This window comes from Dysidea avara, chromosome 3, assembly GCF_963678975.1.
Source record: "Dysidea avara chromosome 3, odDysAvar1.4, whole genome shotgun sequence".
NCBI classification, from domain to species: domain Eukaryota; kingdom Metazoa; phylum Porifera; class Demospongiae; order Dictyoceratida; family Dysideidae; genus Dysidea; species Dysidea avara.
Window position 1 is genome coordinate 2,882,084 of NC_089274.1, and position 265,859 is coordinate 3,147,942.

At 37.4% G+C, this 265,859-nt stretch overlaps 10 protein-coding genes and 6 long non-coding RNA genes across 69 annotated transcripts in view; 6 read left to right on the top strand and 10 right to left on the bottom strand.

Moving 5' to 3' along the window:
- The window catches only part of LOC136251670 (uncharacterized), a 2,446-nt gene extending 2,125 nt beyond the window's left edge, over nucleotides 1-321 (bottom strand). Inside the window, exon 1 of the mRNA XM_066044119.1 lies at nucleotides 13-321. Coding sequence (XP_065900191.1) covers nucleotides 13-321 — 309 coding nt within the window. The remainder of the gene's footprint in view (nucleotides 1-12) is intronic.
- A 113-nt stretch (nucleotides 322-434) lies between these two features.
- On the bottom strand, nucleotides 435-2,264 carry LOC136251671 (uncharacterized). The gene is made up of 2 exons (XM_066044121.1): nucleotides 2,261-2,264; nucleotides 435-1,846 (listed from the first exon to the last, which is right to left on the bottom strand). Exons 1-2 carry the CDS (start codon nucleotides 2,262-2,264, stop codon nucleotides 435-437), a joined length of 1,416 nt encoding a protein of 471 aa, XP_065900193.1.
- A 3,482-nt stretch (nucleotides 2,265-5,746) lies between these two features.
- LOC136248886 (uncharacterized) lies at nucleotides 5,747-18,672 on the top strand. Its single transcript, XR_010697855.1, has 2 exons — nucleotides 5,747-5,987; nucleotides 18,132-18,672. It is a non-coding gene; the product is annotated as an uncharacterized lncRNA (long non-coding RNA).
- Nucleotides 18,673-20,778: 2,106 nt separating this feature from the next.
- On the bottom strand, nucleotides 20,779-26,338 carry LOC136248881 (uncharacterized). Its single transcript, XM_066040714.1, has 10 exons — nucleotides 26,294-26,338; nucleotides 23,338-24,014; nucleotides 23,177-23,290; nucleotides 22,597-23,114; nucleotides 22,292-22,543; nucleotides 22,117-22,240; nucleotides 21,709-22,016; nucleotides 21,534-21,657; nucleotides 21,141-21,433; nucleotides 20,779-21,083 (listed from the first exon to the last, which is right to left on the bottom strand). Exons 2-10 carry the CDS (start codon nucleotides 23,807-23,809, stop codon nucleotides 20,961-20,963), a joined length of 2,328 nt encoding a protein of 775 aa, XP_065896786.1. The 5' UTR covers nucleotides 23,810-24,014; nucleotides 26,294-26,338; the 3' UTR covers nucleotides 20,779-20,960.
- An 8,395-nt stretch (nucleotides 26,339-34,733) lies between these two features.
- Nucleotides 34,734-60,453, bottom strand: LOC136248891 (uncharacterized). 5 transcript variants are annotated; one of them, XM_066040721.1, is made up of 13 exons: nucleotides 60,318-60,453; nucleotides 59,897-59,953; nucleotides 49,635-50,808; nucleotides 47,276-47,425; nucleotides 47,050-47,220; nucleotides 46,928-46,999; nucleotides 40,081-40,631; nucleotides 39,818-40,030; nucleotides 39,682-39,769; nucleotides 39,316-39,629; nucleotides 37,588-37,687; nucleotides 36,421-36,540; nucleotides 34,734-35,023 (listed from the first exon to the last, which is right to left on the bottom strand). In XM_066040721.1, the coding sequence occupies exons 3-11, from the start codon at nucleotides 50,794-50,796 to the stop codon at nucleotides 37,592-37,594; spliced, it is 2,817 nt and encodes a 938-aa protein (XP_065896793.1). In that variant the 5' UTR covers nucleotides 50,797-50,808; nucleotides 59,897-59,953; nucleotides 60,318-60,453; the 3' UTR covers nucleotides 34,734-35,023; nucleotides 36,421-36,540; nucleotides 37,588-37,591. The 5 variants fall into 5 exon arrangements, with proteins under 5 accessions (XP_065896793.1, XP_065896795.1, XP_065896796.1 ...); XM_066040723.1 differs by having other exon boundaries at nucleotides 59,758-59,953; XM_066040724.1 differs by lacking the exon at nucleotides 60,318-60,453 and adding an exon at nucleotides 60,172-60,256 and having other exon boundaries at nucleotides 40,081-40,628.
- LOC136248895 (uncharacterized) lies at nucleotides 60,417-68,917 on the top strand. The gene is made up of 3 exons (XR_010697862.1): nucleotides 60,417-60,573; nucleotides 65,686-65,752; nucleotides 68,541-68,917. It is a non-coding gene; the product is annotated as an uncharacterized lncRNA (long non-coding RNA).
- A 7,894-nt stretch (nucleotides 68,918-76,811) lies between these two features.
- On the bottom strand, nucleotides 76,812-83,544 carry LOC136248893 (uncharacterized). Of its 4 annotated transcripts, none has more exons than XM_066040727.1 (5): nucleotides 83,382-83,544; nucleotides 82,250-82,295; nucleotides 78,506-78,750; nucleotides 77,504-77,809; nucleotides 76,812-77,153 (listed from the first exon to the last, which is right to left on the bottom strand). In XM_066040727.1, exons 2-5 carry the CDS (start codon nucleotides 82,281-82,283, stop codon nucleotides 77,025-77,027), a joined length of 714 nt encoding a protein of 237 aa, XP_065896799.1. In that variant the 5' UTR covers nucleotides 82,284-82,295; nucleotides 83,382-83,544; the 3' UTR covers nucleotides 76,812-77,024. The 4 variants fall into 4 exon arrangements, with proteins under 4 accessions (XP_065896799.1, XP_065896797.1, XP_065896798.1 ...); XM_066040725.1 differs by lacking the exon at nucleotides 83,382-83,544 and adding an exon at nucleotides 82,941-83,238; XM_066040726.1 differs by lacking the exon at nucleotides 83,382-83,544 and adding an exon at nucleotides 82,779-82,846.
- Nucleotides 82,914-94,688, top strand: LOC136248896 (uncharacterized). The gene is made up of 3 exons (XR_010697864.1): nucleotides 82,914-83,048; nucleotides 83,110-83,242; nucleotides 93,403-94,688. It is a non-coding gene; the product is annotated as an uncharacterized lncRNA (long non-coding RNA).
- Nucleotides 94,689-100,778: 6,090 nt separating this feature from the next.
- On the bottom strand, nucleotides 100,779-116,914 carry LOC136248897 (uncharacterized). Of its 12 annotated transcripts, none has more exons than XM_066040733.1 (14): nucleotides 116,757-116,914; nucleotides 113,502-113,566; nucleotides 109,897-111,157; nucleotides 109,803-109,850; nucleotides 109,245-109,750; nucleotides 108,983-109,192; nucleotides 108,850-108,934; nucleotides 107,419-107,822; nucleotides 106,764-106,863; nucleotides 105,064-105,228; nucleotides 104,907-104,953; nucleotides 104,768-104,843; nucleotides 102,295-102,441; nucleotides 100,779-101,109 (listed from the first exon to the last, which is right to left on the bottom strand). In XM_066040733.1, the coding sequence occupies exons 3-10, from the start codon at nucleotides 111,137-111,139 to the stop codon at nucleotides 105,116-105,118; spliced, it is 2,709 nt and encodes a 902-aa protein (XP_065896805.1). In that variant the 5' UTR covers nucleotides 111,140-111,157; nucleotides 113,502-113,566; nucleotides 116,757-116,914; the 3' UTR covers nucleotides 100,779-101,109; nucleotides 102,295-102,441; nucleotides 104,768-104,843; nucleotides 104,907-104,953; nucleotides 105,064-105,115. The 12 variants fall into 12 exon arrangements, with proteins under 12 accessions (XP_065896805.1, XP_065896802.1, XP_065896807.1 ...); XM_066040730.1 differs by having other exon boundaries at nucleotides 104,907-105,005; XM_066040735.1 differs by having other exon boundaries at nucleotides 102,295-102,330; nucleotides 102,380-102,441; nucleotides 104,768-105,005.
- Nucleotides 116,915-117,262: 348 nt separating this feature from the next.
- Nucleotides 117,263-131,428, bottom strand: LOC136248901 (uncharacterized). Of its 3 annotated transcripts, none has more exons than XM_066040749.1 (6): nucleotides 131,319-131,428; nucleotides 129,892-129,982; nucleotides 126,720-126,756; nucleotides 119,331-119,491; nucleotides 118,995-119,252; nucleotides 117,263-117,643 (listed from the first exon to the last, which is right to left on the bottom strand). In XM_066040749.1, the coding sequence occupies exons 2-6, from the start codon at nucleotides 129,979-129,981 to the stop codon at nucleotides 117,527-117,529; spliced, it is 663 nt and encodes a 220-aa protein (XP_065896821.1). In that variant the 5' UTR covers nucleotide 129,982; nucleotides 131,319-131,428; the 3' UTR covers nucleotides 117,263-117,526. The 3 variants fall into 3 exon arrangements, with proteins under 3 accessions (XP_065896821.1, XP_065896822.1, XP_065896820.1); XM_066040750.1 differs by having other exon boundaries at nucleotides 130,977-131,421; XM_066040748.1 differs by having other exon boundaries at nucleotides 129,892-131,421.
- Nucleotides 131,422-145,732, top strand: LOC136248906 (uncharacterized). Of its 3 annotated transcripts, XR_010697895.1 has the most exons (6): nucleotides 131,422-131,510; nucleotides 136,084-136,151; nucleotides 139,366-139,430; nucleotides 144,280-144,368; nucleotides 144,427-144,592; nucleotides 145,229-145,732. It is a non-coding gene; the product is annotated as an uncharacterized lncRNA (long non-coding RNA). The 3 variants fall into 3 exon arrangements; XR_010697896.1 differs by lacking the exon at nucleotides 144,427-144,592 and having other exon boundaries at nucleotides 144,280-144,364; XR_010697897.1 differs by lacking the exon at nucleotides 139,366-139,430.
- Nucleotides 143,411-149,153, bottom strand: LOC136248899 (uncharacterized). 2 transcript variants are annotated; one of them, XM_066040745.1, is made up of 6 exons: nucleotides 148,934-149,153; nucleotides 148,003-148,057; nucleotides 145,817-146,390; nucleotides 145,218-145,573; nucleotides 144,065-144,340; nucleotides 143,411-143,766 (listed from the first exon to the last, which is right to left on the bottom strand). In XM_066040745.1, exons 3-6 carry the CDS (start codon nucleotides 146,373-146,375, stop codon nucleotides 143,647-143,649), a joined length of 1,311 nt encoding a protein of 436 aa, XP_065896817.1. In that variant the 5' UTR covers nucleotides 146,376-146,390; nucleotides 148,003-148,057; nucleotides 148,934-149,153; the 3' UTR covers nucleotides 143,411-143,646. The 2 variants fall into 2 exon arrangements, with proteins under 2 accessions (XP_065896817.1, XP_065896818.1); XM_066040746.1 differs by lacking the exon at nucleotides 148,934-149,153 and adding an exon at nucleotides 148,700-148,907.
- Nucleotides 149,154-149,192: 39 nt separating this feature from the next.
- On the top strand, nucleotides 149,193-175,316 carry LOC136248904 (uncharacterized). 11 transcript variants are annotated; one of them, XR_010697885.1, is made up of 13 exons: nucleotides 149,193-149,335; nucleotides 151,719-151,787; nucleotides 155,525-155,646; nucleotides 156,377-156,732; nucleotides 157,538-157,599; nucleotides 157,995-158,073; nucleotides 158,729-158,837; nucleotides 159,373-159,603; nucleotides 159,638-159,738; nucleotides 164,154-164,318; nucleotides 171,851-171,913; nucleotides 173,979-174,158; nucleotides 174,216-175,316. It is a non-coding gene; the product is annotated as an uncharacterized lncRNA (long non-coding RNA). The 11 variants fall into 11 exon arrangements; XR_010697888.1 differs by lacking the exon at nucleotides 159,373-159,603 and having other exon boundaries at nucleotides 156,377-156,584; nucleotides 156,675-156,732; nucleotides 174,216-175,315; XR_010697887.1 differs by lacking the exon at nucleotides 159,373-159,603 and having other exon boundaries at nucleotides 156,377-156,450; nucleotides 156,511-156,732; nucleotides 174,216-175,315.
- LOC136248900 (uncharacterized) lies at nucleotides 170,745-174,991 on the bottom strand. Its single transcript, XM_066040747.1, has 4 exons — nucleotides 174,581-174,991; nucleotides 173,968-174,323; nucleotides 173,379-173,648; nucleotides 170,745-171,062 (listed from the first exon to the last, which is right to left on the bottom strand). The coding sequence occupies exons 1-4, from the start codon at nucleotides 174,942-174,944 to the stop codon at nucleotides 170,970-170,972; spliced, it is 1,083 nt and encodes a 360-aa protein (XP_065896819.1). The 5' UTR covers nucleotides 174,945-174,991; the 3' UTR covers nucleotides 170,745-170,969.
- An 890-nt stretch (nucleotides 175,317-176,206) lies between the features above and the next one.
- LOC136248903 (uncharacterized) lies at nucleotides 176,207-199,348 on the top strand. 18 transcript variants are annotated; one of them, XR_010697872.1, is made up of 11 exons: nucleotides 176,247-176,537; nucleotides 180,479-180,558; nucleotides 180,648-180,795; nucleotides 181,465-181,560; nucleotides 183,534-183,880; nucleotides 184,747-184,829; nucleotides 190,417-190,504; nucleotides 190,910-191,002; nucleotides 191,673-191,790; nucleotides 192,607-192,708; nucleotides 198,426-199,347. It is a non-coding gene; the product is annotated as an uncharacterized lncRNA (long non-coding RNA). The 18 variants fall into 18 exon arrangements; XR_010697867.1 differs by having other exon boundaries at nucleotides 176,207-176,537; nucleotides 178,524-180,795; nucleotides 198,426-199,348; XR_010697883.1 differs by adding an exon at nucleotides 195,445-195,593 and having other exon boundaries at nucleotides 176,238-180,795; nucleotides 198,426-199,348.
- LOC136248898 (uncharacterized) lies at nucleotides 197,502-238,414 on the bottom strand. 4 transcript variants are annotated; one of them, XM_066040741.1, is made up of 20 exons: nucleotides 237,142-237,352; nucleotides 236,995-237,092; nucleotides 235,253-235,359; nucleotides 229,763-229,866; nucleotides 227,878-229,048; nucleotides 227,699-227,825; nucleotides 227,571-227,636; nucleotides 227,384-227,523; nucleotides 227,149-227,334; nucleotides 226,938-227,096; nucleotides 226,801-226,879; nucleotides 226,662-226,747; nucleotides 226,579-226,606; nucleotides 224,962-225,116; nucleotides 224,885-224,912; nucleotides 218,352-218,947; nucleotides 218,105-218,302; nucleotides 207,695-207,740; nucleotides 199,744-199,994; nucleotides 197,502-197,778 (listed from the first exon to the last, which is right to left on the bottom strand). In XM_066040741.1, exons 4-20 carry the CDS (start codon nucleotides 229,813-229,815, stop codon nucleotides 197,767-197,769), a joined length of 3,381 nt encoding a protein of 1,126 aa, XP_065896813.1. In that variant the 5' UTR covers nucleotides 229,816-229,866; nucleotides 235,253-235,359; nucleotides 236,995-237,092; nucleotides 237,142-237,352; the 3' UTR covers nucleotides 197,502-197,766. The 4 variants fall into 4 exon arrangements, with proteins under 4 accessions (XP_065896813.1, XP_065896814.1, XP_065896815.1 ...); XM_066040742.1 differs by having other exon boundaries at nucleotides 229,763-229,878; XM_066040743.1 differs by lacking the exons at nucleotides 236,995-237,092; nucleotides 237,142-237,352 and adding an exon at nucleotides 238,121-238,414.
- Nucleotides 238,415-265,859: the final 27,445 nt, after the last annotated feature.

Genomic DNA, 265,859 nt, shown 5'->3' on the forward strand with positions numbered 1-265,859 from the left:
TCCACTTATTACATCACTCCAACCAGACATTGACCCATTCACAGAAACTCTTTGTCTGCGTCCTTTCAAAAAGTCTTGTATCCAATTAAACAGATCACCTCTAAAACCATATGCATAAATCTTTTTGAGCAACCTTTCATGAGGAACAGAGTCAAAAGCCTTCTTAAAGTCAAGGTACAAAACATCTACTGGATTACCACTGTCCAAAGTCTCTGTCCAATCATCAAGTGCACACAGTAACTGTGTCATACAAGACTTGCGAGGGAGGAATCCATGTTGACATGGTGACATCAAATTGTTGTTAAACAAATGCTCTAACATTCCCTCACGAATAATAGATTCGAAAACTTTGGAAACAACAGATGTTAAACTTACAGGACGGTAATTACAGGGTGAAGATTTGTTTCCTTTCTTGAAAATTGGGATAATAGTTGCTACTTTCCAGTCTGGGGGTAGTCTACTGACTTCTTAAAAATTATAGACAGAGGTATGCTTATTTCAGCAGCAGCTTCCTTCAACACTCTGGGGGGGAGCTCATCAGGTCCAGTAGCTTTGCTAGAATTTAAATCACACAACTTTTCTTTTACAATGCCTACATCAATTGCTATGCCATCGAGACTAGTTACAAAGTCACGGTCTTGAAACTCAGGGATGTTATCCATGGATTCTCTGGTAAATGTGCTGGTAAAAAACTTGTTCAACATTTCTGCTTTACCTTCATCAGTTCCTGCTTCAGTATCATTAAGTGACTCATCAACCAGGGTAGGAATGGAGGGTTTAACTCTGACCTTAGAATTTACATATCGCCAAAAAGCTTTAGGGTTGGTCTTCACTTCCTTAGCAATTCTCATCTCGAACTTAGATCTCAAGTCATGTGTAAGGCGTCTAAGCGAATTTCTTACTTCAGTAAACCTAAGATGATCCAAATGATTGCCAGTTCTACGGAACCTTTTCCATAATGTTTCCTTCTTATGTTTAAGATCAATTACTTTATGATTAGTATATGGTAATTTTCTACATTGGGGTTTATGGTACCTTGGGATAGAGCATTCCATAGCAGACTTAAAACGTTGCATAAAAAAATTCCAAGACTGGCATACATTTAGATCCTGTAATTCCGTCAACCAGGCAGTTTCGTTAAGGAGGCTTTTAAGCTTCATATAATCCCCATTGTTAAAATTGTAAGATAGTACATCACTGGACTGGTTGATAGTTATTGGAGAACATGAAAGAGAAATATTCAAACACAAATGATCACTCAACCCCAGCCCAGAAGAATATTTGATGGATTTTACTATGTTCTCTTCATTGGTAAGTACTAGGTCTAGTACATGGGGAGATGAACCTGGTCTGAAACGTGTTGGCTCATTAACATGCTGAAATAAAACACATTCTTGTACTGTATCATAGAATTCCTGCTCATACGAATTGCCATAAAAATTATCATCACTCCAATCAATGCCAGGCAAATTAAAGTCACCAGCTATCAATAAATATGATGGTCTTGACTCTAAAACCTCCTTAAATACACAACACAATTTGGATATGCTAACATTGGGATCAGTAGATGGTGAACGATAAATAGTACCAATTAGTAAATAGCTGTAGTTTAATAACTCTATTTTAACCCACAACTGCTCTTGAAATTCAGTAGTAAACGATACCTCCTTAGAATTGAGTGAATCAGTAATATAAATGATTATTCCTGTAGGGCTGTTTTGTAAAGGTGCATCAGGATCAAAATTAGTATAGGAAGTGTAGTTGGGAATTTGAAGTCTAGGAGATAGGATTGGGGCCTTTAATGCTTTAGGTATGACTTCAACTAACAGTATGATATCAGGTTTATCTAAATCAATAGTTGAATTTAGCTCATCAAATTTATTTAATAATTGATCACAATTAGTATAGAGTACTTTTAGGTTTCTTGACGCATTGAAGGAACTATCATGAAGTCATTTTTGAGAAGAAATTACAATTAAACTATACACTCTTATCACTTATTATTCAAAATGTCATGATTGTGCATGTATGTGTAGTTAGTTTCTGCAAACATCAACTGTACAAACTGTGGTGTATTCAAAGAGTGAACACCTGCATTAATTTTTTTCGCTATGCAGTGGTGTGAGAAATTGATATCTCGATAATTTCATGTTGGTTACAATTTTAAGGCTTAAACCTTCATGGTTTTTTAGTATTTGCCGGAGCACTCTCTAGAGTTAACGATTGAGTACTCACGAGTACTAGTTGCATGTAGTCATACCCATTTAACATGTTTTGTACCAACCTTAAACAGTTTACAGCTTTTCAAGTAACAACAACGATAAACGCTGTATTAAAGTACTGATGTTAGTGTCCCTGACAAAAATTTATGCCAATCAAAACTCTACAGCCTTCATTGTGTCACTCCCTGATGACTGACAGACATATACATACATCAGTATTTGTTTCAGCCCATTTACAAATCATCACATTTATATGAAAATGAACTTGTCAGACTACAATTAGCTGTGCTACTGACTTTCATTGGCTATACTTTCAAGTATGGAGTGTTTTACACATTTTGATTTTCTTTGTCAACCAACCTAAAATTCAACTGTAGGTGTATAGTATCTCAACAGATGTAGAAGTAGAGGGACTCAGATGACCATTAATTCCAATGTAAGTTTCTGTATTTCAACATGTATATACAGCTCTATGCACACTGATTTGAGAGGACTTCATTGTACTTAATGTACTTCATTGTACTTAATGTACTTCAAAGTACTTATAAGTACTTTTAAGTACTTCAAGTACCTTAAGTAGTATAAGTACATTACATTAATTTGTACAAAAAGTATTTACGTATAAGTACAAGTAGCTACTCTAAAAGGTGTACTTAAGTGCACTTAAGTACAAGTACCAATGTACTTTCACCCCAAGCCTGAACAAGGCATGATGAAGGATGTTAACCAAAGAATCGTGATGACAGATTCTCATAGGACCATGAGAACAGCCCAAAAGATGGTCACCAAAGCACTGAATCTATAGAAGAGAGGCATGTACACAATGGAAAAAGGGGAAACAGAGCCATAGATGCAAACCAACAAACCAGGGATAGCTATACCAAGAGAAGTTTGAGGAATAGCTTTAAGCCAACTACTGGTACCAAAAGAGTGAGCAAGGGCAGTCAAATGAGCATGGTCCCGAATACTGCAAGAAGCAAAATGCCGACTGATCTAAAAAGGCTTGCAGATCATGCTGTGAAGCAGAAGAAATGGGAATGTCAGAGAACATTGCAGCAGCAGCATCCTCATCAGGAAAATGAAGCTGATCAGTAGCAACAAACAGAAGTCTCCTTCATAGATGCTATTGCATGAACTCCAAAAAGCAGCTGCAGCAGACTGGCTGAGTGGATTCTTGTAAACCTAAACTACCCAGATGGAAAGGAAAGCTGGTTTGGCACCAAGAAAGATCAGAAAGACTGCACTGCATAATATGGCTGAGACAATTGCGAATTGAGGTTAAGGTCAAATTGACAAAGAAATCATTGCAGCATGGAAAAAGGAACAGTTCAAAGTAGGTGGATAATCTTGCAGCTACTGAGGCAACTTCACAGAAGATGAAGTTCCACTTGAGGGTCTTCCAAAAGAGCAAGTTTGTCCTGGGTTGAGGTTAGCTACCTTATCTATACAATGACTTAAAAACTCTCTAAAGAAAACATCATCTCCCCAATCCTAATAGCTCTAGACCATCAACCTGCTTAATTCACATTTGATAAATTCAGATGGAGACCAAACTCAGGTCCTCATGAATCAAAGTGAGACAGAAGAGTTTGTAAAGAGGACCACTTGCCCACAAAACTCCATCTTCCAGATACCAAAGATATAATTGCAAAAGATCATGGAGTTTGACAGCATCAATAAATTGTAAGAGGACAAGAGAGAAAAGCAAGGACCCAGAGGGTCACCCAGCTGTACCCCAGAGGAAGCAACCATACCAAAGCACAATTTCAGCTGGCTGAGAGTAACAAATTTACCCACACTGAAATCTCTGGAAAATCTTCAGATACACAAACAAAAAATGCAGGGTGACGGCATTCACTAAAAGCATTCTTCATGTCTACCTTTAGCAATGCTAGGGAGTCATCTGCACCATAAAGAGTTAGAAAATGATCAGTAATATGAATAGCACATTCCAGGCCTCCAGGAATACCAACCCAACTTGTCCATAGGGTAAGAAGGTATCAAGGAGGGAAGGGTGAATGATGAGACAACAAAGGTGACTACCTAACCGATGCAAAACCTCTCCAGCAACAATTAGACGAATGCCACCACCTTTCTTAAGCAGCGTGGTTAAAGGAGTACCACACAACCAAGGAGCTAAACAGGAGGGATCTTTACCAGACAAAAGATGATTCATAAAGTAAGTGTGAGAGCATGAACACTTACCAGCAGTTGGGGAAGTACTACCTAATACTGCATCAAGTAAATGTTGTGCACAAAGTTTGGAGGCTCCAGGACTTGTGCCCTTTGGAAATTCGAAATACTAAACCTTGTCAGACCATAATCAATATTTGTGACTCTCATGAAAATATTTATTGCAAATCAACTTGCCTGAAACCAAAGCCGGTAACTTTACAATAGTAATAACTCATTACAATCTGCTATGTCAAGCATGCAGTGATCAAACAACAACAACAACTGACATCCCCCAAACGCACTTCTATTGTAAAGCAAACAGGAAATACAATGTATATGTATGGTATCAATTAATTCAACCTTAACACTGACAAACAAACCCATCTAAAGCAAGACATGTAAGAACGTAACAACAGCATTAATGATGATCAACTAGTTTCAAACTCAATCAAGAATTGTTTCTGCCTAGGAAAATTCATGTCCACCCCAGACCTTTGATTCGTTGGTTTCAAACGGGAAACTACTACACCTAACTCAAGAAGAAAGAAACATAGAATCTCCAATGTTACTATATATTATACTGATCATTATAATTTATTTCTAGAGGTATACCAGTTTTATGTATTTGTATATTTTTATTGTCTTGGAAGCTAGCTACATAAGTATTTGTAGTATGTATAAGTTTTTTGTATTGTAGCCACATATGTGACTGGGCCTGCAAAAATAGGACATGTGGGCACAAACTATACCCCTCCACATAACATCTCATCATATCTCATGTTGCTTCCTCTACAAGGAAGAATGGCTTTAGCTGATTGCATGGCATGGGAAAGTTAATCAACCAACTATTTTTAACGAATCAATCAGTATATACAATCAATCAACCCATCAATCAATCAATTAGCTAATACTCTCTATCAGCATGTTGCAAAATATTCTAATAGAACACTCATTATCCGAAAATGTTAAGAAACATTGTGAATATTTGAACACGGTATGGGAGCATAGCTAGGTGATGCATGATAATTCTGGATGTTTTTGGACAAAATTTTAACTGATACATTGCAGGCATGCCAAAATGCTTGAGGCCTAGATTTATTATTGTGTGCTACATATACATATACATATAGTGCCATTAACTGTCATGTGCATTGCAAAAAACCAGGGTGACTAGTCTGTCATCATACATAGCTACCGGTAATTAGTATTTCTCCACTTTTTCGCTGCCAACTAGCGGTAAAATTATGTCAAAGCAGTGCCATAATTAAGGGATTAAACAGAGTAATTAAAAATGCATTGTTCCTGAAACCACTACGTTCACTAAATATGTATGGCTTCCCAAACAAACATTGTGGTTGTGAGTTCGGAGTTGACGCTCAGACTCTGAACGATCGTTTGATGATGAGGCGATCCAGTGGTAATAGCGGATCATATCTTCTGGCCTTTCTATCCGGAGTATTGGTATTGTTACTACTTTGTCAAAAAACCAACGCAAAATATACAAATAACATATATACGCTGATGATGTTGACTTTGACAGAATGCTCAAGGAAGAATTAGGAAAAGCAGTGGATCAAGAATTAAAGCAATGTGAGTAGATACTTGGTATTGTTATTAACACTTTAGGCCATACCTATTTGATCTTATGTTGCGCGGGCAAAATTATAAGTTGGGTAGGTAGGTCGGTTTGAAAATGGAAATGATAAAAATTTTAAACACAAGCATACAAAATGTAAATAATGAATGTAGCTATAATAGTACATACACAGTCTAGGTTTTATACTCTTCTAGTAGCATCAGATTTAAACATAAATCTCCAAAATAACTTTCCCATTCATTGTATTCTACAATTTTAGAGCATTGGACAATCTTCAATGGTCCCTATTGGACTATATCACGAGGGTGTTTATGATGTGTTGTCTTTAATTAAGAACACGTGATCCGCACACATGATTTTCAAAATTATTTCATTTGAAGAAAAATGCAGTTGGTTGGGCCCGCACAACATAAGATCAAATAGGTATGGCCTTACATTGCTCTATTAGTGTAGGCAAGCTTATAGCTGTACAAAAAGTGCTCAACTTAGCGATGCCGGCATTGACAGAGTGGATAGCTATGTAGATGTGTAGATAGAGTCTACATAGCAGTAAAACCATCAGTAATAATGAGAAAAGAAAAAGAATGTGAACATTAACTAGTTATAAGTGTGGTCAAATTATTACAATAGAGATTTCCAACCTACCGATTTTTCACATATATATTTACTAATCAAATTACACCCCTTCAACAAACGTTTCACGAGCTGCTGTTGTAGTATGTGGTAGCCAATGCTTCGTACTTCGTAATGCACTTTACCGAATTTAATTTCATTCAGTATTTATTGAAATACGCGAAATTAAAGTTGGAGAAATAAAATTCCCCAATGGGAGCCCATACAAAAATTCTGTACGACGTAACGTATGGGAAAGCATGGGATTTTACGGCACCACTTGTCAAATGTTATCGAGTTTTCCGCAAGTTTCTGTGATCTGTGAGGCTGAAAGAAATGATCCTAGGCAAAATAGATATGCTGATTCTGATTTTGGCATTGGTGTTTTGATGAAAAGATGTTATGTGGTGGTAAACGATGAAAATTTGTCTTGTGAAAGGGTACAGCACCAACTAGGACACTTCAGAATTCTCCATTACAACCATCCTTGCGTTCAAGACATCCATCCACATCAATCCAAGTATAGTTTGAAAGTGAGCAGTTCGTTATGTTGCGCGGAATTACTTTATAGCATGCAAGGTGATGCATAACTTTTGAAAAAGCAGTGTTTGGCAATTCATACCAACCTTGTAAAGCTTCACAACTACGTGTTGTGATGTTCTGATATGCACACTACTATTATGGTCCATTTTGTTGCAGCTGCATGACTGTAATTCTAGTCAGAGACAGTTTATTGTTTCTCTTTGTTGTACAATGATGTCATCATATTATATAATAATTACTATCTTCTGTACTTTTAGTGTAGCAAATAAAGTGAAGTAGTATCAAAAATTGCTGCCTTACAATAATATTAAAGAGTAACGGTCATATATGTCAGAATCCGATTGTCATATTTTGCAAAGTAATTGTTAATTGTGCCCTGTAATGTCAAAGGTCACTCTGTAATACAATGTCATGCACTAGTTAATCATCTGTAAAAATGTGTGGGGTACACCTGTATATAATTTGATTTACAGAATTCGTGCTATTCTTAGCAAATTACTGACTCAAACATTAAATATTACAGGTGGTTGAGTGGTCACTCTTGAGAGGTCTTACCTAGCTCATGCATTTTACTACATTAAGTGGTTTATGTGACAAAAATTTCATGTTATTAGGAGATTCATATTCAAATTTATGGCGCTTTGGATATTGTGCTTGGTGCCATGCTAATGTACAGAAAAGTGCTAAAAATGTCGTACACAAAAATCACCGCTCTGCTGACTTCTTTTACGTGTATCTTTTGGCAGGAGCCACCGATTGAGGTGCAGTTTGCACTAAAATGATTCTAATAGATAGCACAATATTTGCCATACCAAAGAATTTAAGGAATGTAAATTTTTTAATTTGGTTGGAAATCTCTAATTACAATTCACGTGTAATTAAGAATTTTAAGTTTGATTGGGGATTGTAGAAAAAAGTAGGGAAACAAGGGAGGTCACCTACACCATAGATATTATAGCTTACAAAACAGGGCAGCTGGTTAGCGATATTGTTCATTAAAGTAATGTGGGGAGCACCTGTCCTTAATTGTGTTTGAAAACAATACAACAAACATGTCAATCAGACTTGGTACAGTTGCTCCTGGTGTTGATATATATATATATTAAGTGCTATCCTACTAGGGACCTGTGAGAAGGCTAGGCGTGTAAATCCAGTTGATCCACTTATCTATAGATACATCACTTCAACCTTAGTCCATAATTAATAATCTATGGTGTAGTGTGTAGCTTGTGTAGTCTGCTGAGAGCAGTGGCAAATTACAATGGTACACACATCTCAGCAAGTGCTGATGAGCCTCAGAAGGCAAGAAGTTAGTGGTAGGCTATACCCAGAAAATGTTTTGCATTTTTTTCTTCTCAGTCAGCCATAGTATTTTCCATGTATACAATACATTGCTGGTCACTTTCATGCAATGGCACAAGTGTTTATGTAGCTCACAGGTGTTTAAAGCACATTGAACGGTGTGTAACAACAACAACACATGCACATGTTATAAAAATCATAATTCTGACTGGCTCCTACAGGAGCTACTTCATCCAACTGGGATGGCAATGTTAAGAATGGTGGAAGATTTCATCCGCTGTGCTTCATAACAAGTTGTGAATGGTTCAACCTTTCACTCGCAGAGGTATTCCTAAAATATAAACATAAATGCACTTTACAAACAAACAACACAAAAACAGAATCGAAGTTATTTTTAAAAAGACACTGATCCTCATATTTTAGTTGTCAGCTATAAGACATTGAAGAGGTTAATTGTTTTGGAAACACAGTAATGGTGAAAAATTAACCTATTATTTATACTCCCCAGTATAGAACAGTAACACCTGCTGTCACAATAGTCACATAATCACTTCCGCTGGCCAGAATATGCATGCTTGATATTGGAGCATGAGTTTACTTTGCAACTAGCTATCTTTCTAAATGTCACAGGAGCAAGAAAGAGAGTAATATAAGAGATATTTAAATAGTGCAGGTTAGTTTGATCCTTGCTGGATGAGTTACGGCAGATAATTAGCAAAAAATACATTGGTACAAGGATTTTTACACTTTGAAAAGTACAATAGAAGAGTCCCACAATGTTTATATCAACAAATCAGCATGCGATAGTTCATTATTGATCATTCTTCCTTACTGAAGTGTTGTTTGATGACAATCGTTTTCTGAAGTTTAACCTTGTAACTCAACCTGATGCCCAATTGAATTTGCCCCATGAAAATTGCTGTTACACATTTTAATGTAATTTTTGTGACGTAGAAGTTATCACTCTATGAGCTATAATCACCTGTCAACTGAGACAAACCCTACGCCTCAGTAGTGGGGGCTTTAGCTCTTGAAATGTCCAATACTCCATCCATAAAGCCTGTACTGGGGTGGTATGGGGCTTAATGTTGATAGGTGCATAACTTTCACCATGTTAGAAAATGTGTGTCTATATTACTGAACCTTATTGCATGAAGCCAAGAAAATAATGGTCACCATTGCTAAACCTTCGTGTGATTGGCAGAGAATGCATTGGCTCAAAAAATCTACTGGAGGGGGGGTGGTTTGACTGAGTTCATTTTTATTTCCTCACTGACTTCTCTTCAGTACAGATGATGTCCCATAAGCTCATCTAAACTCCACACTGCATCGAGTCTAGCTACTTTCAATCATATTTCCCCAGGTAATTTGGGTATTATAATTGGTGTCAGCAAGCTACCATATTGGGTGGAGCTGATCTCAACCCTCTAATACATACAGTAGTCTGGTCAAAGATATACTTCAGGGACTGGGGACAATCATTAGTACAATTGGGTATCTTCACAAGCTCCTCTATATGTGCACAGATAATGTTTTGAAGGCAGCAGCTTAGTAATTGCTGCATCATGGTTACCATCAGATAGTGTTAAGCCCTAGGCAGCTACACCATTTAGAAAACTATAACCAAGCAATTAAATTCGTCAATGGTCGTTAACTGTGTGCTATCATGTATCACAGAATTTATGAGTCCTTCATTTTGTGACATTCCCATTGAATGTGGGAAGAACTACCTTTGGCCTGGATGCCTACAGCAAAGGGATGAGCTCCAGGTAAAGTGGAAGTCATGACAAGTAAGATGACGTTTTGTTGCTTTTATCTTTCCCTTGCACCTCATAATTTGAGCAATTATAGACTCAGATATCTTCCACTTCATTACTACATCCTTTATTTCACACAAAGATAAGCTTCCTTGTTGAGCTTAGTTAATGATGATGACTTGACTTCAAGCTGGTGATAGATCACGTCAAGTCTAATGCAGTGATCAGTCGAAAGTGTTTCAGAAATTAAGATCACGTTGTTCTCTTTAAATAACTCATGAAACTACAATGGGCTGCTTGGATAGCCTTACAGCATTCACACTTGACTTGGCTCCAATCCACTAGAACAGTAGAACTTTCAAACCCTGGACACCTTTTTTGACTTTTTCTTGTACTTTTGTGCTGTTCTATTAGAGTATTTTGACTCCACAATTTTATCCAGGTTTGTTTTCAGGGTATAGCCCCCAGAAACGTAAGCAGAATACAAATTTCAGCTCTGAAATTTTGCACAGAATAGCTAGATTTTTTTTGTGTACAAATTATACTAGTAATTATGTTTTCTGAGTGGTGTAAGGATAATTGACAGTGTTGATTTTCATGAATGGTTTATGGTATGGCCCTAAAGTGTTTAGTGTCGTATACCTATGGTATCCAAAGGACACTACTTAGCATAAGACTAACATTTAAAGTTCCATGGGTACTTTTATCCTAGTAACACCATGCATGCATGCGGGTACAAATGCATATGCTGACTGTTTTATTAGAGTATTTGATGAATATTGTAATCTTGTTTGAAATACTATATTTCTTTAGTTTGAGATGGGCAGTGGGTACATTCCCCTTGTGCCCTCCCCTATTTTGAGTCCATTCCATGCATTTCTGAGTTGCTTTCTGTTCAAATTAGTGCTAAAACGATTATTCGGTTATTTGATTATTCGGTCAGTTTGTTCGATTCATTAACACACTATTTGAATAATCGTTAGCACTCTGTACACTGTATTCAGATGAGCCTTGAAACTTAAGACTGTGAATGAAGTGATGTATCTATGCTGTAAAAAATTCTATTTTAGAAAAGACAGAAATAGCTTTTAGGCTTTACCTACAAAAGGTTTCAGTACTTATTCAATAGAAGTATTAGCTAAAGAATAATCAAATATTGAGTCATTTTGTTCACATCTACTCGAATAGTATAAATTGCTATTTGTTTCAGCACTAGTTCAAATATTCTGAGTGGCGCTAACATGTATGATTAAGAGTAGGGAGGGGGGAGACACTTGCTGTCTGTGCACCCCCTGGATCTGCCCCTGCTAGTGGGGATCATGGAGATCATCACCTGAATTACAAATTTATTTCCTACTTTAACTAGATGCTGGACTCAATGAGTCAAGTGCAAATCCTAGAATATGTATTCGTATAAGCTATGCATTGCAAAGAATGGGATTATGGGCCTGATATTGGTGCTCTGTAAATAGATTGAACTGACTGCAGGACATTACCCTTGGGCAATTGTCTGCCTGCATATTAGCAAGCATGTCTGTCCTCTTATTGTTTCAGGCTCAAGTGCTTCCTGAAATAACTCATCAGTTAGTTTTTCTCTGCACACCCACCCAACAAAGATAGGTTAACAACCTGTCAGTTATATCCCCAAAATTTGCTTGGAGCATCCATCTAAGCCCATAATTAACCCACAATTATTATGTGCATTTATGCAAAGAAGTAATGGTACATGTGTTGATTGGAAAGTGTTAATACTTGATATAATGTAACAAGCACTTTGAAACAACAGAAGATTTAAGTTTTGATGAGGCTGTCACTTGATGTATGGCAGATAAGCTGGGCTCTGCCAACAACTTCAGTAGAGTCTAGTTGGTAAAGAATCTTGGATCTCTACTACTGCTGCTGCAGTTCTGGCACTCCTCCTTAAACTGTGCCCTGCAAGCTTGCCAGCTGGTAAGGAGGCTGCCATTCTTTCTTTAAGAGTACTGCGATATAGCATGGGGCCTCGCTTAGATTCCCTGGGCTAGTGGTGAAAGAGAAACACCTCGTACAGGCTCTGCCTTCTGTGCATACCCTCCAGTTCCCAACTGGAAGACTTGATAATAATCGAGATAATAATAAAACTGTTTAAAATTCTCTACTTAGGTGGCCTCCTTGGTACCACTGAGTGTGACGGTTGGTCAGGGTGGTCTACAGATTGAAGTCACGTTGAGGTTGGCTTTTTTCTTTTCTTTTTTTTTAGCGTTTGTCCTGCTGATGCTAAACCCAACGATTTTGCTTAGGTTCCATGGACTAATGGTGAATCACCTTGTACAGGCTCTGCCTTCTGTGCAGCCCCTCCAGAGCCCAACTGGTAGACTTGATAATGATGGTAACTATGCTGCCAACAATTGTGGTCCTCCTTGTCTGCCACAGACCATTAATCCGTTTTAGTAGAGCTTGATCCTGACCATCATCACAGATCAGTGAATGGTATCTGTAGGCCACCCAATGTCTAGTCGGGTGTCACACTCAGCCTCCTCAGGAGGGATGGATGTGGCAGTGTCACGGAATTTACCATACTTTTGAAAGGCTTCTCAAATTCTCCTTATTTGGTTGTATGTACATTCAGAACTGTCGCAAATTTTGTTACACTAATAAACTAGGCAAATGCTACAATATTTCTCTTTTTCGTGACACTCACAGTATCACGGCTTATGTACGTATGTGTACTGTCAAGGGTAGTAAAAGTGTAATTGTAAGTAGCTAGCCATTATCTCAAGAATGACTGAGGAGGGCATTGTTGAATCTGATGCTGGAACTTGGTCTTCTGCTGTCACAGTGCATGGTACCTGTAGCTATGGTGATTAGACATGTGTACAGCATGTTTGTAGAATGGTACACCTTCTCCTGTCATGTCTAAAGACATGTCTATCATTACCTATTTTATTTATTTACTTTTTAAAAAAAAAGTCAACCAACATAATTGTCTGACGTTATAATCTCCAAAGTAAAGTACCAATGGCACATTTACGCACATTAACAACACCACTTGATAAATCAATAGCCAATTGTCACTGCTGCAGGCTCACCCCTCGATACTATTATCATCTGCCTGTTAGCAGTGACAAGATACAGACTCTGATTGGTCCATGTAAGTGTAGCACCAGATACTTTCAAATGCTGGATATGGAGAAATCCTTACTGTGAATTGGTGATCTCCTACTTTGTATATATGCAGTTAGAGCTGTTCCAGAGTAGTGGTGAGCTACCATATCCCATGGGTATACAGGAGATGATATGAAACACAAATCCTATAGTAAGGACTTCGGAATCATTAGCGGGGCATAGTGACCTATCTTGTCCCTCAATATAGATGGAAGGTATGGGACCACAATTGTGGTCTGTAAACTATAGCCTTACCAAATAAAGCGGATTTCAGTATTTTGGGATGGCTACTGCCACCACTGATGAATTGCTTCTTTGTGGTGATGCAGAATTAAAGTGGTAGGTCTGCCCCTAACCAGCAATGTTCCCCCTAAATCCGGTTTAGCTGTTTCTCAGTATGTATAATATTGTAGCCCAGGTCCAGGTTTACAGAAAGGAACCCACAATGAGGTCACACTTAAAAGGTGGAGGTGTGGGCTCCTTGGTATGGAAGTCTTACCTTTGGGGTCCGTATCTTATGTATAAAAAGAAAATGATTATCCTAATTGCCTTAGTCATGGACCCTGGGGGAAGACCCCATAGTGGACCTGTTTGGACCTCTATTGCACATGTGCAGATAGAGTAATGTGTTTTGTGATGAGATTCGATGTTTCAGTAATCCCACATTGCTGCCGTGTGTAGTCACAAGCAAAAACAGAGATGCAGAGTGAACAGTCCAGCTGTTTTCCCAATCTCCGTATTGAGATACTGATGCCATATTAACACTGCTCGGTAGTAAATAGCTAGCCAATTGTCAGTGCTCAGGCTCACTTCTCGATGTTGTTATCAACTGCCTGTTAGTAGTATCAAGGTAGAGATCCTGACCGATCCATGAAGGTGTAGCACCAGACACTTTTTAATGTAGGGAAGACAAATATGGAAGTTCTTCCTGTGACTGGCTACCTGCTCTCCCCCCACTAGAAGCCAGATTACAAGTATACTTTTTGGGATAGCTGCTGCCACCACTGATGGATAGTGAACAATAGTAGGCCTGCACATAATTAGTCCGCAATAGTTTCTCCCCATATCTGGATTAGTTGTTTCTGGTTGCACTGCTGATATGGTAGCCCAGGTCCAGGTTTACAGAAAAGGAACCCACAATTAGGTCACACCTAAATAGGCGGAAATGTGGGCTCCTTGGTATGAAGTCTTACCCTTGGGTTCATATCTTAAATGGCGAAAGAAAAAATAATATTTAGCCTAATTACCTTAGTCATGGACCCTGGGGGAAGACCCCATTATGGACCAGTTGGGACCTCTATTGCACATGTGCAGATAGAGCAGGGTGCATGTGCTTGTGATGAGATTCAGTAACACTTTTTCCATGCTGAAATAATAACACCAATAAATCAGCCATGATAATCAGAAATTGTCCAAAGGAAGAAAATCAGGATTACAGCAAACAAGCTATATATATATAGCCTTTGAGTTTTATTTGTTCCTTTTGATGTGAATAAGCAATGGTGGCAGCTCCGACTAAGAAAATGGGTAATTAATCTGGTCATAATATCTTTAGAGTTCCTTTTTTGAAATCATTTTCCTGGTTTGTTGCTCTCTTTTTCCAATGGAAGATTGCTCTGCTTTGGTTGGACTGTCAGAAGCTGTTGTGAAGGTCTCACAGGAAGTCAGAGCTGTGACATAACAGTGAGAAAGTTAGAAATCTATTTTATGAACTTCTGGGTGTTGAGCTATGATTGTTTCTACTTACAGGAAGTAAGCTGGCATTCTGGTGGTCTAGATGTCACACTGCAGGTCATAAGATTTAGTCCAATTTGATATTCCCTGGCTTTATTTATTTTTGGTAGAGGCTGGCTTTGACAGTAGCTGCAGAAGGACCTCTAGCTGCTGGTGTGTATATGACATCATCCTCTGCTGACAAGAAGGGTGGTTGTCTCACACTTGGAAGGAGGATCATACACTCTCAGACAGTAGATAGATGAATATACATTGACAGCCAAGCTGCCACATGCAGTCAAGCCGCCACCTGCAACTACGTATACCATAGACAGCCAACCGTCGCATGGAACAGAAGACAATAACATTGCAGCCAACCGCTGCATGGAGCAGAAGACAATACCATTGCAGCCAACCATTGCATGGAATAGCCGTTGTTGTGAGAATATGTCTTGCCATCAGCTGGAAGTTCCTGAAGATAGTGTTGCAGCGGATGAGGTTTGATCGAGCAATGCACTGTAGCTGGTATGGTCAGTCTGAGAGTGAATTTAATCCGTGGTTTAAGAGTAGCCTTGATAGCTATCTGGATTTCTGGTAGCTACGCGGCACTGGATCTCCACCACTAGTGCTATGATCACTTACTTCGGGATTCTGGTGATAGAGGTGTCGCTACCACGGGGGTGGGTGGAGGCATCGCTGTGAGGAGCTCTTAACTGCTACCAGAGGTGGTGGTGCTGACTCTTCTGATGAGTTATATGAGGAAGATGACGACGAATTTACAACGCTAAACTGATACTCAACTCCAGAAAAGATAACAACAGCTTGCTAGCTGTTTACTTCAAATGCGCTGAATGTCAGACTGGACCCCCCTGATAGACCTCTTTGAAATATGTGCCTAATTATTGGAATGCGTTAGGGGTTTGAGTCGAAACCTGTATGACTAGTTTGACAATCCAGGCAAGCTCGTCCTGCTAGTTAACCCTGTTTAACCTGCTGTTAAACTTGTATTAGCCTTTATAGTCCAGCATAACTACAGTAAGTAATGATCTAGGACTGGGTCACATATATACACTAATGGGATAAGGGCATGTAGCTATGTACAGTGCATATAGCTAGTTTGATTTCTGCCATGATGAGTCACGTACCTACAGCATAAATCGCTTAGCAGAACAATATGAAAAAATTAGATTAACTATGATATGTAGTAGTGTTGGCTCCAGTATCAGCTAGTTATTACAGTTCTAGTTTCAGTTTTGAAACCATAATCACAGTTCCAGTTCTAGTTCTGGAACCATAACCTTTAGAATTACAGTTCTAGTTCCAGTTCAGGAACCATGACGTTTAGAATTATTCTTCAATTTCTAGAACAACACTTATTTTAACTTAAGTATTACCAAAAGCCCGTAATGAATTATGGACACTCACCATTAAGTTATATATGCTAGTCTTGCCAGATTTAATTGTTTCATGTATGCAGCTAACTATAACACTAACACTATATAAGGTGGTACTACAAGACCTGTAGCTGATTATCAAACACTGAACAATGTGAATGAGCCAGCATTGCATTTGGAATTCTCTTTTAATATCATAGCTAATCAATTGTTTCAAGCAGTGTTTTAGCACACTGATGCATACATGGTTGTAATACATACAGCTTTTATGAAGTTAGCTATATACTACATTGTGTGTGCTTTTGTAAATTCTGCATGGTCTTGTAAGAGCATAAAATCTCTTGGCAAAAGCTGTATGGTTACGACCAATTCCAGTTCCAGTATTAGTTCCAGTACTTGATAAATTTTCTTTATAGTTCTAGTTCTAGTTCCAGTTTTGAAGAAAGCACAATTATAGTTCTAGTTCCAGTTCCAGTCTTAAGGAAAGCAAAATTATTGTTCCAGTTCCAGTTCCAGTTCTAGTTCTAGAACTGGAACTGGAATAAAAATGGCTGGTGCATGACCTACCCTACCAGCTATGCTTTGGAAAAGAACTATGCAGGCATGAAAATCGTATTTTCTTTCTTCCTGTCAATATACAAGACACTGGCTTTCTTGGCTGCATGACACACTACTGTGTGTCTTGATTTGACTATATTATTGTTGCACTCTTATAGAGTGCAGGGATTTGGAACACACATGGAATGTTCCAGATTTTTTCATTAGTAGATCTAAGCTTTACTATTGAGTAAATTTAAACTACAACTTTCAATTTAAAGGTTAGAGAGTCAGGTATGGAGGCCCCTGGTTCAAATCTTGGACAATTTTTTACATATTTTTGTGCACTTATTTTACTTATCAGTAACTGTTCTATTAAGGTATTTTGACTCTGTGATTTTAGTTAACCTATATATACACAGACTATTTTCAAGGTATTTCCATAAGCAGTTTACCCTGTAGATGTGACAAACATTTAATGCAAAAAATAATCATTCATAACTCTGCTAATATTTATCAGATTCGTACCAAACTTAGTACATAAATTCATCTTTATATGTCCTTACCAACTTCAAAATGCAGCTTGTGTTTTTGCAAAAAGAAGATAAATCTAGGCCCCAGAAATGAAGAGAAAGCAAAGAAATTAAGCAAAACTTTGACAGCTCAAATGTATTTCATAAAATTCATAAGACAGTTTATTTTGTTATGTGGGGTGCTGAAGATGGAGGGAATTTGCAGCATAAAATGAGAAGGTAACATGAAGCTGAGTGCGTGTGACAATCACATTTTCTTTCTTCCTGTCAATACACAGTGAACCTTTTAATCAGGACACTTGAAAATGAGGACACATGTGTAATGTAGACACTTGGTAATGGTCTCGAGTGTCCCAGGATGCCTTGATAATCAGGACACTTTTTGGTTGGTCCAATGCAAGGTGCCCTTAACACACAGGTTTCACTGTACTCATAGTGTGATGTGCTGGCTTTTTAGATTATATACATAACGTACTACCATGTGTTTTGATTGCTATGTGCTTGTGCTATACTAACTAAACAGTCAGCTGATACACATTTGATGACTATTCCTTGTATGCAATTATGCTACCGTTGTCTGAGTGTTGTACATCAAATTTTAGGGCTTCGTGATATGATGAATGATGCTGAAAAGTCTAATGATGAAGGAAAGTCCAGAAAATTCTTACTTGTCATGAAAAAGTTATATGACTGGGATCCTAACTATGTGAAGTTAGCAGACTATGTGTCACCTTCAACAATGGTTGGACTCAAAACATTACATGATGTTCTGAGCAATTATGGGAATGAAGATCTCAACCTCTCTGAAGCCATAGCTTTTACCGTGTATAATGCAATGATTGAGTATATGTCATTTTATGTAGGAGGGTATTTTGGAATGATAGCTGGGCAGTACATCATTCCTGTGCCACTGGTAGGGAGTATAATTGGAAATGTTGCAGGACGAATTACAACAAGAGTTGCTGCTACATATGTGGTGAACCTTGTATTGTAGAGGTGCAATAATGTGTGCATCGCTGACAACTTGCTAGTATCAGTTTATTTCTTTTGCACTTAATCATGTAAGGTGTCTTAACTGTATGGTGTTATTTTATAATAGTTATACGGGCACAATGTGAAGTCTATGAAATTTATAAACTCAAATCTTCTTGTGTTTATAGCTACTAGCACCATGGTAACTACATGCTCATTTGACCAAAAATACCCTCATTACATCACTGCGTGGTAATAATGCATACTCATTGGCCTAAACCTAGATTTTGAGCATACATTATATTGTGCCTGAAGGCATGGAGTACATTAGAAAACAAGGTGGGTTTTCTGATTAAACAGCCTAAATAGAGTCTAAGTCAAGTTAGCATTGTAAATCCCCTCCATGTAATATGGCAATTTACTGTACCTATACTTATTGGCAGTGGCTTGTGCTTTGGACTATGAGAGTTCTTTAGAACAAAATACTACATTTCATTCTGGTCACATTGTCAAGCCTTTATCCAGGAATGACTGACAAAACAGGTTTATGAGGGCTGCTTATTGCAGACGGTATCCAAAGGTGTGTGAGGCTGGGGGGAATAATATTATGGCATCTATCAATAACAGCAGATATAATGGAAATGTCTATATTACGTAGGCTTAGCCTTTCCTCTCCAATTTGGATAAACAAAAAAAGTAGTGTGTTTCATACTACCTAAACAATCTATCCTTCATTACCTGCTGACTGCTCTCTAACTCTACATGACTAACAGCATTACATAAGCCAGTGTAACTCATCTTCCCATGACACTGATCCTTCTACATGTAGCTACTAGTGTTAACATACATGGGGCTTCGTTTAGTAGGGGAGACCCTCCTTGACAGACTTTTGCGCACTCTTAAATTTAAGCAATAGTTTGAAAGTAAGTGCACTGATCAGAATGCATCAGGAACAGTGAAATCACATTCTTAGGTACCTAAGAATTGACCAGAAACAATCTGAAAATACAAAAATTTCCTAGAAGAGCATATTATATTCAGGTACCAGAGAATACACATCTGAGAGTCTAAAGTACAAAATTTCTTGCAGCACTACTAAGACAACTTGAAGAGTTCTAGGACTATAATACTGATGTTACAAATGCTGTGCATATCAAATATCTATAGATTGGTGGGGGAAGAGTGGAGCAAAACTGGCTTTATACATAGCAAAATATTGGGTGTGTGTAGCTTGATGATTGCTTCACTTGTTGTACACTGTTATTTGCCACTAAGCAACATGAACTTGTAGTAGAGCTTAAACAGTAGCCATATAGTGAAGTAAACTAGTCAATATATTTATGATCACATCAAACCAATTAATGAAGCCATCAAAACCAATTTGTTCTTATACCACATGATGTCATCTATTAATCATTTCCTGCATTGACCATGAGTTCTGATTTCCTTGTTAGAGAGTGAAGTATTGCATCATCCAATCAATGAAGGCATTATGTTATAGCAGTTTTACATGGCTGATAATTAAACTGCATAATTCACAGTGGCGGATTGAAGGGGATGGGGTGGGAGTACATGCCCTCCTCCCCCCGCCTCAAAATAACACCACTATTGAGAATCTCCACAGTTGCCAAGTATGAAAAACTAGCATCTACAGTACTATCCCATGCATGGTCACATGGACACACTATGGATATTTTGCAAATGATAATTATGCACATGATCTTGTGTATGCCATTATTTAGGTTCATAATAGCTATAACTAACTGAACTACTCATGACTCAGTTATCCCTATACAATTCTTGATCAATGTAGCCCACTTGGAAGCAATAGGATTTATTATATAAAACTACTCTACATCAAAATTTAAGTCCTAAAACATGCAATAGAGAGACCCCCTGCTCCATATACCTACCACCGTGGTGCACCCCCCTCCTGCCAAACCCTGGATCCGTCCCTGATTCATAACATGCATCAATCATCATGCAACAGTCCAGAATAACTGATCGCAAACTACCATGTTATAGAGAAAAATTCTTCAGAAATCACCACAACACAAATGTGCTATAGGAATATCTTATTAGTCTAAAAAGTGATATGGCTGCTTTAATATGGGTGAAGCAATTTCCCTTCTATTGCATCATCTTAGACACATTTTAAAATGTTTGTGCTAAGCATCAACAAGCCACTAAATTCACCAACACATTGCTCTAACAGTAGCATGTGATTCTACGCTATGGGTTATTGTAGGCATATAGAACTATATGTTAAAAACATCATAATTATAAAAATAGATTGATATTTGGCCAGATAAAAGAGAACATAGATACGGATAAACAAGAACAAAACCAAGACAAAAGATACACAACAACAACAAGGCAAGACATGCATGTATATAAGCTAAAACCAGCACAACGTGTTGTGTTGCAATTCAAAAATCACTCAGTATTATATGCGTTCATTATATGAAAACTTCACTGATATCCATTTTGGATGCTGACGTTGAAATAAAACCTGCATTATCATCTGTGTCTGTGTTGTCATCCACAGTCGTGTTAGTTTCTTGCACCGGTTGACAAGTGACCTATTATGTATATACAGTATCACAACTCTTAACACAACATCCAAACAGTTAAGTTACCTGGTAGTCATCATGTACTTGATCATAACTTGGCGTGACAATCCCAGTGTAATGTGTGTTATCTATTATGGGGAAAATGTTCACTATGTCATGTTCTCTACTAGGATCAGGAGGTATGATCGGTGGTGGTAACAGTATTCCTGCATTAGTTGTCTCCTCTCGTACAAACACTGTTCGTTGGTGTACTCTTGCAATTTCCTCTATGGGTAGTTGTTCTAATAATTGTGATAGTGACTGTTGGTGACTGCTTGGATTTTCGTGATGTCCATGTTGAGATTTTGGATGATGATATTCTATTGCAACAAACACAAGTATTATGTAGTCAAGTGTACCTTTACAGGCCAGGGTATCTACATTGAGCAGTACATCATACATGCATTATAATTAATTTACCAAATGCTTCACTGTCTTTCACAGTCACAGCAGGGGGTGAGACAAAGCCTTGTGAATACTTGGACAATGGTGAAGTTGGTGACTGAAGTCTGTCACTAGTAGCTTGTGATGCTTCACAGTTTACCTGTGTCATTACATTATAACTATGACTTCATTATTGTTACTTAACACTAACCCTATAATTACTGCTTGACTCATCCCATGTGCCCTGCACAAGGCTAGAGTAATCATATGAACTTCCTGACTGTGGAATAAATTCAACAGTGGCTCCTGTCTTGGAATGGTCATAGAATTCTGGTTCTAGCTGGGAGAAGAGTGTTGGTGTTAGGGTTTGATTACTTTCTTGAAGAGGTTGGATGGATAAGTTAAAGTCCTCTCTCTGGTGCATGGTAAGCAATGTCACTGGGTCAATATCAGATAGTGACTGTTGGTGACTGCTTGGATTTTCGTGATGTCCATGTTGAGATTTTGGATGATGATATTCTATTGCAATAAACACAAGTATTATGTAGTCAAGTGTACCTTTACAGGCCAGGGTATCTACATTGAGCAGTACATCATACATGCATTATAATTAATTTACCAAATGCTTCACTGTCTTCCACATTCACAGCAAGGGGTGAGACAAAGCCTTGTGAATACTTGGACAATGGTGAAGTTGGTGACTGAAGTCTGTCACTAGTAGCTTGTGATGCTTCACAGTTTACCTGTGTCATTACATTATAACTATGACTTCATTATTGTTACTTAACACTAACCCTATAATTACTGCTTGACTCATCCCATGTGCCCTGCACAAGGCTAGAGTAATCATATGAACTTCTTGACTGTGTAATAAATTCAACAGTGGTTCCTGTCTTGGAATGGTCATAGGATTCTGGTTCTAGCTGGGAGAAGAGTGTTGGTGTTAGGGTTTGATTACTTTCTTGAAGAGGTTGGATGGATAAGTTAAAGTCCTCTCTCTGGTGCATGGTAAGCAATGTCACTGGGTCAATATCAGTCATAACACCCTGTATAAACTCTACTGTAAATACACTAAAATGTAATTGCTTAATAAACTCACTGCTATGCCAAATCCTTCTGAGGCAAGTTCTTGTAGGACGGCTGAAGTGCTTCCATATGCAACAACAATTGGGGCAATATTAGTAGTTTGCATTTCAGCTGGGAACCCCTCACGAGTGAGGTAATGCTGCCACTGCTGTACATAGTTTGTCAAATCTCTTTTGTAGGCACTACTTGTTGTGTTGCCAATACTCCTGGGTATGGCAGCAATGTAAATGGTCTTCTCTGTCATTCGCACAACCAACTGATATTGATCAGGTAGAGATGGTATTTGACTGCTTCGTCTCCATCGTCTAGTGTAATGCAAATGTGTACCATTACCGATTAGTGAAGATGCTGCTGATAGATGTGGAGTACTTGAGTCGAGCATGCCTTTGGTTAACAAGTAGTACACTTTGGGACGTGGTGGTACTATTCTTTCAGCTGAAAGTGATGTTGTTCCTCTTCCAGATGTCGTCTGATCTTGACTGGGTTCAGGTTGTCCTGGATACTCTCTATGTCTACTCTGGTTTCCTGTCCCTATAGCAATGCACAAATCAGAAGTAAGTATACTATGATGATAGGTTTTAATAATAGCTTACCACTTTGGTATTGATTAGGATATATTGTTTGATGTTCAGACTGATCTTGAACTGGCTGGCTTGGCTCAGGAGGGAGCTGTTGGCTGGTGGAGGTTTGATGATGACCATGGCTTCCTTTAAGACAGCTACCATTTAACTATAATGTTACCAAAGCATCATACCTTCCATACTTCCATCAACTACATTTTCTTCCTCAGAGATAACATCATTCCTCCCCTTCCTCACCCCAACTGGCATAACTACAAGAGATGTTTCCAACTGTTGGCTAAACACACCATGCAGTCCATGTTTGATAAGATAGGGAGAAATTTCCTTTAACACATCACTATAAATCCTTTCTTTATCAAATCTTGGCTTTGTTCCTATACTTCGACATTTTTCACTGGGTATTATGCCCCCATCATGGGTAATGGTAGACTTTTCTTTCTCCAGGTTAACGCTAACGTTTGTGTTACTACTGAACAGGTTGCCATAGTTGGATGTAGGCCTTGGCCATTTCTGTAAAGGAATTCTTTTGCTGTGATGGTAATGATTTCCATATTTTGAAATTTCTGGAGTTATATCTGATATGATGTCACTTTTAGCATGTGTCAAGTGCAATCCTGTGCCTACCTCATTCGCATCATTAAACATATCGTCTGCATATTTTGTTTTGTTTGGAGAGTTTTTTGCCCCACAGAGACATTTCTTATGTCCCTTCCAGTTGTTCAGATCATCAATTTCTGCAAGTGTAACATCTTCCTGATGATCATTTTCTTCGCTTACAATGTCGTTGTCAGCAGTATCATCAGCATTCTTATTGTGGTTGTCATTATTATCATGCTGTCTGTTGTCATCTCTATCACGAAAAGCCATGTATCTGCCAAAATATCAATACCTTATTTCCAGTCCCAGGTCCTTACATAACATAAACTAACAGATAGAGTCTACTGTGCATAAATACTGTAGCTATAATGTTAGGAGATGAACTGACATATAACACCATGTATAGTATAATTGTTATGTATAGCTATAACAAAATTTAATAACACCAGATACTACAGCTGTCTATGGTCTATGAATGTGTACATGACGGCAAGGGGTCTGCAACTTTTTAGAAATCTTGTCTGTAAAGTGGAGTTTGAAATCTGAAGTCTTAATTATCTCACGATAGAACTTCAGGATACTTAACATCACATGAATAGACTACTTTGAATTCTGGAAATCATGTCATGAAAACATTGTCAAAAATTCAAGATTTGAAATCTTGTACAGGTTGCTGACCCCTTGATGACATGACTGTCCGTGACATTGTGTCAGTTATATTTAAGTGTTGAGGGTGTTAGAAGAATTACACTGTGACAGGGGCGGGTTCCATGGAGCCTTCTTTTTTCAGAGCCTTCAATCTGCTGACAAGTTTCTCTTAAATCAGTTAAAGACTTGTAGTGGAAAAACACTTGAGAGAGAACCATCATTAGTAATAAGATGATACATACAATACATTAGTCCTCGGTCTCGTGCGACCAGTCAGATCAAGCAAAATGAGATCTTGAGGGCAAAACCATTTGAGCTAAATTACCGTGCTGCCAAGTGGAACCTATTTTTTCAAAAATCTGGACCGGCGCCCCGGATATATAGCTACCACTGACCATCTACTAATACTATGATTTCACAAAATTAATATAGCTATACTGGAGCACAGTATATGATACGTAAAAGCTATTCAGAAGCGTGCTGCTCGTTTTATTGAGTCAAATTGCCGCAGATTAAGTAGTATATCACATATCCTAAATTCACTAAAGTTAAAATCCATAGTGTACCACCATACAAGGCTTCGTCTCTTGATGTTCTACAAGATTGTCAATAACCTAGTAGAGCTTCCTATCCCCAGTTATATTGTACATTCTACAAGATGTTTACGAGGAAACCAGGATAAATTCATCAAACCATCTGCTACTGTTGATGCATACAAATTTAGTTTTTACCCAAGATCAATTACCCTATGGAATCAACTACCAATCAATGATATTTTTCCCTAAATGATTTTGATAGTATTCTTCAATCAACACTGACACATTCAATGAAAAACAGTAAGTAATAATCTAAAGACATTGTTTTTATACTCAAATTTGTGAGTTTTACAATCATATATATATAAAGCTACCATATAGCTATAGCTAGCAAATACAGCCGCATATATACTCTATAAATATAGCTAGCCACACAACTAACACAAACAGACGATCAGCGAAGTATTAAAACTTGCCTATGCAGTCGGGTCCATGCAGTGAAGGCCGGATTGCTATTCGAACGGAATTAATTTCCACTGAGCACTCGGAAGGTACATTTGACAGCTACTTACGGCGGCGCTGCAGCCTTTGCCGGGACAGGTTCTACTACCAAATATCAGTGTGTATATATATATACATAGACTACTGGCGGAACCAGTGAACACTGTTTACCTTGACGATCGACGATCACTAATTTATTCGGTTCGAAATGCCACATCTGTTGAATTAAAGCGGCCATTTATACCCGATTTATACACTAAAACAGACTACGTAGATACAGGTCACTTCTGTCTTTTAGCTATTGAATACCAAGCCAATCAGCCTGGCATTACCCATCATGCATCCGGGGTCAGGATGAGATCAAGAGTTCATAATATTAGTGTAGATTATGAACTCTTGATGAGATCAACTTCCTTCATAGCCTTTGATGTTAAAGGGGCGGGCGCTGCCAGACCAAATATTTCGAGGTTGAGATTTCCCCCTCGAAATATTTAGCTATACGGTATACCAAGATCGAGAATTTTCGAGATAAATCCAAAATCCCTGAAAATTGATCTTGGAGTAGGTGTGATAAACCTCGTTATATCCTTAGACTCAGAGCAAGACAACTCATCTTCCTCAAATTAGAGCACTGTTCGTTTATCATTTGCTGATGACTGTCTTATCTATCGACCAATAAATTCTCCTAACGACCATCAGTTATTACAACAAGACTTGAATACTTGGGCTAAAACATGGCAAATGAAATTTAATGTTGACAAGTGTTGCATTCTTCAGTTATCCAATGTTTCCATATCACACTGGCATGTCAAACAAACCCCTCAAAGTCGTTAAACAACATTCTTACCTTGGAATAATAATAGACCACCATCTTTCTTGGGGACCACAAGGCAACCAGACTAATCGGTTTTTGCGCGGGGATACGAAACTGTTCACGTGCACTTCAAGAACTAAGCTATAAACAATTTATCTTACCTAGGGGCGGATCCAGGGGGCATATTTAGGCTTTACTTGATCAATATGCTGAGTATTATAAAGAAATTTTGTCTTAGCAGGGGCGGATCCAGACTTATGGAAAGGGGTGGTCAAAAATGAACTGAGGCACTACATTGTCTCTGGTTTGATAGGGTGAGACCAAAAACAAAAAAAAAGGTCACAGCCAGCTGACAATAGCTGCCCACTTCACCAACCACGCATTTATAGCTGATAAAGTACATAAAAATCCTTAAATAGCTCACTACACACTGTTCTAATAATCTGACTGCTTTATTAGAGTGACTGCTCTATTAGAGTATTTCGATCTTGGTGCTTGATCATTAGCACTTAATTCAGCAGCTAATTTGTTATTGGAATGTTTGCAGTAGTCATTGTCAGCACAATGTTAACATACGTAAACATCCAAAAAGTGGTCATGTGACCAAAAATCCCTTCATATAGGATTTCCACTGTAAAATAAGATAATGCCTCAGCCTTTTTCATTGTTTCTGATGATTTACAGGCTAACCTTAACACAAAACAAACAAGTGCTAATATATTATTAAACTTGTTGTAATATTGCATAATTATAGCTAAGTAATTAGACAGGTTGTCTGTGTGACAGATTACACTATGCACTTATGGTTAATGATGTAATTTGTAATTATATTCATGCTATTCTAGAACTATCCAGATTTGTACAGTAGCTCTTTTGTGGTCTTGTAAGTATAAAAGGTTGTAGTTTTACAGTAGATTTCAGATAGTGTTGTTGTACTGTTGTGTTGAGTTCTTGAAGATATAGTTGCTAGTCAGTGATTGTCAGATCGTTTAGCGCTATTTACAACAGGTTATGGGCCCAGACACCTGGAGTTGTTAATTTATCCTGACAGATTTGCTGATTGAAACTGATTGTCAACTAGTTACAACTGTTTATCTCTGTTAAGCTGACCTTCTAACCAGAGGCGTTTAAGCTGTGGTACCGTGGTGATTATTGATAACAGTACCAGTTAAGGTGAGTCCTTGAAATTAACAAGTTCAGTTGTTGGCTGTTTATTTGTTTGCTTATAGGCATTGCACATCTGTGTTGAGCAGTTAGTAATGGCCATGGAAGAGAAGTGGTCTGTTGATAGGTTGGACAGTACAAATTGGATGACCTGGAAGTTTCAGGTACGCCACTTGTTGTTAGCTAAGGGACTGTGGGGATATGTTGATGGCTCTGAGGTGCTGCCAGAAGGTGCTAATGAACAGACACGTGCAGAGTTCCAGAAGAAGTCACAAAGAGCATTTTCAACTATTGCTCTAGCAATCAGCACCCAACAGCTTTATCTGATTACCTCATTTGAGAACCCAAAGGATGCATGGGTTAATCTACACAAACATTTTGAGAGAGACACATTAGCTAACAAATTATTCCTTAAGAAAAGGTACTTTAGGGCAGAAATGAAAGAGGGAATATCTGTAGAAGTCCACCTGAAAGAGATGAAGGAAATAACAGATAGGCTTGCATCTATCGGTGCTCCAATTTCTGAGGAAGACCAGGTGGTAACACTATTGGGAAGCTTGCCACAAAGTTATTCAACTTTAGTTACAGCTCTAGAAGCATGTGCTGATGATAATTTAAAACTGGCTCAGGTTCAGCAAGTACTTATTAACGAAGAAAATAAAATTACTGGAAGGCTTGAACAATTTACTGACACTGGTGAACACAATTCCTCAGCAATGATTACTTCCCAGGGAAACAGATCCTGAAAACCAAGATGCTATTTTTGTGGCCAACTAGGTCATTTCCGCCGTGATTGTCCAAAAAGAATGGAGCAAGGCACTGGTAAGCCACTGCACAAGGCTAAGACTGTTGAAGAAACCACAGAAGAAAACACCTCAGTCTCTGAAGAGTCAGACAGTGTGGGAGCATTTGCAGTATCAGTGGGCTCAAATTCTCACCAAATGGGGAAATGGTTGATTGATTCTGGGGGAATCCAGTCACATGACACGAGAAAAGAATATTTTGACCAGTTATCGTGAGTTCAAAAAGGCACAAAAGGTCAGTGTTGGTGATGGTCGAACCCTTGATGCTCTAGGCATTGGAGAGGTGCATGTTAATATGCAGTTTAAAGTGAGCCAACCAAAAGGGTGTATTATCTACCATGTGCTTTATGTGCCTGATCTCGCCTGTAACCTATTTTCTGTCAGAGCTGCAGCATCAAAGGGCAATGATGTAAAATTTGGTCGTACTCGGTGCTGGATTCAAGATTCTAAAGGGAGGTTGTGTGGCACAGGTTTACTTATAGATAAGCTGTACAAACTTGATTGTGAACTTGCTGCCACAGAGCACAACAGTAGACAGCATGCTGCATTGGTGTCAGAAAATACTGACTTGGACCTCTGGCATCAAAGATTGGGGCACCTGTGTGAACAGCAGGTAAAGCATATGGCAAATAAGGGCTTGCCACTGGTATTAAATTTCAGAAAGCATTGAGTCTGTCCTTCTGTGAGGGTTGTGTTGAGGGTAAGATGAGCCGAGCGCCATTTCAATCAGTGGGAGTTCGCTCTTCCAGGAAGTTACAGCTGATACATAGTGATGTGTGTGGTCCTATGCCTGTAGAATCACTGGGTGGTCAGAGATATTTTGTGACCTTTATTGATGACTACTCCCGTTGTTGTATGGTTTATTTCATGAAACATAAATCTGAGGTTATGAATAAGCTTAAGGAATTTGAGACCATTGTTACAAATGATTGTGGTCACAAGATAGGGGCATTAAGGACAGACAATGGGGGAGAGTATATATCAAGTGAGTTTCAGGTTTACTTAAAATCAAGGGGTATCCGACATGAACCAACAATTGCTTATACTCCAGAACAGAATGGAGTGGCAGAAAGACTAAATAGAACGTTGGTGGAGGCTGCTCGATCCATGATATGTCATGCTGGGCTGAATAGTAGTTACTGGGGAGAAGCAGTAGCAACTGCCGCGTATGTTCGAAACCGCACAGTGACCACAGCGACCACTGAAACTCCTTATGAGAGATGGTATGGTAAAAGCCAAATGTGTCAAACTTGAAGGTTTTTGGCTGTGTTGCATATGTCCATGTACCAGATGTATTAAGGAAGAAATTAGACAAGAAGGTTGAAAAACTGCGTTTTGTTGGTTATAGCACTATCCCAAGGGGTACTGACTGTTAAATGAGGTCACTGGAAGAGTTGTTATACGACGAGATGTTGTGTTTAATGAAACTGATTTTGGAAGCACTAAAGAATCTAGCACTGTCGATGACGACTCTGTTGAGCTGGAAACAGTTTCACTTGAAACTAGTCAACCTGAAGTAGTACACCAACGTCCTGAACGGTAGATAAGACCACCTATTAGGTATGGTATTGATGAATATACAGACACGGTTTCATGCGGAAAGAATACCAGAATAATCACGTGGTTAATGTTTGTCAAGTAGTAGAGCCAACCACAATGGAGGAAGCTCTATCAGGTGATCATGCAAATGATTGGAAAAGGGCTGCTGACTCACAATATGAGTCACTTATTAAGAATGAAACATGGGAACTTGTTGAACTGCCTAGAGATCGTAAAGCAATTGGGTATTTAAAGTCAAGTATGACTGTGAAGGTAGAGTAGAACGTTTTAAGGGATGCCTGGTAGCCAAAGGCTATGCCCAGAAGTATGGCATCGATTATGATGAGACCTTTTCTCCAGTTGTTCGATTCTCTTCAATTCGTGCACTACTGGCTTATGCAATACAGAACGACATGTTAATACATTAAATGGATATTGTTACAGCCTTTCTTAATGGTAAACTTGAAGAAGAGATTTACATGGAACAACCAGATGGTTATATACAGCCTGGGCAAGAACACTTTGTTTGTAAGCTACAGAAGTCACTCTATGGTTTGAAGCAATCACCAAGATGCTGGCACACCGCCTTTCGAAAATATATGGAAGAGATTCACTTTAACCAAGGTACAGCTGATCCATGTATTTACATCAAGGAATCTGGCACTCTAGCCATTGTTGCTGTCTATGTAGATGAATTGATTGTAATCGCGAGCACAGTAGTGGAAATGCAGCAGATTAAGAAGAGCCTTGCATTGCAATTCCAAATGAAGGACATGGCTAAGCTACACTATTGCCTGGGAATTAGCATTGAGCAAAATGAAGTAGACAAATCCCTCTTGATGCACCAGAAACAGTACATTTTGAACATGCTTGAAAAGTACCAACTCTCAGAAGCTAATACTGTCTCAACTCCTGCCGATATTAGTGTTAAGCTGAAGAAGGATGATGGTATCAGCAAGGAAGTGAATTCTGTTACTTATCAATCAATAGTTGGCAGTTTATTGTATTCTGCAATAGCAACTCGCCCTGACATAGCACAGGCAGTGGGAGTGGTGGCGAAGCTCAGTTCCAAACCAAATGAAGCACATTTAACAGCTGCCAAAAGAATCCTAAGGTACCTCAAAGGAACCCTGAATCTAGCAATAAAATATCAGAAGTCAGATGAAGGATTAATTGGCTATACAGACTCAGATTGGGCTGGTGATTTAGATGACTGCCATTCCACAACTGGAAATGTTTTCTTAATGGCAGGTGGTCCAATTAGTTGGCTAAGCAAGAAACAAGCAGTTGTGGCACTATCAATTTCAGAGGCAGAGTATGTTGCACTTAGTTTAGCAACCCAAGAAGTAGTATGGCTACGAAAACTGCTGATAACTGACCTCAAGGCAGCCTCACAGCAACCAACCACTCTGATGGAAGATAACCAAGGAGCTATTGCAATTGCAAGGAATCCAGTAGCACATGCTCGCACAAAACACATTGACATTCGTTACCATTACATTCGTGAAGCCATGTAGAATGGAATTGTTAACCTGTGCTACTGCCCAACTGAAGTAATGATTGCTGATATGCTGACAAAGCCATTACCTAAAGAACGATTTGAGATGTTGCGTGACACTGTGGGGCTGACAGAACTGATCAGCACACAACCTGCTAATTAAGTGGGAGTGTTGTAATATTGCATAACTATAGCTAAGTAATTAGACAGGTTGTCTGTGTGACAGATTACACTATGCACTTATGGTTAATGATGTAATTTGTAATTATATTCATGCTATTCTAGAACTATCCAGATTTGTACAGTAGCTCTTTTGTGGTTTTGTAAGTATAAAAGGTTGTAGTTTTACAGTAGATTTCAGATAGTGTTGTTGTACTGTTGTGTTGAGTTCTTGAAGATATAGTTGCTAGTCAGTGATTGTTAAATCTTTTAACACTATTTACAACAAAATTGTCTATTACTTTCAATATCAGTGCAGTTTAACAGTAAATATCCAAAAAGTGGTCACGTGGCCAACAATCCCATTACAGCTATAAAGGATGTACTATATAGCACTACAAGATGTAGACGTCTTCATTATAAGGCATGAAAATACACTAATTGTGACTTTGGTCACTCTATAATACAGTAATATAAGCTGCCCAATTTAACTATTATGATATTTTGGTCATGTGACCACTTTTGTATGTTTTTGTGTGTTAAACTTATGCTGATACCCAATGCTACAAGCAATCCAATAATAAATTAGCACTTGTTTTTGCTTTATCTTAAAGGTCAGTCTGTGTGAAAATCACCAGAAACAACAGAAGGAAACACTTTCCTATTTTGAGTTGGAAACCCTATCTATTAGAGTATATCGATCTTTTAAACAGGTATTTAAAGGGCCCTTCATGGGGCCTCCTGGGCCCCTTTCAGGCTGGGGCCCGGGGCAAAATGCCCCAGTTGCCCCACCCTGTGGGTGGCCCTGACCACAAGACATCATCAACCAATTGACAGCTTCAAACAATTATTATACAATCACTTTTCATTTTAATGTACATTAGCACTTATGCCCCAGGAGGGCTCTGTTAATTAAACAATATATATATAATAACAATAACTGACTAACAAAGAGCATAATGTATGCAATGTACAACTAGGGTGTTGATTACCATACAATACATGATTATATACAATATAGTCCTACTATTACAAAAGTTACAAATAACACTGATAATTACAAATTCAGTCTGTTATATTATCCTCCTCCATTTTAAAGGGACGTCTCGTCCTTGTGTAATAAAATTAATGTCTGACATACTCATCAAACCATTGAGGAGGTCTATGCTGTCTTGAGGGGTACCTGTGAACTGGATGTGGTTCTGTCGAGGTACTGCTTCCATTTCTACCCCATCTACACCATCATCACTATCAATAAGTTCCAAATCAGTGCCATAGGCAGGCATTGTAGATGTACCTTGATCTGCTGGCTGGGATAATGATGCATTGGTAGCTACTCTAATTTACTGCTTGTGCATTTGTATGATCACAGTCCAGTACATTCACATCAGCAGCACATGGTTTTAGATGGTCAAAATGTACTATCTTCCTTACTCTCTTCCCTTGTGCTTGCTGTATTCTGTATGTGACTTCTGAAAGTTTCTTGACAACTTTAAATGGACCGGTCCAAGGGTAGTAAAGTTTCGTCGAAGCTCCTCTTGGTGGCACTGAAGAATGCAACCACACTAAATCTCCAGGCTTGTAAGGCTTGCCATGCATTCTCTTGTCATAGGACACTGTTTGTCTTTGGTAATGTATTTCAATGTGCTTTCGGACTAAGTCATAAGAATTTAGCAAATGATTTTGAAGCTGTTTTGCATACTCACCAGCAGAAGGAAGAGCAAGGGGAGTCTGATTGGTGCCATACATAATGTCCAAAGGCAAACGTGCTTCACGGCCAAACATTAAATAGAAAGGAGTGTACCCAGTCGATGCTTGTACGCTGCTGTTATATGCCATACACACCTTCTGGAGATAAGGTTCCCAATCAAATGGATGGTCAACTGCACAGGTGGACAGCATGGTTAATAGTGTTCTGTTGAATCTCTCCACACTGTGGGTGATAAGGTATGGTTCTTGTTTTGTGAATCTGCAACAGTTTACAAACTTCACTCAGCAGCTTAGATTTGAACTGTCGATCCTGGTCTGAGTGAAGTTGCTCTGTGATCAAGAAATCAGCAATTTTGTGCCAACTGGTAGTAATATCTTTAAAGCCTACATCTTTCCTAAAGTGAGGTATTTTTGCTGTTATAAATTAATAGAGGATCATTAGACAAAACCTACTGTAATGGATGAAATAATCACCTAGTATTGATAAAATCATAGTGGTGAAAGATCGCCTATTTCTGTGATGAAATGTCACATAGCGTTACGTTGTTTCCAGTCTTGTAGGTAGAAGAATCATAGAAAAAGATTTTTCTCACTACGTAGACTTTCTAGATGCTGAAAACAAAGCCACTAGAGTCTTATGCCATGCTAAGTTGCTCCTTTCTGCTTTACAACACAGCGAATCTCCATGAACTATATACCTATTATGATGCTAACAACCTGAAGATCACAACTTCAGTCTCAATAAGAATAAACAGTATGGTTTAGGCTCCCGTAAAGGTTTCTTACCTCACTCCCACAGGCTTCAATGGACACTAGATGTTGTGCAATCACACACATGAATTATTAACCACCACATTCCTTAGCCTTTATGTGGAACTATTACTGGTCCGCCATTTTCATAGGGCAAAAATGTAGGGGAAAACATTGAGCAGCAATGGAGATTTCATCATATTCACCAACTCCAGCTACTTTCCTTTGCTCACTTGTACTTCTCAGGAGTATTATGTGAAGAAATAGAAGGAATTTCACTTGCCCCCAGGCCAGCTGGCTACAATCAGGTACATATACCATCTAACTTCACTGAATCGTAATTATTATTTACAAACATGTTAAATCAAACTTTTATTTTCTTTTTCTGGTGGTTCATAGCAAAGGACAGGTCCTCCACCAAGGCAATTAACTGGGTTACACAAGAAGTTGTGATCTAAAACCGTGATGATTATCATTATGGCATTAAGATGTTTAATGATGGTATGATATATTACATGTTCCATTACCTTTGAGCAGACATAAGTTGAAGAAATTGGACAACAATTTGAAATGTTTGCATAGCTTCCTTTTTTGTAAATTGGAAATACATTGGCAGTTAACCAAAAGTATTTACAATAAGTGTTTCAAACTGATTTTAGTGTACTGAATTTGAGAAAAACTTGGAAACACCTCATCAAGTAATATTAAGGCTATTCCAAAGGGGGGTAGTTACGTATTGTGTCATTATCAACATTCAATGTCATTGTAACTGTCATAAAAATATCCGTAACTTACCAACACTTGTCAACCTCGACAGACTAAGGTGTTCAGATAGTTGACTGTAGCTAAATTTTGCACATTGACAAAATATTTATGTTAAAAACTATACAGATTATACATACCTACAATGTTAATTATAAAAAATGTGAAAATAAATACTCTAAAATTGAACTCTATAAATAAATTAAATATTTAAAGATAGCTAAAAATATAGTTTTGTGTCACGTAGTAATTTTATTGATTCCTATGTTGTCTAACAACTGACATCTGGTAGAGAACAATGTGTCTTCCCACTTCTAGGACTCAGAGAACATCATCAGTAGTTTATTAGTGGTAGTATAGCAGCCCCACTAATAATATCTAAATGGTGGGAAATACAAGGTGAGTATTGTAGCTAGACAAGTTATAAATAGCTCTATACTTGGAGTTTTGTACACAGTACAAGCACATTAAATCGGAAACACAATAATTTACCCATTAGATAATTCTACAAAACTGCAAAAATGTGAGCATGGCATGACACATATGGGTGCTACTATGTGTAGTGCTGTAGACCCCAGTTACACTTCAATGGTACACTTATTCTAAGTAGTGCAATAAAAATTATTACTTTAAAAATGTATAGGGCTCCAGATGATGGTAGCTATGAGAGAAAATGTGGGAAATCCCTAAATTGGTTGGATTTCTCACATTGCTACAAAAAAGGGGATTTTCCCTACCATCATTTCTTGTTTCACTACTTTTTATTGCTGGAACCCTACTACATTTTAATAAATATTTTTTTATTGCACTAACATTTTTTGTTGGAGTAGAGCTACATATAAAATACACGTGTTGCTACATATGACTACTTTACTAGAGCATCTCGATCTTACTACTCAGCTATGCAGTAGATTAAACTGGGGGTGTAGTACAATACCTTGTTTTCTACAGAACTATATCATTGGAGGTTTTGACCTCAGCACTGACTATTAAAGGTGTAGTGCTATGTTCTGATCATTTAAAGGGGGTGTGGCCCATTGCTATACTATGGTCTGTTAAGTGCCTCAAATAGTTCTGTGGTGTCTAAATATAATGCTCCTTCCAGGAAAGTGTCGATACAGAAACAACTCGATATGGTTTCCTGGCATGAAGAAGATGACCGTTTAATTGAAGACAAAAGGAATAATGAAGTGCAAGAGGTATAGATATTCGTCGGAACCACAAAAGGCACATCCTACCCGTGAGTTTGTTGTTGTGGCATAAAATGGGTGGCTGTGTACTGCTTTGTTTGGCCTCTAGCCTTGCAACTATGGTCAGTGAAGCAGGTAGACCAAATTACGGGTTTGATGATTTTAAAATTCTATATCTAGATGCCTGTAAGTGTTTTCTTATTATTAACGCTGTATTTTATGTTGAATGGAGTAAACAGTAAAGGTGATTTTCGTTGCATATGATTTTTATGATAGTTTTTAGATGCAGCATTTTTACCAGCATGCTACACTTTAAGGGGAAACCCTATTAAGTGGTACTACCGCACTGTTTGATAAAACAAACACTACCATCATTACATTATTAATGATATGAGTTTGTAATCGTAGTCATCAGTTCTGCATGATATTCACTATTAGTCATTACAGCCATTTCTTGATGTGTCTGTTTAATCTTTGAAAGCCTCACTATAATTTTTACTGTTAGACTGTTTTTGCTATAGTTGCAGATTTTAGCTCCAAGATTACAAGAATTTTTCCAAGTCTCACACAAAAAACAGTGCTTACCTTAATTAATGATACGATATCAAGACAGGAACAGAGCTTGTCTACTTGTAATGTTTGCCATACTCTCTATCATTTGTGACCTCACAACCAGAACTATATCAGTGATTGATGGCATCCATCCTGAGAAATCACACATAGATCTTTAATTACATTATCGTAAATATTCAAACATGACAAACATAAATGTGGTAATACCATTGTTAATATGATTACAGGTACAGCCAAAGAGCGTGCAACTCTGTGCACTACAGATGTCACAAGAGAGACTTAAACATGGCATTTTAAATATGTATCAATGGTTACATCAGGATGGATTGCTACTTCATTACGTTACGTCAGGCAGCAAAGCAGCTGTCAAATCATCATAGTAGTCAACTGGAGTACTTTTGCTTCACTAGCGAAAAAAGAAAGGCTACCCAAAAGAAAGGCTACCATACCCTGCTATGGTTGTGCTAAGGTTATTGCTATGGCTTTATAATTAATAAGGAATAAAACAGTACTTAGGGTTTTACCCTACAACAAAAGCATAAAGCCAAAACCCACATGAATAGATGTTATGAGTAAAAGAGCTATTACATACTTTCAAGAAACAGTTGATGAATCACTCCATATAAAGCTCATGAGTCACTGTTAAAAATGGCTACCAACACAATGTGGGTGAAGAATTTGGAATGCAGACACTGTTCTTTGTGGCATCATAACAAGTTAGTGAATGTTATTGTAGCAATAATTAATCCTTTAGCCTACTGTTTATTGATACATGACTTTTGGTAGACAAGCTTGTCTAAGCTGGTAGTACCCATTCTATAAGCACGCATTACTAGTAATAAATGTATAGCCTAATATTTTGAGGGACAACATTTTCGCTTTTTTATGATTTTGGAAGTTAACAGCAAAAATTTTATTGTTAGACTACCAAATATCCCATAAGGGATATTTTAAAATTTACATTGTTCAACCTTGAAAATATTCCCCCTCAAAATATTTAAGCTATACACTGTGATGTGTTTTATGTGCTTCATAAAAATGGCTGATATCGGCCTATGCAGGTTAATAGATGGTAAGAGCTAGTATCCAAGCACTAAACCAGTTGCCACCAGTAAATCCTTATTATTATGACTCATTAACAGACCATACTAAATGGAGTACTGTGGCTATAGCAAGTACCTGATTAAATTAAATGGAATCTCTCTTCTCTTTCATCAAAATATGACGAGGTGAAGACTGGCTCATCACATACTGTCTCCTGGACTGCCTCACACGTGATCTGGAGATAAACAGTGACAGTTACCTTTATCAGTATCATATACACAACGTAACACAGTGAAGAGTCTAGCAGAGGGAAAAAACGTTTGTATAATTGAAAAGTATGAAAGATGAAACACAGTTTCAGTAGAGACTTGTTCAATCACACCCAGGAAATCATAACTTCAATTACAAAAACTTTAATCTCTTCTAATAGAACACACACCTTTGTATCAACATACTGTAATTAAATGGTCATATTTTTAATTGGTGCTTGTGTAGTTGACTCTCCACTATACTGTGTTACTCACATAATTCACATGACCCTATCCTTGCACTTTAAAGAGAATCTATTCAAAATCATCAATTTTACATGTTACAGCTTGCAATACTCTTAATTGTGCAAACTATGTATTATATATTAAGGATCGCAGAGGTTTGAATTTTTCGGGCCAAAAATATCACATAAAAAAAACAGCTTCACAATACCATCCTGGATCCTTGGCAGTATATTGGCTACAAGTCCAAAAGTGCCTTCAGTATGACCCCTAAAATGCCTTCAATATAGATTCTTACAAAATTTAAAAAAAATTATTCAATGGAATTTTCTACTGACTAAATGTAACTCGATAACGGCTAAGGCTACGGGCTTGATTTTTTCATTGTTCAATGTCACTTCCTCCTGAGATGCACTTTTTGGCATACCGTAGTATGTACATTTGCCCCCCATTTCTTTATGCTGACCACCCAAGGTGTAGCTTCACGGTAGCTCAATGGCTTCCCTATGTTTGTAAATGGGAATCATCCATATTTTACATGATGACTAGATTATTGCAGAGGTGCTTCTCCTACTGTTCTTTATTTGTAACGCTGTGAAATGGGGCAAACAAACTTTGAAAGAGAAGCATAATGATCACTTCAGTACAGTGGACCCTCAATTATCTGAACCCCAATGTGTCTCAGACAATGGTAAAAGTGTTCAGATAAGTGAATTGTTCGAATAACTGAAGTCCATACATTTATATGTTGAAATACTCTAATATAACATACGCTTGTATTCAAAATGCTCTAATAAAGCAGCCATTTCCAATTTCAGATAAACAACAGTGCAGATAAATGAGAGTTGGATATCTAAGGGTCTGCATCTACTGTAATTAATAGTTGGGGCACACGAATTGTACGTATTTTCGTGATGACTGGATTGATTGCAGAGGCACTTCTACTGTTCTTCGTTTGTGGCACTGTGGCTGAACATAACTGAAAACAAAGTTTGATGGTCACTACACTTTCCATTCAGTAAATGATAGTTGAGGCACATGTTCATAAGAAACATTTACTCTGGCACCATCGTTTCTTTTGAATGCGGTATGCATGGGTTCACCAGTCATAATAATATTACAAAAAAAGTAAACAAACAAGTATAAGAAAAATTAGGAATTGTAAGTTTGATTAGGGATCACAGAAAAAAGTAGGGAAACAAGGGAGGTCACCTACACCTGCAGATATACTAGTGGACCCCTAAACGAACTTAAAATTCCTAATTTTCCCTTCTACTTGTATACTTAAACATGCAATAGGAAGATTTCACTGAACTTACATCAAATGAAAGTGTATACACATTACAGAGATAAATAAGGCAAAACACCTCACCTCAAAATCACTAACAATGGCTCCAGGAGGAGGAGGTTGCATCAGTGCTACACTCACAGTACCAAATGAAGAGGAGGAGTCAACACGGTCACACACTTTAGTCCATCCAGGATCACCAGGGTCAGGGTCACACCCAGCTTGTGACAATAGTGTTGGTATTACCAATTCTCCCATATCTATAGTGGTCTGTTGTTCACACTGACAATCTGTCAGCCAATTAACCAATACACAATCAAGTGATTCAGGGATTCCCTGAAGTTGTAATTCTTCGCACAATTCTGGTTTTTGGCAGTCTTGACTTTTTTGTTGATATCCTTAACACACATTACAAATGTAACTGATACTACAGCGTAACACACAACATACTTATGAACTGCTCGTTACTATCATTAGGGCTAGCAGAACCAGAGTTGAAGTAATGACCAGGTGTTGCTGGATGCGGACTAGAACAATCCTGTAACAAGAAAAGCTTAAAATAGTGACAACAAAATTGCATCATTACATTTCCCTCATTATCTTTATCACTTTCATTGACACTCAAAGGATAGTTTCGCCATACTAACTGCGTTCTGGGTGCATCATGACCACTCCAGTCTGGGGCTGTTTGCAGTGGAGGACCATCCTCTTGATTGCTTACTTGAAGTGGAATTCCATGAAACAATTCCCTTTGGTGTGTTCTAATCAGATCCACAGGATTGGGAGCATACACGGTGTCCTATATAAATATTAAACTTTGCACTGCAAAAGAGCTGATAAAAACCTCACCACTTGCATATGGTAGCTCAAGATTTGTGCAGCAATTCCTGGCAGTAAGGTTGAGAGAGTGGAAACTCTAACTATTGCTGGAGCATTGTTGAGAACATCATCGATCAGAGGTAAAGCAATACCAGTAATTAAATTCTGTAACTTTGCTGTATTGTATGCCAATGCTAACTCAGCGTGTAACTCCGCCTTGCTAAAATCATGACCTTTTGCAAATACCATGATAGCAAATTGTCCACACAGTCTTGCATACAACTGATAGTCACTAGATGATGTAGTGGGTGTTTGTACCACCTCCACAATACAATTTCCATCTACCAGGAAGCCGCTAGCTGATAAATTAGTTGTTGTACAAACCAGGGTGTCATTACGTAAAAATTCGAGCGGTAAAGACTGTCGTGGAATGGATAGCCTTGTTGTATGGTCATTACTTGTCTCTTCTTCACACACTATTTCAAGATTTAGGACTACTGTCGGCTCCCAGCTTGCAAGTGGCTCCAGATGAGATTGAGAACTTTCTTCCTCCTGATAGCCTTGGTGTTGTTGGTACTCTTCTATAGAAATAACAGCCACAACTTAAACACATCACTCAGTCAGTGAAAAGTGAACCAGTAGACAGTGAACCAAACAATTATCAACAAGTTCTAATTAACACAAACAAACATGCACATCCTTTACTGTAGTCAACCACTGCACTTTAGTATTGTCTCATTAGGGTGATGCAATCAATATATGTAAAATTACATCTACCAATTTCCAACATAGCTATTTTTTATCAGTATCAAGTAACTACTTACTGCATGACCTAGTTGGCATATTCCAAAGCATTCTACACTAACAAGTAAGCTTCTAAAAATAGTTCAGTTCAGTATAATGGCACCTTATAGTGCGTTTACACTAGTAGCTTCAGTACGGTACAGCACGGTACGGTACATTTTAAGTGCGTTTACATTGGTAAGGAAATAACCGTGCTGGGCAAGTTTATACATAAGCACATGATAGCTAAAGTATCATCCTACGAGATGCCCTCGCCGTTTTCAAGCTCGTTTCAAGCTGTTGTTATCATACAATTTACCAGCAATCCATTTAAGGCACAATATCAGCGGCTACCGCTCAATGGACAGCTCATTTCAAGTTGAACGTGGTAACTGGACTTTGTTTCACATTTGGCCATGGTAGAAGCCACCATATTTACGTACAGCAGCCAAGGATATAGCAAGGTTTGTTTCAATTTGTCTACCGTGCCGTACCAAGCCAGCACGGTTGAAGTAGCAGGGCCAGGCAAGCCCGGCACGTAACGGTTCGGCTTGGATTGATACCCGTTTACACTAGCAAAATTAAGCGTACCGTGCTGTACTGTACTGTGCCGTACCGTGCCCAACTGCTAGTGTAAACGCACTATTAGTGCTAAACATATCAATTTCAAATAGGCCATCCATAAATCTGGAATTTATTATGGCAAGTACTTCAAACAAAAACTTTGGTAGTCCCTGTAAGCTGCATATTAGAATGTTAAAATGGCTGCCTATCCCTGTAGCAATTTATGGCTATAGACTGTGTTGTTATACAACTAGAGTATTGCTGACAGTTATAAAGTGCATCATGTGAGAATGATAGATATTGAGTGAATGTGATGTTTATGAATAACTGCACTTTTGCCATATCATCCTGTAGTGTTACCTAACAGCTGGCTTTTAACTCACCACCAGCACATTATACCACTGCTAGTACAGAGACAATCTTCAGTCAATTTCAATTTCATCTTTGCTACATTTTTTACATGTTTACATGGAAAAAATTAAGGCTGAAACATCAAAAAAAATTATGATGGTAATACTGTCAATACGTGAACACCCAGTATAGCCGGTGGTACCATGTTTACCAATTTTAACTTGGATAAACTCAAATGCTTTAACTTTTGGTGGAAAATCAACTTGTGGAGAACTTAATGTTTAGTATACAGTCCCATTACTATCTTAAGAACACAATTAAGATATTATTCTGGTGGAGCAAATGTCAATTAATCCGTGAATAAAACACTAATAACATGCAATTAAAATTCTTTCAGTCACATTGTTAGCCAATCTCTACATGAATTAACACAATTCTTGCTCGAAATACAAAACTGCAGGGTAGAGTATATGTTTCACTTGAGTGAAAGAGTTGGCATTAGGGTGAGTGCTCAGATTATGCTAGTGCATAGCTTTTTCTTCTAAGTATACTGTTTGTGCATACTATGTATGGCATGAGTAGGTCAACTGAATGCAAGGCAGTTTGTCTGTGGTTTCTATTGAAGTAACTAACTTTTTTTCATAGCCTAAATGTTGAGATTTTTTTCTAATTAAAAAAAAGCAAATACTGTAAACTCTCAGCTGGGGGTAGTTGGAAAAGACAAATATGGTCGGATGCATGGACGTGGACATTTTCATAAATTTGTGAGCATGGCACCTTTACTCCTCTTATCTTCTCTGCAGTGGGTGGGATGGCTGATCAAGCTATTGTGTTTTACAAACGTCTAGCTTCCCTCATTTCCGAGAAGAGGAATGATCACTATACTGCTGTAATGGGACTAATTAGATGTTGCTTGTCATTTTCTCTACTACGCTCTGCAATTAGATGTCTATGTGGTTCCCGTTCTTGATTCATTCGTGAGAATCCAGTAGCTGCTGTTGATTTGATCCTGGGTTTACTCCATTACAAAACTGTTAATAATTGTAATTCTTGTATTTAATTGTAATTTATTACTGATAAAAAAAGTTTTAATGAAAAAAAATTTTCTAAATGCACTTTTACATCTATAAGAGATTAACTTCAAGTAGCGCTTATCTATTTATAAGCACATGTGCAGAGGATAGGCTAGCACGCTACAGAGTACCATACACCATAATACTATTGTACACACGCTATAGAAATCTAATGCATACTCACAGAGATTCAGCTGGCATGCCCCAACTTAGCCTTGCAAGCCAGGACCATAGTAGGTATTAGAGCTGAAATGGATATCCTAGCTATCCGGATATCTGGATAGTATTTGGCATCCGGATAAACTGAAAATAATAAAACGGATATTACATAATGTGCATGCACAATAAATTGTCACAGAAACGTACAATGGTCAATACTCGCAAGCAAAGAAGGGGTGTTTGGGAATACTTTGACGAGCCTATAGACTGTGAGGAGGGAGACAGCAACAAAAGGGCTTCGAAGAAAAAGATACCCTGCAAGTTGTGTGATATACAACTTTCTGACGGAGGAGGCATGAGTAATTTAAAGAGTCACCTACAGGCAAAGCACCCACTAGAATACCAGCGATTAGTGAACAGTGAGGCTGATAAGAAGAAACAACAACCAAAACAAAGTGTTCTGGATCATGGCACTTTATGAATTTGTAGTATGCAACAGGCTGCTGCTATAACTGAGAGAGTTTCCACTTTTGTTGCACTTGATTTGCAGCCTGTTTACAAGTGGTCGAAGGTGCTGGGTTCAAGCAACTAATGAATTATATTGAGTCTGCATATGTAGTGCCATCACGCACACATATTACATCTATTTGTCGCAAACAGTTTTATGCCATTAAGGAGGAACTATCCAAAGTACTCCTAGTGTAGCATTGACAACTGATATCATAAAGTTGGGTTGTTAAGCGCATACGCTTATAATTTTTGGAAAAGACTTTTTGTAAAAATCATACTATCTGTTAGGTGCATACGCCTAATAAATAATTATGGTGAGTGTAACATGGAATCACTACGTTGTAATAGAGTAGTTAATAGTTTGTACCAGTCACTACGCCAGTGTGTAAGGATATTTGACTCCATTTTCGGGTGAATTCCTTCGTGATGAATGAAATTATCACTATCCAGATGACTGATTTGCCGTATACATAGCGAAGAGAGACCTCAAGGGAGACGCAAGCGCTTGAGGAGACATTAATTTTTCAGTACTTTCAGCTTTTCTTGCCGTTTCTTGCTGTGTGTAGCTCTATCGTCGCATTTTGCCATGTGTGCTTATCATCCATGGTTAATTACAAGAAATGTGTATGCGCTTAACAAATAATATGCGCTTAACAGAAATATGCGCTTAACGACCCGACTCTACGGTATCTGGACAAGTAGAACAGTTCAAGCCTGCATCACAGTTACTGTCCACTTTCTTACTGAAAATTGGATGCTAGACAGTAAAGTGCTGGTAACTCGTGAAATGACAGAACGACACACCGGTGTTCACAATGCTCAAAGTCTGTGAGAAACAGCAAAGGATTGGAATATTGACAATATAGTGGTTGCTGTGGTGCATGACAATGCATCCAACATGGTGCCCACTTCTGATTTGTTTGAAGATTGAAGTGATTTACCTTGTTTTGGACACACACTCAGTCACTGCTGGGTTAGAGATACACAGCATTAGTGGAGTTTGTAAAAAAATTGTTGCACACTTCAAGTACAGTGTTGTGGCAATAACAGCACTACACAAACGACAGGGAGCCCTGAATCTTCCTCAGCCCAGTCTCCTACAAGAAGTCTCAACAAGGAGGAGCTCTACCTACTTTATGTACGAGCTACTAACTGAACAACGATGGGCTGTGTATGGAGTAATTCATGACGATATGGTAACTCACCTGAAAAAAAGATACTTGGATCTAACATCTGACCAATGGGACCTGCTTTCACAATTACTGGTAGTACCTAAGGATCTACAGGTAGCTACAAAAGCTTTGTCTTTAGAGCAAAATGTATCCTCATCATTGATCTATCCAGTTATTCATGGGTTGATAAACTGCCACCTGAAGGCTGACACTACTGATCTGCCAACCATTAAAAGGTTTAAAGAAACTGTGATATCAACTAGAAGATTGCTTTTCTTTTGATCTTGAAAACATAGTAATTCTTGCAGGTGCAGTTGATGCAAGATACAAAGATTTGGACTTTTCGAAGAGTGAAGAGAGGGAAGAAGTTAAGAAAGTTTTATTGGAAAAGATAGCAATAATTTAAGAGAGTTGTGAAGCTGAGATGACTACAAGGCTTATTAGAGAAGAAACAGAAGAGCCAAATCCAAAGAAGAAAGACAAGAAGGAAACAGCTATATGTCATTTTTACTGGGAACTACTACTAACTCTGTACTCTTTACAGATGAAGACAAATCAGGAAAGGCTGAACTTGAATGATTTAAAAGAGAACCACAGCTACACCATAATGAATGTGCATTATTATGGTGGAGATCAAACCAAGAACGGTTTCCTATAGTAGCAGAAGTAGCCCGTAAACTGCTGTGTGTACCTGCAACTTCGGTCCATCAGAAAGGATCTTTTCCACTGCTGGTTTGATTGTTAGTAACCTTAGGAGCAGCCTGAAACCAGAAAACACTGACATGTTAATTTTTCAAAACAAAAACTTAAAGTGATGTTCATTATGTGTGGTATAAGTTTTGTTTTGAAATAAAAGACAAGTTTGTTTTAATAAAGATTTTTGATTACGCAATCAACTATCTGTAGGATATCCGGATAAAATTTGTTCAGGATATCTGGATATGTAAAATTACTATCCGTTTCAGCTCTAGTAGGTATGCACATACAAATGGATAAGTGCAATGCGAAGACTATGTCTGGGCCTAGAAGCAAATATATGCATCTACAACTTATACTGAAAGCTGAGAGCTCCTGGATCTGGCCTACGACAGTAAACTAGGGTGGATCTCTACAATTACATAACTGCATTAGATTTATAGAGCATTTGTACAACAGTGCATTGTCTATAATACTTATACAGTAGCGTGCTAGCATTGCGAAGACCATGTTTGGGCCTAGAAGCTAAGACTACTGTACAGAACAACATTAGGTACAAAAATTAACTATTGTATAGATGTAAAAGTATATTTTAAAAATGTCCGTGTCTGCATCTGTGTCTGCCCATATCTGCCTTTTCCAACTACCTCTCAGCTGGAACCAGAAAGCACACACTTATGAGTTAAGTTAATTACACTTGAACCTTTACAGTACTACAGCAGCTGTTGTGAATGACACTGACAGTCACTTTCTTAAGTTGTCTGTAAGTTAATCGTTGAGTAGAGACTAAAATCATTTTGTCTGTGTAAAAAGACAAGTAGTCTAGTTCCATATCAAGCTTTCATGTGGTTCTGCCGTTCAACTAATTCTACTCAAGATACATACAGGATATGGCTACTGCCACAGGGAAAGCAAAAAATAATACTGACAAGTTATTGTGAAGGAAGATGATTTGCTCCATATTTTCGGGGAAAATGGAAACCTTCACGATCCTGCTATATACTGCATGTTCTATCAGGGTACATCAACAGGGTTTTTGATAAGTATTCCGACTCTGAACCAAACTGGCCCACCCCAGACATCTACTGCTCCACCAGTAGTGGGTCAATCAGCTTAAGTTTGATGTGTGTTAGTCACAAAGCTGAACTAGTGCTAAGAAAATTGAAGTAGAAGCCATGGTATGTGTGCTTTGTGAATGCCTACTGTGGAAAGCCAAAAGGCAAGTGTCAGGACAGAGCAAAGTAAACTACAAAACATCAAGTCTGTACCATTAGAGTTACACACTTGTCTCAAGACATTAGTTAGTAAGTCAGTTAGTAGAAATTCCATAGAAATTTATCAGAAGTGCTTTAGGTCAGTCACTCTGAAGGCATGTTTGGCTGACTGAGTACTGACAAGTTATTGTGAAGGAACTGGTTTTAGTCAAACCTTCATCATCCCTACTACAGGTGTGCACAGTACAGTACTACACATATAACAGTACAGCAGTACTACTGTACTGTATATAATAATTTTTTTAATTGAAACTGAAGGTATTCAAATGATCACAAATCCAACAGCACAACTTACCATTTGTTGATGCTGCTGCCAGTTTCAGTTGCTCATTGCAACATGACACTCCCTCACTCAGGTCCACCACGCCTGCTCAAATCCAATGATGACTTATGTACAATGCACACATAATGACATACCAATCATTTCATCCTGCATGGTGGTGACGTTGATGTTTGGCTCTTCATAATATAAACCTGAAACAGTCTCCAGATGAGGTAAGCCATTGGGCTCTTCATGTAACAACTCTGGAGTGCTCCCATGGTGGGTTTGCGAGCTACTGTCATCTGCTAGAAACACATGATCGTACTCTAAAAAGTGAGAATGTGCAAGTTACACAGTAAAGTGGTATGGTCAATTGCTTACCAGCATCTGTAGCATGGCTTGCAATGCTCAAGTGTTCAGAATCAGACAGGTTCTCTTCATTGCTTACAAAGAGATTCCCAGTAAATTCTTCATCCACACCTGCTTCACCTCCATCATTATCGCCATCATCAACAAAAGCAGCTAAACCTCCTGGATTTGGTACAAGCAGACTGACAATACAGTTGGGAACACTTTCCAAGGGTGTGTGTGTGTGTGTGTGTGTGTGGGGGGGGGGGGGGAGGGTTGTAAAGATGTTAGGGTAAAATATTCATACACATCATTACAGCACTTGATAAGTAGGTAGAAACCGACAAAATTTCATGAGTAGAACATTAATTCACAAAGCTTCCGCTTCCCTTTAAAAATATTGCAAAGTCATTTACGTAGCTTATACAAATTATTTATTGCCAAAACAACTTTCATATAAATTAGTTGTTTAGTCACCTTAAACTATAAGTAAAACATTGTTACAAGAAGCCATAGAGGCACTAGTGTTATGTATTTGGTACAAGTACTAGTACAAGGGTGTATCTCCCCCATGGTGCAGGAGTTGTGTGCATTTTCAGCTTCAAATTATAGTGACCAAAGATTCTATTAGAACTTACCTGTCCTGCTGTGGCTAAATCCACCCACTCAGATTTCCATTATTAGACAAGCATAAGGAAAAATTAAGAATTGTAAGTATGATTAGAGATCATAGAAAAAAAGGAGGGAAAAATTAGGGATTACTAGTATGGCGACCTCCCTTGTTTCCCTACTTTTTTTCTATGATCCCTATATAATCGAACTTGAAATTCCTAATTTTTTTTGTTTGTTACTTTTTTTGTAACATTATTACAATGACCCATGCATATAGCATCAAAGAAAGGATGGCACCGGAGTTAATGTTTTCGTCTCAACGCGCACCCCAGCTATCAATTACTAACTCAAAAGTGAAGTGGCCAGTACGCTTCACTTCAACCATGCTCAGCCTGTTACACAGTGCTACAAATGAAGAACAGTAGAAGCACCTCTACAATAAAATCCAGCACCACAAAAAATACAGATGAATTGCAAACTCGAAAGTGAAGTGGCCATTGTGCTTTGCTTTCACCTAGCTATGTTCAGCCCGTTACACAGCGTACAAACGAAGAACAGTATGAGAAGCATCTCTGCATTTAATCCAGTTGCTACAGAAATATGGGCGATAAGCATAATAGCCAACACAGCCACACGGAAGCCGCATAGCACTACCGCAAATCACTACCTTGTGTAGTCAGCAAAATGAACTGGAACACAAAGGAGGACAAAGGCAAGTCCATGATGTGTGTATTGCAAGTACTGTGGTGGGTAAAAAGACACATCTTGGGATGAAGAGACATCGAACAGTGAAGAAATCAAGCCTGTAGGCTTATTCACTGTCGAGGTATGCTTGGCTGGAGGCATTAGTTAGTTAATCAGTCAGTCAGTATAAAATTCAGTTAAATATATATATATGTTACTGAATTTGACAAAACCCGGCTTCAACGCACAAAGCTTCGTTAGGAGATATGGTGATTTTAAGTAATCATTGTGTAATAACTTCCCAGTGCCTACAGCTGTGCAAACAAAATTTGCACCAAGTATGCATCTATTTACTAGCTATCACTGAGTGGGTGTATACATTTCTGATACCCAAAATTAGCCCTGTTTTGGGCAGCTTTTCTCGAGCGGGTAATAATATCACAGGTGGTGGTAATAGGGTGGGGGGCGGTGGGTGGGCTTAATATAGGGGTATAAAATGAAGCAAGAAGACGATTAGAATCCAGAGGCCAAGTTTGGGCTCTCCATGGCCCTCCATGGCCCTCAAATCACTCCAAATTGACTGAGAACACTATTGGCGAGCTCTCTGTGAAGTCCCAGCTCACTACACACCATTATCACAAAGCCATGGCCATTCAATGGCACCAATCTCCCACTCGTGGCTTTGACAGGGTCGGAAGAAAGCTGCCACAGAAACCAGACTTGCCAGTCCTGAAGAAAGTACAGTGTGGAATATGATAGTGTATTAGGCCAGCAATCCATTTCTGGTAAAAACGTAAGTTTGATTTTGTGTGTGTGGAAGCCTTGTCATGTGAAATCCGGTCACATATATAGTTCCTCACAAACTTTTTGGAAGGGTTGACATTTTTGGGCTTGGCTGTGCCTAACCAATGCTGCCAAGCTGTCATGAAGGGAAATTGAGGCTGGTTTTAAGCCCAATTCTTCATGATTCCTAACATACAGTACTACTGTAGTGTATGACGAGAAGCTAATAATTCAGTTCATTATAGGTATGGCATTAACAACACAAATTATATATTTACAACAAGTAGAAACTGTATAAGTCTGAACAACTCACCAGGTACATACTCTAAAAGGTCAAAGTTCATAGTAGCATTCATCACAATTTGGTCATTTGTGACAACAAGGTGTTGTTTGAAGGTGCCGCCTAATCTCAAGCCGATAAGAGAGTGAACTCTTTTGGACATATCTGACTCATATTTGCTGAAGTCTACATCACAAATTGACCTTAGAGGTGACTTGTCAATGAGGACTACATCAGGATCCTTGTGTTCAAGGTCTAGTGATTTAGTTTTGGCAGCCAAGAGATCTTCTAGAGTTTGAATATCACCATCATCTTGACTAACTAAACCCTCAGATAGAAGAACCTTTAATTTACTAAGTGTAACTTCAACATCAGATTTAACTGTAATATCACTAGAAACAATTTCTTCAGTTGTGGTTGATGAAAATAGTTCCTCAAATGGACCACCTAGCTCCTCTAGTAATGATATTAGTGAGCTTGGTTCTTCTTCATCAACAGAGGTGCCATTTTTGTTTAAATCAGTACCAGGAAAGCCCTTAGAAAAATTAATCCTATTGGTGACATGACGTTCTTGTCTTGTGCGAAATGTTGAAGTATTAGTAGATTTAAGTGCAACATTCTCAGATTTACTTGATTTTAATAGCCCCTTCTCAGACTTTTTTCCATCTGACTGCTGCAAGACCTTTCTCCGTTGCAACGTTCTCTTTTGTGGATGTTCCTGTGCCAATTCAAGCATTTTGTTCGAGTCATATTCTGAAATTCTTGCAGCCTCTTCTAATGATTTGGAATGATCTTTACCATTAGTAACGTCTTTGTCATAATCAGTTACACAAGAAGAATCACTGTGATTGGTAGATAAGCTGCAGTCAACATCACTTCTTTCTTCAGACTGGGAAAGATTATCAACAGGGTTTGGAGGAGACTGTAAATCATTGGATGTCTCTGAGACAGAGTTATAAGTGCTCGGAAAAGATTCTAAACTATTTGAGATACCAGAAAAGCTTGATAAAGGACTAGAAATGATTGAAACATAATTAGAATTGGTACTTGTACTAGGAATAGAATTGTCGGAGCTACTACTTGACATGGATTGTAAGTCATTATCACTGTTACCCCATATCGACAAGGTTTCTTCACTTTGGCTACTACTATCATATTCAATATTAGATGAGCTATCATCATCATCAGCCATCATTTGTGATCAGATCTATAAAACATACTATATTAATTAAACACGGTAATATGACAATATGCAAATGTAAGCATAGCATAAAACAATTTTAAAAATTGTGAGCACAGATTTTTGATGCTAACAAGAACTTCTCATGTACAATTAATACACAAAATGATCTAAAATGCCATAAAGAATGACTAGTAGTGACTTTCAAGTGACTCAGGAAACCACCTTTGAATTTTTAGATCATTAATAGCAGGAACAGAACACACCACAGTACAAAAGTAGTGAACAACATCCAATGCAGAAACAATTTAGAGTTCCTTAGGGAAAGATTTAGAGAAATGATTTGATCCCACTTTGTAAAAAGGGTTGAGATACTCTAATGGAGAAGTTACGTGTGTTAATTTCAATTTGGATGGTCCACATTTATATTATTCTGTACAGTATGTCAAACGGAAATGGAAAACCCTGAAATTCAATACTCCATACCATTTTCCAACAATAAAGTTGAAAAATTTTGTAAGCTAACAATAATAGTTCTGCATTTTTGACCTCAGAGATCCTGTATTTATATCACATGGGCATGCAAGATGTATCCTCAATACTCTTGAGTGTAGTTAGGAATCAAATTATTACTCTGACTGTTCAATTTGTTGAATTTTGAACCTTTAAATGTCCCAAGATCTCTGTGGCAGGGAGTGCTGCTTCAGTTACTGACCACTACTGTTGGAACGTAATATCCTTTCTTGTGTTTGTACATCACATCAGAGCCACACCTGAGATTGTATGTCCTCCACAAGACTACATTATATGCTACACACATACATGTACACACAAGTAGGGTCGGGCGATATTGAAAAAAGTGCACCATGATATATCATGGATGTATTACCACGATATTCGATATCACATGCAAATTAGAAAAACGATGTAATATTAATAAATACAATGACTTGTATTGTGTGTATTGTTGTATCCATCCCAAAACAATCCTAAAACTATAAAATTACACACAACCATATATTAAATGTAATTTGCTACATTTGTAAGACAGCTACATCAATGGTAAGCAAGCAATATATCATGGTATATCATGAAGTCAATATATCACGATGTGTAAAAATAGCTTCAATACAGTTATCATCTCATACTTTTATCACGACAGCAACGATATATCATCATATTGCCCAACCCTACACACAAGAGGTGTAAACCTACACGTGCACACGCACACACACAAAAGAAAATTCTCCAGCAGCCATGCAAACCACAGCTATTGCCATCAAGTGAACCAGCACTGGGATGCCTGGGAAAGTCTTGCACAGGAAAATCCTCCTGGGACAGACTAATAACCCACAGAAGGATTGCCCAAGTCTCACAGAGAGGCTGGGGAACCCGAAGTTCCACAGGAATCCCAACACCGCTACATGAGACAAGGACAGTTGGGCATTCTCTTCCCAAGTTTATACCAGGTCACCTTATACAGCTGGGTAACCACTTTGCATACATGTATTCCCTGTTGATTGACAGTACCTTATTACCCCCTGGCAATGCCAATGCATGGTACAAGTCTTGTTACAGTATTATTAGCCATCCAGAATGATGATGATGCTGCCAGCTGGAGCAATGGTTGTGTTTACATTGTCCTCCCTTCAGATACAGAGTCAATGCTACCAAGACTTAGCTTGTTGTTAAGGATTGTGTGTTTGACAATGCTAAACGACATTTTGCAGGTGTCTAGCTGACATTGGTTGAAGCTTGAGGGCCAGTTAACCTTTTGTAAAGGGACACAAGTCATGGACGATGAATGAGGGTAACTAAATGCTCCAAAGGAAATCTCTTCCACCCTTCTTTCTGTACCATTGACAGTGTCATTTCAACCTAGCCCAGTAAATATAAACTTTAAGGAGCTGATTTCATCAAATAGAACTACACAGGTTCCAAAGGGACAATTACCTTTAGTCATGGGATATCATAGTCTCACACAGCCAGACCACCATCTCACCTCCTCTTTTCCTTTGGTCAGCAAAATACAGTAGGGACTGGTGAATTACCATTGACGAAATTGTTAATTTCCACTGTGGATTTGATTTCATTGGCTACCTGTATGTTGGCATGACAGAACATAAACTTTTCAGCAAAACTTTGAACAGGACTGATGCTGTTGCTACATAGTATTCGCCAGCAGGCACAACAAGTAACTATGGTAACTGTTCGCTTGCAAATGCAACTTTGTCAATGGTAATTCACCACACCCTATGTCACTGACCAATGACATCACAAAGAAAAAAAAGGAAGTGAGATAGTGCATGGTCTGGCCACACAGGACTAAGGATATCAATGCTTTAGGGCAGCAGGTGGTAGATATTTTTGTGCACTGATGTCTATGGCATGGGCTCCTTCATGGTACAGGGTCTGAGACAACTTTGCCTGTCTCAGCAGGAAAGAACCTTGGATCCATACTATAGTAACCATATTGCTTCTATTGAAAAGATCCAAAGGCGAGCTCTACGTAGGATATTTAATGACTATGATTAGAGCCATAGTGTATCAGCCATGTTACAAAATCTCAACTGGCCTACCTTGCAATATTGTCATAAAGGATGTGCTTTTCTTTACTATACAAATGTCTTAACAATCTTACAGCTCTGGGAATTCCAAGCCACTTTACAAGTATTCATGATTCACCACCAGCAGACATATAATTTTGCCAATATTAAAACAGATGCCTATATACATGAACAGTTTTTTTCCGTAAACCATCAGGGAACGGATGCTCTACCCCCACATGTTATAGAATCAACATCAATTGATTTATTTCATGATCAAATAGACAATTATTATAATTAATTTGTGCTTACCTTAGTAATTATATAAATATATATATATATATAGATTTTCTTTGTAATTGTCTGGGACAAGCTAGTCCCCTGGGCAACATCAGCAGTGCTGCCGGCCCAGTATCAAATAAATAAAAACAGTAAAAGTCCAGAAGGAGTAAAACTGGGCTTTAATAGGATGACCTTATAGCAATTTCAAGTAACCTGCAAGCTTATGCACAGGCACACAGTACACATGGTAGTACACATGGTAGTACATTAACCACAGTCATCATGTGCAATGTCTGGACATGACAGCAGCAAGTTCAAGAACCCACTCATAGATCCCAATATGGTTATTACAGATGGAAAATCCATCCCTCCTGGAGAAGACTGAGTATGGCGCTTGACTAGACATTGGGTGCCCTGCAGTTTGAATCCTGGGGTTGGAGGGATTTTTTTCCTTTCTTTGGTCCATTTTCTGTTTTGCCTTATTAGTTGGTTTAAAGTTGTCTTAAAGTCTCCAACATCTGCTTATTAGGTTAGGTAATTCAAAGGCTGCAGCACAGTTGCTGTAGACCTTCAGTGCTGGTCACTGTAAAGCTGTAATAATAAATAATGTGCAGAATGCAAAATGGATATCAAGAGTATCACCCCAAGGTTGAGGGACACAGGGGACTCAGAAGTATAAACAGGTGGTGGCAGGCGATCTGGCCACCTGCTACTTGGATACTGACCAGGGAAAAGGGTCATGGGTAGGCAACAATAATATTTTCCACTGCTAGCAGTGTGAAACAGGGATCATTGAGATGTTGTAGGGCCCAATTCTCCTTATAACATTCTTTATTTTTAACTCGTACAGTCTTATATCTAGTTTGCAGGCTATAGTATAGGTAACTAATGGTCTTACTATGCAGGACATTTTTGATTCCTTGTCTAAAGAATTTGAGATGTAGCTTACGATTGTGCCCAGTGGCATGAGTCGAGGCCCCTTGTCCGAGAACAGAAGACGACACTAGTGAAAATATTTTTGCCAGCTATGTATGTAGTTCTGGATGGCATATCTAAGGTTGGGATTTTCACACAGGAACACTGGATAATTCAGCAGTAGTGAAAGGCTAAAAGGAAACTGACTCTGAGTAGAGTGCATGGTTGGTATACACCATTTTTTAACAACCTCCTCAAGTTGCCAAGAAGCGTGTAAACGGAGTTGGCTTGTTTGTCGAATAGTTGTTGATAAAAACCATGGGCCACCAGGAAAGTTTAGCACAGCAGACATCAACTGGTGATGAGGTTGGCATCAAACGGCAGTACTTGTTTATAGAATGAGAGAACTTGATCTCAGGAGGTCATAGGGTGGTAAAGGGACACTCTGGCAGCCCTTGAGTCTAAGGTTGATAGGGGATGGAGGACTTGGGAGGCATACAGCTAAGGGCTTTAATTTAGGCAGCATCTGATTTGGGGAAAAGGGTAATTTCCCTACCTTGAGGTATACAGCGACAACTCATTCGGATCAAGAGTGAATTAACACATTTTAATATGGCCTAGATGCAGCCTCAGATGTGCAAAATGCTTGGACATTGAGTTTACAAAGCAGCAGTCAACAGTGACACATGTTAAAGTAATGAGTGAGCCCAGCACAGTGATGTCAGTACCAAAATCACAGAAATGTCAAGAATGATAAGCAAATTATATTATATATTATTTCTAATTTGATTCTCAAAAGTTGTTGGCCTATGAGACTGCAGCCACACATTTATTTCACAATCTAGTAGCAAAAGTGTGTTACATGCGTATCTGTGATCTCATAATAATCTAGCAGAAGGAATATATATTATTTTTGTCTCTTTAAGGATTTCTTATCAGTTAAAATTATTCATACATATATCATATGACGACAATTAAGTAACTATTTGAAAACCACATCCTGCTGAAGCCAACGAGCCATAATCCACCAATTGTGTAGTCTCGCACCCAGATCCCACCCACTACGTTGAGTAGGGTCTGCTGACAAACTATGGAGTTTTGGACCCTATACCATATTTCTTTTCTGACCAATTAGATGGCTTTAATTCAGCTACAATGTGATTTGATAGGCTAGAACAATGAAGATGGCCAACTGAAACCATGGATACGAAATGCATAAGCAGTAAGGTGGCAGGCCCAAAAAATGTAGCATAAATCACCAGACCCTACTCAACACATAGTGGGTGGGGTCTGGACATGAGGCTACAAATTGTGCTTTTATTATATAGTACAACAAATTCCAATTAGTGCCCACCTCTTTAATAACCTCATTATTGACATTGTCAAGCAGCTATAGTCAAGACCTAGACCTCATTACAGTTACCAGTGTTGGGTAAGTTACTTTGTAAAAGTAACTAGTTACATATTACTTGCAACAGAACTATTTAGTTACAGTTACATATTACCCAAAAAATAAAGTAACTATAATAATATTACATATTATATTACTTTGTGTCCACAGCCTTAAGCTGTCACATGTGAAACTACCACCTTATCACGTGACATGATTGCGTTGTTGGACAATGTGCAAATCTTAGTTGTAAGTAAGAAGCTGGTGAATAAGCTTCATTCAGTAGGCTTCATTACTTTGTTGTGACTAGGTGTTACTCAGTGGATTACTAACAAAATTAGTAGCTTCATTACTTGTAGTAATAATATTACGTAATATTAGATTCGTTACAGTAACTATATTACTTAGGTAATGCGTTACATTTGTAAGTAAAGTAACTTGAGTTATATTACCTGTTTTTATAGCGTATTTCGTTATATTACTTAGTTACCACAAAAGTAATAATATTACATAACACGTTACTCCCAACACTGATAGTTACCATGTCTAGGCACACTTTACAACACAGGACACCTCATTGTTGTGGTGCCCTACCAATTTAAGATATCCATAAGATTTGTTCAGGATATCTGGATGGTAAAATTACTATTTGTTTCAACTCTAGTTATAGCACTTAGCCATATTGTTTTCCAAGTTTGCTGTCCAACTATCGTAAGGCTTCACCTAATCACAGCCGGACTCTCATTTCATGAGCTGTACATGTAAAGTGGAATTTATGCAGTGGAACCTCAGCAGTCACCTCATTAAAATGGCCACCTTGTGTTACAGTGGTCAGGTCCAGCAAGTCCAAATACTTCCAAACTATTACATTTAATTTCGTTACTAGGACCACCTCACTAATAGGGCCATCTGTCCCGATTCATTTCCTCAAAACTTTTCAGAATAGACTTTCACAAAAGAGGCTGGCCAAATATGTGTCATTGTCAGTGTTGGGAGTAACGCGTTACGTAATATTAATACTTTTGTGGTAACTAAGTAATATAACGAAATACGCTATAAAAACAGGTAATATAACTCAAGTTACTTTACTTACAAATGTAATGGGTTATCTAAGTAATATAGTTACTGTAACGAATCTAATATTACGTAATACTATTACTATAAGTAACGAAGTTACTAATCTTGTTAGTAATCCACTGAGTAACACCTAGCCACAATGAAGTAATGAAGTCTACTGAATGAAGCTTATTCACCAGCTTTTTATTTATAACCAAGATTTGCACATTGTTCAACAATGCAATCATGTCACGTGATAAGGTGGTAGTTTCACACGTGACAGCTTAAGGCTGTGGATACAAAGTAATATAATATGTAATATTATTATAGTTACTTTACTTTATGGGTAATACGTAACTGTAACTAAATAGTTTAGTTACAAGTAATATGTAATATCAAGAGTTCATAATATATATACTAAGGAGAGTATCCTACTCTCATATATCATTGTAGAAAGGCGTATCGTGAAGTTATGACGTAACACTTCTAAGTTCGCCCGTTTTTCTTTGTATAATTAATGACGTCATTAGTTGACATGGTATCGATTGAACGCGTGCCTACCAACGTCGCTAGCAACCAAATTAACTCCAGCTCTAAGTGTTTCTCACCCAACTACAATCGTTCCTTCATGGGTTAAGACCGCTTCGTAGGTGTTTCTTACTAGGCCATTCGCGAATACGGCTATCCTGAGCGTCGCAAGTGTGAAACGTGCTAACGATTCTTGCACTTTTACGGCTTCCAGTACGTCACAAACCACAACATCTTGTCGTTACGTCATAACTTCACGATACGCCTTTCTACAGGGGTATATGAGAGCAGGATACTCTCCTTAGTATATATATTATGAACTCTTGGTAATATGTAATTAGTTACTTTTAAAAAGTAACTTGCCCAACACTGATCATTGTCTATCTCATAACAATTTGGATTGATACTTAGTATCCAATGTGCAAACTCATATGTCTCTCAAAACCCTTACAAACTTCTGTCAACATCAAACACAATGCATTGCCTTCCTAGATAAGAAATAAGTTCCAACATGCCATATTTGGTAGTGCAATCATACATCATGACTCATGACCATGCAACCTCCCCGGGAGTTTTTGATATTCTTCATACAACATCTTAATTATCAAAAATTATCAGCTACAGTAGTAACTAGGGCTGTGAAACTTAACTGGGAGCCAGTTTACTTTTCTTAGTGGTTATTTTTAATTTTGTGGTAATCGATTAAATATTGCATAACTGGCTACAACCTGAGCATGCATGTTTAATGTTTCAAGATGACAACAGAATACATTTTTCGTGCCCATTTGAAGAATGAAATAGTCACAGCAATTGGTGCATTTCTCCTGTGTGGGCCCATTTCAGGATTTTGCTGGCAATTTTATACAGGGAACTCGTACATACTGCAAGTTGTGTTATCAATCCATCGCCCACAGTGGACTTGACAACAGAGGTGATATAAGGTGTTAACAGAGGCGATAACTTATTTTATTGTTAAAGACATGCACCCAGTAAGTACTACAGATGGAGAGGGATTCTTGAACTTAATGCAAATTTCAGAGCCATGCTATACCGAAACCCTTTACATACCTTTGATCTATAACTTGATGGTGGTAAAGGTACTGTTCTACACATGCAAGGTATTTATTAACCAGTTGCACTGGTGCATTTGTTGCAAAAGCATCTACTGGTGGGCATGGCTAAATTAAAAACAGATTAAGGAGTCCAGAAATACCATCAAAAATTGCCAGGTTCATACTCCCTCTATGCTAAAGATAACGAAACCATTGTTTGGTCATTGATAGCTAATGAATATAGGTGTATCATAACTAATAAAAAATGGGCATTGTTTACTGGTAGTGAAAATTAATGTCTGAATACTGATAGTTTTTATTATTTATATTTTGTCTGAACAATGTATTGGACCAATCATACTATTAGCTACAATTCTCACGCTATTAATCTATTGAAGGATAATTGCTGCTATTTTGTGGTACAATAACCTCCTAAGCTGTTGGATTTCCAGGAAGTTAGTGGCAGACTGGCAGCTGTCCAAAAATCATACGATAATCGATACTACGCTCTAGTCTTCCAATGAAATCACCAAACATAATTCTTGCCATGATTGTATAGACTCCATGCACACTGAGGCATGGCACTTTATTACATCATTGAAATGGCAATTTTGAGAGAGAAAAACGTATTTGTTCCGTGCTAGGAAATTTTTTTTAATGTAATGCAAGGTAATCATACTGAAAAAACAGAGGAATGCTGTTAAAAAGTACATAACATACTTCATAACATACTTGTTGCATGACGAGTTATCCCGGCTAGGGAAGGTTTTTGTATTAGAACGCTCAATACTTTTGCTTTTATTTCCCTCCGAAATTCCCCCTAAATCATCATGAAATCTGAATCCATATCAACTATTTGCCGGACCACGCCTTAGTGCACATGGGGTCTATACATAACGAACAATTCATGAACGCTAATGAATCATTTTTCTTAACCAAAGTAATGGTATGTCAAGCAACCCAACATTTCGGTGAACTGAAAAAATTTTTACATTAGAGATAGAGAACCATCATCAAAATTATTTGTGATGATGTACAATAAAACAAATAGGCATGTGAAACCTTGGGTAACATACGACCACAAAGTGTGCCATGTAGAAAACACACTGTGGACATGGCAAGGTAAAAACATAACGAGAGAAAAAAAGACTAGCTACTGTATTACAAAATAAATAAAATCCTATCTATTTTGTGCACCACTCCTTACAGTTTCTTGCCAGAAAATTTCTCGGAGAAGCAGAAATACTGGAAGAGGCAGCAACATCCAACCATTCCTTAAGTACATGCTTCGATATCTTAACTTTTCTTACTAGGGACTCATAAGAAGGCAGTGCAGGGGTTCTCACCAGTTTGGCTGCAGCCTACATCGGGAGTCCGGCCATTCTAATTTGGATTCTTCTGACCTAAAACACAAAAAACGCATGTTTACAACCTTGATATGTACATGCATAGAAAGGTAGAATCAGAAATCTATGATACATTTATAATTAATTTGATGGGATGCCAGAATGTCTCTCGCGCAACTTGTCTCGCCATCAACTTTCGGCGGCAAGGGCAATTTATTTTGCGAGAGTTTTTTATATGCCTCCCTTCAAATATAACATTTTAAGCCAAGTTTTACCGATTTAACACCACTGGTGGCCTTCTTCTTCTTCTCTACTGCGAAGCCAAGTTAAAGCGGGAATTTATTCAAGGATTTTAATACGTAACCGATTAATGATAATTATGACGAAAGATGTACCATGCACCTAATTTTAGTAAATTTACCTTGATGAGCTCCATATTCCAACTCGTATGCATCTCCAGTATGGTTTGTCACAAGCATACAAATATCTCTCTTTCGATCTCTCTGAACTTGGGGCTACGCACTAAGCGCGCCAGCTAGTTCTCTCGCGATCACGTGATGGCTGTTGGATATCTATAGTGCGAGCTGTGGTGCAACGTGACAAGAATAACGGCACTGCTCGCTAATATATACCTCTATCTTCTCCATCCTGAATATGCAGTCGACCGATCTCTCAAGGTGTGCATTAATTAAAGTTGTGTGAGACATACACAAGCAACGTAAAATACAGTCAGAAATCGGTATCTGTGATCTATTAGTATCAATGGGCTTAAACAATTTTTTAAAACTATTGTTTCCTAGGTTCCCTGCTGCCTTATGTGTGTACATTCTTGTACCATAGATTTATAAGCCCCAGGTGGGGTTTATAAATCTATGCTTGAACCTACTTTAATAAAAAGGACATAACTATTCAGTGGACTGGACTGGCATATTATTTTTTTTTGCACATTATATGGTTGGATTTATTGAGTTTTGCCAGGTAATTAATGGCGATTTGGTAGCCTGCAGCCCACTATTAAACACTGAATGGGCAGTGAAATGTACAAAAACTGTTTTTAAAATAATTTTGCTACTTTTCAGCTTATACAGCATGGGGCTTGATACAACGCTTTCTCCTTACCCTGTAATGCTACTATGTGACAGCAATTATAGTTAAGCAGCAATCATCTTTCCAGTTGGCGAAGAGCAAGCTCAACGAGCGAACTGTGTAGTCTTTCATGGCCAGATGTCTATTTCAACACAGAGGCTTAACAATTAGAAATTATAAGCGCCAGTGCTGAGAAAGCTATGCCTCTATAGATGCCACAAAAGACTATACAGCTTGCTCGTTGAGCTTGCTCGTTGAGCTTGCTCGTTGAGCTTGCTCGTTGAGCTTGCTCGTTGAGCTTGCTCGTTGAGCTTGCTCGTTGAGCTTGCTCTAGGGATATCATTGTCAACTGGAAAGATGATTGCTGATTAACTATCGCTGCCACATAGCAGCGTTACAGGGTAAGGAGTAAGTGCTGTATCAAGCTCCATGCTGTATAGCAGCGTAACTTAACAGTAGCGTAATTATTGAAAGACAACTTTTGTACATTTTACTTCTTGTATTCCAATGTTTAATAGTGAGCTGCAGGCTATCAAACGGCTATTAAAGAAATCAAAAAGTCCAACCATATAATGTGCAAAAACCAAAAAAACTGTGCAGTCCAGTAGTCCAGTCCACTGAATAGTAACGCCCTTGATAAAAAGGCTTTTCATTGAAAATGTAAATTTGTTGTGGTCAAATGGCATAATGTACGTATTTCGCAGACTGGACTCACGGACTGAGCTGGAAACAGATTTTAAACAATAATCCAGGCATTATCCATCTCTTGCAACACTGGAGACACCACTCATATCTAGCTACAACTGCTGGTATTGCTCTTCCTTACAAGTTATGGCACTAGCGTGTACACTAATTAATTAGAATACATTTACGATACACGTGTACTAGCAGTGATAAAGTATGATAGAGGCTACTGTTGTAGCGTAGATGTTTTCCTTTGTTGCTTTAGCACTTAAGAGATTATTCTTAGGAGGTAGCTATAGGTGGCACCGCCGGGCGAGGTGTTTATGAAAATAAACTGGCTCATCACTACAGCCCTAACACTAGTGCTAAGTACTGAAGCAGTAAAGGAAAACATCTACGCTACAACAATAGCCTTTATCATGCTTTATCACTACTAGTACACGTGTATCATAAGTGTATTCTAATTAATTAGTGCACACGCTAGTGTCATCACTTGTATAGAAGGACAGTACCAACAGTTGTAGTTCGATAGTGGTGTCTCCAGTGTTGTGGCAAGAGATGGATAATGCCTGGATTATTGGTCAAAATCTGTTTTCAGCTCAGTCCATGAGTCCAGTCCGCGAAATACATTACGCCTGGTCAAATAGCTACTAAAACTGGCTGAAATAATGTTTCTAATGGGCGTAAGTAATCACTGGTCTGGACTACTGGACTGGCATATTTTTTTTGGTTTTGCACGTTCTAAGATTGTTAGCTAAAGGCCTTCAGAAAACTTGCAGCCTCCTGGCTACAAGTAAAATGATGAATGTGAGGAATAGTCAGAGTAAACAAACACTGGCTTCTAGTGATCTTTCTACTATTTACAGTAAATATACTCCTTATCAATCAATCAGGGAATGTACTAGTGAAACGATAAAGTCTTGGAGAGAGTGACAAGCTTGTACAACGCTAATAAATTAATTTTGGTCACATATACGTGTAGGCAAGCTAGCAGTGCACATCAGTGTAAGAACTATCATGATAGCTGTCATCGTAGTATGTAATTTTAGCTACAATAGATTGGTCTAGAATAGATAGCTTACATGTGTCTCAAATGGTTTGCCATCACTTTGTTTCATTCAAGGATATCATGGTAGTTAATTTTTAAATAGCCATCACTATCACATTCCCTGCAGCACAGCAGTAAGAAGTGTACAAGTGGTGTATATAAAGCATAATAAGAAGTATTGAAATCTTTTAAAAGACACAGTTTTTGCTTTGTCACTGCTCTATATTCATAGTAGTAGCAGCCTGTAGGTTCCCTAAAGACCCTTAGCTAGCATGATTCAATAAAACCAACCTTACCATGTTTAAAAATCAAAAAAATGTTAGTCCAGTAGTCCATTCCAGTGATTAGTTACACCTGTTTCTAATCCTGTTATGGCAGACTTTATTCCAACTGCTCAAAAATTCATGTGGATGAGTTAATCCTTGGCTGCCTGTGATTACCTCAGCATATGAAGAGCCCACATTCATGAGGGCTCGTAAAACAAATGTGACTGGATCTGCAAGAATCCCACATGTAGCGCATGGCAGCCACCATACAGTCCACACTGTATAAACATTTCTGGCCAGAATCCTACTGTACAACTAAAAGTTCTCCAATAATCATTCCATTCAATTATGATTTCCACACCCTAGAAGGTGCTGACCAAACACTGGTCAATGACACAGACACTGTGTCATTGTGTGAACATTGCCAAACCATTTTCATTATTCTAATATGAATGCAAGTAAGGTAAAACTTCTAAAAAGCCATACATCTTACATATATACACTTTCAACAACTATACTTAGTGGGCTGGAACAAATCTACAAATACATCCTCTGAAGCTTCTTTTTAAAATGTTACCAAAGCTGTTACAAATGTCATATCAACGATTAATGAATATAATTGATGGTTATTAGGGGTACGTACTATACACTGTAGTACAAACTCCTACACTTTGTAATAGCTCCAGTATAACCATTGTTTAGACTGTAATGTAACTACACTAGAATATGTGTAAATAGCAGCTTTCACAAGGAGTGACAATACTTCAATACTTGTGCAACTGGTTTAACATGTTTGCATCCATGGTAGCGAAGCTTTGGTGGATAAAGCAGCATCCAGATGTGATAAAACTGAACGAAGCTTTAAACTATTTGTCTCACCCTAATACTTAGGTGTGAAAATTTCCTGTGGTACAAATTTTAGTGCTTTATACAAGCACCAGCTTACAAAATTCTCCCATCTGACAAGTTTATGCACTTTTCTGCCTGTCCAGTGTATTTAAGGTCAAAACGTTTGGCTCAAATCAAAGGTGTAGACAGGTTCCAATGTTGACTACCATAAACGTATTAAGTTTTGTGGGTAAAATTTTTGTGGTTTGTCAAAAATACAGGTTTGCAAGTGTATTAAATTTTGTGAGTATAATTTTCGTGTTTTAATCTCAACAAGCCAGTTTATTTTCTCGAGGATCCACGGGGAGCAAAATTTGTGCTTTAAGGTCGCATTTAAGATTTACAACTTAACAGCTTTAGCTAGCTACTTCATTTACGCTGGCGTACTTATCTGGAACTAAGCAAACCATTTTGTGGAGTTGATTCATCATGAGAATCTTGCCTGCTGGAATCAGAGGAAACGGGTCAACAAGGCCATCAGTATCTAGCTAGTCACGTGGTGAATAAGTGCACGTGTCGTCGTCAGCATATCTATGGTAGCGCATAAGGAAGGTGTATTGGTGGCAACGGTTAATAGGTCTGCTTTAGCTGAGACATGAGTTTCAAAATGGATTAATTTTCGTGGATCAGCTTTATGTGGATTAATTTTTGTGGATAAGCTGCAAACCACAAAATCCACGAAAATTTCTACGCCACAAAAGTTTCTACGCTTACGGTATACCCATCCCTATTTCTAAAAGGAAAACCATTTTGTACCATCCAGCCTCACATAAATCATACTTACTATGTGCCCGATAATAGCAATCTTGCATATTCATTTTGTTAAAGTGAAACTTTCAACATGATGGTTGCATTTAAGTCAACACTGACTTTTTCTTTCGATTGTTTCAGTATTGAATGAGACAAAATGATACCAAATAGTACTACAATGATATCCAAATATTGTCCCTAATCTCCCTACACATATTTGATAAGTGTGTCTACACATATTGTACATTGCGTGGGAGGATCAAAGTGATGCCATGTATCGTATTGTCCATACAGTACTTATTAGCTGCATAACTGTACTGTATGAGTCACACAGTTCAGTTTTGCAGTTAATTGGGTAAATACAGTACAGTTATGTACTTAATTGGGCAAATACAGCGCACTTAGGCAAATACAGCGCACTTAGGCAAACACAGTACAATTATGTGCAGAATTTATTTAAAGAATGTTACATAAACAACACACTGTAAATTGCTAAAACCAGCCAAACTAATCCTACGCGTTTGTTCTATGGCTAGAAACAGATTGTATAAAAACTTACTGATCGTCTGATCACGAAGCTTTTTAAACATCACTCCACTAAGACAGCATGATTGATCACATGCGTGACATTGTAAATCACTAAAACTAGCCAAACTAATCCTATTAGCTTGTTCTACGACTAGAAATAGATTATTTAAACACTTACTGATATCCTGATCACCGAAAATCGCAGCGGTTTGAGTACTAGAGAAAATCGCTCTGAGCCAGACAACTAGGAAGTACAATAACACTTAAAGCACCGCCTATGCTTGTGTGTATGAAAAATACAGCACTTGGGGGTGTATATAAGCTACAGTGTATGTATATGTAGACCATTAAAAACAATGGAAATTATATACAGTACTGGAGCTGATAACACATTCCTATCTCATTCGATGTAGTGGATTCATTGATAGCTTTGTATTGTGTGTTTGATTCTACACCTCGTATCCTGGCCAGAAGCTCAGTTGTGCTCTGTGTAGTATGAAATTCTTATTGTACTGTTACTATACATGTTATTTGTCCAGGACAACCGTGATGTACATTCTACCAAGTAAACCACATTCTACTGAATCATTTTGAAGAAAAGTTGTGGTATGTACAGGTATATGTATGTATGTGTAATTTAATTATTAAAAACCACATGCTCTGTGGTGTTAATGATGCATCAATAAGAGATATTGCTAATTATCCAATTAGCCAATACTGAAATTCACACAGTGGCTGATACCAATAACTGATCCGATGTTTATGCTTGAAAAAATTTTATAAGTTTTAAACTGTATTTTTGTCTTGTATAAGTGTACGTATTTTTGTCTTGTTTTTATGAAAACAATATCATCAAAGTCAGTAAGATTAATCAACTAGCTCACCTGCCAATCATTACCGATATTGTTATTGATGAAATTTGACTAATAAACTGATTTACTGGTTAATTGGTACATCACTATAGTATGTACAAGTTGAGCTGGATCCTGAAAAACAGCTAAAAATTAAAAGTGGATTTTTCTCAACAGAGTTAATTAGTGGTAACAGTGAAGGTGTTAACAACAGACACATATGGTTGGCTCCATTACAAGTTCGGGAAAGGGCCGTAATGGACATCACACTTTTGTGGCTTCCCATACACTTTTGTGGCTTCCCACAGGAAATGTTTGGTGAAAATTTTGATTGGCCGTTAATATTATGTCAGACATTTGAACGAAAAGATTTTGAAATATTTGTAGCAGGTCAAGCAGTACTACAAATGAGCCAAATTTCAAGATCATGTGTAATTGCATCCATGAGTTATTAAATGTTTTTGAGGATCCAGCTTAATGCGTACTATGTGTTTAACAAGGTTTGCAGCCTTTTAAATCTCAAGTCTTGTGTGTTTGTCAATTATGACATAATAAGTCATACCATTTTGCTTAGCTACGTGTAGGGTCTACAAAGCTCATGTATATTGGTGTTTCTAGTTTTAAATGCATTACATATATACCATCATTAGCTAGGCTTGAAAATTCTGCCACAATTTTAAGACTTGAGTTCCTTTAAAGTAGATGTCTGTAGCTGGTTCAGATTGAGACTCATTGGTGTTCCTCTGACTCCATGTATCATGTGAGTGGATCTGCAAGAACAGTCCGACACATGCAATACTAGTTCTAGTATTTAAGTGAAATAAGGTACCCCTATCTGGCCCATATATCTAAACCCACTAAGTTAGTTGTTGCTAGATACACTAACAAATTTGTCTTTTTGTCAAACCACAACAATTTTAGCCACAAAGTTTATTTAGTGCACTCATGATAGACAGGTTTTCCCCATGGTTGATCACTGTAAGTGTTCCTTCCCATTGCCCTTCATATGATCTAAACCCACTAAGTTAGTTGCTGCTAGATACACTAACAAATTTGTCTTTTTGTCAAACCACAACAATTTTAGCCACAAAGTTTATTTAGTGCACTCATGATAGACAGGTTTTCCCCATGGTTGATCACTGTAAGTGTTCCTTCCCATTGCCCTTCATATGAAATTTTGTGCACAGTACAGTTAAACCTCACTTAGTAACCACCTCATTGTTTATTGGCCTAATAGATGGTCCCATTAATGAGGTTTCACTGTGTCATCACAAGAACAAGGAAAAGTTAGGGATTGTAGAAATAAAAATATAATGGAAGTCGCCCACTTGCAAATATACTAGTAAAAATTTAATCCCTAATTCATAATATCTGCGTGCCTCCCTTGTTTCACTACTTTTTATTTCTTAACTTTATAATTTTCCTTGTATTGTTTTTTAAATCAGGTACACTCCCACAGCTGCCCAAAAGCTGGCTGTGGGTGCATGCCTCTTTTACTGGAATTTGTGTGTGTCTGTGTGTGTTTGTGTCTGTGGTGCCAATTGACTAGACTGGTAATCAAAAGGTTCCAGGTTTGATGCCCAGTTATGCCAATTTGGTGTTATTTCCTTGAGCAAGAAACTTTAATCAGTGTACCTAGCTGGGGACCTTCAACTGTCCATGTCCCACATAGTGGATGAAGGTTCGGGTACCCACACCTTCATCTCTGAGACATGGTACAGCCTCCTTCTGGTTACTAGTCCTACCCCAGGAGGATTTTCCTGCACTGACTTATAACACTTGAGTAGCGCATGGGTGTCCCAGTGCTGGTTCACTGGACGGCAGCTGAAGGTTTTGCTTTTTAGCTTATTGTGTGCGTGCGTGCGTGCGTGCGTGCGTGTGTGTGTTTACCTACCCATCTACACAATATGTTTGTCCATATGCACCCACGTGAGCAACCTGTTAAATGGGTAAAAACAGCTGGCATGTAAGAATGGATAGCTAAATGAAGTCTGTATTAAACTTCTGCGCAGGTAAACTTTGCTCTGAGGTGGTTTCTTCTTGGCGGTCTGAAATATGGGTGCGGTGAGTCTCTACAGGCTTTGTGAACAACCTCTTCCCTTTGGATATTTATCAACTGAAAAACAAGGTTGTGGGCCTCATAAGCTACCTGAGTGAACGTATCCCTTTGAGTTGAAAAGAGGGCATTTCCCATACTTATGCAGACAAAAATGAAGGGCAGCCTTGATTCTCAAAAGAATTTGTGTGAGATGACAAAATAGACAAACCATAAAACAGTTAAGACACTTCTGTGTGTAATTTGTAGTTTGTCTGTTCCTTAACAGTGCATAGCAACGTAATTAGTGAATTATGAAGTACAGTTACAATAACTGAGAGGTTGGTATAAACAATGGACCTTGGGACCAAGGAGTCAGGATGCAAGAGGACCCAACTTTTCAGTGTACTTTATAATGTTAATGCATTCAATAGTTGTACATGTATGTTAAAATAACCAATGCAATAATCGTGTGTTATTAGTTATTATGTAAACTTTACCTTTTTAGCAACTGGTCAACCTATACACTGTAAATACGTCACCACAAGAAGTAGGCTAGTGTTATAGTGAGTCACTGAAGGAGATTTTGACCATTCTGCTGTGCCTCATATTGATACAGGATCTGTTCTCACTTCTACCCATGACTTTTAAAATTTCGTCATAAATTATGGAGTTAGAGAGTAATTCAGTCCATTACCTCTAACAGTTAGACCAGGTAAATATGATGATGGAATCTATGTGACAGCTGTGTTTGTTATCCACCATATGCTATGGGTGGTAGATTCAATTATCATTTCATGTACTGGGTATGTAATATTGTGTGCTTTTTGTTAATTGAAAGAAAACATTTACACATGTACATAAATTATAACTAGACATATTAAAAATAAGAAATAGGGATCGCTAAAAAAAGCCACAAAACAAGAAAGGATCGCTGGCGTGGTAATGTAAACCACAAATCCCTATTTTGACTCTCTGTCATAAATCATTAGTTACATGCTCTGTCATTTTGAAGTGAGTCAAAATAAGGATTTGTGGTTTACATTATAATTACCACCCCAGCGATCCCTTCTTGTTTTGTGGCTTTTTTTAGCGATCCCTATTTCTTATTTTAAATTTTTAATATGTCTAGTTTATGTACTTTTTTCCAAATCCATTTATGGATTATAAGCCACAAAACAAGAAGGGATCGCTGGGGTGGTAATGTAAACCACAAATCCCTATTTTGACTCTCTGTCGGTGGTAATGTAAACCACAAATCCCTATTTTGACTCACTTCAAAATGACAGAGCATGTAACTAATGATTTAGTAACGTTATAAAGACTATAGTCGAACAATACGCATCCCTGAACACACAAAATCCCGTAATTTTGTTCTTCTATGGCTTCTTCCGTATACGGAACAGCAGGCAATGGCGAAGAAGAACTTAGAAATTTATCGAGGTGGAGGCCGGTTCGCGATCTGTGGAGTACGGGTTAATTAATGGGTCATGGACACGCAGAAGGACTCAGTGAGTAAGGCTGTATAGTTTTTATCGCGAAAAATGGAAGCCTTGGGCTGTACACGAGTGAAACAAAATAATAATATTATGAATAATAATATGAACAATTCGTGTAAAATTCGCAATTTTTGAATGTTTCCAAATTTCGTCTAGACCATTTTTACTGCTATATCACCATTTGTTTGAGTTCAGTGTTTGATAATAAGTTTTCTGAGGGTTGTTTTATGCTCGAGTCTGCTTTCTAAGGCTGGTTTTAGGTGACTGCTCTATTAGGATTTTCAAAATTTCCACTGCGATCCCTATTATGAACCCACTATCGTGGTTCATGATAGCTGTATATATCAAAAGAGGTGAACATGTGTTCACTCCCAATGGTTTTGTACTGGAACAAGCATGTTTTCATGTTGTAAACAAGTTTGTGTCCATATTAAATGTATGGGATATTTTTAAAGCCTCATAAGTCACTTGTTCTTGCCCATATCAAAGTGCTTTTTTGATTATCAGTTCCAGCATTTAAAGGGCTTCGCAGTGGTGCTAAATATTTGGGCAGCTGACCCATGTAACAAGAGTTATTCCAGTGGCATGGGACCTATCACTACTACTTTTTTACTTCCCTCTTATCTGATAAACTGCATCAAACATATAATCAGATAATTCGTTGGCTTCAATGCAGCCTGAGCTTCTTTTTACTGAGATCTTTGATAATGTTTTTACGAGGGGCAAGATCTTCATTTGGTAGACCACAGCCTGCTGCCAGTGATATTTCCCTGGCAGTTAGTGAAGCAAAGATTTAACTGTGGAGTATATATATATATATATATATATATATATATATATAATAGTTATACGGGCACAATGTGGGGTCTATGAAATTTATAAACTTGAAGGCCCAGGCTGTAGCACACGAGCAAAGCGGATTCTTTGTGTATTAAGTATTTGGTAATATATACAGGGGTTAGTCTGGGGGAAGGTGGGAGGGCACAGGCCTAACCCTCCCCCCAGTTAGCTATTGCCTCCTTAGGTTTATACCTAAAGCCTTGAGAAATGAAAAGGTTTAATTGATCCCAAAGTTGTGTACTCGAATGGTTAATATTCGATGGCATCACAATAAAATTTCACCAAAATTGAGTATATTTACACCTAAATGTTCAAAATTTTCCTTGGGGAGCATGCCCCCAGACCCCCTAGAATCCGAAGCCGCTTACTTCCCCTCCCCCCAGCTTAATATTCTGGGTTGAGCCCTGATATATGTAGCTTGTTCATATTAATGTTTAGACCTTGCTAGCAATGAAACAAGAGTTATTAACAAGAAACAAGGGCTCAGGTGAAAACGAACAGACTATAGGAAGGACATATAATTATGTAGTGTCATGTTAAAACCATATAGCTCAGCAATTAAAAACTCATTAATATTGCTACAGATCACTGAACCTCTATAAAGCAGCCAAAAAATGCTTCCAATAAGTTGCTTTGAAATTTACTATTTATTTTTAGTAGAATTTTTGACTAACTACCAGCCTGCCCAATGCTTTCAGACAATCAGTAATGGCCTTCCCAGCTGCTTGTAACACGAGAAATGTAGCAATCGTGAGTGAGTAAGAACTGTCATGTTTTGTATCGCTCCAGAGACAAGGATCTATTGAGACATAAACAAGGGATCTACAGGATTTAGATACCTGTAAGTAGCCACACTGAAATTTGAGTATTTCAACTTGCTGTGATCTAAATTGTACTATATACCTTTGTAAGTCACATTAGATAGTCTTGCATAGCCAGACCACTCTTTCTCTGTCACGATGCCTTGCATGATGCCTGAATTAATTCCGAAAAGGATCTGGCTGGACTGGACTGTTTAGCATAATTCACTTATTCTTCACACCTCCAGCAACTGGTGATATTAATCAAGGACGTGGTTTCACCTTCGTATGCCACAGGATGCACAAAGTGATACGAAAGTCTGTTTGTCAAGCTACTGATCTAACATGCAGCAATCACTTCACTAAAGCTATTTCCCTGGAATACTTGCTTGCAAGTAGCTAGGTGACTTGCTAGACTGTGTTCATTGTGCAGCACAAGTGTAACACAGTCAACTGCAGACCCTTCTTCAGAGGTGCTTATAATTTCTAATTAAAATAGATATCATGTAAGGTGCACCATGGCAGAGAAAAGGTTTGTGAGACTAGCTGCTGTGACTTGGAGAGGTATCCAGATGTGTGGCCTGTGATCAATCAGAAATGTACACAGTAAACATTATGTGATGTGGGGGGTTGTAGGCTAACAATAGGCTGTAGCTACATCTTGTTTGATTCAATTATCGTCTAGACTAGAAGCTCAATAGTAGCTTTGTTATCTTATATTTCATTGTTAGTTCTTATTAAGTGATAAATTTTTGGTGCTCATATATTTCAAACTTTTACTCTAGGCAGTTGAGTAAAAAGTTAGCAAAGTGATGTTTGAGAGTCCCACCTACAGGAGATTAAGACCATCAGCAGATAAAACCTGATCATGAGCTCTGCAATCTTGTATTACACTAGTTGGCAAGACCACTTACATATAGTCAGTGTAGCAAAGCTGTTTATACATCATATTGACAAACCACAATTGTATAGACTTTATATGGCATGAGATGTATTAGTCCAGAAGGACCAGAACCTTCTACATTTATCCAGATTGTTGTGTTTTGGTTTTTCATCAGCCATCAACAAAGCAAATCAGGTTGTTATTAACATAGTAATGATTTTGAAATGTTATTAGAGACCTGTGAGAAGGTTAAGCCTGTATAATGCAGAGAGTTGCTTAAACTCTGTGCCAGAGGAACAGGCAGTATCTAGGGATTGGAAATTCTGTCTGTTATAGTTTACTAACACTATGAGTACATAGGTGACCATAATTTAAATATGTAGTCAGTCCTTAAAGTCTGTTACTAGAATACTGAGAATTGGTTAGAGATCATGTACAGTTATAGTTTTGTATATATGATAATTGTGCACACTACACACTTACCATAGTACCAACTAATTATTAACATAATCCCCTATCAGACTGGACAAATGACATAGTTTCCTGTGTATAGGTTGTAGGTATCCTGGATACAGAAAATTTGTCACACTAATATAATTTTTCATAAAAATGTTTTCACCATTATGTCTAGCTAGGGACTCCTATTAGGTAATGCACATCATAAAATAAACCCAACAAACAGTTAAACTTATTGGAACGAGCCTGAGTGAACTCCACACTAACGAGAAAGGTGTGAACTTCCTTATTTGTTTGGACAATATCTGGTACGTATGTTACAAACGTTTACTAACTTATTTGTTCATACATCAATGGTACCTGATACAAATGTTACTACAAGCATTTACTAAACTTCCTTATTTGTTCATGTATATATCAGTGCATGATACCACGGTTATTTATTTTATGGGTCAAAGATGTACAGGGTGGCACATTGTCATTAAGCTACAGTATCACAGAACGAAATGATTAGGAGGTCTGTGTCATTTAAGGATAGCATAGCTCAAGGCACAGTAATGCATGTATTTCATTAATGAAATCTGCTGCATATTATGTGGGCATATCTGGCATTGTTTTGATGACACAATAAGTATGCATTAATGGGTAGGTATAAACAGTGGACCCGGGGACCAAAGACAGGGGACCCAAGGACCCACAAGGATCCAGCTCTTTTTGGCACTTCACTATATTCTATACTTGTACCAGGTACCTCTGCAAATAGTTTTGCATGGCTAATCCACTTTTTCCCTGTCACATCTGTCTAGTCACATGATGTTTATACCAATTAGAAATTATGAAAAAGCAGAAAAGTGTCTGAAGCTGACTGCATTAACACTTGTGACTTGCCTGCTGCACAATGAGCATACTAGTCTACTATGTCGTCTAGCTACTAAAGTTTAAAAATATTGTACAAATGCACCATGTTGTATGAGGTTGGGTTGTTAAGTTCCCAGGCTGAAACTTGCCGGCTACGAGGCTTAACTATAGTAATTGTTATTTCCCTGGAATATTTATTTGCACAATGTTAGTAGCTAGGTGACATAATAGACTAGTATGCTCATTGTACAGCAGAGATGCTTATAATTAATTTCTAATTGGTATAAACATCGTGTGACTAGATACTGTGAAGGGGGAAAAGTGGATTGGCCATGTAAGACTACTTGCAATGGTACCTAGTACAAGTATAGAATATAGTGAAGTAAAATTCCAAAAAGAGCTGGATCCTCATGAGTCCCCGGGTCCTTGGTCCCTGGGTCCACTGTTTATACTTACCTTGCATTAATAGTGTTGTAAAAGAATACCTTGTTAACTATATTGCTTAAGAGGGCAGCTCTCTTCAATGGTCTCACATACCTTACAGCTGGGTAGTCCCTTTGCAGGGTGAAAAGTTGCTTAAATGACATGTATACCTGGGTTGTAATTCAAGGCAATAGGATAGATGAATTACACAGTAACCATGCCATCACTGATGAATGGTTACAAGACAGGAAAAATTACGAATAATACAGCATTAACGTTGATACAGTTACTTGAATGAATCCTTAACATGTACATGGATTTCAATATGTGGTTTTAGGGTTAGTGTTTGAATATATAGTAGTATCTACTACATGTTCTCATGTTGTGAATAATGTGATATAGTTTTTGGATGGCATTAAGAACGATCTATATAGAGCACCAAGTATTCTAAACCACAATTCACAAATTAACAGCATTCATGGGTCATATATATGGCTTCTCATGAAACCAAGTCAGTTACTATAGGCTACCATGTGCAGTTATAGTTGAATTACACACTCACATACCACCAACCACTCATCAACGTAATCCCCTATCAGACACATGATATTGTTTACTGTGTAAATCATATAATGTGACTTGGTATATCCTGGATACAAAAAAGGTATCACAATAATTAATGTGGTACTCATCACGTTACCATGGGGGATGGGCTACAAGTATGTCTGGTATATATATAGTAATACTATATGACAGCTTGTACTTTAATGTAATCATGACATTATTGTTGGTGATTTTAAATACCACTGTTGAAAGAAGCTGAGAATGTGTTATAGGTACAGAATTTTCTGGAGAATAACATACCCAAAATCCTTTGAAATCCTCTTTGGGCATTTTCTACCATCGTTTTGCATTTTGATGTAAACAATAAATAAGAAATAGATATCAAATTTCCATTTTCTATTTGGCATGGTGTTTTAACACTCATGTAATGACTGTTAGATCATACTGGGATATAACAATTCAAACCAGAACAATTAAATCAGTTAAGTAGTTTATCAGACAACCACAATTGCAACAAAGCAAGTATCATGCTTGTTAATTGTATTGGCTCAATGTCTATTTACATGTAGATCTTTATTGTCCAAGATCATTCATTTACAGAGTGACTGTTTCAGTGAGTGCTGAAAGTCTTCCCAGCATACTATCCCCATAATTCCTTACCAGCTACTGGGTAATCATGTGATACTCATGATTATCATGTCATGTACTGTGATAATCATGTCATTTTTACAATCACCACATCAGTAAACTTCCCCTGATCCTTTCTACTGTGCTATCTATAGCCATAGCAATTTTGTAATGATTTTAGCAAAAGAAAACTATATATATTATAGTTATAGAGTACTTTTACAGTTGCTTGTGTTTAGAATTATGTTACATACAGCATGCAAGGAAGATGAGTTCTATATGTATGGTACCATTTATTTCTGCATATCGCCCCTCAACAGCCAGACTAAAATTAAGAAATACAGAATCCTTAATTCACTTTTTTTAAAGGAGTACTTTATTAAGACAGTTTGGTGTTCATTTGAGTACCTCACAACCCAAGACATTTATCTTGTTAGGGGAATGAAGAGTTGGCAGGGAATACATCTAAAGTTTCTAGTCTATTCTCAAGTTTCTAGCTGTAGACTATATATGTACCATGTTTTCTTGAAGTGAAATCATGTTGTTACACCAGACAACACCTTTTACAGCAAGTACTATTGACACCACTCTAATTTACCATCACAACATGTACTATGTAACTATACACCACACAAGATGTTGTGACTGTTCTATTATGTGGCATTCCCTGGCATTCAATGGGATTGCACAGTACTTTTTGCCTCTGGCAATTTGCTTAGATGCAACTATGTAATCATGTAGTGTATAGTGTAGTGAATTAGTAAGCATTTCAAGTGGTCGTAGTTTAAATTGAAATGATGATAAGTATGTCATCTGTACAAGTTACATATAGGCCTTATTCATTTAAAACATGCAGTAAGTGCCCTCTGATGTCACGCAAAGTAATACAAGGGTCCCTATTTACCATGAAGATGGCTTTTCGGACACCATTTTGAGTTCCAAAACTGGCTGAGAACAATGATTGCTATCATGCTACCATATAGTTATGGTACTGCAAATGGCGAATTTGGCAGAGAACTGTGATGTTCAAGTACTATAATATGGTTTTGGTACTGCAAATGGTGAATATTGGTGGACAACTCCTCCGCAATGGGTTATAAGTGCTAGGAAATTAATTCAGTCTATAGGCCATTGTCAAGATGATGTCCAGCTGCTTGCCTGTGCATTGCACCATGTATATGCTATAGCCAATGGTTGGCCTTGTTATTTAACTAAATAGGTCTAGTGAAAACACTGAAATATTGTCTACTGGTGTTGCATTCTACCTAAGATACTCAATCTATAGCCAATGGTTGGCCTTGTTATTTAACTAAATAGGTCTAGTGAAAACACTGAAATATTGTCTACTGGTGTTGCATTCTACCTAAGATACTCAATCTCTTCCCAGCACAAACTACCCCAGTTCCAGTCCTTGTGGCTTCAATTGTACTTATCAGGTAACACACAAGGTATCAGATAACAAGGTTACATTTTACATATTCAGGTATGTAGTAGGGCCATATAAGGCAGCTTTTATGGGTAAGTGTAGTTCAACTGCAAATTGTGTTGTGAAACTGAAGTGAAGCAATCTGATTTGAATTGCCAACATATCAATGGTATTGTGCACAGTCTGTGTTTTTAGTATATTGATCTGTAGGTGGTAGCTTCTATAAGCTTAAGTGTACTTCATATCATTGTGCATGGAGGCCATATTTGTGCTCAGGCTTGATTGACAAAGTTGTACTGTGCAAATGCATCCATCATAGTGATTGTCCTGCCTCTACTTACCACAGCCATAACTGATAATGCAAACCAGCCCATGGAGGTTATACTTTTGAGTAAAAGTCTTGTAAATGGTATACGTGTACATATAGATAAAAACAGTGTACAACAAAATATTTTGTATATAACTTTGTGGTATAAAAAGTTCATGTATATAGTAATTGGAACCTGGTTCAGTTGACTGTCTTTCAATAAACTTTGATATGTTCTCATGGTCAAGAATGTTGTCCATGCACATCATATCACCTCTTCAATAATCTTGCCCATGCAAGTTAACCATACTAATGGTTTTGATAATTTTCCACCAAACTAAGTATGTAGTCTTCTGCATGGCTATCAATCATACTAGCAGCAGGTATGCTTGGTCTTGGAGTAACACTACTATTTGCTTCCTCGATGGGTTCAACAACCTGTAACAATATTGGTGTATTTTGAATGAGCTTTTTGGTTTAATTTCTGGCTGAATACACATAATATTATATCCTTGCTTTCAGTCTTCATGGTTTGATTAGTGAGAAATTTTAGTTGGTGGATTCTGCCAGTATCCAATATTACAATGACTCACTTAAATGTTCCGTAATTTATTGTTAGTAATGAGCAACCCCGTATTTACCAAACAGTGTGCCAATATAATATTATTATTATGTAGTGCTGCCAACAAATCATGCATTTAGTATGTATGTCTTCCTGAGACACATGCATAGTTAGTATGTAATACAAAGCACAATATTGATGGTCATAAAAAACATACAGAACTTACTAGGCCTGATAGAAATTCAGCTTGTGTACTCTCTAAAGTAGTACCATCCTCGACTGTCACAACTGGTGTACCTAGTTCACTGTAAAATGGTTGCAAGCAAAGCTGCTCTCGTATACTCTTAATCATACCATCTTTATTATCAGTTACCAATATTGGTAGTATATCTGTTGATGGTACCACTGTGTGGGCATAATGTCCATAAACACTGCAGGTGTGGCTGTGGTGTGAAGGTGGGTGATATGGTGTTGTTTGTGGTGGAAGGTCAACTGCTTCAGTAGGAGAAATTTCATTTTTAACGATGACGTGCTATTTAACAAAATCATATAATGTAAACACATATGTATGAAAAATATACACTTTAATTTTGATGGATGCACATCAAGAATTATATGCTACCTGAAAATTTTTTAATGTGCCTTATTTTTCCATGCATGTCACTGTATGTGGTAATAGATTACTTGTGAAATTAAGACTGAAATAACAACTATGAGTGTAAGAATTAAACCATCAAAGTGTGCTTGGTACAAAATTGCAAAGGTGCTACGTGGAAAACAAAGCAAAAAAAGTATACATTGTGGATTATGCATGCAGTTGTTGTCTGCAAATAGCCATAGAAAGTTCAGTAACTATAGTACACCCTGTAATTATATCTGGTGTGGGTGGCTTAATTTTGTACTGCATAATATGCATATATAAAAGTGGAAATTTTCAGTATCAAGACAAACTAATGTGCACAAAGTTATTGCCTAAGCAAAACACTTAACTGTATACATTATATGCATGCACACGCATTATACATTACATGCATGCCCTTGAAACTTTTCACTATACACATGCACACATTTCACTATACCCACACACTATGCACTATGCCTCAGAATGTGTACAACACCAACACATCATTAACTCTATATAGAAGTCAAAATGATTTAATTCACTAGACCTTTACTTATGTAAATAACAGCTGCATATGCATGTCACACATTCCATCGTCATATTCACCTGGTCTAATAATGGAGGTATTGGACTGACTGGACTCCCTGGCTCTGCATGACCAAAGGAGTGAATATCATGGGTAGGAGTAAGCACAGACTCTCCATCAATGTGAGGCACTATGAAATTATTAGAGTCTCCTTCACTGACTGTGCCGCCATGATAGAGTGAGGTCACTAGTACACTATTCACATCATGATTCACTTCTTCCTGTGGCAGTGAAATGATGGTCTCAGAAGAGAGTTGACTGATTACTATAAATTAAAAGTGTATAGTTTTATTTTTCATTGTAATTATAGGTATATTACAGGTTGGTGAGTTTTTCTTGATACTGTTTTGATCATTATTACTGTGCAGTTTTTCTATGATCTGGCACATGCACATTACTCAAAAGGTCACAGTATGTCATACAGTGCTGTATAGTAAGGATTATGGAGGTTTGGGCTTTCTTGCCCAATATATATTGCCAAAAACCTGCAGCCTCACTTTCCAGCTTGATACTGTGGATTTTCTGTCCATTTGAACATTGCGTACCGCATTGGAACTGTATTAGTATATATGCAATACGCGATGTTCAAATGGACAAAAAATCCACAGTAGTATTGGTTAGACACAACTATTCCTTCAGAGTGATCCCAACAAGTTTTTACTGAATTTTCTACTAACTATATAACTAACTGATGGCACACATCGACTTTAACAGTATGAGTGTGATTTCTTCACTGTTCATTGTCACTTCAGCCTGAGACATACCTTTTCACCAGCTGCTGCAGCTATGGTGCATGCTTCATGGACTTATTACCTTTGTCCTGTGTCCCATTTCTTTCTCCATGCACTACCACAGTGACTGGATTGATTGCAGAAACAGTTTTGTTTGTAATGCTGTGTAACAAATAAAGCCACTTTTCAGTAATTGATATTTGGGATACAGGTTTAAACAAGTATAAGGAAAACTTTTTAGAGTAAAATAGCAATGAAACAAGGGAGGTCATCTACACCTGCAGCTGTACTATGGTACCCACACTTCATTCATGGCTATAAACTCTGTATATAAGTAGGAATTAATGTCCACTGTATAGCTGCAGACCTTCCTTGCTTTTATTTATCCCAGCTCAAATATAAATTTTACCTTATACTTGTACTAAGTGAACTTTTAATCGATCACTAAACATACCAGTTGTTTACTAAAACAATTAGCCATGCATCAAGTACAAGATTGCTAGTGACAAAGAGTACTATTGAAATCCATTTCATTCTCAATAAATGCTCATAAAATCTGTTTTTATAGAATAGTTTTACTAAATTTTATTAATTTACAATGACAACAAAGTGATCATTCAACCATACAGTATATTTTCTGTAATTCTACAAATATCCCATTTCTACACTGGCAAAGTTCAGTCAGATGTACACTGACATCTTTGTGTGTATATAGAATCATAATTATTTATTCATATATATTCTGTGGTAGGTCAATTTCCAAATAACAATTAGAGTAATGAAGTATTATAGATTTCAGATATGAATATAAGTCTATATGTTACTATAAGCATGACGAAAAGTCCCTTAGTTAACACATTCCAAAAGTGTAAACTGAGTAATATACTTTATGATGGCAGTTAGGATTCAGAAGAGATTACAAGCATGTAAATATTGGAATGTGTGATATAGACAGAACTGTTGTACAGGAACTAAATAACAATTGCAAAAGTAAAGCACTGCATGGTATGGGCCAACTAACTGACAGTGGAAACCAGCTAGTTAGGACACGCATATATACTGAATGCCACTGCAATGAACAAGATTGTAGTCAAGTCAGTATAAAGTGAATTTAACCCTGTATGTACCTCTCCAAGAATATAGTAATAGTACTATAGTCTTTAATGCATTCTATTCTGTTATAATTGAAGGGACCAGCAGCAAAGGGGGATAAGTGCCAATTGAAAATTTAGGTCAGTGACCACATAGTGAGCATTAAACAGAATTTTGGGACATAATTGAATTATTGTAATATTTGCTAAAAATCAATTTGAAACTGCCATGAAATAGTTTTAAATTCTGTTTAGTTGGTGACAATATCGTTCACCTGGTTTAAAACAAGCCATTCTAATTTTAGAAAACCTAAAATCCTCTTTTTCCACTGACCCCTTCAATATACTATGAAGAATTTTTATCATGGATAAAACTTCACACCTGAAAGTACATGAGTACCATATAGCCAGAGGCGAGGGGCAGATTTCGTGAGTAATGACAGCTTTGTGAAACTATGATTGTGAAATGTTTGAGGTTACATACACATAGCTATTACCTAAGTGAAATGTTTTCTAGGCTTTCGTGAATTTAAAAATGCGAAACTCATAGTTTTGTGAAAGTTTTGTCCCTCAAAAATTTCCAGCTATACAGTACATATAGGTGACAACTTGTTTATCAGTTTACAGTGGTAATAATATATAATTGTCTGGTATGACCACATTTCACCTATTGTATTCATAAACCTTAACAGAAGCCCTTTAAAACCCTTTGGCACCCTTCATAGCAAGGCTCCAATTCTTTGTATTGAATAAGCTAAATGTGGTCATATAGTCACTTGCCCCTCTATTATTACCTTTTGATTTTATTTGATTACTACTAAGCATGAGGGCAAGTTGCAATTGAATAATATTAACACATTATTTTCATAAGTGTTTTGATTTTAACCAGATATCATCACCATATTATAGGGAAACCATCAAATACATGTTTGTCTACTATTAAAACACTACCTTTACTAACAAGGCAAAGCCAGTTGCATGCATGGACACTTGCTTCTAACATTTCTTGACTCGAATATAATTAAGCTGATGAATCGACAGACCAATGTGCCTGCCACTTCACTGTTGCTTCTGCCTCACAGAAGGCAGAAGCAACAGTGAAGTGCCTCACAGAAGGCAGACAATTAAGCCTCAATTAAGCTTCTGCCTCACAGAAGGCAGACAATTAAGTGATACATAAGTATTGAGTCATAACTTATACAAGTGTTTAATGAGGAGTTGTGCTTATTTGGATGTAAAAATGTACACTATTCCAGAGTCAATTATTACTTCTTGACATAAGCCACTTGTCAGGCAAACATCATGCATGCATGGCCGACCACAATGGAACCTGCCTGACAAAATGTCAGATCAAAATACAAGGAAGTATATGGTCCAAGGTTGCATAGTTTTTCATGCATAAGTAAATAGCGAACGCAATAATGATTGTACTATTATACATACTAAGGTTAAGTAAATCTATTGATGTGTTCCCTGAGTGCCAAATTGTGTAAAGCAGCAGTGTATCAATGTCAGGTAATTTAAAGCTCTGACATTTTCACTGGAGCATTAAAAAAATGTCTCTGTACCATTCCAGTAGTCCATTCTACTGTTTATACACTTTCCCCGGTAACACAAGCAACTATATTACTATTGAAGTGCTTTGATTGGCTAATGAGCAGTGTTCTATAGTTTATAAACTTTCAGATAGCATATTTATGCAAACTTCCCATAAAGTTGTCAAGCTTATAATTTTCTGATGTCAGTGCATGCATACTATATATATATGTATATATCGATGGTGTAGTAACAATTAACTCCTAGCTGCAATCGCTTAATATAAAATTTCTTAGCTGTGTGCGAATACTATAGCTAATTGTCTCTTTGATAGAAAGTGTTTTATTTTACAATTATAATCATAATAATCAACATGCAGTATAATGATTTTAAACGTTTTCCTCACCATAAGTCTCAATTTCTTGACCTCCGGATGCCATCCAGCCAAATAGCTAAAATACAGCAATAATATTATCATTCAATTAAATAGCTCTGCCGGCATGGTATACAGAATATAGGTACAGATTATAGCTCATACAACTCATGCATGTTGTGATTAGATGCTTGATACTGCATGCATGTATGTAACTTTGCATGTATGGGACTGGAAGATGCATGCCGCTACAAATTGCATGACTTGAAGCCACACTAGTCTGAAAAATTGCAGCACCATAGCTATCAGTAATTTTATACACTACAGCCGGCATGCATCAGCGCAAACTCTGAGCCGGTTTGACCTCTAAAAATCGATCATGATGTCTATTGATGTCTACTGCGCCACATGTAGTGCAGCAGTAGCTATCATAGCTAACCACCTGGCGTCACTCACCAGACCATGCGGTAACTGGGCTGACAACGTTACAGTAAATACAGCTCAGTAGTGCGTGCATGTATGCACCTCGGCACCAACACACGATGACATCAACAGCACTTACAACAGTAAATACTAGCCGTAGATGAACACGTTGAAGTCACACCACAACCCCGGTTGCTACCTGGGATATGCCAAATGATCTATGGTCAATTTGCATGATTTGCCTCTTAAATGCTGAAACGTCTCGTGACCCCACTTGTCACAGTGCAGCATGCAGACTCACGTGAAATAATAGTCGGATCAGATGTCTACCGTCTTTCACCTCGCCTTTCACGCGGCTTTTCGATGACGAACTCGAGTCAACACTACTCAGATGCTCGTTTAATGCAAGGTGAGCAACTGATTGTTTATAGCCACCAGATTACACCGGCCCATCTTATTTTTCTTTTCAGGTGTTTAGAACCCGTGACGAGAATCGCTTTTGTGTGCCATACCGGCTATATGGACTGCCTTGGACTGGCCTGACACAGACGGATGTCTTTCTTGTGATCGGCTTGTTATCAAACGCCACTCGTAGGAGTTCAGGTATTCTATTCGCAAAATTTATGTGGTGTGCATGCGATTAGCTGAGTAGATCAAGAAGTTTGCGGAGATTTGGTCCAGCTGCACCGATTTGTTCACTATAAGTTACATAGTTTCTATTGTACTGGCACTTTGTACTCACATATCTTTTCACTCAAAAGACGAATTTCAGATTCGCAAGTACCATAAGAAAGAGCAACTCTCGGTGAACAGGATGGTACCAAATGAAGCTCAGTATACAAAAACTCCGCTCATCATTTTCACAATAAAGGAACACAATCATCTGCAATGCATTTCCAATGGACATTTTGATGATTCTAATAGATTCATTCATATCTCGTGGCACGTTTGGATTATCCCGGATTCGCTGCTAGATTCGTTTAGCTTATTCTTGAGCGATTCCAACAAGCCATAGTGAGCACTAAACTATCACTTGTCAAAACGATGGCAAAGTTGGAGGTTAAATATGTGTGTGATTCTGAACGAGATTATTACTTTGATTTGTCCGTCTGGCTAGGTCTGACTAGTAACGCACAGGAAGGCTGAACTATAAATCACTCCTTAGAATTAATACAGAGCTAGAAAATGATTTTACTAAAGAAGTATTGTATGCGTACTAAAGTTCTAATGTTCCTGCCTGGATCCAGTACACCTGTCATGAATACACTATACGCAGCATAGACAGCCTGTGATGACTCCTTTAAGCAGAAATGTTTCAAAACCTACAAAAGTGAAAACACAGCAACAGTAAGCTGAGCCAAACTTCCTGATATGAGGGTAGTTTCTTAATCAAAATCAACTCAATTAGCTACTAAGCTTATATACCTATGTGCAGTTACCTATACCGGTATGTAGCTGAAAATATGGGATATACCCTAATGTAGTACCTAAAGAACCATTTGTGACCAGGATTAAGAAAATATAGCTAACTTGATCCCTTGTTTCAAAGGGTGCCTTGATTGCTTAACAATCTATGCCTTTTTGGGACGTGTCTCTAGAAAATTTGTTTTTAAAAAATGTTTTAGTAGATGATATGGATTATTCTATGGTATGTAACAGTTTATTCTAAGTAATGTTGAAGTTGTACAAAGAATATTTTCAGTGAGTTTTCACTACCTTCTAAAACCCGAGATTCATGAGCCATAGGGTAAAAATCATCCCTTCACCGTGATGGACATGCTATAGCTCAGCCCTTGCACTAAAACATACTTGCTGTACTAAGAGCTGATTAACATTAGCATGCTACAACAAAATGTTTGTCGCCACCATTGGCTATAACACTTTTTTTTTACCTACAAAACTTGGAGTGCACGTGTGTCATGTAAAGGTAGCGGTTTTAAATAACCATATCAATCCATCTATAGTGTAAAAGTCTCATAAATTCTTGTTTTGTTTACAACTTAAAAGGTTCTTGATTATTCATTTTTAGGACCTAGGACCAGCTTTTGGTCTGCTCCTATACCTTGGTAAGACCAAGCAAACTTAATATACTTGTTTCTCATCCAGGAACTTGCATGTGGGCAGGACATCATGGTTCATTATTGAAGAAACACTGTATAAGACAACTATAAAGCTACTGCCATCTATTATCTAATACTTACCTTTTACTGCCTTTAATTTGTTGACCAGCAAGAAGCATATCCTGGGCTGTGAAATGATAGTCGATTTCCTTGGCATCAAAATACAGGTGCATAGCAGCAATAATGAAATTTGAGGTGAAAAGTGATCCGGGTAGGGATGAAAAACAATTAATCAAGTTTTCCTGGCATCTTCTGGCCTTCAGAAGATTCCAGCTTTCCTAAGTTCCCATATGGCTGTACGTAGAGTGGGAATCATCTCTAAGGGGTGTTGAGTTATTGAGTTGTCCCTTCTGGGATGATTTAGACTTCTACACTGGATGTTATGACCAAAGCCACTAAAGCTTCCTCTGATTGTCTCAGGCCTATGCATTGCTTGCTGATTTGGAATATCCTCAAGTCTAATTATATTTTTTGGGTAACTGCCTAGGGCTATGTACAATCACTCACTTGCTTTGTTGTGTCCCTCCAGATATCATGCAATATTTTCTCCCAGATATAATGCTCTTCGTGCCAGCCTTGATTGTATATGCAGGTGTGGTGTGTCAGATAGTACTTTGTGCCAGATTACCCTTCCCTTTCGTTTGGCATGTGTGATTTGGTGAGTCCTAACGTGCCAGGCTATTGTAATAATGTGTGCTCATTGTCCTGTTCTTTGTTAGGCTTTCCTTCTGTCTTTTCCTGGTGAGTCTTCTTATGTGTTCTTTAGTAACATGTAGGTTGGATTTATCATCCACTCATCATGCTTTTGAGTGTTTCCAGTCTCTAGTTGCCAGCAATTCCATTCAGTATTCATTGTAAATAATGTATTAAATTGGTCAACCTCTTGATTACTTGATTTAGTATAAATTAATCTCTTGGTTGCTTAATTTAATTTTGATCCCAGTTTGCAAATAGTTCCACAAGACTGTTGGTAGTGACTACCCCTTGAATATCTGTGCAGCGTCTATTCATCCGGCAACCATGTGCATAAAAATAAGACAAAATGGTACTGAATGAACAAAGCCAGGACAATTGATCCTATAAATGTATATATTTATTATCAATTTTACCAGTTAGGTACTGGTGAATGAATACAGATGGCAGAGCCTGTACGAGGTGCTAGGCTATGTAGGAGCCTAAGTGAATATCTTTGAGTACTATGGGTTATGTTGGATGACTACAGGATGAACAGTAAAAAATGTACGTCTAGTTAGAGCTAAGGTATAAGCACATGTGGTGGCAATTTCATGGTCAACTTGAGTACAGTTGCTATTGTTTTCTGGCTCCAATATTAATGCCTTTTTCGAAATGTATAGCTCCTAAACTTGGCAATCTTCATCCTCCTCCTCCTCTGACAATATGGAGAGTTTGAACATCTTCACAAAACTTGACCTATTATCTGTGATAGTAGCAGTGACTTTCCAATAAACCCAAATAGGTGGCGAGTCGACCCTCATCTTTTCATCTAGGACATCATAACTATTGCTATTAAAAGCATTCTGCAGGAAATGGCAGAACTGCAATGTTGACGAGTATTGGGGTCAATCCATGGAACTGTCAGGTCACTTTCACTTTGTTGCATGCTATTTTCAAGTCAGCTATTGTAGATGCTGTTGTAGATGCTCTCTAAAATGCCTTTCAGTTTCAGAGTTTCATTGTTTCAAATACATACCCAAGTTGATTGTGAACTCCACCTGCATTGATCAGTTTCCTAAATGTTGAAGTTTTGATAGAAGTCCTTATGACTCCTTTCCTATAAAAGTCCCTGTAACAGAATTGATTCACAATTGTTTAGGTGTACAATTAAACTATCCAATTACATACTTAAGTGTGCAATTGAAGCATAAATTGTTGTGGAGTCCCCAGCCATAACAATACTATCTGTACTAAAGCGAACAGGCAGATAGAATTTTTAAAAGAAAATTTTTTGCCATTGCTAACCTATACGGTATTCTAAAAGAGATAGTACACATTTTTGGTTACTAGGCCTATAGTATTGTGCTTCCATATGCATATAAGTGACCAGCCAACCCAAATTGCACATCAGGCAAAATCAAACTAACAACGTCAGTGGATAGCTATAGTATCATACTACTAGTTTTGACCCTCAGCATTATTCAAACTACTCAAGGCTAGTTTTAAGAGATGTTTTTTCTGGGTGGTGTGGCAAGCTTGAATGATGGTTTCTGGTCTTGTGAAGGGCCTGGCTTGGCAAGAATCAGTGGTGTACTGCTGGGTGGCCCAATATGGTTTGCCAAATATTTTTTCTGTTGATTTTGCTGCATATCAGCCACTGAGAAGCCAGCACTACCCTGTAATTTCGTGTCTGGACTTCAATCACCCATTTTAAAGTCTATCCCTTGCCCACTGCTCTGCTCCCACCTCTCACCCCTTTGTGAGCACTTGTGATACTACTTCGTTCATTATTAAGATACTTCTTGAAGTTTGATATGCACAGTATGAGTATTTGACAACATTTTTGACTTTGTATACAAAAGATCCAATGAGCCTGCAAGTTATTTCTTCTCCTACAAACATTTGAAAACAAGGCAGTGGCACTCTATTGAAGTCACAATAGAGGTAATTCTGTGCAGTAAATATGTATTTGATGAAATGCATATACCATTAGCCTGTTATCATGCCATTTATGACATGATTATAGACATTTCATAAAATACATATTCGTTAAATTATTATATGTAAATAGATCTGCAAATCTGGTGTGATTTTAAATTCATCATACAGTACGATAGTACTGCATAGTAGGGATCACAAAGGTTTGGACATGGCCCATGAAAAGACATTACCCAACAACCATCGTCACTTTTCCCTGACGGTGATGAAGCAGTATTGGTTTGGTAAAACTAAGCCCAAACAAGCCTTCAGATTGACCAGAAACACTTTCAACAAATTGCTATTTAAAAATTATTAAATGGAATTTTCTCAGTACTGACTGACTGATGCCTTCAGACAAGCATAACTTGATAATGGCTAAGGTTGCAGGATTGATTTTCATTGTTCAACATCACTTCAGCTGGACATGTGCCTTTTGGCATACCACAGTACGTACTACAACGCATTCTTCATGGACTTACCAGTGTCCTCCTTTGTGTCCCATTCATCTTTGCTGACAGTGAAAGGTGTCAATTTGGCAGTAGTGCATGATGGCTTCCCTTCGTAATGGAAATCATCCATCTTTTTAATAGTGGCTACTTTGATTGCAGAGGTGCTTTTCGAACAGTTCTTGGTTTGTAATGCTATGTAGCGGGTTGAACATAGTTGACAATGAAACATAATGGATACTTCACTTTTCAGACGATAATTGGTAGCTGGGGCACACAGTGCCATTTCTTTCTTTTGATGTGGTATGTGTGGGTTCACCAGTCATCATAATTTTATTTTACAAAAAGAGTTAACAAACAAGTACAAAAAAAAATTGGAATTTTCAACTAGAGAAGGGACAGTAGCACATCAATAAAAAGTACTGAAACAAGCTGAAGTAGTGCACGATATTAAATCACAGTAAAACAATAAGAAGGGTTATATCCCTACTGTGCATTTCCATTATGGTATCTTGAGTACAGTAGGGATATAATAGTTCTTATCATACAGCACAGTGTACTGTATACCAGGGATCATGAAGGTTGGGGTTTTTCTGGCCAATACAATCACTCTAAAACCAGCTTCACAATACCATCCTGGTAACTTGGCAGTATTGGTTAGGTGTAACCAAGCCCAAAAGTGCCTTCAGTATGACCCCAATAGATTGCTACGAGAAATTATTATTTTAATGGACTTTTCTACTGCCTACCTGCCCACCCGCCCGCCTGCCTGCCTGCCTGATGTCTTCAGGCAAGCGTAACTTGATAACGGCTAAGGCTACAGACTTGATTTTTTCACTGTTTGACGTTGCTTCGTCCCGAGATGTGCCTTTTGGCATACCGTAGTACACACAATGCACGTATCATGGACTTACCTTTGTCCTCCTTTGTGTCCGATTCTTTATGATGACAACTCTTGGTGTGGATTCGTGGTAGAATGATACATGGCTTCCATACAGTTGTAAACGGGGTTGGTCTGTATTTTCTGTGGTGACTAGATTGCAACTGGTATCAGAGGCACTCACTGTTCTTTGTTTATAATGCTGTGTGATGGGCTGAAAGTGAGGCGTAATGGTCACTTCACCTTCGAGTCAGTAATTGATAGCCGGGGAATGTGTTCAAACAAAAACATTAACTCTGGCACCATCCTTTTGATGCAGCATGCATGGGTTCACCAGTCATAATGTTATTAGAAAAGTAAAGTATAAGGGAAAATGAGGAATTTTAAGTTCGATTAGGGATCATTGGGAAAAAAAGTTAGGAAACAAGGGAAGTCGCCTACACCTGCAGATACACTAGTGGACATTTAATCCCTAATTCAGTCATGTGTATAGGCTGAAGTACATAGGGATTAAATGTTCACTATATATTTGCAGATGTAGGTGACCTCCCTTGTTTCCCAACTTTTTATTTTTCAATGATCCCTAATCAAACTTAAAATTCCTAATTTTTCCTTATACTTGTTGTTTTAGTGTGATTTAATATCGTGCACTGCTCCAGCTTGTTTCAGTACTTTTTATTGATGTGCTATGGTCCCTACTTTTTTTGTGTACTTGTTATTATTAAATCAGTATAATAGTATGTAGCCATTTGTGAAGTTTCACTTTCATATGCATATGCTGAGACGTTTTGAAGTTACATCGCTACCATAACTATGTATGTACAGGAGCTTATAAGCACCGAAGGCGCTATAAGCTCCTGGTATGTATAATGTTATTGACTGACCAACATTATAGGGGCTATAATAATATACAGAGTGGAAAATGGTATCATCATGTTGTCATAAGCTGGTAAATCCATTATTTTCCCTTTCTTTGTCACAGACAAAGTTGAAGTCAATACAGAAAAATTGACAGTGGACTATTTTTCTAATGTGACATGCACAAACACTCATTTCTCACTTTTCCTTCAGTGTACTGCATTGAAACAGATTTTCAAACAGGATAATATCCAGGTTATTGACTGTTTCTACTGGGTTTTTAAAATTACAGAATTTTGAAAATAATTAATTGTATCCATTGTAATAGATGCTTTGTACTTAAAAGATAGGTTTGCACTATTAACTCTTTAGCAGATCCAGTCACATATAAGTTACAGTGCAATCACTACATTCTATGTTAGTCACAATACACTAAATGTAGTACATTATTTCATTACAAAGTAACTAGTTAAATCCGCAATAGTTTTGTCCCTTGAAAATTTCTAGCTACTGTATACGCTACTGTATGTGGTACTTCATTTCTGTTGAACTGGTGAAATATGTACAGAGTAGGAGTACCAAAACTTCACAGGCCACAAACTAATGAATTTTCTAAGGTGTTCACACATTCAACTAATTGCAATAACTTTGAAGGCTTCACATGAAAATCTCACACTAAAAGATTTTTAACTAACACCTTATAATGTTCCAAATGTGGGTAATTATCGCCTAGCCCAGATGCTCAGATTGAAACCAAGAAGTCATAGTACTCTTGACTCAGCAGTGAGTACCTATTTATATACTGAATTCCTTGCAAAGCTAACTACCTGAGCTTATATGTATATGTTCAGCTTACACTATAAATGCAACAGATGGCTGCAGTACAACCATCTGTTACAACAGATGGTTACAGTGCAACCATCTGTTGTTCTGATGTCACAATAGAGGTTCTTTTTAATGCACCTATTCCAAATATTGTTGTTTGGCAGACCAATAAGTAGAAGTGTCTACTGTGTAAACTCCTTAATACTACGCTATCAAACATGTGCAGCACTTACCACATTCACTTTCCTTCCCTTCACCCCCTCCCTCCTCCACCCATTCTGAACTTGTACACAGGATTACCATTTTATCATTAAACCCCTGTGACAAAGAAAAATGTGTTCTTTTTCCAAACATAGCCTAAAATTGTCATTTGTATGTAGGTACCTTTGCTGTACTTCTCTAATGAAGCTTTCACCTACTCATAGTTACCTTTCAAGTGTTGAATGCCAATAGCATGCTTGATTTCATATATACTGGAATACATCAGGCCTCTCTACTACTACATGGCATAAGGAATATGCTGATTTTTGTTACGAATTTGCATCAAATGACTGGTGTGCTTGTTCAGCATATTTGAAAACAGTGTATCACCAGAAGTCAGTCATGCAGGCATGCTTCCATATGCATGTATGAGAAGTGGTTACCACACAAGGTGCATCACTACCAGGTATCTTACCATTCCGAATCAAAAGAATAAACTCAGTAAAGCTATACAAATCTTGAATAAAAGTGAAACCCTCACAATATCAAGATTCACCTGCGTATGCTAGGCTACAGTTTCAACTTCCTATACGTATAAGAACAATCATCATACATGGATTGTTGGGTTCCAGCAGTGAATTCGTTTTGCATAAAATTTATATTCACCCATTCAATTACTTATGCTAACAGTAAATGACCTACTAGGTCTTGCTTGGGTTTCTGCTTTCCTTTAAAACTTTTCTGTAACCTTCTGTTATTGTTGTTGGCCTCTTTAGACAGAAAGGGTGATTGAGTTTGCTGATACATAGAAATGAAACCATTTATTTATTATCAATTTAGTCAAAAGACTTGGTTGTACAAAGGACAAGCCTGCAAACTATCATTAAAATCTCCAGTAAAGATGTACCCACACAAAAACAGCCAAGCTATGAATAAAGCATTAACACCTACTTGGCCACCACCTTTGATTTCACAACTTTAGCTATTGAAGGCTGCACCCTTTTTTCACAGCTTGACTGTTTTAGTTTGGGTTTCATTTCTTTTTGTATTCTATATGGTCCCAAAGTCTATAGGTTTACAGGAACTCTCTGCATGTGGTTCAAATGTCATGATTGCCAATGAGAAAGGAATGGGAGGACATCCTGAAATTCAATGATTCCTTTTGCCCTGCTATTCTTCTCCACAGTGTAAAATATTATATTGGCACAGGACTTTGGTTCTGAGATTGTTAGTCAAGCTACAGGTATTTACTCACATTATTGTCATTTGTTATTGAGGTACAGAAATATAACGTACAATTTATTAGAGATAAGATTGTTCTTAAATTGGTTTTAAAAACTTCTGCTCAAACTACTGATGTTGCTAATGTGTTCCACATACTAATCGTACATACTAATCATCAATGGAAGAAATGAATATTTATAGGAGTCAACCCTGGTTGCTGGCTGTATAAACTTATAGGGATGGCCTCGGTTAGATTAGAATATGTAAGGGATAAATTATGTTAGATATAGACAAGTCCATGAATTATTTTGTACATCATCAGTGTTAGCTGGTTTTTCTTAGAGTGGGCCAATCGAGTTGTCTTGTAACACTCTGGTATTTTGAATAGCAGTTCACTGTCCTTTGAGCAGCTTCAATGAGTTGTATGTCGTTCTGACGGTGTGGTGCCAAAATGGTACAACATGGTACACATGTGTGTTCAAAATACATAGGACTCACAAGACTTTTGTAAAGTGAACTCTTTATGTTAGTTGGACAATTATTAAAGTTTTATTGTATGAAGCCAAGTACCAAGTTTGCTAATTTAGTATGATCTGACCACGTTAGCTTGTTATTTAGGGTAATACCTAGATATTTGTCTTGCTATACTTCTTGGATCTGTATGTTTTGAATGAAGCATTGAAAGTTGACAACAACTTTTTTGTTTGTGACGCTTAGGAATTCACACATAGGAGAGTAAACACCTATGTGCCCAGTTTTCTAAGGTAAGTAAATTCTCTTTTTAGTGAGTCATCTTTAGAATCAATAGATCTGTAAATTAGCATATCTAACATTATAGTCTTATGGGGAAAGTGATGTTTTCTGTGACATCATTATTGAAGTGTAAAAATATAATGGAACAAGAACTGTTCCTTGGGAGGAAACTGTGGGTGCAGAACTTTTTACTATCACTTGTTGTGTTCTACCAGACAAACAACTCTTCAAAAGAGAGCCATTAATCCCAAGATGGTTTAACTTATGACAAAGACGCACATGAGTGATTTTGTTGAAGCCTTAGCAAAATCCAATAGGATTGCATTGGTTTGTAAATTGCCAGCATTCATGTTTTCTGCAATGTCATTCACTGTTGGTTTCACATGATCTGTTCTGTTGAAATCCACGTTGCTATTCACACAATATATTTTGGATCAATAACAAACATGAAACACTTAGGTATGTAGTATAATTTATATTTAGCATTTACAAAATGCTCAAGCATTTTTATTGCTACACAAGGAATTCAGTATTAGTACTATGTATATGTATCACTCACCTTTTAATGACAAATCCATACTATAGACTGTATACCGTAATTCGCTTTTTTTTTTGTGATAACAATTTTTGTGTAAAAATGTTTTTGTATGATTTATGTGAATGACTACTGTGTAAACATTTTCGTACAAGTTTTGCATATGAAAATTATTTTACAACGAAAAAAAAGCAAATTACGGTAGTATTTCTCCTTTAGCTATAAGAACTTTTCTTATTTGTTTACTGTTTTTGTTACCTGTACAGGAACTGGGCAATAACACCTGATGATGTGAAGTACCATTGTAGTGAGCTAGAAGGATACCACACATACCAAGAATTATACATGCCAGATCTATATGATAACTGGATGTTCCAGAATCTGGAAGTTGCATTGGTTGGGACTACTGTGTCGGGTTTGGCTCTGGAAATAATTTAGGAACTTACAAGGTTTCTACCATGCTGTAGTCTTTCAGGGATATTATGCTAACTACTTTAATGACTTGTGTTCTTTCTTGATCTTTCTTGGCTGCACGACACACTATAGCTACCGGGTGCCTTGATTCCACTAAAACACATGCGATGATTGTTCATTTTGAAGAGAGAATTGGCAGCCTAAATATCAGCTTAACAGCATTACAGAAGATCTTCTGTTGAAAGATTATTGGATGTATGGAAATGTTAAACCCTACTTAAGTTACTAGCTGTATCTCACATTGAAGAAGTGGTCCATGACAATTACAGAAGCAAAGAGATTCATCAACAGCAGTTAGCTGAATTGTGTAGTAAAACAGTAACACTAAAGCACAATGTAAAAGACAGCAAGAGATTGTCACAGTTGGAACAAGATATGGCTACACTAAAACAGGAACTTACAAAACAAGTTTCCCAACAACAAGCACAAGTAGAAGAAAACTTGACTGCTAAATTTCAACCAAACTTACAAGTGCATGTACCAAACAGTTTCTTTTCTCATGCTTAAGGGGTGGTTCATACTTTTCCGATACAACCTAGATAGCTTATCACATCAGGTTTAGACCATCAATTGAATGAACAAGCCGGTGCTCTATAATCTAGTGTTGTTCAATATACCCCAGCAATTAATCAGTTTAATGGATTATTGAATGAAGTGGGGCGTAAAGTTGATATCCTTGTTATATGGAGTATCAATGGAATTTTAATTTGGAAAGTCAATGATGTAGAAAAAAGAATTGAAGATGTTCATACTGGTAAAATCCTCAGTCTTCACAACCCACATCATTACATGGGCATAGACTGCTTATGGCTATACTTGGATAGTGATGGCCAAGGCAAAGGGACTCATCAATCTTTGTTCTTGGTAACAATGAAATCAGACTCTATGATGATCTCCTGTCATGGTCTATCACACAAAAGGTTACTTTGTCCCACTGCACAACACTATTATGATTGGCATGTGTGCATGTCATATTAATGCGTGAAGTCATTATGTACTACAGTATAGTAGTCACTATATGTACACTGTACAGCCTGCATTGATTTCAGATCTAGCTTTATTATCAGTCCTTCTGTCATTGAAAAATTGCAAGAAAGCAAGTTACAAAGATAATAATACTATATAGTAGGGGACCATCACAAAAGTTTCAGCATCACTCTAAACCCAGCCGCCTCATGGTGATAAGTTAGGACATGTGTAATCAAAAATGATGATTATGGTACAGGGTGTAACAATAAAGAATAGTATCAAAAATTACAGACAGCAATATATTAATCCACTTACCATATATAGTTGAGTTATGCTTGGCTGAAAAACAAAACCATAGAAACTTATTGAAAGTGTTTTGGATTGCTTTGAAAGCTTGTTTGAAATTTCTTCGTTTTTCTAGGGGCATATTTTTTTCCTCTTTTTGTGCACACTACAAAAACCAATGTAAAGTACAAATTTCTAATTTGATTGCTGTGAAACTTGACATGTGTTGAGGTGACATGTACCAAGTCTGGTAAAAATTCACTAAGTTATGGACGAATCTATATTATTTTGCATAAAAAATACTGATTTTTTTGCCACACCTGCATGGTAAACTACAAAAGGGAATAGGTTGAAAATCAGTTTGTGTATATGTTAACCATCATAGCTCAATATTTTGTGGTTTAAAAAAGCTGCAACAAGAGCTACAGTTACAAAGAAAAAATGTAAAACTGCAGGGTTTAAATACTCTAATAGAACAGTCACTGTGTAGCAAAAAGTGCACAGATTATTTTAAACCATTGATAGAAAGCTGTCCAAAGTTCAAACCAGGGACTTACATACCTAATTTCCAAACCTTTACTGTACCATTGTTGTCAGCTGCTCAGCTCACTTAATTTCTACCTTATAAATGAATAAATCTACATACACATTGCTAATTTCATAGGTCTACTAATGGAAAATCATACCAATGAAAACTCTACAGTGTGTGTGTGTGTGTGTGTGTGTTCTGTTAGAAGTCCTCAAATATGTGCACTCTATTAAGGTATTACAAAAACAAATATTAAACACATAGTATTATAATTGTAACTTCTGTCATCATAATCATTGTTCCTGTAGATAAGAAGAAATTTGGTAAAAACAAAATATTTCAATTCAACTGTAAAACTTTTAAAAATTGAGTTAAAGTTTTTTATTGACATTCAATATTTTTAAAATTTCTCATTAAGATTTGGATTATGGTACACACAATTCAACTTACTGATCACAATAATATATAATTTCAGTTTAGATTTTTAAATATCAAACAGTATGGTTGTACTGTTTAGTAGTGTTCCCCCTAAAGTGATGAGCACCGCTAAAAAAAGCAGTAAAATGTTTTAAAGGACCAGACCTTTTTTCAAAAGAGTAACAACCACTGATGATATGATTCATACAGGTAGGTCTATGGAATACTTGCTGTACAGAGCATCAATGGGATTTTAATTTGGAAAGTAGATGTAGAAAAAAGAATTGAAGATGTTCATACTGGTAAAATCCTCAGCCTTTACAGCCCACCATTCTTTACATCATTACATGGGTATAGACTGTGCTTACGACTATACTTGGATGGTGATGGCCAAGGTAAAGGAACTCATCTGTCATTGTTCTTGGTAATAATGAAATCAGACTATGATTATCTCCTGTTTTGGCCCTTCAAACAAAATAATCGTACTTGCTCAACCAACAGACCCATATGTGCACACGTAGCACAGGAATTTCAGCCATCAGAGACAAGCACTTCATTTCAGGACTATTAACACTGCTTGAAGCTTCATCCAGTTTCACCCTTTGCCAAATTATGTTAGAAGTTATGTTCAAGATGATTGCATACCAGTACAATAAAAAAATTATTTATTTGAAAATGAAGTAGGGTTCCAGCAATAAAAAAGCAGTGAAACAAGAGATGATGGTAGCTATGTGGGAAAATCCCTACTTGGCATTGCACAAGTTATGCCAAAGTAGCCATGCCAAGTAGCTAGGGATTTTCCCTCATAGCTACCATCATCTTGTTTCACTGCTTTTTATTGCTGGAACTCTACTTCATTTTTAAATAGATCATTTTTATTGCACTAGTTTATCTATGGTTAGAACATAGCTATGAAATACACGTGTGGTTGTGACTGCCGTATTAGAGTATCTCGATCTCGCCACTCATGATCAGCTATGCAGTAGATCAAGCTAATAGACATGACACAGTATCTTGTTTCCTATGGAGCTAGATCGTTGTCATGATCATTGAAGGGAACATGGCAATTGTTTTAAAAGCGCAGCTTATAGCTACTACAGTCCATTAAGCACCTCAAATAGTTTTGTGATGTCTAAATACACCACTTCAAGGAAATTGTCAATAGGAAAAATTAATGCCTTGTTATGGTTTCCATGAAGAAGACAACCATTTAATTGAAGAGGAAAGGAATGGCAAAGCATACATTTTACAAAAGGCACATCCCACCAGTGAGTTTGCTGATTTGTTTGGCCTCTAGCCTTGTGACTGTGGTCAGGCAGGCTGGGAATTTTAAAAAAAATCAATATCCGGATGCCTGTAAGTGTTTTCTTGCTTTTAATGCTGTAATCGGAGTAAGACTATTCCATAAAGGTAATTTTCAATTGCGTATAATATTTACAAGATTCAAAGAAGAGCCTTTGGTATACTTGTGCAGCTACAACACCATGCAGCCATGCTGCCAACTCAAAGCAAGTAGCACAACATAAAAAGTACATGAGATTACAGTTGGCCAAGCAATGTAAAAAATACTACCTCTTACATTACTTTATGTGATAATAAAATAGCAAAAATAGTTCAACTCTGCTCACACATAAGCGCTAGCTAATTAGTATGGCAGTGTACTAGAGATCATGAAGGTTGAACTTTCCCTCTTTAAACAATAAATTAATTATCAATCATAGAAACCATCTTCATAGCACCTTGGTAGTATTGGGTGCAGACTATATCCAGTCCAATCACCTACAAATGGCCCAAAATACCTCTAAAAGATTACTATATGTATTCTAATTGTTTGGCAGAAATATTTAGTTACTAACTGATATTTTCCTTAGACAAAAATGATGAATAACAGCTTGATTTTTCACAATTAGATGTCACTTAGGCCAAACATATACAGTATAAGGTACAAAGCATGCATTGTAGACTTACCTTTGCCCTCTTGTGTTCCATTTCTTTTCACTTGCAGCACACAAAGGTGTCAGCTATTAGGTACAATGTTGATGACTTAGTGTATTGTCTATCATTGCAAGATTAAAATTGCTCCCACATCATACCTGATCACACACCACACACATGCATATACCCTTCCATAGCAATGACCCAGTGGGGTTGTGCCACCACAGCAGTTACCGGTAAGTGTTAATGAGGATTTCAATATGAGAACAGACTATAATATAAACTACCAGCATTACATGCACAAATTACTACAACGTAAACATCTTGAGTGACAAAGTGGGAGTTGGCAAAATCCAACAAAAAATTATCCTGGAAAAAACCTGCTGGCCCCTTTTTGTGATCACTGGGCAATAACTTGGTATAGTGTTACAAGAAGTATATTTATGCATTCAAACTACCTATGTATATGTATGTTGACACAAAAATAGACTAAGGCTAAATGTTGAGAGTGGCCATATGTAGGGAGTAGCCAGATTACCTTCTTTTTGTCTGTGCTGGTTAACAAGGCATAGCACTGTTGCTCTGTGGCTGACAGATTCTGCGAGTTCTGTTGTGTGCTTCAGATTGATGATAGGAACAGAAAGGCTTGTTGATTAGTGAGGGAATAACTAACACACAGTGTTACTCGTTGACAGTAGCAGCGAAGCTTCCTCTCTCTGTCTCAAAGCTGCAGTCTTCCCAATACAAATATTTAAACACAGACATCCAAATGACCACATGTCAACTGCAAATGTGTATGGTGTTTCATAAGGACCTGATAGGGTGATATGCATGGATACCTGTATAATACACATAATAAACACAACATTACTGATATCCTGGTGTTCCTAGTGGAAACTTGATCTGGACAGTAGACTCTTTTATACCAAGGCCTGGTACAATACCAGCAGAGTCAAAATCTCCAAGTTTGACTTAATACATCTGCTGGTACTGCAAATGCGTATAGTGTTTCAAAAGGTCCTGATAGGGTGATGTGCATAGTTAATACACATATCAACCAACTACAACGCTATAAACACAACATCACCTCAAGAGCCTGATATCCTGGTGTTCCTAGTGGCAGGATGGAGGCAAACTTGATCATCTGGTCAGTAGGCTCTTTCATATGAAGTCCTGGTACAGTACCAGCAGAGTCAAAGTCTCCAAGTTTGACTTGGAACTTTGAACTACAATTGCAGTACAGTAGCTTGCACCGACACTTCATCTTGACCATTATGTTAATTGCTATTATTGTATATACATGATTTGGTGCTTTAATGTCCCTGTGGACATATCCATTATTGTGAAGGTAGATTAAAGCTTTTAGTACAGTACTCAAATCTCAATTGACCCTTTCTGTATGAAAGCTCATAGGAGGAACATTTTTTTTCACTGCAAAAACTCAAACAACTTATGTATTTTAAATAAGTACATCCATATACATAGGTGAAAGCTAGTCACACAAGTCATGACCCCACATTACCTGAACTCATATACAATCTTCTTCTCATATTGGACAGTAATGAAAAACATCGTTAGGTCAGTCTCTTGATATGGCTCTAGCAAAATTGTGTTGAATATAGTAGCAGTTGTAGCTAATCAAAATTATTACCCAACAGCTCAGAATGGCAAAAACCTTGAGTTAGCTACAATGCATAATTCTAAACTTCCAATCTATAACTTTGTGTGTCACAAAAACTTGAGAGAGGAATTTTATCTCATTTTGTTTATTCCATTGTATTGCAAATGCAAGATGTCAGTTTGCCATTCATAGTCACAGCTCAGTTAGCCTCTCCAAAAGAGGCTATTTAAAGCAAAAGCAATGATCAGAATTGATATTTGGAAGAACTCCAACATGTACCACTGCAAGACAAACCTCACCTCAATGAAAGCATGCAATGCATTGTGTATACAATTATGTCACAGTTCTAGCTTGTTTACTGAAATTAATTTTATGCTGCTTCCATTTGTGATATAATTATATTGTTTACAGGATGCTGTCCAATAAATAATATTACTGAACAGTATACCTATACCTTTTCAACAGCATATTCTCTTTTTGCATGGATTATAGTGAAAATGAACCCATTTCCTCCTTTCCCTATTCTACCGTCAGTGGCTTTCCTAGTTGGTAGAGAGTATTTCATACTACCATTAAATATTTCCTTACACTGTATAGTAAAAATGAAATAATTTTGAATTGAAGAACTCCCTTATAGCATAACTCACTGTAAACACAACATATCCAGGATTGGTACAGTTATGTCGATAGTGTATGGGGTCACCATAGTAGTGATCAAGTAATTTACTAAAACTTGTTTTGCCATCTTTTCAGCATTTTAATCATTACTAAGTAACACATCAGTTTCATAGCTACAAATTCATTAAATTTGAGTCACAGAAATGGATTAAATTTGTGACTGTCTCTGGGAAAACCGGTCTTATCGTCCATTTAAAAGTATTGAGAAACGCCGGTTTTAAATTTTCAGAGTGCTGTAGCTTGCCAATGGTGGTAGTTAAGCATATCAAATTTTCACACATTTTACACCAATTTATTACCTTCCAGATCATCAACTGAGGAAGTAGTCAACAGCTAAGTTTCCCACCATTTTAGATAGTTTTTAAACCAAGGTTGGCTGTATCAGACAAAGCTCTAAAAGGGGTGAAAAGTAGGGCCCGGAAGGTGGGCAAGATGCTGTTTAAAAAAATTGATGAGAAAAGTGTTGGGATGAATTAGGCCAAGATATGGGCCATTCAGGGCTCAAAACTGGCTAAAATGAAAGGAAATTTACAGCACAGGTCAGTATCCAATACCATGGAACACCCTGGTTGGCCAGGGCTCCATCAAGGCCCCAGACCACTCATACGGCTCGCCACAATGTCATGTTAGCTACTTAAAGGACTTGCTATTAAGAGACATTTCCAAGCTGTAGTGAGAAGTACATATTTTATTGGCTGTTATACAAGTATCAACATCCAATATCATTGTCAACCTCTACAAACGAAGGTATACTGTAATTAAATTATGCAGCACATTACATATCTTTAAATTTTATGTTGAAAACATTTCAAAACTATACAGATAGTGTTATAATGCTAATTATAAAAATGTGAAAAAATAAATATTTTAAAGTTGAACCCTAAAATAAATATTTAAAGATATAGTTTAATGTCATGTGGCAATTTTAATTGATTCCTATGTTGTTTAACAACTGAGCATAGTGACATCTGGTAGAGAACAATGTGTCTTCTCACTTCTAGGATTCAAAAATCACTAGCAGTATACGTAGATCAGTTGTAGTATAGTAACCCCACTGAAAAAATTCTGAACAGGGAAAAACACAAGAAGACAATAATGCTTAGATAACTTATAAATAGTTCTACTTGCAGAAGTTTTAGGTACACAGTACAAGCCAGTTAAGTAGGAAACACAATAACCTATACCCACTAGCTATTTCTACAAAACCATAAAAAATGTGAGCATGGCAGGTCACATATGGTTGCTATTACATGTACTGTTGTAGACTCCTCAGTTTTATTATCCATTGACCTCAATGGATAATAAAAGTGTTAAATTAAGTGGATCATTCTGACCCACTGATTAATAATATTATACAGAGCTTTGTTCAAATATAACATACATCTACTCCAAACAAAACAAACACTACATTCAAATACTATAAATTGTAAATCAGCAATCGCTATTAGTTTCAGATACTCAAAATAAGAATGAGGTAATTGAGGGGGTATTTAACTTTCTCTGTTGAAATGCATGCACATATCCTTAACAAAATGCATGCAGAATTAATGGCTACAAATAGAAACTTGTATCATTAATAGTGTAATGATGGTAGCAAAAGTATTGCTGGATACCTATATATTATGGATTATGTCTAGTGCATAAACAAATGTACTGCATTCGTTCAATGGTTCAAAGGATGCATTATTCGAATGACACAAACAAAGTTCGAATTTTGTGCATGTGAAACCAGGTTATAATTATTAGTGAGCAGAAGACCGTAAAAATCTGACTGCTCATCACGCCATGAATAATTTTTGCTGTCGGCAGTTAAGCTTAAGACACTAGAAAGCAATGGAAGGTGGTTGTACTAGGCAAGTTAGTTAGTTTGCACCATGAGTGGCCACACCCACCGCTAATTGTGAAGTGCAGTTGGGACAAGCTGTAGAGGAAGAATATTCGCAAGTTGTGTATTATTGTAAGGTCTTTTAGCAGCAGCTATGTACATGTTGTTTTGTGTTTTCTCCAGCTGCTATATCTTGTTGAATAATAGTGTGAACGCAAGAAATCCCATTTGCCAAAGGGAGCCAAAACAAAATCTATGTAATACACTCAAAATTATGCCACCTTCACAATATGTAGCTACAGCACCGTACAATAGTCATCAAAGCTTCGAATCTTGCATTCAAACCTTCAAAGCATAAAATCGACATTCGTTTATGCACTAATTATGTCCTAGCACGAATAGCACAAAATGCAATTATACTTTACCTCACATAATATATTAGAGATCCATCCAAACAGGAACTTGTGCATTAACACAAATAAAAAACTTGCAGCAAACTGCCAACAATACCTCTCATGTTCTGAAATTGAATAGCCAGAATTCCCATTACCTGTGGCCTGTGTCTTCCTCATCTACAAGTTAACATAAGTACATGTATATGATTACAAAACATGGATAAAAGAACTATATATGCCAAAAACAGCCTTACACAAAAGGTACTACCTTAACAACGAATTGTATATAAAACTTGAGGCATTGGCTAAGAAATTAAACGAATGCAACAATCATTTAAATTTTCAAAGTACATAGTCATTATTTACAATCAGGAATCAGTCATTGTAGCCATTATCATATGTACGTGTCTGTTTAATTTTGAAAGCTTCACAGTAATTTTACTTTTGCAATTTATATATCCAAGAGTACAAGAATTCTGTTGAGTCCAGAAAATACTTAAGCAGCACTCAAGTGGTTTACTAGAACAGCTATAATTGTAGTCCTCTGTTGCATTGCAACTCCCAATACAAATGACTGTTCTATTAGAGTATAATATCTGAACAGTATAGTTTATAAGCAGCTTTCTACATGCTGTGTAAATTTTCATCATGAACAACTTCGTACCTCTTTACCTCATTCATCTGACCTACACCTTCACAATATGAAATGATTAGACTATAAAATCGCTGGATCTGCAAAACTGACATAATTCTACATTTTTCACTTCTTTAAAAAATCTCTATTATTGGGCTAGCACCAATTCAGTTTGGCATAGTTTAGAGCATAATAGGCTATAGTATGTTAACGTTGAGCTGAATCCTCAAAAACATTTAATAACTCATGGATGCAATTACACACGATCTTGAAATTTGGCTCATTTGTAGTACTGCTTGACCCACTAAAAATATTTCAAAATCTTTTTGTTCGGATGTTTGACATAATATTTACGGCCAATCAAAATTTTCACAATACATTTCCTATGGGGAAGCCATACAAGTACAGTGTCCATTACAGCCCTTTCCCAAACTTGTAATGGAGTCAAACCATAAAATGTCTGTTGTTGACACCTTTGCTGTAACCATTAATTATCTGGTTAGCTGAAATGTTAACTTTGCTGAGAAAAAATCAACTTTTAATTTTTAGCTGTTTTTCAGGATTCAGCTCAACGTGAACATACTATAACAAAAGCATCAAGCATTATGTCGGTATGATAGGATGAGTATCATTAAATGCGCAGTGTGTTCACCACAACGACAGCAAAACACTGCACATCAAAAACATGCAATGCTACTATTATTGTTACTGATTCGTGGACAATTATTCACACTTTGCAAAGAGTACTATAATACACCAGTCACTTACTCTAGTACAGCAGTCGGAAACTACTAATGTACTCTAATAAAACAGTCAGCTCTTTAGCATACTGTAATCTTGATAACATTAGCAAAATAAGCTTGATTTTTAGCATTGCTCAAAGGTATTTTAATTGGTTCAAGCCTAATACTAGTCAAGGAATACTCTGGTGAAGTTTCATCTTCAGTTATACGTGGTACTAAAAAACAAAAAAACAGCAGAAAGATTGATATTTTCAGCAACTACCAGGAAAATAAAATAGATAAAATGCTAACAAAATGGTTATAACTTACAAACACAATGATATACAGAGTTGAAACTTGTACTGCCGTATTAGCCATGAACAGGTAAATCTGCTGCTGAAATTAGTAAAGAATAATCGACGGTACACTATCTTTCTGATGTTACGTGAGCAAATGCATCTCATACTCCTTAAATGAAACAAGATTTCGAATTTCTCTTAAGTAGGTGATAGGGTAATATCCAAGTTTTTGATGATACAGCCTGAAGTGCTTTTAAATTTACAGATTTTAATAACACATATTCATTCTACTCATCGTACTAAATGTGACCGTCTCAGCAAAACCCGACTTGTTTGCACAATTAAAAATTTTTTTTTATTCACTCAGCACTATTAGCAGTGTCCAAGGAATGGATCACCAAAGTTTCAGCCTTCTGTGGTGTGTAGTTTTGAAACTATAGTACTAGACAGTAGGAAGAGTAAGATAATTGATTTGTACAGCGACTATACTGAAAATAAACTACAGGCGCTTACATTCGCAGTCATAACTTCCGTTTGGTAAGTATTCCAGTATCCGAGATTTTTAAATAAAAAAATTCTCCGTATATTCCCCAATAGAACCCTGGCACAAAACAACAACTCGCGTTTAACTTGGGATTGCTCCGTAGTCCGAGCTCCAATGAGGATGAAAATCGCTATGGGGTTTGTCCACACGCTGATCATCATGAAAATCTTATTTTTGTCATGCGCGTTACATATAAGTAAGTTTTGTGTTGTTTTGTAATCTTTTCAAGCCTTGTAATGTATGTAGAATACTTTAAAACTTTTAAAAACATAGGGTCGGGTGGAAGGTAGTCACTGGTGCTTACTTTAAAGTGCGTAGTTACTTCGCTCTGGTTAGCGATTGTCAGCTCCAGAGCAATTTTCTGGTGGCTGTGTCATCAGCTAAAAAATACAAACCACTTCAAAGTCAGCATAACAATGCCGTAATTGAAACCACAACTCCACCTTAGGCATTGTTGCATCATTGTGGCACCTCCACTTTAGTTGTTTACCTTTATAAGTTGTTAACTTGATGATTTTACTTACTTGAGATATGGCACTTACCTATGGGTATACACCATTGTATTGAGAAGTGTGCAGTAGGTGAAACATGTTTGCTCACCACAAAGCATACAAAGATTGTTGAGATCCGATGACATCTGAAGTTACTCTCATTACATGTACAAACTTGCAGCTAGAAGCAACTGCAGTTTCAAGACAGTCCAGATTGCTGGATGGCTTCCTGATTCAATTGTGCCATTTTTCCCTTTAAAATGTATGGGGAGCCCTGGAGAAAAAATGTACCTTTTTTCAGTTTTAAAGCACTGTGCATGCCAAAGTAGTTAATACCAACCCAACAAACTATATATTTCTGAGATCGGCAATCAATACTCTATCTATTGAGCATATAAAAAGTCCACTTTTCCAAAATTTAAAAATTGGGCTGGAATGCCTACGTTTGGATTAGTCTACAACGTTGCAATTTGGCTTAAACTGTTCACCACGGATCAGCACATCAGCCAAGGTATAGTGTTAGCACTGTAGACACTTGCGCATATGGATATGAAAGCGGTTTGGTAGAAGAAACAATGACGATCTTGTTTACGTTTACCGCATCGTAAACAAACGCACGTGACATGCATACTGTTGAAGCTACAGAAACTAAAAAAGATTTTCAAACTCTCCATGAGCAGGCGAATAAGACGGTATATAGTTTTAATCGATTTGAGTCTTCCTTCTTCGAATGCTGGCCCGATAAAACTTGCGTATTTTTTCTTTGTAGCATGCGTAATTTTACGAATTATTTTTAAATTTCGTTTTTCTCAATACGCATGCTTGTGCGAACAAGTCGGGTTTTTGCTGAGACAGTCACAAATCTTTTGTGGTGTAAAATTTAGGCTTGCGCTATAATGTCAAGTTTTTTTAGAGGTGGTCACAAATTCTTTCATCAATTTTGTTTACGATGCACCCATTTACTCACACACTACAAGCACGAGAGCAAAACCATTGGCAGCCATGCAATTTCTGCCCAGCAAGTCAGCACTGAAGTACCTGTGCACAGCATCACTCAGGCGTATACTTGGGTTGGTTCAAGCATATGAAGTAGGACAAATCTAGTAGCCTGAGGGAGGAATAATTATGATGATGTCTCAGGTAAAAAGAACCCAAAGGTTCATAATGATGGGAACACTGCTGTGCAAGATATAGACAATTGGCTATTTACTGTACTTTCCCAGGTAGCTGTATAGACTGAAGTAATGTGAGTAAAGTTTCTTGCTTAGGCAACAACAAAAGCAACTGGGACCAACAAGCATCTAACTTGGAAAACCTTGCAATTACTGGCCAATGGTCCAGTCACTTGGCTCTGCTACACATGGACACATGCACACGCATGCATGCACAACACACATGCACGCACACACAAATACACACAAGCAAAGCAAAGCAAAACAAAGCCTGACTAGTAACCTGCAAAAAGCTGTACCATGTCTCAAAGGTGTGGGCACCCAAAGTCCTATTTGGACCTTCACCCACAATGTGAGCTTGCATTTGCTTCCCCGGTTAACACCGAGTACTCACTGATGTGTACGGATGAGTGAGCTACTTTCCTAGTTGACACCAGGTCCACATATAACAGACTGGAACAATATGAGTAAAGCTTTTGGAAACAACAATAGCAACTGGGCATCAAACCTCGAACATTTTGACTGCCAGGCTAGTGCCGTAACACCCATGCACTCACGCACGCACGCACACACAAACACACACACACAAACATGCACACACACATACACTACTGTAATACATATAACAGAAACACACCTGATGAGGCTAAATCCAGTTTTTCCTCTTCTTCATCTTTACTTTGTGTAATATGGTTAGAGTCACCATCTCCAGATGATGGAATTGTATCACTTGAAGACTGCAGTAAAATAGAGTAAGTAACCTACATGACACATGAAACCTGTCAATTACAAAAGGGGCCAAGACTGGAGGATTGCTGACTCACAGGAAAGTGAATGGTTTTACTAGGGTTAAGGGATCTGTGGAATATGCTTTTAAAATTCCCTATATATTCTTTCTAGTAACTCCTTTTCTTTTCAACCACTATTCCTCCTGGAGTGATTCCCTGTTTTTCTGCAACTGTAGAGGCATTACTAGCAAGCATAAATTGTAGCTTAAAAGATCAAGATACTCTAATAGAACCGTCATGTTACATTTGGGTGACTACTTTATTATGATAGGTGTTAATGTATTACTATTCTAGTTTTGTGCTAGCAGTGATAGAGGAGTGTCTCCAAGAGAAATTTTACTGCAAGTAAAATTTAATAAAATATTGCTGAAAATTGTCCTACTATTCTGGAATTATTCCTGATTCTTTTTAACCCCAAAATTATTCTGGAATATTCTGCGGGTCCCTACTGGTTTCATTTCACACAATGAAATACATGGTACATTTAATAGGTACTGTTCTTACCTTCAAATTATGAGCATTGCCTTCTACATTAGGCTGGAGCAAGGTGACGTTTATAGCACCACAATCAGGAGGAAGAAAGTAGTGAACTATATCACATGATCTGTCCCATCCAGGAAAATCAGGATCAGGGTCACATCCAGCATATCCTGATAGTGGGGGAGCTACCACAATTTCACCTATGTCAATAGTGCTCTGTTCTTCACATTTACATTCTGTTACACGATAGAAATCATCTGGTGAAGCTGTTCCTAATGCAGGAAATCCCAAATCCTGCCTTCTTTGACATAACTCTATAACAGTTCGCTCCTCTTGGTATGGTGTGCCTAGCTGCTGTGGTGATCTTTGACACATTTCATCTTGATAAAGGTCTGGATTTCTTTGGTAGATGTGGAGCGATTCATATCCTTAATACAAACAAACAATTATAAATCTAGCAGAATTGTCACAATAAATAGTAAATTCATCATAATACTTGAAAAATAATGTCCAATTCCATATGCAATAAAAAAACACTGTGACTATAAAGATGCACTTTATAATGGAGTATTGACACAAACTGTACATTATCTACCTAGCTCCACATACATACACACGTCATGACAGTCTATTAACTCTTGATGTGATGGTGGAATGAAACTGTTGTGTGCGTCATGATTACATAATGGTTAATCCCCACACATTTATATTTGGATCATGGTACACAAATTGATTTAAAATTCAGTATATAGCAAATGAGCACAATATATTGTACTTTGTGTGAGAGGATCAAAGTGACTATGCATACTACATTTTCATACAGTACTAATTATCCACATAACTGTAATGTATGTGTCATACACCCTGGGCAAATACAGTTATGTAAGGAATGTTAAAAAACAACCCCACTCAGACAGCACAACTGATTACGTGCGTGACATCATAAATCACTAAAACTAAGTAACCAAACTAATCCCACTGCTTGGTTCTATGACTAGAAATAGATTATATGAACACTTCTGATCATGAAAAATTGAAGCAGTTCGGATAAATACTCAAAATGAGCACTCGGAGCAAGACGACCAGGAAGTACAATATCACACTTAAAGCACTGCCTATACTTGTGTGTATGAAAATACAGCACTTGAAAGCCAAACATAGTTTCTAGACCCTCCCCTCAGTGTATTAGCCTCTTAATTGACACACACCTCTTGTGCTGTATTTCCGTACACATCTATAAATACGATTTCAATTCAATAATATTGGTAATTAAAGTGGGAAATTAGATACTTTCAAATTGGTCATAATCAATAAATTACATAACTTCTGTTATATAATGAAGCAGTGTTAAATAATTCTTTAAGCTTGTAAAGTGAAGTATTTGTTTCTAATGGTTGAAATGCCTGTGGTCTGGTGGTGTATGGGTCTTGTTAGTTGTGCACTATATTTCATTACCTTCATTGGGTGAGGCTGGACCTGAATCGAAGCGTTGGCTGGATGATGACAAATGAAAACTTGAACTTTGACTTCTTGCATGATGCTACAATAGGAAGGTATAGGAACAATGGACCGACATTACCATACCTACCCTAGTGGCACTGCTATTGTGGTTGATAGGAAACATTTCAGCAACAAGTTGTGCACTCTGCCTACTGCTGTGGTGGTGAGTTGGAGTAGTTACTGATTGATGACCTTCTTGCCCTTCATCATCACTTCTTACTGGAACAGGTAAGCTGTTAAAGGAGTCCCTCTGGTGTTCTGTGAGCACATCCAAAGAGTTGTCTTCAGGTAAAGTGTTCTAAATCAAGACATTATTATGCAAAGCACAATGCAATGTAATTCCAACGTACCGTGCGAGAGTCCAAGCTGTATAAAACTAGCAGTTGTAGCAAAGTTGGTAGATATTCAAAGTTTATCACACTTTGATAGTTATGACGAAGCAGACCTATACCAATACCAGCAAGATACTTACACAACTGTGCCCCAACATATGCCGATTGCAGATATGTATGTAGCTGTTTCCTATCAAATGTATGAGTGCCATCTCTTGGAAAAACTATTATGACGAATTGTCCACACAATTTTGCATACAGTTCATAGCCATGTGACGACTGAGTTGTCTTTAAAACTTCAATCAGGCAGTGTCCATCAAAAAAGAAAGTACTGGCAGGAAATTGAGAAGAGGCACAAACCATTGCTTCATCATACAACAATGGAGGTTTTGGTGGTACAGCTAATTCTTCTCTGACATTCTCCCTTGTCTCTTCGTAAAATGTTCTTGCTGCACCTGTAAAAACTGCTGGATGTACACTTTCATCTTCAGAACTACTTTCATCAGCTTGATACCCACCATGTTCTATAATAAACACACTCTAACACCCATCCCATTGTTATTCATGTTAACTCACCATCTGTTGAAGCAGTAGTTGAGCTCATACTGGCCTCAGAGCCTGTACCTTATACTTGTCACTCAATTTAAACATAACAACAGTTATAACTTACCATCATCTGCCACTTCATCACTCACTTCTTCTTCACTATCAGAATTATTAATGCCAACTTGGAAGACTTGTAAAAGAGTAGCGCTAGCAGCAGCCGTAACACGAGGATCAGATTTTGTTTGTGAGTCACTTAGTGCATAGACATCTTTAACCAGATCATCCACTTCATACTTTAGCACATCCACACCAGAAATTACCTTTTTGCTTGGTTTTTCAACCACACCAATTGATCGGTAGTCTGCTTTAGACTTAAACTCGGCAAGAAGATCTTCAACTTTAATATCAGCTTGAGTGGTTTGGGATTCAGATAGCAGAACACTCAACTTCTTAACTTTTCTCATATCAGAGTATTTTGATACAGCTTTACGAAATGCTTGACTACTAGTAATTTTGTGATTTTTCTTTTTACTAAACACTACCAGCATCATTTCCATCAACGTCACTAGTGCAGCAGGTGTTAAAGCTGTGATATCACCAGGTATCAGTGCTAAAACTTCTTCAGGTGGTAGCCCTGCTGCTAAGGCTTGAGCAACAGTATTGTCTTTGCTTGAATTAGTACCAGGGGTACTTTTTACCTTTTCAACATCATTACTTTGATTTTTAACACTTTCTCTTAAAATCCCAATGGGTTCTTTGGATTTAGATATAGTACCTACTTGAGAATTGTGTTTAAATTCTTGAGATGATTTTTTATGTACAGTTTTAATTACTTCCACAGATTTTATATATTCTTCTAATGCTACTTCTGATGCTTTTTCCACGTCTTCTTTTTCCAAACGTTTTAATTTTTTCAACACTGCTTCTTTCACTAAACGGTTAAACTGTTTGTGTTTATTTTTTTGCTCTGTATAATGGAGGTTGTCAGCCAGGTCATGAAGATTAGAATCCTTATTGGCATCATCATTTACCTCTGCCACCAAAGAATCAAGTTCATCTCCAATGTCTTTTTCTAAATCAGGTTTATCTGGCAAGCGATTGTTTTCACTAGGTATGGACGATTGAAGATTACACAAGTTTGCAGAATTGTCTAGTTGAGGTTGCAAACAAGCAGCAATAGAGTTCTGTGAAGGAACAGTGCTGAGGTTAGAATTAGAGTTAAGACTACTAGTTAAAGAACTTAACAAAGAGTTAGAGGCATTAGGGGAAGAGCAGTTACTATCATTGTCATTCCATAAATCATTACTATCACTATCACTAACAGATTCCAGGTCTGATATGACAATGTCACTACTGTCATCTTCCATTCTTTATACCTGAATAATCTACACACAAACATGAATGTATGAAGGATAGCTATACTGTCTAGTAACAATTAACCATATAATCATTGTACACACATCAACACATAGATACCATTTTATCAAAAAATAGTAACATGGTTCTGTACATGTTAGAGCAACAGGAGTAGCATCCAGTCTATCACATGCAGAATAAATGTCAAACCCACCTGGCAATGGATAAGAGGATTTCTCCTTTAGGGGAGAGTCACTGCAAGTTTAACCAGGGAAATTTTTGGCTGAGGGGAATTTTTGAATGCAAGTTTAGTTGTCACTCACTTCTGTGGCTTCAGATTTTCTGACTCTTCTGCAAATCTTTTAGCCTAAGCAGTTACTGCTACAGGTCGCTTCCCCCTATTAATTGGATATGAATTTAAAGCACTGAAAAATTCAAGGCTATCAGTGTTGATGTACATGCTGACATAATCTGCAGGCACTGCCATTAAGGGATTATTGTCTAGAATTTAATAAAAACTGGCAATGATTCAAATCTTGGCTGTCTTCATTTCAATCATCTAAAAGACAGAATTTACTATTATACCCATAGGAATAGGTAGTAATCAAGTGTACTTCAACTTATGTATGACTAATACTTGACAAATGTGCCAAGTCACTTCATTTAGGGGGGTTTGGAATCTTTTGTAGAACCCCCTTCCTCCCACTCTCTTGAAAAAGGTCCATAATTTATTTTAAAAGTCCACAATTTTAGTAGCAAAAGTCCAACCTAACATTTTGTGCTATTTTTAGTGACTGAAACGTCAGATTTTTGGAAGAAGAGGGAGATGCCCATAGACCTATAGCTTTGCACACCCTGATTATGATCCTGCATCACACCACACAAAAAGGTCCACTTTTTCATTTAAAGAACCTACCCAAACAAAAGACTGGCTACCCTGTAAGCAAAACTGCAGAAAATCAAAACATCAATTATTATCATTTAATCATGACCATAAGAAGATTGTACCACATAATTCAATTAAGTCACATGATGGATTGTCACACAAGATACCAACCACAACACACAATTTCAATTTCTATGATAACATATTACCTACGTATATACTGTATAGCAGGTTTTTTTTTGCATGGAATTTTTTTTTTTTTTTTTTTTGATCTTTACTGTTTTATGAATTGCTATAGCTAGCTTATTATTCAGTACAATATTATAGTAACAGAGGTTCGAAATATTCACTCTAGAAATATTATCAGTCATTCGTGAAAGTTTTACCAGTTGAAAATACTCACTATGCTGCCAATTGCAAAGAATGGCACATTCTATAGCATTAACATCATCTACCTAGTCTATATAGCACATAATGTATTTTATGGAATAAACATGTATAGTACATATATCATTCAGGATTAAAGTGCCAACTGTGATTCCAACGATTGTTTATCACATATACTACTATACACACACAAACACATGCACACGCACATTTGCATGCACACATGACATACACCACACAGACAATGCAAAGGGTTTCAAACTCATGAAGCGAGTGCTCTAAGTAATACAATGAGTGCATCATTTACTCATTTCAATGTAATTACAGTACAGCTATATATTTATTTGATTGAAGTTACCACAACACAACACTCAACTTGTGCCTTGCCCATTGCTGCACAAATAATAATAATTTCGTATCTAACTAGGGGCATTTTCATAATATTAGGACATAAAGTGCAAATTGCTGGAATATATACAAGCCTGGTGACGACACCACTTCAAACAAATGTAAAATATACATATATATATATATATATAGCAATCAGTTTTAAATGCTTCTAGATCACAACTTGGACACTGTACAGAATAGATACAGCTACTTGTGTCACAACTTGAGCTTAAATCTTGGTCGGACTATCTTCCTCCACGACAGTACATTATAATATAGTTGTACATATGTAAAAAACACTTCTGCAGTAGGTGCAATAGAAACACTTATTGAAGTGCCACCCTACAATGGTATTTGGTGTTATGGTGCAGTGTTGTAAATGGGTCAGTACTGCTGACCCTTTCATGTAAAGTGCTTACTAAACCAATTTGTTCGAGTACTTACCACAATAATGAATGAATTGTGTGTGCGTACGTGTCTATATATTCATGTTGTGTTTGAATGTGTTTGTACAAATTTCTGTACACGTGTGTGCCTTATTATTCTTGTGGTGTTTGTATGTTGCACATATTTCCCATATGTGACCCAGTGCAAAAAAACAGCTATAGTCCGAGCACTGCAGGAGTCATAATGTTTAATAATAATCAATCAATCAAACAAATGAACAATCTACTATGCCTGATGTTATTACAATTTTAGTATTAACTTACCGAACTAATAAACTTGTCACGGTTCTGTTCAGTTCATTTGGTAGCAGCACCTTGAACATAGCTCCCTATTTAAAATAGAAATGCAGAACGCGTTAATATTAAATGTAGCTATACCCACATTTTTTTTCAAAGCTTACAATGTACGCACACCCACATAATATCTGGCCTAAACGTTTACATCAAATGAAACTGGAAAAGTGGGCTGATAAATACACTCACATAATAATAGCAGGAGCTTATAAGCGCCGAAGGCGCAACCTCAAGTCCATGTAGGACATTCATCCTATATTCACTGCTACTTAGTTGTTTATTGCATTATCACCTTCAAGCTGTTTACCTTCAAAGGAAGCCATGACATGATGAGTCTAAGTACTTGCTATTTGTAAACTAAGAGACTGAACAACTCAGTCTTAATTAACAATGAACTAAGTAGCCATATATTATTTTGTAAGCTCTCTGTGCTGTACTGAGGACAAGAAACAGAGCTGTGTTGAAATCATTCTAATTACCCTACCAGTATTACTGACACTCTATGACTGCATATTAACTGCTAGCACCTGTTAACATAACCAAGCACAACCCAGGAAATTACTATACGGCGGACATGTTTCATTAACAAAAGATAGAACACGACTATACCCTGAGTGTTACGCTCCTTCGCGCCTTAATATAAGCTCCTGATAATAGTTATCACTTAAATGAAACAAAATTTGCGCCAAACTTACGCGGTAAACCAAACTGTTTCCCTCACTGTTCTTACCAGACCCCCTTACGCCGCCTGTTCCGCAAGAAACTTCCCCCTATACACCCTAGAAAGCTACATATATTCTTCCGGCTTCCTATATTTTAACAATAATACAGTCCTCGAAGCGGTCCTGGCTTTAAGCCTGGATCGTGGCTCAATTCGCGTCGAGTGAAATTATCACATCATTTCCATGTCCTTTAATACCTCTACCAAGTAAGCATCATTCTTCGACACGCCATTTGCAGAGCACGTTCTTCTGCACATCCACTTAATTTACAGAAGCCCGGCCCGCCCTTTTCACGAGATTTCAAATAGACGATATGCGTACCGTAAATATTCTAATTCTCGCGTGACTCCTATGACGCAATAATACGGAATTTTGATAATGGCCGGACGTGGTGAACTGTATCGTTCATGGACTGTGGATCATCGTGACCCTCGGTCACACTGGCATGCGACTGGTCTACTAGACCAGGCATGGCAAGGATGAATAGCTACAAAAAAAAAAAAGACGACGTGGTGATAGCAATTAACTGCTGCCTTGGCAAGTACTTTGATTTGTAACGTTCTTCATGGCAGTGGCACTCGATTAAGGTAGCTAGTGGCCAAAGCATCCAATTTCCACAATGTAGTACTACTACTGACATATGAAACTCAAGTGATCAAGTTCAGCAACCAATTTGTTGATATTCCAGTATTCCTACTTTACATTTATGTACAGCATTAAGATCATCATGAGAATTAAATGGGTGAGTGAGCTCCAGTAGTGAGACAATTTTGAGATCTTCACTGTAAACAACAATGTCAGTACAGTGGGTGAAATTGTGGAAGGAGGGGAATCTGAGGCATGCTAGCTTGCCATCCACATCAGTATAAATACTTCAACACTGTCTATGAAAATGCAAGCTATAGTAACATATGCATGGAGTATTTCATTATTCTCTATTCCAAATACTACTGTACTTGTTATCTATTGTCTCAAATTCTCAATTTTTAATTAGTTATATCTATTTGTCAGGAGTTCAGTCATCAGACATAACAGTACAGTGTCATGGCGATAAGTATACCAACCTTATTGTAAAGCCACTCAACACATGGTGGCAGGTGGGATGTGGTGATTGGCAGAGAGAACAAGTTGCTCCAGTTTGTAAATGCATGCCAGCGATGTAGATTCATGCAGCAATGTAGCATTTTTGGGAATGGAACTGCTTGTTTTTACTACTACATGCAGGATATGGACAATCAAAACAATTAAGAGTTCTCTACACACACACACACACATAAAACAAGCAAAGCCTTGGGTACCACTATATAGCAGGGTCACACCAGTGAATCAGTACTGGGGCACCTGTGTGCTAGTGCAGCACAGGCAAATCCTCTGGGACAGGACTGGTAACCTGCAGGAGGCTGTGTCATGTCTCATCACAGGTAAATCGAAGGTGTGGGCACCTGAAGTCCCAACTGGCCTTTCACCCACTACGCAAGACATGGACAGTTGGCATACACACACACCATGCGCATGTGATGTGTTCACATACAACACGTCAACATTCTCCTCTCTCCAAGTTAGGTACATGCAATGAGTCCTTATAATTATCAATCAGTACAACCAGACCTTCATAATTTTGTGATATTGTACTGATCATGATGAGTAGATATGTATCATATATCACTAGATACATTATAAATTCAGTTGCACGTTACATTATAATTGTGCATAATCATTGATTACTATGCGTGACAGCTGTGACTGGTTCATGTGGTGTACAGGGCAAAACCTCTAGGCCATGATGGCATATACTGGAAAGAACTGCTCCTTACACATCCACAAGTTTTCACATTAGTGGTGTTAGTGGCAATTAATATTCTGTAGTCAATTATATGTGCCAGAGGGCAACTCTGGTCCTTGGAGAGAGGAAGAAATTGCATATATAGGTGTGAGGTTATAGTGACAACATGAGATAATCACACGCGTAAGACACGAGAGTTTGGATCCCCATCTCTCAATTACATTGAACCAAAGCAACAGAAAGTTCAAACACAACTCCATCATGCAAAACATTTAGATCACAAATTATAAATATTAAATGAACGTGAACAACAATGGCATGTAGGTGACGGGATGTATTGATCAATATGTGGCACGTCAGGGAAATCACAAGGAAAAGGGATTCCACCACAAAAAAAGATTTCAAGATGATTATTGTGAAGGAATACACTAATTGTGATCAATTTCTGAACCCTCCCCCCTTCCTAAAAAATTTTAAACCTACTCTTGGTGCAAGTCCTATTTTTAAGACTACTCTATGCACAGGTGCATTATTTTTGACCTAGCATTAATTTTCCCATGCTACCAGTGAAACCTCAAAATATTTAGCTCTCTCTCTATATATGAGCACTGTTTGCTACTACATTCACTATAATCTCCCAGCACCTTCATAATTCAATTTGAGATAACAGATGTTACAGTGTACAGCTATAGGTACACATCATATCAAAATAATAGTTACCTGATGACAGAAACTGCTATCAGCTTATCTTAGCCATATATTCAGTACACTGCATAATATATGGAGCATTATGCTTCAAGGCAGTCAGCCAAGTTGAAAGTTTTATCATGGTGTCCATCTCCAAGTGAGTTAACCTGTTCCAGTACAGTTGTGGCTAAATGATCTAGTAGCAACAAATTATTGGTATTTTAAGTTATTATTGAGATTTCCTGTAACATAATACCAGGTAGTCACCAAAAAATACCCACATTACAAACTGTATGGACACTGAAAGTATTCATAAATACCAATAACATGTATGATAACATGTACGATAACATGCAGAGAAGGCAACATAATAGCCTTTCTACTTGTACACACTGGACAATACAATGCTGTTTCAGTCTGTTACCTACACACAGCTCTATCACAACTAATAACCATGTAATTAGTGTTATGTAATATGTAGACAATTAGCAATATGTAAGTAAAAACCCAACAATACCCCCATGACCCATCAGTCAAACTAAACCAATAAATTTCTCCTGGAAATACATAATTTCAATTTTAAACTTAAATATATAAAGTAAATATAAACACTAAAAAATCTTTTACAATTATAGGTAGTGAGTAAAAAGTTCATATATAGACGGAGTCTTTTCAACATGATGACTAGCAAATGATGTTTTAAAGATAATTTCTTCCAGCCAGTTTCTAAAGTGTGATCAATCAACATGAGATGGCTATCTTCTTCCATAGAAGACGAGACTGAGTTTAGCCCAAGAGTTTGCTCAAACCAGGGAAAAGATTTCTGAGTTCCTTTGATCTACAGCAGCAGCTTTGCTTATCACTACAGTAGCACCACCAACATGACTATAATGAGATTCTTCAACAGGATCAGTGGTTATCTAAAAGTCAAAATTTCAATCACAAATTAAATAGCTGCACCAACAAAATTAGACAAAGCAACTACTAACAATATAGTAACATCAGAACTTATTAACTACTTATCAAATTGTGTGTATAGCATTGGGTGAAGATTTCCATATACATAATGAACTTCAAAGTTCAATGAACCATGTACATAACAATCTTAGCAACAGTTCATAATGTACTCTTGATTATAGCCAAAAATGTTCACATTACACATATACTCTGTGAGGGATCCGTTAACCTGCTAATTCAGGCTTCACAGGTTCCACTCCAAGACATAGTAACTGTATCTTACAGTCCATCTAGTATCTAGTTACTAATCAACCTTAACAGCAAACAATCCCTCATGTACAAATATGCAGGGTCTTTCCTAGTTCTAGAATTCTTTTGATGCAGTAAAAGCAATGTGTATAATTAACAAAATGACTGGCAAACTAACAGTTTTACTGCTTCATTTGATTTTGCCCATTTATAGGCTTTTATTCAAAGGTTATAACTTGTAAATTAAGCGTTATAATTTTCTAAGCATTTACCCTATGGCTATGTAATTTATACACATGTGATGTAGGGGTTTACCTTACAACAAAAATATGATGATGAAACTTGCCATTGAAATAAATTTCAGTTTATAAGCACACAAATATTTTACATACCTTTGGAAATGTATAAATCATTGCCAGTCAATGCAAACAGTCGTTGGCTGATTTGCCATTAGCAATAAATCAGGCCATATAAATGCAGTTCATGTGACTCACAATTAACATGGTGGACAAGGCATGGAAGCTGTGAAAATAAAAGTTGTGGTTCTTCATTGTCGTAAACAAGTAAAGCTCTTTTATTACAGAAGTTATTCAGCTTCCTAAGTAGCCAAGGATCCATGCATAAATATTAGGTTACAACTGTTCATGAGAAGCTACGTATGGCAGGCCTAAGGCTTAGTGTAGTAGATAATTCTGACTTTCTCAATATAAAATATGTATTTACTTTAGTGTTGTGCGATATGGCAAATTTTGTAAATCACCTATCACGATTATTGCTCCCTTCTTTTATCACGATACGATAAATTATCACGATATACAAATTGTATGAAGTCATGGTAATAAATTGCTAGTATTTGAGTATAAACCATGTAAAATAGTCCCTAACATGCACTTTCCTCTGCAAGTAAGTCTTGTTATAAAGAAAATAATACTGTCTTGAACATCATTTTCTGATGAAATTGCTACACCATCATATATCACGATATAACGATATTGATTTTTTTATCACGATTACGATATAAAAATTAATATATCACGATATATTGCACATCACTAATTTACTTACTGGGCCAAGAAATAATCCAGATTGTGTGTCATCAGCAACTGAATGGCTATGAAGTGATACAAATGGTCCACCCATTTCATTGTAGAACAGTGGAAAATGACACTCTTCTAGCACAATCTTAACAGGACCCTTATATGCAGTATCATCTATCAGCAATGACATTATGCCTGTTGATAGCTCTAGAATATGAGCATGATGACCTTGAACACTGTTCTGGTCAAGAGCTTGTTCTGGTATGTTGACAGCTTCAAGAACAGTCTGTATGGTACAATATAAAATGAATGAATAGCTGATCCAATAGCACAGACAGAACTTGCACTATAATTTTATATTCACCTCATTGTGGTCGTCCAACTGCTGAGGTGGCACAAGAATATTATTTGGCTCCAAAGAGTATATGCCATGGTGGCTGTGTGACAGCTGTATGTCACTAAGAGCTGGCACTGAAGTAGTCACACTGGAGTCAGAAATGCTTGCATCTTCTTCACAGGGTATGACTGGAGAGGAAAAAAAAAAAACATTGGGCAAGTAAGTATGCACAAACATACATACATACTGTGTGGCTCAAGTCGTGCAAGTTTTATATAGCATGAGCATTGAATGGTAAATTAATTAATGCTCATTAACTGAATAGAATGGACTAGTAAGCATTTGAGCATTAATCAGATGGCTGCAGGTTCAAGGCTACCCAGGTCCAGTCATGTTTTTATTTTTCCTCCTTTCTCCACCATTTCAAACATACAGTTAAAACCCATGGAGCATGCAAACATTGTTATTATAATTAGTCTAAGCAGTTGTACTAGAGTCTGTACTACAGTTGAAACAAAGTGTGAGACCTTATGAGTATACAGTTATGATCATAAATTGTTAAAACAACATAATCAACAAAGCTTTGATGGTACGGTGGCTTTCTTGCAAGAAGCTTTGGAGGGTAAAATTTGACCAGTCCTATTGTAGGGCACTAAAACTGGGCCTGAAATTATGTTTTGGAAATGATCTGACAAATCCTGTTATGTGGTCAGACATACTCAATAGTACTGTTTAAAAACTGTCTACAAGTGGTCAGACATTTTTAATCGACCTCCACCAAGAAGTAGGATTAATTGGCCAGTCAATTGCTACCGGACAGTACCCAACAGTAGCTCTCGGCAGGAGTACCCAAGCCAACATTAGCCAGAAATGGTCAAAAAATGGCAGATATCTGACAATAATTTCAGGCTCTACTAAAATGCTGGTAAGGTATTAGTGCTACATGGTTGAACATTGCTCCAGTACTTGACATTTTGTGCATGCAGATACCATGGTATGGACTCATAGGTTCATTAAATTGAAAAATTCAGATGACTTTTAAAAAATTTAATAGATTAATTATATCATGCAATGCACAAAAATGCCGTTTTAATAATTCAGTCATGTTAGATATGAAGCTACAAAATCTATGTTGTGGTATATGATCGTGAACCAGAAGTTCTGTTATTACCTACATTACAATGGGAAAGAGTGATAAAGTGTGAAACGTTACTACATGGGTAGACCAATAGCAAGTAGGGCTGAAGCAATCATGTATTGAGTACTTTCTAGTATCAACAATCAAGTACATAGCTACTTGTAGTCATACCATGTGACATGTTTTATACTGAACCTTAAGCAGTTTATAGTAACAACAATGATACACACACTGTTGTTACTATAAACTGCTTAAGGATCAGTATAAAACATGTCACATGGTATGACTACAAGTAGCTAAGTACTTGATTGTTAATACTAAAGAGTACTTGAATACATGATTGCTTCAACTCTACTTGAGTGCTTATTAAGAATTTTGGCACTTTGATAGTAAAATTGGTACTCGAGTACTTGACTACACGTTAAGATCACACAGCCCAACTCATTATTGTGATACACACACTGTATCAAAGTACTGATGTTTGTGATATGCATTACATTACACCAATCAAACTCTACACAATAGTTAGACATCAAGAACCAGAGTTCTACGGGATTTAGAAAACTCGAAGACCCTGGGCTGTAGCACCCAAGCACAGCGAGGGCACTACTAAGGGCCTGAGGGTTTTCTAAATCCCATAAAACCTGGAGTTGACAGCTGCTTGTAAACGAGAAATGTATCACTAATTACTAGAAACAAGCCCTTTACACCTTCCTACATGGCGGGACCTTTACCAGTGTTACAGGCACAGTGTATCCGAAGTACTGGACCACAGCTCATTGTTGCTGTTGCTATATTTGAAATACTGGACCACATCACATTGTTGCTGTTGCTATATTCAAAGTACTGGACCACGTCTCATTGTTGCTGTTGCTATTTTCCAAGTACTGGACCACAGCTCATTGTTGCTGTTGCTATATTCCAAGTACTGGACCACAGCTCATTGTTGCTGGTGCTATATTTGAAATACTGGACCACATCTCATTGTTGCTGGTGCTATATTTGAAGTACTGGACCACAGTTCATTGTTGCTGTTGCTATAATCTAAGTACTGGACCACATCTCATTGTCGCTGGTGCTATTATTTGAAACACTGGACCACAAGTACGGGACCATATCTCATTGTTGCTGCTGCTGTATTTGAAGTACTGGACCACAACTCATTGCTGTTGTTGTTGTACTTTGACAGCTGTTTATAAACAAAAAGTATAGGGTTGATTAGTACAAAAAAGCCCATTACACCTCCCTCTAATTCAGTAAGGTTGTTACTAGCCATTTAAACGACTGTGCTTGCCAATGCTACAGGCGTGTAATTATCATGTTTAGAGCGTGGTCTCTTTTTGGTGGCTCTACGGGATTTAGAGACCACATCTTCAACCAATCAAATTTCAGCATCAAACTTGTAGTCTAAAGTCTTCATAATGTCATTTTATGACGAAAAATACATTATGTGAGCTGGGTCATGCGATCTTAATGTGTAGTCAAGTACTCAAGTACCAATTTCACTATCAAAGTACCAAAATTAATAAGCACTTGAGTATCTAATAGCAAGCATTCTTTTTCAACAACATAGCCTTCCAAGATTAACGAACGCTGCTAGTAAACTATAGTGGATAAATTAATGCCATGCTTAGTGCTGTTAAAGCTCATGTTTCAATTTATAAACGTCTTAGCTTTTGTTGGTGCTTTGCAAAAGTGGGTCAGACTAGCTACCATGAAATAAATAACGGCATGTACATATCACCATTACCATTACTTAAGTCATTTCTCATCGCCAATAAATACAGGAACCATAAAGGAGTAGGCGTGACCCACGAAATAACATCACCCAAAAAAATAGCCTCAATTTCCCCTGATGACAATGAGGCAGTATTGGTTAGATAAAACTAAGCCCAAACAAGCTTTCAGATCGACCCAAAATGCTTTCAACAAGTTGCTACAGAATTAAAACAAAAAATTATTTAACAGAATTTTCTAGTGACTGACTGAGTAAGTAAGTAACTGACTGATGCCTTCAGACATAGCGTAACTCGATAACGACTAAGGCTACAGGCTTGTTTGACATCGCTTCAGTCTGAGAGGTGCCTTTTGGCATACTGCAGCATGTACAATGCATTCTTTATAGAGTTACCAGTGTCCTCCTTTGTGTCCCATTCATCTTTGTTGACAGTGAAAAGTGTTGATTTGGTGGTAGCATGTGATGGCTTTCCTTTATAACGGAAATCGTCTGTATTTTTCATAGTGATTATTTTGTTAGCAGAGGTGCTTTTCGAACAGTTAACATTACTGATTCGTACTGCTGTGTAACAGGTTGAACATGGCCAACAATGTAGCGTAGTGGATACTTCACTTTTCATCCAGACGATAATCAATATAACTGGGGCACACGGCACCATTTCTTTCGGTATGTGAGGATTGCAGAGGTGCTTTTCAAACAGTACTTGATTCGAAATACTGTGTAATGGGTTGAACATAGCTGACAACAAAGCATAATCGATACTTCACTTTACAGACAATAATTAACATAGCCGGGCATGTGGTGCTATTTCAGATGCGGTATGCGTGGGTTCACCAGTCATAAAAATTATTTACAAAAAAGTCAAAAAATAGTACATTAAAAAATTTGGAATTTTCAACTAGAGTAAGGACACACATCATAGCACATCAATAAAAAGTACTGAAACAAGCTGTAGTGCACAATATTAAATCACAGTAAAACAATAAGAAGCGTTACATATATATCCCTACTGTGCATTTCTGTTATCGTATCTTGAGCACAGTAGGGATATATATAACACTTCTTATTGTTTTACTGTGATTTAATATCATGCACTGCTCCAACTTGTTTCAGTACTTTATATCAATGTGCTATGGTCCCTACTTTAGTTGAAAATTCCAATCTTTTTGTGTATACTTGTTATAAACAAATAAACCTGGCAAAACTATATACCACTTTAGCGTGGACATTCAAAGGTACCACTTGGGGTTCAATTTACATGCCTGGGCAAAATCACGGGAACAAGGTTTTCTCATGACTTTGATGTCCAACCAGTTCAAAGATACGATATGTTTGACTTGTTATGCATAGTTGTAAAATTACGACAAGTTGATTGTTGTTAATAAACTAGTTAATATGATGAATGATCACCAAATAATCATTTGGACAATGTGTGAATGCATACTTCTACGCATCACGTGTTAGTCATTTGGCAGACCACAGAAAATAATCGTTTGGACAATATGAACACATACTTCTACCAAGAGTATATAATGGGGAGGGAGAGTGTCGAACTGCACTATGGGCTGTGTAAAATGAGCCCGTAAAGTAACCTGCATACCTTTGTTTCTTCTCTTAAACCTGACCACTGTTGATTGCTCAAATTTAACACCTTAAATGTTTTAACGGGTGGTCCGTATGGAATCACAGTGGCTGAAATTCCATCTAGACATGTCACTTTAACTAGTAGAACTGTCGAGGCGAGGCATGGGATGGCGACCATGACAAAATCTCTACCATGATGAAATATCGAAATATTGACCTCACTCGACCATCAATGTTTGTTTACCAGGTTAGCTGCTTCTGTCTTTCTCTTTGTATGGCGAGTTCCTCTGTGTTACGTGCCATACTTTTCTCAAGTACACCGTTCTTTCACTCAGTAGTCACATGTACAAAGTGCTCCCACTGTACTTATTAGTCGCCAATCAATACAAATCACTGAGTTGTTTAAACGATGCCATAGGACTTTACTGGCTCATTTTTCACAGCATATAGCGTAGCTCGATACTCTCCCTCCCCATTATATACTCTTGCTTCTATGCATCACATGTTAGTCATTGAACAGACCACAGAACAAGATTGCTATATTGAAAACAACTTAGTAACTTATAGTCTTATGTAAATATGTCCTGATAGTGGTAGCTTTAAAGTAGCACAAAAAAAAGTAAAAACAAAAATTCAAACCCACATTCATAAGTTCTAACATTATGCAATGACACATGAATAATGTTCTAAGGACTATTAGCCCACGCTTTTTAAAACCACGATCAATCATCAGCTACCAGTGTATAAAACAAACAGGTGAGTACTCTTGTAGTGTTTAGCCATATACATAAACAAGGCACATTGTCCACGTTCCTGATTTAAGTGGGCGTGGCTCATGACAATTATGGCATATATACATACACCTGACAATCAATTACAGTGGGTGCACATAGCAATGGACATGCCTTTGTGCATGCCTTCAGACTACTGCAACACACAGGTCTTACTGATAAATGGGTGTAGATCATTGTGTGACTAGAGACGGTGATACACATACTTATAAGTGGATGTGGCTCATCAAAGAAGCTGGGCTGCTGCAGGACTTTCCACATTGTCAAGCAAATTTATGTATTTCGCACATCAACCAATCTGGATAGGAAACTATTCGCAGAGAACCACCACTGCTTAGAATTCGCTGAAATATACACCCGCAGCCCTTGGGCTTTGGGTGTAGTTGGTGAACTCAGGGTTTAACCACAGACCATCAAGGAGATATTTTCAAACAATCTTATTAGCTAGGGTGGTTTTGTGGTCATGTGTTTTTCCCATGTTGTACCATACAATGTTGTTTTTCTATAAATTTCAAGAACTACTGGATAGTTGTCCAGTTTCCAGGTTAAACAACTGCACCCTGCGTTTGCACAGGCAAGTTTCTGTAAGTACTAGAAGTGGTGTTCTAGTAGTAACTAACTTGTAATACATATCGGCAAAATCACTCACAGCCATGGTGTAACTATTACATACACACACTAACCTATGAAAATATTAAAACAGCCACTTCACATTTTTAATATTGTACAAGTGCTACAGTATTTTGTAAACAATGGATCACCACACAACAGGCCACCAAAACATGGTCACCACAACATCAAAAGGATGTTGTGGTCCAGACACTATTGTATGTAATTATTTTCCAATGTAAGGGACCATCCATAATTTTCAGTCTTTATGCAAGCATACAAAGAGTACTCTTTTTTCCAACTCCCTCCCTCCTTCACAAAGCATACTGTATAAATGTTGATACTATGTACAGTATATACACGATGATTTTTCATCATTTTATAAGCGTACATGTGATTTAACCTCCTCCCCCTTAGCATACTCTTTGTACTCTTGCGTAAAGGCTGAAAATAATGGATGACCCCTAAGCTTAATCAAATGAGCATTTATGTACGGGTGGGTAAAAGTAACCCCTCGCGAATACTAGCTACTTAAATAGTCAGACATGTCACTCTCTAGAGTTCTTTGGATATACATGAAATTGACATGGAGAAAATATCCTGACCGCCTGGTAGACTCCTGTAAGTGTTGGAGCATTAATCAGATGGCTGCAGGTTCGAGGCTGCCTAGGTCTAGTCATGGATTTTTTCTCCTTTCCCTACCTTTTCAAACACACTTTCTGTAACAACTTTAAACAGGCTGTAGGACTAGTCTCGTGTCCAGCCAGGCTCGCGCCAATGCGCAAACACCGTCTGGTGACAATGCTCAAGCCCCCTGGGCCCGGAAGTGCGATCCAGCCAAAATATTGGCTGGCCAATCAGAATTGAGGAGTTGCATAATCGTTTTAAAACAGTGAAAAACCATTCGAAAATGGCTAGGAATAAAGTAAAACCTAGAATAGGGCGTTTACTAGATGTGATCTTTTCATTCATTGTATTAGTAGAGGAAGCGTTTCATTTCTGGTGAAGCGTCGAGTCATGATTCATAAGGTGAGATTGGAAAGAAACAACTTGACAACAAACATCTTGGACAACCTAGGTGAGTAACTTATGATAAAATGGCTTTAAATAGTCGGCTTTTTTGTCTACTTCCAATACATTCATGCGATTATGCAAATCGTCGATTCTGATTGGCCAGCAAATATTTTGGCTGGATCGCACTTCTGGGCCGAAGAAACTCGAGCATTGTCACCAGATGGCGTTTGCGCATTAGTGCGAGCCCAGCTGGGCACGAGACTGTAGGATCAGGTGCCCCACAGACTCTCAGCACTTGTGCTGTAAAGCTTTAATAATAAAATGTTTTATACTAAGCAGTTTGCAGCTGTAATTCACAGCAAGATGATACACACACTATATTAAAGTACCAATGTAAGTGTTCCTGACAAGCAATATGCATTAAAATTAATTCTCTAGTCTTTTTATTCATATATATCATGTGAGCTGGGTCACATGACTTTAATGAGTACTCAAGTACCAATTTTAGTCGAGTACTTGTTCCAACCCTAGATAACACATACCATCACTAGCATTGGTACACTTGTCTTCATTCTTTGCCTGTAACATAGAACAATTAACATGAAAGAAATGCATACACTAAACATACAAAACACACAGTATGTATCTAGATGGGCAATGCATCACGAATTTGTTTTGTTGCAAAGCCATTCAAGATTGCAGATATATGTGATTATTTTGTGTACAATAAAACATGTGTGTCAGTGAAACAATCTTAAAAACTATCCACAGATTTTATTCTATTGCTGTAAAAGGAATAAACAAGCAGCTGGGATGTAATTGGCACTACACAACAACTTGTGTTCATGTATCACAACAGCAATAATGTTTGTATGAAATGAAGCTCTTTGTTACAAGGTTAGACAGCCCAAGGGACATTCTAAGCTAGCTCACCTGGCTTACAATTGTCATAGAAGGACAAAAAAGGCTATCACTTTAATGACACGTGTGATCGATAACAATGATGCGATTTGTTTGATTACATCATAAACTTGAACGGCTTCACATTCACGATGCATTGCCCCTGTAACCCGCATAGTCCAGAAAACTGGATTTAGACTTAATAAATACGCATGCCTTGCACAAAGTGCTGTAATTTTCAAAGCGTCCATCCTATGGTTATGCAATTTACACCATTCTACTTATGATGCAACAACGATTAAAATGATACCTAGGGTTTTACCCTAACGCTAAATGGTGAGGCTAAAACTCGCTGTGAAAATAACTTTTTGGTAGGGAAATAGGCAAACCCTTTACATACCTTTACAAAATGGTAGATAACTTGATGGTAACTGCTCCTATCACTCTGCAACAACTTCCATTCAATTCCTTGTGAAATTTTCTATCAGGCCATATATAGCTCACGTGAGTAAACCCACAATCGAAATTAAACACATGGCAAGAATTTTGAAACACAGACACACGACTCGTTGCTGTTCATCATTTCATAACAAGTAAGCCACTGTAGTTAGTGTTCATTTAACTTTCTCCAAGTTGTCCACTTTTAATCAATGTGTAATTTTGTAGGCTGTAAGTGTAGGATAATCTTAGTATTGTATTATATGCTAATTATAATCATAGTGTATTCATAGTGTAAGTAGGATCACGTGTGTGTGTGATTTAATTGGTTATCACGTTCCTACATGGCGCTGCAAGCAGTTTTCAGACCTGTGTAGCTGTCAACACAACCGTCGTCATCACCCTTCAAACTCACTACTGGGTTATTGTAACCACTCAACTGGTTCCCTGGTGCCGGTTAGAGGCACCACAGAAGGTGATATTTTGTCATACATTGTGACTGTTCCTTCTGCCATTTTTCTCTCCCCACTTAGCACCAATCTGCCAAGTTCACCCAACCACCAAGAATGCCCTATGTGTTCAGACAAGGTGATTTACCTAAGTTAGACATACAAATAGACCGCGGCTCAGACTTTGCTGCATGGCAGGCTCAGAATCATACATGAGTCTTTCGGGACTGTCAGAAGAAAGTGCAGATAAGAAAGTCCAAGCACTAAACCTGTGTTTTTCCAGAGAAACTCTCTCCATTGTTCAAAATCTCGGCCTTTCTGATACTGAGAAAGCATGACGTGCAGCAATCATAAGCGCCATCAAAAAATATATAGATGGCCACATTAATGAGTCAGTGGAGCGTAGAAACTTTCGTAGACGTAGTCAACAGCCTGGAGAGACCTTCAATGACTTCGTATTAGCGCTTCGCGAACTGGTCAAGACATGTAACTTTTGTTCGAACAATTGTACATGCAAGAACATACGCAATCAAATCATTGAAGGTATCCTCGACGGGGACACAGTTGAAGATCTCTTGCAGGAGAAAGACCTGACCCTTGATAGGGCTATCCAGGTATGCCAAGCCCAAGAAGCAGCTAAGAGACAGCGGGCAAGCATGTCTAGCGGATACCATGACTCAGTTGCAGCGTTAAAAAACCCACCGCCATCCCGCAGGAAGCCACTCAGCCATGGCAACCTCCAGTCACCCACCAACCTGTTCAGGATGTGGTAACAAGCCTCACTTTGGAGGTCGTTCACGGTGCCCTGCCTTTGGCCTGTCTTGTAACATTTGCGGCAAATTGGGTCATTTTGCTAAGGTATGCCGTAGCAAACTGCCACAACCAGATACCACACCAACACCAGTTGGTGCCAATGCCCTGTCACTCCTTTCCACCATTCGTCACGTGACTGCCACTGATCCCGCCCCCTCTCAACATTTCTTCGCTTCACGGAGCTACAACCGCTACCATTTTGCCAGACTCAGGGGCAGACATCTCTGCAGCTGGTGAAGAAATACTAGCTCATCTGAATGAACACATTGATAACCTCCTGCCATCCACCACGGTCCCCAAAGCTGCTAATGGTACGGAAATGCACCCTGTGGGAAAACTTCTCATCTGCCTTAAACTTGGCAACACAGAATTCTCCGATGACCCACACATTTATCCAGATGTTTGCGGAATCCTTATATCCTCCTGTAAACAATGTCAAGACCATCTTCCAAGCAACCCTAAAGAGCCTATTATCCAAAAGCCACAACCAGCAAGACCATTCCAAGAAATTGCTGTAGACCTCTGCTCATATGCAGGACGCACATACTTAGTTATTGTGGACTGTCTCACAGACTGGCCAGCTGTGATATCTCTAGACTATGGTACTACATCTCAACAAGTAATCGTAGCTATCCGTCAATCCTTCTGCCGCACAGCCATCCCAGATGTTGTATGGTCAGATGGTGGTCCCCAGTTTACCTCAAAACAATTCAATGACTTTGCTAGTCGATGGGGCTTTCGTCACATTGTCTCTTCACCCTGCTACCCCCAGAGCAATGGGAAAGTACCCTCCCACAAACTCTTGTTGGGGGGGGGGGGGGGGGGGGGAGAGATGTAGGATAATCTTAGTATTGTATTATAGGCTAATTATAATCATAGTATATTCATAGCAATGGTTGTAAGTAGGATCATGTGTGTGTGTGATTTAATTAGTTATCACTTCCTACAGTAAGAATTAAGTTACACCACCTAGTGTCGCCATGCGTGCCCATATTATGTGAACACACATTCCCTAAAATTTCTCTGCAGGTTTAAGGGTTAAGGTCCCTATGTGCATCATACATGTGTATTGCATGTGTTCAATTACACAAGATATGCACACACAGTGACTTACACAATGATCCTGTGAAGCCTCATGATCATTAGATTCTTCTAAGGTACTCCCATCGACTATCTGATGTGAAGCGTCATTCTTGTAAGCCATTCTATAAAACAGACAAAAAACAAAGAAATTTGTACCATAGGCATGAACACATATTACACCAGCTTAAGGCTGGTTTCCATATAGCCACAAACCGCCAGTGATTACTGCTGGGGTCATGACGGGGGACTTTAACAAATACGTAAGCATACCTTGTCGGTATCGCAACTGTGCCACAGCCACTGTAAAAGTTGACAGAGGTTCAACCTTCCCAGCTCTTCCAGCATCGCAGGCAGGATGATTTGTTAATGGAAACAAACACCGCAAGCAGACACCAGCAATATTTAACACGTAAAAGCCAAGCATGGTGCCTACGAGTATACCACACTTCGTAGAGTGTCACTAAAACACCTGTAACGTGCCGTGTTGTAACAAATTAAAGCATACCTTTGCTGCCAGCATTGTTTCTAAGGTTCGCTAAACTTAGCAGGCAGTTTGCGGCTATATGGAAACCAGCCTTTAATCACAGAAATGTCTATCCTGTTTTGGACAAGGTATTTCTTGAATGAACAAGGTAGCAAGGAGATGGCTTGCTAGGCCTACATGCTTGCTTAGTCTGTGCCACAGAATTCCTTAATAATATTATCACCGTGACTTAGTTTGCACCCCAAGCTAATATCCAACGGGCCATCAGCCTCACGCGCCAGGGCTACTTTTTCTTTGGTCCCTCCATCTCTGCAGAGAATAAAGTTATCAACGGAAAGTTACTTGAAAGATTCAATGCGCACATACAGTGTTCGCCCTCCAGTGCTTAACTGGTAAAGCAGATAAAAACAACACAAGCTCTATCTAACAGAGTGAAGTGAGCAGTGCTAGACGTTGCGACAAACATATCAGGTTATCATATAAAGGACTTAGACTAAATGGTACGACACGTACAAACTTTCACAAATCGGACATCTTTACAAAGAAAGGCACCGAGAATAGAAAGATTACTCAGCACGCCCGGGTCCTAGCCATATTGTTACAAAACAGTGGACGCATCACATTCAACTTACCCTGCAATTATAACTGTGAAAACCGCTCAATATCTACACCCGAAAACGTCGTACATTTGACTGCAGTTACAATCAGTAAACAAAAAAGAGTTGTATTAGTGTATTTTAAATCTCGGTCCGTGCCTCGCGTGACCACTCTCGCCTCCTGTGGTTCTCCAAAATCAAACTGCATTTCCAAGAGAAGTTTCGGCGCATAAGAATATCTGGTATGATCTGATCAACAGGCCGAGGAAATTTTTTAAGTTGGCAGGAAACAATTTCGAAAATCTGTGAAATTCGATAAAAACATGCCCGTCCGTCATCTACCGCACAATAAAACACTGTTTGTCTGTTACTCCGTACCACATAATACATATATCACTATCCTGTGTATCCTCTCCATCTCTAAAAATCGGTCCTCCTACAGTATCAACCAAGGCGCCAATTTTGAAATGACAGCACGTGAGCAAAAAGAAAAACGTGAGCAAACGCATACCTCTGTCCTTTTCATCTATGATTGATTCGATGCCAACAATCAGACAATGATAGACTCTAGTGAGTATCTGTAGTAGTTGTCTTTTTTACTGAAATCCCTCGAACTAACAGGCTGGCACTCCTCGTAGTAGCCAGTCCTCGCTGCTCACTGCGGAAGGGATACCTTTCAAAAGAGTAACCCCATGTGACACGTATTCTGACCATGAGCAGTGCCAAGATCGAGGCCTAGATTCATAGTGGATGACGCGTATAAAGCTACTATATTGTAAATGTAGAAGATATCGGCCTGTACATCCAAAGACCAAATGTACATGCTAAAATGTCTATGCTCAATCATTTAAGTGTCTTAGGTGGTACAGAGTGTTTACTATCAATGAAGCATGTTCACATTAGTTAATCAATACCAGAAATTTGAGGTCATGGGCCTACTGATTAAAATTTAAATTGACATACAGTGTTGGATTGGCAATACATCTCATAGCGGTGTACAATGTCCGCTCTGTAGTGAAGGTAATGAAATATGTATAATAGAGGCTAAATGACCCATTTGGTAGGATTGAAGTCCATCTACATGTGGCAATACAGACTATGGTTCAGTAGGCCCAAATGTATGGGTTTAACATACAATAAACTCACTCGCCCTACAAAGTCGGTTGAATCTGTATGTAACCAATCATTTTCACCTTATTATTAACGCGTAGGCTAAAACCTTTGCTAAATACAGCCATCTACTTGTGGTTCCAGGCTGTCCATAAATGTCCAGCGGTGCTCCAACAAATTAGAAACTGCTTCAGTCTATGACGTATTACCTACGTCATTCGTCATTAATAGGCAAATCCAGCACTGACCTTACTTAGAAAGCTCAATCCAACTAATTATAGGTGTTCTGTTTTCTCCAGCAAGTAAACTACGAAAGTAGTAGCTAGCTGAAACTGGCGCCAAATGAGATAGTCTACTTTTCAGGGTATATTAAAATCACGTACATCGAACTAGAAAATGCTTGTAATAAAATCAGCAGATTATGATGGGTGTTGTTTTAAAGTAAGGAGTTTTGAGCATATATGCACGTACACAGTGCAAAACTTAGAGCATGCTTTAGCATGCTCTCGTCTAGGGGGGTCTGGGGGCATGCCCCCACAGAAGATTTTTTGAGAATTTACCCATCTAAGGTTAAATCTGGTGTAAATTTGGACCAAAAATTGCTCGACTAGTTATGCTAACGATAATAACAAAGCAAAACGACTGAAGTATGATGTGATAGACCAGCTTCCTCCAGGACAAGACACTTATGGCGTACGCGTTGTGATACAGACTACATTATAGTCAATCAACTCAATTAATTTAAAAATGCAATAACATGCACACATGTATGCACATTAGAAACAATCATCAGTTTAGTCGGTGACTTGTGGCTTCCGGATGAATGGTTTTGTATAGACGAGCTGCAGGCTATAAAGGAACTTGTAATTGTAAATTACAACAGAAATTGAAAAAAAACAGTTTATATCTCACACAATGTTCCTTAACTGAGAAAGTTAAAGCACACAAACAGTTATTTCGAGTATCCCTTTGATGTGGTTAACACTCTAATTTATGAGGTATAAATGTGCCATGATTAAACCATGCAGACACAGACACACACTACATACACAGTATGGCTTTGAAGTGTACTAAGTGGAAGCAAATTTTGAGGTTAGTGCAAGATAATATTGTGGTTAGGGACTAAATGGCTTCAAACCCTTTGGAATGTGTTGGTTTCAATCATTAGACATTTATTCCAACATATGCATAGCTTTAAAAACATCGCATTCAAAAGTGATTGTATTATATGAATATTTTACACAGGTTGTCTACACTAATGCACACGACCAAAAAATGTACTAAATTTCTGGTAATGTTTTGTCCATTACTAAATCGTAAAGAGTGGCAATGATGGGGTTAATTGACTACTTACACTGACGGCAGTGTCAGTGGTGCGGAGTGTCTGAATGTTCATACTAGTCTCCTAACCAAGGTTTGCCGCATAACATTCCTGTTAATTCAGTATCGTGACGTGTTTCACTGTTTAAATGAAATTAAGTTTTTTTAGGGTTCACCTATGTTTGCTCTTTCCAACCATTGTTCACTTCTAACTCATTCAGGCAACCTTCATGTTTGACAGCCTAGTGGACACTCCACTCTTCACTGCATGCATCTTTAACTGGAATCTTCAGTAGTAATAGTTGCAATAATGCAATTCAAGATGTAAAGTTTTCATTGGGTGGTCCCAATAAAATTTTATTTTCATAGCATTTTAGTTGGGCAAATTAATGAAACACCAATGAAAAGTTACCAATGAAAAGTCCATGAACAGCGTTTCACAGAGTTTTCAGTGGTAACTTTTCATTAGGTTTTCATTGGCGTTTCATTAATTTCCCAATTAGCTATAATGCTATGAAAATACAGTTTCATTGGGTCCACCCAATGAAAACTTTACTTTTCACAGGTTGAACATTTTTTTTGTTGGATTTTCATGAGCAATATGTCCAGTAGTGGTAGGAATTTTAAGTTTGATTAGGGATCGTAACGAGTGTAGACTGAAGTATGGATTAAATGTCCACTGATCAGTATATTTTCAGGTGTAGGTGACCTCCCTTGTTTTATTTCTTTGATCCTTAAAATTAAAATGCCTTTCTACTTGTTTGTTTACTTTTTTATAACATAATTATGACTCCAATATCTTGGTGTTCCTAGTGAGGTAAAATTGATCATCTGGTCAGTATAGGCTCTAGTCCTGGTAGAGTTAAAGTCTCCCAAGTTTGGACTACAACTCAGTAGCTGGTACTGACACTTGTGATCACCTTCCAGGCTTTTTTGAACAGTTAGTGTGGATCTGTGGAAGTGTTTTAAGCATCCAAATTGTTTGCCTCAAATCACAGTCCATTACAGGTATGAATCAAGTGATGTTCATGTCTCTCCCATCAGAATTGCCACAAGAGGAAGAATACTCTTATGTTCCTGCCACTAGCTACTTTTAAAAGCAATTGCATTTAGTTCTCATCAATAAACTAGCTTCTCTGCTACAGTGTGTCACTGATCAGAAACCAAGCAAGAGCCCCCTGAATTTGTCAGCTACAGAGTATGTTTACCAGACCAGCATTGAAACCAGGTCACATATTGTTTGGGTCATCCAAGTCTGACCAGCTTATAGAATATCCGAGTCTGGATGATTGGATCACATATGAAATGGATTTGTTTGGCGATGTTAAAGTGTATTAACGCATCATAGCCTATTTTTGCTGCAGCCCAACTTCTTTTGTGTGCCACATCCACTTATTGTGATTATGTGTTGCTGTCTGTAGGTATACATAGAGCCTGGCCCTTTTATCAGTAGGTGTATTGCAGTCTGTAGTCCATGTTCGCTGTGTCTGCAAGCTTATGTGGAGCCGCACAACTGTTATCATACCAGTTATGGTCTAGTGTTTGCAGCAGGAGCTTATTTCATGAGCTTTACCTACCTATCAGGAATGTTTAAGAGTGCCTGGATACATTGAGCCATGCTAATTTATCATGAGCCATTCCCACTTGTAATTCGTTTATTATAAAGCTACCTGTTTGGTTATCATGTAGTATAAATATAGTTGCCTGTTTACTTATCTTAGTATGCTAATGAAGCATTCTCTTGACGCATGCCTTGGTTTTGTTTAATCAGGGTCAGTGATCAGCAGTAGTGGTGATCCAGGCTGGGTTTCAATTAGTAGTGTGCGATATGTGATATATATCGAAATATTGTGATACAATTTTCTATATCGTGATATGATATAGAATCTTTATATCATGATATAAGCCTAGGTATAGATTTTAGCTATAATTAGAGAAAAATATACCCAAGATATCATTGTACACTATAAAAGAGCTTGCAATGTTGTCATGTACCATGCGATATTGTACTTCTAGTACATCAGTGCTACAAGTGTCAGTGTAAACACACAAGTTGAGTGATGAGTTTGTATATTGTGATATATATCGTATCGTGATATATTGTGTGCTATAATCGTGATAGAAAAATATCCCATATCGCACACCACTAGTTTCAATACTACCAGGCTTTTTTTCCCCACCCACACACAATAGAGAAATCAATCTCTGAAGTTGGTGATGTTCCCAGCTGTGATCTTACTGTGTTTTAGAGGGAAACTTGGGCTAATTTGGCCCAATCGCTTTTCATTTGCTAAAGGTTGAGCTTGTTTTATTTCTTCCACAGTTTTCCTCTATACGATATAAGCCAACATGTAGTCTACATGTTGATGTTGTGGGCTACAGTGAGACTGATCTTTTCTAGATTTGTTGTCTTACAGTATTTACTAGTGATGACCCATGTAGTGTTTAAGGAGTTGCTTGTGTGCTGGCAAACTGTATTACTGAACATTTATGACAGGATTGTCTTTTGCCAACCACAACATGGCCAGACTCTATCATACATACCTTTTCCCAAACCTTATCGATACTTCAGTTTCATTTCTCTTGATATTCTATGTGAATGATTGACATGCAGTTGTACTCATTTAGTTATATTATACCTAATAATACACAACTGTTTTGTTCTGGGATAATGTGAAACTATTTGACAGTGATGCATGTTCATTGTATCCAGGACACAAGCTATTGTACATTATGATAAACAGAGTTGTGAATGTGATTAGCAGGCAATGATATTGATAGGTGAGCTTGTGTGTGAGTGATTGAATTATTGTGGAAGCCATGAATCACCTGCACAAGGCATCTAACACACTCCATGTATCCTAGCAACATGATTTACTTTAGTGTGTTATATGTTAACTTGATGTCAAATTGGACCAGTGCATTGTCTAATTCTATCCACTGTGTTAGAAGTCTATATACTGTGTTTCCTCGTATAAAAGCTTTTATTTCCTTCCCAGCATTTTTGACCCAGTTCATAAACGAATAGGGCCTTTATTTGAGGCCAGGAATTTATTTTGGATAGGTGCAAGTGACACTAGTGTTTGATCGAATTTTAATAGTGATGGTACTCCATCATACAGTATGATAGTAACTGTATAGTAGGGACCACAAAGGAGTAGGCGTGGCCCACAAAATATCACCCAAAAACCAGCCTCAATTTTCCCTGACGACAATGAGGCAGTATTGGTTAGGTAAAACTAAGCCCAAACAAGCTTTCAGATCGACCCGAAATGCTTTCAACAGGTTGCTACGGAATTTAAAAATATATATATATATTCAACAGAATTTTCTACTGACTGAGTAACTGACTGATTGATGCCTTCAGACAAGTGTAACTCGATAACGGCTAAGGCTACAGGCTTGATTTTTTCACTGTTCGATGTTGCTTCGGCCTGACAGGTGCCTTTTGGCATACCACAGTACATACAATGCATTCTTCATGGACTTACCAGTGTCCTCCTTTGTGTCCCATTCATCTTTGCTGACAGCGAAACGCGTCGATTTCGCGGTAGCATGTGATGGCCTCCCTTCTAAACGGAAATCGTTCGTATTTTTCGTTGTGGCTATTTTGATTGCAGAGGTGCTTTTCAAACAATTCTTGATTCGTATTGCTGTGTAATGGGTTGAACATAGCCGACAGCGAAGCGCAATGGATACTTCACTTTTCAGATGATAATTAATAAAATTGGGGCGCGGCACCATTTCTTTTGGTATACGTAGATTGTAGAGGTGCTTCCGGAAAAGTTCTTGATTCAAAATGTTGTGTAACGGGTTGAACATAGCTGACTACCAAGCGTAATGGATACTTCACTTTTCAGATGATATAGCTAAGGCGCGGTGCCATTTCAGATACGGTATGCGTGGGTTCACCAGTCATAATAAAATTATTTACAAAAAAAGTCATAATAAAATTATTTACAAAAAGTTAACAAACAAGTACACAAAAAAAATTGGAATTTTCAACTAGAGTAGGAACCATAGCACATCAATAAAAAGTACTGAAACAACCTGAAGTAGTGCACGATATTAAATCACAGTAAAACAATAAGAAATGTTATATTCCTACTGTCCATTTCCATTATGGTATCTTGAGCACAGTAGGGATATAACACTTCTTATTGTTTTACAGTGATTTAATATCATGGACTACTCCAACTTGTTTCAGTACTTTTTATTGATGTGCTATGGTCCCCTACTCTAGTTGAAAATTCCAATTTTTTTCGTGTACTTATTATTGTAACAAGAGAACTGTCATACAGTGTGTTGTTATATAAACAAGTGTAGTGAAGGCAACAATTGGCAAACAGTTGTACAATACATATCTACATGTATGAAGACTCACACTGACCACTCATGTGATTACTTGTAGCACCTTCACCCCTCAGATGGCTCTATACTTAATGTTGATTAGTTTAAGGAAACAGTAGCAGCAGCAAAATAGTCACTAAACAGTAGACTCCATTAATACTCCAGTCCTCTATTTGAGACCAGACGTTTATTTTCCCAATGTGCTGGAAACCCCTGGCTTATAATCAAGACTGGCCTTTATTTGAATGCAGCTTTTATGTGAGGGAATACAGTACGTGCCATGCCTCTCCTTTGAAATAGCAATGGTGTTTTGAAAAATGTTACATCCACATGTCCATTTGGTATAGGGATTATCTGATTCAAAATCGTTATTTGCACATATAGTGAAGCCTGTCATAGTGGCTACCTGTTTATAAAGGCCACCTCTCTGTAAATGCCAACTTGAAGACACTATAAGTACAAAAATCTTTGGCCCAAATGTGACCATGCAGTTTAGGCAAGTTCACTGTAATAATCTTATAATATCTTGACATGTCCAAAGTGGTATGTGTTTGTGATCAGCACGATGTCTGTGACCACTGTATTTATGTGGTGGCTAGAAATGCCTGACTCAAAAGAGTCAGTGTGTACTGTGTACAAACACTCAATGAAAGAGTTAACAAAGCATTAGGTCGATCCAAATGAGGATGTAGTTTCCCGTCCTCTGTCCTCATTGTGCCTGGTCACCCACATTTATTCCTATTGAAGTTGCATTGTTTATAAGCACAATGAAAACCTGGTTCTGGTGGTTACTAGCTACGTAGTTTCTTGGCCCTCAAGATCAAGAGATACTCTAATAAAGCAGTCATAGTGAGAAATGATAATAAGCCTCTATCCAACACTAAGTACTGAAAACATGGGAAATTACAGTCTTACTGGTAGTGGCCTTATAACATGCTAGGTATGTACGTCTAACCAAACTAAGGCTGGGCAATAGTGAAGTTTTAATGTCCAAACAATAATGCAACACTGTTCATGATACTGATGATAGACGATAATATAACAGTGAAAATTCACCTAAATATTGTTGTACTTGTCACTGTCAAAGAGATGCCATGAGGAACGTATTAAGAGAACAAACAGCCTAAGTTTGTTTCTTCAAATTAAGTGTTTTATATTCATATCTATATGTATTAATTACTTGTCTAGTAGTAATCTTTCAAGTGATAGGCGATACTGTCAGCAATACTACTAATATGCTTGTGCCATCTCCCAGCCCTAACTAAACTACCTGTGCATTTATAATGACAAATAGCCTTACTCTAGGACACCATGGTGTATAATAGTTTTGTGCTTTTTGGTTGTGTTCACTATGACATATGGTAACTAGGGGGGTGCATAGTTACATATGGTAACTATGCACCCCTAAAGTAATATAAAAAACAAGTACCGTATAGCCGAGGGAGAAAATTTTTGCTGATTTCCATGTTTTGGAGGTTAACAAAAAATTTTATCCTTGAAATATTTAGACCTTTGTATAGTCTATATACATTTTGGAATTGTTTTAAAATACATAAATTTGGTACCATTGCTCAATTCTAAAATATTCCCCTCAAAATATTTAGGCTATATGGTTCTCATGCTACTTAAGTTTCCCTTTGTTTAGGTCTTTGTATTCACTTGCTAACAAAGTAACACCCTTGACACATGAAACTCTGTGAAGCAGTCTGGGTGTGTTTACATAAATTAGTATGGTATCAATGGACATCTATACCATGGTTTCCTCATAGGCTTTTGTTCATTATCTGATGTCATGTTACTAAATAGGAGAAGACGGTACTAATTTTGAGTTCTTAATATGTATGTGTACTCAATATATAATGTTGGCATATATGCGCTCGTATAACAACATGAGAGTAAGTGAACAGCTATGTATTGTTACTTTATAAGGCAGTTACATTTATACAGGTGTGTGTGCGTGTGCTGTGTGTGGAACTTGTTATGGGAATAAAATGAAAAATACCTACGAATGGTATTTTGTGTCATTGTTTGAAAGTCGAGCTTTGTAGTCAGAAAATGCATCTATTCTCAAGTTTCTGGTTGTAACTGTTTTCTTGATCTTCTTGTAAAAGATACTATTACTACAACCACACCCTGTAGCAAGTGTTGTTGATATTAGAGGTGTACCGATATGGGTTTTTGGCATGTACCGATATCCGATATTGATGCCACCAAAAGAAGCCGATAACCGATAGTCGATCCGATATTTGCATTATAGTTTTTGTATTGTATTAATGCTTTACAGTGACCAGCACTGAAGGTAAAAGTGTACATTTACCTACCCTACAACAACATGTACATAATATTCATTGCTATACTCTACCTGTGGTGGTATACAGCTTGGGTTTCTATTGTGCAATCCAGACAATTAGGCACCCACAAACATTTTTATGTATACTCCCATGAAGCCTTATACGGACATTTCTGCATTTGTGAGAAAGCTGGCACAGCAAGTTTCCTTGGTTATCTTGTGACCCTTTTTATTACAAAGTACTCTATAACTGCTTCATTTATAAAGACTGTGATAAGCTTTCTAGCAACAGACAGTAGAATCACGTGTGTTTATATGGCTTCTCGTAGCGTAGCCGCGTTTGTTTCAGAGTGAACAATAAGCCACTAGCACTAAGGAGCCACATGAATAACATAGAAAACCAATGCACAATCCGTTTATGTACAAACTATTGCTACTGTATAAATATCGGTAGCGATATCGGTCCTCCTGCTGTTCTGTACAGATACCGATATTGGTAAAAATTACCATATTGGTGGTCGATATTATAGCCGATCCGATTATCGGTACACCTCTAGTTGATATTAATCACTTTGATACTGTATGCTACAATAGCTACAGGTTGAAGCCTTGTACAATGTGGCTATATACACAACACAAGAAACATGAAGTTTAATTTGCCTCTAGGTATAGTTTCCATCATTGTGTACTTAGTAAGCAATACAAAGTGGTTCATTCTATCATGACAATTGTACCATCAGTACAAGTTGTAGGCCATTAATTTTGTGTTTTAGAGTGCATTATGTCTGTAATGTGGATATGGTCTGTATTCAAATTCTTGCTTGGTTTCATACTGTTGTGGCATCATAAGCAACTTGTATCATCATCCTTGGTAAACTTCATCAATAATTTAGTTGAAAACGAAACACTCTTGGAAACAACAGAATTTACCATTTTATCTCTAAAATTGTCCATCTGGTTGTAACAAAAATAGTTAGTACAACCATAGATAATAGAGTACTTAAAAGGGATAGGAAACGCAACAACGTGATGTCACAAAATACGTACATTTCTATTGGAATTCCATGTATTATGTCACAAACATAGTCATTACGCTTGCTGCGCTTGTATCAAAGAGAAACAATTGTTGTAACGACAGAATTTTGCAACCAACAACTGTGAAACTTTGCTACAATGAACTCAAGTAAGTAATTGAGGGGACTAGGATGGTACCAACCCTCAAGGAAGTTATGCGCAAAATTAAAGGAGATTGAAAGTGAAAAAAACGACCCAAAATTACTTTAAACCACTTTACTTTCTTTGTAAATATATTCTATCCTTTTAACTATTCCTTACCATTTAACAGAGAGAACCAGAGGAAATATCAGAGCAAAACAGGAGCTGTTGCTTGAAGAAACGACTAAGTATCTTCCATTTTTACCAAAAGTTTAAACCACCTTGCAGTACAATGCAATGGTAAAAGACTGTGTTGGTGACATGCCTAGCTTACCACAAGATTCGAAAGTGGAGCCGGCTATAAAAGAAGTGGTATGGACGAGGCATGGAGGTACTATGAGCAAAAGTATGACAGCATGTAACAACCTCGGTTAATGCGATACGCTTTGTTACAAAATCTACGCTCTGAATTCTCTCGCCAAAATCTCTCACAAAGGCCTAAATACTTGCTGTAGTCTGTTGGATTACTATTTACGCTGCTTAGAACACTAATTCCCATGCTTGAGCACAAAACTGTCTTGTCCTTTCAAGTCACACATAACGGAAATCAAACCGGAAATCGCTTGCATTTCCTATCCCTTTTACTCTATTATCTATGGTACAACAGTAGACTCTACCTCCACATAATTGAAGGCATGCTTATAAAATAAATGTAGTGGTTTGAGTGACTGGTCACCCACAGCTGGCAGTTATGATGGAACGATGATATGGAGGGTAGGAGGCTTTGATTCATGTACTAAGGATGCTTGTGATGCAATATATAGATCAATTTTCAGCTTACCATGCAAGTATGGGTACAAAGTGTGTTTAAGGTTGTACCCATGTGGGGATCTTTCAGGTAAAAGGTCACTCTCTAATATTATAAAGACCTGGTTATCTTTCAAACATTCAAACATGAAAGCATACACTGAGCTGTATATGTTCTAGTATGCAAGACAAGACATTGAAGTGATGGTCATGTAGTTAATCACTTGTGATGGTTGAAAGAGGTGTTTGAGCAAATTTGTGTTAGTACAGTAGTCCAGTCCAGTGAATGGATAAAGCAGCCACCTGGCGCCATGCATGGCTTCCAAAAGTGACCAACTAAAGATAGGTACCACTGTAACTATATTTGTAGGTACTTGTAGGAGATATATTATTATAGCAGGATTTTGTTTGTTTGTTACCAGACTTATGCCATTGTGTTCTTTCAATCAGTGCATTGTCCTATCATGCGTTATTGGAATCACATACATACTTGTAGCATGGGGCACTGCAAGTATATAGTCACAAAGTATGAACTTACATTGTACCAAATGGCATCATTTCTCCAAATGGAAGATTCTATATAATTATTTAAAGTAGTATTGTTATTATTGTTGCAATAACAGTAGCATGTATTTGGTCATGTTCACCATGTCATTCAAATCTGGCTCATTCATATAACATTTATGTCTAGCCTGCATAGTATGGCATCTCACCTGGGCTTCTCAGGAAGTTGTGCTCGTGCTATTGTTGACCCAACATGCTATAGGCCTTATTTCAAATGTCACATAATACTTTATTTAGGGACTCCTATTTTCAATTGCTGTTTACTATGCCCATAACTAACCACATCAAGAGTCAAGACTATATGGAATTGGCCAGTGATTGATAGTGTACTTTCTGGTTTTAGGGGTGGCCCAAGTATAGACTTACAGTGAAAATTGTTTACTGAGGTCACTGTATGATAAACCCACTGACATGAACTATGTGTGGTCTATGTACGTAAACAGATTAGTGTTCTGTAAACCTGTAATAAGGTTAGAAAACATTACCAATAGGTGATTGACCAAATTATTATGTTTTTCCATATACCTTGTTCCAACCTTTGTGTGGTGTACTAGCTGTATGGCCACTTGTGCCATTAAACTACAATTGTGCCGTTTTAGTTTGCAGTTACTGAGATGCCGCTTCATTGTGTAAGTACAAAGGAATAGTGGTAATACAATGACCATTGAAAAATAGATAATGTGAATCCTATAAACTATTACACAATAGTTATTTTGGCAGTAGATAATACCAACACACACACACACACTGGTTGCTTGCTTAGAAAGGATATAATACTATCAGGAAAAGCCTACGGAGTTACAGTGTAATATTACACTAGTAAAACATCAGCCTTGTGTTTTATTGCACATTCTATAGCACAGTCTTTACAATATATCCACATCTCTATATGTACATAAATAATTTCAAACCACGTGGAGGCAACAAAAAGTATTACAAAGGCTTTTTGAGGTGGTAAAAATCGAATTACATTACAAATTATAGTGTTTGTTAAACCATCAGTGTTTAGATCTAACTATCGAAGCCTCCAGATTCCACATCTTCATTGAGGACCAATCAATTCTCATTATGAGAAACACCATGATCATCATGTGATCATAAGCACATCACTTATGAATGAGCATTTTGTGTGGAGACCATTACCAACTTCTCATCTCCTTCAACCACAACAGCTTGAGTGCTGCTAAACTTTGTCTCGCTTACTGTGTCCTGTCCCACTGGTACAGGCAACTGTAAACAACATTGCGTAGTCATAGCAATGGGAATTTTCTATTTTTTTAGGAACATGCATGTATGTAATTCTTCAACTGTTAGTCAGCTGGCTAAGGTCATAATAACATCTTAAAGAGTCATTGCTTGGATTTAGAAAATAGGACTTTATAAGAATACAAATACTAGGTCAGTATAGCTAACGTATCATTTACTTACTTTATAGGAATTTCATTCTCACCCGTGCTTTTGGTATTGTGTCTGTATAGTAGTGTGGCTGTAGTGTGAAATGCGTGTGTATATATGTGTGTGTTCTTACCTGGTCAAGTAAACCATCAGGAAAATTGCTTTCTTGTTGTACATCGGTTATACCCAGCTCAGCAGAAAATAGTTTTAGATCATTTTGTCTCCCAACATTGTTTATAAATCCTTTAACTTCAATTTCTGTTGGTGTTAGTTTGTATGTTGGTTGAGGTAGCACAGTCTCATCTAAAAGATGTTGGTCTGTGGCATGACTGTTATCATCTTCCACAGGAGACACCTCAATCTGGAAGTTGGTGTCCTCTTCAGATGCAATAACTTGATGCTGAAGAGTCTAAAAGCAAGTATAAGAATCATGGCAGGTTAACTTGTTTGGAAATGTGACCTTGTAATTACCATGTATACTGATTAAATTTGCAGTGAATTACCAAGTTTAAATGTTATATACTGCTTAAATTTGCTTGATTTGATTGATATATTTGCAAACAGAGAGAAGGATTTCCTCATACATTTACTGAATAGTTATGGCTTATTAAACACATGATAAAAAGGCAAAGTGTAGTGCAGTTTACAATAGCTGAACAGTGCAAGTTAGAAGAATACATAGGGGACTTGCAGGGTGATATAACTCGACATCGTAATTACTAAGCAACTGCAGCTGTCGGCCATGTTTCGGAACAACATGATGACTGATAACCGCCTTCTCACTATTAATGGTCTATAGTGAAGCAAATACGTATAGTGCTGTTGAATAAATAGCATCCATCTCGTTAGAAACAGCGAAGAAGCTAAAATTGGTAGTTCATCGAAACTAATTTGCCACATGTTTCACGAAGCCAATGTTGAGGAATTCTATTTCGAAACTAGCCCTGCTTCCCAGTGTCACTATATCTAGCCCTTAGTGAATAAATGTTATTACCTTCGCTCTGACCAAATGTGTGCCATAGAAAGTTGTCCCAAAACATGGCCACCTGACAACTGTTGCTAGCCCATGTCGTCACATGTGCAACTCCTCTATATATAGGTCACTCCCATGATAGATTTGTTTACAGTTGTGCATTTTATGGTCAATTTTGATTATTATGAATAGTAGCCCTGACTATGCAGAAAATGTTTTCACTGTTATTGGCGAGTTCAAAATTGTCTCATATTTCACACAAATCATATAGATAATAAAAGCTGCCTTAGTTACGATGCAGATCATGTTTTACCTGTTGTGTAGGACAATTAAGTATATCACTAGAAGATGGCTGCTGTATGGAAGGTAGCAAATCACCTGGAAACTGCTCCTCATCTGAGAATGGATCACTGGACTGGGAGATAGCTTCTGTTGACAATGACTGTGGTGATTCATGTAGTAGTAGTGGTTGTGTAAATGATGCTGCTGTTATCAGAGACCATCCGCCATTGTACTGTGACTCGTGTGGTTGTGTTGATGGTGATGGTAGTTCATTGTTAGAGCTAGGTACATCATTACTGGCGCTTAACTGAGGAGTATCACCAGATGACTCAAATTCACTTGTCATGGAATTTAGATTAGATCTTGATGGGACATTTGGATCACTTGCTGTGAACAGAAGAGTAATGTACAAGTTATTTACAAAATGCAGCATTTGTGACCAAAAAAGTGGTTAATATATGTTAATATTTTTAGTGAGTATCAATACACTAGAGCAATTATACTTTTTAAGTCGTTAAATGAAACAAATCACTAATATCCACTAAGTGAATTCGTATATGCATATAAATATGTTGCTAGCTACAATAACTGAAGTAACATCTAGTACAATACAATGAAGCACATGCGTACCATGATGGGTATGATTCTGGAGTCTTCTGCTTGGGTTTGGTGAAGTTACTAGACCTACAGGTAGTTGCAGTGGGTATGCCTGGATTACTTCAGTAATGTTTGCGTAGTCAAAACTTAGGCATTGTTTAACTATTTCTTTCACCGACTGTCCTTTAAATGTATTCTCTTTAGCAGAAATTGAAATTGTTTCTTCTCGCTTGGTTAGTAGAGTAGCAGTACATGTAACAACAAAAGCAAACACAACACTGTCAGCTGTTAACTTGCTCTTATACTGTTGAGAATGTTGCTGAAATGTGTTACGTAATGATTTCAGGCTAGCCAAATATTCAAATTTCATAACAGTTGATTCCTTCTGTGACAGTACAGTACGAGCTGTGTTGAGCAACTTCCTGATCTTGTATATAGTTTTGCTGTTGATGTTATGGCCACTTTCAAACCTCTTTTCTTTTTCTAGATATTCCAAGACACACTGTATAATAGCTATTAGACCTTCTAGTAAATGTATTCTTTGTAAGAAATCCATCAACCACTGTTGAAATTTTTGTTTTCCATAATCCATGGTTAATCGTGTCAGCTATATAAACAGAATCAAACAAGAGTAAGGGAATTCAACCATTAGTGTCTTAGGTATATAAAGTACTGTAAATATATACAAATAAAAATGCCTTGTGACCACATGCAACAATATTTAACTACAAACCACACAGTTGTTATACTGTGTAATTTTGTGTGGTTCCAAAAGCAAGACAATAAACAAGTATACGGTTATAGGTACTGGCCTTCTATACATACACTTTGTGTGGTCTTGGCAAAGATAATGCATCCTGCTTTTATAACATGTGACAAAGGCTGATGGATACGCATAATTTGTTTATGGATACCATATTTACTTGGTTAAACACTGAATTTATCACCTTAGTTCGAAAAAATCGATGCGGTTACTTTCAAATTTGTGCTCAACAATGTTGTTAAGACCTAACTTCAAAAAATCGATCACAGCACCACTATATTATAGGCATTTAACCAAGTAAATATGGATTGCATGAACTGTATAGACATGAAGTGGCACCTGTCAAGAGACTACTGTATCTCTTCAGATATCTACCAGCTAACTACAAGATGTATCAACTATGCAGATAAGCAACACACCAAGAACAAAATTGTTTGGTCACTTTATTGGCATAATAAGCTATGGTTATCAAAAGCCACAAGTGGACACATTTTGGCTTTATAGCTGACATAACAATTTCTTCCCATGCATTTAAACAATAACTTCGCTAAAAAACAACAAAAAACATGTGATTAGATTGTGGGTTATTATTGAATTGACTGCACCAGTGTGAGGTTGCAGCAATGATTTCAACAATATGCACTTAACAAATAGCTATAGCTGTCCAGTGTAAGTATACCATAATATGCTTACTAACCAATGTTGCAAACACAGAAAAAAACTTGACTACATACATGTGTATGCATATATATAGTGATGCTTATATTAGCTAGTGCATGTTTATTCCACTTCAGTAACTTCTTGTATATAGCTAGTGTTACATTAGAATATAGCTTGCAATGTAAATTCTAAGGCTATATAATGTCATTTTAATATAGTTAGAAAACTAGAGAAGGTAAATTAGGAGATGCGATAGGTAGGAGTAATACCTACTTACATGGTGTTTACCCATACAGTGTAAGAAGGTAGCTATGCATTACGGAATAGCAGCAAAAGATCATTAGAACAAACCAGAAGTATCACAGCACACTTGATGCCTTGCCAGGCACGTGCTGTAATAATCGATAACACTTCTCAGGATTGCCATTTCCTTGACTAAAGCAAATTATTCGACTGAATGCTGGTATCCAAATAACCATGGTGGACACAAAGAATGCTTTCCTAGCAGAAACTGCTTGGTGTCATTGATAAGTGCATGTGCTTATAGGAAATTTCACAAATAATTCCTCCAAAACATTTAAGCACATGTATGCACTTAGTGACCGGAGTCTATCGTAACATGCATACGGTATGCAGTCCAAACACATCAAATGAAGAAATTAATGAATTCCGTTTAGCAATTCATCCATGCATGCATGTTGTATATATGTATAGGCTATACATAGTCATTCATGCATGGTATGCTTATATTACAGTACGATTGTTACGTGTACTCTACAAGGTGCGTATAACTCACTGTGTTCCTGATGGTCCTAGTCAAACACCTGCGAGTAATCAGCTAGTATCAACTCCTGCATGTATAAAGAAAAAAAATGCATAATTCATGATAGCTACAGCCTGCTGAATGGCAGATTTCAGGTGATGATTGGTTTGCCACAAAAAGTAGAAATGGTTGGTCATCAGTCATTTTACAGTGTGCCTATAAGCTGGAGAATATATATACTTGTTAACAGCCGGGAGAGAAGTAGTCTGCCAGTTTTGTGAGCATAATGTTTTCATGCTTTGGGCATAGCTACCTGTCAAGTTTTCTTTTTGTTAAATGTCATGATAATTTTCAATACCGTGGTACTAGACCGTAGTACATATGCATACTGGATCAAAAACACCACGCTTAGTTAATCAGTTACAATAATCCTTCCAGCAGCTGTAGAACTAGGTCTAACTTTAGGAGAACAATGGCGGTTTTTTGGTGTACACCTCACCACCTGCGATATGGCTCTTAGGTATACGCTCTCGTACCGAAGAACGGCTATGTCGAATATTTGAGCTAGCTAATTTCCGTATGCCAATCAATCGCTGCTCACATACTATATTAAAGGCCGCAAGCCGCACCTCGGCAAGCACCAGTCATGCTGTTCAGTACGTACTAAAAGGCAAGCATAGCTGCACTACACTAGGTGCGACACAAAAGTTTCAACAGCTACAGTACTTACAATGTAATGTATATCTTTGAATAGACAAATTGTCGTGACCATGCAGTCAACGCGGCAAAATACCACGCAACACACTGAAGCAACCTGCAAAATACACCGGCGGGTTTATACTGCAGGCCCTGTACTGCATGGCGAGCTTATAAAGCTAAATCAAGGGCGGCTTCCGGCTTTAACGTTGACTTCCGGACCCGTTTATTACTGAACATGTCGTGCGTTATGGGTAGTGTCACTGACCAAAAAAATGTGAATCCATATCGGCTCGAACCAGACCCTGAGGTTTCACATCTTCACGTAAATCAAGTAGGTGGATCCATACTGATCCGACCATGGTGAGGGAGTGTCATCTTTTCTTCATACTGAGTTATAGCTGGTCTATACCCCACTGCATGCGGCCGCGCACAAGAACCTGCGGAAGTCACTGTCTCTTCCGCGAGTCTCTGGGACTCGCTCGATCGAGTCCTAATAATTTCGCCTATAGAAACCCGGCGCCAAAACTGTATAATATTATGTGGGAAATTTTTTTGTCGTAACCACATTCTGACCGTTGTGAATGGCGATAAACACTGAACCCCAAACTTATGTCTCAGCCGGCGCTTCCCGTTAGGATCCTGAGATTCATCGGCGCGTGATTCAACGGTGCGTGCTTAAATCATAGATATTATATACTACGACCAGTAGTATATATCTACTATCTATGCTTAAATATAGTATAATCTGTTCATAGCAATGTCATCAACTTGCCACAGTTGAGTTCTATTGTATCGGTTGCCACTGCATAATCTGCATTCACTGTATATTCATAAGCAATGCGACATCCTGCAATCACTTTCAGAAGCTGCAGGTGTCGGTTTGTTACATTAAATTGCTGCTGAATGTAAATGTTGGGGGGCCGGTAAATGGCAAGTGATGTGTAGAGGTCACTAAGAGGTGTTCAGAGAACATGTGTATGTGCAGTTAAACACATTGCTTGTGGAGTCTTTAATTGTGGTTTGTAAGAAAGTAAATCACGCATTTGGCCAAAACTTCTTGGCGACTAAAGGATGTACTCACTGACTGACTTTCCTTCAATATAGGTAGCCTTTGTTCACAATACTAACAAACATCTATCCTTCACTGTTTCTTTAAACAGCCATAACTGAGGTCATGTTAAAATAGTTTATCAGTACTTCCAGAGCTTGAAAGCGCAATTAACATTTTTCACATGTTTTCCTATATTACTTGTAAATTATTATGCAGAGTAAAAAGGGATAGCGGAAAGGGCGGAAACGTTGCTACGCTGGCAAAAAAAAATTATCGTAACCATCTACCAACACAGAACAACACACACACACAATATGCAACTCACAAATTAATGAAACTAGTCACTACTGCTAAGCACAACATTGAACCCACCAGAATTGAAGTGCATGCTGTTTGGAGCACTGATTTCTCCATTATGTAAATTGTATAAAGTTTTGTTTTTCTGTAGATAGAGTTATACATACAGTGGCCAAGGACATCAAGACAGTGTGTAGCTAGTTGATTTTAATGCAGACTTGATAGATTTTACCATAACAATTTTATTAACTATTAAAGATTTTGAAATCATAATACATATAACATGAGTATCAATTTTAACTCACGTTTTTTAATTCAGACTGTGATTCCAAAGTTACAAAACAAAAGGAGTTTATGTTCATTGTGTAAATATAACACTTTGTACACAATAGTTGACACTTCGTTATAAACATTGTGATCTTTTTTTTGCCAGCCTAGCAACATTTCCGCTACTCCACCATTTCTGCTAAATATTCCATCCAGTATTGACTAGTTTCATTAATTTGTGAGTTGCATATTGTGTGTGTGTTCTGTGTTGGCAGATGGTTACAATTAATCCCCAGTAAAAAAAGACCTAGTGACCGTCACTACTTTTTTTGGCAAATCCCAGTGAAGGTCACTGACAGAATAGTGACGGTCACGGAGAATTGCCACAAAATGTAGTGACGGACACTAGACCATTTTTACAGTGTGGTGACATAACACTGTCCCATAATCATATGCATTCTTGGATTCTTCTAGCATAAGGGACTGTAAGTTATGCACTTTTGCATCGCCATGCACTCATAATGTCATTGTACAACTAGTGACATCATCCATACTTAGTACACATAACTAGTGCTTCGATTGCTACCAGTGGTACTACTGCCCAAGGGCAAGGATAGCTGCTCTGTGTGTTATAAAGCTTTTTCAAAACGTTGAAAGTTGTGCAGTGACACGACACATGCATCTAAATACATAGTGATTTCCAGTGCTTTGAAAGTAAGTTCAAGTAGTAGTGTTGCTCAGCTGAGTGTTCAATGATTGGTCATCGCAGGTACTGATAATCAATGCTTCCTATATAGTGCCGATAATAGCGCTTTCTTCATGACATATAGGTCATGAGTTATCTTGGCTTAGTTTAAGTCCTATACTTTACTGTGCCATTTTGCATGTTTCACACAACTTCTGCCCTCAAACAGGGTCAAGAGACTGTAGTAACCAACATCCATAAATTTAGTATTTTATGGCTCGTATCATAAGAAGAAGTGGGAACTGCACAACTTATCGTGGTCCACAACTCACAGTCCCTTATAATATGTATGCCATCCAAGCTGCACTATAGCTAGGTATTTTTAGCAAGTACTTTGTAATGATGTAGGTGTACTGGTGTAGGTGTAGGTTGGTTTTTGTGTCGCCTTGATTCACAGACTTCTCTATGCTAATTATACATACATGTAAGTAGGAAGCACATTTCCTTTTTCCTACCCAAAATTCCTTGCTTTGGATTATAGTCTTGGGATAATAATATAGTAGTATGTGTACATTTGTTATTGTGCTGCTGTGGTAACTACAACTGGTTGGCATGTAGACATACATCTTTGCGTTGACCACTCCCTTGGTGAAATAATTCATATTTGGTTCTTCACATTCCCCATATATTGTTGCTACATTGTTGTATTGTGACTGAAATCTGACCTTTTAATTTCTCTACCCTATATAGAATAGAATGAACCTCTACAGGTGATTTTGCAGGAGTGATTTCTTATTTCATCTATATTCCTGTCTAGAGGTAAATTTAATAGAACTAACATGCACATGTACATGCATATGTATAGCTGTAACTTTGACTGAGAAGGTTTATGATGTATCATTGTGTCATTAAAGTTCTCTAACACATCTATAGTCCTGTACTAATAATAGGACTTTAGAATACCATCCAGTATCTAACATCCTTTTTAATTGTCATGGTCATGAGTGTCATATTATTATAGAGGTTTCAGTGCACAAATCAAATACTCGTGCCTCCCAATGGTAAGTATACATCCTTGTCATGGTTTCACTTTACCATATTTGATTATACATATTTGGGTCATGACACCACTAGTACTCAGTGGTATTGAAATTTGAATACACGGTATTAATAACAGGAAAATATCGCGGTATATTGGTATATTACTACAACTATTGCATGCCTAGTATCAAGAGGTATGCATCCCAAAAACAAAAAAAATATAGTTCAGTACAAGTAAGCATGTGTTGTAATGTGACAACCTCAAGTTTTTGTTTAGGATGTGTCTGCTAAACCATCAATAAATTGGGTAATTAAACACAAAAGGCTGGGTAAAAAGCAATCCTATAGTGGTATTCATTGATATACTGGTTATTAAAGGCTGTCACGGTATGATAACCGGGTATGTTAAGTTATCATGATAAACGGTATTACTGGTACATTGCAGAGCACTAGACACTACGTATAATGCATTTCATATTTGGTCTTGATACAAAAACGTATGTTGTGTGATGATAGTTCACAACTAACCTCCTGGAAACCCCTTACTACAGAGGTTTGTGGAATGTTTGCAACAAAACTGTAAAGCGCCAACTGAAAAATGTGATCCATTAACTTTGAAATGTGTCACCACAACTTTGATAGGTCATGTTTCTGGTGACTTCCTGTATTGCAAAGATTCTGCAATCCTCTGTACAAGAATTTGAAGTATCAGCAGCAAACAAAATATGTGGTTGTCCAAAAATTAAAGGTGTGTAACTATATATTCCTGTGGTTTGCTGTCAATGTACTAATTAACCATCTAACACATATTATTTTTCTTTTCTTTCACATGACTGACTGACTGACCTTATGTCATCTACTATACCAAGAAACTGAACTGATCCATTCTGTACCATAATAGGTTTACTGTAATAGCAGCTACAAAAAAAGATGGCAAAACTTATTTGGTAAACATATTTTCCTTTGTGACCTGATGGTGTGCACGACAGAAAAACAGGAAGTACACAGTTTAACAACCACTCAAAACATACACATCATTAGGCATTAGAGGGTAACATTGTCCAGTTGTAGTTCATTAACTTGTTGGAGGGCTAACTTACTGCTTACATAAATTTTTTATCACACAATACACATATGAGAAATGTGACTGATTATATAATTAGCACTTGCAGTGATGAAAGATGAAACATGCTAAAAGAAAGTCCAACACTTTGGTATCATACAGTACGATAGTACTGTATATTAGGGACATCGAAGGTGTGGGGGCGATCCGTGATAGTGCTAAGTGAGGTTTGCTGTTAAATAATGTCTTTCACTGTCAGTATGGAGGTATATTTTGGTGAGTTTGTGGTAAGCTAGGGTATAGGCCCATGCAGATTTGCTGGGTGAGTATTCCAACCCTTTGAATTTACCAAAAACTTACCTTTAGTATGCTTGATACTGTTGTTCTGGTCAGTGTCAAAAGCTTGTGGGTGCATGCCACTTATTGACACCGATGGTCGGTGTCTTTGATTTTTAAAATGCATGTATTTACCCAATTGTATAGTCTCACCAGCCAATAATCTGGCCAAATAACAAAGTAAAAGTACAGAATGGTTTGCAAGACTACTGTAAGGTATCCTACAGACCTTCAGCACTTGTGCTGTAAAGCCTTAATAAATAAATGGTCCGATTGACACACAAAAATGTAACCAATGTAGGATTTCCAATAGCTTTTGGTCATGACATCAAATGGATACTATGTATGTTATAGTAGTGTGTCAAAAGCTGGTCCAGTGGATGGTGCTAATGATCTGTCCCATTTATTGGGACAGATCATCAGTTCTGTTCGTCATTATGCTGAATGATAAAGTGTTTTGTTGTGTGCTAGCATCATCACATCACCCCCTTATTTTGCTATTTCTTAATGTCAATTATTGTCTCATCATACGCATTGATGCAAAAGCACCTTCATGTACGCAATATACATACCGAATTACATAGGATACACCCAAACATGGTTTATTTGTAATTAGGCCATAAAGTTTAAAAAAGAGGTCTTGTATATATTGAACAAAATTCCCTATTCGGTTTTAGTGTGTAACAACACTATTCTCTTTGTATGATGAGTAGGCTGACAAAATATGTAGCTCTAAAGAATTCACTGTACATATATACTATTTTTATTTACCATAGAAATACAGTATATAGTATTGATGTACACTACCTTCTCAAGCCTCTTAAACTGTTGAAATAGCTTATTGCATGTTCGTGGGAGGATCACAGTCCCATGCTGCCGTATACAGTACTCTATGGGCAGATACAATCGAGCTATGAAAATAATGGTAATTTAGCAACCAGGCAAAGTTGGTCATGCACATAATCCTAGTTGAGCAACTAGAAACTTTTATATGTAATTGTATTGGAGAATCTGACTGCCAAACTGAAGCAGTTTGAACACTTGAGATAAATATACCTAAAAGCAACATGCTATAGAATGTAATACATCACCTATTCTCATGTGCATGAAAAATACAGCACTCGGGATATGTTTCAATCAGGTTATCAGCAAGTGTCCATACAATATTTATTTCTAGTCATAGAATAACAGCACTCAGCTTCACCTTTCTCTTGGGTAGACAGTTCAACTAAGCAGTGTTTCAGGTTGATGGTTTGCTTTAATTTTTCCTTACTTTCTATCATGACCAACACTCTGCTATCATGTAAATTTCCCTTGCTATTGAATGCATGGCAAAGTTACAGGTTCACTCTGTTTATAACAGTGACTGGAATGTGTGATATAAACAAAAGATAGGGATTGGTTGGATGCATAATAGGAAATACGTACTATAATTGGTCATAAACCTTACAGGGAAAGGTCATGTTTATACTGTGTATGTTTATTGGACAAATTCCTTGAAAATTATTCCCCATGAAAACAAATGTTGAGATATGAAAAATCCATGTATGCTATTACATGCAAGGATGTCTCTAGTGCTCAATGACATACAATGTATTTGCAATGATAGTGTGAGGGTTGTCATTGTACTACAATAACATTTTTTGAAAGTTCTCAACATGTTGCACAGTTATGAGTAATCTATTATATAACTTGTGGTACATACCCTGACTTCTGGGACAGTATGTGCACTGGATTATCTTAAATAATCTGATGTCTCAAGTGGCTCCATGAATGACCACTTGTTTCTAAATCTATGTATCACATGCGTTATATGAGCTTGGCAAGGGATGTTTATTGCTTGCATTTTTTGAGTTAGCCATACTACCATATACAGAATTTGACTTAATCACCAATGCGCAACTGCACATACTCAAAAAAAAGAATCCTACGAAAACACTGATGTGATTGTAAGTCATGAATAGGTATAATGGTCTCTTTTATGACCTTATTATAGTGTTGATTGTCATAGTCTTATGCCATGTTGATGATCCAGTGACCATTAAGTAATCATATTGTCAGCAGTGCTACATGCATACACACTTATTTATTATTTAGTGCATATTTTTGTTCTTAGAGAAACTGCCAAGTGATAAAAGTAACCATACACATTCCAGTGTATCAGGTGAATGATTGGATGGATGAATGGATGGATATCAGGTGAATGATTGGATGGATGAATGGATGGATGGATATCAGGTGAATGATTGTATTCATAGATTGAAGAAAATTTTTTGCTAACAAAGGGAATTTTTGTTAACCAAGACCGTAACAAAAGGATACAATGTTTGTTATCACACTAGACCAACCCTTTAAAGACAGTTTTTTTCAATCTATACAATAGCATTATATGGAGGTTTATGCTATATGAACTGACGTTGCTAGGTTATCTATTACTAGTACAAATTGCAGGTCTTAATTCTCTCTATGTGTAGGGATATTTTTTGATGTATTGTGTTGTTGCCGTAGTTGTTCTCAATTGTGTATATGTTTAACCACATTGTTTGTCTTTTTCTGTCCTATATTGGTGTTTATTGTTGATTGTAAATGTATTTGTAAAAGGTTTATTGATATAAACACTGCTTGTTATGGTTCTAGTCTTCCACTACCTCACTTCTTTCATCATGTTTATTAGAACCTTCCATATTATTGACGTACTTGTAATAGTCTGTTGGTTTTTATTTCTAAATCATCTTAACATTTTACTATGAACAGTCTGCAGCATGAGTAATATCTTGACTTGAGTTTTTGTGTAAGATACCAGAAAACAATCTGGACCTTTGATATCACTGCACATAATGACTGGTCAGAGACATAATTGTATAGTGTCCAGGTCAGGCATTGTTCTACATGAAAATAATAGGCTTCCCTTCATATAGTATTCAAAACATCAGAACTTTATTTAGATATTTGCATTACTGTTCTTTAGGCAGCTAATCCCTTGACACTTGTCCACTGAATGAGAAGGGTCCAGCTTCTTGGCCAACCACACTAGTTGATCCAGTAAGAATAGCTATCTACTATCTGCGTATGAAGCCAGTTCCATGGGGTCTTCTGTTTAAGTGGCTTGCTGCCAGTTCAGTGATGTCAAGGGGACATTTCCATTAGAATCATGAGAGACATGAACTGATGACAAAGTAAGGGTTGGAGCAGCAAGATGGCAATACTATCTTGCAAATGTCTCTGGTATCCTGACTATCCTCCTACCAAACTTAACACCTGTTTAGCTATGATGTGTGTGTGATTGAAGGTGGTTGGCTAGGAGACGTCACAACATCAAATAGGGTAATATATTGTGCTATTGTAGGGTATTTGTATACATGGCTTCCCATTTACTGTGTACTGCATTGGTTTGTATCCCACATACAAATATTGGGAATGATTTGTTAATGACACACCAACACTACACCTGCAGTTGTACTTGACTTTTATTCAGTGCATGTACTTGCTTGCATCAACAAACAAATGATACTAGGTAGTGTGGAAATATACTCAATGTAGTGAGCATGTCAAGTAGCTAGGTGTACTTCATGACCTCATTAGTAAGACCACCTTACTATAGTGACCATGTCATGTTATGAGCTGAGTATACATACCTTATGTTTAATTCCACAAGTGACCTTATTAATCAAATTTCGGTGTATTGAGTTACCCATGTACCAGCAGTCTCTGGCTTTCTATACTCATGAAATCACAAGGGAGTGTATCACACAAGCAAAGTGATCTATAGTAGTGCTTTTACAGATTGTCTGTGTAGGTGTACACTGAGGAATATGTGATAACTAGCCATTGGAATTCTTTTGGATTTTGTTTTAAAGAAAATATACATATAACTAAAGAATTCATAATTAAGTAATGAGCTTGTTATGAACTTAACAGGCTTAGCTAATATGGTATGTTGCACACATAATTATCATATAGCATTTCATAGTTGTAACTCAAATGACTTCATTTAAATCCTGGGAATGTTGACGTACTTTTTGACAGCAGATTATTTATAAAGGAAAATTTTGCAGTGATTGAAAAAAAACGTGATCACAGTATGTCCCAGTATTGCCCATGTCATTATAATCTACCACTTCCTTGTTAGGTACCTTGTAATCTACAGTGACACAACCAATCATGTGATTTGTCCAGCTAAACTGTACACATGTAAGGGGAATCCTTGTTTAGGGTATGATAATGTAATAATTAGCACACAGATGTTGTACTGTCTACAATACATCATTCCTAGTATGTAAAAATATTACTGATTACTGAAAACTGTACAATGACTTAGGCCCATGGTATGCTATAGAACAGTATGGGAAGAATCATAGTCACCAGAATATATGTCATATGCATGTCACCCTAGGTGGTCATTTGAAACAGGAAATTTATATTGGCTATCAAAAAACTCTACACTTCATACTCAGTATAAAATTTCAAGGTCCAAATTAGTATGCAATATAGTTAATCATATCAGCTATCAAAAAATTCCTAGTACCACACCACATTGATGTACTGTTTTACATGTCTCATTTCTATCATGTTTCAATGTCATATAGGTACTGTACCTGAAATGTCCCTCACTTATCTGAAGAAACCAATGATGGTGATGATGGCAACGTGATAATTCATAAAAAGGTAGCTAGCTATCACCTTTGTAGAAATCCACGACTGTGTTTAATTTACCTGTAATTGTGTCATGTATAACCACACTGTGTATTTCATACAAAAGTGCAAGAAATGCTTAATCCGCTGTTATGATCACACTATTCTATACATTAGATATTATAGTCATTATGTGATTACCAATAATTTTCCATACAACACCTTTGCTAGTTCATGGAAGATGAAGCTTATTCATCACTGAGAAATTCACCCAAAATACTGCTCGTACTGATACTGACTACTCTACTCTACCTACTTTAATACTAATATTTCAAATATTTGTATTGAAGAAGTCTTTACAAATTGTTCATTGTATTAATATAAATATTAAAATATGTTCATCACACAAATGGGTATTCCGTACATCATGTACGTATATAAGGAGATCCTATACTTGACTGTAGAGAGGTGTGGAGCAACATGTATCAAATATGGTTAAGGGAACCACATGCCTCATTGAACACTTTGCCGAGATAACAGGTAGTGTAGCAGATCATCTAGTGGCCTGTAATAGATCGTGATGAATGAATATGTATCATATGACAATCACATGCCACACATAAACCGAACATTATGAATGTTTGGTAGTCATTTATGACAGAGTTTTACCATGAATGTGTCATTGTAGATTCCAATTGTGTGTATAACCAGAACTGATGGGTGCCTCAGGCAGAGAAACATATATGCATAGATACTGACAACAGTGTGATGAGTCAACAATATTTAAAGGAATATAAGTAAGTTCAGTAGTTTTCTCTTTCTAGTAAACGACCTATGCACTACAAATTAGTTTTACCAGCCAAATGACTAAAGGTCTAGAATTTGTTTCGATCTCATTTGAGACCATCATATCATGTTTCTTGGTGAATACAAGGTTGTATACTATTTTGTTGCAGGAAGAATTTTCACATGATTTGCAAATTGACAGCTATTCATGAAATTTTTTCCCCTTCAAATTTTACACAAGTATTTATCAATATTGATATGCTTGGAAAGTCCACAAGACGCTTCAAGTGCCACCTAAAATTATTGCCCTTAATGGCATAGTTTTATTTGGTATTTCACATGACCCTCAACAGTCGCGATACAAAATAAACAAATGGTGGGGTTGACTGAAGCAGACTTAATAATTATTCAGATCACTCTTCATGTAAGCTGTAAGGAGATATACTTTGTTTTGCGAAAGCACTTGGGGTTTTGGGTGAAAATGCCAACCACTTTTTGCATGTACAACTTCATCAGACTGATCATGTACATGTTGTTCATAAACAGAAATAACGATGTTTTACTGATTTATATCGAGACTACTGTTGAGGAAAGTCCTAGTAGATCGTTAGCTAGTGCAGTGCTATCGTGTCAAAACTGTCACTGTTAATAGTACAGTAAAGCTACCTACACTTCACCAAATTGCTGTACAACACACAACCTTAAAGCTGGATGCATGGGCTAAACAAGTAGTGATACTATGATGATGATAAGTATACCATACTGCATACTTACAAGGTTATTCAATATTTGATTATATATATTTGATTAGGTTGATCAATTTTAATTTTAATTCCCTTGCTTTCTGTGATGCTGTGATTTGATTTATTGATGTTCATCAGTGATGAGAAGTCTTACCAGTCAACTAATTTGGTTAGTAACACACGCAAATTTGTATCACATGTTGTAAACATGAGGGAGTTTCATGTGTGGTAGTTAGCCCTTTCTCATTAAAATGCCCTAACTACATGCATGGCAGGAATTGCACTGTGTACACTACAGTATATACCCAAATATGTAATTAGGTCATAAAGTTTTGAAAAGGTCTTGTGTATATGCATGTTTATTGAACAAAATTCCTTAGTCAGTTTTAGTTTGTAACGATGACTACAGATACTATTCCCTTGTTAAGTAAGCTGACAAGATATGTATGTAGCTTAGTGCTGTACACTGGTGTGTAATTAACCGGTTATTAACCGGTGTTGTCTGTGTCAGCCAATAACCATGAAGAAACCTTTAAACTGGTAAAGAAACCTTTAAACTGGTGAAGAAACCTTTAAACCAGTGAAGAAACCTTTAAACCGGTGAAGAAACCTTTAAACTGGTGAAGAAGGGTAGTTGGAAAAGGCGGATACGGTCGGACGCGGATACGGACATTTTCAAATAGCACTTTTACATTTATATACCAGTTATTTTTCATACCTAGCACTGTTTTTATAGCAGTCTTTGCTTCCAGACCCAGGTGTCGATCTTGTCATAGTGCTTATCCATTTATAAGCGCACGTGCAAAGGACTGGACCAACGCTCCACAGCATGCCAAAGACCATATAGTGTTGTACACATGTTCTAAAGTCTAATACAGACTTATATAGTTGTCGAGATTAGCTTGTATGCCCATGCAACTTAGCTTGGCAGGCCAAATCCACAATCTTACGTCTTTTAGTGTAAGGCACAGGCGCTTATACCGAGTGTTGAGGATTTGGCCTATGAGATTAGGTTGGGACATGCTAGATTAATCTCTGTAACTCTGAATTAGATTTCTAGAGCATGTATACAACACTATATGGTCTTTAGAGTGCTAGTCTACCCTTCGCACATGCGCTTATATATGGATAGGCGTTATGACAAGATCGACACCTGGGTCTGAAAGTGAAGACTGCTGTAAAAGCAGCATTAGGTATGAAATATAAATGTAAAAGTGCTTTTTGAAAATGTCCATGTCTGTGTCCATGTCCATGTCCGACTGTATCCGCCTTTTCCAACTACTTGGTGAAGAAACCTTTAAACCGGTTATTGCCCACCCACTTGGTAAACCATTAATCACCCCTGCTGACAAGTGTTAACAGCATAACATAACCTCAAAGCATGTGTAAATATGTGATTGTAATAACTGTTATTGTAAAACAGGATGTTGATGCATTTTGGTACTACCCTAAACCTTTCAGCAGGCTTGTTGAGTACATATTATATCTGCCAATATACAAACAAACCAATTAACTGGTTATTGTCAATTATTGGTAAGCAATTAACTGGTGACAAAAATTTTGTAGGTGTACAGCATTAATGTAGCTCTAAACAGAATTCACTGTACATGCTATTTGGCTTACTGTAACTGCACCCCTCCCTTTTATATACGTAGTATTGATGTGATGATCTTCTCAATCCTTTTAAACTGCTGAAATCGCTTTAAGTGTATGGGAACTTTTCGTGGGAGGATCACAGTAAGATAAGATATGATACAGTTATGACTAATTTAGTTTACAAACATGACCAGCACAGTTTATACACACGCATAAACTTTGTGGATTCCTATAATACTGTTGTTCTGAAACTAGAAAAAATTGTATGGACACTTTCCTACGGGTAAAATTACACATTCAAGATGAATGCTCCTAAAATGAACGTACCATGTAATGCATCGCCTATATCCTTTGTGCATGAAGATACAGGATATGTACTGTAACATAATGTCATCCTAAGCCTTAATACATTAAGATGACAACTTTTAGATTTTTAACCACAATTTATCATGTAGAGATTGCTACAGTACACTCAGCTATAATTAAGTGGATTCGTGTAAATTTCCCTAATATAATTTTTCCTTGTCATTCATCAAATCATTAAACAGATGGCAAAGACTGGAATGTGTGATGTAAACAAAAGATGGGAATTTTCTTGTGGTGTTTTGACCTGCTGTATGCATACATGACAGTAAATACATGTGGTTTCATAAACCTTACAGAGAAAGGTCATGTATACTGTCTGTGTTTATTGGACAAAGTTCCACCCCAGTTTTGATACTGTTTCCACGAAAATGAAGTGTTATGATCAGAAAAATCACTACATGCTAACATTTTTGTGTACTTGTAATAATGTGATGGTTTTTGCTGTATTACATTTTCTAAATGTTTTCAATATTATGTTGGTTATGCTAATTAACAGGGAGTGGTACATACCCTGATTAAACAGTGTGTAAATTGATGCCTCAAGTAGGTACCTGAATGACCACTCTTTGGGATGACTTTAGAGTTATGTGATTAAGTGTGGGAGTGGTTATACTACTTCCATCATGCTTTGTCAAAAATGACATCGTGGTTAGGAAATATTACACAACCAACATCCAATTTATACCTGGATCTTTGTCGATTTCCAGTTGTGCCTATTGTCTTTGGTAAGGCCTCCTATTACTCCAAGTCAGAAATATGTATCAACTACGTAGATGGACTTAGCAAGGAGTAGATATACATGTACTAGTATTTTTTAAAATTGTTAATTTAAAAATGAAGTAGGGATCTATTTAATAAAAATAGTGAAACAAGAGATGGTATTACAGCTCGGTGGAAGTCCCTACTTTGGTAATGAGCAAAATTATAGCTAAAGTGCCAAAGTAGGGACTTCCCCATCGAGCTATGCTGTAATACCATCTCTTATTACACTACTTTTTATTACATAGATCCCTACTTCATTTTTAAATTAACAATTTTTTTTAATACTAGTTTGTTTTGTTTTTTGTTGTAGTTAGCACAGCTAGTTATAGTGTAACTTGTGAACTAGCTATTATGTTACTGTACAGCTTATTAAAGTATGTACTATGCCAAAATTGGAATCACATAGGCCTGCAGTAACATGCATAGCTTACCTCATAGTAGCAGTGGCGCCACTCAGATCTATGACCTGTCTCAGCACGATGGTCCACGTTCTATACACCTGGGCCGGAAGTTGTTTGAATGAACAGGTCCTTTCAGTTGTCAGGGACTGACAGGATAAAGTAATACAATTTCCACTCGAGTACTATCCAATCACTTGCTGATCTTGCCGTCCAGCACTGAGTGGCTGAGTCAGTGTGTTCAGAGGAACAAGCTGTCGAGTATCAGTCCGTCTATTAAGTAATGTAACAAATCTCTTTGTTGATTGCAGTTCAGGCATTGGCAAAAGTCGAAGTGACAACTCAGCAGCCTTAATGTTTCACGTGCAGCACTTGAACTTCTAAGTGCCCCGCTTTCTCAGCAGCATAAGCACTTTCTGAAATAATTTTGTGGAGTCTTCAGAGAAGTGTTGATACGGAAAATAAACGCCTCTGTATGGTTTCGATGCTTGAAGAAGAGAACCAACCTGATTGAAGATAAAAGACAAGGTGCACAGGGCGTACACTCGTCAGAACCCCAAAAGGCACATCCCACCAGTGAGTTTGTGGTTGTGGTGTAAAATCGTGACCGTGTGCTGCTTTGTTTGGGCTCTAGGCTTGCAACTATGGTCAGTGAGTGAGGCAGTGAGTGACTAAATTTCAAGTTTTGGAGACTTTTTAAAAATTTTATATCCAGTCACCAGTAAGTGCTTTCTTGTTTTTATTGCTGTATTTCATGTTTGATGGACTAATATTGCTCCGTAAAGGTGATTTTGATGACGTAAGATGTCTCTAGGATAATTTTTTTAAAGGCAGAATTTTGGGCGGCACGTCACTTTTTGGGGGATCCCTACTTAAACAGTACTACTGTACTGTTGATAACTGTGAGGGGACATAGGAAAAGGAACCTATAGTAGTTAGACACAGAGTTTAAGTTGTGCTAACCAAAGAATTCCACAACTTGCCAGCTATTCATATTTCAAATTTCAAGTCAAACTCAGTTGTTTTATAAAGCTATAAAGAATTGAAATACACATGTGTAATTTCGTAATGTATGTAATTTACTATACTTACCTACCAATAAACAGAAGTTCACTGACTTACTGAAAAGTTAAAAAATCTATGTAGGTCCATGCCCCTACACATAATTATGTGTATGTTGCTATACCATACTATCAGATGCATACTTTGTCATTATAGCTATACTCACTCACCAATGCACAAATAACTGCATGTACGCAAAAAACACTGATGTGATTGTAGGTCATCAATAGGTAATGGTCTACTTTATGACCTTTTAATGTTGATTGTCATGGTCTTATGCCATGTTGATGATCCAGTGACTATTAAGTATTCATATTATCAACAGTGCTACATGCACACATGCTGATTCATTAATTATTAGTACCTATGAGTAAGCTGTGTATATTTCTTTTGTTCATAGAGAAATTGCTGATTGATAAAAGTAACCACGTACAATCCAGTAATTGTTACCTTATTGAAATGATGCCATGAGTGATGGGATGAGCTACAGGATACCAGGCGAATGATTATATTCATAGATTGAGGAAATTTTCTTGTTAAACCTACAGTAGATCAGTCGACAAAAGTAATTACTATAAATCAGGACCATAACAAAAGGGGACAGTGTTAGTTATCATACTAGACCAAATAAAACCAGCAACCTCTAAGGACCTTTTGTGTTTTCTAACCTATGCAATAGCATGCTAGGCATTTATTATGCACCATGTAGTTATGTACTGTCTTGGTGTAAAGGGGTAATGTTTTTGTAAACCAACCATCATGGGGATTTTCTTGTTATTCCTTGACCTATCAGTTTACATGCATAACAGGAAATACTCAGTAGAAACCAGACATGGTTTTGAAGCCCGATAAGGGAAAGGTCATGTACATGTTTATTGAACATAATTCCCTTAGAAATCCCCAGGTTTATTGATATAAACATATGGTTCTAGTCTTCCACTACCTCACTTCTTCCATCATGTTGATAAAAACCTTCCATAGTATTGTACTGCTATACTTGTAGTAGTCTGATATTTCAATATATTATTGGCTTCGTAATAGGGCTGAAACAATTACTGCAAATACTCAAGTACTCGTTAAGAATTTTGATACGCGGACAGTAAAATTGGTATTCAAGTACTCATTAAGATCACATGACCCAGCTCACATGATGTATTTACCATCAGGGAGTGACACAATGAAGGCTATAGTTTGTTTGGCATCATTTCTTGTCAGGAACACTAACATCAGTACTTTAATACAGTGTGTGTATCATTGTTGTTACTTGAATAGCTGTAAACTGCTTAGTCAGTATAAAACATGTCACATGGATATGACTACAAGTAGCTAGTATTCATGAGTACTTGATCGTTAACTCTAGAGAGCACTCGGATACTAAAACACCATGATCATTTCAGCTCTAGTTCTTAACATGTTGACTGTGAACAGTCTGCAACATGAGTAATATCTTGACTTGTCTGACACAATGTGTAAGATACCAGATGAACCTTTGTGTACATTCATGAATGGCCACATAATTGGCTTTCAATTGAATTGGTGAGTTACACAGCACACAGCCAGTTTTCTTGTTCTTTGTACACTGGATTGTTTGTTGCTATCTTCAGGGAAAGGCCTCCAATTAGTTTCCAGGATGCCTTGTTTGGCAACTCTATATGAACTCCTTGGCTGAAGCAAGTTAATCTTTAGCATAATACTCTACTATAACCTTGCTTTCGCAAGTGTAGGACACCATAGCATTTGTTATTCTGAAGATACGCAAGCTTGTTGGGAAAGCCTAATGTCATGAGAAATTCTGCTTTCCAGTTTCTGAAATTTCCAATAGTAGCCCCATTGGTATACAATGGTGTGTTTACATATATGTGTGTGTGCGTGTGCGTTGCCGTAATCTTTTAGCTTATTCTGTACTGTCTTAATTAATTTCTGGTTAGCTGTAATTGCACACAATGCACTCCTAGGTTTCCATGGGTGTAGTAAATAGATACATACCTCCAGTATGGTGTTCTCCTTAAATGGTTGATGTTTGAGGTCAAACAATCTAGATGATGTGTTTTTTATAGCTGATCAGAGACACCATTGTGTGGTGTAGTCAAGTCATCCAGGTCAGGTATTGGTCTACAATTCTTTCCTTTATGCAGTATTTAAAACTTTAGAACTTCAGTACCAGCAGTCTTGCTATAATTAAGAGACTTTATTAATGATGTCATGAAGTATATACCTAATAGGGATCTATACTCTACATTGAGATGGTCTTATAAACATTGCCACTAATTGTACTAGCTACATGCTATACCATTTGTTCGTCAATGCATGTGCATTGAATGCAACTATGTATACATACAAATTTTTGAGGTACATGATTTTGTGAATTAGCAATGTTTTGTGGTTTCATTTTTGTGCATCATTGCTATTCACTCAGGTTACCTATTGTATAGCATACAGATATATCTTGATAATCATTAATTTTCAAGGCTGAAAATTTCGTGGACAGTTAAGCAGCCAGAGAATTGGTAAAAATTGTTGTATCCCTCAAAAATTTGTACATATACGGTATAGCAAAATTATTGGTCCTCGGTGTGTTTTACCCCTGCTACACGCAAGGTATTTGTGTGTGTGTGTGTGTGTGTGTGTGTGTGTGTGTGTGTGTGTGTGTGTGTGTGTGTGTGTGTGTGTGTGTGTGTGTGTGTGTGTGTGTGTGTGTGTGTGTGTGATTTGGTGTGTTTACCACAGTCATTCGTTGTCATTGGTGTGTTCAGTGGGTTTTAAATGGTGTGTTTAGTGTCAGGAGATCCAAATTAGTGTGACAGTAATTGCTAGTCATATTAGCTAGTATATATCACGCCACATTAATACACTTCTTTTGCTGGCATGTTTCTATTACAGATCTTAGCACCATAAACTAAAGCTATCCTGTACCTGAGCTGTCCATATCTGATGGTGTGCTTGCTTATCTGAACAAAACAAATGATGGTGGTTGTAGTAGTGACATGTTAACACACTTGACAAATAAAACTGTGTGGCACCTTTGAATAAAGCAACAGTTAGTACTGTTTGTTCCTTGTTCTCTTAGAGCTTCCCTCCATCAATGGGAAGATCTGGCCGAGACAAAAAAATTCCTATATATACACTCTGGTGCTGTATGTGACACACTGACAAACTCCCACCTAGTTATAACAAAGGAAGTGTGCAATTCATCCTTAACCATAACATTAAAACACTATTGAAAAAGAAAGAAGAGGTATGCAAGGTTATCATTGTTCTTACATAATGTATCAAAGTGGTGAAATTAGATGCAAGGAATCGAGTCAGCAAATTTACTACGTCAGAGTTGGTATTCCAACGTTTGCATATAGAAGGAACATCAGTGACAAGAACTGTGATTTAATATTAGGGATGGGTAATTATTTGGTTATCTTGACCATCATGATTATTTTGTTGGCAATAATTGACATCGTCCAATTTTCATCAGATAGTCAAAACTGGCAAGTATCGTGCAATAGTTGTGATAATCAAGGAAGTTTCAAAAAGTATAAATTGTTCATCTTAAATTTTTATTTATTTTTTTGTAATATTGTTGTTACAGTGGACAAGTGGACAATAATCATGACAATCATGATGATGGCTCATGACAATAATCATATAACAGAAATGTCAGTATCATCCATCCCTATTAATACACGTACACAAAAAATTGGAATTTTCAACTTGGAGTAGGGACCATAGCACACCGATAAAAAGCACTGAAACAAGCTGGAGTAGTGCACAGTATTAAGAAGAAGTGTTATTCCCTACTGTGCTCAAGATACCATAATGGAAATGCACAGTAGGGATATAACACTTCTTATTGTTTTACTGTGATTTAGTATTGTGCACTACTCCAGCTTGTTTCAGTACTTTTTATTGATGTACTATATGGTCCCTACTCTAGTAGTCGAAAATTCCAAAAAAAATTTTTGTGTACTTGTATGTTAACTTTTTTTGTAAAATAAAGTTATTATGACTGGTGAGCCCATGCATACTGCATCAAAAGAAAGAAATGGCACTGTGCGCCCCAGCTATCAATTATCATCTGAAAAGTGAAGTACGCTTTGTTGTTAGTTGTGTTCAGCCTGTTACACAGCATTACGATTTGTACTGTTTGAAAAGCACCTCTGCAATCAAAAGTAGCCACTATGAAAAATATGGATGATTTCCATTACGAAAGGAAGCCATTCAAGTGCTACTGCCAAATTGACACCTTTCACTGTTGGCAAAGATGAATGGGACACAAAGGAGGACACTGGTAAGTCCATGAAGAAAGCATTGTACGTACTGCAAGGCATGTGTCTGGCTGAAGCGATGTTGAACAGAATCAACCCTGTAACCTTAGCTGTATTGAGTTACGAAGGAATCAGTCAGTCAGTCAGTCAGTCAGTCAGTCAGTCAGTTACTAGAAAATTCTATTTAATATTTTTTTCATAGCAATTTGTTGAAAGCATTTCAGGTCAATCTGAAGGCTTGTTTGGGTTTAGTTTTACCGGCAATACTGCTTCATTGTCGTCAGGGAAAAGTGAGGCTGGTGTTTGGGTGATGTTTTTTCATGGGCCGCACCCAAACCTTTGCGGTCCCTACTATACAGTAGTGTATGATACCTTTAAAAAAAGCTACGCATGCAACCACTAACTGAATTCTATAATTGCTTCAGACACATGTATCATACTTAATCAGTACTTCCTAGAAGTCCATATACATATGGTTGATAATTACATATAAGGGCATATCTATTATTAGTTGCAGAGCAGATTTTGTTAATGACAAAAAATCCCCTTCTTTAAGCCTTTAACCAACAAAATTAGATTTTGTTAAATCACATAGCACTTTTAAGGTGTCTGGAAAATACTATTTGTGTGTAGTGCAAACAGATGTAAGCTGTATGTACATGGAGATGTAACGTGTGTGTACGTGCATACATGCGTACGTGCGTATTGGGGACCTGGTGGCCTGGTGTCATCTGGGGAAGCAGCCCACCCAGCTGTAACATCAATGGGTACTTGGTGTTTCCTGAGGAAGCAAATGCCCGACTGTCCTTGTCTCACTTAGTGGTGTTGAAGTTGATGTGAAACTCAGGGTTCCGTGACCTCTCCATGAGACCTGGATAGTCCTCCTGCGGATTACTAGCTCTGCCCCAGGAGGATTTGCCTGCACAAGACTCAAGCATCTGAGTGGTACACAGGCATCCTTTAGTGCTGGTTCACTAGGAGGCAATAACTGTCCTTTGCACAGTTGCCGTAGGCTTTGCTTTTAGGCTTTGTGTGTGCGTGTGCGTGTGTGTGTGTGTGTGAGAGAGAGAGAGAGAGATGAAGTGATGTGGTGTGGTGTGTAGCACTATCCTTTGATCTACATATACTGTATGAAGAGTTGCATACATGTGGAAACTTCTTTTACAGTCTATGATGAATTAAAGGCAAAATCATGCAGCTCATAGATGTGTAATACTCTCTAGCTCTTCTGCTTAAAAGACTCCCCAAAAAATTGAAAGGAGGTTCCTCTAAAATAGTGAGGAACCCTATAAATTTTACTAGAACTGACACATATTTAAATTCTTTCCTACCCTCTGCTATCAATTTGTGAAATTCTCTACCCAATTCATTAGTTGAACTGGATAATTTAAATCAGTTTTATTCTTATACCTCTACCCAACAGACTGATTTTATGTATGATTATCTGTAGTGTGTTTATACTCTTTCTGTGAGTTCTACACAGTAATTAACAATAACAATAATGAATATTTGCAATACATAGAAGCAAAGTGGACTAAAAATTTCTGAACTTTTGTTGCAAAGACTGCATGGGTATAATTATGTGTACGTATAGGAGATTATTGTGGACTCAGGGAAGTCACACCAAATGGAAATGTATTTAGTGTTATGATATGCATGGTTGGTCGTGCTTTCGGAACAGGGTGGTTTTATTTTGTTTAGCAAACTTGGTCAAGTAGGATACATTGTTAAGTACTCTCATGCATATAGTGACCTATAGTCAGACGTGGTTCTAGGGGGGTTCACTGGTTTCTAGAAATATCAGTCAGCTTTTAAAATTGATAAAAAGTAGTTAAAACAGTTAAAGTTTAAGCATTAATATACTATATTAAGTAAGATTTAATGATCAAATTGCACAAAGTACCTCTGCTACAAAATGATCCAAAATTCCTTTTCCCGCTGAACCTAAAGTTCCTCTAAAAATAAACTATTTAATTTATTAGCATGATTTTACTTAGCCAATAGGCTGGCAAAGTAACTGCTTTTCAACCTTAGAGTTGGAAACCAGCCAGCGTATTCTCTAGAACTTCCTCCCTTGCCTATAGTTATAATTATATATATATATCATTTAGTTGTTTGTTAGCTACATGTGTATTATACTTTGGTAAGATAGTAAGAAAACTCATTTAATAGTAGATAGATTGTTAGGGTAGGAAGAAGGTGCCATGTGCTATCTTGAAAGATGTTTTCTGAGTGAACGTGCTTATGTCACCTTGAGAATTGGCTTTTCTCCTCACTTTATTTAATTAATTAAGGGTGGTTCTTTTGCACACAAATAGTACTTGATGTGGCAACCTTGTCATTTTCTGTGCTGCCTGTCATTCAAATAATATTATTACACTACTCACTACCTGGCAGAATTTCCTATAATACAATGAAATGTTTCTAAATGTGTAGCTATCATCATAGTTCTATCAAGCTCCAATATCCAACTACGTACCTTTAATCAACAAACATTTCATTGAGCAAACAAACGGGAACATTGCATCATGTGGTCACACTTTCCATAAAGGTATCAAGTGCCAACTATGTGAAATAATGCTGCCATCCACTATGATGTTGGTTGAGCCTGTACGATGTGCTTAACATAGCTAGTCTTGGGAACCTAAATTGGATAATATAATGAAATCCCATTACTGCATGTGGTTATCATACACTGGATTAGTACCCATCAGTAAAGTTTTAACTCTATGCTGATCATTCTTTTTTTGTTTACCATATATAAATAGCTGCATGTACATAATGTGAATTCATGTAGCTATATGTACACTAACAAAAGAAAATATAAAAATTATAAAAACTTAGATAAGATGATATTAAAAATTTAATGTTTGGTGGATTCCCTTAAATCACTCAAAATTCCACACCATTGTGGATTTGATTGCTAAGGAAACGATTATGAATGAACATATGTTGTAGAGCTAGGCCACTAGTAAATTCTCATCTTCAACTACAGTAGCCTGAGTGGTATTTAGCTTCATCTCACATGTGTTATCTCCCACTGGTACAGATACCTGTAAACAAATAATTGAAATTGGTATGACAATAGTATCATACAGTGTTTGCACCTTCCCATGAAAAAAATATTGACCAGATACCAACTTCACAATGCCTTGGTAACCCAAAATTCTTAACATAAGTTACTACAAATATTTAGCACATTTTTAAACTGACTGACTAACTACTAACTGATGCTCAGACAATAATGGCGAAGGCTATATACAGGCTTGATTTTTATTGGTGTTAGATGTCGATATAGTTGCCTCCTGGCATAAGACTGTATGCATCATGGAACCTTTGTATCCCAATTTATTCACTGACAGTGCAAGGTATCAATTCATGGTAGCACATCAAAAGCTTCATGTTGCATCATAAAAGAATAAAACAAAAACTGTCTGTAATTTCACAACACGCTCCCAACAGTTGGAAGTAAACAGATAGGTTGTGGGCTAGCTTCATGTGTAAGGCTGTGTAATAGGCAGGACATGGTTGAAAACTATGCAAAATGGCTAGATTACTTATTTAGTGAAGGAGTTAACATTTTGTTATACAACTCATATATACATCTGCTATATTATGAATTATGTTACAGAAAAAAGTTAACAAAGAAATTTTACAAGCTAGTATAGGGATCATTAAAATACAAAGAAACCTGTAATGCAAATTTAATCCCTACTTTAGCTATGCTCTGGCTAAAGAGAGAATTAAATTTGCACTACAGGTGATGATCCATCCTTGTTTAAGCACTTTTTATTGTAATGATCCCTACCTTAATATTGATATTGTGGATGTGTATTTCTAGCCACCACAAGTCAGCCATTGAGCAGACCACAGAACAACACAAAGAAGACAGATAGCCTAAGAAGTGAGTAACTTATAGTCCTAACTATATAATAGCTTACTCACTGTCCCAATAGCAAAGTTAGTAGGCTTAATGTAGTACAAATAAATACTAAAACCCAAAACCAGTACCTTAATATTGACATTGTGTCAATTTATAAAGATTCTATGACGGTTATGTTCCATGACTTCCAGGACCTAGCAAAGCAGTTACAACACACATTAGCTTAATTATTTAGTACTAACACTTCAATGAATTCCACAAATTGCATCCCTTTTAAAGAGATGATGTGTTTAACAGTTAATGATATCAGGTTAATGTATGAGCCTTATCCACAATGACGTTTTATGACATCATGAGAATAAAAATGGCCGCGATAGTTGGGGGACTGTTATACAAGCGCCTATGGAGAAAAATTTTTGATTGCTCATATTTCAGCCAGGAAAGAAGATATCGAGTTCTAAACAAAAGGTGCAGTCAAGTTTTATATAAGACATTACGATAAATGAGTTTTGTCGCATTTCAAATTTTTTCTAAATAGCGTACGTTTTCAATAGCTTTTGTTACTTTATAACCATACCTGTCAGTTAATGGTCAATATCTCCATGCTTAGTGAGCGATCAAAAATTTATCTCCATAGAAGCCTGTATAACAGTCCCCAACTATCGCGGCCATTTTTATTCTCGTGATGTCATAAAACGTCATTGTGGATATGGCTCATTAAACTTTTTTGTAAAATTACTAGTAGGTTATTGTGATTATCTTTTTCACTTGTTTTTGCATGTTGAGCCAACAAACATCAGGGATGGATCCAGGGTCAGAGGTATACACCAGGGTAGTAGATGTGTGTAGGCAGGGGGTCTGGGGAGCTGTATGCACCCTAAAGCTATAGTCTATAGACATTAACATTATTTGTGTACTATTTTCTGAGTACATGGTCTTCATTAAACAAGCCAATGACAGTGATGATTTGTATGAGTCATTTATGGTCCTGAATTAGTGTGTCATGTAGTTTTGGAATACAAAGGACAGCCACTGCTCAGTATAAAAGCTTGCATTTTGCAGCACCACCACATATGCCCTGAGCATAAATATTTAGCCTCCTATAGGATTATCTGTGCTGCATGTGGTGACTGTTCCATCATAGTATTCAAATTTCTGTGATTAGAGGATGGAGAAGGGTTAAGGGGAAGGTAATTTTCTCCTTGTGCCCCCTCTGTACAATTGCTTAGTTGAATACCACTATAAAAGTATGTAGAAGTATGAATGTGGGAAAAAAAACTTTGCAGGCATTGTTTAAAGTTCAACAATGAACTATGGCTAAGGAAACTAGAGAAAGAATCTCTTACTGGGGACAAAGATCTGTCAATACCTTTTCTATATCTTGCCGGTCACTGAACAAAGGTACAAAATAAAAAGACACTAGTATATATCAGGGGCACTTAAGCCTTGCAGTGCTTGTGGGCTCCTAATATTATGTTTTGCTCACCTGGCCGTGTGAACCATCAGGGAAATGACCTATACATAGCGGTGGGTTATCAGCAGTTAAATCAGTACCCAATTCAGTGGTAAATGACTTGACATCATTTTGTCTTCTACAATTACACTCCTTCTCTTTTACTTCAATCTGTGTAAATCCTTCATACTTTGTTTGAGTGGTCTCCTCAAATGATTGTTGGTATACTGTATCTAATAGTCCATGACTGTCAACTTGTAGACCAGCAACCTTAATAGGAGTATCCTCTTGAAGAGCATGATTCTGAAGTACAGAGTATATAGTTATATAAGTGTTATGACAAATTTGACATGACAGCTACTACGTATGCATAACACAGTAGTTGCAATGACCTTTGACCTATACTAAGTGTTCACTATAATGTTTGTGAACAATACAAAAAGCAGAGGTAACTGCATGGGGTAGTGCAAAAGCAGTTAATTATAATCACTTATGGACAACATTTTACACAAGCCCAATTTACCCATGTAATTTTCTCTTTGGTAAAAAACTTAGTATTAGATTTACACACACACACACACATATATATATATATATATATGTACACACACATATATATTACCTGCTGTGTAGAGTGGTTAATGGGGTCAGGTATACCAAGGAAAGCTGCCTGCAGTGTGGACAGTAGTGGCTCCTCTCGTATTTCTTCTTCATCAGAATAAGGATTGCTCACCTGGGAGATCTGTTCATTTGCCAACAATTGTGGTGATTCATGTGGTAATTCTTGTGCAAATGAAGTGGTTATTGCTAATAGTGAGTGATCACTGTAGTGTGACTCTTCTGATGGTGTTAATATTATTACATCATCAGGTAAATTATTTCTAAGATTCTCATGTCGCCCGCTGAGTGATGCATCAGGTGAGTTGCTTCTCACAGAGTTTGAGGTAACTTCAGTTGATTGAACATTAGTATCTCTGCCTATAACGCATAAACAAACAAGATGTACATGATTTGTTTGTAACCAAAAATTGTAAGCTATGACATAAAGAGACCATACTCTTGGTGGCATTGTCTAGTTTATGTGGACTATTAAGTCAATTATTAATTCATTGATCACCTGCAGACACCTTATAGTTATAGAGTATAAGCAAATCACTAGTGTACTTATAATTAGTGTGTAGTTTATCTCTGTAACAACTGAGGTGATGTGACTGATAATTATACACTTAACATACCATTGTAGCTTTGATTCTGGGCCTTTCTCTTTGGTTTTGGTGATGTAACAAGTCCCAAAGGGTAGATCTGAATTACCTCAGTAACATTTACATAGTCAGTAGTGAGAAATTGTTTAACTTTTTTCCTTACAGATTTTTCTTTATATGAATTGTGTTTGAATATCTTCTTTTGCGTGGTTAGTAAAATGACAACACACTCAACCATTAAAGCTATCAAACTGCCAATAGTGACCAGACAGTTTACCAAACCATTTTTCTTAAACCGTTTAGTACGTAATTGCTGAAAAGTGCTATGTGTTGTGTTTGTACTAACACAATCATTCATTGATTCCTTATGTGATAAGAACATATCATTGCATAACATGCTGATGACAATCAGTATCTCTTCATATTGAAACTTGATATATATAATTTGTCTACTGTTTTCGCTGCTGCTATCAAGTTTCTTTTCCTCTTCCAAATATCTCAAGAAGTATACAATTGCTGTCAGATCTTGCAGTAAATAAAGGTAATCAATTAGCCACTGTTGATAGTCTTTACTCATGATTGTGTGACCAACTCGGAGTGAACTAACACAAATGCTGCAAAGAACATGCATGCATGATATCAGTGGTGCATGCACACAGACCATAATTAATGTTTTCATACATTTTTTGATTGTCTGTACCATTAAAACAATTGGTCAACCAGGCACTGGAAAATGCATTTGACAGGCCCATACCCTGTAGCTACAACCTGCACATGCAGCTGTATAGCTAGAGAGAAAACGTCTTGTTTTATTAAGACAACATACATACATATGTACAGGGAAGGAAAAGGGGCCTAGATTCAGGGGTACACAGCTAGCTGAAACACAGGTATATCTGGATCCCTGCATGGCAAGACAAAAATAAATAAATAAAAACAATATACATACAATATTTGAGTATATTACTTCATACCATAAATAACAATATAGCTAGCTATTCTTGCATGGGAATTGAAGTGTTGCCAATTCAACAGTGATTACACTGTAAATTCAGTGTAGATTCGATTAAATTGGAAAAAAAAAAAAAGGTCTGTTCAGTAATCGACGTCAACGCTGGTCTTTTTAGCTATATCACCAAGTTACTCGGCCTCTATTCATAGATTATATATTCCCTAATCTATGCTCTATTAGATTTAGCCGGCTAGCTCAGCACATGCATGTCTACTAAATGGTTTCTAAATCAGATGCTATAATTATTATTAGTACCTTGTAAAGGCCAAGTTTTATAGCAATGCACAGTCGTAGACAACACTTGCAATCATATTATAGCTATACATTCAGTATAGCGAGGCGCCGGATGCAGCTAGCTATAGCCGCTAAAGCTGAGACAACTCTCAACCACCACACTCAATCAACTGCTCTCTCAACACTGCACTAACTTGTGCCAGGTTACATACTGCATTTTATAGACTGCTGTACCTCCCCTTGCAGCCACACTTCACTCCTCACTGTGACATGCAGCCATAGAAATTCTGATTTGTGCAATCATTTTTTAATTTATTTTTTCAATAATAAACATTTTATTTTTTTATTATTCCGACCCTCTAATGACACTCCCTTCCACCTCCACGTCTCTAAAGAAGTAAACTATAAAAGTTATTACCATTAACCAAAGACCTAAACAGAACCTAGGGATCATGAACATATGCCGCCATAGAAGTTCTGATTGTTCAGTTTGTGCAACCATGAACGAGTCTAATGCTTGTGAATGCAGTCTTCCACAGTGGAACTAAAGGAACGAATCCCAAAATCTTCATCCTTTCGAGTTGTGCCTTGACGAAAGGCGTCTCGGTCGCACCACACCAAGTCACGTGAACACCCCTGGTGAAGATGTTTTCACCAGGTTTCACGGGGCTCGAAGTTGGCGGTCGGATCCAACATTTGAACCTTTAATTTAGTGATCAATTGGTGCTGAGTTCTACTGAGAAAGTGAGTCTATAGACAGATGGTGTGAGTGAATGCCAGTGTTTATATTTGTTCACTGATGATGAGAGACGTCTATTATTTTGTTAAGACAATAATAACTTAAGTAGCTACAGGGGTCTATACTCAGGGATAGCATGCACTGATACCGGTAAGGAGCCCTGGTAAGACTACACTATTAAACAAAAATAGTAATCATAGCATGCAGAAAAGCTCGGTTTAGGCAGACCGATAGTTCCCAGTCCGGGGACCGGAGGCTGTAGAATTAAAGAACCTGTATGAACGTGAGATAGCAATATGAGCAGCCTGCTCAAACAGAGATCTTATAGTCTTCTTCGTCACTTCACAAGCATTGGCTACTTGGGCAATTGTGTCTGGCATAAAATGGCCTAAACAAGCCAATCTCGATAGAAATGAGATTAACAGGTAAGCCAAGGTCATACTGTAAACATCTATATTTATCTTCCTTCCGAGCTCTAACAGCCAAAAGATGTTGCTGGGTGTACAGTTGGTGGGGATAGTTAGTTCAAACAAACAGTTGGAATTATTGGGAACCAACACCAATTCAGGCCTGCTAAGGGTGGAGGAAAGATTGGTTGGAATGGTGCTAGGAGGGTAGACACTAGCAAGATATTCTTGAAGGCCAGCATAGAGTTTAAAAGTGTGAATAAGAACCTGTAAGACTGAATCATGTCTCCAGGTATATCTGCCTTGATCGAGAGTGACAGGATATCCAGTCAAGATACCGTAAAGTCGGGTTGTTAAGTGCATGCGCTTATAATTTTCGGAGAAAACTTTTAGTAAAAATCATACTATCTGTTAGGCACATACGCCTAATAAATAATTATGGTGAGTGTAACACGGAATCACTACGTTGTAATAGCGTAGTTAATAGTTTGTACCGGTCACCACGCCAGTGTGTAAGGATAGCTGATATCATTTCCGGGTGAATTCCTTCATGATGAACGAAATTATTATTATCCAGATGGCTGATTTGCTGTATATATGGCGAAGAGAGACCTCAAGAGAGACGTAAGCGCTTGGGGAGGCATTAATTTTTCAGTACTTTTATCAGCTTTTCTTGCCGCTTCTTGCTGTGTGTAGCTCTATCATCGCATTTTTGCCATGTGCGCTTATCATCCATGGTTAATTACAAGAAATGTGTATGCGCTTAACAAATAATATGCGCTTAACAGATACATGCGCTTAACAACCCGACTCTACGGTATTGTTTGTTGTGGGTTGGGGAGCTTGACAAAGGGCACATTTAGGGCTACTAATGATGTTCCACCTAGCCAGGTTCATATAGGAGTTGGTAGAGTATCATGACCAGCACAAGGAAAGTTGTTTCTCAGGGAGGCCATACATCATCTCTTCCACAAACGACAAGCTTGCTCCAGAATAACAATGTCTAAAAATTTATTTTGACCAGTCAGTGTCTCAAATTCCAAATAATCAATATCAATACAATGTAAATTATGACGTGCATGGATCTTGAATGAATGTTGGCAACTGAAGCCTTAATTAGTATAGCAGATAAAGGGTTAAGGACAATGGTGGACTGTTGGCTAGTACAGCTCTGCAATCAGTGGTTCAACTGACTGCTCAATATCCAGAACGTATGACAGTTTAGCTGACTGCTTCAGATTAGGTTAAAAGGGGGTTTCAACACATCCAGGTGAAAAACAGCTCCAGAAGTGCAATTTCGGGGGAGGTCCAACAAACTCCTCACAAGCTTCAATCCTGATGACTATGCTGAAATAATAGAAATGCTCTGAATAGCCAAATGAAAATGTAGAACAGAAGACACAAAGTTTTTCAAATTCCATATTTTATATTCACCCTGAATAGAACACTTATTGGTGCATTGTATGAACTGTAAGATCGTCATTCATCAAGGATTCTGATGAGCCATATCAGATCTCTGTAAATTACAGTATGTGGAAGTTGTGGTGTCATGTTTAATTGATGATGTCATTTGTTACATTACAGATTTTTATACGTATGGTCAAGTTGACAAATGTTTTGATATGTAAATGGAAGTACCCCCACGGGAGTCACTCCGCAAATGCTTCATGTTTGCAAGTTTATGTAGTCTGTACGTGCCAAATTGTGAGTGATTTGATGTGGCCATTAGGAAGATATGGCACTACTGAATATCCAGCTGTGTCAAAAATGAATTTCAGTCAGCAAGGCCCCACATAATCTTACTGTAACGCAAGAAAATGGTATTACCTTGTTAGAAAACATGCTAGGGAAGCAAATCAGCCCGTAACTCAGCTATGACTATTTTGTAATGCTGCGTCAACTTCCTCAGGAAGTTTCAAAGCAACAATGTAATGATAATATTGGATGACTGCATCAGTTTTTATGCTTACATTCATCATGTTGTTTTCAGTGCATATAAGCAACATATGAACCACAAAGCATCTAAAATGCCAACCTTCATGAGTGCTCTGAAGATGTCAAATCCATGGCATACAGAAGAAGCCTGGTACATCCAATTTTGGAATATTCATCCCCTGGCTGGTATATGTGGGACCCATACTTGGACAGGGACTTCAAACCTTGGAGAAGGTACAAAGGAGGGCTACCCACTTGGTTTTGTCTGACTAGCAGCGTATCTGCCATGTTGAATTATGGCCAACTTCAGTCTCACCTGTCCTAACTGTACTCGTACTATAGTTAGTAATATTATGTAACACTATTCAAATTGTACAAACTGTATTTATCTTTTTGACTGTGCCTCTGGGTATTATCTGCATCTTTCTGCACACCCGGCTGGTATACAAAAGTACAAGTGTTGCACTCCAAAGAACTGGCTGTAGAGAATTGGTTGTAGTAAAGTTTTGGCATGGAAATGAAGCAAGAAAGATCGTGCTACACTACTTTAAACAAACTGTGTTGTCATAAAAACCAGAGGAGCTAGAAACTATACTACTTTGGTGCAAGTATTCACCATACCCCAATGTATCTGTACAAGTATTCACCATACTCCAATGTATCTGTAATATGGTACCTATTTCAGTTGTCAAAGAGATGAAAATCCTCAATGATAGTTGAGACGTGTATATATATGGATATTTATTTATTTGTTGTCTGCATGCATCCGTGCATGTTGCTTTAATATATTTTTGTAGATTGCACTAGTTATATTGCATGGCAAAGCTGTGTCCTTAGGCTTTTTTTACAAGGTAAAGTTTTTTACAAATGGCTCATCTTACACATGTTCAAGAGGTAAAAATTCACAAATCACTGATACCAACAGCCCATTTGTAGTGTTACTGTACTGAACACCTAGCTAGTAACAACTAATGAGTAAAACTTTCATGAACAGAATGTCAATCACGAAAATAGGATCTGTGCTTATAGTGTTTATTAACTTTATTTTATTAGTTTGTATTCACATGTGTATGGCTGGTGTTCTTAAGTACTCCATTGTTGATGCAAGAAAGTACTTGAATACTAAAATCTATGATCGTTTCAGCGCTATATATCCAAAACGATGTTCTGGGTTATAGTAGAGGCTTCGTGAGATTGAGCCATAAGCAGGTAATCTTCCACATCATCACAAATATATTATAGTGGTATCTGGAGAAGTCACTTTTTCTATTATGACTGTTGCATCAACAACTGTTCCAATTGTTCCATTATTATAACTGTTGCAATCAAGGCCACCACACTAGACTGCTTTTCTGTTAATGTTAAATGTGGAAGTACTATACTTTGACTATAAGATAAGAGATATTGGTCATACAATAATGACATGATGCTTACTACCTACACTAACAGGTGCCTTTAATTTGACTATTACAAATGATCAAATATGTTGAATTGAAGAATTCTGTGCAATTAAACGGTTCATTACATTGTAAAATATATATGTATAAACATATAAATATGTTCAATTACACAAATGTATAAATATGTTAAATATGTGGAGGTAGGAAGGTGTGTAGCAACATATTGTTGTGTCAACTGACTAGAGGAAGGGTTCATCATGGCTCAGCCCACCACCTTGTGTCAGGTAATGTATTAGATCATCTTGTCTGTGTTATAGAAGTTGTTATGTGACAAATAAGAATCCTTCACATGAATGGTTGGTATTTCTTGTAGGTAACTTAAACAGGAGTGTGTCATTCTAGGTTTCAATTGTGTGTATAAGCAAATCTGATCTGGGGGGAGATGGCAAACTATATATAGATACTACTTGTATAGTTGTACTTAACTATGACGAGTCAATGAATCAACAGGAATGTAAAAGGTTTGGTAGTTATGCACATTCTCGCACATATGTACATATGTACTTTAAAACCGAAGAGCCTAGCTAGAGTTTGTTTTGGGTTCTTTATTGGGACCACAATTTCATGTTTATATATTACTCACCTTTAGGGCCTGTGGTTTTTATTTATTAGATGTTGTACACAGTTAGTTTGTGCATACCTTTCATGCTTCATTAATTAAAACAAAAATTATGTCTATAGCAAGATGCAGTTTTGTTTACTCAAGACTGATTGTTCTTGCATCAACGTATTGAACAGTCTGAACAGTGCAAGTGGTCTTTATAATGGGTGTATAATTGCACAGTATATAGAGGTTGGTCTCATGTCATTACAGAAACTAGGATTTTCACTTTTACAAGTTCTCAAAACTCACTGGACATTTGTATAGCAGGCATGATAAAGTTGGTAACACCTACTTGCCAACAAGTGAATGTTGCAGAAACACCAAACAACCAACAAACCATATTGCACACCTTTTATACCTACATGTAATCTTAATTGTTATTGGAATTATAATCAGTTAGTGTTGTGTTATTATAAGTAATAAAGTGCGTGATCATCACAGTTTGGTAAATGTATGCCAAAATAACTAGCAAAACCTTATACACAGGATGTTATATCATTGCTGAAGTCTCTCATCTTATACACAGATAACTGCAACAATGGCAATGATGATAAAGGAAGACTTAACTCTCAGTGCATACAGTGGTGACCTAAACAATAGAACTAACCAACCGCATTTCAAAGTAGGTTGTAACACATGTGCACTGTGTTTAAACTAAGTTTGCAAGGGAGAAGGAGGGGGATTATTTGTGGTGAAAATTATAAAAGGGACAATTCCCACCAGCACAGCAAGAAGGTCCATCAACATTATTAACTCAAAAGGCAAATAAGGTGACTTACAAGTGTTTAGGATAAACATTAAAAACTGATAGGCGTTAAAAAAACTGATAAGCATTGAACACAAAACAGAACACCAAGTATTTCATAGTGATGAACACAAACCAACTTGCTGCTTGCATGTGATCTTTTAGTTACTGTTTCGTCATGGTGACAGTATACATATATAACAAAAGTAACTGGTTTGCTGTCATGTGCAAAAAAAAACAAAAAACTTTTACATACCATCATATTGTACTGTATATTAGGGTTTGGACTTTTCTAGCCAAAGATATAACCAGCCTCAATACCTTTATGGCACCTTGGTAATATTGGTTAGGTATAACCAAGCCCAAAAGTGCCTTCAGTATGACCCAAAGTGCTTCCGATTGTTCCAAACAGTTACTACGAACTGCATGCATGGTTTCCCTACATTTGATGGGAATCGTCCAAATTTTCCGTTGTGACACATAGGGGTCCTTCTAGTGTTCTTCATTTGTTACACTGTGTAACAGGCTAAACATAGCTGAAAATGAAGCATAATGGCCACTTTGCTATTTCAGTAATTGATAGTTAGGGTATGTGTTCAGATGAAAACAATAGCCCTGGTGCTATTCTTTCCATTGCGGTATGCATGTGCTCACCATCCATAATAATGTTACAAAAAAGAAAACAAGCAAGTGCAAGGCAAAATTAAGAATTTTAAGCTTGATTAGAGATCATAGAAATATAAAGTAGTGAAACAAGGGAGGTCGCCTACACTTGAAGATATACTAGTGGACATTAAATCCCTACTTCAGTCAATACCTGTTTCATTACTTTTTATTTCTATGGTCCCTAATCAAGTTTAAAATTCCTTATACTTGTTACTTTAAATTTACATGGAGTGATGGTGGGTATACTGTGCCGTATAGCCTAAATATTTTGGGCGGAAATATTTTCAAGGTTGAACAATGTTGCTAAAAAATAAATCTTTCGTTTATTTCCTAACAATCCCAAAATGTATTAGCCTATATGGAGGTCAAAATATTTCGAGGATGTGAGGAAAGGCTGGCAAAATCAACACTAATTATGTTGTGAGGTGTTTTGCTACCCATGAAACTACTGCAAAAGTTTGTAATACTGACAAGGAGAAAGTCTATTGTGGAATTTTAAATATTATAAAAGATTGATGTGCAGTAGTTTCAGCACTTCTTACAATTTTGTATGAAATACTGTGGTTTTGCTGTAAGTTAGTGCATAAAACTGTTAACCCAAAGGTCCAGGTTCAATTCCTGCCCCTATGACAACTTTTTCTTCTCAGTACCACCTTTTTGTATCCTACTTTGTCATGTTTCAGCTATTGACAAAGCTTACTCACCTATCTTTGCATGTATCAACGTGATTCACGTGCTCATCATCTGGCTACCTCACAGAGCTGTTTGTCCTGTGGTTTGCTATGGAATGCAGCTCTACATCATAGCATTTGAACGAAAAGCAGCTGGTATAGCACCTCCCTGAAGTTGTTGCAGTTACTGCCATTGTAGGCTGCAGGTTTGAATCCAGCCCCGGGCACCTTTTTTTTCTTCTCATTTTATCTACCTTTTTGGTACATGCTTTATCTAACTTACCTCTTTTGCTCATAGTAAATTCAAAGCATCCTGGTATTGCTTCACAGCATATGGACTGTTGGAAAAGTATACGACATTTACTCTAATAGAATGTACGGACAAACACACAGACAAAGGAACATACACCCAATTGGCTTGCCCTATACATATATCAGTGTGCTACTGTATTTTGTAACTAATGTTTAGGATGTTAACTGCTTACCTTAGTTGTAAGGCAATGTAAATTGCAGGTCTACACAACGTACAATGGTGTCCTCATTACTTGGAACTTCTAACTTCTCTCCAGAATATGAACGCAAACTAGGTTGTAATTCACGATCTGACCACATTTGCCTGTACATCTCTTTAGACACTAAGGACCTGTATCCAACTCCATACTTACACGTTGACATAAGGCAGGAGTTACACCAGGCAGTGAAGGATTCCTATTCTAGGGAACTGAAAGACAAGAACTCTACGACCAACGGGTAAGTTCTCCTACACAAGGTTCTCTGAACTCCTCAAACAGAAGTTGAAGGATTTGGGATTCCACCAGTTGAACTTAGCTCACATGGTTCATTCATGCCAAGTCAATAAGGTACTTTGTTAGATTTTGAGAGATATCAGTTTAGCTGATTTCACCCTAGTCCTATTCTGATGTGCTTGGTCAAATCATATACTTTGCAGTACCTTTGTTGTATTACCGGAAAATTGTAGTAGCTCCATTACTGCATCTTGATCAAAGAGTCCATTTTGCTGCTTTGTCATAACTTTTGTTACCATTACCCTGACATCAGATATATGCATTAGGAAATGTTCACCTGCATGTGTGTTAATTTTGCTCAAAACCTTTGCTTGCAGCATAGCCATATACGACAAACAAGGATTTCTCTAGTACTATAACGTAGTGATACTAGTGTGATTGATTGATTTGATTGTGATTAATTTATATTAATTTGTGAAAATTCACAGGGTGTGAGGGTTTTCATAATAATATTTTGTTGTATAACATTTTTTGAATGTTCTCAATTTGTCAGTTATGAATAGTCTGTTATAGACCACTGAGTGTACATACCCTGAATTTTGAGACAGTGTGTACATTAGATTATGTTGTAATAATAAAGTAGCTCCATGAATGACCACTTGTTTCCTAGTCAGGAATGTCTGTCACACTATGTATCACTACGTATATGAACTTGGCAAGGAGTATATATTGCTTGCATTCTTTGAATTTTAAATTCAGTTAGCCATACTACCAGATGCAAAATTTGTCATTATATCTACTTACTCACCAATGCACAACTGCACATATGCAAAAAAATACTGCTACGAAAACACTGATGTGGTTGTAAGTCCTGTGTATGGTCTTATGCCATGTTGGTGATCAGTGACCATAACTATATTATCAACAGTGCTGTGTGCATACACACTTATTTATTATTTAGTGCATATTTTTGTTCTTAGAGAAACTGCTAAGTGATAAAAGTAACCATGCACATTCCAGTGTATCAGGTGAATGATTGGATGGATGAATGCATGGATATCAGGTGAATGATTGTATTCATAGATTAAAGAAATTTTTTTGCTGACAAAGGGAATTTTTGTTAATCAAGACCATAACAAAAGGATACAATGTTTGTTATCACACTAGACCAACCCTTTAAAGACAATGTTTTCAATCTATACAATAGCATTATGGAGGTTTATGCTATATGAACTGACGTTGCTAGGGATTGGGCCAGTTATCTTCATTTTTTATTGTTAGTACAAAGTGTAATCTTCTCTCTACATGTAGGGGTTGATGTATTGTGTTTTTGTTGTAGTTGTTTTCTATTGTGTGCATGTTTAACTACATCGTTTGTCCTATATTGGTGTTTACTGTTGATTGTAAATGTGTTTGTATTCATGCCTCTGGCAGGGAAGAATGGCTATTGCCAACTGCCTAGGGTTTCACCATCATCAATGTTTTTGTAAACAAACCATCATGGGAATTATCTTGTGGGTATACCTTGACCTATCAGCATACCATATGACAGAAAATACTCAGTAGAAACCATGACATGGTTTTGAAGCTCAGTAAGGGAAGGTCATGTACATGTTTATTGAACACAATTCCCTTAAACTTCCCCAGGTTTATTGATATAAACATTGCTTGTTATGGTTCTAGTCTTCCACTACCTCACTTCTTTCATCATGTTGATAGGAACCTTTCACACTATTGACATACTTGTAATAATCTGATGGTTTTGTTTCTGAATGATCTTAACATGTTACTATGAACAGTCTGTACCATGAGTAATATCTTGACTTGAGTCTTTCTGACACAGTGTGTAAAATACCAGAAAACAATCTGGACCTTTGTTATCACTGCACATAATGATTGGTCAGAGACCAAATTGTATAGTGTCCAGGTCAGGCGTTGGTCTACTTAAAAATAATGGGCTTCCCTTCACACAGTATTCAAAATATCAGAACTTTATATGAGGCTTTGTATACATATTTGCATTACCATTCTTTAGGCAGCTAATCCTTTGACACTTGTCCATTGAATGAAAAGGGTCCAGTTTCTTGGCCAACCACACTAGTTGATCCAGTAAGAGTACTATCTGTATATGAAGCCAGTTCCATTGGGTCTTCTGTTTAGGTGGCTTGCTGCCAGTTCAATGATGTCACGGAGAACCAGTTACATTAGAATTCTAAGAGACATGAGCTGTTGGCAAAGCAGGGATAGATGGCAGTAGCGTAGCTACCATTGAGGCAACCGAGGCAGCTGCCTCAGTAAAAATTCTCAACAACAGGCTGAACAGGCCTGAGTTTTGGCATCCCGGATTTTCTACTCAAACGTTTATACTAGACAGTATTACTGTATCACACATAATAGAATCTATGGCTGTAGTATTAAGCAGGGCCAGAGCCTACAGTGACACGGTGCTGGACCACTTTTCAGCTACTTGAGTTTGTAAAAGATCGAGATACTCTAATAGAGCATCATCGTGATATACTATACTCTAATAGAGCATTCAGTACAGATCAGCCACAGTTCTCATTACACTGCTTGGTCTGAATTATTTACATTTATGTTAATTGTATTTAAATTACTTTTCAAAAATTCCGATGAGTCAACTGCATGGCATGGCATTGAGCTAATTGATCATGCAAATCAGTTTTAATAATAAAATAGCCTCCACAATGTCATTTCAAAGCATATATTTTCAAAATTCTCCTTGAGGGAGCGACTCCCTAGCTTGACATGTTTAGCACATGCAGTTGATCATCACATGGAAGAGATAATCTCTGACTTAAATATCACATCAGATCAATAAAAAAGTATAGTGTGCACGTGACTATGACCTCTGTTGCAGTCCATGGATGGCCTGACCACTTAAACTATCTCTGGAATAATTCAGTTTTTTGTGCTGGTTGAATGCAATTAAATTAGTGTAATAATTGAAGCATGGTATACTGTACCATCAACTAAGCTGGAGCATTACTTATGACATGTAGAAAAATGCTCATAGTCTTCTGAAACAGTTTCTTCAATCCAACCAGAGAGTCAACCTGCAAATGTTGTACCATCCATGCTTGAAAGTATTTGTGAATCAGTTGAGTCCTTTCAATTAGGTCAATGTATAAACTTTGCCTTGGTAAAAATTCATTCCTGGCTATGCCACTGAGGTGGCAATACTATCTCGCAAATGTCTCTGGTATCCTCCTACCAAATTTAACACCTGTTTAACTATGATGTGTGTGATTGAAGGTGGTTGGCTAGGAGACATCATAACTTACCACAAATCAAATAGGGTAAATATTGTGCTGTTGTAGGCTATTTGTATACACTGGCTTTCCATTTACTGTGTACCGCAGTGGTTTGTATCCCACATACAAATATTGGGAATGTTTTGTTAATAACACACCGACATTACACAAAAACTGATAGTGCAGTTGATCTTGATTTTTATTCAGTGCATGTACTTACATCAATAAACAAATGATACTAGCTAGTACCAGAGGAGGTTGGACATGCGATCTAATATTATTGCCGTTAATTGCATTCTTTTAATTGGTATTTCACGTGACCCTCAATAGTCTCAATACAAAAAATACACATGGTGGGGTTGAGTGGGATAGACTTGATAATCAGATCACTCTTCACGTAAGCTTCATGAAAATCAAAGCGGCAACTATTCGTACTTGCATGACCATCACGAAAACAGCGTTTAAGCCAAAATTAATTGTGACACCACTCAAGTACGGTTACTATTGAAGGTGCAGCATTTAACCAAGGAAATACAGTGCAGTGTGTATATAATATTATACAGACATGTATGTCACCCCTTAGCAAATATTGTCCTGTGGCTATGATATGTGGTTATCCAGGGTACCGAAGGGCTAAATACCTTTGCCACATGGATGCTTTGAAGGGAACAATACTGTTTAGTGGTAATTGTTAAGTGAAAGAAGGTATTGGCAATTCCAATGAATAGACCATTATAGTTATCAGTTGGTTATTAATAGGTAATTAATACTGCAACATGATCCATGACTACTATAGGTGATAGCTAGGATGGATTCCTTGTGGAATGTATATATGACTTTAGTTATTCCCTGCATGCCACTGGTAAATAAACTTTCCCTAGTGGTGATCATGATACTAAATTTGATACATGGCAATGAATTTGTATAAGAGTTTGCTGTTAGCCTTATAAATTGTACAAAAATAGATGCTGTACACAGTGCATTCCTGTTTGCCATACAGCTAAATTTAGGAAATTACGTAACACATAACTGCTATGGTTATGAACTAGCACACAGGCAAGAAGGTGTTGCATCATTTCAAACGCTGCTATATATAAATGAATGTAATTGGCAGGTATTTAACACTCATTTGAAGGGAGTATGACTGATGCCATACTATATCCATTGAGCCTCAACACAGGAGAAACAAAAGTATCATAATGGAGTTTGTAGAATAAGTCGATCGTAACCAAAATAGGTTATTATACAAGTGGTTGGCTTCTGTTATCAGACCACCTAATGTACTAGTTATTGAAAGTGCAGCTGGTAGCAATAGGTTAGTGTGCACACATGTTAACTTGTGTGATACAACAGTTATAAGCAGCTAAGTGCCAAGTAGTTGTAAGGTGTGCATTGTAGAGGTGTACCGATATGGGTTTTTGGCATGTACCGATATCCGATATTGATGCAACCAAAGAAGCCGGTAACCGATAGTCGATCCGATATTTGCATTAATATTTTTAAGTACACGAAAATGTACATTTACCTACCCTATGTACAACAATATGTGCATGTATTCATTGCTATACTGTACCTGTGGTGGTATACAGCTTGAGTTTCTGTTGTGCAATCCAGACAATTAGGCACCCACAAATATTTTTATGTATAGACTACTCCCATGAAGCCTAAAACGGATATTTTTGCAATAGCATTACTCCGCATTCTAATGGCTTGTGAGGAAGCTGATACAGCAAGTTTCCTTGGTTATCCTGTGACCCTTCTTTTATTATGAAGGTATTCTATAACTGCTTCATTTGTAAAGACTGAACACTAGAATCGCATGTATTTATATGGCTTCTCGTAGCGTAGCGCTTTTTGCAGAGTGAACAATAAGCCACTGGCACTAATGAACCACATGAATAACGTAGAAAACCAATGCATAATCCATTTATGTACAAATCATTGCTACTGTATAAATATCGGTAGCGATATCGGTCCTACTGCTGTTCTGTACCGATACGGATATTGGTAAAAAATGCCATATCGGTGACCGATATTGTAGCCGATCCGATTATCGGTACACCTCTAGTGCATTGTGTATACAATTATTGTGATTTAAATGCACTTACATGTTTACATGCCCCTATAGAATTGAATTACTTAGACGGAATCCTTTTGCTAGCAGCAGCCGGGATAGCAGGTTGTCCGGCATTGTGTTTTAGCTGATATCATACCAAACAATGACCACAAATTGCTTCATTGTGGTCTATTGCTGGTCAATAAATGGATTATGTGGTATTGATAGGATAATGGCTACATGCTGCAGGCTGGTATTGATGGTCAATAGAGCAAATATAGCATCCCATACTATAAATAATGTTTGTGAGTTGGTATATGTGCGATTTGTTAAATGATGTACACATTGTAACCTTGGAAACTGCCCACAGCAACAAGTACCATAATAGGCAGAGCCTCAGGATGAATCCTGAACTAGTGACAAACTGTAAACATCACAGAAATGATGATGTCTTGTCAGATCTCCTGGTCATTTGAAACATCTTCCACAATTACAAGGAAAATTCCTTTCCTGGGATGCTCTGTTGGCAGCACAAAAGACACTTTAGACGCACACACACACAACACACACACACACACACACACACACACTTCAAATCCTCAAGTGTAGGTAAGTTCCTCAAGGCCCTTCCAATTGACTTGCGTGCATCATGCATGCATGGAAAGGAAATAATTATTAATCTTGGCCTAAAATATGATTAGGGCTTCAGTGCATAATATGTACCACTTACCATTATCACTGGCAGAATCATAGAAGCCTATGGCAGAACAAAGGTTAAAATTAAGTTGTATTAAATAAGTGAATAACCCCCACTGACTATGCTAGCTGTATAACTGTCACTTAATGGTGCTTTCTAGCATAACAACTTGATCAAAGTTCATGTGTGGTAGAACTGTTAACATTATTGGCTATAGCTGAACTTCTGCGACAGGCTATGACAATAAAAGACATCAAAGCTAAAACCAATTTCTCTCACTACCATGCATAACAGGTACACTCCTTCTTATTTGATCTAGTCAGTGACTGTCTGTGTAGGTGTACACTGACAATCCTCTAATAACACAAAACATTTACTACATAACTAGCACTGCTTCGAGGAATATGTGATTATTCTATGAATATTATAACTAGCCATCGGAATTGTTTTGGATTTTGTTTCAAAGAAAATATATATAACTAAAGAATTCACAAGTAATTGAGCTTGTTATGAACTTAACAGGCTTAATATGGTATCTTCCACATAAGAATATCACATAACGTTTCATAGTTGTAACTCAATGATGATGTCCCATGTCATTATAATCCCACCACTTTTTTGTTAGGTGAAGAAAGAACCTTGCAATGTACAGTAACACAGTGATAAACTAGTAATCATGTAACTTGTGATTGATCCAGCTAAATTATACACAGGTAAGGGGAATCTTTATGTGGTATATATGGTAATGTAATAATTAGCACACAGATATTACACTGTCTACATATACCAGGAAATGCATCATTCCTAGTATGTAAACATAATATTTGAAAACTGTACAATGACCTTTAGGTCATTAGTGTGCTATAGAACAGTATGGAAAGAATCATGGTTACCATACGTCATATGTGCATGTCATCCTAAGTGGTCATTTGAAACAGGAAATTTATATCAGCTATCGAAAAACTCTATATCAGCTGGACTTCATACTTATAACATCAGTATCAAATTTCAAGGTCTAAATTAGTGTGCAGTATAGTTAATCAAAAATTCCTGGTATCACACCACATTGATGCACTGTTTTACATGTCTCATCTCTATTATGTTTCAACGTCATATAGGTACTGTACCTGAACTGTCCATAACAGAAGTGTCTTCACTTATCTGAACAAAACAATGACGATGATGACGGCAACGCAATAATCCATAAAAAGGTAGCTAGCTATCACCTTTGTAGGAACCCACGACTGTTTATTGTATTTACCTGTAATTGTGTCATGTCAACCACACTGTGCAATTCATACAAAAGTGTAAGAAATGCTTAATCGTTGTTATGATCACAGTATTCTATACATTAGATATTATAGTCATTATGTGATTGCCAATTTTCCATACAATACCTTTGCTAGTTCATGGAAGATGAAGCTCACTCATCACTGAGAAATTCACCCAAAATACTGTTTATATTGATACTCATTACTCTACTCTACCTACATTTATACTAACATTTCAAATATTTGTATTGAAGAAGTCTTTACAAAATGTTCATTGTATTGAGGTGATAACACAAATATTAAAATATGTTCATTGCACAAATGGTTATTCCGTACATCATGTATATAAGGAGATCCTGTACTTGACTGTAGGGAGGTGTGGAGCAACATGTATTAAATGTGGCTAGGGGAGTTACCTGCCTCATTGCACACACTTTGCTGAGATAACAAGTAGTGTAGTAGATCATCTAGTGGCCTGTAATAATATTGTGTCATATGCATGACGAATGGATATGTGTCATATGACAATCACATGCCACACATAAACTGAATATTGCGAATGGTTGGTAGTCATTTATGGCAAAGTTTTACTACGAATGTGTCATTGTAGATTCCAATTATGTGTATAACCAGAACTGATGGTACCTTTTGCGGGAACAGGTGGAGAAGCATGTGTGCATAGATACTGACGACAGTGTGATGAGTCAACAATATTTAAAGGAATATAAGTAAGTTCAGTAGTTTTCACTTTCTAGTAAACGGCCTATGCACTACAAATTAGTTTTACCAGCCAAATGACTAAAGTCTAGAATTTGTTTTGATCTCATTTGAAACCATCATTTCATGTTTCTTGGTGATTACAAGATTGTACCATTTTGTTGCAGGGAGAATTTTCACATGATTTGCAAATTGACAGCTATTCATGAAATTTCCCCCCTTCAAATTTTACACAAGTATTTATCAATATTGATGTCCAGAGGATGCTTTAAGTGCCACCTAAAATTATTGCCCTTAATGGCATTATATGATAATTTTATTTGGTATTTCGTGTGACCCTCAATAGTTGCAATACAAAATAAACAAATGGTGGGGTTGACTGAAGCAGGCTTAATAATTATTCAGATCACTCTTCATGTTAGCTTTAAGGAGATATACTTTGTTTTGCGAAAGCACTTGGGGTTTTGGGTGAAAATACCAAACCACTTTTTTGCATGTACAACTTCATCAGACTGATCATGTACATATTATTCGTAAACAGAAATGACTGCTTTATATCAAGATTACTGTTGAGGAAAGTCCTAGCAGATCATTAGCTAGTGCATTGTTATCGTGTCAAAACTGTCACTGTTAATGATAGTGCAGTAAAGCTACCTACACTTCACCAAATCACTGTACAACACACAACTTAAAGCTGGATTTAAAATAAATGCATGGGCTAAACAAGTAGTGATACTATGATGATGATAAGTATACCATACTGCATGCTCACAGTTATTCAATATTTGATTATACACATTCTGTTATGTACTTTGTTACATTTACAGGTTGATCAATTCTTAATTTTAATTCCCTTGCTTTCTGTGGTGCTGTGATTTGATTTATTGATGTTCATCAGTGATGAGAAGTCTTACCAGTCAACTAATTTGGTTAGTAACACAATCAAATTTGTATCACATGTTGTAAACAAGTAAATATCTCATATCACATATCACATATGGCCAAATATCACATGTTGTAAACATGAGGGGATTTTCATGTGTGGTATATAGTTAGCCCTTTCTCTTTTAAAACGCCCTAACTGCATGGCAGGAAATGCACTGTATACACTATATACCCAAATATGTGATCAGGTCATGAAGTTTTGAAAAAGGTGTTGTGTACATGTATGTTTATTGAACAAAATTCTCTAGTCAGTTTTAGTTTGTAACAATGACTACAGATACCATTTCAATAAGCTGACAAGATATGTATAGCTTTACAGAATTCACTATATACATGCTATCTGGCTTACTATAACTGTACCCCTCCCTTTTACGTATATACGTAGTATTGATGTGATGACCTTCTCAATCTTTTTTAACTGCTGAAATCGCTTTAAGTGTTTGGGAACTTTTCGTGGGGGGATCACAGTGGGATATGGTACAGTTATGACTAATTTAGTTTATAAACACGACCTGACTCAAACAGCACAGTTTATGCACATGCGTAAACTTTGTAGATTCCTATAACTATACTGATGTTGTTCTGCAACTATACGTAGAAAAAATTGTATGGACACTTTCTTGCAATCCTATGGGTAAAATTGCACATTCAAGAGGAATGCTATGGAAAGTATACCATGTAATGCATCGCCTATATGCTTTGTGTCATGAAGGTACAGGATATGCATAACATAATGTCATCGTAAGCCTTAATACATTAAGATGACAACTTTTAGATTTTTAACCACGTAGAGATTGCTGCTGTACACTCAGCTATAATTAAGTGGATTCATGTAAATTTCCCTAATATAATTTTTCCTTGTCATTCATCAAATTATTGAACAGATGGCAAAGACTGGAATGTGTGATGTAAACAAAAGATGGGAATTTTCTTGTGGTGTTTTTACCTACTATCACTTTGTATGCATACATGACAGTAAATACATGTGGTTTCATTTTACAGTCATAAACCTTACAGGGAAAGGTCGTGTATACTGTCTGTGTTTATTGGACAAAGTTCCCTGAAACTTCCCCAGTTTTTATACTGTTTCCACGAAAATAAAGTGTTATGATCAGAAAAATCCCTACATGCAAATATTTCTCTAGCGCTCAGTGTACTTGTAATAATGTGATGGTTTTTGCTGTATAATATTTTCTAAATGTCTTCAATATTATGTCGGTTATGCTAACATGGAGTGATACATACACTGACTAAACAGAGTGTATATTGGATTATCTTGTAATCTGATGCCTCAAGTAGGTCCCTGAATGACCACTTGTTGGGATGACTTTGAGTTATGTGATTAAGCGTGGGAGTGGTTATGCTACTGGAGCATCATGCTCAGTTAAAAATGACATTGTGGTTAGGGGATATTACACGACCAACAACCAATTTACCTGGATCTTTGTCGAGTTCCAGTTGTGCCTATTGTTGATAAGGCCTCCTATTACTCCAAGTCAGAAATATGTATCAACTACGTAGATGGACTTATAGGAAAAGGAACCTATAGTAGTTGTGCTAATTGAAGAATTCCACAACTTGCCAACTATTCATATTTCAAATTTCAAGTCAAACTCAGTTGTTTCATATGGCTATAAAGAATTGAAATACACATGTGTAATTTCTAGTGTTGCACTGATTATCAGATCGGTTATCGGAAAAACCATGTATCGGCTGTATTCTTTGTATATTGGTATAAACAAACAAATGAACAAACAAACAAACAAACAAACAAATGATACTAGCTAGTACAATCAGTGGTATTCAATGTAGTAACCACGTCAAGTAGGTAGGTGTACTTCATGACCTCAATAGTAAGACCACCTCAATTATAGCGATCATGTCAAGTACTGGGTATACTTCGAGACCTCGTTAACTTGATGTTGATGTAGGAGGTAATGTAAGGAGGTACGTATTAGATCATCTTGTCTGTATGTAGTGTTAAAGATGTTGTTATGTGACAAATAAGAATTCACATGCCACACGTAAACTACACATTATAAATGGTAACTTAACAGGAGTATGTCATTCTAGGTGTGTGTATAAGAAAACTGATAGGTGACCTTTTGGAAGGGGGGGAGTAGGTGGCAAACCATATATAGATGCTACATACATGTAATAGTTGTACTTAACTCTGATGGGTCAATGAAGACAGGAATGCAGTAGTTATGCACATTCTCACTAACAATCTGACATTCTTCAAAACCAAATACCCTAGAGTTTGCTTTCGGGACCACAATTTCATATTTATAATTATATTTTATTGTGCACAGTTAGTTTGTGAATAGCTTTCGTACTTCATTAAAACAAAAAAAAAATGTTTAATACTTGAGACTGACTTTTCATGTATCAATGGAATGAACAGTATGAACAGTGCTAGTGATCTCTACTTGGCAACAAGTGACTGTTGCAGAAATACCAAACAACCAACAAACATACTGGCACACCTTTTACTGTATATGTACAAATTTTCAAGGGATGTTATTTTTATGGATTTCACAGTTGCTTGGCTTTCTTTTCATCAACAAAAATTAAAAGTTAGCTCTATGCTTTCTAATAGGTAACAATGAGTGATCCTTGAAAATGAGACCATGAAAATTATGTACCTCGAAAATTTGTGTGTATATGGTATACCTAATACTTGTTTTTTGAATTATAATCAGTTAGCGTTCCTGTTATAGGTGTGTTAGGCAAACAAATAGCAAACCTTTTACACAGGATGTTATATATCATCACTGAAGACTCTCATCTGATTCAGAAAATTGCAACAATGAAGTGGGAGACTTAAACTTCAAAAACAAACAACAGCATTTTGAAGTAGGCTATACAAGTATGCACATGTGCACTATATTTATAAGTTTGCAGGGGATTATTTGGTGGTGAAAACTAGGGACACTTCCCACCAGCACAGCAAGAAGGTCCATTAACATTATAAACAATGGTCAAAAGGCAAAGTGTTTTGCAACTTGACTTACAGGTGTTTAGGCATTGAACACAACCACAACATGAAAGCAAGTGTTTAGCAGTGATGAACACAAACCAAAGCTTTTTCCTGCTGCTTGAATGTGATCTTTTAGCTGCTGTTGTCATGGTGACAGTATACATGACAAAACCAATTTACTGTCATTTGTAAGAAAAAAATACCATCACTTTAAAATTACATGGTTATAGCAAGAGTGCATAATAATAGAAGAGAGAGGAGAGTGTCTAACTCTCAATATAACCCATACAAACACACTGCGCTCAAACCCTCCTACTTCAATCCATAAAACTTGGCATGCACATGTGTTTCCTGTGAATGTACATGTGTCATTGTTTATAATCATACCTATAACCAAGAGTACATAATAATAGAGTAGGGATTCACCAAACTCACTGCGCTCAGACCTTGTGCAATCAACTATAGCCACCAATGGTAACAAATGGCTTGCTCTATGAAGGAGGTTGTAGCACTTCTACTGCTTCAATTAGGAAATGTCAACAGTCTTCTGTTCAGTGATGAACACAAACCAGTGAAGCAGTAGAAGTGCTACAACCTCCTTCATAGAGCAAGCCATTTGTTACCATTGGTGGCTATAGTTGATTGCGCAAGGTCTGAGCGCAGTGAGTTTGGTGAATCCCTACTCTATTATCATGTACTCTTGGTTATAGGTATGATTATAAACAGTGACATCACAGGAAACACATGTGCATGCCTTGGTTAAACATATTCACAAACTGTTTTGTCTGTCATGTTTAAGTGTGCTTGTTGAAACATACAGTTGACACCTTGTGAGGAAAGGCTGGCAATTAAGCAAAATCAGGATACAGAAGGAAACAATTATGTTGTGAGGTGTTTTGCTACCCATGAGACTACTGTGAATTTCTAAAGGAGAAAATCTATAGATTCCCTTTTATACAGGAAATAACGTGCAGTGGTTTCAGCACTTCTTACAATTTCATACGAAATATGCGGTTGTGCATGCTCGTGTGCTATACTTGGCTGTTTTCAATGTTCCATCCCTTCTGATGAAAATTGTCACATATATATATATATATAGCAGCAGCCTGAAGCCTGGTTTGGGTACCTACCACTATTGTAGTACCAGATAGCTTCAATACGGATGTATACACCACCACACTACGCATTCTGTACAAAATTGTAATGCTGTATGTACTGTACCAAGAAAAAACCATTCAGTATGCAGCGATGTTGCAACTTGACATCAGACAACCAGTGACATCAGCCCAAAACATGTAGTATGTAGTACAATAATGTTAACAGATACATGTGGTGGGATTCAGTCAATGAGAACAGTTTAGGGTATCTTTGTAAGTCAGTTGTTGAAGCAACCAAAACACTAGTTTGTGTGTCCAACATATTATCCCACCAATAGGAGTTATCCTTTGGGAAAATGTATCTGGTTCAAGCATGAGTTCAAGTAATTTGAAAGTACTACAGTAAAAGTGAAACTCAGAAGTACGTACTTGTCAATAGTCACATACAAGTATGCTTAAAAGTGCTTAGTACTTGTCTCATGCATGCAATTTGGCCTTACAATGGTAACACTTACACTATTGGACAAGATGATATGCATGGGTACAAGCACAAATTAACAAGTCCCTGTGATTATAGCTTGCTACAGTTAGTTAAGTCTCTCAGAATAGGATGGCAGCCTATCAGAGCTTTTATTACACTGTATCCTTCATGGAGATCTCTTACATAAAGTAAATTCCTTACTTGAATGATGCCACTATGTAAACGTACAATTTTTGATGAAATATTTGTATTAAAAAATCCTGTACAAATGTTCATTGCATTGAGTTGATGATATAAAAATATAAATATGAAATGTACAGTTAGTAGTCATGTATATATGGAGGTGATAATGTACCTGACAAAAGGGGAGGTGTTGTAACATATTGTTGTGTCAACTTGACACACTGGTCATTCTCCATGTGCCTCACTACCCACCACTTTGTGAGTTGAGTAGATTATCTTGTGACGTAAGTGTGACAGCATGTCACAAAGAATCCTACACAAAGTGAACATTATACAAGTTAAAGTTTTATCAGAAATGAATGAGCTAGTCTAGATTCCATAAGTCACTATCAGTTCTATGTTATACACACAAACTGTATGTGTAACAAAAAACTAATAGATGATCTCTTCTAGGTTTTACCTATCCCAAACCAAACCCCCATCCAGTGGGTTTTCAGTATACACTTTATTTCATATGATTACAACTGTTTGAAATGACCTGATAAAAAACCAGTCAGTTCTGTAAATCTGTGCCAAGTAGCACAATGACCCATTGCACTAATAAAATCACCATCAGTGGCAAATAATATGAAAATGATAAAGTGTGACATGGTTAAGGTTTGTATCTCTCTTGAACACTACGTTATGGTCTTCCAAGTGTGTACAATTGATGTGTGTGGAAGACCCCTTTTTGCAAATCTGGTCACAATTACAAAAGCTTTCTTTGTGATGGTCAATTGAAAGTCAGTGAAAGTTTAGCTTTAGCTTTGCTAGTTCCTACTTATTTTGGTGTCTCGTTTGTTGTTGGAAATGTTCCTGTAATGCCATGTATAGCTAGGTGATAACTATGTAATATAGGAAATCAAAAGCATAGTTAAGTATTTAGACAACAACAGATACACTTTTGTCTTTCCATTACAGGTAAAGATATGTCACACAACAAATACCAGACCTTGCTAATAGGATGTGGTAACATTACTGGCTATACATCAAAGCTTTCATCTGATTTAGAAAACTGTAACAATGATGAGGAACTTGGCTCCACTGCTGTAGTGTGACACCATATATACTATGTATGTGACTGGATCTGCAAGAAACCTGGCATAATGGCACAGGCCTAAATTTACTATACAAAACCATTGATTACAATGGGTATACTAAAAAAACAACTAAATTTTTACATGCTTTTTTTTTGTGAACAAAGGGTCTAACGGTAAAAGCTTGGATATCATCTTCTTTGCCTACTCAAGAGGAGTTTGAAAATCTTTGTTTCGTTTTGTTGCAGTAGACGTTGGTTATGGGCATTGTCACATCAAAGCGATTATATGCGATCAATCTTTCTTCACTGTTTTTGTGTCTGTATATAGTGAAGAAAGGTGATAAAACTTACCCAACAATGAGTTCCTCTATATTCATAGCAAACACAATGGTGCAAGTTGCAACTCTGTATGTCATTGCATTTTAAGTTACAACTGTTTTTGTAAGTGCCTGTAATTTATTTTCCCTATACTTGCTGTACAAATCGATCTTTCTGTAGTTGCCACTTTGTAGGGCTGTAACTCCAAAAGTTATTGGCATACAAAGCTGAACCTTTGCCAGAGCATACATTTGGCTATGTAGATTATAAGTATTCAATAATAAAAAAATTTTAAAAAGTGCCATTTATGCCAGGTTTTCACAGATCCAGTCGCATATAGGCTAAGGTTATGCTATGCCAATAATACACTATACTCTATGTACACTGTGTACTAAATTAATACCATTGTATCATTATCATCATACAGTACAGTACATAATACTGTATACTACTGCTGAAACAAATAACAATTTTTACTATTTGAATACTTGTGAACAAAACGACTGATTATTCAGTTATTCTTTAAGCATGAATAAACATTGAAATCTTTGTTGGGTAGTAAGGTAAAGCATAAGAGCTATTTCTATCTCTCCTAAAATGGAATTCTTCAGTCTATCTCTCCTAAAAAGGAATTTTTCAGTAAGAATATGCCACTTTGTTCACGATCTCAAGCTTCTAGGTTAGCTTTATTCATCTGATCACAGCTTACTACAGTAGTCACAAATGGCATGTTAAAGAATTGAATACCTGAGCACAACTGTCCCCCCCCCAAACAAATAGCACCTCAAAATACCTTCATGGTAGAGCATTATAGTTTTTAATTAACAAAGTATGACATGTACAGTTTTCACTCAAATATGGTGATGAAACCAGATTGCTTACCTCACAGTCATTCTCAGTTACATCATCAGGTTGGTGGTGTACAGGAGTTGGTGGGCTCTCTGATCGGAAATGTTGGAATATACCCAAACAGTGGTCATGTAAATATTTCTCATTGACTGCATCAGGGGTGGCCATGTTATTACTACTACCAATTATAGCGCCATCTGTAGGTGGTGGTGCTGCCAGTACAAATTGTTCTACTCTGTCATGTGAGGGACTGCTTCCTCCAGTCTGACAATCATCGTTACTTTCTATACACACACACACACACACACACACAATGGTTTTAAATGCACAGTAAGACTCACATATGTTACACAAGTAGGATTTAACATATTGTATTCTAATATTATCAAGAGTACATAATAATAGAAGAGGGAGGAGAGTGTCTAACTCTCAAATATAATCCATACAAACACACTGCACTCAAACCCTCCTACTTCAATCCATAAAACTTCTAGTAATAAATCAATACCCTTAAGTGAACAGAAGATTGTTGATATTTACTAATTGAAGCAGTAGAAGTGCTACAACCTCCTTCATAGAGCAAGCCATTTGTTACCATTGGTGGCTATAGTTGATTGCGCAAGGTCACAAGGTCTGAGTGCAGTGAGTTTGGTGAATCCACTGAAGTTAGACACTCTCCTCCCTACTCTATTATTATGTACTTTTGATATTATTATGATTAAAAATGCAAGTTAGAATAAGGAAAGTTCTTAAACTCATGCACAAAAAAAATAAGTTAAACAGTGAAGCCAGTCGCCAGTCTTACCACAACATAAAGATGAATTAAAAATTTCAAAAGGGGAATAGGGATTGCTGAAAAGCCACAAAGCAAGAAGGGATTGACGGCGTGATCACAAATCTCTACTTTTGACTATCTACAGGGTGTAATTATAATGCTCATTCATTCTTTTGAATTAAGTGAGTTAAAATAGGTAATGGTTCACTGATAAACAAATTAGCTGATTATTTTGATAATGATACCAGGCCACATAATTAACTGATTCTGACTTTAACGTGATCCACATGCATTATCACGTAATGTGCATTATTGAATTTACTAGCATGGTAAACAGATGATTAAATGGTTGAGAAAACATTTGTACCAACTGAGACAATGGCGAGTTTAATGATAGAATGAAAGGAATAGCTTGTTGTAACAATTCTTGTGTTTATAATGTATCACAAGGATTTCTACGAGTACAGTGAATGCGTGAATTAATGGTCAATTTAATTCTTGCGTGAATGGTATGGGATCATCGTTCTGTCAAACTCTAAGAGCTAGCTACAATGATGAAACACTGCTTCGACACATCTATGTGCTTTTATCACACCGAGCGCTTCTGTATTTCTACCCTCTGTTGTTTACAAAAGGTCACGCACAAATGTGTCAAGCCCTCACATGCTAACTAGCATTGCATTACTATGATGTAGAGAATCCTGATTCGCCAGCCAATTCACATTCAAACCACCTGTGGAGGTGGATTCGTGTAAACCACTTTTAATTCAAATTGCCTAATGCGCATTCCTTGTGGACGCGAGTAATTCAAATTAACACATATTCAATTTGCATTATTGCTGTCATGTGGACATGCCTTAAATGAGCATGTCCTAAAACCTCACAGTTTACCAATGGCACCACTCATAGTCACCACTAAATGTCATATAGCTAACATGTAAGTCTAGCCTCCCCATACTTACTACACAGCGCAGTGCAGCTTTGATATAATGAAAACCAATTAACAAACAAAGGCACAAACGAAAAATAATTGGGAGTTTTGTGCCAGTAGTATGACATTTCTACTTAACGCCAATCAAAATAGATTAACACGTGACTTGCATTCCAATCAGTTCCGGCACATTTTTGGAACAGGCGTTACTGAATCTAGAAGTGACAAGCTGAAGCAACGAAACGACAAGCCATCGTTTATAAAAGTAGGCATAGAAATGTTAGTATTGATTTCACTGATGTACTTTATACTTCAGAGCCATTTGCTGTTTTGTAGGTGACCAAGGTGGCTTAACACTGTCAGTGTTTTACCTGCTTGTCAGACATTGGAGAGAATGATAATGTTGTAAGAAGGGTGGAAATAAACCTGTTGTATTGTATGGTACTGTACAATCGAGATACTCTAATAGAGCAGTCACTTACCTTAATATAGCAGTTTTCATACTAGGTATTGTTATGTATATTGTATTCCCTTGAACAGTATACACACTGCATATGCCTTGCCCTGGTTTTAGGTTGTCATGCTGGTACATGTACTTGGTTGTATGTGACACGGTCCTAGTAATAGTATAGCATTAACAAAATTATATACATGTTTGATTAATTGCCTATTTCAGCTAGAAAGATTAGGGTTCAACCTATCATACAGTACAGAATAGGAGGTTTACACTTTTTACACTTTCTCACAAAAATTGTTGACTAGAAACTAGCCTCACAATACTGGTTGCAGGCATGGGGCGAAGTACATGTGAAAGTACTTAAGTAAAGTACAAGTACTTTGACATTTGTTGAAGTACAAGTACATGACATTGTTTTAAGAGAAATACTTAAGTAAAGTACAAGTACTTTTGAAAGTATTTAAGTACAAGTACAGATTATGCTTACAGTGTTCATGATTGCATTTATGTAGTTTTGGTTGCACCTAATAAAATTGTGAAAATCTGCCATCAGTAAGGTGAAATCTTTCAGGAGTAAATACCTTTCCTACAATGCTAAAGGGTCTCTCAACAGGCACAGAGGAAGATGGTACTCCTAGAATGTTTTTTTTTGCCAACCTTGAAAGCAGATGATATTTCTTTTGGTTATCTTATTTGCTGGACTTTGGGCCATTGTTACTACGTCAGCTTCAATGTATTCATCCACCTGCTTAGTGAGTGTACTTCGTTGTTTTTGACTTTCTGTTCAGGACATAATCTTTCTCTTAGCTGCTATAGTTGCCTGCTTCTTATAATGATCAACTAAATCTTTCAGGCCAAAAGCAGTACAACTGTTTCTAAGATCAACAGAGAAATGAATCAGAAGATGGGAAACCTTTTAAATCCTGTTTTTAGAGCAAATGCAGCAATTGTGACTTCAACCAAAAGCTGACCATGTCAATCCAGGAATATATCATCTTTGAGCCAATCTATATATAGCTACAACTTATTTCACTTATACATATGTGAAAGGACTTCATTGTACTTCATGTACTTCAAAGTACTTATAAGTACTTTGAAGTACTTTAAGTACCTTAAGTACATCGCTTAGGACTTAAGTATAAGTACAAGTACTCTAAAAGGTGTATTTAAGTGTCCTTAAGTACAAGTACCAAAGTACTTCGCCCCATGCCTGACTGGTTGGCAGTATTGGTTACAGGCCCAAAAAGTGCCTTCAGTATGACCCAAAATGATTGCTGCTACAAAATATTTTAAAAAATTATTCAGTGGAATTATCTACTGACTCACTAACTAGGCCACTTTTATGTTTCAGGTCCTTCACCTGCATTGCTATGTCTCACCGCCTAAAATTGGTCATTATTGTGACATCATACAACATTTCAATGTCAATGTTCAATGATTATATAGAAGTTATAAATGAATTTGCTTACATAGCTAGGCATACAGGAAGGAAGGAAAGATAAGCTGAAAGCCAACCCAATATTAGGGGAGGATTTTACTTCTCAAAGATCAGCAGGATACATGGTGATAAATAAAAAATAATAATCAAAATACTCTAATACAGCATTCATATAATAAATTGCCTGCATTGGATCAAGCTAGCTGAAACATAAATTAATAATAAGTAGCCTAACTGCTTGCCTTCAGAGAAGTGTAACTAAATAATTGCTAATGATACAGGCTTGCACTGTTAGTCAGCCTGATAGGTGCCTTTTGGCATAAAAACATAAATTAAATAATTTGCTGTACCAGCCATCTTGACAACTGATTAAATGCTGGACAAGTTACTGTGCAAAATGTCTGGGTAGTGTAATAGAGGCTACACTAAGAGGAGGTACGACATTCTCACGTGAGTGCATAGGATTTGTAGAGAGTAATTAAAAATCAACTTTAGGAGTGTTTCATTGAAACCTTAGTGCCAATTGAATGCTTTCTTATGCGTAATTTAATAGTGCAGTGAACCCTGCTGAACCCCACTGGTTTGATATTAATATACAGAGCAATTGGAGACATCATCACGTGATGAAAGCTCACCGTACGAAATGAAGGGCAAATGGCAACAATGGAAGATACCGTATAACAGGAATGATTCATGGAAGAAAACATTCGCAAATGATCTACTATTTCCTCATTCGCGAGAAAACGTTTGCAATTTATTGCATAAAGTAATTAATAGTTGGGCGTGCCCACAACAAATTAATCTGGAGAAGCAGGCATTCACGATAATGAGCATGGACGATAGGCACGCCTATACGCACCTATAGCCTTGGGGATAGCACTAAAACCAAGGCTAATACATGCCATTCCGGGACAGTGAAAATCACTTGGCTGCAATTATATTTGCCCTATTTAGTAGCACTGATCTTTCCACTGTCACTGAAGTTTGCATCCTTCTGTATGAATCACACGCTACAGTCCTGCGCCTCACTGGCTATACCGTCACGCATATATAGCAGTTTAGCGAGTGGCAAGGCAAGTAGCTACCTGCTTATGCACTCGTTACATGAATGCTACATCAACTGACCCATGAAAAATTTTTTAAATTGTAGGAAAAATTTTGCAAGAAAACATTTGTGAATGTACCTAAAATCGTGAAATTTGCGAATGTTTTCTTCCACGAATCATTCCCGTTATACGGTAATAGCACTGGATATTCTATTCAAGGTCTCCATAATCCTGTAAAAGCCAGATTAAGCATTAGTTTAAAAGTCAAAATATGCAATCAACACATTCTTTTTGATAGTGCTTAAAGTGTGTTGTACCTCCTCTGGGCTAAACCACCAAAGGTAACAAGGTAGCTTGTATTTTCTCCATACTTCCATTTTCTCCTTACTAGAAATCATATCAGAACACACTAGCTAGTTGTCATTACAATATACCTGTAGTTTATTGTATTTACATTCAGTATGTATATCAATTTTTATACACAGTGAATGTAGAATTGGTATCGGCTCTTAAGGTACAGATAAATTGGATATTAGTACAACTATTAGCTGAAATGATTGGTTATGCTGTATCACCATCAATAAACTGTTCGATACAGTACCATATCACAATACTACAATGAAGTGGTCATGGCTAGTTACATGTATGAATAGTACTAGCTAATCTTAAAGTGTAACAACTAAAGACCTGGTGAGTTATTTCCAGCACTCATACATGCACAGCTGTATGGCTTCTTGTAATGCTGCACTTTATAGCACAGGTAATAGAGAGGTTTTCTATTTGTTCTAACAAAGAGATCACGTTACAAGAGCAACCACTGACTGTTCTATTAGAGTATTTCAATATATTGACATTTGCAAAGTACAATATCGTATCATGATACTTATTTACTTATTTACTGTATCAATACTAGTACTTTAATAATTGTTACAGCTAATGTGCCAAAGTAGGGACTTTCCCACTGAGTTATACTGTAATACCACCATTCATCTCTTGTTTCACTACTTTTTATTGCATAGAAGCAGTAAATGGCAATTGAAAAAGCCAACGCGGTAGCCACAACTCTAGTCTACATATGCTGTATATAAACATACTTATATGCCTTACCAGTCTGGTGCCATATGAGCCCAGTAGTCCACTTTGACAATGACTCGATAAAACTAATATATTCTAAATAATACTCACTATTACATTCGATTGTGACAACTAGTTTTTGTTATGCCTGGCCTCTAGCCTTGCGACTGTGATCAGGCAGTCAATCTAAAATTCGAGTTTTGATGATTTTTAAAAATTCTATATCTGGCCACCTGTTAGCGTTTTGTTATATTTTATGATGTATTATATGTCATATTAAGTACAGTAGGACCTCCATTATCCGAACACCTGTGTGCCAGCTGAATTTAAAAAGTGTTCAGATAAGTGAATTTGTTCGAATAAATGAAGCCCATTGATTTATATGCAGAGCTCTGTTGAACTACTCTAATAGAACATACACCCGTGACAAAATACTGACAAAATACCCTAATAGAACAGTCACCGCTACTGTTTGGATAATCGAGGGTTTGGATAATCGAGGGTTTGGATAATCAAGGTCCTACTGTAGTACTATTCTGTAAAGGTGATTTTCGTCGCACAAGATGTTTCTAGGGTGCTTTTCAAAGGCGGAATTTTGAATGGCATGCAAAATTTTTAACCCGATTCCTACTTAAAACGGTACTATTGTACCGTTTGATATTGCTGTATCACAGATCTCTATGGTGAACCCATACATACTGTATCAAAAGAAAGAATGGTGCCAGACTTAAGACGTGAAAATCATATTTTACACAATTTCGTGAAAGTTACATCCTTCAAAAATTTCCAGCTATACGGTATCTATTACTGAAAGTGAAGCGGCCATTATGCTTCATTTTCATACACAGTGTTACAAACAAACAACAGTACGAGAAGCACCTCTGCAATCAATCCAGTCACTATGGAAAATATGGACAATTCCTGTTACAAACATAAGGAAGCCATCACACTCTACTACAAATCGACACCTTGTACTGTCAACAAAGAAGGGTAAGTCCATGATGCATGCATTATACTATTGTGGTAGGTGATACACAAAATGTACTGTATCGCAGAACCCTAGTTCATCAGACATAATTATGTTACAACCAAGGGGTCCGCAACTCCAAACAATCCTGTACAAGATTTCAAATCTTTGTGATTTTTCAAGATTTCAGAACATTTGAAATCTTAGATATCCGGAATAATAGTATCATGTGATACGTAGTATACAGAAATACACAGAATTCTTTCTCAAGTTTTCTGCAAACTTGTGGGAATGCTGGACCTAGCACACGTGATGCTGTAAATGCAGAAGTATACAGGAAATATATGGAGCTTTACAACAATTATTAGAGATTTCAGATTTCAAAACGATTTCAAAGAGGGCTGTACGAGATTTCAATGGAGTTGCAGACCCCTTGGTTACAACAAACAAGTACAAGGAAAACTTAGGAATTTTTATAGAACTAAAGTGTAGCAAGACAGTGGAGGTCACTAGCACCTGAAGATACATTAGTGGACATATTATTAGCTACATGTATTATGTGATCATTTTATTAGGATATTTCATAAAAAGGTGAACATTCCATTAGAGTACTTCATTTACAAAATGTGATAAGTGGCAGTCAAACATAACGGGTGCCCCTGCTATTAGAAGCCTTATAATTCATGAAAGCAGCTGTTAATAACCCACAAATGGGTTAGTGGGCATGTTTTGTAGTAGTGTAGTCATGATGGTGCTGTTAATCCTTGTTGAGGTGTTTCAAGTGTAAACAGTACAAGCTCTTGTAGGACCATAGCTGCCTTGAACAAGTCATTGTGAAATTTACATTGATCATGTAACTCGCACTATCAAGCGCACATTCTACCTCTACGCCTGCTGAGCAAGATTTTTCCACAAGGGCTCATTATAACAGGCCAAAATTTTGAATACTAGTTGTGGATAACCATTTGACTTCCACAATAAGGAACAGAGTCTGTACCTTTTTACCAGCCTTTTATGTCTCAATGTATACTAGCATGATCAGTACTACTAGTTACTAACAGTCATAATAACTGATACCAATTACTATTAAAATAACAAATATCTTCTTCGATTCAATACTGATTCAATTATTTGTGGAACACTACACACAATTCATCATACACAATAATCTTTGAACCCACACCACACACTACACTACACACACACACACACACACACACACACACACACACACACACACACACACACACACACACACACACACACACACACACACACACACACGGCACCACCAACCTGAAATAGAAGTGTCACCAGTTGCTTGCGTGGCACCACAGGTCACCTGCAGACATTACAAGAAAATAAACATCATTGCACTTTACAGAAACTAAAGCAAATGCTGAATTTTAAATTGAATTAGGAATCAAAGAAAAAATAAAGGAGTAGCAAGGGAATAACTAAAAAGTAGTGAAACGAGAGGTTGTCTATATCTGCAGGTATACTAATGGCGATTTAATTCCTATACTTCAGTCTATAACCATGACGGACTTAGGGATTAAACCGACAATCTCTCTTGTTTCACTACATTTTAGCTATATCCTTATTTCCTTACTTTTTTCTTTGATCCTTAATTCCTAATTTCTACTTGTTTGTTTACTTTTTCATAACAAGATGATGACTACTGAACCCATGCATACCGTATCAAAAGAAAGAATGGCACCAGGCATACCATAAATTAATTTTGCGAACAGTACACGAAGCGTCTCTGCAATCAATCCAGTTGCTATAGAAAATATGAACAATAAGCGTGATAGCTGCAGTCTTGTTTGAACAGTTCCACCCATGTTACAAGTTCTGCATTACATGTGACGTGAAGCTAAAACCCTTCTTCGGCTAAGCCGGATTATTGTAGTGTCACAGCGACTTCTTGTGGTTGGTTGTGACCAATCCGTAAAGCTTCTTGTGGCATGCTCATTAATTTTTAAAAACTGTCACAGAACTCACAGCTTGGATGGAAGTGTTCATCAAATGGAAATGAAATCAACAGTAGTCAACAAAGCCACAGGGAAACTGTACCGTGCTATTACAAATCAACACCCTGCATTGTCAGTGAAAACCAGGACACAACAAAGGGAAGTCCATGATACACGTATTGTATGCACCGTGTTTGATGAAAAGGCACGTCTTGGGACAAAGTAACATCGAACAGTGAAGAAATCAAGCCCATTGTCTTATCCATTGTTGAGTTATGCTTGGCAGATAGTTAGCATAAAATTCTGTTAAGGTGGCGCTGAACCGACAAGTCCAGCCGCACAAAACAATTTGTTTCAGCCCACGCACTTAATGAGCTATGCATTTTAGTGTGGTCCAAAACTTTGCTAGTGTACAGCTTAATATACAGTGTACGCCTAAAAAGCTGTTGTGATAGCCTGTGATGTTTTAGTTCAGTGTACAAAGTTTCATGAAACAACATGCCTTCATCTTACATCTATATAGGGACCCGCCGATTATGCTGGCATAATTATGAGCATAATAGGTGCCTGAAAGCATTGAGCATAATGCTAACATAATAGGTAGAATATTTCAGCCATACTACAAATCCTTGATGGTCAAACTACATATCATAGAAAAAGATCAATATACTCTAATAGAACAGTCAATAACTCTAATAGAACAACCAGGCAGCTGAATGTTCTATTAGAGTATATCGATCTTTTCTGTCACACGCAGTTTTGAAGAGCAAAGATGTGCTTCAGCCACTTGTTGTGTGCCCATAAATTACCAAAACATGGGAAATGAGGCATAAAGCTTGAGCATAATTTGAGCATAATTGGTAAAAATTTGAGCAGTGCAGCATAGCATGATAGGTAAAATTTTGAGCATAATAGGTGGGTCCCTACATCTATATAACTCTAACTAGGGACCCACCAATCACAGTTATGCTCATTATTTTACCTATCATGTTGTGATACACTACTCAAATTTTTTGCCTATTATGCTCAAATTATGCACAATTTTATATCTCAGTTCCCATGTTTTTTTAATAAAGTTATTTATAGTAAGTGGCTGAAGCACAGACTGTAAATCCTTGTCACAGAAAGATCAATATACTCAATTTTTATTGTTTTGTTGCAAAGCCATTTACAATTGCAGAAACACTGATTATTTTGTGTACAATTGTGTGCCTTAAAAACTATCCACAGATTTTATTTTATGGCTGTAAAAGGAATAAACAAGCAGTTGGGGAGTAATTGATACTACATAACAACTTGTGTTCATGTATCACACACAACCAGATGGGTATGTTACCTTGCCTTCTACTAACAATGTTTAGACAGCCCAGGGGCCATTCTAAGCTTGTTTACCTGGCTTACAATCATTGTACAAAGACAGATAAACAAAGACTATCAGTAATGGCACACATGTTTATGATTACATCATAAACTTGAATGGCTTCACTTATAAACAATTCAACAGGCGCACTGTCCCTTTAAAATCCCTAAAAGACCTCTGGAGAGGTTCTCTAAAATGAGACCTCCTATCTCCAGTTGAGGGTGTCACCACCAAGCACACCTCACTATTGTTGATCACTAATGTGCTGAGTTGCATTGCAGATCTCACAATTGATCACTGATCTTCTATGCCTCCCTTAGGAGGAAGAGATCAGTGAGCTTCCTTTTATATACAAGTATAAGGAAAAATTAGGAATAATTTTTCCTTATATGTGACCGGATTTCACAAAACCAGGCTTCCACACACACAAAATCAAACTTACGATTTTACCAGAAATGGATTGCTGGTCTAATACACTATCATATTTCACACTGTACTTCCTTCAGCACTGACAAGTCTGGTTTCTGTAGCAGCTTTCTTCCGACCCTGTCAAAGCCACGAGTGTGAGATTGGCACCATTAAATGGCCATGGCTTTGTGATAATGGTGTGTAGTGAGCTGGGACTTCACAGAGAGCTCGCCAATAGTGTTCTCAGTCAATTTGGAGTAATTTGAGGGCCATGGAGAGCCCAAACTTGGCCTCTGGATTCCAATCGTCTTCTTACTCCATTTTATACCCATATATTAAGACCACCTTCCACCCCCACCCTCCCACCCTATTACTACCATCTGTGATATTATTACCCACTCGAAAAAAGCTGCTCAAAACAGGGCAAATTTTGGGTATCAGAAATGTATACACCCACTCAGTGATAGCTAGTGAACAGATGAACAATTGGTGCAAATTTTGTTTGCACAGCTGTAGGCACTGGGAAGTTATTACACAATGATTCCTTAAAATCGCCATATCTCCTAACAAAGCTTTGTGCGTCGAAGCCTTGTTTTGTCAAATTCAGTCACATATTTATTTGTTTACTTTTTTTTTTTGTAACATTATTATGACCGGTGAACCTGCACATACCGCATCAAAAAAAAGGATGGCACCAGGGATAAAGTTTTCATCTGAATGTACGCCCCGGTTATCAAAGTGGGGTGTCTATCACTCTTCGCTTTCAGCTATGTTCATCCCGTTATACAGCGTTACAAACAAAAAACAGTAGGAGAAGCACCTCTGCAATCAATCCAGTCACCATAAATAATATACGGACAATTCGCACCCTCATCTAACAATTACTACCTTGCAAGTAAAGTGGTCAATATGCTTCGCTTTCAGCCTGTTACATAGCGTTACGAATGAAGAACAGTATTAGAAGCGCCTCTACAATCAATCCAGTCAGCATGGAAATTACAGATGATTCATGTTTACAAATGTAGAGAAGCCATGCATTGTGCTACTGCAAATTGACACCTTCGGCTGTCAGCAAAAAGAAATGGGACATAAAGGAGGACAAAGGTAAGTCCATGATGCGTGCCTTGTACATACTGCGGTATGCCAAAAGGCACATCTCCGGACAAAGTGACATCGAACAGTGAAAAATCAAGCCCGTAGCCTTAACAGCGCTTGCCTGAAGTCATCGGGCAGGCAGGCAGGCAGGCAGGCAGGCAGGCAGGCAGGCAGGCAGGCAGGCAGGCAGGCAGGCAGGCAGGCAGGCAGGCAGGCAGGCAGGCAGGCAGGCAGGCAGGCAGGCAGGCAGGCAGGCAGGCAGGCAGGCAGGCAGGCAGGCAGGCAGACAGGCAGGCAGGTAGGCATTCTGAAACTGGTTTTTGGGTGATATTTTTAGCCAGAAAAACCCAAATTTCTATGATTTCTAATATACAATACTACCATACTGTATGATAATAATGTAGAAAGTGATTGTGAGTTTACATTTTGTGCAAGATATGATGACATGAAGATCTTATAACTGATCACTGATCTGCTAACATACAGCGTAAAAATTTGACGGGAGAAATTTTGACATAATGCTTGCCATTTGTCAAAAATTTCCTTGTCAAAGTTCACACAACTAGTTAATTAGAATACTTCTGGTGCAGGACATTTGCCAATATTTTCCTTGTCAATATTCAAGAGATAAAGAATTCATCAAAATTTTCTCCCACCAAATTATTATGCTGTACGGTATGTCAAAAGTGTTACATTAGAGTCATGTGAAAATGTTTGTAGGCAGGTGCTGATGTAGTCAGCTAACAAACTATGTAAACAAGTTTGTTTGTGGTAATTTGTACCTGAGGCTTGCTGAGCTACCATGGGTATTTGGTGCTTTTGTTGAGGTAAATGGGCTTTACATTAATACCGTGATATTTAGTAATACCATGACACTTTTTTATGGAAGGTATACCATTTGCTATTTTTCAATACCGCCCAGCACTATTCCTAACTACGAAGTTTCAAGCCAATTTTTAAAATAACTTGGCCAATGAACAATCTAGCACTAAGCCACTTTGGTTCCAACCATTTCTCACCTTGTAGAACAATTCTACACTTTCCTTTTTACTGATAACAACATGGAAAGCAGTGAAAAACACACAGCTGTGGACTACAACATTGGCCAACAGCTCCATCAAGCCCAAATCATGAAAATTCGAAGTGCACTATTGTAGAGTGACACTTACCCAATGTCTACTGTATACAAATGTTGATGGTCTGTAGAGCATAGTTTTGAAGTTATTTACCAAGAAAAGAGACTGACTAATCAGTGCTTCCCATATAACGGTAATCACATGATGGCAGCTGGTGCCATTTACCAGTACACGATACAGTAAGGAAGTAAGAATTGCTGTTCACAGGCCAACCACAATCTCTGACTAATTACATAAACCACATCCAATGCTTGTAACACTTGTGCGGCTTCAGTGCTTGTATGGCTTGGCATATTGCCTCTTCCAGTCACTTACTGTTGAAGAAGCCACTTGTCCAGATGTCATTGTTGTGAACTGATTTTTTTAATGAATAGATGCCTGGCATATTCTAGAAGAATTTAATTACTTTTGTACGGAAGTATAGTAGTACTGTATATTAGGGATCATGGTTTCTTGCCCAACAATATCTCCCAAAAACCAGCTTCACTTTTCCTATATAATAGCTTGGCGGTATTGGTTAAGCATAGCCAAGCCCATAAATGTCTTCAGAGCAACCCTAAACAGGGACGGATCCAAACTTTCTAAAAGGGGGGTTCCACTCTGGAATTGCAACTTCAGCCTAGCTGTAAGTCAAAGACCAAAAAAAATAAATAAAAGGTCATCACCTGCTGACAATAGCTGCTCCTCACCATAGATATCCTCACCAACTATATTTCCTTATTTATAACTCAACACATAGACTGCTCCTCTTAAGAATACTGTGACTGCTCTATTAGAGTATCTTGAGTATGAGAGGCTCTTTCAAAAGGGGGGTTCCATAGAACCCTTTGAACCCCATCCTAATCTGCCCCTGCTAAACCCTTCCAACATTTATGGGTTAAAGGACCATTAGTATATCTGCAGGTATAGACTCTCTTGTTCCACTACTTTTTAAACCAGGCGCGTGCCCACAGCTGGCCAAAGGCCGGCTGTGGGAGCATGCCTGGTTTACTAAAATTGTTTTCGTAGGTGTGTGTGTGTGTGTGTGTGTGTGTGTGTGTGTGTGTGTGTGTGTGTGTGTGTGTGTGTGTGTGTGTGTGTGTGTGTGTGTGTGTGTGTGTGTGTGTGTGTGTACTTATCTATGTTTGTCTGTACACACCCACGTGAGTAAAATAATGGTAAAAGTAGCTTAGTAAAATCATTAAATAATGATAAAAGTAGCTTTTACGTAAGAAGTAAAAGTGAAATGAAGTCTGTATTAAACTTCTGCACAGGTAAACTTTGCTCTGAGGTGGTTTCTTTTCAGCGGTCTGAAATACGGGTGTGGCGACTCTCCTCAGACTTTGTGAATTACCTTCCCTTTGGGGTTTTACAGCATTTAACAACTGAAAAACAATGCTGCAGGCCTTGTAGACTACTAGGAATAGCCTATCCCTTTGAGTTGAAAGGGGGCGTATCCCTTACATACGCGAATGAAAATGAAGAGCAGCTTTGAGGCTTTGTCGAGAGAATTTGTGGGGAAAAAAACATGATAGTCAAACTATAAAACAGTTTAGAAGATACTTCTATGCATAATATGTTGGTAAATACGGTTTGTTTAACAAGCGCTTCCTTAGCAGTGCATAGCAACACAATCAAAAGAATTACAAAAATTTCATGAATTACGAAATACGAGATTACGTACTAATAATAAATGTATTATTGCACAACCAAAAACCCTATTTGTTATAACAATAATACATAGTTGGTTAATTCCAGATGAGTTAGCTAGCTGCATGGTGCCTGGTTTTTAGAAGTAGCACAACATCAACTTGTTAGCTATTCCCTTGTTTCACTACTTTGATCCCTAATCCAATTCCTAAATTTTCCTTCTACTAGTTCGTTTACTTTTCATAATTATGACTACTGAACCCACACATACCACATCAAAAGAAAGAATGGCACCAGGCATTCCATAAAGTTAATTTTGCACCTGCCCCAATCATTTACTGAAAAGTGAAGTGGCCATTACGCTTTGTTTTCAGCTACGTTCCACCTGTTACACGGCATTACAAATGAAGAACAGTATGAGAAGTGTCTCTGCAATCAATATAGTTGATACAGAAAATATATGGGTGGTAAGTGTGCCACAGGGAAGTCATATCATACTATTGTGAATCAACACTTTGCATTGTCAGCAAAAATAACTGGGGCACAAAGGAGGTCAAAGGGAGTCCATATGTGTGTATTGTACATACTGCAGTTGGTGAAAAGGCACGTCTCAGAATGAAGTAATGTCAAACAGTGAAGAAATCAAGCCTGTAGCCTTGTCCATTATTGAGTTACGCTTGGCTGGAGGTCAGTCAGCATAAAATTTTGTTATAAACAGAAAATTTCATAGAAATTTGTTTGCTAGACAAACTATAAAGTTGCAGATTGTTTGTGATTTAAAGCAGCTTGTTCTAGTTACTTTTTCTTAGTAACAAAAAGGTAATTAATGAATTACAAAATAATCATTGAATTACAAAATGCATGGTCTAACTCAACTGATGCTGTATGCATAATTACAGAACAAAACAAGTATTTGTATATGCAGGAGCTCATTGAATCCTATGGACAAGGGAGCATGTAACTCCATACCCTACTGATACTACGGGTAAAATTCAAACATGGTGTCCAGTGTTACTATGTATATAATTGGTTACATAATTCTTACACACAACAAGGATACACTGAATGAGCTGCTACTCCATCATCTTATGTAAAGCTGCTTCGATAGGCCAAGATCATTGAGTCAAGTTGAAGGTAGAGCTTGGAATAGTCGAGTGGAGTGATTCTGCATGATTAGCAATTGTAGAAAGACTGTCCTGCTAAGCCTGTGCTACTATTCCTCCGTCATGCCATTGAACTTCGTTTCCATAGCTTTGCTTTGTCGCAGCAGAAATGTGACGTACTTGATGAGCATGCGCCTTTACACAATATCCTAATTAGGAAATTTTAAAAGTTACTTATTATAATACACATAGCAGCCATGTTTGAATTTTGCTGTTTACGGAGTTACATGCTCCCTTGTCCGTAGGATTCGATGCACTCCTGGTATATGTAATAGGACAGATGGCTGTGGTATTCGGGATTAATAGTGCGAGCATTGTGAACAGAAGGGAGTAAATAGTGTGAGGCAAAGCCGCCAAGCACTATTTCCTTCCTGTTTACAATGTGAGAACTATTAATCCCGAATACGACAGCCATCCATCCTATTGCAAAATAATCTGACAACCATAGCAATTGTTGCTAGGTAACAGAAATTCAAAATAATCACTGCAAAAGGCTAACCACACTTAGCAACAGTTGCCTAGCAAATGCTGCCATGGCCTCAAAATGACATTTACCTCAGCCAGGGGTGTAGCTACACCTGGGCCTGCATGGGCACAGGCCTGGGCAATCATTGCTGATGCCCGGGTAGCAAGCCTGATAAACGGCGTCCGCCTGGGCACGCCCATAATTAATACACACTAAGAATACACACTTGCTATAATACATTCCATAATAGTATCATCAAAAAATCACGTATACTTGGGTTTGCTAAGATTCCTCCGTCAATTTAATAAATTTCTATGTAATTCCAAGCATCACGTGATAATATTTTAAGATTTGAGCGTGGGTTGAGAGTCAAACATGTGCTACAATTTGGTGAAACCACTCACTGGACAACAGTACTCAAACATACAGTAATTGTTTTAGTAGACATCTAATAGTATAGACTAATGAAAGACGGACAAAAGCCAATTCCCAGTTGGTTGTGGTGCCCGTCTTACTTGTGGCAGGGCTAAGAGGATCTGCGGCATTGTTTATTCAAGCTTTCTCAATGTTATGTTATTAAAAGCCCTCAGTATGTGCAAGTCAAGTCCTTAGAGAAAAGAGTGAAAAAGTAGTTGATGCTGTGGCTGGAGTTGTCACTGATGAAGTAGTATGCCTATAAACATGCTGTATCACACAGATGAAAGAGTGAAAAAGAAGTCCGATATTGGGGCTGGATGCTAAGTTACTCCATCAGAGTCATTGTTTAGGTTTAGCTTCTATATTATTCATGCAGTAGTATCTTATTAGTCTAATAAGCTGCTGCACAAACAGCAGTGTATCATAGTAGCTAGCTAGGTACATGTATATCAGTAGTGCACTTTTAAACAGTTTTTTCAAAAACAAGTGTGTGATAAAGAGTCCACAGAGATGGACTCATGTTTCTTGCTAAATAGTTTGCATGGGGGGGCAGTCAGACCTTGTGCCCAGGCAATCCAGAAAGCTAGCTAGCAACCGTTGCTAAGCAACCATATTGTTGCTATGCCTTGGGGGTATCTATCACCATGGTAACACTAGCTGTCATGTCCGACATTTACCTCTAATAGAAACACACCATATTATTTTAGCCAATCAAATTAGTATTACAGATTTTTGTCAAGCGACCTTAATACATACGCAAATAATCCAAATGGCAAAAAAAACTTTGGCAAATTACAGCATTTCATCATGTGCCACTACTTCACAAACTCTCATAGGATGTGAGATGAAACCTTCCCATGGTGGAGAACTTGTCAATTAACAGTGTTGCTAAATTTATTAGGGTGAAACTACTAACACAGGAATTACAGCCTGTCTTCATGTGTTCTTTTTATAGACCACCAAACTGTGAATGGAGCCTTTATTATCATTAAGTGAATCTTTTAGAGCCTCCATATAGTAATATCAAAGAGGTGAACACATGTTCACTCCCAATGGTTTTGTACTGGAACAAGCATGTTCTCCTGTTGTAAACATGTGTGCATGCACCCATACTAAATGTATGGGAATTTTAAAAGCCTCATAACACACTTGTTTTTGTCCTTTTTGACTATTAGTCCTGGCATTTAAAGGACTTCACAGCACTACTAAATGTTTCGGCAGCTGGCCCATGTAACTTAAAGTTACTACCAAGAACGAGGGATCAGGTGAACGCTTGAATATGCTAGTTCTGTGTGAGATCCCCACCTTAACAATCACATTGTCTCAATAGAAAAACTTCAAAGAAGAGCTCTTAGATGGATATTTAATGACTATAATTTCAGTCACAGTGTTACCACCATGCTACAAAGTCTCAATTGGCCTATGTTACAACATCGTTGTAAAAGGATGCGTCTTACCTTGCTGTACAAATCTATTAATGGCCTTTTAGTTCAAAAAAAAATCCTAATTATTTCACTGTGATTTCCACAAATACAAGACTTCGTCATCATCAATCCTACCATTTTACACATATCAGAACAGACGCCTACATGAACAGTTCCTTCCCTAGAACAATAAGAGAATGGAATGATCTCCCTCAACATGTTATTGATTCTAACTCACTAGATTTATTTCAGGAACAATTAGATATTTATCTCAATACTGCTTTATTGTAATTATTGATTCTTTTTTGTAATTGTTTGGGACAGACCTTGTCCCCTGGGCACAACCAGCTGGAGCTGTCTGCCCAGTACAATAATAATAATAATAATAATAACTACACATTTCATATAGCTAACAGCTGGAAATATAGTTTGGAGGAAAGACTTTGGCAAATTAAGGAACAATTTGCAAAATTTAATTTGTCATGTTTTATGCTGACAAAGTTTTCACAGTATATGATAATTTAATTCAGCAAGAATAGGCACCAGATTTTTAAAACTAGCAAATTATTCACTGAAGCCTAAACAAATGGCCCCTGTAGCTACACACCACACAGGTACATTGCACTATGTTTAACCTGAAAAGGATCATCTTCACTCTCCAATGTGTTGGATGAAACAGTTAGAGGATTCTCCAGATAAAACATTGCCAACCTTAATGCTTCAGTAGAACAGAATGGGATAGAAGGAACATAACCGCTATCACTTGTGCTGCTTTCGTTATCCGTTACCTGGACTGCAACAGAGAAAGTCTCCCCTCTGTTGGCAAAAGCATCCTGAAAGGTATCAGTCAATAACATATACTACAAAACAATGCCAACTTACCCCCCAATGCTGATATTGTCCGAGAGAAAAGAATGTTTGTATTAGTACATGAACATTCACAAGTGTAGATGGTCTACCAATGTGATTAAGTGCAGAAGAGACTGCAACAGTGTTAAGAAACTCTTGACGCAATAGTGTAAGGTTGATCTGTGCAAACACTACGTCAAGCTGTTGTTGGCTTACACAAAGGTCGTACGGTATTGTGTCCAAAACTATTGGCTGTCCAAGCAATTTGATAACCAGTTGTCCCTGAGGATCTGACATCGCCAGAGGGTTGCTAGCAGTAGTTACGTACAAAACAACCAGTAATCTAATAAAGGTAACAAAATTTTCATCTGAGACATTGGATCTTGCTTCAGCATCTAATGGTCTTAGTATCACTTCCAGCAACTGTTGGCTAAGTGTCGTCACTAAGTTATATGCAAGAGTCAACAGTTTTTGGAATTCTTCATAATCATCACTGTGAGTTGTGGTAGTCGTTTGGAGTAATACGAACAATTCCATGGCACCATCAACACACTCAGCATCAGCTGAACGGAAAGTTCTTTCTGTTTCATCACTATTCTCATTTTCTGATAAGTCGTCATCAGAATCACCTGTACAATACAGCAATTATATTACAGAGTCCAATACACTGTATATCCAAATATGAGCTTGTACTATAAATCCATATACCCTACAGGGCTGGAGCCCAGAGATTTTGGTCCAGCCATCCATGGACTGCAATGGAGTTCATAGTCATGTACACTACTTTTTTTCATTAATCTGATGTGATTTTTCAGGTGATACTCAATTCAAGTACATGTGCTAAGTACATGCAGCATGCCAAGCTAGGGGGGTCTGGGAGCATGCTCCCCCAGGGAAATTTTTGAAAATAGATGCTCTGAAATGACATCTGGAAGCTACTTCACTTGCATGGCCTCTTTCTCCTTTTGTTAACATCAAGGATATATCCTGGTAATATTGTACTACAATACCAATTAATTCAATTTTCACATCTAATTAGTTTTTTGAGATACAGAAGCCATTGGGATTGTATGTATGACATGCATGATCAATTAGCCAAATGCAATGCCATGCAGATGGAACTTTTGAGTCATTTGAAGACAATTAACATACATGTAATGGCTATCTAAGTAGAACAGTGCCTATATTCTATACCGAATGCTCTATTAGAGTATTGCGATTAGTGTTCTGCGATATACCGGTAATACCGTTTATCGTGATAAATTATCATAACCGATTATCATACCGTGACAGCCTTTGATAACCGATATATTGAAATACCGGTATATCGATGAACACCAGTATAGGATTCTAGCCTTTGGTGTTTAATTATCCAATTTGTTGATGGTTTAGTAGACACACCTAAACAAAAACTTGGAAGTTCTCACACTACAGCACATGCCTACTTGTACTGAACTAAATATACACAGTATTTGGTTTTTGGGATGTATACTGACTGCTTCATACTAGACCCAAGAAATGATGCAGTAGTTACAATAACAAGCTAACTATAAATCAATATACCGCGATATTTTCCTCTTACTAATACCGTGTATTCAAATTCCAATATAGCAAAGCACTAATTGCGATGACTGTTCTATTAGAGTATATCATGATTGATCTTTTACAAATTAAATACAGTGGAACCTCTCTATTATGGACATTTTTGGACCTAGAATTTTTGGTCATATTTCGCTGTAATATGTTTTCCTCTTTCAGAGGTAAAAAATGTACTGAACAGACCAAAATTTTTGTCCTTATTATGGAGGCTTTTTATTGTGTCCTTAATTCGGCAAGTTTGTCAAGAGGGGTTCCACTGTAGCTGAAAAGTGGTCCAGCATTGCGGCCCTGCACCCTAATCATATGTGACCAGATCTTCCTTTTCTTTGCCATGGGTAGGAATGAAGAAGGTACACTATCTTACTGACGTTACATAAGCAAACATTCATATATCATGTGTACTGCAACGAAAAAGATTTTTTTTTTGAACTCCTCCTGAGTAGGTGACACCAGGTTTTTGCTGTTACAGGCTGTCTTCACAAAGATCAAAGTGTTATAATATTTTACGGACTTCCTTTAAAAAATATACATGCACTGTATCCACTGTAGTAAATTGTCTGTACTGTCAAAACTAGGGTTTTGCAAATCCGGTCACATATTCCATTAAGAACTCCACCACAAATGCATAGTATATATTTCAGATAACTAATTTAAAAAAAAAAAACTTTAGCATACCTGTGGTGACATTTGGAGAGATTTAATTGCCACTGATATAAGCCTTTTTCATAATGACATATCATTACTAAAAATGGTGACCTCTGTTTGGGATATTCTAATGTTATCAAGTACTGGTAGTATTGGCAATAAATGGAGAACAATCGTTTGTGTGATTTGAGAAGATATCAAGCAGGCATAAGGCAACGAAATCAAATATATAGGACTGAAACAAATACTAATACTCAGCAAGTACTCGTTAAGGATTTGGTACTCGGATAGTAAAATTGGTACTTGAGTACTCGTTAAGATCATGTGACCCAGCTCACATGATGTAATTGTCATCAGGGAGTGACACAATGAAGGCTGTAGAATTTTGATTAGCATTTTTTCTTGTCAGGGACACTAACATCAGTACTTTAATACAATGTGTGTATCATTGTTGTTAATTGAAAAGTTGTAAACTGCTTAAGGTTGGTACAAAAAGTGTCAAATGGGTACTACAAGTAGCTAATATTCATGAGTAGTACTCGATCGTTAACTCTAGAGAGTACTTGAATACTAAAAAACCATGATCGTTTCAGCCCTATCAAATAGCTTAAAATTTTATTTGACTGGTATTGTATGTTGAGTACAGGTGTGCAATAACAAACTTAAACATAGCTCAATATTTCCTTTTGAACTTATCTTGATTATATAACATATTTAGATAATTGAAACAAATATGTATTTTAGTTAACCCTTAAACCCCCATAGGTCAGAAAACTGGCCCAAATATGCATGCCTTGCACAAAGCACTGTAATTACTGTGCAATTTATGTCACTCTTCTTGTTTTGTAACAAGAATAAAATGATACCAAGGGTCTTTCCCTAATGCTAAACAGTGAGGCCATGTAAATAACTTTTTGGTAAGGAAACATGCAAACCCTTTATACCATGACTCAATGGTGGTTGTTGCTACTATCAATTTCCAACTCCGTACATTTTACCATTATAGTTTCTATCAGGCCATATATGAATCATTTAAGTAAACCCACAAATGAAATTAAAGACGTGGCAAGAAAATTCAAAACACGGAGACATGGCTTGCTGTTGTTCATTGCTTCATAACAAGTAAGCTGCTGTAGTTCTGTAGTTACAGTGTTCATTTAACGTCTTCCAAGTAGCCCAGTGAACAGACTTTTGATCAATGTGTAGTTTTAGGCTGTAAGAATTAAATTACCCACAGAAGTTTACTATTATCAACCTATCATCCTTATCTTGATAAGTTGTATGATATCTCGATATTCAGATATATCTAGATAATTGCACAGCTCAAGAAATAGCATTCCTTTACTTACCACACCTGGTCGCTTTGTAACTTTATTAAGGTGGCTTGTCCATATGGCTTTACCTTGAAATTTGCAGGGCCCGAAACAAGCAAGCTTTTGCCATATATGTACTAACAGGTATCAGGTATTTTGTTCTCTACCCTTTACAACACACAGGAACTCCCTGGGATGTTGTTCCAAGTTTAGTGAGTTCCAAGTTTAGTGATTTAGAGTGAATACTTCCTTCACGCTTGGTATAATGGCACTGGATCTGCTGCTAGACACTATTTACCTGCTTATCCACCACTGTACAGAGCTACTTATTTTTAGTTCACATGTCTATGTCACACAAAAATTTGAAATGGATTTTTTTTTTTTAAATTTGCCACTACTGGACGGAGGCAAGTATTAAAAATTGGCTTCCACACAATTGCAGCTTATTTACTACTGCTTGCCCATCCAAAATTTGACAGTCATATCTTACAAAACCAGTGACTACTTCATTATATTGTATCAAGGCTTGTAATAAGAGTGCTTACATAACATAATTTATTTGCAAATGGCAGGAACTGGTGGTCAACCACAGTAATGATTCTAATTAAGCCTCACTGTATCTGTCAGGTAGTGACCTAACGTGTTAGTATGCTTGACAATGTGGAAGTTCTGCAGCAGTCCAGCTTCTTTCCTGAGCCACACCCAGTTATCGGGATTGTGTGTCACTGTCTGTAGTCATGTGTGGAGCTGTACCCATTTATCATTAAGGTGTGTTGAAGGTATGATTGTATGAGGTCATGTCGTGTACACTCATGCCCACTGTATACGTATGTTATAAGCATCATGCGCCACACCCACATATCCGGAATGTACCTTGTTTATGTATACAGCTAAGTACTTTAGTGGGCACTGTCACACTTTTGTTTACCACGACAGTTTAACCACAAATAAGTTTGTTTGAAAAGTCTTGCTCATCGAAACTTTTCCCCTATATGGTAACTTTTTCATAACACTGTTGAAGCCTGATGAAAACAGCACCTAACCTTGATGTCATAAAAAACAATACTTGAAAATATAGGAGTCCCCCAAATAGAGAATTGGTGTGATGTCATTATGGGAAAAGGCTTATTTTCATCCCCAGCAGCTTGTATTTCAATCTTATGTATCAAAAGTACATAATTATGTAAATCAACAGAACTTCAAAACGAAAAATACGGTACTGCATAAGCAGGAAAGTTTGAAACTTTAGCGGATTTCCCAGGACAAGATTTTGGTAAGAAAAAGTTTGGCAAATTTGTTAATAGCTAATACAGATTTGTATTGGACGTAGTGATCTTAATTGGGGGTTGGTGGCCTCAAACCTGGGCATTGGTGGTGGTAGTATCCTTAGTCTCAAGAGTGCCTTGAGGCGGCTTCTGCTCGCCTCACCAGGGGACATGGGTTCAAGTGTTGGGTGGTGGGTGATGTCTCCTGTTTCAGGGACTAGGTTTGGAGAATTTATGATGCCTTCTCTGAATGGATTATCTAAAAACAGGTCATCTATGTCTTCGTAGAAGTTTGTATTGTTCATCCTACTTGAGAATGGAACATTTGTATACATTTGTGTGTGGCACTCTACTGACAGTGTATACATATGATACTGCCAGAACAATATCAAATTCTTTCTTTTTCTGACACACATACACACACAAATGTTCCCATTCTCAAGCAGGATGAGCAATACAAACTTCAACGAAGACAACCTGTTTTTAAATTATCCATTCAGAGAAGACATCGTACATTCTCCAAACCTAATCCCCGAAACAGGAGACATCACCCACCACCCAACACCAACACTTGAATCCATGTCCCCTGGCGAGGCGAGCAGAAGCCACCCCAAGGTGCTCTTGAGACTAAGGATACCACCACCACCAACGCCCAGGTTTGAGGCTACCAACCCCCAATTAAGACCACTACGGCAAATTTGTTAATGGCTAATACAGATTTGTATTGGATGAACAATTTGGCAGATTTTGGTTTGGCGAAACACCACTCACTCGCCAAATTTTCCTCCTGCCAAACTTTCCTGCTATACTATACATCATTTAGTGACCAACTCACACTATAGTCCATAATTCAACTGAGCCCTCCAAATACAGTAATATCACAGAAGTGAACATGTGTTCACTCCCGAAGGTTTTGTACAGGAACAAGCATGTTTTCATGTTGTAAACACGGTTGTGCATCTGAATCGTCCAAATGTATAGGATATTTTTAAAGCCTCATAACTCACTTGTTCTTTACCATATCAAAGCCCTTTTTTATTAACAGTTCAAGGGCTTCACAGCACTACTTGGGCAGCTGACCCACATAACAAGAGTTATTAACAAGAAAAGAGGGCTCAGGAGAACACGAAACTAATACATGTGTCCCAAACACAGCTATGGTTTACTTTATGACATCATAAATAAGAGCACTTCATTATAGTAAACATGTCAAGTAGGTCCCAAACTAGCGTTGCACTTATATGAGATTTTGCTGATATTCCGATAACTGATATTGGATAATATTTTCAAGCTGATAAACATAACCGATCTGATATAACACAGCATGTCTATCTTGTAAAAATGTTTACTTAGAAATTTGATTGTGAAGGACCAATTAAGCTTGTTTATAGTAGCAGTATTGCTATAACAACAGCTGACAGTACACTGAAGCAGTAATAACAACACTTTAATGCAGGAAAATACAATTCAATGCATTTGTAAACATCACGAGCATCTATTTCTAAATATATACATAATGTATCTGCTGTTTATTTCATTGTTGTGCCGACCTGATACCGATATACAAAAAACACAGCTGATATATGGTTTTTCCGATAACTGATCCGATTATCGGTGCAACACTATCCCAAACATAGCTAAGGTGAACCTCATGATGTAATTAGTAAGACCACCTTATTGTAAGGTGATCCCTATTAATAAGGTTCACTGTACCAGTGCATACTCCACATACACAATGTCTCACCTTCATTGGAATCATTTTCATCATCACCCTATTTGTGAGAAGACTAAAACAAATTACACTGACAACAATTTCATTACTTCATGATCTGTATTGGCACCTGACTTTCCACCATCAGCACTGATAATGAGCTTGTTAATAATGAAAGCAAGCAACTCTTGTTGGATGAGATCTAATGGCTCAAACCAATCTCGTAGTGTGTGTGGCTGTATTTCTGCTGTGGCCACTCCCTCCTCTATAATGAAAGAAACATGAAGCAAGTACCCTATTAGGATATACTGTGTGCACAAAATTTGTGACTTTCTGTAAGTAAGTGATGCCAACAATTCTATTTCAAGGATTTTCCAGTATTCCACATAAAAGATACATGCACATTTAATCCAAAAATGTCAGCATTAGCTTTTGAAAACAACACCACATAACAGAGAAAATACAAATACCACTATCCATTACAATATATATATACTATTCATTACAATATATATATACTATCCATTACAATCCAGATAGCTCAAGCTAATAATTTCAAGCTAAACTTCCTTGGTACAGAGCTTCTACAATAATCACTATTACACATGACATTGCCATTAGGGCGTACGTTTATTCTGAAGCTAAACAAGCACATCTATAATAAACATTAATGATGATAACACTAAAGTGGAAAGGTTTTGCAGATACAGTAATAAAATCCTTCTTAGCTGTACTGTGACGTGACATAAACATCCTTTGTACACAAATGTTATTACTTCACACTTGCAATACATAATGCACAAAGAAAACAAGTTGATGTGCTACTTCTAAAAACCAGGGGCCATGCAGCTAGCTAACTCATCTGGAATAACTATAGACAGTATATACTACTATGAATTAATCAACTATGTATTACTACTTTACAATAGGGTAGTTTGGGTTGTGCAATAATATAATTAGCTATTTCTCGTATTTCGTAATTCATGAAATATTCGTAATTCATGAAATATTCGTAATTCGTTCAATTACGTTGCTATGCACTGCTAAGGAAGCGTTTGTTAAATAAACCGCTTTTACCAACATATTACGCACAAAACTATCTTCTAAACTGTTTTATAGTGTGACTAACGTGTTTTTCCCACAAATTCTCTCGACAAAGCCTCAAAGCTGCTCTTCATTTTCGTTCGCGTACGTAAGGGATACGCCCCCTTTCAACTCGAAGCGATAGGCTATTCCTGGCAGTGTACGAGGCCTGCACCGTTGTTTTTCAGTTGCTAAATGCCTGAAAACCTCAAGGGGAAGGTAGTCTGAAGAAAGTCACCACACCCGTATTTCAGTCCGCCGAAAAGAAACCACCTCAGAGCAAAGTTCACCTGTGCAGAAGTTTAATACAGACTTCATTTCACTTTTACTTCTTACGTAAAAGCTGCTTTTACCGTTATTAAACGATTTTGCTCATGTGGGTGCGTACGGACAAACATAGGTAGATAGGTAGATAGATAGGTACACACACACACTTTTACGAAAACAATTTCAGTAAACCAGGCGCACGCCCACAGCCGGCCGAAGGCCGGCTGTGGGCATGCGCCTGGTTAAAAAAATACCTGTAAGGTACCAACACAATGTATACATACATACATACATACACACCTTATATTATGTTGGCATGTGCACACACAGATTACACAACATACACACACACACACACACACACACTATACGCTTACCACTAGTATCAATAGCATCAATTGTTTCCTACAGGTAATAAAATTTGTCTATACTTGACACACTAATAGCCTCTAATTCTAACCGTCTCATATTCTTTATTCCAGCTAAGCTGATCTAGCCTCATCAGTGCATACTGTATTGGTTCCTCTTCTAACACTTGGTAAGGATCTATTAGATAAGGCCTATATATGCAAATTACTGTCAATAATCATCTCACATACCCAATACAACATTAGCCACATTAGAAAATCGTGATGTGTGAGAGCCACCATTCATAACAGCTTGCATTGCACTAATGGACTGTCAGAAGATGAAAAGTGTAATGTAGTGCTTAGCAGCAACCCATACCAATGATTACCTCATTTACAAGTGGGTGAGTACAATCTGGAACATGGCCATGACCTTCTACCATACTGGGGTGAGATACTATTGCCTCTATTAATGACATCAGTGTTGTTTTAAAACTGCCCCATACTATATGACATGGAGGTGAATGTTGACATGGGAGGATACCTCTCTGTGACAAAGAAATTAGTTAAATGAAAGTAAAATGAGTTACATGGCATCACCTTTGATGCTGGTAACTTGCCAGTTGTAAAACAGCATGCATCCGCACTAGCAAACACACGAAAGTAGCTTTGTTGAAGATACCCGATCAACTCGGCAGTTCTACTATCCAAAGCCTTATCCGCGTAGCACCATTCTCTGTCCATCGCCAAAGTTGATGGTGAATAAGGGGACACAAGATAATGACTCTATAAAACAAATTAGTTCAAAATGTTACATTACTGAGTTTATCGGTACCTCTGATGGTAGTGGAAAAGGCCTGCTAGTAGCAATAGCATATGTATGGTACCACTTGATGAATTCAAGGACTTGCTGTAGCTTGAATGATTGCTGTATTTGCTTAGTCTGACATAAACCATCTCTTAATGATGGATGGTCTGCAAAAGAATTATTGAAACTATAGTATCCTGAAATCCATACATACCTTCTTCTTGATCCACCAACACATGCTTTCTTTGTACACTTGCAGCAGTTTCATGTTGACCACTTTCTGTAGAAAAAACAACAGAAAATATGTAAATAATGGCAAATACATATGTGTTCAGATCTTACCATCATACAATACACGTATATCAAGTAGTTCTGAAATGGATGACAAGTCATTGTCACTTTCACTTGTATGATCCTCAGCATCATGCAATCTTAACTGTTCACCATCTTGAGTCACAAAAAAGCAATCCTAAAATTGTACAGTTGATCATTTCAAATGCATCAGATATTGATGGTCTTACTGATATCCAATATGGTAGTGCCTTTGTAGGTGAATGCAATGGGATTTTTGGGCTTCTCAGACAGCCATTGACAACTTTTACTAGTTTAGAAAATCCCTCATCATACTTGGCCTTTTGAAACCGTCCTGTGAGTAATCTACTCTCCAAATCAAAAGATGATTGATGAGTTCCCCCACTAAACTCCTCATTGGAATCATGTATTTCAGTTTCAACATGTTTGGACATGACATTTGTTTCTAACCCATGCCCAGTTGTAATTGAAGCAGTAGCAGTAAAACTTTTATACTCTGTTTGCAATCCACCACTCATAGGAATTACACCTGAAAAACCTGCTGCTGTAGTTACCATTTTGTGAAAAAACCTATCATTTAATGGAAAACTGTGAGTCGCATCTAAAGGTGTTTCATCTGAATAAACATCACTAAAACTTGCCTCCAAATTATTAATGTGACCAGGTGAAAACTGTGTTAGAACATCTTTCTGACCATTTTTACCTCTTGTGTCACCCAAATAGGCAGGATAATCCAGTACTGTGTCTCTATTCTTTTTTGTCTTATTTGCAAGTACAGCAGCAAGTACTACAATCACAGCAACACAAGCCGAAACTGTCACAGCAGCTACAAATCTATCATTTTCAACCACAGCTTTATCAAGAGAGAGGGATACAGCAGATTCCTTCAGCTTAGCTACTATATAGGAATAATCCGGTTTAGTAACATGATCAATGGCTTCCAACATTTCGTAAATAAGTTTCTCTGCTATATGTGAGTAGTCCACTTTTGTACCACTGATGTGTTCTACTAATTTGTACACTATTTTTTTTGTCATAGTCATGATTTCAGATTTATTACCACCAACCATAACTTTCTCTAGGTCTTCAGCACTTTCTTCAACAAAGAAATTCATTGCACCATCATTTATGAACAACTGAGTGAGCCCATTCAATATGTCAACAAAACTATCACTTGTTTGGCCAGTGTCATACCAATGTGCATCATCAACAAGTTTAGAGATAAAAGTGCTCAAATAAGTTTCATTCTCACTGCCTGAAGTATAACCAGTATTGCTAATGCTTTTAACAAACTGTAAATTACTATCCACAGAATCAATATCAGTCCCTACTGAAATGGTGTCTGAACAATTTTCCTTCGTATCTTCTTCATCCTCAATGCTATGAAAGCATATATCACTGTCTATACATGGCTTTTGGTCATGAGTATCAGTATGAGTGTAATGTAGTGCAGTGTAGAGTGTAAGTGCGTGCGTGTAAACATGCATACAATACATATGTGATAGGGGACAGTGTGATAATTGCGCAGTTAATCAAATTCTACACAACTTGTTACTTTAAATGAGAATAGCCATTTTACACTAATACAAATATACACACTTGAACACCAATGTGATAGTGCAAGTACAGTGTATCAAGCAAACTGAATTGGTTTCAGCCCATTTATATAATATTAGGATAGTTGTTAGAAAGTTCTGACAGTTCCAAACAACTCTTTAATACTACATGCCTTATAACAGCTACAAGATAGTGCTTAAGAAAGGTTGTGCTGATATCAGCAGATTGCAGTTTATACAAAATGGGTGTGGTCAACACAGCAGGGTAAAATGATGGGCATGCCTTTCACATCAGCAACAACAACACATATATAATGAATAGAGTGACGATGAAGAATAAATAACACAGGGATGATATAATAATATGTGACAGGTTACATATACATACCACATGCCCATTTGTTAGCCGTAACGGCTCCATTATTATGGCTAAGTGGTTAAAACAAATAAAATTGGTTTGACCATAGCTAAACTGTGTAGTTACATCATTTACTGCCTTGAATGGCTTCACAATGCTGTTCGTATGGTAAAAACTTACACATTTGACAGACAACCTCCATTCAATTGTTGTTTATTCTTCCCAGGTTCCATCTGTACTAGCAACAGTTGAGAAAAGAAAACTCAAGATTAGACCTTAGTCACCTATAAACAAAACTACAATAATACTACTAACTCCTTGAGCTTTTCACTAATTCAACAGACTTGCACATATACACACTAAAACAATTATTTTAAAAAATCCCTCAGTTTCCTCTAATAAGTGCACACAGAAGACAGTGCCTTTGTGCAAGCACAGCTAACTGTGGCTGCCATAAGTTTACCAATCTGGAGAGCCATCGCAAAAAAAGTAAATAACTATACATTATTTCATATCTTGTTCACATGGGAACAAAGCATTTCCTTGGTTAAGTTGAGTGGTACCTTTGATTGATCCAGGCTTAAATCTTGTTTTCGAGCACTGAGTGGTAGCCGAGTTTAAATAGATGCCACAGATTTTTGGAACTAAGGTAATAAACGTGTTGCATTTAACAGAGTAAATTAGATTCTGGCTATATTAGGACTGGTCTCTTATTTATTACTTTAAAGTAGACTAAGCAATAGTGAAATTTTCAATGTCAGAATGATATTGTAAGACACTGTTCACAATAGTATGTCATTACTTACTGTAATTGTGGTTTTAATTGTGACCCAGTCTGGGAAAACTGGTCTTATTGCCCATGTCAACAGATTTGATTTTTCACCCAGGACACAAAGCTACTTGAATACACTATCTAATTCCACAATCAAAATCAGCTAGACTTGATTGAGTGGTCTGGTTTTGCTGGCTGCTTTTCCCAAGCCCAGTGGCGATCCGTATGTGCGGTGTGGGGCCTTAATGGAGCTCTGGTCCTCCAGTACATGTTACATGTGAATTACAGAATACAGGGACTTCCCCAAACAGCATTAGAGCGGTGCAGCACTGCTCTACTTTACTCAAAACTGTTTTGATGTGGTAAAAAGAATGTATATAATTTATAAAAATTGGTTTTGACGTTGGTAGCAAATTGACAGTTTTACCGCTCCACTTTATTTTGCTAGGGAAAGCTCTGGAATATCTCTACACACTTTTGCTTATCAAGTTATAATCTTCATAGTCTTGTTCATCAAGGGAATGCCTTCTGGCTTTGCCCATCAAAAAGAGAATACGAGGAACTGATTAGAGAGATTTAAGACTCTAATATATCCGAGCATTAGTTCTAATGGGGCTTAATAAGAATTGATTGACTATTCAATCCTGGAAGAAGACATCAACCTAAAACTATCAGGTATGGTTATAAGGGTATAAAACTAGTCTCTAACGCTGGGATAAAAAAAAAATTTGCTGGTTTTCCGAGTTGCGTAGAAAAGTTATTGCTTCGTTGTTCTAATAACCATACCTGGTAGTTTCACTGTGATATCTTGTTTGTTAGTCCTTCGAAATCTCTACTGCTATTGGCTGCAATACTCAAAAATATAAGAGTCCCCAAATAGAAATTGCGTGTGACATCATTTGGCATAAGGCTTACAGTATATCAGAAACTATTTTGCACATGAACATAATACATAAGAGTAAGAAACAAACTCTACAAACCAGATTCAGATACACTTTTGCATACAAGGCACAAACATTACAATGGTAATGAATATGAGTAATGCAATAATATTGTAAAACTTAATTACTATTGATAGTAAAATATATTGATACAATGTAACATTTTCACACCTCAGATCAAAGGATACATTTGCCATGTATACCTCAACACAGGGAGACATCAAAATGTACACCAGTGTACATTGAAATGTATCCCAGGAAAGTGGTTGCACTTCTAAAAGAGCAAGCCACTTTCATCAAAGTAGGTGTAGTCTTGATGTGGAAGAGGTAGTGGTACACCCTTTGTTTGTTTTATACAAGCTCAGACTGAAATCGATTGTGGGAATATGCTCCCGTGATGATTACCACAAATTGAAGTGTTGCTAGAAGCAGCAGTCAAATGAAGGCGTTTTGGCATTCTTGCCCTTCTAAAAGTTGGAAAATGTTACTTAAAGGTGAGAACTAGTCTTACAGTGCATTCCCAAGCGTTTTGGCACGTATTTCAATGTGGACGTGCCCACATTACAGACGACACGAGTTAACCACTCTATAACGAAGCTTACCCCTTTAGGTCTTTAGTATACACTGTGATTAGTCTTTAAACAACACGAAAACATTAAAACACTTGTAACTTCCCCAAACTTTTCCCTACTCGACTTTCTGCGATATCCATAGGACTCGTCTGTTTATTATAACAATTGTAGCTACAACGTTACTTGCTGTCTAACCATAACCGAATCTTTCAGGCATGTATATATAACAAATCCAATGATTCCACTTACATATTAGCTATAACACGGGCACTTGTGGATTGCCAGAAATGTATGCCCACAGTCCTCGGGCTGCACACTCGGACTTTGGGCATACATTTCTGGCAAATCACTCAAGCCCATGTTACAACTATAAAATGTCAGATGAACAATATAGTAGAGCGGCATAGTGCATAAATACAATGATTTTATGCACTTAGTGAGAAAAGTTTCAAACTTGACACGTAGACCATGTTTCCAATGACATTTATTTTTGGATATAGTGCCATCATGTATTTGACCTTAGGTGACCTGTATGGCTATTTTTACATTGAGAATATGTCAGATGTCATACAGTACAATAGTACTGTATAGTAGGGACGATGAAGGTGTGGGAGTGGTCCACAAAGAAAAATCTACCCAAAATCATCTTCAGAAATCCTTCACGGTCATTTCACAGTATTGGTCAGGTATAAACAAGCCCAAATGTGTCTTCAGAATGACCTGAAATGTTTCCGACGAGGTGCTACGAAATTTTAAAAATATATTATTTTAACAAATTTCTACTGCCTCACTATGCGTTCAGTCAAGCGTAGCGGAAAACTGGCTACAGCTACAGCCTTGCTTCTTTGGCGGAAACGCTGCAAATTTTGTGGAGAAAAAACCTTTCACAATATTAAATACAGGTGTACCTACAATGTGTGTGCTACTGTCTTACTGTTTTATCTTTGATCCTTCTTTATCGTGGCCATCTCTCATGAGTACAGCTTCCATCAAAGCACGCACACCACAGTGCCCCAACATATTGAAATAAACGTGTAGCATAATTGTAGCAAGCATGTGATTTTAATGTTGGGATACACCTCGGGATATGCTGCTGCCTGTTCAACAGCGCCACTACACGTGTAAGGATTAGAGTGTTTGCTTTGGCTCGAAGGTGGTTTCTTTTCCGAGTTTAAAAACCGTTTGTATATGGCGCCTCTCTACAGACTCTATGGGTAGCTTTCCCACAACACTTTTCAGGTGTACTACAACTGAAAAACACCGTAGTAGGCCTCATAGACTCGCATATCTCGTCGTCTAGAAAGTGGGCGTGACATGACCCGTACTTATGCAAACTAAAAGTAAGAGCAGCCCTGAGGCTTTGTTGAGAGAATTAGTAGAAAATAATACTGTAGACATACTATAAAACAGTTGAAAAGATACTTCTGTGGGTAATGTGTTGTTTAAAGCGGTTTGTTAAAAATCCGCATCCTTAGGAACGTCTAGCTGTGTATTTCGAGCATTGCAGGGGGGGGGGGGGGTGAATTACTAAATACGGTTATTCAATAAAATTTACAAAAAAGTATACAAGCAAGTGCAAGAAAAATTAGTAGGGACTGCAGCAATAAAAAGCACTGAAACAAGCCGCTGAGACAAAACACAACTGAATGATTGCATTTTAATCCCTACTTTAACCATACATCATAGCAGGTTAAAGTAGGGATTAAAATGCAATCATTCAGTTGTGTTTTGTCTCAGCGGCTTGTTTCAGTGCTTTTGTTGCTGCAGTCCCTACTCATATGGAAAATTCCTAATTTTTTCTTGCACATTTTTTCTTGCACTTGTACCATTAAAACATGGTTTCAAATTAAAGGTCTTGTTGAAACAACTGGTGGTGTTGAAGTAATCATGTGAACCCTTACAAAGTTAACTGAACAGGATGTTGGTGGTCATGCATGAACAAACCCAGAAAACTGTAAACCTGATCATAGTGCTGGAAAGAACTAACTCCATCAGACTTCTGGGCTACTGCTGTTGATATAAGTAATGATATTCACGTCTAAAAGACTTCAGTTTGTCAAAACTTTAGTAAATCACTGGCAACGAAAGCGGATGTCTTGTGATTAGTGCTATATGATTAGTGCTATACGGAACCTGCCCTTGTCAGCCAACTAGTCTCATTATCCAGCTAATATCTTCAAAATTACGTGCCATAGGCCATAAAAATTTGGTACAGGCATTGGGAAAGCGTGTCTCTAAAACACTACAGAGAGATTTTTCGAGATATTTGTTCCCAGGGTGTTTTACCCTACGCGGAAGCCACAAAATGTATTTTCTCAAACTGTTATACTTTTATACACAATTCAGACTCTGTCACATTGTTCTACAAGTTTGTAAGTCAAACAGCTAGGCGCTGCATTGCTCCATTGTAGAGAACTAAGACTGAGAAGGTTGTAATTTATGCGGTATGTATCCTTGTAAAGAAATCAATCTATCTCCTAGAATTTTATCTGGTAATGTAGATGGTCTTAGGTTGTTTAAATACAAATTTCTGTAGAATCCGCGCTACTAGAACAAAAGGTATTATTTTCAATTAAGTGCTTGGGTGAAAACAGGTGCTTGTTTAATGTGAATTGTATGGCTTCACATAATTACTTCAACATTCCAAAGTTATGATCATTTGTATAAGCAATGAAATTCTATAAATTATGCACCCATTGATAATTTACACCCCAAGGGTAGATAAATTCAAAGAATTTTATGACTATTATATTTCAGAAGGCTCAGTCTCACATATCAATGGTGTTTGACCTAGTTTCCTATTATTACCAGCTATAGTATGCTGTGCTACTAATAGTCTAATGTATGTAATATCAAACACACATAGTATCGCTTAGTCCTAAGACTTTCAGCAATGATGTGAACAGCAGAACATACACAACTTGTGCTCATCCACCTGCATACGTACGTACATACATACATACATACATAAAAATCACTTCCACGTACAATCTTGTGATAATCAACTGATTTTCAAAAATCTCACAATTGCCATTTTCCAAAGCTTTCTTTTTACACAGCAACATTTAGTTAAAATTGGCTCCAGACTCAAACTTTAGGTAGTTATTTTTAATGGACAGGTATACCCCCAGACCCCCTACACTTGTGTGTTTTGCACATTGGTGAGAACCCCTTAATTACCCCTAACTGCATCAACCAACTGGATTACTAAATTCTATAAAATAATTCATTTATGGTTGCTACCCCCCCCCCCCCTACCCTTTACTGCACCCCTCCTCCCTCCAACTATGCTTCTGAAATAAACACTGCCTATGAAAATGTCACTATAAGCAAGCGAATATTGTAAGTATAAACACAAAGAGTATTCTATTTAGACAAAACTTACCAAATAGAATGAAGAACCTTCCTCACAACAAGGGTCACCTGCCCATCCATTGAATGCCTCCAACCAGTCTTCTTTCACCAGAAGGTAATCTCACATGCTTGTAGATGCTAAAAAAGATAATTTAAAAAAATATCTGAACACCTAAAGCAGAAGTCTTGTGGATAGCAACGTAATATGTTACTTTAAAATTATGTCAAGGGAATGTTTGGAGTAATTACCAACAAATATTTACCAGGTGCATGCACCCCATAGCTACTAGGAGTATATGCATGTTTGGTTTCTGAAATAGTACTATTCATTTGATGTCATTTCAGGATTGATAGTTGAAACAGATATTTGTAAGGTACTAACAAGACTTGCTCTGTTTCAATGACTCGTAGGCTGTTGTGGTACAGATTCTAAGTGTTGTAATGATTTAGCGTAGCACTATTCATTTTTTGCCAAGAAGCCTTGGTAAGTTTAAGAAAACAGCAAAGCTTCTTGGCTTTTTTTTAAATTAAAAAATGATAGTACCCTGTAAATGAAGAGAAATGATACAATAAATTCGGTCTGGTTAAAGACATAATTATTAGAATGTTCGCTATTTTCTACAGAAAATCATTTGAACTCAAATCGTCCAGATCAGGACTAACCCAATCCTAGATCAGTACATCTCTTTTAACTTCTATAGCCAGCCAGCCATCACTGAGTGAAAATTTTAAGCAATCAAGAGCACTACTGGCAAGAAACAGCTGAATGCTGTTTCTTGCCAATAGTGTAATTTTATTTTGAATATGCAAATTGTTATACTAATCATTGTTAACCAACGTTGTATGCCTATTTATTTACATATTCTGACATAACCATACAGTGTTAGAGGTGACTTGATAAAATCAACAGTAGGGCTTGGACAAAGCTTCGAGGGTTCGAAGATTAAGTAAACTTCGAATTATAAAAGTATCCTTCGAAGCTTCGTAATGCACTCATAGTCTACGAAATAATTACAAATAAACGTCATTATCTTTACTGCAGCTGCTTATTCCTCTGGCATGATCAATGTTCATCTTGATCTTCCTGTGCCACGTCCACTTTTAAACCATCGCAGTTCAGCTTGCTACCGTAGTTGCAGCCTTAAAACATCTTATGAAGTGATAGATAATGCATGGAAAACGTACTTTTAGCCATTACTTGGTGTTTGCCTATGCATCATTGCAGTATAGCAGACACGCCCATTTGCAATTGATCGATCGTGTCATTCAGTACTGCTGCTATGCACTTTCCAAATGCTTACAAACTTATTAAATAGGTTTAGAAAGGTAAAGCTTAAGAAGGATGTGGATAAATACAAGAAAACCTGTAACTTTAAAGCTAACACCGAAGCTTCGAATGTTTGAACATTTTATTAGCGAATATTCGAAGGTCGATTTCAATATTCGTCCCAGCCGCCTCACTAATTGATGTACACCATCGTCAGTCAGATTAGAGAAGTTTGTAATGTAACATTACTAATGCACACTGCCACTGCACAAGCCCATCAAATTTAAAGTTTGCATACTTACTGATTAATGAAGTGAACTTCACAATCTGGAATACTGTACAACAGTTTTGTCCAAATATCATCAGACTATCCTGACATATTTACTTAAACCAACCTCAATATTATGATCAATTAATTTCATGACTTCCAAATATTCACAATGCAGCTTGGCAAACTCAAACAGTAAATGCAGCAATCGTATTAATGCACAGCATACGTGGCATACCATATTAGCAAGAGTCCATAATAAGACTCTTGATATTAGTGTTAGCCTTGTGACTAGTAGAGCCTGTTCACGCTGTCTCCGGCTGAGCACGAAGCCATCTACAATCAAAAATTATACATTGACGCTTATAATTGGGATGCAACGTACCGATTAGTCTCGACGCGTTACTGCAGTTGAAACGTTGACTCCCAACAATCGTTCGGTGGACTTACAATCTAAGCTAGCGAGACTCATTCTTCGCTTTTTTTTCCGTTGACAAACGAGTTTTGACAATTCTGGTAGTCTACAAGGCAAGACTAGTTCGTTTGACTCTTGAGTCCCGCGCTATTTGAATCTAGTATAATCTCGCATGTCTAGTGACCACTGCGCCCGCCCTAATAGCAATGATCCGGGCTTTTGTGTTTCTCCGCCCCCATACCGTACAAATTAGTCTCTCATTGGCTATCTAAGGCCACTCCAAATAAATTCTGTTTCCCGTCCTGAACACAGGCATATTTGCATGCGGGCGGGCAGTCCATTTCCATTATGAGATTGGCTAACTTTTCAAACCATTATTTGCCTGGCACTGCCAAAAAGGCTGCATAAGAGCATGCATAAGCTTGTTCCTTCCTTTGTAAGTTGCAAAAATAACACAAACGTGAAGTTCGTGCTGACTTGATAGGACTGCTGACACGTGAGCTGACACTGTTTCAAGATAGCTTTTACTGAGCCTATCAGTATGCAAGAATAACCGGAAAGTAATGGAAGAATATTCAGAGCTGGCAGTAACCAGATGCGGGCGGTGGACGGGAAACAGATAATTTATTTGGAGTGGCCTAATGTGCAAAATTGTGCGATGACTCAACTAGCACGCTGTGACTCGAGTTTCTAAACATGCTAATACGATCACTTAGAAAAAATTTTATAGGTATTTAAATACAGCTAGTGAAACCTCTATAATTTAACGGACACTTTGGACCAACTGATTTTTCCGCGTAATATAGAAGCAGCTTAACTTGGAGGTTGAGCTATAGGGATCTCAGAAACTGTCCTTTATAAGGAGGTTAATTGTACAGTGTCCTTTACAAGAGGTTGCACCGTAAAACCATAGATACTACATATACGTACAATCACGAAGAGCCTTTACCTGCTGCTGGTGAGTAGTCTACCGTCCGCAACTGGCCACTCGTTTCAGAGTAAGTAGCTACCTCGCCGGCATCACCAGAGTGTGGTTGTACACTGATCATGTAATCCGGCCGTTCCATCAACCATGCAGTACAACTAGCTCATGACTTGTGACAGAATCAATGATAATGGCCAGACGTGCTGCTGCCTCCCTTGCATGTCTTATCGTCTCAACCATTGATATAGCTAGGCAAGCTAACTACATGACCTTAGGGCTCAGATGATCAATGAATACTCAAAATGCTGACCAAGCTTGTTATTGTTTAGCATTAAAGTTTTGCTTTCGCAATGTGCAAACTTTTTCTGAGTTATGCAGTGGGAGTAGACAGTGAGGTCACTAGCTATGCAATGACCTCACTCTATGACTATACACCCACTGTTATGAAACAATATATTAAAGGTGATGTGGTATTATTATATAAAACAGCCAAGCTGTGAAAAAAGGGTGCAGCCTCCAAGGTGAAAAAGATGTGAAATCAAAGGTGGCAGCCAAGAAATGTCACGATTGCAATGATGTTAATGCCTAGAAATGGCTGCGATTATGTTAACATCATTGCATGCACTTCTTTTTGTACTTACATAACAAAGCTACTTCCTCTTTTAAGACGATAAGGAATTTACATGCATTTAACTATATTTATTTATTTAGGCTTTACGGTTTGAAAACACCAAAGGTCTGTTGGTAGCAACCAACAGCCATAACAATGACGTACAATTATTAGTTAATTATAAGTGTTTGAAGTTGGTAACTGGAGGTTTTGTTTGATGGCATCTGCCATGGACATAAGTAGTGTACAGTGCAGTATATTCACATCAGTTTCTCAGAAATTGATCCCACATGCAGATACGATTTCAGTTTAGATTTCAACAAACAAACTGACATGTATAAGTCTAGAATTGGCATGGCATTCCACAGGGATGGTAGCTAAACGATGAAAGTAGAATGTCGTAATATGTTGTTAAGGTGTTGAGGTAACGATATAGTTTGTTGCTGGCACCTGATCTAGTATTAGTAGAGTTGAAAGTGATGTAGTTATTGATGTTGAACTGATTAGTTTGTAACTTGATGGTTTTGATAGTAAACAGTATGTCCTGTAATTCAAATATGTACATTATAAAGGAAGATTTATCAAACAGTCTCTGTACTGAACAACTGATGTAATCATTCAAGATGTATTTAGTGGCACAACATTGAATTCTTTCAAAGTTTACAATGTCTTTCATTAGGTGTGGACGCCAAACTTGTGTACAGTAGAGTAACTGTGATCTTACCAATGATACATACAGTCTAACCAATGTAGAAGGTGAATGAGTGGGAACAAAAGTACGGCGAACTAGTCTGAGTGTTTTGTATGTACAAGCAGTGATATCTTTGTAATGTTTATCCCAACTTAGGTCTTCAGATAATATTAATCCGAGGTTTTTATGAGAATCGACATAAGGTATAGACATAGAATAAGTGGTGTCAAGTTTACGTTTGAATGATAGCTAAATGAACAAATTTCTTTAAACTGAAATCCAGATCAACATCCCTTGACCAAGTTAAAAGAGCAGTGATGTCATCTTGAAGAGCCTTATGATCATATATGTGTGCGTTTTTTTGTTTGCATATATACGTACATATTTATTTGCAACTCTGTACAGGGTTATTTCATTGTAGCTGATCTCTCTACATGCAGGGTGACTTGATATCTCTACAGGGTGATTTGTTCATAGCTGAAATTTTCACAAGCTGACTTATTGTGGCTGAAGTCTCTACAAGGTGACTTGATTGTAGCTGATCTCTCTACAGGGTAACTTGTTTGTGGCTGAACTCTATACGTAAAATTCACCCTGTAGCTGAACTCTCTTACAGGGTGACTTGCTGTAGCTGTGGGGCAACTTGTGTTATGAAAAATGAGGAGATCAAGCTCTGAAAGCTCTATATATATATACCATATTTGACCAGTTAATAGCCGTAGTTCGTATGCTCCAGATAGTAGCTGCTCCACAGCCTAGAATTATTGTAATAAGAGCTGCCCTTGGATAAGAACCGTGGTTTGTATCTGAATGTACTGTTGCAAGTGTTGATAAGACACGTTTGAAGCAGAAACCAGGCAGAGGAGTTGTTTTAAGCCAGGAAATATCGTTTTTGAGAGAAGTTAGAATGAATGACAGTATTGACAGATGATTAAACAAGATCAGTCACTCATGAATCCATATAAACACTGCAGCTAGGCTGCTGCCACACAAGCCCATAGTAGCCGCCCTCAGATAGTAGCTGCAGGGTTTTACTTGCTGAAAGTTATATTAGCTGCGGCTATTAACCGGTCAAATACGGTATATGTACATATATATATATATATGTTCTTTGCAAGTTAAAGTCACCAAAAGGCATCAAACATTGCAAAATTAGTGCTACCACGGTTAAGCAGGGGATCATGGAGCTATACATATGTGTGAAATTTGTGTTTTCTTTCTTCCTGTCAATATACCCATGGTGTGGCTGGCTTCTTGGGCATATGTTCCTTAAAATGAGATATTCATAATGGAAATTCAACCTATTGTTTCTGGTTACAGTGATCACTAGGTAACAGATATCTTACATTGATGACTATAAAGTGAGCAATATTTTACTCATAGAAGTATAGAGAATCAGGGCTAAGTACATAGCAACAATAGTATAGGTAACAGTAGACAACAGTAAGTAATAGTGGGTGACAGTGGATAACAGTGAGTAACGGTCAGTAACAGTAGGTAACACTGGGTAACAGTAGGTTACATTGGGTAACAGTAGGTTACATTGGGTAACAGCAGTCAACTTGCACCACACAACACACTACTGCGCATGTGTGTAAATGTATATATACCACATTACCCTTTACATATGAAATTTAAGAGAAATAATTATACAGATGTAGTAGCGAAATAGCTATCAGACCACATAGCAGCAGCAGTATACAGAAAAGTAGACTTATTGCATGCATGTAAATTTGCAAGGCTATTTATCATAGACACTCTGTCACAGGCCCGGCCGTGACATGCACATTGCCATCTATAAAATTCTATGTAGTAGGCAGGTGGGTTCTGAAAAACTCCCTCTTGAAAACAATAGGTCCACAGTTTCAGTAAAAGGTCGGTGCACATTTTGTGTCATGTTTAGTGACTTAAATATCACCAAATTCCATCTTTTCAGTATCTGTTTTCAAGAAGGGGCATGCCCCAGACCCCTCTCACTTCTGTATGTTGCACATCCTGATGTACCTCACACTATACACACAAAAGGTTCACCTTTTCATGTAAAGCTATACCCAGACCAAAGTCTGCAAGGCTCTGCAGCCTTAAATGTGATTGCTATGATGCTATCCTACTAGGAGAGAATTAAGTATACAGGGAGTTATATATAGAACCTTGACATCTATAGCAAGTAATATATGTCTATGAAGCTAATGTTGATGTATTCAACAAATGATGATCAGGAGGGATTAATTGTTTAACCACAAAAATCCTCCATGTATGCACTCTTGATGAATGCCACTATACCTTTGGAGAATATATATATACCATGCAAGTAGGAATTTCTGAAGAATAAATAACAACCAATTACCAACATGTGTATACACAACTCTGCAGTCTGTACCCTGACAAAAAAAAAGAACCATGGCACAAATAACAACACATGCACATTTAACTTGGGATTGCTCCATAATTTGAGCTCCTATGCATCATTTGAGCTCCTATGGGGATGAAAGTCTATTATCCATAAGTACGCTGTCACGCTGATCATTTTAGTTTTATCATGCATGTTACATCCAAGTATGTTTTGTGATTGAAATCACAACTCCACCTTTGCATTATTGTGACACCTCTACTTTAGTTGTTTATAAGTTGCTAACTATTAATCTTTTTACCTACTTGAGATATAGCCACTTGTCTATGCATGGGTACACACAGTGTAGAGTCTATTGACAAGTGTGTAGTAGGTGAAATATATTTGCTCACCACAAAGCATACAATGATCACTGAGATCCAATAAACCCTGAAGTTACTCTCATTACATGTACAAACTTGCAGCTAGAAACAACTGTATAGTTTCAAGACAGTCCATGCAGATTACTAGATGGCTTCCTAATTCAATTGTGCCATATTTTCCTTGAAAATGTATAAGGAGCAATGTACTTTTTCAGTTTAGAAGAAGCACTGTGCATGCCAAAGTAGCAATTCCAACCCAAAACACTATAAATATTATGTTTCTGATATCGCAATCAATACTATTGAGTATATAAGGCACTTCGTGCATGTCTAGCCAGTTGCACATTACTGGAAGATTAACATGGGTCTTAATTGTCACATTTTCTGCATTCAGTTATAGTTTTAATATACCAAGCGAGATCGCGAAATACCAAGATTCTGATTCCTTGTATTTACACACTATAACCTTCTCACAAGTCTCTAGTGCATAATATATACTGCCAGCAGCTGGGCAGACTCCTGCATCTGTAACTCACAATCACTACCAAATCTGGAAACCTCCTTTGAAAATCTTGGCTATGCCCCCATATGCATTGATCACTAAAATAATTATAATTCAACATTTACTAGCAGGGGTGTACAGAAGGGGGTTTCCAGGGGTTTCAGGAAACCCCTTTGGATTTTACACAATACTTGAAACATTAAGAAATTGAAACTTCAGGTTTCCAGAATCTGGAATCTGTCATGGAACAGGGCACATTTTAAACTTTTATCTTAGTTAAATAATAGTTTCTAACATGATAGTAACACTTATAGCATTGTTCTGAATTATGATTTTGGTGAAAAGATTAGTAAAGTAGTCAGGCAATATAAACTACTCTAATATAACAGTCACTTAACTGTGGTGGAAACCCTTTTTCAAAATTCCTGTGCACGCCCCTGACTAGAATAATACTTAATTCTAATTTCTTGCTGTCTTTAAGTCTTTTAATGTTTAGTTATATGTGACTGAATTTTGGAAAATCACCCTTATGGTCGTACCTGAAACAATTAGAATTTTTGAGATTAGCATGGTGCTGTTAATAGCAGATAGCACTTTTCAAATATTTCTAAAAATTTTCTTGTAATTCAGGGTATCTATGGTTTATTCTACCCTTAATTAGGCAGGAATTTAACTTATAATGCTGTGCTTCAGAACTAAATATTTAATGTGTCAAATGCACCCATAAGGGTGATTTTCCAAAATTCAGTCACATATGTATAATCAAGAGCTCATAATATATATACTAAGGAGAGTATCCTACTCTCATATACCCCTGTAGAAAGGCGTATCGTGAAGTTATGATGTAACACTTCTGAGTTCGCCCGTTTTTCTTTGTATAATTAATGATGTCATTAGTTGAACATGGTATCGATTGAACGCATGCCTACCAACGTCGCTAGCAACCAAATTAACTCCAGCTCTAAGCGTTTCTCACCCAACTACAATCGTTCCTTCATGGGTTAAGACCGCTTCGTAGGCGTTTCTTACTAGGCCATTCGCGAATACGGCTATCCTGAGCGTCACAAGTGTGAAACGGTGCTAACGATTCTTGCACTTTTACGGCTTTATGTATGCCACAAACCGCAACATCTTGTTGTTACGTCATAACTTTATGATACGCCTTTCTACAGGGGTATATGAGAGTAGGATACTCTCCTTAGTATATACATAGATAATATATACCTCCGGACACGGGATTGGAAACGCTCATAGAGCTCTGTAGTGACTATCCATGCCCCGATGTTATTGTCACCTTGAAGTGTTAAATTCCGTAAGACGACGTAGTATACGTGAATGTAGCGGAGTGGTTTAGGCACTAATTTTTGAAAACACGAGGCAGGCTTCTCTGAATCTTGCGGGTTTTTAAAGGTGTGCGGCTACTGAAAGATGATTTTATAAGGGTTAGTCTTCTGGTCTAGATGAGACATCTCTTCAAGGAACAACAGCGAAATTTGGTAAGGAATTACATCGTTTTCAGCATTGCTCCGTCTTTCCCGTACCCATAACTCTTTACCCTCTGCATAAAATTCGCTAGTTTTGCAACTGAAGTAGTGGCTTATATAGTTGTATAAAGTTATGGTGTTAAATTTACTATTGTATCTTTGTCGTATCGATATGGCAATTTTAAAGGATTTTCCAACTGGCTAGTTTGGGTACCATTTGCTGCTGGTCAAATGATGCTGTAACATTTTAAAGTTTGTTACACACAGTTTTATAATTTTAAAGATAAATTAAAGCTATTTATGGTGTTTTTTATTCCAAAGGAATGCCACTGGAAACTGCCGGGGGAGTAAGAGAAAAACCTATGATTTAGAGTCCATTGATTTGAATCAACCTCTCAAGAAGCGAAGGAGACGCAGCTCAAACTAAACTACATGATACAATCTCATATGCCATTCCATTACATTTTTACAATACATTGATTTTGTATAATCACTATAATAATATATATTTAATTCAACACAATTTGCTTCGTAGTGACCTAGACTTTTTTGTTGACTTGTGCTCTTTTTGCTTATACATTTCCACTGTGTTTTCAACAAATGCAAATCCTCGGATAGATATCCACAACTCTACAATACTTTCCAGACACTTTTGGGCGAAGGAGTCATTCTCATCCTGGCCTGCCATACACCAACTAAATAACACATCATCATCATTAAGAATACAGTTATCCACGTGGCTCCGAAATGTATCATCCATACTTGTCACATTGTTTAAGTGGAAATATCTCCGGGTACATAATTCAATTGTATAAAACAGCTGGTAAGCATCTGTAGTAATTCTTGTCAGTCCACCCCTATCAATGATAGTTACCCAATCATTGGCTGGAGCTTCTGGCTCATCTTCATGATCACTTCGTGGACTATTGTCTGTTAGCTCCTCCAGTATGTGGCAGATGTCCTCATGCTTTTTCTGCTGTTTTAAAGTGCGGATCACATACCCACCAACTTAGCGGACAGCATTCTCCTCCTCAAATGTTAACATTCCACTATCCTCACTACATATTTCAGGTTGAGGAGTTGAACTATTAACTATTTCTTTAATTCTCATCTCAAACATCTCATCAGTTACATGTTGATAAAACAAAGGCTCTTTATCAACCTTTAAGAGCCCCAAAAAATTAATCCACTTCCCATTAAATGCCTCAGAAGTAGTGAGCTGGTGATATTTGCTCCAAAGTTTATCCTGGTTAATCATCCCAGTACGCTTTTTGGATTTCGTGATCACTTCATCCAACACATTCATTAACCACAAGGCAAATCTCTCACATTCAATGGATGGCTGATGGAAGTGCTTGATCAATTCTTGAGCGATTCTCAAACAAGTCTTCGTTTCATCTGTTGCTATTGCAAAAGAATCATCAGACGAGACAACACTCCGGCTAAAACTCCTCTAATCACACGGACAGGTAAACGAACGTCCGGTTGGTTAGCTCTCAGTTCCTCAGATAATTCACCGTGCTCTCCATTTTGTTCCTGTTCACTACCCGATGTTTCATCACGAGGTTCATTAGCGTCGAAATCTTCATCAAACAAAGCACTCGGTTCCTCGCTCAGTTCTGCCATCATCGATGCCATGCTTTATTTTTCAGTCTCTAGTTCATGTATCGGATACTACAACTTAAGTTTACGGCAATCCGGGGTGTGGAGGTAGGTGTGAAATGTGTGCGTTTCCAATCCCGTGTCCGGAGGTATATATTATCTATGGTATATATATTATGAACTCTTGGTATAATGTATATATATATATATATATATATATATATAGAGAGAGAGAGAGAGAGAGAGAGAGAATAGATGCTGGTATTGTGGGTCAAGGGGTATTCTATATAATTATATATATGAACTTATGAGATATTGGTACATATCTATATAGATCCTAATTTTTAATTGAAAATGGTAAACTAGTAGTTTCAATTTTGAGAGTCCATGCATTGTTTAAATTCTATTACAGACTTCCACTGATCTTCCTTGCACATGTATTCTTGGTCTCCCTTTAGCTTCCAAAGCAGTTTTTCTGTTAGTATGCACTGCACTGATTTTTGTTTGGTTTTTTTTGCCAAATTTTGATAGTAATTTGAACCCCATGCCCTTATGCACCACATATCAAACGGTACAGTAGTACCATTTAAGTGAATATCGCGGTGAAAATTTCACTCACCACTCAAATTCCGCCTTCAAAAATCATCCTAGAGGCATTTTACGTGATGAAAATCACCTTTACCGAATAGTACTAGTCCATGTAATGCATAATACAGTATTAAATATAACAAGACACTTACAGGTGGCCAGATATAGATTTTTTTTTAAATCGCCAAAACTCAAATTTTAGTCTCACTGACTGCCTCACTGCCTGCCTCACTGCCTCACTGACCACAGTCACAAGGCTAGAGGCCTAACGAAGCAGCGCACAGTCACAATTTTATGCCACAAGAACAAACTCAACGGTGGGATGTGCCTTTTGGTGTTCCAACGAGTGTGTGTCCTCTGCGCCTAGTCTTTTCTTTTATCTTCAATCAGGCTGCTTGTCTTCTTCTTCATCCAACAAAACCATATTGAGGTGTAAATTTTCCTTATCAACACTTTCTTTCAGCAGCATATTTATACACCATAGAATTATTTCAGAGCTGGATTTCAGAAGTGCTTCAGTCCCGGCGATACTATAAGAGGTACACTTGCTAGATTTCACAATTGGGATCCCATTCGCGATCGGTTTGCAACTGTGCCCATCAAATAAAGATCTAGGTGGATAGCGATAGAGTATGGAGACCCCACCTCTTGACAATCTATTATTACAGTACAGCTATACTAGTTATAGTAGGGATCACAAAGAAGTAGACGTGGCCCACGAAATATCACCTAAAAACAGCCTCAACTTCCCCTGACGACGATGAGGCAGTATTGGTTAGGTAAAACTAAACCCAAACAAGCTTTCAGATCAACCAGAAATGCTTTCAAGAAGTTGCTACGGAATTTAAGAAAATATTTATTTAACGGAATTTTCTAGTGACTAAATGACTGACTGAGTAACTGATTGATGTCTTCAAACAAGTGTAACTCAATAACAGCTAAGACTACGGGCTTGAATTTTTCACTGTTCAATGTTGCTTCGGCCCAACAGGTGCCTTTTGGCATACCACAGTACATACGATGCAGTCTTCATGGACTTACCAGTGTCCTCCTTTGTGTCCCATTCATCTTTGTGTTTATTTGGTGATAGCATGTGATCGCTTCCCTTCGTAGCGGGAATCATCCATATTTGTCATAGTGGCTATTTTGATAGCAGAGGTGTTTTTCAAACAGTTCTTGATTTCTACTGCTGTGTAACGGGTTGAACATAGCTGACAACGAAGTGTAATAGATACTTCACTTTTCAGCTGGATAATAATTGATATAACTGGGGTGTGCAGCACCATTTCTTTCTTTCAATATGCATGGATTGCAGAGATGCTTTTTGAACAGTCCTTGATTCAAAATGCTGCGTAATGGATTGAACACAACTGACAATGAAGTGTAATGGATACTTCACTTTTCAGACAAAAATTGGGGCACATGGCACTATTTCTGATGCGATATGCATGGGTTCACCAGTCATAATAGTTATTTACAAAAAAAAAACAAAAAAAAACAAGTACACAGAAAAATTTAGAATTTTCAATTAGAGTAGGGACCATAGCACGTCAATAAAAAGTACTGAAACAAGTTGGAGTAGTGCACAATATTAAATCACAGTAAAACAGTAAGAAGTGTTATATCCCTACTGTACTCAAGATACTATAATGGAAATGCACAGTAGGGATATAACACTTCTTATTGTTTTACCATGATTTAATATCATGCACTACTCCACCTTGTTTCAGTACTTTTTATCGATGTGCTATGGTCCCTACTCTAGTTGAAAATTCCAAATTTTTCCATGTACTTGTATGTCTAGTAATTGGTTAGTAAATATGTTAATGTTTTCCAACTCAATCACTGAGGTTGGCAAGTTATTCCAGTTGACAATTGCTCTTGAATCCGTAGCTCAGTGTATTTACTTAATAGCAAACTGACAAGATCACTTTACTCCTTATTGGTCTAGCTAGCTGCCCACCCCTTGGCTGACTCGAGATATAATCTAATACAACAGTCACTCTAATACAACAGTCATGTATGATAGAACAGTTACAAGTTACATTGTTCTGGTAGACATAGCTATTTTTATATGCAAGCACAATATAAAATCAGTATATACGTATTACAATATTGTTCTAAAGGAAACACGTGCCCCTCAGCAACAGCAAGGTTGACAGCTGGAGGCACACAGGGACACTTGGGTCTAGAACAAAAACAGAACATACATTCACATACTCCATAAATAAACACACAGAGGAAACTTTAATATACTCTAAGTGAACAGCCATGCAGCCTGTTTTGTACAAATAATAGAGATCCAGATAACCACATTAAGTTATACTATACAATTAATAGGTACTATTTTACTGTAAGCAGATGTTATAAGTTAATCCAGTAGTAAAATCCAGTATCAATACAATTACTAATTACAGTGCAAAAACCATTAAGTATAAAGTACTGAATAAATGTTACACAAGTATAAGAAAAAATTAGGAACTTTAAATTAGAGTAGGGACAGTGTATAGTACTGCAATAAAAAGCAATGAAACAAGCTGGATCGGAGTACGTAATGTCCAAAACAATAAGAAGTTAATATCCCTGCTGTGTTACACTCAAAATGCACAGTAGGGATATTCACTTCTTATTGTTTTATTTGAACATTACATACTTTGATCCAGCTTGTTTCAGTGCTTTTTATTGCAGTACTACACACTGTCTCTACTCTAATTTAAATTCCTAATTTTTTTATTATACTTGTTTGTGAACTTTTTTTGCAAGCTCATACTACATAATACCCTGGAAACCAGTCACAATATTATTATAGAGTTAATCACAGCACTATATGTTATGCAAGCAATCAACTAGCATAACACATATGCGCCACTATATAGCTATAAATTTCTAAACTGTAGTAAGTTGGATTCACGTAACTAAACACAATGTCGGTCACAGCAAAGAAATGCATTTAGCTTGGCATTTAAAAACACAAGCAACTATACCATTTGTATGATAGCTACCACTCAATTCTGACTGCAACATCGCTATGTGCAAGTGATTAAGACTTTTCCAATTAAGGGGTGTGACAACCATTTCCATTACGAGCCGTCATCCCTACTGTAAGGGATAAAGAATCTCGATCGAAACGGCTGTCACACTCCTTAATTGACGAGTTGTTTAATCACTCGCACTTGTGTATACAGTGCATGGTAGCTACGTTCTATCATAGATTATAAAAAAATTTCAGGTGAAGCACCATTTGCCAAAGTTGTTTTTGCCAATTTTGCAATAGTGTTTTTTTTACTATACGGTATAAACTGCTAACTTCGAAAACCACTGAACCACATGTGTTCAAATAGTTTGGTACAACGCCATGTGTATTCAAATAGTTTAATACAATGTATACCTGTAGAAGGAAGCCCTACTGTAGTCTATTAATACAATCAGCGAAGAACCTTGACTGATGGCCATGGTGTTCAAATAGTTTGGTACAACACTACATGTATTCGAATAGTTTGATGCAATGTACACCTGTAGATGGAAGCCGTACTGTAGTCTATTAACACAATCAGCAGAGAACATAGACTGATGGCCATGGTACAGAAGGATAAAAGGTAACACAATAGCACAAGCATTGTATGTTCATCAATATACCAAAGGTTTTTTCTTAAGCGAACTAAAAATGTTTCGCTGAAAGAGTTAGGGCTGTAGCTGCAGCCAGTTTTCTGCTACGCTTGACTGAAGGTGCCAGGCAGGCAGGCAGTAGAAAATTCCATTTAATAATTTTTTTTAAATTCTGTAACAACTTGACAGAAACGTTTCGGGTCGATCTAAAGACACTTTTGGGCTTAATTTTACCCAACCAATACTGTCATGTTGTTGTGAAAAATCGAGGCTGGTTTTGTGGTTATATTATACCACGGGACACGCCCACACCTTTGCTGTCCCTACTATACAGTACTATTGTACTGTATGATAATATCATAAAAAGTGGTAAACATGCAGTCAAGTCATTACAATTAACAATAGATGCTGGGAAATTGTTCCATAGTTTAATGATCTCCAAAAAAATGGATTCTGGTAAACAGCAGTTCTAACTTGTAATCACAGAAACCTTTGGTTATGTCCACAAGTTGGCATAGTGCTCAATGTCAAATATGGATGGCTTGATCAACAAGTATGCTCATTACTTTATTTACGACCTTAAACATCCCAACAATTCAGTTATACTCCCTCCTTGTTTCAAGTGTTTTGATAGGTTAAAATTTTCTAACACCACTTCTACAGATAAATTGGGCTGATTAGTACTGAATTGCCTCCATCTTATTTATAAGTGTTGACATAATACAGAGACCAGACTATTGAGGCAAACTCTATAATTGGCCTAACTAGTGTTTGTAAAATTCAACCTTTGAAAGTAATTAAAGTTATAAGCAACAGTTTTATTTAACTCTACTGCATCCACATGTTTCCAGGTTAGTTGCAAAGAATTTTTATGACTCTCAGCAACATCCTAGATCCAACACTACACCCAGACCCCTTTGTTTAAGTACCAGATTAACCATCTCTTATATATATCACTGCCTCTCCCGATAGTAATCTTCAGCAAACGTATGTCTCTGGACATCCATCAGCTCTCTGACTCCCTAAAATCAGTCACGGCATTACAAAATATGACTGTCTCTACCTGTATTCAGCCACGCAACAAATTTCAACACTAAATCAGTTAGTCTTAACAGCTTAAGCTTGGAGCTATATTTCTCTGAGTCAATAACTGCATCTAGATTTAGAGATTCCAAGTCATCTGTTACTGCTGGAAAGGCATGTACAATAACTGGTGGATTTCTTACCTGCTCATCAGCGGCTACAGTTGAATATCACATCTCGTTGGAAGATCAGGCCAACCTTCAGTAGAACTCAAGAACTGTGGACCCTCCCGCCACAATTTATTATGAATTAATTCGCTTACTTAATGGGACCTTGAGGGAATATCAGCAGGGTTCTCATTGCCTGGACAAAACCTCCAAGCTATGTCGGTTCTTCTCTGTACGTACATACTGTTTCCACTGTTTACTATTCTTCAACCAGCATAAAACGGTCATTGAATCTGTCCAGTAGTATGTGACACAATCTAGATTTGACTCCTTTCTAACAGCACTTAATAGCCGTGACAAAATAGTGGTACCCAACAATTCCAATCTATAGGTATCGTTTGTCCCTTGAGGAGGGGAACTCTGGTCTTTGAACCGCAAACAACACATATACTTACATGTCTATTCTGATACTTTGTGTGCAGGTATACCACAGCCGTCCCAAAAACTAAATTCATGTAGTTTTTGTGATACAATTTTCTGGTAAAGTAGAGAGTAGTACCTGGGCACACTCATCTCTGTCAAATTCTTGTATCAAGTTGTCACACTGATGTAGCATGTCTCCCTCCAAGGTCAGATCCCAGTCCACTCTAGACTTACACAAGGTTTGAAATAAGATATTCCAATAACAAATGGACTAAGTGTCAAAGATCTTGGCTGACACTATCAGGATGGATCGCTTGGTAGCTGGCAAAGACTTCACAAAAATTACAAGGTCTCTGAAATCAAATTGGAAAATATCTGCACCAACATGCCAACTTACTCTGCAGTTTTAAGTCTAGCATTTCATTTATGGTTTCACCCTCTATTATATCAATTTTTTGCTACAAGATTCTTGAATTTGTCCTCCATTTGTGGAGGTTGCTTCATCAAATGCTTGGCCTTCAAGTAGGTGTTGAACCCCTCTTCTACTGACTTAACTCCACAAGTAAAATCATCTAAATAGAAACCATTCAATAGAATTTCAGCCATTGTAGGTTCAGTCAAAAGGTAATGGGTGATGTGGTGATTGATAACCTCTGTTAAAATAGCAGGGCTTGGTGTAAGACCAAAAATTAAGTGACAAAACTGGTATTGTACCACCACAGGTTTCTCCTTGTCAACTTGATCAAATCAGAGAAATCTTAGCATGTTGTGGTCCTTGAAGTCTACCCTATTTGATGAAATGCCTTTTTAGTGTCGGCTACTATCCCAATTGGATAGCTTCTGAACTTCAGAAGAATGTTGAAAATGTGTGCCATAGTGTTTGGCCTCTTTTCCAGGCAATCATTTAATGATACATCATTCAAGTCGTTCTTAGCCGACCCGTCAAAGACAACTCTCAGTTTGTAGTCAACTTGTCCTCACGGAGAACACCATGGTGTGGTAAACAATGACATTCATATGATCGCTCTTGTTGTGGTGGGACTCTTTCCATGATTCCATCCTTTATCTGCTGGGTTGAAAACATCATCATATTCCTTCAAAAGTGACCCACCTTTCTTCAAGTGTCCGTACAGTTGACTTAATCTCTCCACACACTGTGAATAACAGTTGGAATTTGACCTGATGTTTGGCTTACAAGGTAAGCTAACTTGATAACATCTGCCACCTTTCCAATCAAATGTCAGTTCAGGGGGAAGGTGTCATGTCCTATGTTGCCTTGGTCAATTACTCCAATGGCTTTGGTATCCCAAAATTGACACAAATCTTGGCTTAACTGAGCATCATTGTGTCTGGTCAACTCTGCATCAATACATCCATCTATAATCAAGGTTGAGATAGTGTGACCAGCTACAGGTGGCATGTGATTGGTCAGACCAGATAACAACCACTACTTAGGACCACTCTCCCCATGAACATTGTCACCATTTAGTACATGCCAATAATAATCTGACCCAATTAAAATGTCTATTTGGTTGGACTTATCTTCACTAACATTCACATCAGCCAAATCTAGATCATGTAAATGAGGGTACTAGTTAATAGCAACTGGTGTTCTAAGAGTAGAGCAAATCATGGGAAAACTCAGTACCCGAATCTTAATGTTTTCACCACCAATGCTTTGTAATGTCACTGATAACACATCACGCTCCTCCCTCTTGCATCCTGTGCTGCCAAAAGTGTTCACACTAAGTTTCTCTTGTCTAACAGGTACTAACCTCAACCTTGACTTAAGTGCATTGGTAATGTACGAGCGTTGACTTCCGTTATCTAAAAGGAGGTGGACTGGAATCAACTGATCATCTGCTGTGTATATCTTCGTATGAGCTGCTTGAAAGAATACATCATTCTTGCTCTTAGCATAAATGGAAGTGGTTGACATGTCTTCAGTCTCCTTAGCTTCCTTACTCTCAGTAGGGGGATACTAGCTCCAGCTCACAAAGGGATTGGTGGTGTTTTCTGCCACACTTATGATATCTCTTGTTCCCTTGACATCCACTAGCATGACACTCCATGAGACACACCCTCCTTTCTCAAAATATCCCTATGTTCTGATGCACTTGTTACCTTTTCACATGAAGCTGAGTAATGACTCTCTTTACAGTAAGCACAAGACACACTATTGCTTCTGGTTCATGTGCTATCAATGCAGATGCTGTTGATCGAGAGCTCTTGTATGGAGGCTGGATTGTGGATTTTAGTAACCTTGACTCTATCACTAATCTCTCTTGCTTCTACTTCAATCCTCAGAATTTGAAGCAGCTCTTCAATTTCCCAAATGTCCTTAGTGGTGATCCTCACAATCTGTAAACAAACATCAGCAGGTAGACTATTCATAATAATCGGGATCAGAAAGCTTCCATACTGCTCAGCACTGATGCTAAATGCCTCCAGCCCGGCATAGATTTTGTAAACAAGAGCGTAGCTGTGATGGCTTATCACTGGTGCAATTTGGTATCTTCATAAAGTCCTTCATATGACCAGCAATAATGTATTGTGGCTTACCAAATCACTCCTTAAGAATTTCATAGCTGCACTATAATTGCCTTCAGTTAGTGCCAGTCCAGCCTCAAGTAATTGAATTTGTCAATAGTGGACAGCCCTGTGTTTTGATCCACACTACTCTCAAAACTTTCCCAAAATGAACGGAAGTTGGTGACATCATCACTGCTGAATTTTGGCAACTCAATTCTTGGTAGCTTGGGTTTCTACACAACTGTGGGCAGTAACATTAACTCAGACTTATTGGTTATGAACAGCGATCCGGATCGCTTTGATTGTAGCGCGGGTGTACCCAACTTAGTATTACCATTATTAATGCATACTGGTTAATCTTCACTATTATTCCTGACAACTCCTCTGCTTCGATTGTCTCCTTTTCAACTTATTCAAGTGGACACATGTCACCAATTTCTTCACCCAGCATCTTCAAACTGGCTTGCCTTTTCCTCAAGACTCCTTAAGATGATGAAGTGACAACAATTTGATAAATTCAGCCTACATTCAAACAATGTGGTCGCTTCTTGGCAAAGCTTTGTGACGACATCCCTCTGCCCACCACGTTTCAGTTTTAGACGTTCTAGCTTCTCTGCCATTCATTGTTTGACTGTAATCCAGCTGATTATCAGAGATTTTCAAGCCCCACGTTGGGTACCATGTCACAAAGTTAACTTTCATGTGAGACTTTTAATTCATCACATTCTAATAATACAAACATCCAGTACATAAACGCCATGCAATGTTGATCAGAAACAGGGCCAAATACATCATTATTTGTGTGAATATGAAGTACTTTCTTACTTATCCCACATGATTACATACTGAACACCTTGGGAATTTGTTGGAACCAAGTACTGTCTTAATCTACCACTGCATTTTATTGAACACTGAACAAGTACAAGTACTGTACAAACAGAATACATCATCAGCATACACTATTGTGAATTTATAACTTCAGTTTGTTCTCCTGCATCGGCTACCAACACACACACACAGACACACATGTGTAGAGCTAGGCACAGCCATTTGTATATATGTACATATTGTATAGCTGGAATTTTCAAGAGACAAAACTATCACAAATTTTGCAAGCAAACGATAGCTATGTGAAAATATGATTATGAAGCAATAAATTTGCATTTTCATACAACTATCACCTTAACAAAACAACATAAAAATGTATTCTGGATTTTCATGAACTAAAAAATGTGAAAATTGTACCTTACACAGTTTCACAAAAGTTTCATCCCTCTAAAATTTTGGCTATATTGTAGTATAACCCTTCCAGCTAAATAAGTTGAGTAGATATACTAAGGCAAACAAAACATTTTAAGAACAAGAAGAATAGTTGTGATCATGAAAAACTGTATAAACAAGTGATGTAATCCATGAATCCCTATTTTGACTTTTCTTTTGAGGCAAATAACTAGGGATGTGGTTTACATTACCATTCAATAATCCCTTTTCTATCCTTACCACCTCAGCCATCCCTTCTCCATCACTACTACTTCAAGTTTTTTCATGTTTACAACTAACAATCCCTATTTTTCCCTAATTTAATCCTGAAATTTTTTCATGTACATGCATGGGCAAAATAGTTTTATATTATGTGCCTACGGATAGATCAACATGCAACCAAGAATCCAGCACTCCACATCATGGGTATAATAACAGGAAGAAAATGCAATTTTCATGCATATGTAGTTCTGTGATCCTTAACCGATTGGAACCAAATTTGCTACAGGCATGCCTACCAGGTAGGATTCCACATACTAAATTTGAAGGAAATTGCCCCAGATTTTTCCACATTACGAGCGGCCCAAGTTTCATTTTTCCTTCTATTTTTGCACACTTTGCAAAATCCACCATAAAACACAAACGTATACTCTAATCAAGCCAAAATTCGGCACACATAAAGGGGATAGTAAAGCAAATCTCAGTACCAATTTTGGCAGAATCCAATCTTGATTATAGAGTTATGCACAGATCTAACTTCTGTTATGCCTACAGGGTAAACTGCTCAAGGAATCAGTTGAAAATTGGTTTCTGGTTACGTTAACCATCACAGGAGTGCCTTTTGGTGGTTTGAAAGAAATTAAGATTAAGACCATGAAGACACAATGCCAAAACCAACAGTGTGTAACAATCGCCCAATTGAGTTTTGTTAATAAAAAAAAGTTTAGTTGCCATGCCTACTAGACAAACTGCTTATAGGAATCAGTGAGGTGGATTAGTCATAATAGGATAGTCTTTTAGAAGAATTCACAATAAAAAACCCGAAAACCAACTATGTGTAACAAATACATCAAGATACTCTAATAGTGCAGTCACTCTACTAGAACATTCAGTAGGTAACAAGTTAACCTGTAGAGAGTTCAGCTACAAACAAGTGAGTTCAGCTACAAGCAAGTCACCCTTTAAAGAGTTCAACTGCAAAACAAGGCAGTTCAGCTTCAAGCAAGTCACCCTGTGGAGAGTTCAGCTATACAACAAGTTAATCTAGAGAGTTCAGCCACCCTGTAGAGGGTTGCAACACTTTGGGCGCCTGTTGGACATAATTAAATATGCACACCATGAATCTCAAAACAAACAATCACTTATGTAATTACAGCAAATCCACTACTCTTCCATACACATGCAACACAAGAAACACAAGCAACACACACACACTTGTGCACTTTTTTGCAAACTTTCATGTTTGTTTTACATTTAATATTTGTGCAGCGCACAACTAGACATATTTATTTGTATTAAAGTGCACAACACACAGGGGCTCCATTGTACGTTACTGCCCAAACACAACATCATGAACACTAATTTATTTTTGCTTGATGGAATGCACTTGCCTACCACTCCCAGCACAAAGAACAGCATGTGCTGGACAACTTTAAGTGAAAATAAGTAGAGTAATGCTACTAGCATGTTACTCAGACAGTCAGGACTCCACTCACACTAAATCCATTGGTGGTGGAGCCTAGAGTAAGCACCAATGAACAAGTGTGCACCTCAAATGCACTGAATGGCTGACCAGAGCAGACAGAAACCAAGACAACACTGAAGCCAACCCAGAACCATGGAGAATTCATCACCCCACTTAGCCAATAAGAAGGAAGCCAGATGCTTGTAGAAAACTGTGGTTTCTTGAGCCGACCCCCTGTTGCTGACATGATGATAAGTGTAAAAAGAAGCATGCTCAACCTCACGAATTCTCTGACTGTAAGCTCCAAGCTTGATATTCTCATGCTTCTTAAAGGTAGGAGAAAGCGAGGAAGAACTGAAAGAAGGGGCAAGTGGATTAAAAATGCCGACATCAACAAAACATCTCTCAGAATGACTACCCCAAAACCATTCATGGCAATGTCCAAGCAAGCCCCTTCTTGAGTATTGAGGTGGATCTCATCAGGATTGTGCAGTTCTGGTTCAGTACACACTGGGAGCACACCTCTGTCAAAAGAGTGGCGGTGAGGTCCCTTATCTCGTTGTGGCGAAGGGAAGGTAATCCCCTATGGACAAGACAGCACATGATCCACAGAGAAGGAAGCCCCAGAAGCACAAAGAATTGGAGTATGGCATGGTAATGCAAGACCAAGGCATCCTGAAAGGCAGATTTTTGTAGAGCAAAACCATGCTCATTCAAGGGGAGTGTTGAAGCCAATTCAAAGCCCCTTTTACAGATACCAATTCAACTGCATGCTGCAGTGTGGGTTCCAACTGCTGACACAATTCAGAAGAACTATTAGAGTAAGCTTCTAACTTCACTTTGTGCACAGAATATTTTCTAGACTGTTGGAAAGAAAGAGCCTCAATAAAGCCGGCTCTTAGAATGGTCATGAATGTACAAAGAGGCTTGGCAATACAACGGGAAGCAGCTAAGTCATTGTAACTTGTGATAGTTGGAATAAAAACATCCAGGCCGCCCCAACAAGCACAGCTGCCGTAAATTGTCACAAGGCAGTGGATAGCTTGAGCAAGCACTAATTGCGTGTGATTAAAAATCTCAGTCACAAAGGACATGGCAGCCATTTTGTTTGCGAGTCTTTAGGGGCATGATAAAAACAGCTATCACGCCCCTTTATTAGCAAGTCTTTAATCGTGCGCAATTGGGGCCCACAATGTTCATTTGGGCAGTACCAGAGTGCTGAAGGAACATGATACTAGTGGCTTCAGCAATTGACTAATTACTTAAACCTCAAGTCCATATAGGGCATTCACTGCTGCTCAGTGGTTTATTGCATCATCACCTTCAAGCTGTTTATGATACTGGTTTTTAAAAGGAGTCAAAGTACTTGTGTGCTTTGTAAACTAAGAGCCTGAACATCTCTTCACAATATTATAACAATGAACTAAGTAACCATTTTGTAAGCACTCTGTGCTGTAGAGGATAAGAAACAGAACAGAACTTTGTTGAAATCATTCTTTTAACTACCCTACCAGTATTACTGACATCTAACCAGGCACAGCTCAGCTGCTCTCTCTATAAGGACACATGGATACAAAGGCATTTCACAAAAGATAAAACACAGCTATATCCTGCGTGTTATGCTCCTTTAAGCTCTTAGTGGTAGTGTATGTATGCTGGGTATGGACCCGCCGATTATGCTCATTATTTTACCTATTATGCTATGCTGCACTGCTCAAAATTTTGCCTATTATGCTTAAATTAATGCTCAACATTTACCTATTACGCTCAAATTATGCTCAATATTTATACCTCAGTTCCATGTTTTTCTAGTAAATTGTACTTTATGGGAAAACAGTAAGTTGCTGAAGTACAGACTCTAAATCCTTGCTTGTGTCACAGAAAAGATCGATATACTCTAATAGAACAGTCAGCTGTCTGATTATTTTCTGACTGTTATATTAGGGTATATCGATTTTTTTCTGTGATATGTATTTTGATAAGCAAGAATTTACAGTAATGCACAAGTGTCCTGGCTATTATTCAAGTATTATGCTCAATGATTTCAGGCACCTGTTATGCTCATTATTATGCCAACATAATCGGCGGTCCCTAATGCTGGATACTTCATCCCAAGGTATGAAATACAAGCCTGGGTAGAGCTGAGTGGTAGTCATGATCAGTAGATTATTGTGATAGTGAGTAACAATCGTGATAATGATAGTATGTCATCATGCTATTATGTATATCATGGGTAACAGAAGCAAATATGATAGTGGGAAACTGTGAAAGTCCAGTAGAGTGTGCACAACAAAGATTACAAGTGTAATACATAACGATTTTAAATACATAATGGAATGTAAGAAAAGCAAGATACATGTGTAATTGGATATGTGAAGTGAAATGTATTTGGTAACTGCTAGTAATGCTATAGCTATTGTTATGCACTGAATTTGTCAACAATAGCTATTGTTATCATGATATACAAGCCACTATCAATTGTGAATTATGATAGGTGTTCAGCTCTACTCATAGGTCTATTTAAATGTCAGGGTATAAGCTATAATTATATCTAGGATATAATTCTAATATAATTGTGTATTATAGTAGAGCTTACATCCTGCTTCCTGTCGTATTTCATTGGAGATACCCAACTGTAAGTTGATTACATGTTTAAGCACTCACCACAACACTTTATCCACTACCACCCTACACCTCATGTGCTCTATGAAATAAACGTCTGGGCCTGAACAAATGTCTACTGGGCTTGATTAAATGCTGGGTCCAAAATCATTAATAGGAAATAAACATCTGGGCTTCTATAAGGAATGAATATGGTATTAACTTTCACACAATGTTGATTTTGTCTTTTAGAAAAAAACAGTGCTACCAAACTGTTTAATAGGGTTCCCCCCTAAGGAGCCACCCAAAATGCTTTCTCTAAAAAATTATCGTAAAATATCATATGCAATAAAAATCGCCCTTACAGAATAATCTTACATCAATTATGGCATTAAAAGCAAGAAAAACTTACAAGCAGCCACATATTGAATTTTTTTTAAAGTTGTCAAAATTTGTTTGGTCTGCATGCCTGTAGTGCAAGCTAGGCAAGAAGCCAACAAAGCAGTGCATGGCCACCATTTCATGCTGCAATAACAAACTCATGGGTGGCATGTGCATTTTCTGGTTCCAACAAGTGTCTGCCTTGTCATTCCTTTTATCTTCAATGACATGGTTGTCATCTTCTTCATGCAAGGAAACCATAGCAAAGGATATTTCACAGCCACACAATGCTAAAGTAAAAAAATATTAATTATTAATTTATTTATTTGTTGATTAAGGCTTTACAGCATAAGTGCTGAAGGTCTGCAGGACATCTGGTCCTATAGCCTATTTAAATTAAAAATGAAGTTGAGTTCTAATAATGTAATTATGAAATGATTATAGCTAGTCTACGTGATAAAAACCCTATTTTGGCATTGAACACATAGTGGTAATATGCCAATGCAAGCATAGACTATTCATATTTCTTGTTGCACTACTTTTTATTGCTGGAACCCTACTTCATTTTAAAATTAAATCCCCAAGTAAATTTTATAATTATCCACCTGTAAAATGCAGCTACTGTACCTACACATTTCCCAAAGGCAGAGGTGGGTCTAGAAAATTTGCTGACTGGTTTCCAACTCAAAGGCAGAAAAGCTTATCAGGGGCGGGGTCCATTCTGAGACATTTTTAAATACAGCTATATTTTAGCTAATTATGAATGGATCACCCTAATAAATCGTTTCACAGTTAAGTTTATACAGAAAGATATGATGCATTATCAAAGAATTGCAGAAGTCATCATAGCTAAATTGATAATTATTTTTAGAGGTGCTTAACACATTCAAGGCTTGGGAGAGGCAATTTTGTGCTGGAGAGAAGCAGTTTGCATAGTTTGACCACTAAAAGTTACTATATTTTAGTAATACACCTCATTTTAGACTTAAATTTCACTTACTGTTTTAATTTTTCAATTGAAAAAGCTGAATGGTTTCTAGAAACTGGTAAAACCCTCTTAGAACCACGCCTGCCCAAAGGTAAAACTGCCTTAGATTACTCTGTATCGATATCATAATTGAATACTCCCCTCACCTCATTTATATCTTCAGTAGTTTCTAACGAGATATCTGAAAATGGTTGTGGGCTTCCAGGCTCTGACATAAATCACATAATCATTATCAGATGTAGTACACCCATCATTATGTGTGGTGAGAAGATCATCATTCTCGCCATTACCATCATCACTAGTACTGTCAGTTCCAGGGTGGTGTGAACTGTTCATCTCCATCAGGAAATATTCCCTTCTCTGTAAGTGTCTGCAAATTTGTATGTGAAATGGAGTTAAATTTCAGTACAAGTGGTACCAAAATACAGAAACATTAAATGCTACAAGGATAAAGCAGTAAGTTAAGGAAATGCAATAATAAAAATACTTTGCCTACAAGTTTTGGTTACTCATTCAACTAAGCATTTAGTACATGGAACACTCAACTTTTGTGACAACATGGAAAATAAAGAACTTTATAAGATTTTGAAAATCTGAAACGTTCAGAATTGAATTTCTCATTGACTAACATTTATGTTTAATGTTTAGAATAAAACATCTCAATGTATTTTGTATTGCCGCAAGTCGCATTGCTTCTATGGCTTTGTGAGGCTATAGCACCTCAAAACTATATTTTTGCTCTAACACTTTAGAAAACAAAGACCTATGTACAAACCTGGGTAGGAATATTTTAAAATACACAATTAATTATTAAATTTCAGGCGTGCACCCACAGCTGGTGTACTGAAATCGAGTTCCAAAAAGTGTGTGCACCTTGTTAATAGCCATGGCTACTATAACTTTCAGCAAAGAAACCCTGCAGCTACTATACAAAGGTGGCTACTGAGGGCTGCTATTATGGGCTTGTGTGGCAGCAGCCCTCAGCGTTTATACGGATTCACATGTGACTGATAATTCTTTAATACTATCATTCATTTAACTTCTCTCGAAGACATTATTTCCTGGTTTAACTCCTTGCCTGGTTTTGCTTCATACACGTATTATCAACATGTATCAACACTTGCATCATTACTCAGATACAAGCCGTAGCTCTTAACCGAGGGCGGCTTTTATGACAATTACTCTAGGCTGTGGAGTGGCTACTATCTGATAGGAGCTTTTATACTAGCTACAGCTATTAACTGGTCAAATACAACCACGAATTGTGCATCTGTAGTCATAAAGTTTTTGGATTTGATAAATAACTAATAGAATTTGAGCAATCCCATTCAAATGGATGAATTTCATAATAAAAAAAAGTTGCCCCTAGCAACCTGAATTTTACACTATTTGTAGGGGTAAATGTCTATAGTAACATCTCCAAATTTTAAAAGGATAACATATATAGGTCTTGAGATATGGCATTTTAAAGTTTGTCATTTTCCATACATTGTCTATGAGAGGGGGCAACAGTTGCCCCTTCTGGGCAGTCATATAGATAATGTGTGGGAAAACAACAAATTCAATTAATGTCATTTCTCAATTTAACATTATTTGTAGATGTGAATCTCACAATTAACCTCTCCAAATTTTAAAGTGATAGAGTATATTGATCATGAGATATGACATTTTGAAATTTGTGGTTTTCCCATATATTATCCATGTGATTGCCCAGAAGGGGTAACTATTACCCCCTCCCATAGATAATGTATAAGAAAACTGCAAACTTTAAAATGTCACATCTCATGACCTATATATGCTATGCTTTTAAAAATTAGAGACATTACTTTTGACATTCACACCTACAAAATAATGTAAAATTCAGGTTGCTAGGGGCAATGGTTTAAAATTCCTTATTATGAAATTCATCTATTGCATTCTTATTGACAGTTTACACCTTTAAAATCTCAAAGGGATTTGTCACCAGACCCCTTATCTTTTATTCCTTGTAATGTTAGATTTAGAAACTCCCTGTTTAAAAATCCTAGATTCACCACTGTGTTGTTGATCTGTTGCAAGTCAATCTCTACTTTGGGAAAATGCAGTGTGTGACAATCAGACAAACAATATCATTTTTGTTAATCATACAGCAGTCATCCATAGCTCAAGTACACACTACTAGTAGTAATTGTATGAAGGTAAGTTTTTGGTGAGTTCAACAACTCACCAAAAACTTATCTTCGTACAGACAGTGAAAAATTTCATTATGCTCAACATGCAAATCTCAGTAAACATTAGGGTTGGGTTCAGCTTTGGTTTCTTCTTCATCCAGGTACACATTTCTTATCCAGGTATACAAGTATTCTTGGTTAAGGGAGGTGGGAAAGTAGGCAGCAAGTGATCCATTCCGGATTCATACTTGGGGTATCAGGTTCAAGTCTCTAGATTTTTGTAGTTATTTTTAATCATGTAACTGCTGGACAAATAGATACTGTATTGGAAAAAACACCCAGTTAGCAGGTAGTTATTTATTTTCTGTCCTCCACCAAGATAGAATGCATGTGGGCAGTGATGAGTCCATATATATTTTCAAAAACAGCTCTTTTTGATCAAGAGTGACAGTTGTCACACATACTGGCACATAACTTATACGTAGCTACACTGGAAGTGACGCAGATTCAGTGCAAATACAAACTGTACTGGTCCACTACTGGAACAGAAAATATATAGAAACTTCATATTCAGTTGGGAAAGTCTTATGACTGATGAACAATCATGAACCCACAGCTTAAGTAGAATGTGAAATGGGGGCAAAACCGGGAGTGGGAGATAGGTGGATAAAACGCAAGTTCAATTCAGCATGCAAGAAGGGGCAATAAACAAGGCTCGGATTTACATCAAAATACTTTTCCAATCCTTCCACTGAAACGATCAAGATACTCTAATAGAGCAGTCGGTGTATTAGTTCCAAGTCACCGCAATCTAAGACAAAAGTAGACAAGTAAAGAGAATGGCTATTTTGAGACTGTGTTGTGTTAGGGATGTCAAACGGATTCTTAAAAATCTTGTTTTATATGTTAAGTGCTATCCCACTAGGGACCTGTGAGAGGCCTGTAAATACAGGGAGTCAGAAACATGTATCTAAAACCGTGAAAAATAGCTACAGCATTTTGTAGACCTTGAAAATGCTGTAGTTTGATATAAAGATTTGCCACATTTGCTTTTGTAATAGAGTAGCTGTTAAAATAAACAAGTGGGTGGTTCTCCATACCTCCATATTCTATTGAGTACCACTGGTAGCCATGGCACAAAACAAAAGCAAGTTATAATTTGGGTAATTATATTATTTTGCATTATCAATTGTGATATACAGACTAATAGCTACCAATGCACTAACTGAAAACCACAAGTAGGGCTGCCGAGAGAATTTAGGAGGTCCAGAGCAAATTTAGAATTCAGGGCCCCTGTAACTGATATAGTTCAGTAATACCTTCATGCCAATTAGGGTCTGGGGAATTTCCTCCAGTGAAAATGAGAGTGATTTCAATAGTTTATTACTTAATGACTGTTGTATTAGGGTGACTGCTCCATCAGGGTAACTCGAGGTTGCACATTTTATAGTAAGCTTTCTGCCAAATGCATCCCACTCAGAAACTTTTAAACACTATGCCTTATATGCCAGATTGGTTTTAACAGTTTATTAGAGTAGCTACTATAACTGAATAGTTGCCTGACAGCTGTATTAGAGTGACTGTTCTATTAGAGTATCTCAGAGTATTTCAACCTTGATATATATATAAGTCACACTCTGTAAGCACTAGCTATGAGGCTCTGGAGGTCCTCTTGGGCCCCTTACAAAGCAGGGCCCAAGGAAAATGCCCCAGTTTCCTGTCGGTGGTCCTGCTGTCAAGTTCTCAGGTGTTGTTGTAGACACTAAGTTATTGTGGAACAATCATATATCACAAGTTTCTGCTAAAGCACTAAAGTTTTAAACTTTTTGCATCGTCATAATTTATGTACACCTACCATTCATTCTAGCGTCATTCAGGGCACTTGGGATTTCTATACTGGATAATGTGAATGTCGCATGGAAAAACACTTCTGCATTTGAGAAAATACGAAACTGTGGTCCCCACATGGTTTGCGGAAGCAGATTTCCTTTCACTTTCAAATGGTCCAAATCTTCTGCACTGGCCATACCTTTTAGTGACTTTTACCTTCTCCACTGCTCCAACTAGAACTCATTCACAATCTCTCTTATGCAAGCAGTCTTCCATGAACTCATATAGCACTTTGTCCATGCCTCCTTTAGGCGATTTATGTATAGTTTTCTTTGTTCAAATTAGGCTTATTATTTTGTATGTACCGTAGTAGATTACTAACTTATGCTGTAAAGTATTTCATAATCTATCTTTGTAATGTATTTTTTTTGTACCATAGGCCTTGTTGCCTCCTGTACTCACCTTACCCCGTGGTTAAAATAAACAATAAACCACACTGTTTATAAATTGGAACACTGTTCTACATGCGAATGACAAAGTTAGCTTCCATACATTTTCTGGGGAGAGATCTAGGGGTATAAACACATGCCTTGCTACTCTAATCATAAGGAAACTCACTAGAAGCACACTAGTTACCTTGACCAGGTCATCACCAGAGTTGGGTCACCACTCTAAAATGTAACTCGTTACATATTACTCATTACTTCTATACAATGTAACACATTACAGTTACATATTACTCCCAGAAAAAATAGGAACGAGTTACACATTACTCTGAGGGCAATGACTAGTAATATTATTGCATATTACATTTATTCATTACAAGCTTTAAACTTAGCCCAACCTTCCAAATACATGCTCTCAGCCTACATCTACAAGTGACACGAGTGAGACACATGTTTCTCTGGTGTAGTTCAGCCTAAAAAACT

Excerpts from the sequence above, each read along its gene's own strand:
- LOC136248900 (XM_066040747.1), bottom strand. The coding sequence starts at position 174,944 with ATGTTATGCAATGATATGTTCTTATCACATAAGGAATCAATGAATGAT. Across the intron at positions 174,324-174,580 it reads CCAGAATCAAAGCTACAATG|GCAGAGATACTAATGTTCAA; the intron begins GTATGTTAAGTG and ends TATGCGTTATAG. Across the intron at positions 173,649-173,967 it reads TTAACCACTCTACACAGCAG|AATCATGCTCTTCAAGAGGA; the intron begins GTAATATATATG and ends TCTGTACTTCAG.
- LOC136248897 (XM_066040737.1), bottom strand. The coding sequence starts at position 111,139 with ATGGAAGATGACAGTAGTGACATTGTCATATCAGACCTGGAATCTGTT. Across the intron at positions 108,935-108,982 it reads ACAATAGCAGTGCCACTAGG|CATCATGCAAGAAGTCAAAG; the intron begins GTAGGTATGGTA and ends TTCCTATTGTAG. Across the intron at positions 107,823-108,849 it reads TCCAGCCTCACCCAATGAAG|GATATGAATCGCTCCACATC; the intron begins GTAATGAAATAT and ends GTTTGTATTAAG.
- LOC136248893 (XM_066040727.1), bottom strand. The coding sequence starts at position 82,283 with ATGGCATCCGGAGGTCAAGAAATTGAGACTTATG. Across the intron at positions 78,751-82,249 it reads TCAAGAAATTGAGACTTATG|TAATCAGTCAACTCTCTTCT; the intron begins GTGAGGAAAACG and ends TTTAATTTATAG. Across the intron at positions 77,810-78,505 it reads TACCTCCATTATTAGACCAG|CACGTCATCGTTAAAAATGA; the intron begins GTGAATATGACG and ends TTTGTTAAATAG.
- LOC136248901 (XM_066040749.1), bottom strand. The coding sequence starts at position 129,981 with ATGGCTTACAAGAATGACGCTTCACATCAGATAGTCGATGGGAGTACC. Across the intron at positions 119,492-126,719 it reads GTGTACCAATGCTAGTGATG|TCATACCCTGTGAAGAAGAT; the intron begins GTATGTGTTATC and ends TTTCCTCTCCAG. Across the intron at positions 117,644-118,994 it reads CTGGATTATTTCTTGGCCCA|ATAACCACTGATCCTGTTGA; the intron begins GTAAGTAAATTA and ends TTTGACTTTTAG.
- LOC136248899 (XM_066040745.1), bottom strand. The coding sequence starts at position 146,375 with ATGGATTATGGAAAACAAAAATTTCAACAGTGGTTGATGGATTTCTTA. Across the intron at positions 145,574-145,816 it reads CCAGAATCATACCCATCATG|CAAGTGATCCAAATGTCCCA; the intron begins GTACGCATGTGC and ends TTCTGTTCACAG. Across the intron at positions 143,767-144,064 it reads CTGATGGTTTACTTGACCAG|TTGCCTGTACCAGTGGGACA; the intron begins GTAAGAACACAC and ends TGTTGTTTACAG.
- LOC136248898 (XM_066040743.1), bottom strand. The coding sequence starts at position 229,815 with ATGGAACCTGGGAAGAATAAACAACAATTGAATGGAGGTTGTCTGTCA. Across the intron at positions 227,335-227,383 it reads CTTTTCCACTACCATCAGAG|AGTCATTATCTTGTGTCCCC; the intron begins GTACCGATAAAC and ends TTTGTTTTATAG. Across the intron at positions 218,948-224,884 it reads TGAAAATGATTCCAATGAAG|GTGATTCTGATGACGACTTA; the intron begins GTGAGACATTGT and ends TGTATTGTACAG.
- LOC136248891 (XM_066040721.1), bottom strand. The coding sequence starts at position 50,796 with ATGATGGCTGATGATGATGATAGCTCATCTAATATTGAATATGATAGT. Across the intron at positions 40,632-46,927 it reads GGCAGCAGCATCAACAAATG|AAGAGTACCAACAACACCAA; the intron begins GTAAGTTGTGCT and ends TTATTTCTATAG. Across the intron at positions 37,688-39,315 it reads CCATTGTTAGTGATTTTGAG|ATCACGTGTGAGGCAGTCCA; the intron begins GTGAGGTGTTTT and ends GTTTATCTCCAG.
- LOC136248881 (XM_066040714.1), bottom strand. The coding sequence starts at position 23,809 with ATGTTTAATGATGCGAATGAGGTAGGCACAGGATTGCACTTGACACAT. Across the intron at positions 22,544-22,596 it reads CAGAAGGATTTGGCATAGCA|GGTGTTATGACTGATATTGA; the intron begins GTGAGTTTATTA and ends GAGTTTATACAG. Across the intron at positions 21,084-21,140 it reads AAGTACATGATGACTACCAG|GTCACTTGTCAACCGGTGCA; the intron begins GTAACTTAACTG and ends TATACATAATAG.